The sequence below is a fragment of the Gorilla gorilla genome, chromosome 13 (assembly GCF_029281585.2).
Source record: "Gorilla gorilla gorilla isolate KB3781 chromosome 13, NHGRI_mGorGor1-v2.1_pri, whole genome shotgun sequence".
NCBI lineage: Eukaryota > Metazoa > Chordata > Mammalia > Primates > Hominidae > Gorilla > Gorilla gorilla.
The window spans coordinates 66214614-66469452 of record NC_073237.2 but is presented as its reverse complement, the minus strand read 5'-3'; the positions used below and the strand labels follow the sequence as shown (position 1 = coordinate 66469452).

Here is a 254839-nt window from a genome sequence, read left to right as displayed (position 1 = left end):
TAGGTATTCTCTTTGAAGCAATTGTGAATGGGAGTTCACTCATGATTTGGCTCTCCGTCTGTTAATGGTGTATAGGAATGCTTGCGAAATGGTGTATAGGAATTCTTGCAATTTTTGGACATTGATTTTGTATCCTGAGACTTTGCTGAAGTTGCTTATCAGCTTAAGGAGATTTTGGGCTGAGACAATGGGGTTTTCTAAATATACGATCATGTCATCTGCAGACAGGGACAATTTGACTCCCTCATTTCCTAATTGAATACCCTTTATTTCTTTCTCTTGTCTGATTACCCTGGCCAGAACTTCCAACACTATGTTGAATGGTGAGAGAGGGCATCCTTGGCTTGTGCTGGATTTCAAAGGGAATGCTTCCAGTTTTTGCCCATTCAGTATGATACTGGCTGTGGGTTTGTAATAAATAGCTCTTATTATTTTGAGGTATGTCACATGAATACCTAGTTTATTGAGAGTTTTTAGCATAAAGGGGTGTTGAATTTTATTGAAGGCCTTTTCTACATCTATTGAGATAATCATGTGGTTTTTGTTGTTGCTTCTGTTTATGTGATGGAATACATTTATTGATTTGCATATGTTGAACCGGCCTTGCATCCCAGTGATGAAGCCGACTTGATCGTGGTGGATAAGCTTTTTGATGTGCTGCTGGATTCAGTTTGCCAGTATTTTATTGAGGATTTTTGCATTGATGTTCATCAGGGATATTGGTCTAAAATTCTCTTTTTTTGTTGTGTCTCTGCCAAGCTTTGGTATCAAGATGATGTTGGTCTCATAAAATGAGTTAGGGAGGATTCCCTCTTTTTCTATTGATTGGAATAGTTTCAGAAGGAATGGTACCAGCTCCTCTTTGTACCTCTGGTAGAATTTGGCTGTGAATCCATCTGGTCCTGGGCTTTTTTTGATTGGTAGGCTATTAATTATTGCCTCAATTTCAGAGTCTGTTATTTATCTATTCAGAGATTCCCCTTCTTCCTCGTTTAGTCTTGGGAGGGTGTATGTGTCCAGGAATTTACCCATTTCTTCTTGAGTTTCTAGTTTATTTGCATAGAGGTGTTTATAGTATTCTCTGATGGTAGTTTGTATTTCTGTGGGATCGGTGGTGATATCCCCTTTATCATTTTTTATTGTGTCTATTTGATTTTTCTGTCTTTTGTTCTTCATTAGTCTTGCTAGAGGTCTATAAATCTTGTTGATCTTTTCAAAAAACCAGCTCCTGGATTCATTGATTTTTTGAAGGGTTTTTGTGTCTCTATCTCCTTCAGTTCTGCTCTGATCTTAGTTGTTTCTTGCCTTCTGCTAGATTTTGAATTTGTTTGCTCCTGCCTGTCTAGTTGTTTTAATTGTGATGTTAGGGTGTCAATTTTAGATCTTTCCTTCTTTCTCTTGTGGGCATTTAGTGCTATAAATTTCCCTCTACACACTGCTTTAAATGTGTCCCAGAGATTATGGTACATTGTGTCTTTGTTCTCATTGGTTTTAAGGAACATCTTTATTTCTGCCTTCATTTCATTATTTACACAGTAGTCATTTAGGAGAAAGTTGTTCAGTTTCCATGTAGTTATGCAGTTTTGAGTGAGTTTCTTAACCCTAAGTTCTAATTTCATTGCACTGTGGTCTGAGAGACAGTTTGTTGTGATTTCTGTTGTTTTACATTTGCTGAGGAGTGCTGTATTTGCAATTATGTGGTCAGTTTTAGAATAAGTGCGATGTGGTGCTGAGAAGAATGTACATTCTGTTGATTTGGGGTGGAGAGTTCTGTAGGTATCTATTAGGTCTGCTTGTTGCAGAGCTGAGTTCAAGTCCTGGATATCCTTTTTTAACCTTCTGTCTCATCGATCTGTCTAATACTGACAATGGGGTGTTAAATTCTCCCATTATTATTGTGTGAGAGTCTAAGTCTCTTCGTAGGTCTCTAAGGACTTGCTTTATGAATCTGGTTGTTCCTGTATTGGGTGCATATATGTTTAGGATAGTTAGCTCTTCTTGTTGAATTGATCCCTTTACCATTATGTAATGGGCTCTTTGTTTCTTTTGATCTTTGTTGGTTTAAAGTCTGTTTTATCAGAGACTAGGATTGCAACCCCTGGTTTTCTTTGCTTTCGATTCGCTTGGTAAATTTTCCTCCCTCCTTTTATTTTGAACCTATGTGCGTCTTTGCATGTGAGATGGGTCTCCTGAATACAACATACTGATGTCTTGACTGTTTATCCAATTTGGCAGTCTGTGTCTTTTAATTGGGGCATTCAGCCTATTTACATTTAAGGTTAATATTGTTATGTGTGAATTTGATCCTGTCATTATGATGTTTACTGGTTATTTTGCCCGTTAATTGATGCAGTTTCATCATAGCATCGATGGTCTTTACAATTTGGCATGGTTTTTCAGTGGCTTGCACCAGTTTCTTTCCATGTTTAGTGCTTCCTTCAGGAGCTCTTGTAGGGCAGGCCTGGTGGTGACAAAATCTCTGAGCATTTGCTTGTCTTTAAAGGATTTTATTTCTCCTTCACTTACGAAGCTTAGTTTGGCTGGAAATGAAATTCTGGGTTGAAAATTCTTTAAGAATGTTGAATACTGGCCCCCACTCTCTTCTGGCTTGTAGGGTTTCTGCCGAGAGATCCGCTGTTTGTTTGATGGGCTTCCCTTTTTGGGTAACTCGACCTTTCCCTCTGGCTGCCCTTAACACTTTTTCCTTCATTTCAACCTTGGAGAATCTGACAGTTATGTGTCTTGGAGTTGCTCTTCTCGGGAAGTATCTTTGTGGTGTTCTCTGTATTTCCTGAATTTGAATGTTGGCCTGTCTTGCTAGGTTGGGGAAGTTCTCCTGGATAATATCCTGAAGAGCGTTTTCCAGCTTGGTTCCATTCTCCCCACCACTTTCAGGTACACCAATCAAATGTAGATTTGGTCTTTTCACAGAGTTCCATATTTCTTGGTGGCTTTGTTTGTTTCTTTTACTCTTCTTTCTCTAACCTTGTCTTCTTGCTTTATTTTATTAATTTGATCTTCAATCACTGACACCCTTTCTTCCACTTGATTGAATCAGCTCTTGAAGCTTCTGCATGTGTCATGAAGTTCCCGTGCCATGGTTTTCATCTCCATCAGATCATTTAAGATCTTCTCTACACTGTTTATTCTAGTTAGCCATTCGTCTAATCTTTTTTCAAGGTTTTTAACGTCTTTGCGATGGGTTCGAACATCCTCCTTTAGCTCCAAGAAATTTGTTATTACCGACCTTCTGAAGCCTACTTCTGTCAGCTCATCAAAGTCATTCTCCGTCCAGCTTTATTCCGTTGCTGGTGAGGAGCTGTGATCCTTTGGAGGAGAAGAGGTGCTCTGATTTTTAGAATTTTCAGCTTTTCTGCTCTGGTTTCTCCCCATCTTTATGATTTTAGCTACCTTTGGTCTTTTATGTTGGTGACCTACAGATAGGATTTTGGTGTAGATGACCTTTTTGTTGATGTTGATGCTATTCCTTTCTGTTTGTTAGTTTTCTTCTAACAGTCAGGTCCCTCAGCTGCAGGTCTGTTGGAGTTTGCTGAAGGTCCATTCCTGACTCTGTTTGCCTGGGTATCACCAGTGGATGCTGCAGAACAGCAAGTATTGCAGAACAGCAAATACTGCTATCTGATCCCTCCTTTGGAAGCTTTGTCTCAGAGGGGCAACTGCCTATATGAGGTGTCTGTTGGACCCTACTGGGAGGTGTTTCCCAGTTAGGCTACACGGGGTTCAGGGACCCACTTGAGGAAGCTGTCTTTCTGTTCTCAGAGCTCAGACACTGTGCTGGGAGAACCACTGTTCTCTTCAGAGCTTTCAGACAGGGACGTTTAAGTTGCAGAAGTTGTCTGCTGCCTTTTATTCAGCTATGCCCTGCCCACAAAGGTGGAGTCTAGAGCAGTAGGCCTTGTTGAGCTGCGGTGGGCTCCTCCCAGTTGGAACTTCCCAGCCACTTTGAATACCTACTCAAGCCTCAGCAATGGTGGATGCCCCTCCCCCAGCCAGGCTGCCCCCTTCGCAGTTCGATCTCAGACTCCTGCGCTAGCAGTGAGCAAGGCTCTGTGGGCGTGGGACCTGCTAAGCCAGGCACAGGAGAGAATCTCCTTGTCTGCCGGTTGCTAAGACCTTGGGAAAAGCGCAGTATTTGGGTGGCAGTGTCCCGTTTTTCCAGGTGGTCTGTCACGGCTTCCCTTGGCTAGGAAAGGGAAATCCCCCGACCCCTTGCAATTCCTGAGTGAGGCAATGCCTCGCCCTGCTTCAGCTTGCCCTCCGTGGGCTGCACCCACTGTCCAACCAGTCCCAATGAGATGAACCAGGTACCTCAGTTGGAAATGCAGAAATCACCCGTCTTCTGCATTGATCATGCTGGGAGCTGCAGACTAGAGCTGTTGCTGTTTGGCCATCTTGGAACGCCCTCCTCTTAAGTTAATTTTTTAAGGTAATAAAATTCTCTCTATTAATTTAGCCACACCCCACAAATTTTGATACATAGTACTTTACCATGATACATATATATATATATACACATATTGTCATACATTTATATGCATATCTATAAAATACATGATTTCTTCTTTTTTTTTTTTATTATACTTCAAGTTCTTTAGCGCATGTGGAGAACGTGCAGGTTTGTTACATAGGTATACACATGCCATGGTCATTTGCTGTACTCATCAACCTGTCATCCACATTAGGTATTTCTCCTAATGCTGTCCCTCCCCTAGGCCCCCACCCCCAAACAGGCCCCGGTGTGTGATGTTCCCTTCCCTGTGTCCATGTGTTCTCATTGATCAACTCTCACTTATGAGTGAGAACATGCAGCATTTGGTTTTCTGTTCTTGTGTTAGTTTGCTGAGAATGATGGTTTCCAGCGTCATCCATGTCCCTACAAAGGACATGAACTCATTCTTTTTTATGGCTGCATAGTATTCCATGGTGTATATGTGCCACATTTCCTTTATCCAGTCTATTATTGATGGACATTTGGGTTGGTTCCAAGTATTTGCTTTTGTGAACAGTGCCACAATAAACATACGTGTGCATGGTCTTTATAGTAGAATGATTTATAATCCTTTGGGTGTATACTCAATAATAGGATTGCTGGGTCAAATAATATTTCCAGTTCTAGATCCTTGAGGAATCGCCACACTGTCTTCCACAATGGTTGAACTAATTTACACTCCCACCAACAGTGTAAAAACATTTCTATTTCTCCACATCCTCTCCAGCATCTGTTGCTTCCTGACTTTTTAATGATCGCCATTCAGACTGGTGTGAGATGGTATCTTCTCGTGGTTTTGATTTGCATTTCTCTAATGACCACTGATGATGAGCTTTTTTTTCATATGTTTGTTGGCTGCATAAATGTCTTCTTTTGGGAAGTGTCCGTTCGTATCTTTTGCCCACTTTTTGATGGAGTTTTTTTTCTTGTAAATTTGTTTAAGTTCTTTGTAGATTCTGGATATTAGCCCTTTGTCAGATGGATAGATGGCAAAAATTTTCTCCCATTATGTAGGTTGCCTGTTCACTCTGATGACAGTCTCTTTTGCTGTGCAGAAGTTCTTTAATTAGATCCCATTTGTCAATTTTGGCTTTTGCTGCATTGCTTTTGGTGTTTTAGTCATGAAATCTTTGCTGGTGCCTATGTCCTGAATGTTATTGCCTAGGTTTTCTTCTAGGGTTTTTATGGTTGTAGGTCTTACATTTAACTCTTTAATCCATCTTGAGTTAATTTTCGTATAAGGTGTAAGGAAGGGATCCAGTTTCAGCTTTCTACATAATGGCTAGCCAGTTTTCCCAACACCATTTATTAAATAGGGAATCCTTTCCCCATTGCTTGTTTTTTGTGAGGTTTGTCAAAGACCAGATGGTAGTAGATATGTGGCATTATTTCTGAGGCCTCTTTTCTGTTCCATTGGTCTATATCTCTGTTTTGGTACCACTGCCACACTGTTTTTGTTACGGTAGCCTTATAGTGTAGTTTGAAGTCAGGTAACGTGATGCCTCCAACTTTGTTCTTTTCACTTCAGATTGTCTTGGCAATGTGGGCTCTTTTTTGGTTCCATATGAACTTTAAAGTAGTTTTTTCCAATTCTGTGAAGAAAGTCATTGGTAGCTTGATGGAGATAGCATTGAATCTATAAATTACTTTGGGCAGTATGGCCATTTTCACGATATTGATTCTTCCCATCCATGAGCATGGAATGTTTTTCCATTTGTTTGTGTCCTCTCTTATTTTCTTGAGCAGTGGTTTGTAGTTCTCCTTGAAGAGATCCTTCACATCCCTTGTAAGTTGGATTCCTAGGTATTTTATTCTCTTTGAAGCAATTGTGAATAGGAGTTCACTCATGATTTGGCTCTCTGTTTGTCTGTTATTGGTGTATAGGAATGCTTGTGATTTTTGCACATTGATTTTGTATCCTTAGACTTTGCTGAAGTTGCTTATCAGCTTAAGGAGATTTTGGGCTGAGATGATGGGGTTTTCTAAATATACAATCATGCCATCTGCAAACAGGGACAATTTGACTTCCTCATTTCCTAATTAAATACTCTATTTCTTTCTCTTGCCTAATTGCCCTGGCCAGAACTTCCAAAACTATGTTGAATAGGAATGATGAGGGAGGGCATCCTTGTCTTGTGCCAGTTTTCAAAGGGAATGCTTCCAGTTTTTGCCCATTCAGTATGATGGCTGTGGGTTTGTAATAAATAGCTTTTATGATTTTGATATATGTTTCATCAATGCCTAGTTTATTGAGAGTTTTTAGCATGAAGGGGTGTTGAATGTTATCAAAGGCCTTTTCTGTGTCTATTGAGATAATCATGTGGTTTTTGTCATTGGTTCTGTTTATGTGATGCATTATGTTTATTGATTTGCGTTTGTTGAACCAGACTTGGATCCCAGGGATGAAGGCGACTTGATCATGGTGGATAAGCTTTTTGATGTGCTGCTGGATTCAGTTTGCCAGTATTTTATTGAGGATTTTCGCACCGTTGTTCATCAGGGATTTTGGCCTGAAATTTTCTTTCTTTCTTGTGTCTCTGCAAGGTTTGGGTATCAGGATGATGCTGGCCTCATCAAATGAGTTAGGGAGGATTCCCTCTTTTTCTATTGTTTGGAATAGTTTCAGAAGGAATGGTACCAGCTCCTCTTTGTACCTCTGGTAGAATTTGGCTGTGAATCTGTCTGGTCCTGGGCGTGTTTCAGTTGGTAGGCTATTAATTGCTGCCTCAATTTCAGAATTTGTTATTGGTCTATTCACGGATTCTACTTCTTCCTGATTTAGTCTTTGGAGGGTGTATGTGTTAAGGAACTCACCCATTTCTTCTAGATTTTCTAGTTTTTACATAGAGGTGTTTATAGTATTCTCTGATGGTAGTTTGTATTTCTGTGGGATTGGTGGCGATATCCCCATTATCATTTTTTATTGCATCTATTTGATTCTTCTCTCCTTTTTTGTTAGTCTGGCTAGTGGTCTATCTATTTTGTTGATCTTTTCAAAAAATCGGCTCCTGGATTCCTTGATTTTTTTTTTTTTTTTTTTTTTTTTTGAGACGGAGTCTGGCTCTGTCGCCCAGGCTGGAGTGCAGTGGCGCAATCTCAGCTCACTGCAAGCTCCGCCTCCCAGGTTCACGCCATTCTCCTGCCTCAGCCTCCCGAGTAGCTGGGACTACAGGTGCCCGCCACCACGCCCGGCTAATTTTTTGTATTTTTAGTAGAGACGGGGTTTCACCATGTTAGCCAGGATGGTCTCGATCTCCTGACCTCGTGATCCACCCGCCTCGGCCTCCCAAAGTGCTGGGATTACAGGCGTGAGCCACCGCGCCCGGCCATTCCTTGATTTTTTTAAGGGGTTTTGTGTCTCTATCTCTTTCATTTCTGCTCTGATCTTAGTTATTTCTTGTCTTCTTCTAGCTTTTGAATTTGTTTCCTCTTGCTTCTCTAGTTCTTTTAATTGTGATGTTAGGGTGTTGAGTTTAGATCTTTTCTTCTTTCTCTTGTGGGCATTTAATGCTATAAATTTCCTTCTACACACTGTTTTCACTGTGTCCCAGAGATTCTGGTATGTTGTGTCTTTGTTCTCATTGGTTTCAAAGAACATCTTTATGTCTGCCTTCATTTCATTATTTACCGAGTAGTCATTCAGGAGCAAGTTGTTCAGTTTCCATGTAGTTGTGCGGTTTTGAGTGAGTTTCTTAATCCTGGGTTCTAATTTGATTGCACTGTGGTCTGAGAGACAGTTTGTTGTGATTTCTCTTCTTTTATATTTGCTGAGGAGTGTTTTACTTTCAATCATGTGGTCGATCTTAGAATAAGTGCGATGTGGTGCTGAGAAGAATGTATATTCTGTTGATTTGGTTTGGAGAGTTTCGTAGTTGTCTATTAGGTCTGCTTGGTCCGTAGCTGAGTTCAAGTCCTGGATATTTTTGTTAATTTTCTGTCTCATTGATCTGTCTAATATTAACAGTGGTGTGTTAAAGTCTCCCACTATTATTGTGTGGGAGTGTAAGTCTCTTTGTAGGTCTTTAAGAACTTGTTTCATAGATCTGGGTGCTCCTGTATTGGGTGCATATATTTTTAGGATAGTTAGCTCTTCTTGTTGCATTGATTCCTTTACCATTATGTAATGCCCTTCTTTGTCTGTTTTCATCTTTGTTGGTTTAAAGTCTGTTTTATCAGAGACTAGGATTGCAACCCTTGTTTTTTTTTTGTTTGGTTTTGGTTTTGTTTTGTTTTGCTTTCCATTTGCTTGGTAAATCTTCCTCCATCTCTTCATTTTGAGCCTATGTGTGTCTTTGCACGTGAGATGGGTCTCCTGAATACAGCACACTGATGGGTCTTGACTCTTTATCCAATTTGCCAGTCTGTGTCTTTTAATTGGAGCATTTAGCCCGTTAATATTGTTATGTGTGAATTTGATTCTGTCATTACAATGCTAGCTGGTTATTTTGCCTGTTAGTTGGTGCAGTTTCTTCATAGCATCTATGGTCTTTACAATTTGGCATGTTTTTGCAGTGGCTGGTACTGGTTGTTTCTTTCCATGTTTAGTGCTTTCTTCAGGAGCTCTTGTGAGCCAGGCCTGGTGGTGACAAAATCTCTCAGCATTTGCTTGTCTGTAAAGGATTTTAATTCTCTTTCACTTATGAAGCTTAGTTTGGCTTGATATGAAATTCTGGGTTGAAAATTATTTTCTTTAAGAGTGTTGAATACTGGCCCCACTCTCTTCTGGCTTGTAGGGTTTCTGCTGAAAGATCCACCGTTAGTCTGATGGGCTTCCCATTGTGGGTAACCCAACTTTTCTCTCTGGCTTCCCTTAACATTTTTTCCTTCCTTTCAACCTTGGAGAATCTGACGATTATGTGTCTTGGGGTTGCTCTTCTTGAGGAGTATCTTTGTGGTGTTCTCTGTACTTCCTGAATTTGAATGTTGGCCTGTCTTGCTAGGTTGGGGAAGTTCTCCTAGATAATATCCTGAAGAGTGTTTTCTATCTTGGTTCCATTCTCCTCATCTCTTTCAGGTACACCAATCAAACGTAGATTTGGTCTTTTATATGTGTGTGTATATATATATAATTTTTTATACTTTAAGTTCTAGGGTACATGTGCACAACATGCATGTTTGTTACATATGTATACATGTGCCATGTTGGTGTGCTGCACCCATTAACTCATCATTTACATTAGGTATATCTCCTAATGCTGTCCCTCCCCGCCTTGCCCCACCCCGCAACAGGCCCCAGTATGTGATGTTCCCCTTCCTGTGTCCAAGTGTTCTCATTGTTCAATTCCCACCTATGAGTAAGAACATGCAGTGTTTGGTTTTTTGTCCTTGTGATAGTTTGCTGAGAATGGTGGTTTCCAGCTTCATCCATGTCCCTACAAAGGACATGAACTCATCCTTTTTTGTGGCTGCATAGTATTCCATGGTGTATATGTGCCACATTTTCTTAATCCAGTCTATCATTGATGGACATTTGGGTTGGTTCCAAGTCTTTGCTATTGTGAGTAGTGCCGCAATAACCATATGTGTGCATGTGTCTTTATAGCAGCATGATTTATAACCCTTTGGGTATATACCCAGTAATGGGATGGCTGGGTCAAATGATATTTCTAGTTCTAGATCTCTGAGGAATCGCCACACTGTCTTCCACAATGGTTGAACTAGTCTACAGTCCCACCAACAGTGTAAAAGTGTTCCTATTTCTCCACATCCTCTGCAGCACCTGTTGTTTCCTGACTTTTTAATGATCGCCATTCTAACTGGTGTGAGATGGTATCTCATTGTGGTTTTGATTTGCGTTTCTCTGATGGCCAGTGATGATGAGTATTTTTTCATGTGTCTGTTGGCTGCACAAATGTCTTCTTTTGAGAAGTGTCTTCATATCCTTCACCCGCTTGTTGATGGGGTTGTTTTCTTCTTGTAAATTTATTTGAGTTCTTTGTAGATTCTAGATATTAGCTCTTTGTCAGATGAGTAGATTGCAAAAATTTTCTCCCATTCTGCAGGTTCCTGTTCACTCTAATGGTGGTTTCTTTTGCTGTGCAGAAGCTCTTTAGTTTAATTAGAACCCATTTGTCAATTTTGGCTTTTGTTGCCATTGCTTTTGGTGTTTTAGACATGAAGTCCTTGCCCATGCCTATGTCCTGAATGGTATTGCCTAGGTTTTCTTCTAGGGTTTTTATGGTTTTAGGTCTAACTGTTAAGTCTTTAATCTCTGTTGAATTAATTTTTGTGTAAGGTGTAAGGAAGGAATCCAGTTTCAGCTTTCTACATATGGCTAGCCAGTTTTCCCAACACCATTTGTTAAATAGGGAATTCTTTCCCCATTTCTTTTTTTTGTCAGGTTTGTCAAAGATCAGAGAGTTGTAGATGTGTGGTGTTATTTCTGAGGGCTCTGTTCTGTTCCATTGGTCCATATCTCTGTTTTGGTACCAGTACCATGCTGTTTTGGTAAATGTAGCCTTGTAGTATAGTTTGAGGTCAGGTAGCGTGATGCCTCCAGCTTTGTTGTTTTGGCTTAGGATTGTCTTGGCAATGTGTGCTCTTTTTTGGTTCCATATGAACTTTAAAGTAGTTTTTTCCAATTCTGTGAAGAAAGTCATTGGTAGCTTGATGGGGATAGCATTGAATGTATAAATTACCTTGGGCAGTATGGCCATTTCCACAATGTTGATTCTTCCTATCCATGAGCATGGAATGTTTTTCCATTTGTTTGTGTCCTCTTTTATTTCACTGAGCAGTGGTTTGTAGTTCTCCTTGAAGAGGTCCTTCACATCCCTTGTAAGTTGGATTCCTAGGTATTGTATTCTCTCTGAAGCAATTGTGAATGGGAGTTCACTCATGATTTGGCTCTCTGTTTGTCTGTTATTGGTGTATAGGAATGCTTGTGATTTTTGGACATTGGTTTTGTATCCTGAGACTTTGCTGAAGTTGCTTATCAGCCTAAGGAGATTTTGGACTGAGACAGTGGGGTTTTATAGATACACAATCATGTCATCTGCAAACAGGGACAATTTGACTTCCTCTTTTCCTAATTGAATACCCTTTATTTCTTTCTCTTGCCTGATTGCCCTGGCCAGAACTTCCAACACTATGCTGAATAGTAGTGGTGAGAGAGGGCATCCCTGTCTTGTGCCAGTTTTCAAAGGAAATGCTTCCAGTTTTTGCCCATTCAGTATGATATTGGCTGTGGGTGTGTCATAAATAGCTCTTATTATTTTGAGATATGTCCCATCAATACCTAATTTATTGAGAGTTTTTAGCATGAAGGGCTGTTGAATTTTGTCAAAGACCTTTCCTTATCTGTTGAGATAATCATGTGGTTTTTGTCTTTGGTTCTGTTTATATACTGGATTACGTTTATTGATTTGCATATCTTGAACCAGCTTTGCATCCCAGGGATGAAGCCCACTTGATCACGGTGGATAAGCTTTTTGATGTGCTGCTGGATTCAGTTTGCCAGTATTTTATTGAGGATTTTTGCATCAATGTTCATCAAGGATGTTGGTCTAAAATTCTCTTTTTTTGTTGTGTCTCTGCCAGGCTTTGGTATCAGGATGATGCTGGCCTCCTAAAATGAGTTAGGAAGGATTCCCTCTTTTTCTATTGATTGGAATAGTTTCAGAAGGAATGGTACCAGCTCCTCCTTGTACCTCTGGTAGAATTCAGCTGTGAATCCATCTGGTCCTGTACTTTTTTTGGTTGGTAAGCTATTAATTATTGCCTGAATTTCAGATCCTGTTATTGGTCTATTCAGAGATTCAGCTTCTTCCTGGTTTAGTCTTGGGAGGATGTATGTGTGGAGGAATTTATACATTTCTTCTAGATTTTCTAGTTTATTTGCATAGAGGTGTTTATAGTATTCTCTGATGGTAGTTTATATTTCTGTGGGATCATTGGTGATATCCCCTTTTTCATTTTTTATTGCGTCTATTTGATTCTTCTGTCTTTTCTTCTTTATTAGTCTTGCTAGCAGTCTATCAATTTTGTTGATCTTTTCAAAAAACTAGCTCCTGGATTCATTGACTTTTTGAAGGGTTTTTCGTGTCTCTATCTCCTTCAGTTCTGCTCTGATCTTAGTTGTTTCTTGCCTTCTGCTAGCTTTTGAATGTGTTTGCTCTTGCTTCTCTGGTTCTTTTAATTGTGATGTTAGGGTGTCAATTTCAGATCTTTCCTGCTTTCTCTTGTGGGCATTTAGTGCTATAAATTTCCCTCTACACACTTCTTTAAATGTGTCCCAGAGATTCTGGTATGTTGTGTCTTTGTTCTCGTTGATTTCAAAGAACATCTTAATTTCTGCCTTCATTTCGTTATGTACCCAGTAGTCATTCAGGAACAGGTTGTTCAGTTTCCATGTAGTTGAGCGGTTTTGAGTTAGTTTCTTAATCCTGAGTTCTAGTTTGATTGCACTGTGGTCTGAGAGACAGTTTGTTATAATTTCTGTTCTTTTACATTTGCTGAGGAGTGCTTTACTTCCAAGTATGTGGTCAATTTTGGAATAGGTGCGATGTGGTGCTGAGAAGAATGTATATTCTGTTGATGTGGGGTGGAGAGTTCTGTAGATGTCTATTAGGTCCGTTTGGTACAGAGCTGAATTCAAATCCTTGTTAACTTTCTGTCTCGTTGATCTGTCTAATGTTGACAGTGGGTTGTTAAAGTCTCCCATTATTATTGTGTGGGAGTCTAAGTCTCTTTGTAGGTCTCTAAGGACTTGCTTTATGAATCTGGATGCTCCTGTATTGGGTGCATATATATTGAGGATAGTGAGCTCTTCTTGTTGAATTGATCCCTTTACCGTTATGTAATGGCCTTCTTTGTCTCTTTTGATCTTTGTTGGTTTAAAGTCTGCTTTATCAGAGACTAGGATTGCAACCCCTGCCTTTTTTTGTTTTCCATTTGCTTGGTAGATCTTCCTCCATCCCTTTATTTTGAGCCTATGTGTGTCTCAGTACTTGTGATGGATTTCCTGAATACAGCACACTGATGGGTCTTGACTCTTTATCCGATTTGCCAGTCTGTGTCTTTTAATTGGAGCATTTAGCCCATTTACATTTAAGGTTAATATTGTTATGTGTGAATTTGATCCTGTCATTATGATGTTAGCTGGTGATTTTGTTCGTTAGTTGATGCAGTTTCTTCCTAGCCTTGATGGTCTTTACAATTTGGCATGTTTTTGCAGTGGCTGGTACTGGTTGTTCCTTTCCATGTTTAGTGCTTCCTTCAGGAGCTCTTGTAGGACAGGCCTGGCGGTGACAAAATCTCTCGGCATTTGCTTGTCTGTAAAGGATTTTATTTCTCCTTCACTTGTGAAGCTTAGTTTGGCTGGATATGAAGTTCTGGGTTGAAAATTCTTTTCTTTAAGAATGTTGAATATTGGCCCCCACTCTCTTCTGGCTAGTAGAGTTTCTGCCGAGAGATCAGCTGTTAGTCTGATGGGCTTCCCTTTGTGGGTAACCTGACCTTTCTCTCTGGCTGCCCTTAACATTTTTTCCTTCATTTCCACTTTGGTGAATCTGACAATTATGTGTCTTGGAGTTGCTCTTCTCAAGGAGTATCTTTGTGGCATTCTCTGTATTTCCTGAATTTGAACGTTGGCCTGCCTTGCTAGGTTGGGGAAGTTCTCCTGGATAACATCCTGCAGAGTGTTTTCCAACTTGGTTCCATTATCCCTGTCACTTTCAGGTACACCAAGCAGACATAGATTCGGTCTTTTCACATAGTCCCATATTTCTTGGAGGCTTTGTTTGTTTATTTTTACTCATTTCTCTAAACCTCTTTTCTCACTTCATTTCATTCATTTGACCTTCCATCACGGAAACGCTTTCTTCCATTTGATCGAATTGGCTACTGAAGCTTGTGCATTCGTCACGTAGTTCTCGTGCCATGGTTTTCAGCTCTATCAGGTCCGTTAAGGACTTCTTTGCATTGGTTATTCTAGTTAGCCATTCATCTAATCTTTTTTCAAGGTTTTTAACTTATTTGTGATGGGTTCGAACTTCCTCCTTTAGCTTGGAGAATTTTGATCGTCTGAAGCCTTCTTCTCTCAACTCGTCAAAGTCATTCTCCATCCAGCTTTGTTCTGTTGCTGATGAGGAGCTGTGTTCCTTTGGAGGAGGAGAGGTGCTCTGATTTTTAGAATTTTCAGTTTTTCTGTTCTGTTTTTTCCCCATCTTTGTGGTTTTTCTCTACCTTTGGTCTTTGATGATAGTGATGTACAGATGGGGTTTTGGTATAGATGTCCTTTCTGTTTGTTAATTTTCCTTTTAAATAGTCAGGACCCTCAGCTGCAGGTCTGTTGGAGTTTGCTGGAGGTCCACTCCAGACTCTGTTTGCCTGGGTATCAGCAGTGGAGGCTGCAGAACTGCGAATATTGCTGAACAGCAAATGTTGCTGTCTGATCGTTCCTCTGGAGGTTTCGTCTCAGAGGGGTACCCGGCTGTGTGAGGTATCAGTTGGCCCCTACTGGGAGGTGTCTCCCAGTTAGGCTACTTGGGGGTCAGGGACCCACTTGAGGAGGCAGTCTGTCTGTTCTCAGATCTCAAACTCCATGCTGGGGGAACCACTACTCTCTTCAAAGCTGTCAGACAGGGACATTTAAGTCTGCAGAGGTTTCTGCTGCCTTTTGTTCGGCTATGCCCTGTGGAGTCTACAGGGGCAGGCAGGCCTCCTTGAGCTATGGTGGGCTCCACCCAGTTCGAGCTTCCTGGCTGCTTTGTTTACCTACTCAAGCCTCAGCAATGGCAGGTGCCCCTCCCCCTGCCTCACTGCCGCCTTGCAGTTGGATCTCAGACTGCTGTCCTAGCAGTGAGCGAGGCTCCATGGGCGTGGGACCCTCTGAGCCAGGCGTGGGATATAACCTCCTGGTGTGCCGTTTGCTAAGACCATTGGAAAAGCGCAGTATCAGGGTGGGAGTGTCCCGATTTTCTAGGTGCTGTCTGTCACAGTTTTGCTTGGCTATGAAAGGGAATTCCCTGAGCCCTTGTGCTTTCTGGGTGAGGCGATGTCTTGCCCTGCTTCGGCTCACCCTCAGTGCGCTGCACCCACTGTCCTGCACCCACTGTCCGACACTCCCCAGTGAGATGAACCCGGTACGTCAGTTGGAAATGCAGAAATCACCCGTATTTTGCATCGCTCACGCTGGGAGCTGTAGACTGGAGCTGTTCCTATTCAGCCATCTTGGACAGATTTGGTCTTTTCACAGAGTCCCATATTTCTTGGGACTTTGTTCGTTTCTTTTCACTCTTTTTTCTCTAATCTTGTCGTCTTGCTTTGTTTCATTGAGTTGAGATCTTCAATCTCTGATATCCTTTCTTCCACTTGATCGATTCGGCTATTGATACTTGTGTATGCTTCACAAAGTTCTCATCGTGTGTTTTTCAGCTCCATCAGGTCATTCATGCTTTTCTCTAAACTGGTTATTCTAGTTAGCAATTTGTCTAACCTTTTTTCAAGATTCTTAGCTTCCTTGCATTGGGTTAGAACATCCTCCTTTAGCTCGGGGGAGTTTGTTATTGCCCACCTTCTGAAGCCTACTTCTGTCAGCTTGTCAAACTCGTTCTCCATACAGGTTTGTTCCCTTGCTGACGAGGAGTTGGGATCCTTTGGAGGAGAAGAGGTGATCTGGGTTTTGGAATTTTCAGCCTTTTTGTGTTGGTTTCTCCCCATCTTCATAGATTTATCTACCTTTGGTCTTTGAAGTTGGTGACCTTTGGCTGGGGTCTCTGAGTGGATGTCCTTTTTATTGATGTTGATACTGTTCCTTTCTGTTTGTTAATTTTCCTTCTAACAGTCAGTCCCCTCTGCTGCGGGTATGCTGGAGTTTGCTGGAGTTCTGCTCCAGAACCTGTCTGCTTGGGTATCACTAGTGGAGGCTGCGGAACAGCAAATACTGCTGCCTGTTCCTTCCTCTGGAAGCTTCATCCCAGAGGGGCACCTGCCAGATGCCAGCCAGAGGTTTCCTGTTTGAGGTGTCTGTTGGCCCCTACTGGGAGGTGTCTCCCAGTCAGGATACATGGGGGTCATGGACCCACTTGAGGAGGCAGGCTGTCCTTTATCAGAGCTTAAATGCTATCCTGGGAGATCTGCTGCTCTCTTCAGAGCTTACAGGTAGGGACATTTAAGTCTGCTGAAGTTGCACCCACAACCACCCCTTCCCCAACGTGCTCTGTCCCAGGGAGATGGGGGTTTTATCTATAAGTCCCTGACTGGGGCTGTTGCCTTTTTTTCCAGAGATGCCCTGCTCAGAGAGGAGGAAATCTAGAGAGGCAGTCTGGCTGCAGTGGCCTTGCTGAGCTGCAGTGGGCTCTGCCCAGTTCAAACTTCTGGGTGGCTTTCTTTACACTGTGAAGGTATAACTGCCTACCTAAGCCTCAGCAATGGCGGTCGCCCCTCCTCCCACGAAGCTGGAGCATCCCAGGTCGAGCTTATACTGCTGTGGTGGTGCAAGAATTTCAAGCTAGTGGATCTCAGCTTGCTGGGCTCCATGGGGGTGGGACCTGCTGAGCCAGACCACTTGGCTCCCTGGCTTCAGTCCCCTTTCCAGGGGAGTGTCTCGCTGGCATTCCAGGCACCACTGGGGTATGAGGAAAAAACTCCTGTGACTAGCTTGGTGTCTGCCAAATGGCCACCCAGTTTTGTGCTGTAAACTCAGGGCCCTGTTGGTACAGGGTGTAGGTACTGGAGGGAATCTCCTGGTCTGCAGGTTGTGAAGAAGATGGGAAAAGTGCAGTATCTGGGCCTGAGTGCATGGTACAGTCCCTAATGGCTTTACTTGGCTAGGAGAGGCAGTTCCCCAACCCTTTGCACTTTCCCGGTGAGGTGATGCCCCACCCTGCTTCTGTTCCCCCAACTTTGACTGCACCCACTGTCCAAGCAGTCCCAGTGAGATGACTCAGGTACCTAAGTTGGAAATGCAGAAATCACCCACCTTCTGCATCGATCTCAGTGGGAGCTGCAGACTGGAGCTGTTCCTATTTGGCCATCTTGCCAGCAAAAATACCATGATTTCTTTCTTATCTGAAAATGACATTATTTCATCCTCATTCTGGTTGAATATTATTTCCTCTTAACATTTTAAGGTTTTTATTTCCCTGTCTTCTCACTTGCTTCATTATTGACCGGTTAGATTTTGTTTAATTTTCATTCATTTGTAGTTCATCTGTCTTTTCATTTTGGTTGCATTTTTCTCTTTGATTTTGGTGTTCCATAATTTCATAAAGTAGGTATAGATTTATTTTTATTTATATTGCTCAGAATTTACTGAACTTCATGATTTTGAACATTTTTATCTATAATCAATTCTGAAACAGTCTCAAATATTCTCCCTTTGAGCATTACCTCTCCCCCATTCTCTTTTTCTGTCACTGATTTCAATACATTTACTCTCATTCCTATTCTTTTTCATATTTTCCATTTCTTTATCTCTCTGTGCTGTACTCAGCTTTATTACCTTGTATTCCAGTTCATCATTCTCTTTCTATTAGATATGCCTAATTGCTTGTTTGTCTTTCACACTGAATTTTTAATTTTATGACTATTATTTATTATATGCAGAAGTTCTATTCGGTTTTTAAAAAATCTACCTGCTTTTTGCTGGGTGCAGTGCCGTGTGCCTATAATCCCCGCTAGTTGAAAGGCTGAGGCAGGAGGATCACTTAAGCCCAGAGTTTCAGGCTATAGTGCACCATAATTGTGCCTATGGATAGCCACTGTACTCCAGTCTGGGCAACATAGTAAGACTCTCTCTCAAAACAAAAACAGAAATGAAAACAAAAACTATCTGCATTTTCATAGAGTATTGGCTTCGTTATATCTTTTTCTCTAATCATTTTAAAAAATACTTAAAGTGTCTACAAACAATTTTCATCTTATGAAGTCTTGGGTATATAATTCTTCTGTTTCTTAGCAGCTGATTTTTGCTGTTAGTGGATTCTTTCACAAAACGTTCTGTAGTTTTGGATTGTGAGTCTTTCTTTAGTGCAGTTTTATATGTGTGAACTCTGCACAGCCTAGGTTGAGTGCACAGTCCCCTAAAGAATTTTATATTAATTTCAACCAGGTGCCCCAAGAATATCACTGGCCAGGGACATATTCTCACATTAAACTTTGAGCTTGTGGATTCCCAGATCATGAGGGCAGGGTAATTTTGCACTCTAAATTTGTGTAATATAATTAGGAATTCTCAAGGAAGAACTCCTATCCCCCATACCACAGTCTAAATGGAGAAGAGTTGGCATGCTACCAATCTCCCTGTGCTGAAGGAAGATTTCTATTTTTATTTTATTGTCTGGATTTACCCTTTTAGTAAAAATGTAGCTCTTCAAGAGTCTTGGGCTTATTTGTGAAGTCTCTGTTCTATCCTCCCCACCCTTGGCAGGCTCTTTTCTGATCCCTTTATGGCTTAAGAGCCTAAGCCCCCAGGTTACCAAGACTGACAACCTCCTTCCAGGTAGCTATAGCGTCAGCTTATGTACTTATATCTCTGCTTTTCAGTTCTCTTTTTCATAGCAGAGGAGGGGTTGCAGAGGGTGTCTGGACATTTCTCTTACTTTCTTACCAGCTTAGGTATTCATTTACAATAAAGGTCCTCAAATTTCACCAAGAATTTTTAAATGTTTTGTCTTGTGTGTGTATGTGTACACATGTATATAGGGGAATGGGGCAGCGTTTAGATAATTTATTTTGCCACATAGAATACCTTCATGTTCTTAAGCATATAAATCTTGCCATGTTTGTTAATTTTTTGAATAAGCAATATGTTTATATGATATCAATAGGTATACATTGTGATGTTTCACTCACCTGCCTTTATGTATCTGTTTTCCATTTCCCCCCACCCTTTCTTGCCATATTTTTTTAATAGTCAGTGGGGTTTTTTATTTGGGTTCGAGTTCACCGTGTATTTTTAAATATACAAGTATTCACGGTGCAGCCTGGTTCGTTTATGAAATGTTAGAGGCTGGGATTATCTGGGGAGAGTAATGTCCAGACAAATATATTAAAATGACCAGTGAAATTGTGATGGATCAAAGAGCACCATTATATTTCTTGTGATTTTTGAAACCTACATGCATGTTTGTACTAAACGAAATGCTTTTACTAAGCATTTGTTTATTTAATCCAGAAATCTTTGTTGAGTATGCTAGGCAGTGGGGTTACAAAACTGAGTAAGTGAGCATTCTTGAGGAGATAAACAAGAAGTTAGGTTTAGCAATGGTACATTTTGCTAGGGGCAAGTGGAGTGGGAAGAACACAGGGGAAAGCATTACCCAGCTACTAGTCAAAATGAGTTGTACTGTGAGTAATAAAGAAGAAGATGATAAAATGACAAGATTATATGTTTGCTTTATCCTTAAGATGGCACTGTAAACTCACAATTCCTTCGTAGAAAAAGAATACATAAAAATCACCATGATTTATCTGAAATTTCACTGAAACCTTATAAACTGGAATGGCTTCTGTGTGTCTGATACTGTTGTAGGTGCTCATATTATTCTCGTTTAATCTTTGCAGCAACCTAAGAAGCAGGAATAAGTCTTTGCCCCATTTTGCAGACTAAGAAAAGGAGTCAGAGAGGGTGTAAGTGACTTGCCTTCAGTCGCGTAGCTTGTAAGTGGCAGACCCGAGATTTAAACGGACAGCATAAATCCAGAAACAGCGTCCTTAATCACTGTGCTATATTACCTCTTTATAGTAATCCATATGTTGAAAATGCAGTGTCATTAGAATTATTAGTTACAAAAACTCAGGGTTGTTTTTTTTTTTTTCCAATTCTGGTTAAATCACACAAGTCCCTGGCATGAGACCAAGAAGTCACAGAGCCCAGGTCTTAGCCCTCAGAGTGTGAGAGAAGACATGAAGGCATCAGGGACACTGTGCGAGTGGGCGCTGCTGCTTTCCACTGCTCTCCCTAGACTGCAGCCAGGAGGCTGCCTCTGCCCTGCCAGGTCAGATTCCCCCAAGAGGCCCTCCCATAGCACCCTGGGCATATGGCCGTTTTGTACTTAGCACTCCGAACTGTGTTGACTGGTTTCTCTCTCTCTCCCTCACTAATCTGTGAGCATTTTTGTAACCTCCATGCTCCGTACAATGCCTGGAGCGTAGATTTCTCACGAAAGCTTTGTTGAACCTTTTCTTCCTCCATATTAAACCAGACCCTGCATCACAGGCACTATTTTCTCAGTATTCAGTCCTTCACTCCCTTCTATACACAAGTAATCTCCATCCTAGACAGGAAATTATAGGGGAGAAGGCAATCTGTGTGAGAAAGCAATTTCTATTTGAAGCACTTGTGTGTTTAGGTGCTGCTGAGAATTGCAATAAAAGCCAACACTGGGCTTAAATTGTTAAGCAGTATCTGTTAGCTAGCATTTCTTCTCCCTGGGCATTTCTAAACCTGAGAAACCTATAATGTGCTTACTATCCTTCCATGTATTCATCCATGTGAAATATAGTTAAAATGAAGGTGAAATATAGTTGAAATGAATGCCAAAGGCAACTTGGAAAGGGAAAAGATGCATCAAACAATCGAATTTTGTCGAAGAAGCATAAATGAGGGAAGGGGAGTTAAGCAGCTCACTTTCCACCTCCTTTTTTTCTCTTAGATTAACTTCAGGTTGTTTCTTAGCAACAACTGGTAAGAATTACCTCCTTTTCTGCCCTAAGCCAATATCCAGTACCCCAACCCCCACCCTCTTTTCCCCCAATTTCCAAAGTTGGCATCCCTAGTAGGATTCCCAGTTTAGCAACCTTAGAGGCAATTTTGGTAGCCAATAAATCCTGTTGAAAGAGGGAAACTTGGAATCTTTGCCTAGCGTGTAAATTGACATTGAGGATGGAGCTGGTAGGAGAGCTGGCACGTTCAGGAGGCGACCTTGTAAGGATAAGAACACAGCTGTGTCAGCGAAACAGACTCTTTGAACAATGTCTGAAAATAGTATTCAACAAATGTTAGCTGTGATTATTACTATGGATTTATGTCACCAGCAAGGAGGCTGGTGAATGACTTTATTCACTCACCACATATTATAACCCCCTTACTAGGTACCAGATACTGTGTTGAGTCCTGAATATGCAGTCTTTACTCCTTAATTCAGCAAATACAACTGTAGCTCTGGACAGGAATAATGCTTTGGAGGAATTATGATGCCTGGCCTAGTACGCAGCTGAATAGGTCAACATCTTGAAATCTTCCTTCCCCAATGTTTCAGCTCTGTTTAGGGATTTCTATAGGCAGTTAATCATAAATAGAAAGAATTTGATTTGCAAAATTTTGTTTTATTATAAAATTTTCTTTTCTCCATAAACTTCAGAATATTTATTTTGTGTAGCTGAGAATTTTTTGTTTTCTTTGCATTCAGAAAGATAATGCTCTTAATAGATTAATTTATGAGTTTGGACACTCTTGAGTGGGAAACCCTCCCAACTTCAAGAAAACAATGGACTTTTGGCTAAAGTAGTAAAGAGGTATGAGCCTTTGAATCAGACCAGACTCTTAAATTCCTCCATTTAACAGATACAAAATCTGAGTAATTTCTTCACTCTTTTGAGACTCTGTTTCCTTATCTGTGAAAGAGCTAAAATATTTCCATCTCACAGAAGTGGGAAAGACATTCATTCATTCAAGTATTTTTTTGTTGCACACTTACTATACCAGACACTTTCTGGGTACTGAGAATACAGAAGTAAACAAAACAGCAAGAAATGTTGTACTCTATGTTAGGATATAGAGTTTACATTCTAATGAGATAAAAAATTGAGATTGTCTATGTGAAATAAAGCATGCTATAAAAATTATTGTATCAGTGGAGAAAAAAGAGGTAAGGGAAAATTAAGAGAAAAAAGTAATAATTATTATATTAATGTATAGAGTGCTTATGTCACTAATAAGGCTTAAGCATTTTGTTGTGGCAGAGTAGAGATTCAAATTAGAATTGGCAGTGTTGTAGTGAAGATACTCTGATAAAGACAAATAATGTAGAAATGAGTTAATTGCTAGTGAAAAGATTTTCAAATTATTTTTATTAGGTAATTTTATAATTTCATAGCAGCTGTTAGGATACACAAACATATATATACAATTTTCTAAACAAGTAAATAAAAGCAGTTTAGTATATCTGCCTGAATTCATATTATTCAAAATCTTACCAAAATATTTATTATAAAAATCAGTAAAATTGTTTAACACATTTATAAAAATTGCTGGGTATGTATACATAAACATTTTAAGCTTGCTTTACAAAAAAAAGTTAAATTTCTATCCATGTGCTTGTAGTGACTTCAAAGGTAGTTCAAAGGGGGAATAAAGAAGGTAGCATTGTCTTGTAATACAGCATTAATTAATACTGACTTACCCTTGGACATTCATGAAAGATCCTTTGTTATCACATATGGTGAAAATATTAACAAATTAATACTCCATTTCTATGAATAAAACATAGAAAATAAGACTTTATTTTTCAGACTAACTCATTAGCATGAAAGACTGCATTCATTCTGCAGATATTACTGACACCCTGTATTATTTACTTTAAAAATATTTATGATACTTAAAATTCAAAAGGAAACCTGCAAGACCTATTTTTCTCCCAATACATTCACTGAATGCAGATTTAAATGAGTGCATCTCATTTTGATTGTGCCCTTTGTGTACTTTAAAATGACTACAATATAGTACATTTGTATTTTTAACTGGTACCAAAATTAAGATGAATGATCTATGCAAAACCAGTAGCCTGTATTTCTAGTAACAGTTGTCATATGCAAAAAGAAAAAAAGAGCCCTGAGTCAGTATGTTTTTGCAAAAGTAATGAAGGAGGGTGCTCTAAAGTCATTTTATAACTTATAAAATTGTTAAGACTGTCCAGTATTCATTTGCTTTGTTTTCATTTTGATTGAAGAGAGGTATGGTTTTCGTCTAGTTAATCCAATTCAGATCATTTCTTAATACTCAATTTCATTTAAGTCCTCAGAATATCCTGATGATTGTTGAGTTGTATCTTCCATTTCTGTCAGGAAAGACAAATATACAATAACAGTATTTTTATTATAGAAAAATATTTAATTTGTATTTTTGTAGTTTGAGACAGTATTGCAAAGTCCATTTTCAGTCAAGCTTATATGATTGGGAAAAAATATTACCTCCACAGGGTCCTGCCTGAAATTTAACATCATCAATGGCAATATCACTTCTTATTGATACTCCTCGAATGGCTTCAAAAATTATCTGAAAGAATAATATGTTTGAATTTAGAAATAGAATCATCCTGATTACAGTGCTGGTCAGGGCAGATCCAGGCTTTGTAGATATGAAAACTTAGATTGCTCTTGAGGATCCCTTTAAGGAAAAGGATACCAAATTACAAATTGAAATCTAGGTATTAAAGAGAATATTTATTTGGAATTTAAAGAAACACAATAAATTACTGAAGCCTTGAAGATTCAGGTCCCTGTCTTCTGAGATCTCTTTAGGCAATTTCCCAGAAATGCTTGCCTAGAAATGCTTCTTGGTGGTAACCTGGTTTCCTCTTCCCAATTGGAACACTCTTCTCCCAGCATCCCCCAGCACTCACACAGGGTCTGTGAAAGTGAGGGGCTCAGAAACTTAAATTTCCTTTAGCACTCCATAAATCTACCTTTGATACTGCTACTAGGTGGAAAAATTTAATATGACTGATGATACCCATGTGTGAACAGAAAAGCATAATAATGAAGTTTACCAAAGATAATGGTTCACTTATGTTAAATACCATAACATCAAAGACACAGCTCAGGCAGAAGAGAGAATCAGTTTTATAACTTCAGATTCTGAGAAGAAAATAACTGATCAGATATTTGGTTGTAGGAAAAATAGATTACTTAACCAGCTCTAAGGCTGTCCCAACAATGGTTAACAAATTACTGAATAGTCCAGGGAGGCCCATGGGTAATGAAAGTTGTTCAGAAGACACATTTGCTCTATTCATTTTATAAGCAAATGAGTCTTCATTGGAGTAGTTTATAATTTAAATAAAAAAGCCCTTAAACAAATTTTATTTAAACCCTCCCTAAAATTAAAGAATATAAATTAAATAATATGTTTATAAAGTTATCTTGAAATTAATGTTTCAAAGATGCTTTAGGGACAGACTGGTGGCAAAATACTGTTAATAAAAATGTTAAGGATCCAACTCGTAATGGTGGATTTCAGGTGTCAACTTGACTGGGTTAAGGGATACCCACATCGCTGGTAAAGCATTATTTCTCAGTATGTATGTGAGGGTGTTTCTGAAAGAGATTGGCGTTTGAATTGGTGGACTGAGAAAGGAAGATCTGTCCTCACCCAATGTGAGTGGGGACCATCAAATTGGTTGAGGATGCAGATAGAACAAAAAGGCAGAGGAGAAGCAAGTTTGCTCTCTCTTCTGTAACTGGGACACCCGTCTGCTTCTGCCCTTGGACATCAGAACTCTAGGTTCTTCAGTCTTCAGACTTCTGGAATTGTACCAGTGGCACCCTAGGTTCTCAGGCCTTTGGCTGCAGACTAATAGTTATACCATCGGCTTCTCTAGTTCTCAGGCCTTGGGATTTGGACTGAGCTATGGTACCAGCTTTCCTGGTTCTCCAGCTTGTATATAGCAATGGGAACCTTTGCTATATACAGTGAGATGCTTGAATATAGCATCTCAGCCTTCATAATTATATGAGCCAATTTCTATAATACATCCCCTTTCATATCTCTCTCTCACCTTCTGTGTCTGTCTCTCTCTTTCTCCTCTACTGGTTCGGTTTCTCTGGTGAACAATGATTAATACACAGTGCTAAATAAGAATCCAAATAAATGGCAAGAAGAGGGAAAAAATGTTCTAACACATCTAGATAAAAGGACACCTGAGTGCACATAATAAGCATTTTGGTTCTCTGAACAACAATAAAATCTGTTTTTTTGGCCTTCAAGTCTGTAATGAAAAGAGTCATAAAATTACCTGAAGGAATTATATTCTGAATAGTCTATGATTTGGCCAGACACTTGATTTTATACAACTTTCTCCTCTGAAATTTCTTAATACAGCAGTGATCACCATTTTATAGTACTATGATTTCCCCCTTGTATTATAAATATGTAGTAGTACCTCTTCTTTTTCTACATTGACAATAGGATTAAGCTGACTTATCTTTGCACTTTAAGACTAACCAAATCTATCCAAATCAAATAGCTACTGAGCAAATACTTGTTTATTTAGATAATAGACATAACAAATGTAGGATTAAATAAGATCATATATGTCCTTGGTTCCCAAAGTGTGTGCTGAGGTGCCCCAGGGTGCCCAAGTACATTCACGGGGTGCTGTGGATAGTTTGAAATTTTAAGGGAAACACGGCAATATTCAATACTTAGCAGACACCATGTGAACTGCTAGCTCAATGTCATTCAAAGTTTTAACATGGGATTGACCTGTATTCCTTTTGATAACATATCTTCATAGAGCTGAGTTTTTTGGTAGCTGCTACAATTAAAAGCAAGCATTGTGTAGAAATCAATGTGGAACATAAGGGTAGTGTATCCAATCTAATTCCAAGGTTTGGGAAGTTTGTGCCCAACAGGTATATACATTCTATTAGTACATAATTTTGGTTAATAATTAGATAAAATCTTAATTTTTATTTTAAGTATTTTTTCAGATGGCTACTAAGTTATTAGAACATAAATACTTAAGTTGTTTGAATCCAAATACTTAATATATGAAACTGTTAGGTGTTTCTTTTGGTATTGCAGCACCAAGAAAAAATTACTATGGGCATCATAAACAAGAAAATTTGGAGACCTGAATCTTTTTTTTTTTTTTTTTGAGACAGAGTCTTGCTCTCAAGCTGGAGTGCAGTGGTGCGATATCAGCTCACTGCAACGTCTGCCTCCTGGGCTTAAGTGATCCTCCTGCCTTAGGCGCCTTAGTAGCTGGGGCTACAGGCATGCACCACCACACCTGGCTAATTTTTGTACTTTTAGAGGAGACAGGGTTTTGCCATGCTGTCCAGGCTGGTCTCAAACTCCTGGGCTCAAGAAATCCCCCTACTTCAGCCTCCCAAAGTGCTGGGATTATAGGTGTAAGCCACCGCACCCTGCCAACCTGAGTCTTAGCTGAGTATGCAGTGCATAGAAATTCCTAGTAACTGTTAGGCAGTATAATTAATAATATGACTGATGTAAATATTTCAGTGAGCTGGGAATTTGTATAACACTTTACTTCAATGGCATAAAAATCTAAGAAACTAAGGAGGAAAAGTCATGAAAGCGGGGGAGGAGGGGTAATCAGGGAATCCAAAGGAAATAGAATGATTTTGTGCTTTTGATCAATAGTGAGTCAGTTTCTGCTTAGCACTAATAAATCCCTTAGGAAGGAGCATGATTAAAAATTTGCCGTTTGATGCATTTCTTTTTCCCACAGGGATAATCTAATGAGTGGAATGCCTTTAGGAGGCCACCCACATATTTTCCCCATAGGATCAATCTCAAATGGCAGCAGTACTATCACACTCTAAATACCATCTCTACCTGCCCACCCCCATTCATGCTGTACACATTTACTTCCCTAACTGTGTTCTCTTCCCTGAACTCATCTCATATCCTATTATTTACTTACAACCATTTGGATTCCTAATAGACATAGAAAACTTAACATGTCCCCCCCAGAAGTCTATTTTCTTCCTGCACACACTGCCCTCACTCCAGGTCTGCTCTGTCTCAAGTCTTCCTCATCTCAATAAATGATATCTCAATTCATTTTAGCAATTGCTCATGCCAAAAGCTTTGGAGTCATCTTGGTGTCTCCCTTTCCCTCAGACTCCACATTCTATCACATTCTATACATAAGAAGTCTCGTGGACTTCTGATGACATCTCCTCACCTCTGCTGCATAGCCTAAGCCATCACTCCTCTTGCCAGGGCTACTGCAGCAGCCCCCAAAGTCTCCTTGTCCCATTGCAGTATACTTTACACGCAGTAGCTGGAGTGATCATTTCAAAATCAGATAATATTACCTTAAAGCTGTATGATGGCTTCTTATTGCTTTTGGAACAAATTTCAAACTCTTTACCACACCTTCTAAGGATTTTCATGATTATCACAATACTTCTTTGACCTCACCACTTGATCAACTTGACTTCTTCTTCCTCTTATTTTCCTTCCTCTTCTTAATATTATTTTTAATTGATAAATCACAATTTTATACCTTTATGGGGTACAATGTGATATACACACACACACACACAAAATGTGGGATGATTAACTCAAGCTAATTAACATATCTGTCATCTCACTTATTTATCACTTTTTTGTGATAAGATGTGAAATTTACTCTTAGTTATTTTGAAATATACATTATTGACTGTAGTCATCCTGTGTTCAACAAATCTCAAAAACATATTCCTCTTGTCTATCTGAAACTTTGTAGCCTTTGACCAACAACTCCCCATTCCCTGCTCCTGCTTCCCCCAGCCTCTGGTAACCATCATTCTACTCTCTACTTCCATGAGCTCAGCTTGACTTCTTCATAGCACTTATTATCTGATGTTACACTCTCTCTCTCTCTCTCTCTCTCTCTCTCTCTCTATATATATATATATATATATATATTTGTTGTTTGGCTTGCTTTTTTTTTAGAGAAAGGGTCTCAATATGTTGCCAGGCTGATCTCAAACTCCTGGCCTCAAGCAATCCTCCCACCTCGGCCTCCCGAAGTGCTGGGATTACAGATGTGAGCCACTGTGCCTGGCCTTGGCTTGCATTTTCTACCTCCTCCCCACTAGAATGTAAATTCCAAACAAATAAGAACTTTATATATTACATTCATTGCAGTATCTTCAGCACCTAGAATAGTAAATGGACAATACATACTTATTGAGATGAGATATTTTGGTCTCAAACAACAGGAGCTCAGTCTGGATGCCTGATGTAGCTGTTGAGAATACCAGTTCTGCCATGGTGATATGAATTAGTGACTAGGGAGACTTAGGTGAGAATATATTGTTAGAACAGTGATAATATTTTGATACTTTAAAGTTTATAAAACCCTTTCACATACATAATCTCCTTTGACTCTCTAACTCTGCAATGTCAGCACAGCTGATTAGGAATTATTACCGCATTTTGAGAATGTATAAACTCTCAGAGTGTAAAAGATATCTCCAAAATCATGCAGTGCTTGTGACCATCAGGCCAATGAGGATTATTTTGGAACTTCTATGGTAGGAGGCAGTGTAGAACAGTGGCTTAGGGATACAAACTTTGGAACCATGCAGATCTGGTTCTCATTCAGCCACTTATCAGCCAGACATTTACTTTTCCCCACCTGTAAAATGGGGAAATAGGATCAGTTGAAAGAACTTACGTACAGCTCTTAGCACTGTAAGTGCCTGGCATGTAGCAGATGGCTGATCTATGTGCACATGAGTATATCTGTTTTATTAGACACTAGGATGTTTTGGAGCAACTAGTTCAGCCTGGTCTCCCTGCCATCATTTGGATTCCTGAGGGAATCACTAACACAGAGGAGATTCTTATCTGTTCCATTCTAAGCCAAGGGGGAGGATTCTGGAGTCTTCTTCCCAGACTGTGAGCTGGAAGTCTCCAGGGCGATTCTGCATCATTTGAAGAGCCCTAAATGCCATTTCAGATGCCACGCTACTCTGTACTCAAAAAACATTTCAAATAACTACCTCCCCAGTAAGTCTATTATATGCAAGGCCATGTGTCTGATCCCCAAGGCCTAGATGCTGATAAGTTACCTGTCCCCAGAACTCAAATCTTAGAGCACTTGTGCATCAGTATCGCTTGAGAGTTGAACAAAAAATCAGTGCTCAGGTGTCACCCCCAAAGATTTAGATTCATTTAGTCTAGCATAGAGATTCTTTGCCTTTAGCATGCATCAGATTCACCTGGAGGGCTTATTAAAACAGATTTCTGGGGCCCCCAAATCCTGTTTCTGATTCATTCGTTTTAAAGTGGGACCTGAGAATTTGCATTTTAAGTGAATTTGTGTTTCAAGTGAATTTGCATTTCAGGTATTGCTGATGCTGCTGGTACCTGGACCAAACTTTGAGAACCATTTGAATACAGAAGGAGTACCCTAATAGCCTAACAAAATTAATCCATCATCTCTGAATAATGATCAGTTATATTAGTAAGTTCCTGAGCCATCCACTTTCTTCTTTCGAACAGACATTAAATCACTATGAAATTATTCCTGAAGCTACCTGTTATTCTTTGCCAAATGTCTAGGTGTTTATCCATGTTGGGATAATGGGCCTTTCCCAGATAATGGCTCATCTTCCCTGTCATTTGCTCTTTAACAATGTAGCACCTTTGACTGCACTGCAACTTGGCCATCTGAGCTTCTGCAATTCCTTCCCATTTATATCTGTAGAAAATTATTTTTGGTCATAGGTTGGTGCAAAATAAAACCCTTAATTTGGATATCTGTTCCCAGGAAGATCTGGGTTTAGACAAGGCAGCCAGTGGTTAAAGACGCAGAGTGCTGGTCCAGGAGGTTTATCAGCCAGAAGTAAGAATGAGTAGGAAGGTGTGCCTTTAGTTGGAGGTCACACTTGAGAATTCTACAGAGCAATTTTAAGAACAGTCAGAAATCTGAATGTTATCTCCCACAGCTTTCTGGAGCTTTGGCTCATGGTAGGCAGGTAAAATCTGTGGCTATCAGAAGGCAGGTGTGGTTCTCCAGGCTAGACTGGCTGTTCAGCCCCTACCTACTAGAATTTAAAAGGATGTTTCCTATTGCTGCCCAGATTCCTTTATGATAGAGAACATCTAGGATGGACATCTTCTATAGCACATGAGAGGACCTGGGGGAGACCCAGGACTGAGGATCAAGTCTCTCAGTTTCTTTTGCATCAATGCAGTGATGGAGGCAGAGGCATTAAAAAAACAAAACTTACTCTGGACCATACTCACTGTTAAATAGAGGCTTAAGGCAAAAGCTCTTAGATGTATGTGAGTAATGATGAGTAAAAGATGCAGCTGCAACTAATTAGGTAATACCATATTTAGAAGAAAAGACTTCGTTTTGGAGATATGCATGATACATAGAAATATACTTGACACCCATAATGTATCAAGACAAAAATAGATATACTTTTATCATAGAACTGCAAGAAAATCACTTTATGCATAAATTCTCAAAGCTTTCTCTCCCTGTCACTGCTTAGATTTAATCAATGTATAGACTAATTATGTTTACTCCCTCTTAATCCTGCCTTTATCTATGACCCTGAAAAAGAACAAAATATTCTCTTTGGTAGCAAGAATAAGAAAGAACATCAGAAGCTCCTACACCTTTTCCATTGCTTAGTTCTTATCTCTGTTGGCTTACCTGGTGTTGCCTCTCACAGCTGTATTCAATCAGTGCTCGTAGCCAGGAAATGCTCTGTTCACCTCTTCTCCTCCATAAGAGGGACTCTTCACTGTCTTCTTCCTTTTTCAGATAAACACTCAGCAGGCCAGTGCCCCCTCCATACATGTGGTAGAAAAAGGTCAAGCAGTGTTTTCCAGAGACTCCTCGCAGAGGCCTGGACAAGAGGCGTGCTTTTTGTCCATACACCATATGGGAGGCCTCAATGTACATGTAGTAGCCTTGAGGTGAATGCAAAAGCAGGTATTGTTAAAAAGGACACAAATTACATTTTCTCCTTTCATAATGTTCTTTCAGAGTGTCAAGTCAAGATGATCTGACTAAAAGTACTGATAAAGGGTTTTATAATTTGGAGAATGCATATTATCTAAGGAGAATGAATAACTTCCAAAAATGAGACCAGCAAAATGATTTCTTAAATTTAATGATTTATAATTCAGTTTAATATACAAGAGGTAATTAATATACCAGTATTATGCCACTGATACAGTGATTAACACATCAGAATTTATATTACTTATTCATGGACAATATCCTAAAGCTTCCAGACGTTGGTTTGGAGAGAGAGAGAGAGAGTGGGTTTTGTAGTCAGGTAGATCTGGGTTCAAGTCTTGACTATAATATTTGTTGTTTATGTGATTCTGGTCTAATGAATAATCTCTGAACTTATATTCACCATTTTAAGATAAGGGTTAATACCTGTGCTACAGAATTGTGAGAATTAAATAACATAATGACATATGCTCACGTTATGCATATTCCATTATTTGTTTCCTGTCCTGCTTAATTCCTAAAACTTTTTATGATACTTTTTTTTAGTTTTGAAAACATATTCTGTAATTTTTTTTAAATATAATCCAATCTTTATTTAAAAATCTAATCTGCCAGTTTAGCGTTTTCCACCAACTCGGGGAGCTGAAACTTTCACAGGCTTCACAATCTTTTGCTTAGGTGCTCCCTTTGTAGGTGCCTTAGCAGTAGCCATTGCAGTCTTTTTAGATGCTTGCTTAGCCTTTTTTGCTTCCTTAGCAGCCCTGATAGCTTGTTCTCGTTGAGCCTTTCTAACTTAAGGTTTCTGATTCCTCTTGGCCATTATATCAGCAAGAGATGCACCAGTAGTGGCCCTCTGGAATTTGACTGCTGGGCGGGTTCTTTTCTTTTGAATTTCTTCCGACTCTCCCTTTTTGTGCTTCCTTCTGTGGAGGACAGTCCAGTTTATCTGCCAAGGATTCCTCTTGGAAAGGAATGCTGACTCGCATTTCGCATTAAGAAACTGGAAAACCTTCCCGTCGGTCCTGGCATAGTGCCTCCCGTGTCCGGGGTAGATCTTGTACCCGCTAAAACTGCACAGCTCGACCTTCGTGGCGACGGCTCCACGGGAAGAGAAAAGATGGCGAAGAGCCATATTCTGTAATATTTTTAAATTGCCTTTCCAATTTCCTTTTCTAATTTTATTTTATTGCTATTTTTAAATTTATTGGTTTCAGGCAGAAACAGGATTAATCGGCATGTAGATAAGGCAGTGGTGTGCTGCAGCCAACTTCTACGGGCTTCCAATAGTCCATTGTATGCATTCTCTCCCAGCTCCAGGTGATTTCACATTGGCAGCTGGAACTGGGCCATGATGGGACTATTTAAACTACAGAAATTGGACATGTATACAAGTCAGTACATCCTTCTCAAAGCCAGTTGGTGTTAAACAATCACTATCATGTCACTGAAGTAAAACTATATATGAATAGTAATGCAAGAGATCTTTTCTAGAGTAATTCACTGGTAATATAATTCTGTGCATCTGAGGCCCATTTTAAAAAAGGCCCTAAACTCTTCACTAGTAGGTATTAACCTTTGATCACTTGATGAAAAGTTTAGACCGCCTCTATTTGAAAAGTACACAAAGAAAGTTTGCATGCAACTTTGTTGCCTTGTTTGGTGTTGCATTTGTGTTTGGAATGGATGTATGTGTCTCCCCAAATTCATATGTTGAAGCCCTACCCCTTGTGTGATAGTAATTGGAGATGGGGCACTGGGGAGCTAATTAGGGCTAGATGAGGTCATGAGGCTGAAGCCCTCCTGATGACAATAGTGCCCTTATAAGAAGAGACAGCAGGGAGCTTGTTCTCTCTCTCTCCAGGCGCACACACCAAGAAAGGCCATGTGGGCACACAGCAAGATGGTGCCTGTCTGCAAACTAGGAAAAGAGCCCTCACCAGGAACTGAAACAGCTGGCACCTTGATGTTGGACTTCCAGCCTCCACAACTGTGAGAGGTAAATTTCTGTTGTTTAAACCACCTAGTCTATGATATTTTGTTATGGCAGCCCGAGCAAACACCAACATTTGCCAATTTCGATTTATTTTTTACATATATGATGTAAAAAGTAATCTTTACAAAGTATCATATGTCTCATTATTTCATGCAGAAATTGGTGACCAAATCAAGGGGAAAAATAAAGAGATCCCAAATAATACCTGCAAATGAAATGGTTTCTTTATAGTTTGAAGTTTAATCAATGAACTCTAATTAATCATTTCCAAAAATATGGCGATCGAGATATCCAAACAAGAATTGGTTGGAGTCCTCTCTGTGTGCCTGGGAGGCCTTTCTCCATTCTCTTTTTCTTATTTCTACAAACACAAATCTGAGAAGTTCTATAAGTTTATTAAAACAGTGGGAGAAAGCATCGTTGGTCTTAATAAATTGTGTGCACTGTGCAACCCCTTCCCCCAGTGTTTTACTCTATAAAGTTCTCACCCTGCAAAACTGGGCTGACTCAGGATATGGCCTGCATCAACCAGTCACATACAAGGAATGATGCTGCCCCAAAGAAGCAAAATCAGAGCAGAGTTCTGTGTCTGTCACTTCAGGTTGCCTGTTAACAAGGCATGGTGCCACCATAGGCTCCACTAGCTGGGGATTCCTGAATGCAGTGAACAAGTAGAAATCAAAACCTCCTTTAGGATACTCTAAAGACTACATATATTTCAGCGCAGTTCAAAAGTAAATTTTAATTAGAAAGCTAATTGGTTTAAATAAGAAATTGAAATTATGGGAGTGTCTTTGATCTGGTATGTTACATTTGACATCCAGTCAACTTCAACTTTTCATCTCATTGGCAGTAGTTTCATCCAGATGCATGCTTAAGGGAAATGGCATAGCTGCCAACTTTCCCATGATCTGCTCAAAAATAATAGCAAAAAAACCTGTCAGTGTTCTGCAGTGCTCACCAATGACATCCTCATTATGAACTCGAGTGGTCAGTTTTCAGTCTTTGTCATTTTTGTACCATCAGTAACATTGGACATAGTGGTTTACCACTTCAGAAAGTAGAATTACATTCTTACGTTGGTTTGCAAGACACTGTATTCTCCTGCTTTTTCTCCTTCCTCACTGGTGACTCCTTTGCTGGTCACTTTTTTCACAATTCCACTCTCTCTTTCCTGACCTTTTGACCCTGGAGTGCCCCAAGGTCCAGTTTTTACTTCGCTATTCTTACTTCCTTGATGAACTCATCTTGTTTCAGGGCTTTAAATACCAAATATGTTATATCTCAAATTCAAATTTTCAACCTTTTTGCTGAAATCTAGACTTGTTCAAACTGTCTAATGGACATCTCCACTTACTGTCAGGTAGACATCTCACACTGAACATATTCAAAACTCAACTTCCTAACAGCCTGAAGTAGACTAAATGTCCAGTCGTTGACACCCAAAACCTGTGAGTCGCACACCACTACTCTCTTTTTCTGATTCTCCACATCAAGGCTATCAGGAATTCCCACTGGCTCTACCTTTAAAATATATCCAGAATCCAGTCACTTCTCTTCTTACTGCCTCCACTGCTATCACCCTGGTCCAAGCTGCTATCATTTCTCGCTTGGATTAATGCAACAGCTTCCCAACTACTCTGTCTGCTTCTACTCTGGTCCCCTGCGATCTCATCTCAAAATTGTATTCATAGTGCTCCTTCTAAAGCAAAAGCAAAATCATACCACTCATTTAAAACCTTCCATTGGGTTAGCATTTCAGAGTGAAAGCTGAAGTCCTTACAGTTGGCTTTAGAACCCCATACAGTCTCCCACCTATTCTCTTACCTGTCTCATTCCTACTGGCTTTCTCCTCACTTACTGTGTTGCTTGGCCACACTGGCCTTTGTATTATTCCTGGAATATGGCAGGTATGCTGCTGCCTGAAGGCCTTTGCATGTGCTAAAAGTCTGGCTCTTCCTCTAGATATTCTCAGGTCTCACTCTCTTACCTCCTTTAAGTCTTTGCTTAGATGTTACCTTTTCTATTAGACCTGTTCTGACTATACTATTCCAAATTGCAGTCCCTCTTCCCTGGCACTCCTCATTCCTTATACCCTAATTTATGTTTTCCATAGTTAATTGCTTCTTAACGTACTGTATAATTTTCTTATTTTTATGTTTGCCTGTCTCTTTCCTTTAGAATTCACAAGGACAGAGATTTTTTTCTTGTTTAGTTCACTGTCACATTCCCAGGTCCTAGAACAGTGCTTGGAACATAGTAAATGCTCATTAATATCTGTTGAATGGATGAATGAATGCATTTTTTCCCACAGCTCTAAGCACAAACCAGTTTGACCATTTCTAGGGCACATGGCTCCACCGTAGTCACTCCAAATGTGTGAAGTTCTTGGCGGTGAGATATGCACTTGACTATGATGATCCAAGGCAAACTAGAGCAAATCCCAGTTTTGGTAAAATTAAAGTCTTATCAAAGCAAATCATCTTAGACAAGTTCTACACTATCTGAAGTATTTTTTAGATGAACACATAATTCTTTGAGTTCATTACCTTCATTCTTTCACTGGCAAGAAAATTGGTCCACAAGAAGCACAGGGGGTTTTGCACATTCAATGATGAAAGGAACCTTTTTCTATTGTACATATTTTCTTTAACATTTTCTAACTTAGGTCAATGTAAACAATACAGGATATACATAATCCTAATAGAAGGGTGTGTTTAATTCCATGGAAAGAGAGATCAAGGCATGAAAATGACCATAGTATATCACCTAACTATGTACAAAGGAATCCGATGCTATCCTACACATAAGTTAGTAACATGGTAGATGGAAACAATACCCTAATACATTTAACTTAAAAAAAATTCCTCCCAAAAGTAATTTTTTAAGACAAGAAAAAAATTTTCACACCTGGCTTTGGAGTTCTGAAAAGGCCCACCTGAATCCAAAGTAAAGGACCTTAGCTATAGATGAAATTCTCAATGAGGGGAAAAAGCTCCACTGAAAGATGCTGTCACTGGGAAAGTGGAAAGTAGAGACTAAGGGCCCTGAAACATGAAGTATTTTCAAAATGGAGGGGAAGCAATGAATTCATCATGAGAGAGATGACCTAAGAATTGTCTTTTGTTTAGTGATGATGGCTGTGCATTCCTACTGGTAACAGTACAAGTCTTGACCAGGATTATTCTGAGGTCCTGGAAGAGAGGAAACCTGTTAATTATCCCCAGGATCATTCGATTGACTTCTTTCTTTCATGGGCACAATGGACTAATTCATTTAGTTTGTGAGGGTGAAGCACTAGTCTGGTTGACCAGTTCTTCCCAACAGGTTTGGACTCTAACTAAATCAGGGACGGCCTGCACAGCCTCCTCTAACCATCTGTTCTTTGGACCACACACATCTCTACAGATGTGACTCCTGAAGTCTACTATGCTTTCAGTTTATGTGCCCCTGGGCCACAAGTATCAGGCTGAAACTATTCACTAAGGTTTCCAGTTCCAGAAACCTTTGTATTTAGTACCATAAAATATGAGGAGGAGGTTCCAAGATGGCCAAATAGGAACAGCTACAGTCTACAGCTCCCAGCATGAGTGATGCAGAAGACGGGTGATTTCTGCATTTCCAACTGAGGTACTGGGTTCATCTCACTGGGGCTTATTGGACAGTGGATGCAGCCCATGGAGTGTGAGCCGAAGCAGGGTGGGGCATCGCCTCACCCGGAAAGTGCAAGGGGTCGCAGAATTCCCTTTCCTAGCCAAGGGAAGCCGTGACAAGGGAAACCTGGAAAATCCGGACACTCCCACTCTAATACTGCACTTTTCCAACAGTCTTAGCAAATGGCACACCAGGAGATTATATCCCGTGCATGGCTCAGAGGGTCCCACACCCACAGAGCCTCGCTCACTGCTAACACGGCAGTCTGAGATTGAACTGCAAGGCAGCAGCGAGGCTGGGGAAGGGGCATCGGCCATTGCTGAGGCTCGAGTAGGTACACAAAGCGGCCAGGAAGGGCCAACGGGGTGGAGCCCACCACAGCTCAAGGAGGCCTGCCTGCCTCTGTAGACTCCACCTGTAGGGGCAGGGCATAGCTGAACAAAAGGCAGCAGAAACTTCTGCAGACTTAAACGTCCCTGCCTGACAGCTTTGAAGAGAGTAGTGGTTCTCCCAGCATGGAGTTTGAGATCTGAGAACAGACAGACTGCCTCCTCAAGTGGGTCCCTGACCCCCAAGTAGCCTAACTGGGAGACACCTCCAAGTAGGGGCCAACTGACACTTAATACAGCTGGGTGCCCCTCAGAGACAAAGCTTCCAGAGGAATGATCAGGCAGCAACATCTGCCATTCTGCAATATTTGCTGTTCTGCAGCCTCTGCTGCTGATACCCAGGCAAACAGAGTCTGGAGTGGACCTCCAGCAAACTCCAACAGACCTGCAGTTGAGGGTCCTGACTGTTAGAAAGAAAACTAACGAACAGAAAGGACATCCACACCAAAATGCCATCTGTACGTTACCATCATCAAAGACCAAAGGTAGATAAAACCACAAAGATAGGGAGAAACCAGAGCAGAAAAGCTGAAAATTCTAAAAATCAGAGCACCTCTTCTATTCCAGAGGAATGTAGCTCCTCATCAGCAACGGAACAAAGCTGGATGGAGAATGACTTTGACGAGTTGAGAGACGAAGGCTTCAGATGATCGGTAATAACTAATAGCTAAAGGTGGATGTTTGAACCCATCGCAAAGAAGCTAAAAACCTTGAAAAAAGATTAGATAAATGGCTAACTAGAATAAACAGTATAGAGAAGACCTTAAATGACCTGATGGAGCTGAAAACCATGGCACGAGAACTATGTGATGCATGCACAAGCTTCAGTAGCTGATTCGATCAAATGGAAGAAAGGGTATCAGTGACTGAAGATCAAATTAATGAAATGAAGTGAGAAGAGACGTTTAGAGAAAAAAAGAGTGAAAAGAAATGAACAAAGCCTCCAAGAAATATGGGACTATGTCAAAAGACCAAATCTACATTTGATTGGTGTACCTGAAAGTGACGGAGAGGATGGAACCAAGTTTACAGTCTTCAGGATGTTATCCAGGAGAACTTCCCCAACCTACCAAGGCAAGCCAACATAGAAATTCAGGAAATTCAGAGAACGCCACAAAGATACTCCTTGAGAAGAGCAATCCCAAGACACATAATTGTCAGATTCACCAAAGTGGAAATGAAGGAAAAATGTTAAGGGCAGCCAGAAAGGTCAGGTTACCCACAAAGGGAAGCCCATCAAACTAATAGCTGATCTCTCGGCAGAAACTCTACTAGCCAGAAGAGAGTGGGGGCCAATATTCAACATTCTTAAAGAAAAGAATTTTCAACCCAGAATTTCATATCCAGCCAAACTAAGCTTCATAAGTGAAGGAGAAATAAAATCCTTTATAGACAAACAAATGCTGAGAGGTTTTGTCACTACCAGGCCTGTCTTACAAGAGCTCCTGAAGGAAGCACTAAACATGAAAAGGAACAGCCGGTACCAACCACTGCAAAAACATGCCAAATTGTAAAGACCATCAATGCTAGGAAGAAACTGCATCAACTAATGAACAAAATAACCAGCTAACGTCATGACAGGATCAAATTCACACATAACAATATTAACCTTAAATGTAAATGGGCTAAATGCTCCAATTAAAAGACACAGACTGGCAACTTGGATAAAGAGTCAAGACCCATCAGTGTGCTGTATTCAGGAGACCCATCTCACATGCAAAGACACACATAGGCTCAAAATAAAGGGATGGAGGAAGACCTACCAAGCAAATGGAAAACAAGAGAAAGGCAGGGGTTTGCAATCCTAGTCTCTGATAAAACAGACTTTAAACCAACAAAGATCAAAAGAGACAAAGAAGGCCATTACATAATGGTAAAGGAATCAAGTCAACAAGAAGAGCTAACTATCCTAAATATATATGCACCCAATACAGGAGCATCCAGATTCATAAAGCAAGTCCTTAGAGACCTACAAAGAGACTTAGACTCACATACAATAATGATGGGAGACTTTAACACCCACTGTCAACATTAGACAGATCAACGAGACAGAAAGTTAACAAGGATATCCAGGAATTGAACTCATCTCTGCACCAAGCAGACCTAATAGATACCTGCAGAACTCTCCACCCCAAATGAACAGAATATACATTCTTCTCAGCACCACATTGCACTTATTCCAAAATTGACCACATAGTTGGAAGTAAACCATTCCTCAGCAAATGTAAAAGAACAGAAATTATAACAAACTGTCCCTCAGACCACAGTGCAGTCAAACTAGAACTCAGAATTAAAAAACTCACTCAAAACCGCTCAACTACATGGAAACTGAACAACCTGCTCCTGAATGACTATTGGGTACATAACGAAATGAAGGCAGAAATAAAGATGTTCTCTGAAACCAATGAGAACAAAGACACAATATACCAGAATCTCTGGCACACATTTAAAGCAGTGTGTAGAGGGAAATTTATAGCACTAAATGTCCACAAGAGAAAGCAGGAAACATCTAAAATTGACACCCTAACATCACAATTAAAAGAACTAGAGAAGCAAGAGCAAACACATTCAAAAGCTAGCAGAAGGCAAGAAATAACTAAGATCAGAGCGGAACTGAAGGAGATAGAGATACGAAAGACCCTTCAAAAAAATCAGTGAATCCAGGAGCTGGTTTTTTGAAAAGATCAACAAAATTGGTAGACCTCTAGCAAGATTAATAAAGAAGAAAAGAGAGAAGAATCAAATAGATGCAATAAAAAATGATAAAGGGGATATCACCACTGATCCCACAGAAATACAAACTACCATCAGAGAATACTATAAACACCTCTATGCAAATAAACTAGAAAATCTAGAAGAAATGGATAAATTCCTCAACACATATGCCCTCCCAAGACTAAACCAGGAAGAAGTTGAATCCCTGAATAGAGGAATAACAGACTCTGAAATTGAGGCAATAATTAATAGCCTACCAACCAAAAAAAGTCCAGGACCAGACAGATTCACAGCCGAATTCTACCAGAGGTACAAAGAGGAGCTGGTACCATTCCTTCTGAAACTATTCGAATCAACAGAAAAAGAGGGAATCCTCCCTAACTCATTTTATGAGGCCAACATCATCCTGATACGAAAGCCTGGCAGAGACACAACAAAAAAGCGAATTTTAGACCAATATCCCTGATGAACATCGATGCAAAAATCCTCAATAAAATACTGGCAAACCAAATCCAGCAGCACATCAAAAAGCTTATCCACCATGATCAAGTTGGCTTCATCCCTGGGATGCAAGGCTGGTTCAGAATACACAAATCAATAAACGTAATCCATCATATAAACAGAACCAAAGACAAAAACCACATGATTATCTCAATAGACACAGAAAAGGCCTTTGACAAAATTCAGCAGCCCTTCATGCTAAAAATTCTTAATAAACTAGGTATTGATGGGACGTATCTCAAAATAGTAGCTATTTATGACAGACCCACAGCCAATATACTGAATGGGCAAAACCTGGAAGCATTCCCTTTGAAAACTGGCACAAGACAGGGATGCCCTCTCTTACCACTCCTATTCAGCATAGTGTTGGAAGTTCTGGCCAGGGCAGTCAGGTAAGACAAAGAAATAAAGGGTATTAAGTTAGGAAAAGAGAAAGTCAAATTGTGCCTGTTTGCAGGTGACATGATTGTATATTTAGAAAACCCCATCATCTCAGCCCAAAATCTCCTTAAGCTGATAAGCAACTTCAGCAAAGTCTCAGGATACAAAATCAATGTGCCAAAATCACAAGCATTCCTATACACCAATACCAGACAAACAGAGAGCCAAATCATGAGTGAACTTCCCATTCACAATTGCTTCAAAGAGAATAAAATACCTAGGAATCCATCTTACAAGAGATGTGAAGGACCTCTTCAAGGAGAACTACAAACCACTGCTTAATGAAATAAAAGAGGACACAAACATATGGAAGGACATTCCATGCTCATGGATAGGAAGAATCAATATCATGAAAATGGCCATACTGCCCAAGGTAATTTATAGATTCAATGCCATCCCCATCAAGCTACCAATGACTTTCTTCACAGAATTGGAAAAAACTACTTTAAAGTTCATATGGAACCAAAAAAGAGCCCGCAGTGCCAACACAATCCTAAGCCAAAATAACAAAGCTGGAAGCATTACGCTACCTGACTGCAAACTATACTACAAGGCTACAGTAACCAAAACAGCATGGTACTGGTACCAAAACAGAGATATAGACCAGTGGAACAGAACAGGACCCTCAGAAATAATGCCACACATCTACAACCATCTGATCTTTGACAAACCTGACAAAAACAAGAAATGGGGAAAGGTTTCCCTGTTTAATAAATAGTGCTGGGAAAACTGGCTAGCCATATGTGGAAAGCTGAAACTGGATCCCTTCCTTACACCTTATACAAAAATTAATTCAAGATGGATTAAAAACTTAAATGTTAGACCTAAAACCATAAAAACCCTAGAAGAAAACCTAGGCAATACCATTCAGGACATAGGCATGGGCAAGGACTTCATGTCGAAAACACCAAAAGCAATGACAACAAAAGCCAAAATTGACAAATGGGATCTAATTAAACTAAAGAGCTTCTGCACAGCAAAAGAAACTACCATCAGAGTGAACAGGCAACCTACAGAATGGGAGAAAATTTTTACAATCTTCCCATCTGACAAAGAGCTAATATCCAGAATCTACAAAGAACTTAAAACAAATTAACAAGAAAAAAATCAAACAGCCCCATCAAAAAGTGGGCAAAGGATATGAACAGACACTTCTCAAAAGAAGACATTTATGCAGCCAACAGACACATGAATAAATGCTCATCATCACTGGCCATCAGAGAAATGCAAATCAAAACCACAATGAGATACCATCTCACACCAGTTAGAATGGCGATCATTAAAAAGTCAGGAAACAACAGGTGCTGGAGAGGATGTGGAGAAATAGGAAAACTTTTACACTGCTGGTGGTTCTGTAAACTAGTTCAACCATTGTGGAAGACAGTGTGGCGATTCCTTAAGGATCTAGAACTAGAAATACCATTTGATCCAGCCATCCCATTACTGAGTATATACCCAAAGGATTATAAAGCATGCTGCTATAAAGACACCTGCATATGTATGTTTATTTCGGCACTATTCACAATAGCAAATCCTTGGAACCAACCCAAATGTCCATCAATGATAGGCTGGATTAAGAAAATGTGGCACATATACACCATGGAATACTATGCAGCCATAAAAAAGGATGAGTTCATGTCCTTTGTAGGGACATGGATGAAGCTGGAAACCATCATTCTCAGCAAACTATTGCAAGGACAGAAAACCAAACACCGCATGTTCTCACTCATAGGTGGGAATTGAACAATGAGAACACTTGGACACAGGGTGGGGAACATCACACACCGGGGCCTGTCGTGGGGTGGGGAGAGGGAGGAAGGATAGCATTAGGAGTTATACCTATTGTAAATGATGAGTTAATGGGTGCAGCACACCAACATGGCACATGTATACATATGTAACAAACGTGTACGATGTGCACATGTACCCTAGAACTTAAAGTATAATAATAATAAAAAAAGATATATACCAAAAAAATATGAAACAAAGTCTCCTATGTTGCTTGTTGTATAATTGTGCTGCTTTTGGAAGAGAGGAGTAACATCGAGGGGACTATAAATGCCCACTACTTTTCTTGAATAATTTTGGTCTTTGTAAATATCCTTCAGGATATAGTTTATATTCTAAGCACACACAGTAGTCTTCCTGATCCTTAGTGTACGTGTTCCAGGACCCCTAGTGGAGCCTGAAACCACAGATAATACCAAGCCGTGTATAGACTGTTTGTTCCTGTACACATATACCTGTGATAAATTTTGTTATAAATTAGATGCTGTAAGAGATTAACAACAATAACTCACAATAAAATAGAACAATTATAACAATACTCTGGTGCACAATTTAAAACTTATAAATTGGCCAGTTCTGGAATTTCCCATTTAATATTTTCAGACTGCCATTGACTGAGAGTAACTGAAACTCTCAGTTGGAAAGTGAACCTGTGGATAAGGGAGGACTACTTTATGTCTATTCCATAAAGCAATACCTATGTAGAGTAAGGTAGACAAACATCTTACCTAAACATAATTTTAACAAACTTATCGATGAATCAGAGTATGCCCCTTTGATGCACAAACCAGTCATTCGTTTTGATGACAAATATTTTTTCTTCTTGACTTGCAAATGACACTTGCTTTCCCCAGAAAAGATCAGAACTTCACGGAGAGCCACTCTGCCTCACATGTGTTTGGAAAGCAGAGAAAAGCCCTGTTTGACAAGTTTTACCACATTACAGCTTCAAGCACTGTCTGTCTCAGCAAAGAAAAGCTCTGGATGAGAGCCAGGAAGCCCCAGTATTGAAGCTTCAGACCAGCTCACATGTTTTTGCACATGAAGGATTCCAGTCTGTGGAAGGGATTATTAACTGGAGAAAATAAATTACATTCTCTCTGTGGGTCACTGTTTAACATTCAAGATGGGGGTTCCAATGGATCTATTGGGAGATCAGGGTCCCCTCTGTTCTTTGCACAGCAACTGTGATGTGTTGAGACACACAGACACATGCCACATCCATAATTCTGGACTGTGAAGCAGCTGTTCCTCCAGTCTCAGGGCTCTTTTGCAGGGTAGGGAAGGAGCCTGAGTGGCCTGCATGGGGAGGCTGTGTGGAATGGACAGCTAGGTGCATTCCTTAGCTGGAAAAGAATTCTTAAAAATCAGGGGGAAAAGATACCAATATTTTGTGAAGAACAATTCTAGAAGGTGTCGCTCTAAAATTTCTCTTTACTATACTTTTAAGTGATTTTAAAAGGCTGTCATAAATGAGGAGTTATTGTTTAATGGGCATGGAGTTTCAGTTTTGGGAAATGAAAAAAAAAGCTCTGGAGATGGATGGTGGTGATGGTTACACAATGATGTGAATAGACTCAGTGCCACTGAATTAGACACTTAAAATGGTTAAAGTATGTTATGTGCATTTTACCACCAATTTTTTAAAAAGCTTGTCACAGAAGCCTTCTCTGTATAAGTAGAATCTGGCAATGTCAGAAACTAACATAATAAAAAATAAGCTATGGAAAGATTGAAGGATATAGGAGACTTTAATAATCTGGAGCTAATTCCTCAGATAGTTAAAGACTCACTGGATAGCATTCCTACATGTCTGAATATCAACTATGAAAATTCTTAAAAGACAGGGACTTGAAATAAACTGGAACTAACAGAGTTGTGATATTCTTTTGTCTCATAGCAAACTTTTATAGATAAATTTCATTATTTAATATTTTATTGTGTTATTAATATTTCAATCACACAAGAAGTTCTTGTGTTCTTGGAAATGAAGAAGACTTCTACCTTTACTTATTAGCATATTGGAAGAGAATTTATTTGCCCAAAATATGGAAGATTTATTGGAATATTTAACTGTACTACAAAAGAAAGTGCTGGTGTTTCTTTCTCTGGAAATTGTTAAATGTTGCAGGGTTGCTTTTCTGGAATAGTAGGATCAGGGAGGGAGAACTGAATGACTTTTAATCTATTCACTGGGGGAGTCAGTGGGAGAAAATAGTTGAAGACATTTTCTCACTAACCTGGATAGTTACTCTTGGCTTATATATTCTAGTATTATTTGGCTACAAAATCCCTGTAAACTCCAGGTCAACTAAAACTAATGTTTACAAGGAATTCTGACAGCATAGTATCATATAAATGTTAATAAAATTATAATGGCCAGTACCACCTTGGGAACTTTGTTAAGACTTGTATTATTGTCTCATAATACTGTAGTCTCAAGTTCCACAACCCCCACTGGATGCCTGAAATTGTGGATAGTACCAAACTATATATATATAGTTTGTATATATCTCTTACTGTTCCTAACTTGTAAATTAAACTTTATTATATATTATACATTATGTGTGTGTATATATATATACACACACACACTATGCTTTTTTTCTATACTATGTACTTATAATAAAGTTTAATTTACAAGTTAGGAACAGTAAGAGATAATAATAATAAAATAGAACAATCATAAAAATATATTGTAATAAGAGTTATGTGCATGTGGTCTTTTCTCTATCTCCAAATATCTTACTGTACTGTACTCACTATTCTTGTGCTGATGTGAGATAATAAAATGCATTCGTGATGAGATAAAGTGGGACGAATGACCCAGGCATTGTAAAGTAGCGTTACGCTACTATTGACTTTCTAAGGATACATCAGAAGGAGCAGCATCTGATTTGGGTGATCCTGGATGAATGAGCTATGACGATGTGGATGGCTGGATGTCAGGAGAAGATGATGTCAGTGTTTGGGGATCCTCAATAGTTGAAGGTTTTTGTTTTATTTTGTTTTGTTTTTGCCAAAAACTTTTGGAAGAGCATTGTAATAGAATGTTATTGTCTCTTTCTTTTTAACTCATTAAAGTGTTGCCACAGATGTTGTAATCCTTTGATCATACTGGTGACTTTAATGCTGCATTCCTTCCTAGGATCATATTCCATAATTTTGTCCTTTGATGTCTGTGCAATGTGAAACACTTTGGCAAATGTCAGTAATACCCACACAGCTGGTTTTGCTTCAGTTTCTTCATCTTTCTCTTCCTTTGTAGATAACATGTTCTTCCAATTCCTCATTTGGTAATACTTGAAAACCTTCAATATGTTCTTCCATTTCATCAAGTATGTTGGCAAATCCTCCACCAACTTATCTTGCCGTGTGAATGATTTTCCTAACTTCTTCATCAATCCCCAGAAAGCCTTTAAGATCATTCACAACTTTACTCCATAAGTTCTTCCAGCAGACATTTGCAGTTTCTGGTTTTAATTTGTCCATTGCAGCTTTGATGAATGTTATTGCATCTGTAATAGTGAATGATTTCCAGAACAGATTACATCCAGATGAGGGTCTACATCAATTGCTGATCAAATGTGATCAAATACAAGGCAGTGACAAACTCAGTGATGGTAAAAGGCTGAAGCAGTGAGGTTGTATTCAGAGGCAAAAACACAACCTGAACATTTTCATTTCATTTTTTATAGCAGACAGATTTAGAATGGCTAGGAGCATTGTCTCTTATTAACAGGACTTTAAATTCCAACTCTTTGTCTTCCAAGTAATTTTTTTTTTATTTCTGGGATAATACATTGGTGGAACCATTTCATAATCAAGATGACTGTCACCCATGCTTTCTGATTATGTTGCCAGAACATGGGCAGTTAATTTTTGTTTTTAAGAGTACTGGGTTCTTTGCTTTGTACACTATCCTGGCTTTATCATATGCCCTGAAGCATTGCCACATGGTACCAGAGTTCATCTGTCGTTCCATGTTTTATGCCTTGGTGCCTTCTTTGCACTTTTATGAATGCAGGTTTTATCTAGACTTGAAGATTTGCTTTAGATGGCATCCTTTCTAATTATTTCTTCAACTCTGCTGGAAAGGTAGCAGAACCTTCTTCATTAGCAGATGCAACCTCTTCAGTATTTTTTATGTTTGTCAGTCCAAACCTATTTTTGAATCTATGTAACCATCCCTTACTTGCAGTAAATGGCTTGGTGTCACTTGTTTCAGGGGATCCCTTGCTGAAGTCTTCATGTAGTCTCAATGCTTTCTGTTGCAACATTTTGTCATCAATTGGAACATGTTTTCATGTCTTCCACTCACAAATTTAATGCCTTTTTCATGTTCAGTAAATACTTATCATGTACTGTGGCCATAACTTTTGCAGTTTGACGTGCAACAGCAAAGCTAGCACAAATTTCTTTTTCCTTCTTCACAATGTCACAGATAGAAGGTGATATGGTGTGGCTGTGTCCCCACCCAAATCTCACCTTGAACTGTAATAATCCCCATGTGTCAAAGGTGGGGCCAAGTGGAGAGAATTGAATCATGAGGGTTGTTCCCCCCATACTGTTATGGTGGTAGTGAATAAGTCTCATGAGATCTGCTCGTTTAATAAATGGGAGTTCCCATGCACAAGCTCTCTTGCCTTGCCACCACGTTAAGAAATCCTTTTGTACTTCCTTCATCTTCTGCCATTATTACGAGGCTTCCCCAGCCTTGTGGAACTGTGAGTCCATTAAACCTCCTTTCCTTTATAAATTATCCAGTCTCAAGTATGTCTTTAATAGCAGAGTGAGAACAGACTAATACAGAAGGTTGCATTGTTAATGTAGTCCTTAGCAAACTTAGCATGTTTTTTCTTTCCTTATCAAGTCGAGAACTTTCACCTTTTCACTTAAAGGAAGCACTTTATGGTTTCTCTTTGGCATATCTGAATTGCCAGAAACACTATGCTTGTGCTTTGGGCCACTAGGAAGTAAAATGAAGGTGACAAACACAAGCACTGTGGTACCAGAACATCTGATAATGGAGATGGCTATTAAGTGACTCATGGTCAGAGAGCATAGACAGCATGGATGATGCTAGTGAAATGGGTGATTCGCATGCTGGGTAGGATGGAGAAGGATGGGGCCGGACAGTGTGAGATTTCATAACACTACTCAGAACTGCACTCAATTTAAAATTTTTGAATTATTTATTTCTGGAATTTTCCATTTAATATTTTCAGACCACGGCTTTTTGCCCTTAGCAAGATCACAGATAAGAGGGGACTACTGTAAGTAGCATCTATGTCAGAAAACTTTCTGTTTCTGCCAGGATAGAGCTACTGAAGTAAATGGCGGCAGGAAATAGTTGTCAAATCCTGCAGCATCCATCCCACTTTGATGCAAGTCACTATCCATCTGTTACATGTACCTTTATTATGTTATTAAATAGGAGCCAGGTGGTGCGGCTGGATTTGGTTGGTTGGTTTGCTTTTTGGTCTTTATTGTTGTTCTACTAGAATGACTTGTTCTACAAATGTTTCCCAAACTTTAGTCATACAAAAGTTTTTGTGATATTTTTTTGCCTGTCCATATTTGTACTATTATTCATTTAATGTTTTTCTTTAAATAGATTCCATTTTAGTTTATTCAAATAGGAAACTTCATATTAGCCTGAAAATAGACAGCTAGCTGTAAACCTGTGAAATAATGGTTTTGATGTACTGGTTATATATTTTTCTTGTATGTGAATATTACTAACAGATTAGAAAAATACTCATGTACTTACCACTTGAATTACCTGGTGGTAAATGTAATGTAACCTGGGTAATACTGGCCTAAGGTTCCGACAGAATTTCTGGTTTCTACTAACTCATTTTACTTCTACTCATATGTCATAATTTTCTATTTTATAAAAGCACAAATGACAAAACAGGGAGTCCAAGAAAATACTCCAGAGGTAAACATCAGAATTTGTAAAAGATTCACTAATTGTAAAAATAATAATACCATTCAATTCAGTGGAGCTTACATATTATTCTTTTCACAAATACAATCTCAGTTAATCATCAGAGCCACACTGTGAGATTAGCAGATGTGAGTCTGTTTATGCTACTATAGCAAAATACCTAAGATTAGGTAATGTATAAAGAACAGAAATTTATTTCTTACAGTTTTGGAGGCTGGTAAGTCCAAGATCAAGGTGCCAACAAGTTTGCTTGTCTAACAAGGGCTGCATCTTCCAGAGGGGAGGAACGCTATGTCTTCACATGGTGGATGGCATAAAGGCAAGAGAGTCAAATGCTGCGTGAAACCTCTTTTACAAAGACCTCAATCCCATTCACAAGGGAGGAGCCCTCATTGCCTAATCATCACCTGTTAAGGGTCCTGTCTCTTAATTCTGTTACACTGGTCATTAAGTTTCAACACCTGAAATTTGGAGGAGACACATTCAAATCATAGCAGCAGGTCACTGATTGTTATCTTTATTTTACATATGAGGAAACTGAGGCTCAGCGAAGTCATGTAATTATTCCCCAGGTTATGCAGGCAGCAAATGGCAGAGGCAGCTCATTGTTTGGTCTTTCCATACCATGCTGTACTCTAGAATTTGGAAAGGTTTATTGCATCACCAGTTAGTAAGTCAGGAACTATAGCTCCCTTGGAATTGCTACATATGATGATGTATTGATTCTGATAGACACAAAATAAACTGACATATTTATAGTGTGACTTTTCTGAGCTTCTTTTTATTTAATGGATCCATATTGACTGACCAGCTAATGTAGCTGTCTGTAAAACAGCTTTGTAGGCCTCTCCCCTTTCTTTTTCCTCCCTGTATATGTTGTTTCAAGTATAGATGACAGGCTTTAAGAATGGGAAGTGAAAAGGCAGAATTCAATCTACAAATACAGGTATATCTTCAGAAGGTCCCAGAGTGCACCGCATTCATTCAAAAAGAATCTTGTTACCACCAATACCAAACAAATACCCTGTGGTCACCAAGGAGAAAAATACTGTGCTCCTAGCCAAGTCTTTGAGTTTATTACTTTACTAATGTATAGCATAGAAAATTAAGCCATTTTGGTATCCCAGTATTACTTTATTGCCTATATATGAAAAGGAGACGCAGAAAAGGTTGTTAGGACTAAATGCAATAAATGAGCAAGACAGGCTATAGGAGGTCTCCTTTTCAAATGTAATATGATCATTGCTTAAATTGTACATCTAATTACAGGCAAGCTTCTTGTTGCTATCTCAGGATCCAAGCAGACAATAGTTAACACTCCCTTGAATGGGTTTTATTCAGTGTTTTAATATTTTAAATGCGTATGCTGCCTTAGCTGATCTAGAAGATCCGATCTACCTCCAGATCTATGAACTTGAGTCAATTAAAATTTTCTTATTATTTTAGAATATATCCTCCATGGAAAAGAAATTTCAGTGACATCAATGTAAGCAATACTACGTTTATAATATAGATTACTTTCCAAAAAACCTTTAGGTGATTATCAAAGTGGTTTCTCTGATAACTGAACAAAAAAGACAAGTAAATTACTTTATTCCTGTGATGGTTGACAGAGTCTTTGCTTGACTGAACTTCAGTCAGGCTCCTAAACCTTCTCCTAGGCCTATCTTTGTACTTACTTGTAAAATCCAGTGTTAGCAGGAACCCTAATAGGTTAGTTTAGCAAGAACCCCCCACCCTCAATATCTGATCACCCTCAATGTAAGGGTCCTCATCCTCCATCATCCTCCAGGTGATGTCCAATCACCATGCCTGTCCTCAGCAAGAATCCTGTTAGGTTGGTTTAGCCAGAACCTCCCTCACCCTTGATGTTACTTGTTAGTCATTTTTCATTCACTGACCTTCAACCAACTATTTGACTATAAATTCCCACTTGCCTGCACTTTATTCAAAGTTGAGCCCAACCTCTCTTCCCTACTGCAAAATCCCGTTGCAGTGGTCCCTATAACTATCAAAATGGTACTGAATCAAGCCTGCCTTACTGTGCTTTAACAAGTATCATTACATAATTTTTTCTTTAACATAGTTGGATGTCACCAATATTTATTACTCAAGATGAGGACTTATAAAGGGAAAGAAGTAGAAAATTCCATGGTCTCTTAGGCAGTTTAAAGCCAAAGGCAATATAAATATAAATTTTTATACTCTTCCCCTCCTACCCCTTGTCAAAGAGCAGCATACCGTGGAATAAGGTAATCTTAGATACAGCAAGGCCTTGGGCAGAACAGTCAGAACATATCAACAGAAGAATATGTTGTAAGAGGCCAGACACACAAATATATCATTCAGAGCACTATGACTGGTTGGCTTGCAGTGCAGAAGAAAGAAAGTATATTTTGAGTATAATAATCATGTTCTTAAATAAATAATGCTGAAAAATAAAATACCAAAGACATCCCCTCTGTCTCTGTTAAGTAACTTGTAGCAGAGCTGTACTCTGCTGAGAAAAATTAGAAAAAAAGACAATTTTTTTTAAAGAAAACACCTGTTTTGAAGTTATCAGAGAGATTTCCAAACAGCAAGGACATGAGGGATCAAGATCTAAGAAAAAATGGAAGGTCAGTGAAATGAGCTTAGTATTCTTCAAGATGCTTTCCACCTTGGGGGACTTGCCTGTTCAGTTTAGATGCTATTCAGAGAACAGCTGCCAAGTGGCAGAGAAACCAACAGATCTCACTGGGTTGGGAAGGCAATAACCGAATTTCAGGGCTACCAAAGCAGACAAAACATTCAGGGACAAGTTTTCTGAGAAAAGGGAGGTATAAAAAAGTGATCCCATCACTTGGCAATCTTCTAATAAAAAAGTGATCCCATCACTTGGCAATCTTCTAAGGCATTTGTGAAATTCTTAAATTACGGAGAGCAAGAGGACAAGAAGCCAAATGCAAAACAAAGTGGGATTTTCAGCAATCTCATCAGCTGAAGAGGCAAAAATTGAAGTTTAGTATGTACTAAGGAGGAGAGTCCCTAGTTAAATCCGAGAGTATATTTTTGGAGGGTATATCCTAGGTTTAGGGTAGAAGCAGAAGTAGGCTAGCAAAACAGAACTACAACACTACCTCAAGTTAGCTTAGTTCTGATTGGACTGAGGTGACTTGCTCTATTCTAGTTGTCTACTGGAGAACAGGTTGAATTCTCTCTAGTGGGAAATACCATCACCCAGGATTCTATAATTTTTCACTGACAAGTCCATTATTCAGTCAAATTCACCTGATGTTATCAAGAAACAGGACCAGAGGGGATGGGGGTGGGGGTAACAGATGACAGAAACAGAACCACAAATGGCCCACATATGGAGTTATCACACAAGTACTGTAAATAATTATGATTAATAATTCAATAATATGAGCATTTAATTATATGTTTAAGAAAATAGATAAAACAGAATTTCACCAACAAACTCAAATCTGTTCAAAAGCAAAAAAATCAGGGGGAGGAATATGGAACCTTTGAAATGGTGGAGTAAGGACTTCTGAAAATCTTCTCCATAAAAGCAATGAGAACACTTGCAAAAAAACTGTCATGATAAACTTTTTCAGAATTCTGGGAATTAATCAAAGGCTTTTCACAATCCAAGAGTGCTTTTCCCAAGCACTCTTTGCTTGACTGAACTTCAGTCAGGCTCCTAAACCTGACTAAACCTCCTAAAAATGACTGAATTTTGCTAAGAACAGTGACCTTTTTTCTTGCCCTAATTCCATCTCCATCTCTTGTACTCTACAAAAGATGTGAAAGCCAAGAGCTTTATAACTATCTGTTTTAAAAAGCAGTAGCTTAGCAGCCACTGGAAGATACAGAACAGATTTGGAGCTCCCTAAAAGCCCCATCTCTAGAGAACTAGCATTATTTAACCTGTTTAGCAGCTTCTGAAAAGCTTCATTCTCAGGGCTTGCCTTTATTTAACCTGATTGAAGTAAATCTTATTCTATATGAACAACTGTATCCACATGGCATTTATCAAAAACAATCAGTTAATTGTTTAATTGTTTAACATTGCAGCTGCCTGAGGTGGCATTGACAGTTGAAGCTAACAAAAGGCTGACCAAAAATAAAAGAAAAAAATTGGGGAATGAGATATCTGTAGGGAGCTTTACAAAGCTCTAACATATTTCTGGAAATCTGAAAGGCCATGTAAATATAAAGAGCTGTACACATCCCCAGAAAAAAAAAAACTGAGAAACTCCTAATCTATCACCTCTGGCTGACCTTTAGGCTCTTCATGAGCAAGAAATGGAGGCTAAGGCAAAGTTGTAAACTTCCCGCTAGAGCACTGAAGACATGCCCCAACACAAACGCAGAACCTGCTGTGTTCTGAGGGATCTATTGGTTTAAGGCATTTAAGGAAAATATCTGTTCAATAATTAGTTGACTGTTAAGCTAACAGAGCAGAGCCATACACAACAAAGAATATAGACTACAGAATTAGTCTAGGAAAGTCACTAAGCAAACATACAGCAACAATGACAACAAAAACAAAAACAACAAACAGCAATAACAAAAAAACTATGGGGAGAAGAAGAATCTGTAAAACTGTATTATTCAAAATGTCCAGTTTTCAGCAAAAATTATGAGACACACAAAGAAATAGGAAACTATTGCCCATACACAGGATAAAAAGCAGTCAATAGAAGTTATCCCTGAGGAAGTCAAGACATTGGACTTACTATACAAAGACTTTAAGTCAACTATTACAAATATGTTTAAAGAATTAATGAAAGCCATTTCTAAATAAAGTATGAGAATGATGACTCAATGCATAGAGAGTATCATTAATAATACTACAAATTATAAGTAAGAACCATGTACGAATTACAGATTTGAAAAGTATAATGAAATAAAATATTCATGAGAGGGCCCAGCTGCAGATTGGAACTAGCAGAAGAAAGAATCACTAAACGTGAAGGCAGGTCAATGAGATTATCCAATCTGAAGAACATAAAAAAAAGATAAAAGAAAAAATGAACAGAGACTCAGAGACCCGTGAGACACACCTTCAAGTGTACCAACATATGCATAGTGGAAGTCCCAAAAGGAAGAGAGAGAGAAAGGGGAAGAAAGAACATTTGAAAAATTAATAGCCAAAACCTTTTCAAACCTGATTTTTAAAAATATAAGTCTATACATTCAAGAAAGTCAAAGAACTTCAACTAGGAAAATTCAAGGAGTCACTACTAGAAAAATTACATTTAACTGTTACAAGCCAAAGACAATGAGCAAATCTTTTTAATTAATAAAATTTTTTCTTTGCTAATCAGTTGACTTTAGGGTGAGAATCTTGAAAGCAAGAGAAAAGTGACTCATTATATACAAGAGAACCTCAATAAGATGAACAGCTAACTCCTCATCAGAAACTGTAAAGGCCAGAAGATAGTGAGATGACATATATAAAAGTGTTGAAAGAAAACTAAGAATTCTATATGCAGGAAATCTACCCTTCAAAAACAAAAGGGAACTTGTGACACTCTCAAATAAATAAAACTAAATTCATCACTAGCTACTAAAGGAAGTCCTTCAGGCTAAAAGCAAAGTGTACTAGATAGTAACTCAAACTTGTATGAAGAAATAAAAAGTACCAATAAAGATAACTGTGTAGGTAAATATAAAGAACAGAATAAGTATATTTTTATTTCTCTTATCTTCTGATTTAAAAGACAACCAACTGCATAAAGCAATAATTATAAAACTGTGTCAATGGGCTTATAACACAAAAAGGTGCCATATTCATGATAGAATAATGGAAGGAAGAAATGAAGCATAGTTTTTGTATGCTCTGAAATTAAGTTAATATGAACTAGATTATCTTAAGTCGTTATTAATCGAGGGCCAGGAGTGGTGGCTCATGCCTGAATCCCAGCACTTTGGGAGGCCGAGGTGAGAGGATGGCTTGAGCCCAGGAGTTTGAGACTAGCCTGGACAGCATGTGAGACCCCACTTCTTTCTAAAAAAAAAAAAAAAAAATCAATTGTTTTGATCACCTCTCAGCGTTTTGGCTAAGATCAAGTGTAGTATCTGTTCTTATAAGTTTAATATCTGATATGTCCTCTATCTGAGGATACTATATTAAATGGGTTTTTGGAGCAGGGAGATGGGATAGGAGCTTACTCTGTCCACTCCAGGCATCGACCTGGTATTGCAGTACCTCCAGGAATGGTGCACCCTCTTTGGGGAATAATAACATTTTTAAAAATTACTTGTAAAAATATTTTTTAAAGATGTTAATCGAAATCCCTAGGGCAACCACTAAGAAAATAACTTAGAAATATATAGTAAAATAAAACAAGAATTAAAATGGTATATTAGAAAATATCTATCTAACATGAAAAACAGTAATAGAATAAAGGAACAAAAAGAAGATGTAATACATACAGAAAACAAATGCCAAAATGCAAACATAAATTCTACCTTATTAATAATTATGTTAATTGTAAATTGTAATTGTTAACACTCTGATCAAATGGTAGAGACTGGTAGAATGAATTGAAAAAATGATCCAACTATATGTTGTCTCCAAGAGACACACTTTAGATTCAAATATACAAATAAGTTGAAACTGAAAGATTGGAAAATGATATACCATTCATGCAGTTCCCAAAAAAGAACTGGAGTGGCTACGATAATATCAGACAAAATAGACATGAGATGCCACCTCCCGCTTGGGATGACTATAATAAAAAAGAGAAAGTGAGAAATGTTGACAAGGATATGGAGAAACTGAAACCCTAATACACTGCTAGTGGGAATGTAAAATGGTACAGCCACTTTGAAAAAGTCTGGCAATTATTAAATAGTTAAGTATAGAGTTACCATACGATCCAACAGTTCCACTCCCTGGTTTATACCTTAAACAAAATGAAAACATATGTCCACAGAAAAACTTGTTCACAAATAAAATAGCATCATTATTATAATAGCCAAAAAATGAAAGCAATCCAAATGTTCATCAATTGATAAATTTATAAACCTTGAAAACCTTGTCTTAGTGAAAGAAGCCAGATACAGAAGACCACATATTGTATGATCTGATTTGTATGAAAGGTCTAGATGGGAAAATCTATATAGACAGAAAGTAGATTAGTAGTTTTCTGGGGGTGGGGTAAAGAGGGAAGAGATAGGGAAAGGGAATGGGAGTGACTGCTAATGGGTATGGAGTTTCTTTTGAGGTGATAAAAAATGTTCTAGAATTAGACAGTGGTAAGCATTACACAGCTTCATGAGTATATTTAAAACCAATGAATTATATACTTTAAAAAATGAATTATTTGGAATGCAAATTCCATCTCAAAACTATTTAAAAATGAACAAATGGAAATTCTAGAATTGAAAAATAGAATTACAGAAATTAAAAATCAGTTAATGGGTTTAATAACATACTGAACATCGCTAAGATTCAAAAAAAATTTTTTTAATTGGCCAATAGAAAATACCCAAACTAAAGAACTGAGAACAAAAAGAAAGAAAATATTTGTAAGAGAGCATGAAGGATATATAATACGTAGTAAGAACTTTTAATGTACATATAATTGGAGTCTCAGAAAGATAGGAGAGACAGGCAGGGGCAATATTTGACAAGATAAAGATCAAGAAATTTTGAAAACTAGTGAAAGATCTCAGCTCAAAGATTAAAGAAATTTAATGAAACCCAAGCAGAATAACTACAAAGAAGACTACACACATGCATGTTGATATAGTTTGGATATTTGTCCTCTGAAATCTCATGTTGAAATGTGATCCCCAATGTTGGAGGTGTGACCTAGTGGGAGATGTTTGGGTCATGGGAGTGGATCCCTCATGAATGGCTTGGTGCCATCCCCTTCATGATTAGTGAGTTTTTGCTCTATTAGTTCACGTAAGAACTGGTTGTTTAAAGAGCCTAGCACCTCCTCCCTGCCTCACCATGTTGACATGCCTGCTCTGCGTTTGCCTTCCGCTACAAGTAAAATCTTCCTGAGACTTCACCAGAAGCTGAGCTCATGTTGGTGCTATGCTGTTAGAGCCTGCAGAACCATGAGCCAAATAAAACACTTTTCTTTATAAATTACCCTATCTCAGATATTCCTTTATAACAATGCAAAGTGGACAAATACATATCATACTAAAATGCTGAAAATCAAACATGAGGAGAAAATATTAAATGCACCCAGAGGAAAATAGTACTTTCAAAAAAAAAAAAAAACAATTTTAGGACTGACATCTGACTTCTCAATAGATATGATGGAAGCCAGAATTCAGTTGAATTACATCTTTAAATAAATGGCTGTTAAGGAAATAATTGTTCACCTAGAATTCTATTCCCAGAAAAACTATCCTTCAAATGTAAAGGAAAAAGACATTCCCAGACAAACAAAAACTGAAAGAAATCAGCAGCAGACATGCACCAAAAATAAAATGAAACAAAACAAAAATAAAAAGCTAGATACAGAAGAAAATTATTCTAGCAAAAGAAAAACACTTCCCACAAAAGAAAATAATTCAAGAGATAAACATGGAAATGTAGAAAGGAATGAAGATGAATGGGGAAATATGTGAATAAATATAGAATACTTTTTAGGATTTAAAAAATATATAAAAATATAAAGCAAATACTAGGCTAGTTATGAAAATAATACAACTATCGTAATGTTAGTTGTGAGCTAAAGAAAAAAAAACAACTTGTAAAGGAATATAAACAATAAGAACTCAACAAAAAGCGTATATTGAAATCTGGCAAGATGGCCAAATAGGAACAGCTCTGGTCTGCAGCTCCTAGCAAGACCTATGCAGAAGACGAGTGATTTTTGCATTTCCAACTGAGTGGTGCCTGGAACCCCAGCAGGACAGAACCGTTCACTTTCCTGGAAAGGGAGCTGAAGCCAGGGAGCCAAGTGGTCTCACTCAGTGGGTCCCACTCCCATGGAACCCAGCAAGCTAAGAAACACTGGCTTGAAATTCTCAATGCCAGCATAGCAGTCTGATGTTGACCTGGGATGATGGAGTTTGGTGTGAGAGGAGCATCCGTCATTACTGAGGCTTGTGTAGGCAGTTATTCGCTGACAGTGCTAAGGAGGCCAGGAAGTTCAGACTGGGCAGAACTCACCACAGAGTGGTAAAGCGGTTGTGGCCAGACTGCCTCTCTAGATCACTCCTCACTGGGCAGGATCTCTGAAAGAACGGCAGCAGCTTATAGATAAAATTCCCATCTCCCTGGGACAGAGCCCCTGGGGGAAGGGGTAGCTGTGGGTGCAGCTTCAGTGGACTTAAATGTCCCTCCCTGCCAGCTCTGAAGAGAACAGTGGATCCTGACAGGGAGGATTCTCCCAGCACAGTGCTCAAGCTCTGCTAAGGGACAGACTACCTTCTCAAGTGGGTCCCTGACTCCCATGCCTTCTGACTGGGAGAGACCTCCCAGCAGGGACCGACAGACACCTCTTATAGGAGAGCTCTGGCTGGCATCTGGCAGGTGGCCCTCTGGGACAAAGCTTCCAGAGAAAGGAGCAGGCAGCAATCTTTGCTGTTCTGCTGCCTCCAATGATGATGCCCAGGCAAACAGGGTCTGGAATGGACCTCCAGCAAACTGCAGCAGACCTGCAGAAGAGGGGCCTGACTGTTAGAAGAAAAACTAACAGACAGAAAATAATATCAACATCAACACAAAGGACCCCCACACAAAATCCCCATCCAAAAGTCATCAACCTCAAATATCAAAGGTAGAGAAATCCATGAAGATGAGTAAAAACCAGCACAAAAATGCTGAAAATTCCAAAAATCACAATGCTGCTGCTTCTCTAAATGATCACAACTCTTCTCCAGCAAGGGCACAAAACTGGATGGAGAATAAGTTTGACAAATTGACAAAAGTCGGCTTCAGAAGATAGGTAATAAATTCCTCTGAGGTAAAGGAGCATGTTCTAACCCAATGCAAGGAAGCTGAGAACCTTGATAAAAGGTTACAGGAACTGCTAACTAGAATAACCAGTTTAAAGAAGAACATAAATGACCTGATGGAGCTGAAAAACACAGCATGAGAACTCTGTGAAGCATACACAAGTATCAATAGCCAAATCAATCAAGCAGAAGAAGGAATATCAGAAATTGAAGATCAACTTACTAAGGCATAAAGACAAGATTAGAGAAAAAAATGAAAAAGAATGATCAAACCCTCCAAGAAATATGTGACTATGTGAAAAGACCAAATCTATGACTGATTGGTGTACCTGAAAGTGAGGGGAACAATGGAACCAAGTTGGAAAACATACTTCATGATATTATCCAGGAGAACTTCCCCAACCTAGCAAGACAGGCCAACATTCAAATTCAGGAAATACAGAAAACACCACTAAGATACTCCATGAGAAGAGCAACATGAAGACACATAATCATCAGATTCTCCAAGGTTGAAATGAAAGAAAAATTGTTAAAGGCAGCCACAGAGAAAGGTCAGGTTTCTTAGAAAGGGAAGCCCATCAGACTAACAGTGGATCTCTCTGCAGGAACCCTACACGCCAGAAGAGAGTAGAGACCAATATTCAACATTCTTAAAGAATTTTCAACCCAGAATTTCATATCCAGCCAAACTAAGCTTCATAAGTGAAGGAGAATTAAAATCCTTTACAGACAAGCAAATGCTGAAGGATTTTGTCACCACCAGGCCTGCCCTACAAGAGCTCCTGAAGGAAGCACTAAATATGGAAAGGAAAAACCAGTACCAGCTACTGCAAATACATACCAAATTGTAAAGAACATCAACACTATGAAGAAACTACATCAAGTAACAGCCACAATAACCAGCTACCACCATAATGACAGAATCAAATTCACACAATGACAGAATCAAATTCACATAATGACAGAATCAAATAACAATATTAATCTTAAATGTAAACGGGCTAAATGCCCCAATTAAAAGACACAGACTGGCAAATTGGATAGAGTCATGACCCATCAGTGTGCTGTATTCAGGAGACTCATCTCACATGCAAAGACACACATAGGCTCAAAATAAAAAAATGAAGGAATATTTACCAAGCAAATACAAAGAAAAAAAAAAGCAAGGGGTGCAATCCTAGTCTCTGATAAAACAGACTTTAAACCAACAAAGATCAAAACAGACAAAGAAGGCCATTACATAATGGTAAAGGGATCAGTGCAACAAGAAGAGCTAACTATCCTAAATATATATGCACCCAATACAGGAGTACCCAGATTCATAAAGCAAGTTCCTAAAGACATACAAAGAGACTTAGACTCACACACAGTAATAGTGGAAGACTTTAACACCCCATTGTCAGTATTAGATCAATGAGACAGAAAATTAACAAGGATATCCAGGACTTGAACTCAGCTCTGGACCAAGCGGACCTAATAGATATCTACAGAACTCTCCACCCCAAATCAGGAGAATATACATTCTTCTCAGCAACACATCGCACTTATTCTAAAATTGACCACATAATTGGAAGTAAAACACTCCTCAGTAAATGCAAAAGAACAGAAATCATAACAAACAGTCTTTCAGACCACAGTGCAATCAAATTAGGACTCAGGATTAGGAAACCCACTCAAAACTGCACAACTACATGGAAACTGAACAACCCGCTCCTGAATGACTACTGGGAAAACAACAAAATGAAAGCAGAAATAAAGATGTGTTTTGAAACCAATGAGAACAAAGACACAATGTACCAGAATCTCTGGGACACAGCCAAAGCAGCGTTAGAGGGAGATGTATAGCACTAAATGCCCACAGGAGAAAGCAGGAAAGATCTAAAATCGACACCCTAACATCACAATTATAAGAATTAGACAAGCAAGAGCAAACAAATTCAAAAGCTAGAAGACAAGAAATAACGAAGATCAGAGCAGAGCTGAAGGAAATAGAGACATGAAAGTCCCTTCAAAAAAATCAGTGAATCCAGGAGCTGGTTTTTTAAAAAGATCAATAAAATAGATAGACTGCTCAGACTAATAAAAAAGAACAGAGAAGAATCAAATAGATGCAATAAAAATGATAAAGGGAATATCACAACTGATCCTACAGAAATACAAACTACCATCAGAGAATACTATAAACACCTCTATGAAAATAAACTAGAAAATCTAGAAGAAATGGATAAATTCCTGGACACATACACCCTCCCAAGACTAAATCAGGAAGAAGTAGAATCCCTGAATAGACCAATAACAAGTTCTGAAATTAAGGCAGTAATTAATAGCCTACCAACCAAAAAAAGCCCAGGACCAGATGGATTCACAGCCAAATTCTACCAGAGGTACAAAGAGGAGCTGGTACCATTCCTTCTGAAATTATTCCAAGCAATGGAAAAAGAGAGGCTCCTCCCTAATTCATTTTATGAGGCCGGCATCATTCTGACACCAAAACCTGGCAGAGACACAACAAAAAAAGAAAATTTCAGGCCAATGTCCCTGATGAACATCAATGCAAAAATCCTCAATAAAATACTGTCAAACCGAATCCAGCAACACATCAAAAAGCTTATCCACCACAATCAAGTCGGCTTCATCCCTGGGATACAAGGCTGGTTCGACATACACAAATCAATAAATGTAATCCATCACATAAACAGAACCAATGACAAAAACCACATGATTATCTCAATAGATGCACAAAAGGCCTTCAATAAAATTCAACACCACTTCATGCTAAAAACTCTCAGTAAACTAGGTGTTCATGTGAGATACCTCAAAATAATAAGAGCTATTTATGACAAACCCATAGCCAATATCATACCGAATGGGGAAAAGCTGGAAGCATTCCCTTTGAAAACTGGCAAAGACAAGGATACCCTCTCTCACCATTCCTATTCAACATAGTATTGGAAGTTCTGTCCAGGGCAATCAGGCAAGAGAAAGAAATAAAAGGTACTCAAATAGGAAGAGAGGAAGTCAAATTGTCTCTGTTTGCAGATGACATGATTGTATATTTAGAAAACCCCATTGTCTCAGCCCAAAAACTCCTTAAGCTGATAATCAACTTCAGCAAAGTCTCTGGATACAAAATCAATGTGCAAAAATCACAAGCATCCCTATACACCAATAATAGACAAGCAGAGAGCCAAATAATGAGTGAACTTCCCATTCACAATTGCTACAAAGAAAATAAAATACCAAGGAATACAACTTACAAGGGATGTGAAGGACCTCTTCAAAAAGAACTACAAACCAGTGCTCAAGAAAAATAAGAGAGGACACAAACAAATGGAAAAAAAATTCCATGCTTATCAATAGGAAGAATCAATATCATGAAAATGGCCATACTGCCCAAAGTAATTTATAGATTCAATGCTATTCCCATCAAGCTACCATTGACTTTCTTCACAGAATTAGAAAAAACTACTTTAAATTTCATATGGAACCAAAAAAGAGCCTGTATAGCCAAGACTATCCTAAGCAAAAAGAACAAAGCTGGAGGCATCACATTACCTGACTTCAGACTATACTACAAGGCTACAGTAACCAAAACAGCATGGTACTGGTGCCAAAACAGACATATAGACCAATGGAACAGAACAGAGGCCTCAGAAATAACACCACACATCTGCAACCATATGATCTTTGACAAACCTGATAAAAACAAGCAATGGGGAAAGGATTCTCTATGTAATAAATGTTGCTGGGAAAACTGGCTAGCCATATGCAGAAAACTGAAACTGGACCCCTTCCTTACATCTTATACAAAATTAACTCAAGTTGGATTAAAGACTTAAATATAAAACCTAAAACCATAAAAACCATGAAGAAAACCTAGGCAATACCATTCAGGACATAGACATGGGCAAAGACTTCATGACTAAAATATCAAAAGCAATTGCAGCAAAAGCCAAAATTGACAAATGTGATCTGATTAAACTAAAGAGCTTCTGCACAGCAAAAGAAACTGCCATCAGAGTATTCCTACAGAATAGGAGAAAATTTTTGCAATCTATCAATCTGACAAAGGTCTAATATCTGGAATGTACAGTGAACTTAAACAAATTTACAAGAAGAAAACAACCCCATCAAAAAGTGGCCGAAGGATATGAACAGACACTTCTCAAAAGAAGATGTTTATGCAGCCAACAAACATGAAAAAAAGCTCATCATCACTGGTCATTAGAGAAATGCAAATCAAAAACACAATGAGATACCATCTCATGCCAGTTAGAATGGCAATCATTAAAAAGTCAGAAAACAACAGATGTAGAGAGAGGATGTGGAAAAATAGGAATGCTTTTACACTGTTGGTGGGAGTGTAAATTAGTTCAACCATTGTGGGAGACAGTGTGGCAATTCTTCAAGGATCTAGAACCAGAAATACCATTTGACCCAACAATCCCGTTACTGGGTATACACCCAAAGGATTATAAATCATTCTACTGTAAAGACACATGCACACATGTGTTTACTGCAGCACTATTTACAATAGCAAAGACTTGGAACCAACCAAAATGCCCATCAATGATAGACTGGATAAAGAAAATGTGGCACATATACCCCATGAAATACTATGCAGCCATAAAAAAGAATGAGTTCATGTCCTTTGGAGGGACATGGATGAAGCTGGAAAGCATCATTCTCAGCAGACTAACACAGGAACAGAAAACCAAACACTGCATGTTCTCACTCATAAGTGGGAGTTGAACAATGATAACACGTGGACACAGGGAGCGGAGCATCACACACCGGGGCCTGTTGGGGGGTGGGGGGACAAATATCTAATGCATGCAGGGCTTAAAACCTAGATGTTGGGATGATAGGTCAGGCAAAGCACCATCACACATGTATACCTATGTAACAAACCTGCATGTTCTGCACTTGTATCCCAGAAATTAATGTAAAAAAAAAGGAATATTTTATCCATTTATCCTTTTTTTCTTGCATTTTCAGGTGTTTTGTAGCCAGAGTGCACAGTGATCTCGTGTATTTTTTTTTTTTTGCTAGAAAAAGAGGTCTATAATTCATTTATTTTTCTTCATCTTTCTACACACTATACCCATCCTGGCTGGAATTTTATAGGAGCATGTATCTTCTGGCTAAGAGTTTGAAATGTAATATTGAGTTTATGCACTAGATTTTAAAGCTTTTGTGTTTTTTTTTTCATTTGTAGAAAGGAATGCCTTAGTTATGTTCCTAATTTTAAGGGAATCTATGCCTTATTTTATTTTATTTTTATTTATTTTTTTTTTTGAGACGGAGTCTTGCTCTGTTGCCCAGGCTGGAGTGCAGTGGTATGATCTCGGCTCACTGCAAGCTCCGCCTCCCGGGTTCACGCCATTCTCCTGCCTCAGTCTTCCAAGTAGCTGGGACTACAGGCACCCGCCACCACGCCCAGCTAATTTTGTGTGTGTGTGTGTGTGTGTGTGTGTGTGTGTGTTTTTTTTTAGTAGAGACGAGGTTTCACCGTGTTAGCCAGGATAGTGTCGATCTCCTGACCTCGTGATCCGCCGCCTCGGCCTCCCAAAGTGCTGGGATTACAAGCGTGAGCCACCATGCCTGGCCCCACCTCATTTTAGTATTGTTATGTTAGCTAGAGATAGATCTCCAATGTCTTAGTTATAGGTAATTTTGATAAAGTTGGTGGGTACATTTAATTTTAAGTAAATACGTTTTTTACAATAACGTCTTAACCAATGTTTCCTATGATAAGTGTTCTTAGTCTCAAGGTTGTAAGTTGATAATCTTTGGAAATATTAAAACAAAACTGCCAATATTGCACAAAAAAGCCTATATTTTAGACTCCACTTTGTTGGTAATCCTGGGTGACAATATTCTACATGCCAGCCTAGTCACTTACAGTTCTTCGAAAGCTGCCACACTGTTTAATGGCTCCATACTTCACATCAGCCATTCCCTCATCCTGGAATGCTTCCTTCCTCCCTACCATTCTTGATGAACTCACACTCAGATACCCACAAGGAGAGCTAGCTGTGTGGTTTCATTATCTCTAGGACTTAACCCTTATTACTTGACTTATTATAACTCTGGGGCAATTATTTGATGTATAATGCATAGTGGGTATTCAGGAAATATGGAATAGAACAAGATCCTAGGGATCCTGGACTATATACCATTTCTGATTGTTTTCAGTTATGAGAGGTTTAATTCTTATATACATGTAGCTTATGATGCTGGTTGTTTTAACAAATAAGTGAATGTTTTAGAGGAACCTTTGTTTGTTTATGCATTAATTTTTGAATGGGTAACTGCCATGGTTTGGATGTATCCCCCAAAACTCATGAGTTGGAAACTTGATTCCCCAATGCAGCGGTGTCGAAAGGTAGGGCTTAATGGGAGATGTTTGGGTCATGGGGGCACTGCCCTTGTTAATGGATTAATGCCATTATCATGGGAGTAGGTTCCTTATTAAAGGATGAGTTTGGTTCCCTCTTGCTCTTTCCCTTACCCTCTCTCTGCCCCTTCCACCATGGGATGATGTAGCAAGAAGGCTCTCACTAGATATCAGAACCTTGATCTTAGACTTTGCAGCCCCCAGAACTGTAAGGATATAAGTTTCCATTCTATATAAATTGCTCAGTCTCAGGCATTCTGTTATAGCAGCACAAAATGGATTGAGACAGTAACCCTTGTCACATTGCAATCTGAGTGCCAATACATCAGCCACATTGAGCTCACACCATTAGAGGCTAGGACAAAGGAAAACCACTCTTTTGTGGGGTGTAGGATACATAATAAGTGTGTGGGCTACAGCCCTGGGGTTACACTGACAACATTGTTATACAGACACTAGAAATAGATCAGAAAAAGTTTAGATGTTTTCTGCTGGATCAATTTCTAGGAATGTTCCAAAATACCAATCATTGTATTTTCTAAGAGAAGACACTCTGCTTTGGTGTGAAGGGTCTTTGGTTTATGAAAAACTGTGCTTTTCACATATAAGTTGTCACAGCTGTTCCAGGTCATGTGTGGTCTCTTAGTAGCATGTAGGTTTGGAAACCCTAGTGAGGCAGTGTAGGCAGAATATATAGCCATTAGAACCAGACAAATGTGAGATTAAGTCTTTGCTCCACCAGTTACTGCTCCACCAGTAAGTGCTGGCCCTGGAAAGGCACTTAACTTCCCTAAGCTTCAGCTTCCTCCTGCAAAACGTGGGAACTTTCACTTACCTTACAGGTTGTGGAAAGGATGTTGAGGTTCCTAGCACAGTGCCTACACGTGGTAAATGTCCAATATAGTAGTGCCCCCTTTATGTGTTTTTGCCTTCCATGGTTTTGGTTACCCACAGTCAGCTGTGGCCCAAAAATATTACATGGAAAGTTCCAGAAATAAACAATTCATAAGTTTTAAACTATGTTCTGTTGTGAGTAGCATGGTGAAATCTTCCACTGTTCCACTCTGTCCCAAGCAGAACACAAATCATCTCTTTGTCCAATGTCTCCATGCTGTCTACACTCTCTGCCTGTGAGTCACTTAGCCATCTTTGTTATCAGACTGACTGTCACGGTATCACAGATCTTGTGTCCAAGTAACCTTTATTTTATTTAATTATGGCCCCAAAGTGCAAGAGTAGTGATGCTGACAATTTAGATATGGCAAAGAGAAGCCATAAAGTGCTTCAAGTGAAAAGGTGAAAGGTTGTGACTTAACAAGGAAAGGAAAAATCTGAGGTTGCTGAGATCTACAGTAGGAACAAATCTTCTGTCTGTGAAATTGAGAACAATATATTGTAATTATTCTATTATTGGTCATTGTTAGTGTCTTATTGTGCCTAATTTATAGATTAAGCTTTATTATAGGTATGTATGTATGGGAAAAATATATTGTACATAGGATTTAATACTGCCTTTGGTTTCAGGCATCCACTAGGCATCAAGGAACATATGCCCTGCAGATAAGGGGGAACTACTGTAAATAATCACTGATATTATATTTCCCTAGAAAATCAGTTATTAAAGTAATTTCAAGAACAAGAACAAAACACCTTCAACCTAATGCTATATTTGTAGGTACCCTGGGCACAGTGTAGCAAAACTTGTTTTTCTTATTTACATTGTTGTACATGGGAATAAAAAGATATAAGTGGTAAAAGATTTAGTTAGAAAAGTGGAAGGTGTCTTGAGAAATTTTTGAAAATCTATATTGAAGCAAATGAAACAGAGAATAAAGAAGGCAGGCCCTAGAAAAAATTTACTTTAAAAATCAGAATTTTCTGTGTTGTGCACCAGAGAGTTTTATTTAATATGTCAAATATTCACTCAAAATAAATGTTGAACACACTAAGTTTGTGCATTCAAAATTTTCCACAATATATTCATATAATAACATGCACTCTATTTTTGCTATGAAGTATAACCCGAGGCAGCTGAAGCATCTTTCAAAGTTTTTAAGAAGGCAAAGCAAACACAACCAAATTATTTTCTTTAGACAAAGCAATACTATGTTAGCTAAAGTGTGTCCACATAACCCAGAAATAATGTAAATACAGGAGTAGAATTAGGAGTAATTTAATATCTACTATATGTGCTTTTGTTAGATTTTCATAGACTGTGTATTTATGAGGAGAAGGTAGGACATGGTCTATTAGTCAAGCAAGCTCAGACTATAACATTATTTTAGCATAATGACATGAGGAGCAGGACAGGGCTTGGTTGTCAGCCATTTAACTTAAGAGTTTACCCTGTTCCTTCAATGTTCAACCCATTGCCCTAAATCCTGGGAGTGGGTTCAATTGTGTCTTCTCCAAAGAGGTATGTATGTGAAGCCCTAACCCACGTACTAGAATGTGACTGTATTTGGAGATAGAACCTTTTAGGATGTAATTAAGTCAAAATGGGATTGTTAGGGTGGGCTGTAATTCATTATGACTGGTGAACTTACAAGAAGATACATATCGGGGGTGCACTGGCACAGAGGAAAGGCCATGTGAAGCAAGAAGGCAGCCATCTGCAAGCCAAGGAGAGAAATTTCAGAAGGAACCAACCCTACCGACATCTTGATCTTGGACTTTAAGCTGCCAGAACTGTGAGAAAACAAATTTCTAATGTTTAAGCCACCCAGTCTGGGATATTTTGTTATGGCAGCCCTGGCAAACTACAGTAGTTCCCCCTTATCCTTAAGGGATATGTTCTAAGATCCCTGGTGGATGCCTGAAACTGCTGATACTACTGAACCCTATGTATACTATATATTTTTTCCTATACATACATACTTATGATGAAGTTTAATTTATAAATTAGGCCAAGTAAGAGATTAACAACAAGGAATAATAAAATAAGACAATTATAACAATATGCTAGCATCACTACCCTTACACTTTGCCATTTTTCAGTAGAATAAGGGTTTCTTGAACACAAGCAAGGTTTTATCAGGCTACTCAGAACGTTGCTCTTTCTCTTATACTCATCTAATCCATCATGAAATTCTGTGGCTTGGCTTTCAAAATATATCCAGGATTTGACCACTTATCACCACCCTCATTGCTAATACACAGTTCAATCCATGGTTGCTGGTCACATGTGCCATCATAGTCAAATCCACTATCATAGTCAAATTTACCATCATAGTTCACCTGGGTTATGTGCAGTAGCCTCTAACAGGGCTCTTTGATTTCACCCTTGCTTCATTTCCACCCCCAGTCTTTCCTCAACACAGTAGCCAGAGCAGCCCTTATAAAATTAGATCAGATCACTTCTCTCCTAAGTTCAACACTCTCCAGTGACTTTCCATTTGAAATAAAGTAAAATCCAAAGTCCTGGCTGGGCACGGTGGCTCATGCCTATAATCCCAGCACTTTGGGAGGCCAAGGTGGATGGATCACCTGAGGTCAGGAGTTCAAGACCAGTCTGACCAACACGGCAAAACCCTGTCTCTACTAAAAATTACAAAAATGAGTGAGCATGGTGGCAGGCACCTGTAATCCCAGCTAGTCGGGAGCCTGAGGCAGGGAGAATTGCTTGAACCCGGGAGGTGGAAGTTGCAGTGAGCTGAGATCACACCACAGCACTCCAGCCTGGGCGACACAGCAAGACTGTATCTCGGAAAAAAAAAAAAAAATCCAAAGCCCTTCTAATTAATTACAAGGTCCTCCATGAGCTGGCCTACCATTATTTCTCTGGGTCATTTCCTAGCACTCTCTCCCTAGCTCACTAGGCTATAGCTAAAGCAGCCGCCTTGCTGTTCCTAGGACACACTGAGCATGCTTTCACTTATGGGGCTTTGCAATGGCTGTCCCCTCTACCTGGAACATTGCTTTCCAGATATGCCCTTGGTGAGCTACCTCAACTCTTTTCAAGGCTACCTTCCAATGGGCTTCGTTGTGACTCTTCTATTTACATTAGTTAACTCCACCCACATTCTCCTCTCGATTCCCTAACTCCCTCACCTGCTCCATTTTTATTTCTGTAGCAATTATCGCCTTTTAAAATACTGCATAATTATAATTAAGCTTAATATTTCTTGTCTGTCTCCTCTACTAGAAGTTCCGTGAGGGTAAATGCTTGTCTGTTTTGTTCATCTGTGTTTCATGAGTGCCTAAAACAGTACCTGGCACATAGTAGACACTCAATAGCTATTTGCTTAATGAAGGAATAAATGAATAATAGAGCAATAATTGTCATATGCCAGGTCTTATTCTAAGTATGTTTTATATCTTGTTTCATTTTAACCTCACCACAGTCTGTGAGGTAGGTATTAATTATTCTTAATACAAAGATAAAGAAAATAGGCTTAGAGAGGTTAAAGGTAGAACTGAGATTTGAACCTAGGCAGTCTAATCCCAAAACCTTTCAGTTTTTAAATTCAACCACCCTGTGAAGTTAGGAAAATAGGTAAGTGGTTATGATTATTCTCATTTTCTAGATGACAGAACTGAGACTTAGAGATTTTAAGTAACTTTCTCAAGGTGAATGGGAACCTTACCTAGTGAATGGGAAACCTTAGGTTGTCCTGATACCCTAAGTTCCTGGGTTTGTTATAACCTGGCCTGGTGTCTCTCCTTGCCCTTTTCAGGGACTCCTTCCCTTCAGTGCTATTTTTCTATGTCTTCTCTTCCATGTCTAAGGCATTCCACAGTCTTCATTACCCACAGAATTCCCTGTAGTAGTCTACCACAACATAGTTCTCTTTGGTTGTACCTCTTATTAGATCTCTTACTGCTATACCTGACAAAAGGAAGAAAAACTATCAACCTTCTCAAGAAAAATACACATACACATAACATCTAGACTACAATAGACTTTAGCTAAAACTGATTCATTCTTGACTTCAATCCTCTTGCAATAAATAGATACCTTTCCACCATCCCATTTTCTAGGGTCTCACTAATTAATTGGTTAGTTATTATTAAATGTGTCAGTGAAGGCTTATAGATTCATTTATTCATTTGTGCATTCATTCATTCATTCATTCCATAGGCATTTTTGAGCATCTATTGTGTATAAGGCAGAATACTAAATTCTGTGGGGAATCAAAAATGACCTTTATAGTACTATGCCCTCAAGACATTTCCAATCAGAGCCAATGAGATTCAGTTTGGGTATTTTTGTCTGAGTTTTCACTTTCCACTAGATTCAATGTTGAAAGGCCCATGAGACTGCAGTTGCTACAGCCACTGTGTTGCCATGACAGGAGATCCTGTCTAGATTGGAGTCCACCCAGAAAAACCAGCTCAAAGAGGTAGAAGGAGAAAGAGCAAGAGAAACTGGCTCCTGAGGACACAGTTTTAATCCCTGCATCAAGCTGTGCCTGAAGCTAACCCCACAGTAGTCTCTTTCTGTAACAAAGTCCAAAAAAGGATTTTCTTTTCACTTAAGTCAGTTTGAGTTGTATTTTCTGTTATAAGCTTTTAGAATAGTCCTAATACATATAGGCCTTTCTAGTTATATTTTTAACATCCTGATATCTTTCCAGAGATAGCTTCACACATAAGGAACCACCTTAGCATCCTTCACTCAATGCTGAAAGTGAGCATCTGGTCTGCCTTTGGGCCAATGCTAAATCTCTTCAACAGCATCCTCTACCGAAGCAACATTGTCCCAGAATCTGCTGAAGCAGCAAGAAAAGAGGTCAGCAGTAGGACCAAGCTGCATATCTTCTTAGGCAGGAGTGCATCACTATTGAGGCCAAATGGACACTCACTAGCAAGGTGGCTGGAAACAACTGTTCTAGAAAGAACCCAAGGAAAAATTTCCAGGAGGAACCCAAACAGAAAAATCTATGTGGGTTGTATTCTGTAGTGCAAGTACTAAGGGAAGCGGGTGGTCTCAGAGGGTTAGCCAGTGAGAACATTGCCAGAAATGGTAAGATGCAGAGGCTCCTGAAAGAGCCAGCATTTAGACATCTGTCATAACAAAGGACATTCAATAGCTAAGAGATCACTTTAAATAGCACCAAATATTTTTAAAGTTCCTTTCTTTTAATCCATCTTCCACCTTCCCTGATTAAAAAGTCATGAAGATGAGGGGCAGGAGGGGAGGTGAAACAAAGAAAATGAAAAAATAGACAGTTTCTTCCTTTATCCTTCCAAACTATGAGTCAGGCCCAAGCTGAGGGAAAGAGGGAAGATTCAGTTGAATGAGAAATGGAAGTTTTGATTTGAACTGGACTTTTGACATACCTGAATATCTAATTGTTCTAATATCTCAACAGGACTGGGAAGCTAAGGGATTTGCCAAGGCATGGGTAAAAGAGGATCTTTATGTTTGAAGAATGATAGAAAAAATAAAGCTGTTCATTATTACATTCTACCATGTTTAGCCAATTAAACAGGTTTTACTGGAGGTGGTTCTGTGGTAATTATTCCATAGGCTTATCTTGAGTTAGATCAAGCTTGTCCAAACTGCAGCCCACAGGTTGCATGTGGCCCAGAACAGCTTTGAATATGGCCTAACACAAATTTGTAAACTTTCTTAAAACATTATGAGAATTTTTTTTGCAATTTTTTTTTAGCTCATCAGCTATCATTAGCATTAGCGTATTTTATGTGTGGCCCAAGACAATTCTTCTTCCAATGTGGCCCAGAGAAGCCAAAAGATTAAATATCCCAAGTTAGACCATAAGAAACAGCACAATGCAAATTACCCTCATATTTACTATCATAATGGTTTCTCTAGGAGAATTCATGAGGAAATATCTCTATGAGCTTAGTATCAGGGGTAGTTCTGCTTCTCTGGACCAAGTGTTGTGCTTTTATTCAGTTAGTATACCAAATGGAATGGGGGTGTGAGTGAGAAAGATCCATTCTATGGAAGGTACTTTTTAATTTATTATTTATTTTTTTTGAGACAGGGCCTTGCTCTGTCACCCAAGCTGGGTGCAATGGCATGAACATGGCTCACTGTAGCCCTGACCTCCTGGGCTCAAGCAATCCTCCTGCCTCAGCCTTCCAAGTAGCTGTGACCACAGGTGCACACTACCACAGCTGGCTAAATTAAAAAAAAATTGTCAAGATAGAGTCTCACTATGTTGTCTAGGCTGGTCTTGAACTCCTAGACTCAAGTAATCCTTTCACCTTGGCCTCCCAAAGTGCTGGGATTATAGGAGTGAGCCACCACACATGGCCTACGGGACATATTTTGTCCCTGACAATGTTTACAATTGCTGATACATGTTGGTAATATGAAGTAGATGAACTCACTCTGTTTTATTGCAGTTTATACATTTTCTACAGAAAATGCACCCCATCATTGCTTATAGCCCACCCACGTGGACTGCTCATTCTGTGAATCATGTTTTACAGGTGAGTTTTGGCTACTGAAAGCTTGGAGTCAAACCTGTATGCCTCTTCCTTTGTCTGCCAATATATTTTGTATATTAGGCCTCGGCCCTGGCTCCAATTTAGATTACCATTTTTTTCCCCTACTTTGTCCCTCTCTTTGACCTTTTAACTTACTTCTATTCTTTGTGTGCAGAACTTTGTAAACCCTGTTAGATCCTTGCTGCAGCAATGTACATAAGCAATGTAATAAACAGAAAGGATGATATTCAATGCCCATATCAAATCATCCTGTGTGTAGAATCACAAGTGCATTTCATTCTAGACACAAGACATAATTTTGCACATTTCAAAATGCAGTAAACGATTCCTAGAATGCTATTTTAGAAGCTTTCCTTAGGAAACAGCACCACGTGGCATAACTCACCTACCCCAGTAGTGTGATCTCCCTTTGGTCCTGTATAGGAAGTGGGAGTTTCTCCCCTCCTCCTGTGCCAGCTGCTCCGGTTTCTTTTCTCCTGAGTAAATGTACATTCATCTTGCTCGAAAGTACACTCTCCAGGTGGAGGTGGAAGTTTCTCTGCAAGAAAATAGCAGATGTTGCAATCACTGAGACTCTTTCAATGACTCTGTGTTGCTAGCAGCCCACTCTGCATGTATGAATGTTGTCTGGCCATATGCCATGCAATGGAGAGGCAGCCCCCACTGGTGGCCCACCTACACAGAGCCACTGCTTCCAGCTAGAGGCTGCATTCCACTGCGGGTCCTGCCACAGACATAGAGAACAATCAGATATACAGATCTAAAATACTGGGCTACTTTGAGAAAAAAACTTTCTCTGACTTGTGAATTTTTGTGAATTTCTTTTTATAAAGCTCTGGAAATTATAGGTATATTGCCTTTATGAAAATATGGAAAATAATAAAATTGCATAATGCAGGCACTTTCTTCAGAAATCCTGGATGAGTGAAGGGTATCCTCATAACAACTCCACAGTTGCTTTGTAGGTGGGGGAGAATGTGAGAGTGCTAAATGGACTCTTGGAGGCATAGCTGTGTGGAACAAATGACTTCATTTCTCTATGCCTTAGAGTTCTTATCTCTAATGTGGGAATATTGATGGTAGTCACTTCATGGGTCTGTGAGGATTAAATGAGATGGTATATGTAAAGTGATCATTTTTAATGTGAAGTTCTCAATAATTAAATTTTAGAACTTATTTTGCCACGCAGAGGTTTATTTTCTTTTTCCCAAATCCAATGTTTATGTCTTTGAATGCTATCTTCAATAACATTCATAATTATTAGAATGGTACTTCTTCCCAATTTACTGGGGACTTCTCCTTTGACTAAACTTGGTTGTACCTCCCTATATCCAGATTCTTAGCCAAATTTTTCTAATAAATAGCTTGTTTCATATGTCTCTTTTGTGATCATTGTTTTACTTCATTTTATTTTACATACAGTACTGGTTAATGAAACCTCATTCTTTCTTCTATGCCTTGAGTGGAATGATTTTTATCTGGGTTGTCCTTGCAGTGCCTGGCAAATTAAGAGACTAAGAACAAATTGTCTTTTAATTAAATAAACATGGAGATTATTCTCCAGCACCAGACTGATACCACGATTTGCCTGTGTGTCAAAGAAATGGATGTCCTATGATGTAGGATGCAATGGTAATTAGCAGATACAGACCAATGATTGGGATTGAGTTATGCACCATTTTCTCATTAGGCATAATGTATGACACATAGCTAGCTACCATGACTTTATTTTGCTCCTATCATCATTGCTTGGTCTATTGTTCCACTATCATTTAATTCACTTAGAAAATGTTTATTAAAATTTTTAAATTAGATGCTTAGCAAGTATCTGTGAAATAAAAATTTCATTAATATTGCTTGAAAATCTGCATTCATGTACGATAACAAAAACAACACTAATAGTAATAATTATAGTAGAAGATATTTGTTTGTAAAGCACTGTTTTGTGCCAGGTCTTATGCTAGGAAAATGTATATGTATTATCCCCAATATTCAGGTAGATACCACTAGTTCCCTTCCAAATGAGGATAAAGGGGTTAAGTCACATGTACAAAGACACATATTACACTGGAATCATCATTTCTAAATTTCAAAGCCTGCTACACAGCTCTGCAGGAGACACTTTGTCAACAAAAGCAAAGGATGGACTAGCACAGATGAAATGTATGTGGTTCTCAGCGATAACAGGAAATGTATGTATAGGCCAGAGAAACAGAGAGCTAAAATGATTGCCGTCTTACCTGAAGATGAGCAGCTTCCCAATTGTATTGTAATGTCATCCAGGGCTACAAGCCCACAGTCCCAGAAACTTTTGCATAGGCTCATGAAAACCACCTGAAATTCGTAAAAATAAAGCTATGAATTCTGTTGACTGAAAACTGGAAACTCCTAACAACCTGGGATTCACTTAGCACAGCAGGCGAGCATAGGCAAACTACAAGCAGCTCTTCATCGTCCGTATGAACAACAGAACACAGTGGCAAGAAGAACGGTTACCATCTGCATAAAACCCTGGAATTACTTTTATTATTACTGTTAATTTTTGAGATGGAGTCTCGCTTTGTCGCCAAGGCTGGAGTGCAGTGGTACGATCTTGGCTCACTGCAACCTCTGCCTACTGGGTTCAAGTGATTCTCCTGCCTCAGCCTCCTGAGTAGCTGGGATTACGGACACCCATCACCATGCCCAGATAATTTTTGTATTTTTAGTAGAGACGGGGTTTCACCATGTTGGCCAGGCTGGTCTCAAACTCCTGACCTCAGGTGATCTGCCTGCCTTGGCCTCCCAAAGTGCTGGGATTACAGTTGTGAGCCACCACACCTGGCCTAGAATTACTTAATATATTTGAGCAGAATATAACGATATATTGTGCATACTAATGCTGAAATCCGTGGCATTTCGTAAAGAATTGACAGGAAGAGTGAGGAAAGCAAGAAGTTAACTGCATGACAGAGAAAAGCCTGTCAGGTTTTAAACATTTTCCCCAGATAATCCACAAAGTACATATAGACTTGATGGTTTTCTGAGCATTTTTCAAACATTTCCAGTACAAACACTATTGATTTTTTGGAAATGACTTTCTGGCAACATGCTTCATTCACATTGTGAACAAAGTCCTGGTGATTTGCCATCTGGAGGCTTATGTTCCATTTCCAAAGACAAAGATCTATGTTCCCAGTTGGTGTCACTAATAAAAGCCCTAAATGCAGTTATTTTATCAGTCCAAACATTTTTATTGTTGTCTGTGAAGGAAAAACAAATCCATGCCATAAATTATTAAATCTACTGTTCCAGAGAAAGACAGAAAAGTCTTGGATTTCTTTCCATCAGGCAAATTTTAAAGGCTACTTTTCATATATAGGATGAGCTAAGAGACCTTTTAAAAACGTTTGTATTCGATGTTCACTGTACTTGCACATTACAAAGCTGCTTTGAATGTATCACAATGTTTACGTAGCACAAGCTCATTTAGTCCATGTTCATTGAATCCCTCAATTACAAATCTAATTCAAACAGACAAAGGATGATATAACAGAAGTTGAAACCCAACTTACAAATAATGAGAACACTTGATTTTTTTAGGCTCTAGTTTAAAATGTTATGTCTTAAATTTATTGTTTTATCAGTAGGGTTCTTTTGCTTTTTGATGATCAGATTCATTAGAATATAGAATTTATTTAAAAAGAAATGTAAAGATCATGTGACAGCTTACCAGTATGCAAAATATAAAATGTCTTAATCCAAGACCTTCTGGATAATTACTAATTGTAAGATGTGTGAAGGTTTACTTGCACTGTATTCATATTGCTTTCAATTATAAAAAGGATAGTTTGGACTTGTCACAATGTATAACTATGTATATATACAAAGAACAAAACAAAACAGGGTGGATTTTTTTTTCTCATTTACTTCTGTTAATTTTCTCATGTTTATAGATTCTAGAGATGATCTGAACATGTAAAATATTTTACTTGCAGAGTTTACTACTGGGAACTTATTCCTTGTTTGTAAAGCAAAGGTCTGTGTCATCAGCCCTGAATGCGGTTATATTTTAGCAGTAACTTTTTGTTATATGGGAAGGAATATTAATCCATCTCATAATTTACTGAATTAATTGTGGTGCAGACAGAAGAGTCTTGGCTTTATTTTATGGGGTGTGGGGGGTAGCTTTAAAGTCTATTTTTCACAAGTATACTAAAAAAGTACCTTTTCAAAATGAATATGTGGTAGTGAAATGGTTCACCATCTAAATCATTACCTACATAAAACTCAAACATTTGGCATGGTAATAAATTCCAAAGAAGAGAAATATTAACATGCTTTCATATGTTTACTATAGCATTGTTTTATAGTGACCATAAAACCATACAAGCAAGTAAGCAAGCAAACACCCAGAATTTTAAAAATAGAGGAAATAAATGAACTACGGCACAATTATCTAAAAAACTGGCCATTGTCAAATTTGATAACTTGGGCATATTATTTCGTAGTACAGAAATATATTCCTCTCATAATGTTAAGTGAAAAAACTAAATAAAATAAGACAAAATAATATCTAGTTCATCTAAAAATAATAGAAAAAGCCTGGAAAATTTACCAAATTTACAACAATTATGTTAGGCTCATAAAATTATGGGTATTAAACAGAATTTCCCCCTTCTTTCTATATTTATATGTGTGTGTGTGTGTGTGTGTATATATGTGTGTATATATATATGTGTATGTATATATATGTGTGTGTGTGTATATATATATATATATATAGTTCTGTTTTTTGTTTTTTTTTTTTTGAGATGGGAGTTTTGCTCTTGTCGCCCAGGCTAGAGTGCAATGATGCGATCTCAGCTCACTGCATCCTCCACCTCCTGGATTCAAGCAATTCTCCTGTCTCAGCCTCCCGAGTAACTGGGATTACAGGCATGTGCCACCACACCTGGCTAATTTTTGTATTTTTAGTAGAGATGCGGTTTCGCCATGTTGGCCAGGCTGGTCTCGAACACCTGACCTCAGGTGATATCCACCCGCTCGGCCTCCCAAAGTGTTAGGATTACAGGCATGAGCCACCGCACCCAGCCTTTATATTTATATTTGACACAAGAAAAAGGAATCAGGATATTTACAATTAAGATGTGGAATAATCAGTCATTATTATTTCCTAGATGATCTTGTCTATTATGATAGCCACTAGGTACATGTGTCTATTAAAATTAAATTAAAAATTCATGTATTCAGTCACACGAGCCACATTCGAAAATGCTCAGTGGCCACATGCAGCTCATGGTTAACTGAATTGGACACAGCAGGTGTGCAGCATTTCCTCATTACAGAAAGTTCTATTGGATAGACTTCCCTGGCTCCTTTTGGATATTCCAGATACTTCATGAATTGCCACAGTGGGTTGAATGAAATGTTAAACATGTTTTGGACAATAGCAGACGTCTAGGTTGTTCTACCTTAGCGCTTTTTCCACACTTAAAACATTAGCCAGACCATGTGTTGTTCTGTCTGATAAACGATCCCTAAGGTTAGTCAGCTACTGACTAGGTTCAAATGACGGCCTTAATCCCCAAATTTGCTTGGCAGTTGTCTGTCAGTATTTTAACACACAAAAGAAGCACAACCAGATCAGCCTGTTTGATCTAACACACTGGATTTTCCGCCTGGCTATTAGTAATGCTGATCATGTCAGCACTTATTTTGGGGCTGCCATTTTACATTTTGTATGCTCCTTGAGGTGGAGAGGTTATTTTAGGGTAGTTGGTGACTGGACAAGTGGATGAGTGGGTCTGGTTGAGGCAGGACAAAGAATAAGTCAAACATCTTGTCCTGTTCTTAAGGACTTACCCTCTGGGTCCAGTTAAGAACATAACAAGAAGGGAATTAGTCATAGTCTAAATTCTTGAGGGGATTAACCTCTTATTTATAGATCTTTCTTAAAAACAGTGTTTATTTCATTGTAGGCAGTATTTCGAAGCAAGTGGAATATCTCTAAGACTAGAAAAAATCTTAGCTTAAATGTATATTAATATCTATTTAAGAGGGTACCATACCCTCTTAAATATTATATTAAATATTAAATTAAATATTAATTATATTAATTATAGGCTCACATCTATAATCCCAGCACTTTGGGAGGCTGAGACAGTAGGATCACTTGAGGCCAGGAGTTCAAGATCAACCTGGGCAGCATAGAGAGTTTCCATCTCTACAAAAGAATTTTAAAAATTAGCTGTGTGCGCTTGTAGTCCAGCTACTTGAAAGGCTGAGGCGGGAAGCGCTCTTGAACCCAGGAGTTGGAGGCTGCAGTGAGCCATGATCACACCACTGTACTCCAGCCTTGATGACAGAGTGAGACCCTGTCTCTCAAAAACAATTAATTAAAAAAAAGAGGGGGAAAGAAGATGAGGGGCCAAGTAAAGTGATATCCCTTAGAAAGATATTCCTGATTTTATGCAAATCTCTTAAAAGTTAGGGACAAATTAAATTTATGTAAATCAATGTCTCCATGTACTCAAGATCCCAGTCCTTAGGTTCTGATAATACTTTAAAATGTTTGTCCTGATGGAGAATATTCATAGCCGAGGAAATCTGCCTAGACTGGAAACACAAACAGGCAATGAAAGGAGAGCTGTAAAAACATATTTGCAAAGAAATAATTTTAAATACAGTCAAGGAGGGATCAACAATATTACTTAACTTACTCTCTACTATACTAAAAATACATAGTATACATGCTTTTTAAAATCCACAACAGAGTATTGCTACCTCAGCACTACTGACATTTTGGGCCAGATAATTCTTTGTTATGGAGGACTGCCCTGTGCATTGTAGGATGTTTAGCAGCAACTGTAACCTCTACTCATTAGATGCCAGCATCACGGCCAAGTCGTGACAATCAAAAACTTCTTCAGACATTGCCAAATGTCCATTGGGGGAAAATCTCCCTGAGAACCACTGGTAAAGAGTAGTAGAAAACTGCTGTGTGGATTATAAAACCTCACTTAACTAAATTCCTGTTATGTGCAGTCCTTGTGCTAGGCACTTTCAGAGCTGGATTTTTTTTTTTTTTTTTTGAGACAGAGTCTCACTCTGTGCCCAGGCTGGAGTACAGTGGTGTGATCTTGGCTCACTGCAACCTCAGCCTCCTGGGCTCAAGTGATCCCCCTGCTTCAGCCTCCCAAATAGTTGGAACTACAGGCGTGCACCACCACACCCGGCTAATTTTTGTATTTTTTGTAGAGACAGGGTTTCACCTTGTTGCCCAGGCTGGTCTCGAATTCCTGGACTCAAGCGATCTGCCTGCCTCAGCCTCCCAGAGTGCTGAGATTACAGGATAAGTCACTGTGACCAGATCTGTTACCTGATTTTTGGATTCACAGTCGATTTCAACCTATTTATTCTCTCCACTCAGAACAAGACTGTTCTAAAAATGGACTAGATTTAGTTTTCTCTTCCTCTACACATCACCAGGTGATTGTTCTAACAAGCGATGAAATATGGGCCAGGCACAGTGGCTCACGCCTATAATCCCAGCACTTTGGGAGGCCAAGGCAGGCGCATCACTTGAGTCAGGAGTTCAAAACCAGCCTGGCCAACATTGCGAAACCTTGTCTCTACATAAATACAAAAATTAGCTGGGCATGGTGGCTCATGCCTGTAGTCCCAGCTAATCAGGAGGCTGAGGCAGGAGAGTCACTTGAACCCAGGAGGCAAAGGTTTCAGTGAGGCAAGATGGTGCCACTTCATTCCAGCCTTCGTGACAGAGCAAGACTCTGTCTCAAAAAAAAAAAAGAAAGAAAGAAATATCGAGAAGCCCTGGAAACAAAAGGTAAAGGAGCAGAAATGCAAGGCAGATGGACTAATACCCAAACTGAATAATCATCCCCTGGATTATCAAGGATTTATTGTTCCAATTTCCTGCTTTAGAAAACTGTAATTATTAAAGGGCAATAGAATCTCCTCTTTATTTTCATCTTTCTCCCTTTCAAAAAAACAATGATCTGCTCTCTAGAAACAACATAATGACAGGCAGCAGAACCTAAAAGGTCACTGAGCAAATGCTCCTCATAGTATATAATTTTAAGTCTCTTCTAAAGTTTTTTTTTTTTTTGAGGGGGGTGGTTGATTAGGAGGAGGTCTGTGTGGAAACCCACCTACAAGGTTGTGTTAGTCCAAGGGGTCAGACTGCCCCTAGGCCTGTCAAAGTTCATAAAAGTTCCTGGTTAAAGTACCCACGAGTCCAGGTGCCATGGCTCATGCCTGTTCCCAACACTTTGGGAGGCCAAGGCAGGCAGATTGCAGCCAGTTCGAGACCAGCCTGAGCAACATGGCAAAACCCCCTCTCTACTAAAAGTATAAAAAATTAGCTGGGCACGGTGGTGTACACCTGTAGTTCCAGTTACTCAGGAGGTTGAGGTGGAAGGATCACCTCGGCCCGGGAGATTGAGGCTGCAGTGAACTGTGATCACATCACTGCACTCCAGCCTGGGTGACAGAGTGAGATCCTGTCTTAAAAAAACAAAACAAAAGTACCCAGGAAAGAAAAAGTAGAGAATCAGGTATGTCAGGAATTCATGTTCTCAAACCAAATCAAGATAGGTTTTAAAATAATCAGGGTTATTGCTTTTCACTTTATAGGATGTTATAGTTTAACAACTACCAAATATAATGAATAGAATTTTGCCAGGAAATGGAGGAAATAAATTTTGTTGGGTGCCGTGAAGTCAAATCAAATCAAATCTTTGTTATATAGTTCAAAAGGACTGTTTGTGTTAAAGAACTAAACACTGGCTGTATTAAATATTTTTTCACTGCCTTTTAGAGTAGATTCCATGACCTGCTTGATAGACATGGTAGGCTAGGTTGTTGGGTTAATCCACCATCTACTTTACCAATTGAATGGCCCCATTTAGGCCTATAATTAGCATGTAAATGATAGCTTCCAGAAATTGCCTTCTATATTTGGATAGAAACATTTCAGTCCTCTGCCAACAATATCATAACTTACCCATGTTCACAAAATGAACCTAGTTAAGTTCTTATTATAAGTGGTAGACCTCAACAATTTCCCAGACGGTTTGATTTTGAGTTAAATTTAACTTTTCTTCTGATGAGGTTAAAATCTTTTGAAATCATTTGCACAGATAAATTTGGTTACGACAACTACAGAGTTGGTGGCATAATTATTCACAAAATTACTATAATCCAGTCAGTGAAATTCCAGAGCCCTTCATTAAGATGCTATTGACACATCTGTAAGATATACTATACGACGTAATTGCGTTCATTTAACTGTTTGACAATAAGTTGTAATAGAGTTTTTAAAAAATTTCAATATTGAGATACTTGGCAAAATGGATGAAATTATTACAAATCCCTGAAGGCAGACTAAGTGAAGCTTTATCTAGAAAAGTAAGTGTGAGGCTTTAGCATTCTTAGAACCTAGCACTGTTTTGAGAAATAGCTGCAAAATTGCAAAAGCATGCCTGCTGCAGATACTATATTTGGTCTTCATCTCCCACAAAAGGCAGAATGACCATGTGTTTTTAAATAAGTTTTTAGCTGACCAATACTTTTTTTCTTAAAGGACCCATCTGGTTAGTTTTTTCTTTTTTAAAAGACCCATCTGATTTAATTCAACTTTTGGCTTTTACAAGCGACAGAGATCAAGCAGCTTCCAGCTTTTCTCAGTGTGAAAGTCTTTCTGCTCCCAGGAGCCTTCAGGTCTGGGCTAGGGACCACACTGTGATAGAATACAGGCCTGTAGCTGAACTTTTTCATTGCTATTTGGATGGTAAACATCCAAATCTCTCAACTCAAAGATTTCAGAAATCTGCTTTATTTTCTGATCTTTAGGCCACTGTAAGGGGAGGGGAGGTTCCAGAAGGGACCACAGAATCAGCTATTTTTTAGAATGAAGAACAGGTCCAGAGAGCCTGTGATAGCAGCTCACACAACAGCCAGTTGCAGACTCGGGTATGAAACATTACACCCCTTCCTGATCCCTGATAGAATGTATTTCATTATACAGCCCCCTCATTTTCCCTGTTTTGCTTTAGGTATCTTAAAATACGATTCTGAGAGACATGATGCAACTCCCCAGTTAATAGCATGGGACCAAACATTTCTTTGACTTGTGTTTACAACAAGCTTCCTGTCATTTTGCCTTACGTTTGTTGATGGAGTATTTTGGTAACTCAGCACAGGAGCCTGACTCTTACATAGATTGTGGCTGATTTTCAGAACTGGCTAATGTCGAACCAGCCATAGTATCTCCTCCTTTCCACAGCAGCTCTTCCCTCACCTCAGCCACGTCCTTCTCGCCCTTAGCCGAAGACATCACTGCCCTGCTCTGCACTGAAAATGTAGGCCCCCCAAAAAGAATGCTCACAGCTTCTCCGACATCCACATCTACACCCTCATCTTCACTTCCACCCATTTTCACTTTTCCCCCTTGTTTTGAGAGCAAAGTGTGTCTGATTACAAAGTTCATGTTCTTTTCATGGTGGGACAGAGAAGACTAATCCTACACAATTAATGTTGAAGATGCAAGTGGAAAATAAATGAGAAAAACCTCTGAAAAAATGAACATTAGACAAAGCTAAGATGACATCATTTTTAATGTTTTAGTCTCTAATTCCCCACCCTAATAATGAAGACATTATTATATTTAATTACCCCATAAAGCTTTCATTATCACTGAAGGAAAATAGGTGCAAATGCCTTCCTGATTTTTACGTGTACTCCTCAAGAGGGCAGGTGACCATCTGGTGACTTCTGTTTTTTATTCTTTTTTTTTTCTGGAGACAGGGTCTCCCTCTGTTGCCCAGGCTAGAGTGCAGTAGCGCAATCACGGCTCACTGCAACCTCTCCCTCCTGGATTCGAGGGATTCTCGTGTCTCAGCCTCCGGAGTAGCTGGGATTACAAGCATGCGCCACCACACCTTGCGAATTTTTTTACTTTTAGTAGAGACAGGGTCTTACCATGTTGGCCAGGCTGGTCTTGATCTCCTGGCCTCAAGTGATCTGTCTGCCTCACCCTCCCAAAGTGCTGGGATTACAGGTGTGAGTCACCGTGCCCAGCCAGTCTGGTGATTTCTAATAGGCCTCCGGGCTGCCTGTGATTTTGTGTAAAAAAAATCAGTGCTGGGCTAAAAATACAATGTGGTTTCTCTCTGGCCCACCTCCCATAGGGAGTTCTGGTCAAACACTGCCCTGACAAATGTAATGTAATAAAATGTAAAGACCAATTTAATTGTCATGTCCAAGGATAGGCATTATAATTGGAGTCATTGTTGTGGCTCACTTGGAGTTACAAAAAGGTCAGTCCTGCCAGAAGATAGATTTATAGAATGCAATCCACAAACAGCAAAAAGGAAGAATCTAGGTCCTCCTCTTGCCTCTCAAGGGCTCACTCTGCTCTAGATGAACCCCTCCTGGGCCTGAAGAAGACAGCAAGCACTTTTAGCAATCCTCTGCTAATAAGAATGCTGACTTTGCCCTACCCACCTCTGAGACATAGAGGCAATTAGCCTGATTTTCATTGATTCCCAAGCCAAAGTGTAGATCCATGAAGTGAAGAAGAGCTGCAGTTTAAAGCTTACATAACTCTTACCCCTTTTTAACCTATGCCACACTTATTTAACCAACCCCTAATAACAGACAATATGGTAATTTCCACTCTCTCAGTATTATAAATATTACTGGAATGAACAATTATAGCTAAATCTTTGTGCATAACCATGATTATTTCCTTATGATAAATCCCTAGATGTAGAATTGTTATGTCATAAAGTATGCATGTTTGAGCGCTTCCTTTTTTATTCATGTAATTAAATTGTTATTAAAACATTGTGCCAATTTACCCTCATATAAGAGCACATGATAATCCTTATTTTCTTGCATCCTCACCTTTCCAGGGTAATGTTATACGTGTGTGTGTGTGTGTGTGTGTGTGTGTGTATTATGCATGCACACATATATGTTTATATATATACATATACAGTCATACACTGCATAATGACATTCCAGTCAATGATGGACTGCATGTACAATGGTAGTTCCATAAGATTATACTACCATATTTTTACTGTACTTCTGTCTCTTTAGATATGTTTAGATACACAAATACTTACCATTGTGTTGTAAGTGTTGCCATTATTTAATACAATAACATGCTCTATAGGTTTAAGGCCCAGGATCTATAGGCTATACCATACCGTCTAGGTGTGTAGTAGGCTATACCATCTAGGTTTGTATAAATATTCTATGATGTCCTCACAAGGACAAAATTGCCTAACAAACACATTTCTTGGAATGTATCCTTATCATTAAGTGATACATGACTGTATATACATATATAAGTACATTTGAATGTATTCAATTATCAATTAAAAATTTTTTCACTTTAGAAAACATTAATATGTATACATATGTATAGTACATATATTGAAAAATAAATCTTTCACTTAGACCAGAAAACATTTATATGTATATATGTACATATTATACATATTTAAAAATAAATCTTTCACTTTAGACCCAAATATGTATATATGTATATATATAAATGGGTATATATATACATGCATCTAAAGTGAAAGATTTATGTTTTAATTCATAAATTGAACAATACAAACAGTGTACAGTATAAATACAGCAATTAATATAAACATCATACTCCAGGGTATTATGTTTTTAAAATATTTTGATAGACAAATGTATTATTTCATTACTTTTAAGATTTCTTTGGCTGGGTGTGTTGGCTAACACTTGTAAAGCACTTTGGGAGGTCATACATGGGTGGATCGCTTGAGCCCAGGGGTTTGAGACAAGCTGGGTAATAGTGAGACCCCATTTCTACAAAAAATGCAAAAATTAGCTGTACATGATGGTGCACACCTGTAGTTCCAGCTACTTGGGAGGCTGAGGTGGGAGGATCACCTGACCTTACAGAGGTCAAGGTTACAGTGAGCTATGATCACACCACTGGACTCCAGCCTGGGTGACAGAGTAAGACCCTGTCTAAAAACATAATGTCTTTGATTATAATGAGGTTGGGTATATTTGTGCATTTATTTTCTGGTTATATTTCTTTTTTTCTGATTTGCCTGTATATATCCTATCCACTTTCCTATTGCTTAGTTTACCTTTGGCTTATTGATCTATTAGATTTATATATTTATTTTAAATGTATTAAGACTTTGTTGCATATGTTGCAACCTTTTTTTTCCCCTCTGACTTGACATTTGCCTTTCAGATTTGTTTATGTGGCATTCCTCGTTTGAATAAAGCAGAACCAAATGTCTTGGTTTGAAGATTGAGATGAAATGGGAGGGCCACAAATAGTAATTTATCTTTGAGCATCGTATAGATACACATGTAACCTGATACTAAACAAAAGTAAATGCTCATGGACTGTCAGTGATGTGGTGGGATATGCCAGAGGGAAGTGATTTGTGGACTCACTGGAGAGAGACTTCTACTAGAAGTAAGTACTAAACAGATAGTGCAGAAAATATCCAGAGAAAGACATACAAGAGGAGGAGGGAAAGGTAGGCATATCTATGCAAAAGGAAATAAGGTATGTTTCCTCTGGTGAAATTAGAGAGTCTTTATTAATGTGTGAATTGTCAATTTCTAATTGCATGAGTTGAGCTTATAGCTCTAGAGGCCAGCAAATACTTATTTGGTCTATGAGCTCAGAAAACCAGAGGATCCCCAGAGAATCTCAACGCGAGCATCAAAAAATAATGTGGCATCACCTAGAATTTGGGAAAATATTTCTTTAAAATGCAATGATTGTAAGGCTGTGAAATATTCACAAGATAGAAGTTTGGAAGTGGGGAAGGGAAGTGGTATTTTCAGGTTCATAAATAAACTTTGGAATAAATGTTTGCCTAATTAAGCTTATTAGTAAAACTATAGGGAAAGAATGCCTGGTCTGTCTTTTCGGTTGTCTCCATATTGCTGGGAGAACAAATTGCTGATCCAACAATTTTCCATGAAATTACTCAGAAAAGTCATGAAAGAATGGACTGACATAAACACTATGTTCGTGTAAAGTATGTGTCAGCAACTACCAGTTGTGCTAATCTATCTTCCCAGTAATTTTCTCATAAGTTGGCATGAAACACAGAAGGTCTCAACAAATAAGTGAAAGGAAATGAAACAGAAGGAAAACAAGAGTATCTCAGCCTGCCTTACTCATATTTAAAGCAATGTAGAATTCATGAACTCACAAATGATGCTGAGTTTAGCTTGAAAAACTCAAGAGTAGGTTCCTTTTCCATACTTAGCTCCTTATTCTTTGACATGAAAACTTATTCCACTTGACAGTATAATTTTCCTTGTTCTGTGTACAAAGCCATCTTAATCTGCTCTATAATGTGTTGATTATCTTGTCAGTAATTAATGACCTTTCTATTTCTACTTTGCTCTCAGCTGCTCTGCTTTAATAATTCTGGGACATTAATATCCTGAAGCAGTTCTCTTCCAGTGTTCCCAGACATCATGAAATGTGATAGGAAATTCACCTCCTCTCATGTATCTTGTCTACACATTGGTTTTCTGCTTCCTTAATCTCTTTATAGCAGGGTGTCTGGCTGTTAAATAGCCAACTATTTATAAATCTCTACAGAAACTTTCTAGACTTGCTCTTCTATTCGAGTGAACTTCTAGAGCTGCCTTTAAAATTTCAGAACCCTAGGTATTTTACATGTAATCATATTGTCATTCTGTAAGGGCATAGTTAAAAAGATTTTAAAAGTGGAAATTTGAATCAAAGACTTAAATTTCAACTTTTTTTTCCTAAAAGGGAAAGATTTTTGTAAGAGAAAATGAAGGAGTAGAGAAAATTACCAACAAGAACCATGTTGCACAATGTTAAAACACAGTTTCTGCTATTAAGATGCCAAAAATATAACAGGAGGTAGAAGAGACCTAGAAGTCATTTTAAAACATGTCCTTGTTTCATAGAAAGGTGACATGACATTCTGATTTACATAGTAAATGCTAGAGTCAGGGCAACTCTTTATATTCCTGAACTAGAGCTCCTTCATTACACAAATACCATTCCAACAAGTAAAACCCAAGTCAATGACTTATAAAAGATTCAAAGAGGAAGAGGCATTTGAGGTAGACATTGAGAGAAGCACAGGACTTTCCTGGGTATGTATAATGATTTCTGCAACAAGATGAATGAGATATACTTTGCTGTTGATAAACACTGAGGGAGCATTGGAGGAGGAAGGCAGAGGGCAGAAGACAAGGATTTGAGGAATGAGAAGCCACACTGGAGTGAGGACAATAATTGAAGATACATCTTTCCAGAAGTTTGGAGGCTGAAGGAATGGGAGGGATTGGCAACTTAAATGGGTACTGAGATGAAAGGAAGGTTTATTGTTCATTGGTGTCGAATGCAGGAGACTAACATATATTGGCAGTATGCAAAGGACTAATGGAGATTGAAGATTTACGAGAGAGGGAATAATTTATGAAATAAGTTCCCAGAGGAGGCAGGAAGGTGAGATCAAATGCCTAGATGGGCAGGTTGGTTTTGACGAAGAGCAAGGATAATACTTTCTTTGTCAGATTGATCAGGAGATGAAGAGAGGCAGGTGAAGATTCAGAGAGGAACAGAACTGAAGGAGCTTGTGTTGGATGCCTTTATCCTTTGGGAGATGAACCCATGAGATCACATCCTAAGAATGAGGCAGGGAGGGTCAAGTTGGAAATTTGCGAGTGAAAATAGACCTGAATATCTGGGATGGGGGATGAGGAAAAGTCAACAAGAGATGAGATGCATAAAAGGCTTTCCCAGCAGAATGGAGGGGACAGTGGAGATTAGTCTTATTTTCTCCAGCTGTGCTGAGAAGACTGTGGTAAAGATGAAAGCTACCCTGGGTTTCCAGGCATTAGGAGGACCAAGGTGGAGAAGCCAGGAAGACCTGCAGGTGGGGAGGGTATGACGTGGAAGCAACCGCATCACTGACCATGATCGCAGAATGGAGGCTGGATAAGCTGTGTTGTGGGGCAGGGAAAGGATTGGGATTTGCATGGGGGCTGGTAAAACTTGATTTAGGTTCTTGGGAATAGGAAAAGGCACAGTTTAAGAATGGGAAGCTGTTTCAAAGGGAAGAATCACAGTTCTTGGTTTTAGTAAATACCATCATAAAAAGTTCCAAAACAGGCCAAGCACGGTGGCTCATGCCTGTAATCCCAGCACTTTGGGAGGCTGAGGTGGGAGGAGAGCTTGAGGCCAGGAGTTCAGACCAGCCTGAGCTACTTAGTGAGACCCTGTCTCTGCAAAAAATGAAAAATAAATTAGCTGGCTCTGCACCCCAGCTACTTGGGAAGCTGAGGTGGGAGGACTGCTTGAGCCCAGGAGGTGGAGACTGCAGTGAACCATGATCGTGCCACTGCATTCCAACCTGGGCAACAGAGACCCTGTCTCAAAAAAAAAAAAAAAATTGTTCCAAATCGGACTCAGCATACCATAAATGTCTTAATATTCACTCTAGCCAGGTATTCCTGGTTTTAAGTATTCACACTAAAATTCCTTGTAGGACAAATTGCTCAGGTGCTATGCTATAAGGGATTATAGTTTATCTTAGCTAAAGGCAGAAACATTTAATCTTCCTTTTTCCTTTGATGGAATTATGTTCTTCCTTACCATCAACACCTATTCATTGATAGTATAGTTTTCTGTCTTAACTATTTAGTGGGTTACTAACAGGAGAACCCACTCTGTTCCAGAAATTGCCTTGATGTTAGGAATTAAAAAAACAAAACAAAACAAAAAACATGGAGCCGTATTCTCCAGAAGCTTACATCTGATTTAACGAGACAGGTAAGTACAATTTCAACATAATGCATTAAGTGCTATGAGAGTAGTATGATGGTGATAGGTGCTATACAAGACAAGGGTTCTAGGTTAATTGCTTTGAGAAAATTGCCACCCTTTAACAAGGTTAAACTGGATTCTTTAATGTCGACCTTACTGAGAGTTTCTAATATGTCACTGTGCTTTGTGAATCTTCATGTGTGTGGAGTAGAGATCCAGTCTGCCAAGTTCTGCAAACTCATCTGACAACAGAACTCTTTTTCAATGGAATATCTCAAGGCATTTGTGCTCCATGAGACATAAGATGAGAAGGGCTGACACAAGATTCTCACCTAGTGAAAAAAAAAAGTATTTATATTTTTAAAAACTGGTTGGATGGGGGCTTTCTCCCAAATACATAAATGACTTTGAAGTTTTTTTTTTTCAGTCCTATGACAGAGTAAAGATACAGACTTAAAAGGATTTACCATGAAGATTTTAATGACTGCTGGGCTGATTATTAAGCCTGATCCCAGTGAAATGGAATGCCTTTAGTCATTTTCATTTATGGACTGTTTAACGATTTTTCTCCAAAATAAATATTTAATGAACACAATATCGAGTTCCTCCCAGTGCTTCTAATTAACAGACCACTGAACGATCTTTGTTAAAGGAAAGGCTAGCTTCAGGCCAGAAGGCGTTGCAGGATCTAATATGTATGCTACCATCGGTGACCAAGCATAAAGATAAACTAAGGATTTGAATATATAAGGGCTAATATTTGTGTCCATTGTTATGGAATTTCTGACACTCACTCTCTAGTCTTTCCTAATATTTGGCCTTTAGGAAAAGTGTTTTGGACTGAATTGTTCTCTCTCCTCATTATCCTCCTTAATGTGTGAAAGTCTCAATGTAACTGTTAATTACCTGCTCTCTATTTCATAAAGAGGAAAAACAGATCCAGAGGACCATTTCATGATTCATCCTTTTTCAAAACGTTTCTTAAAACATTAAATAAAGTTTTATTATTGTAAACTGTTTATAATTGTATAAAAGCAGCCATTTCTTTAAGAAAGTATCATCTTATTAAAATAAAGGTTTAATTCTGACCTGATTTTTAGTTTAAAGAACTTCAGAGCAAAAATCAGGTGTAGAATTATCCACGTATTAAAGAGATGTTGTCTATAAAACCTTATGGGGATCAGGACTAAGAAAAAAACATTCATTAGTCTTTTTCTCTCTGCTCAGCTAAATTTAATAAATGATATGTGTGAGTACTATGCTAAGAACTTTATATGCTAAGAACTTTATATGATGCATTGCCTTTGAGCTTTACCAGATACTATGGATATATGGCTATACTCCTGGTACACCCATTTTACACATGAAAGAAAAGGAAGGCTCAGGAAGGTTACATAACTAGCTCAAACTATAATGCCATTAGTGCCAGCAAACCCACAGCCAAGTGTCTTATGCGTTATGCTACATTTTCCTCTAACCCACAGCTTTCCTTTGTCTATGTTAAAGCACCTTGAATTTTGACCCCTCCTAGGAGCCAAAGTTATTTCTAAACTAGAACACCAGAAGGTTAAAAATAAAGTCCAAATTTTTTGCAGGAATCCTGAGAGTTAGGGCTGGACCTGATCCTACACTTTTGATGTTAGCCAGGTGAGGGCTGGGAGGCTTTTTACACTAGGCTTAGTGTAAAAAGCATCAATTCTGGAGTCAAAAAGACCTGGATCTGCTTCTCAGTTCAGCCACTTAGTAGCTGTGTAATGTTGAACAATGTCCTTAATTTTCTGCCTGAGCATTCCTCATCTGTTAAATGGCGCTGGACTGCTTTCCTTCCTAGGGAGCTGTGGCATCAAATGAAGTGCTGGAGAGTGTTCAACAACAGCCTAGCCTCTGTTGTTGGAGGCTGTGATAATATCACACAGAATCTGTCCATAAGGCTACTTTGCTAGAATGGTCTAAGGGAAACTCTTAGCATTGCTTCATCCCTATAGTTTCTGCCAAAGATTAAACTACCCAGGGAAGACAGCAAGGGGTTATTAATAAGCAGCCCATTGTCCTTAAAACAGGTTGGATAACTGCAAATAGGAGAAAGCAAGGTAAAGCAACATCCAGAGTGGGAGGCCATCAGAAAGGCACAGGGGAGGCAGAAGGCAGGCATCAGGAGTGAGGGAAATAACTGGAGAGAAGCTGAAAGGCTGGACTTCTTTACAGTTCTGTGTGGGCTGCTGCTCACTCACCTCAGCTCTGGTCACATGTGACAACTCACTGAGAGGTGGAAATAATGTTCATGAAGGCAGGTACTGTCTTTGAGTTGGGCCCTCAAGAATCACACCTGACATGCTTTAGAAATGGGTTCAGAGGTCACAAAGCATAGGCAGGTGACACATGTGTGCCAGGCTCTCAGTTTAGGCATTCATTTCTACTAGATCATCTGAGGGACCTTAAGCTAGACTGCATTCTAAAATGTCAAGGACACTGAAAAGAAATACTTTACTTCCCTCACAGGAGTACTGTGAGAATTAAATAACAAAAGGTGCCTACACCCCAAGGCAGGCTTGAAGAGCCTCATTTTCTCCAGGTGCACAAGAACAGGCCTTCCCCAAGATTGGAGGGAGACCTTGACCACCCAAAGATACCCTGCACTAAAGGGCAGGCTTCAAAGTTGACTAGACCATGATTCAGACCCCAGCTCTGCCACTTCCCAACCCTAGAAAGTCCACCCATTCATTCTTTCATTCATTCATTGACCACATAGGTACCAAACAAAATTGATTGAACAGAATTTTACTGATGACCTACTTTGCACCAGGGCACAGTGCTGGATGCTGTGGATACAGAGATGAACAAGACCGACAAGGTCCCTGTCCTCATGAAGGCTATATTTTCACAGGAAAAGAGATGGACAATAAACAAGTAACAAATAAACAAATGAGATCATTTCAGATTTGGATGTTATACACAAAATAAACTGGGCAAACTAATGGGGAGTAATCTGGGTATGAGGAAAGTGGTTATAAACTGGGCGGCAGTCAGGAATGTTCCTTTCTGAGAGGAAGCACTTGACCTGGGACAAAAGCATGGGAGCCAGCTTGATATGGGAATGGCTAGGGCAGGAGGCACCCCCTGTGCAGAGCACTGGCCCTGGGCTAGGAAAGGCCTTGGGACTCAAGGAACAGAGAGAAGGCCCACGTAACTATGTGGACTGTGGGACTCTATGAATGTGGCAGAATGAAGGCAGATGAAGCCAGCAAAGTGGGCAGTGATCCAACTGTGCAGGACCTCAAAAACCACAGGATGGGATGAAGCTTTATTCTGAAGGCCACAGAACAGTTTCACGCAGGGGAGGTCCAAGATTTGATTCCCGTTTCAAAGAAATGATTCTGGCTGCTGCGTCTCTCTCTCTCTCTGGAGTATAGAGAGAGTAAGGTGGAAGAGAAGATCCAGCTATGAAGATATTGAAGTCATTTAAGTAAGAAATTATGGTGGCTTAGACTAGGGTGGTGGCTGGAGAGAGAGAAGTAGACATGTTTGAGATGAATTTTAGGGGTGTCACTGAAGGGTTTCGTCTGGAATTTAGGGAAAAGTGGCAAGGAAACAAGAAGAATCAAACTATTTAAATTTCCTGAAACTTCAGTTTCTTCACCTAAATTTGGTGTTACTGTAGCGTATTAAGGACTGAACAAGAGAGCATGTGCTGCCCAGCACAAAGTAGGTACTTGATAAACAGCCAGCTTGTGCCTTGTTCTGACCCAGGTTGAACTCTGAACCTTCTAGAATTTCCAGCAAGTTCATTTCAGGACTCAGTCATTAGAAATTCCAACTAATACAAAATGTATGCTAAGCTCGATAGGCTCAGAAAAATCTGTTAAGCTGTCATCAGTTTGGAAGTAAAGTCAATACTGAGTTATTAAACCACCCACAACAGCCAATATGAAGCTTCCAGACAGACTGTGACACCTGACAAGCGTTGGCCGTATGCTTATTTGGGTGCTCTGTGACTTAAAACTCCTTTCTCAATGGCAAGAATTTTTGGAGAAACATGCACTGTCTGTGGACAGAAACCACATGTGGAAAACAGTAGCGTAGGTTTGGGTGTCATAGCTCTGGAAAACTCTTGATCTCTGAAGCCTTGACAGGGGTTCCTGGCTTACAGGGTACACATGAGGACTACTGATCTGACTCCAGCTTTCTGAGTCACTCGCAATGAAAAAGCTACCTAGGGGCAGGAAGACCATTCATCTAACTCTGTTGCTGCCCAGCTGTATGGTCACAGGAACATCTCCCAGCACTTCAGGGTGGGGGACCTGGGCAGGGACACTACACAGACATATCCTTGCACAGGCCTTTGGCTACCACAAAATCTGCTGGGCTACCATGCCTGGTTTCAGTGCAGCTCAGCTGCATATGAGCCTGAAACACACTGTCTTTCTTATTGCTCTCTTCTTTTTTGCTTTTATTATGGTTATTCAGAGCCATAGTTCTCTATGTTGGATGCTACAATACCCTGGTGCACTTTATAAAATACTGATTCCCAGGCCCCACACCAAAAGATTCTGACCTAATCAGTATAGTAGATGCACCGCCCAACTGATCCTTCAGGAATGAAGGGCTTATTCTCCCAGTTGCTGAAAGTGTAGCCAGTGGACAGCACTCGGCTTGTTAATAATCTGTGGAAAGTTGCTCGGCATTTCAAGGCAATACCCTCTTCCTGAGGTAGCCAGCATCCAATGACCAATCAATATGGGACTATAAAGACAACATTGCTCTGAAACAGGACAACTCTGAAAGGCCACACCAGTTTCAGAGCTCCCTGTAGGTCAGCTGAGGCCTTCGTTGAGAATGCACTGCAGCCCGACAGCTTCCCCTGCCTGATCCTGCTTCCTTTCCTTCCTTTCCTTCAGTGGTGATCCCAAGAGCAACCCTCATAAACTTCCTGCAAGTAAGTCTCCATCTCAGGGTCTGCTTTCCTTGGTTTGAGGTAACACTTGGACATCAGCATTATAAAGCTCCACAGGTGATTTCTTTTTTTTTTTTGAGATGGGGTCTTGCTCTGTCACCCAGGCTGGAGTGCAAATCTTGGCTCACTGAAACCTCCATCCACCTCCTGGGTTCAAGCAATTCTCCTGCCTCAGTCTCCCAAGTACCTGGGACTATAGGCTTACACCACCATGCCCGGCTAATTTAAAAAAAAAAAAATTTTTTTTTTTTTTGAGACGGAGTCTTGCTCTGTTGCCCAGGCTGGAGTGCAGTGACACGATCTCGGCTCACTGCAAGCTCCACCTCCCGGGTTCACGCCATTCTCCTGACTCAGCCTCCTGAGTAGCTGGGACTACAGGTGCCTGCCACCACGCCCGGCTAATTTTTTGTATTTTTAGTAGAGACGGGGTTTCACCATGTTAGCCAGGATGGTCTCGATCTCCTGACCTCATGATCCGCCCACCTCGGCCTCCCAAAGTGCTGGGATTACAGGCGTGAGCCACCGCGGCTGGCCTTTAAAATATTTTTAAGTAGAGACGGGCTTTTACCATGTTGGCTAGGCTGGTCTCCAACTCCTGACCTCAGATGATATGCCTGTCTCGGCCTCCCAAAGTGCTGGGATTACAGTTGTGAGCCACCATGCCTGGCCCTCCCTAGGTGATTTTAATGAGGGTGAATAACCCCTGCTCAAAAGTCAGAATGTGGCAATCAGTCAACAGACAATTATTGAGCATCAACTGAGTGCCAAGTATATTGCTAGGTTTTTGGTCCCAGATGGAAAATTAAGAGAGAAATTAAGAAAACTGACTCTGATTGCAGAGCTAGTAAGTGGCAGACTTGGGGTTTAAAACTAGAGAGATTGCTGTGTCTGTTCTCCTAATCACTATGTTATGCTGTCTCCAAGATGATGGAGGGGAAGCATAGGATGCCAGGGAACCCTAACCTGGCCATGCTGGATAGAAGTGGAGAGTGGGGTCAGAGAAGGATTCTCTGAGGAAGTGATGTTTAAGCTGAGATCTAAATAAGAAGAGTGTAGGCAGAGGCAACAGGGAATGCAATAATCTAAGGTAGGAGAGAGCAGAGTGTGTCCCAGGAACTGATTGCTCAGTGTGATTAGAATGGAAAATGCAAGACGTAAACCTGGGGAGGTGGCTGATGCTAGAGCATGCCTTTTCTCTAAAAGCAATAGGAAGCCAAAGGGTCCCTGCAGAGGAGGGTTGCAGCATGATAACTCTACTGCTGGACAGAGACAGATTGCAGGGGAGCAAGAATGAATGGCAGGTGAGGATGGTTTTTAATTTCAATTGTCAAATTCAATTTAAAGACCAATGGTTCTCATCCAAGGATAGGATGACACCTCTAGGGCCATTTGGAAATGTGTGGAAATAATTTTGGTTGTTGCAGTAATCACAGATGCTAAACATCCAGTAAGGTGAGAAATGTTCTCACTGCAAAGGCACAACTGTCCTCTTCAAAATGCCAAGGGGGCCCTCATAGGGAAATCATGCAATAAGCAAACACAGAAGGCTTAACTGTAGGAATATAAATGTTCTACGCCATAACAATGTGAAAGTTCAGTAATTGTATATCTGGGAGAATTTGGGAAGTCAAGGGGGTAAGAGAGGTGAAGGGAAATGCGGGGTCAGGGGAGATTTATTCATTTTAACATGGTGGGGTGTCAAGAGACACTGTCTAAAGTTTATGGATCCAAAAATAAATGGTTTAGTGTACTAAAGTTGTAAAGGGAACCAAGAAAAATGTTCAGAATAAAAACAGAACTAAAAATTACGAGGAAAAGAGAGAAAAGCAGAAGGAATAGTGTAAGTTCCTTCTCTTTCATAGTAGGGAGTCAGACAACACAGCTAAGGTTAATGAATCAAGAAACAGAGGTGGAAATATATTTAGAGTTATAGAGGAAGCCATCAGTGAATCAGGAAGAAAAACCATCAGAAAAACAAGAAGTGAAGTCGAATTTTAAATATTTATGTATTTATTTATTTTTTGAGATGGAATCTTGCTTTGTTACCCAGGCTGGAGCACAGTGGCATGATCTTGGCTCACTGCAACCTCCACCTCCTGGTGGCACAAGCGATTCTTGTGCCTCAGCCTCCTGAGTAGCTGGGACTACAGGTGTGTACCACCCAGCCTGACTAATTTTTGTATTTTTAGTGGAGATGGGGTTTCACCATGTTGGCCAGGCTGGTCTCGAACTCCTGACCACAGGTGATATGCCTGCCTTGGCCTTCCGAAGTGCTAGGATTACAGGCGTGAGCCACTACACCCAGCCAAATGAGGCAGTTAGTCTTGATGTTTATTTATTTATTTTTAGATGGAGTCTTGCTCTGTTGCCCAGGCTGGAGTGCAGTGGCGTGATCTTGACTCACTGCAACCTCCGCCTCCTGGGTTCAAGTGACTCTCCTGTCTCAGCCTCATGGGTAGCTGGGATTAAAGGCACGTGCCACCATGCCTGGCTAATTTTTGTATTTTTTTAGTAGAGATGGGGTTTCGCCATGTTGGCCAGGCTGGTCTCGAACTCCTGACCTCAGGTGATCGACTCGCCTCGGTCTCCCAGAGTGTTGTGACTTCAGGTGTGAGCCACTACTCCTGACTGGAAGTGGAATTTTGAGTTCAGCAGTAGGGACTAGTGAGGGAAACTCTGAATTCTCATTTTATCCCTTGTCTTAAATATATTTTTGTATGTTTATTTCTACCTGTATATGTTATATAAGTAAGTGAACTTTAGTTTCCTGCTTACCCAATGCATGCTTCTATGATGGATGTCAAATGGTTCTTTTGCTCTCTGAGAAGCTATTTCTGTCTAACAGGGACCTGCCAAGAACTAAGGGCCACTTTGAGACATGTAGCCAGAGTTTTCTAGTGTTGAACTATACTGTCTCCTCATCTGCACTGGGGCTGAATCCATGACTAGTTCTTTCTGAGTGTTGTAAGAACTTCTCTGCCCCAACTGGGTCTAGATCCATTTTTCCCTAAGTGGTTGTGGGGAACTGTGCAGTTGCTGGGCGGCTTGGTGGTTGGCCTCCAAAGAAGAAAAGGGCAAATTCCTAGGGGCACCCTTATCTGCTAGGAGGCGTGCACCAATTCAGGTATAAGCAGAGACTCACTATAAAGGAATGGGCAGATTCCTAAACAACCCATGTTGTTAATAGAGGGTAAAGTAGGGTCAGGGGAGATGAGAGGAGTGATGAGCAGGAGTTAGAATCCAGCATGGCCTGAATTTTAACCGTCTAAACACTGGCTCAGCTGGGTCTCTATTTGTCATTATTTTTTACAGCAACTGGTAAAACTACTCCTCTGTCTTTTTATGTAGCCCTTCTGTGGGCTTTACATGACATTGCATGGTAGTTAGTTGCTTACATATCTTAATCTTCTATCTGTGATCTCTTCTTCTTCAAGGGTAGGATCTGAGCCTCATTCATTTTTATATTCCTTGTACTGAGCATATACCTAATAAACACTGGTTGAATAAAGAAAACGAATGAATAAATGAATAAATAAATAAATAAATCAAAGCCAAATGAATAAATAAAATGCTTATTTTATCCTCCTTTAAAAACATCAGCAAAATAGGACATAGAGTGTAACGAAGATTCCATTACTTTCTGGTGCACCCCTGATTGTGGGACTCTGGTATTTGCTTGTGTGTATGTGTGTGCATGTGTGTGTGTACATGTGTGCGTGTGTGTGTATTACTATAACTACTTGTAAGAGTTAAATAATTGGTAATGGGAACTCAAGTTAGGCCTTTGGGATCCCTAAGAGGTGCAGAGAAACTTGGATTTCTCCAGTACTAGTAAATCGAAGAGGAAAGTTCAATAATGCTGCTGCAAGAGTCCATCTATAAGATGACATTTATAGGAAGAAAGGGTTGTTCAAAAATTATTTGATATTGTCTAGGCAATGAGCTTAAAGAGCAAGAGTCTAAGCTAAGGGTAGAAACATGGTACCAGAAACACCTGTTTGCTTCCTCTCTCCTCCAGGGAGCTGAGCAATATAGCTCAATGTAGTTAGGTGACCAAAAACTGATAAAATCATGCAAGGAATACTTACAACACTATCTACTTAATTCGCATACAAATAATAAGAAGCCATTTCTGTAAGATTGTGGTAAAACTTAGATGCTTCTACTCTGCTAGAGGTATTAGAAATCAGTTTAACTCTTTTAGAAATCAGTAAGTCAAGGAGGTTGCCATGCTATTCCTGCCTAGCAATGGAAAATAGTTTTTCTTCTTACCTAGCAATGGAAACAAAAGATTTTCAGAGATCTTTGATTAACCATGGTAAAGTTTAATGATGTCCTGGAGGGTTTTGTAATGGACTAAAAGTAACCAGGCAATATTGTGATAAGAGTGGTGTACTGGATTTTTTTTGGCAGGAAGTTATAGATGGACACAGCTATGATTCTATCCAGATGGTTGTAACCAAGAGAAGTTCGGGCTATGAATGTCTGTGCAGGTTCTACTGTTCCCCCAAGTTTGCAGCTTCCCCAGGGGAGCCTGCACTTTGGGTGACTCCTGGATTTGAATGTGATAGACTGATTCATTCATTCATTCCTTCCTTCCTTCATTCAACAATGTTTATTGAACTACCACTGTGTGAGTTATCTGTTTGAAGGATAGCACTTTCCTATTTTTCTTTGGGAAATAAGTATTGAGTATCCTTTCTTACATGACAGGATACTCAAGAGATATTTGCTGATTGACTGACACAGGCTGAAACAAAATGGATTTTTCCCACACTGGTTTCATTGTGAGTTGCAGTTGACAGAATTTATTTCATCTGTAAAACTTCTTTAAGTTTATGAGTTGCTAAGCTTGAGAGATTTCAGCTTTCTTTTCCATTCCCCTTGCAATAAAGATCTCTTTTTATATTCTCATTTCTATCAAAATCAGATGCTGACGGTTCCCTTATGTAAATTCTCTCTGGCTAGGGTGGTGTTGGTTCTATATTTTTTAATGAGCTTCCTTATCCTGTGTTCAGCTAGAGCCTTAGGTTGTTAACCTTAAAGCCTCAATGCAGAACCAGGCTCACTGATTTCACCTTTTTAAAATACTAGCATTCCCACTAGTTGTGTGTATGTGTGTTTGAGAAAGAGGGAGGGAAAGAGAAAGAGAGAGAGAGAATTATGACTAAAGTTTCAAACTAAAGTTCAGCTGTTGAACTTGGACTATTCATGTACTCTCAGTCTTTGAATTAGTCTTAGGGAATTTAAGAGATAAACAAAAAGCACCTAGAGAGGTGGCTGTGATTCAGAGACCCAGAAAACAGAAAATAACTGGAGGATTAACCTGTATGTGGCTGGGAGTAGGGTGTAAGGGTGAGGCCGTAGGCCTGAAGAGAAGGAAAATAATACATCACCAGTTGACAGTAGCTAGACGGACATTCACAAAACTAGTCCAGCAACTGAACATGGACACAGGAGAAACTGGCTCTACTGTACCTTGGTAGGCATGGGCTTCTTAAAGGTGATTTCAGCTTGCATCCAAACACCCCTTGGGGACTCCAACACAGACCAGATCTTCTCTTGAACCACATGGTTCTCTTCAAAGATGTAAACTGCTAGGGTGTCACTCATTTTTAAAAATCCATAGATGGCATAATGAAAACGCAGACAATACTGCAAGTTTCCTGGTAGGGAGGGCCCATAGAGCCTTCCAATGTAGCCAGGCTGAGATGTGAACTTTGTATTGGCTAGCAGGTAATACCCTGCAAACAAGATAAAGCATATCAGCAATGCAAAATAATCTAATCTAGATTAGCAAGTGGTAAAATATGATTAAAGTAGAACTAGACAGCAAAGACTATCAGCTATGCTTTAAATGATAGAAAGCATTTTCTAATGTCTGTGGCTTAAGTGACAGAAAATATCCATGTGCCTCTATTGAAATGATACCTCATTCAATTCTAAGTAAACTTTATAAATCAGTACAGATTTTCTATAGAATATGCCCAGATTCCAGTCATTAATTAGGATTTACACTTTTCATGAAACAAAAAGGATGAAGTCATCTTGGAGATACCAGCTGCCTGGGTCAACCGTCTGACTTAGATTGTACATTCCGAGGACTGAACCATAGTGAATGGAAGGCCCAGAGCAGATTTTTCCTTATTATCTCCTTAGTGACCAATAGAGATGGTGGGATTTCAGGCTGGCCTGGCAGTCTTTGTGGAAGTTTGTGTGTCTGGGCAGAGCCTACTCCTTTCTCGGTCAAATGTTAAACCTGCCCTTGAAGAGCAGGTTTTTCATCAGATGGATCCTCCCAGGTGCTAAAGATCTATGTTCTTCCTTTATTCCTTCTAAACAACATAAAGAAAAATAAGATCAGGAACCTCCCCCTCCCACCATCCCCATGGACAATTTAAAATGAGTTCGTGTATCCTGGAAAGCCTGGGCAGAAAAGAAAAAAATAATAACACCTTATTTTTTCTCTTTCTTTTTTCTGCTCCTCCTCCTGTCAGTTTTCTTTTGGGTACCTCAGTCTTTGTATACAGTTTAGTTTTACCCAGTTATTTAACTCAAAAGAAGAGAAAGACATGCCAGAGCTCTCTATCCCTCCATACACCAAGAGGCCATATGAGGACACAGGATAAGGTGGCCATCTGCAAGCCAGGAAGAGACCTCTCACCAGAAACCATCCTGATGGCACCTTGATTTTGAACTCACAGCCTCCAGAACTGTGAGGAAATAATGTCTGTTGTTTAAGCCACCCAGTCTGTGGTATTTTGTTATGGCTGCCTGAGCAGACTATTATGAGTGGCCATACAACAGCCAGAAACACCTTTTTGAAACCTCAGTTTCATCTGTGTTTTTTCTGCTTAAAACCTCTCAGTGGCTTCTCATGTCCTCTATAATAAAATTCCAAATGCTTCCTGTGGCCTGCCACACCCAGAATCTATCTCTCTCTCTGACATAATTTTCCTCCATTCTCCTCGTCACCATTCCTCCCCACGGTGCAGCCATACAGACTTTCCTATTCTGCAGTGTGACCAGCTCTTTCCAAATTCGAGGCCTTCACAGATGTTGTTCCCTCTGCCTGGGTCACTCCTACTCTCCCAGCTAATGGCAGCTTCCCTCAGAGAAAATTTCCCTGAATCCTGAACCCAAATTAGAGTCTTCCCTCTATTCTGTCTCAGAGCTCACTCTTCATTTCTTTCTACTGTGAAAGAAGGGGATCAGAACATGCCACCCCAAACTATGTCACTTTGGCATTTTGATTATTTTGAGGTAAAGTCACTTGAGAAATGGCAGAGGCAGGAAGGATCCTTTGACCTCCCCTTTTCTATTATACTTAAAAGCAGGTCATAAAATTTCCTGTGAACAAGGTGTTCTCCCTGTCCCAGAAAGGGAAGAACATTCTGTCACTAAAGACTGGGAGTTGACACCAAAATGGATCTGTACAAACAAACCTACTAACATAACCCTCATCTTCCATTGTTTCCTCCATATATTTCCTAGTCACTTTCCCACAATTTACTGCCCCTGGAAACTTAAGCCCCATGACCCTTTTTTGTCTTGCTACTTCTCCGCAATTTTATCATCCTTTGTTTAAAATGGTGTTGAAGCTCTCAGGCCTATCTGCTTCTTTGGGTCTTCATTGTTTTTATGAAGGCTCCCAAGTGCAAGTCAAAATATTAAATAAAATTTGTATTTTTTTCTTGTTAATCTGTCTTACATCACTTTAATTCTCAGGTCCAAACATGGAACCCAAGAGGGTAGAGGAAAAGTTTTTCCTCCCTGACAGCACTTACCACAACCTGTGCTTATAAGTTTGTTTGTGTATATATTTGTCTAATGTTTCTCTTGCCCTTTGAAAAGACTGTCTGCCAGTGAAGGTGGGATTCATTTCAGATTCGTTCACTGTTGTATTCCCCAGGAGTTAATCCACTTGAATGTTTGAAAATTGACAAACTGAGAGTATGGTGAGTCTTTTTGTCCCTAAACAGCTCCCCGTTTCATCAGTTCACTGCTCCCAGAATTCAAATGGTTCTCTAGAGATGATTTTCCAGTTAATCAGCCCAAGGTCAGAATAGATTTAGTAGGGCCTTTATTTCTACAGGTTAGGCAACCTCTAAGAAAAGAATACAAAATTACAAGCACGAAATTGTGAGGGCTCTTTCAAGGCCTTTCTCAGGCTGGTAGAAGGCAGGGGCCCTGGAACCTAAGCTTCACCAGCTCCACGGTAAACTCACCTCAGTCTCCAGTATATAAATATGTGTTGAGTAAGTGAATGAGACACTGAACTCCTAGAGATCAAGCTCTTCACACTTGTCTCCACTGGGTTGGGCTCCACAAAGGCTGTCATTGAATTAATAGGTAATCCCTACACAAGGAGCACTCAGACTCCTGTTTCAAAAAGCTCCTTGTAAATATATCCATCAAGTGTCCACTCAACATTTTTTAATAGCTTTTCCCCTCACAATAGATTTTTTAAATTATAGTAAAATATACATGGTATAAAATTTACCATTTATCCATTTGAAAGTGCACAATTCAGCGGCATTTTGAGCATTCACAATGCTGTGCAGCCATCACCACTATGTAGTTCCAGATCATTTTCATCACCCACAGGCAACCCCATACTTAAACACTCTTATTCCCTCTGCCACAGCCCCTGGCAACCACTGAAATCTGCTTTTTATCTGTAGGAATATGTCTCTTCTGGAGATTTCGTATAAATACAATTCAACAGATTTTTTTCCTTAAACGTATTGCATCTAAAGTGAGTTCCAAAATATTTTACAAGGATTTGCCTGTTTAATTAACTAGCAAATATGTTTGTTAACACGGCAACTTGAATTCCAATTTTAAAAAATGGTCAAACACAAGATTACTGATTGTCTTTGCTTCTTCACAGCTGCCTTTTTTCTTTAAGTCGATGTCTTTGCAGGTATGAAGTAGGAATGGCCAATAAAGCTCACGACTACCCAAGATGTCCCCGCATAGACAGATCCCTGATTTACCTAAGCCTGTAGTGTGGTCTCCAGCCCGATACATGTTTGGTTTTACTTTCACTCGGGTCCAACCTGGACCTTCTTTATCTTGGTAAAAGTTGCAGAGATCTTGCTCAAAATTGCAGCTGGCTTCCACGGCACTGAACAGAAGTTCTGAGCAAAGGACAAGCAAAGTTAATGACAGTCCCAAAGATCTCAAAGGACTACATCAACTGGTTGACAGATATTTATATATATACATTTGTACCAGGGGAGACCGAAGAAGTAAAACACAACTAAATATCTTTACCCGAAGGGCATGCTGACAGGTTAGCATCAAACCAACATTTCAACATGACAGGAAAATTGTTCTTTTCCTTTCTAAAGGGAGGGGAGAAAGGAGCACTGTTCACATTATAAAAATGAAGTATCCGACTTCAAAAGAAATTTCCTCCCATGGAAATGCAAATCAAAACCACAATGAGATAGCATCTCACACCAGTTAGAATGGCAATCATTAAAAAGTCAGGAAACAACAGGTGCTGGAGAGGATGTGGAGAAACAGGAACACTTTTACACTGTTGGTGGGACTGTAAACTAGTTCAACCATTGTGGAAGTCAGTGTGGCGATTCCTCAGAGATCTAGAACTAGAATTACCAATTGACTCAGCCATCCCATTACTGGGTATATACCCAAAGGACTATAAATCATGCTGCTATAAAGACACATCACACGTATGTTTATTGAGGCACTATTCACAATAGCAAAGACTTGGAACCAACCCAAATGTCCAACAATGATAGACTGGATTAAGAAAATGTGGCACATATACACCATGGAATACTATGCAGCCATAAAAAATGATGAGTTCATGTCCTTTGTAGGGACATGGATGAAATTGGAAATCATCATTCTCAGTAAACTACCACAAGGACAAAAAACCAAACACCGCATGTTCTCACTTATAGGTGGGAATTGAACAATGAGAACACATGGACACAGGAAGGGGAACATCACACTCTGGGGACTGTTGTGGGGTGGGGGGAGTGGGGAGGGATAGCATTAGGAGATATACCTAATGCTAAACGACGAGTTAATGGGTGCAGCACACCAGCATGGCACATGTATACATATGTAACTAACCTGCACATTGTGCACATGTACCCTAAAACTTAAAGTATAATAATAATAATAAATAAATAAAAAGAAATTTCCTGTCATGACTGTGAACGTTTATTCATATACTTCTTCACAATTCACAATTCATTCATAAAAATTTTAAAAGAAAAAAGAGAAAAGGAAGAGATTTTATGGGACTCCAAATTTGTCTCTAAGATGAAGATTTTAGATATAATATTTTATAGAAACAATTTTCCTTTGTTGCTCAATCTCTGTGTCAGAAGCACAGCTGATGTCTACTTTGACATCAGTAGTAGGAGCTGATCTGCTTGAAGAAAGTCATCACTCAGTTTAAATTGTGCAGGTCAAAGAGTCACAGTTCTGTCATGGGTACTGCTATTGCTTTGACTTTGCCGAGTTCTGGTATTATTTACCCTGTTCTATAAATACCTCACCCCAGATGGCCTGGAGGGAACATAAAAGATTTCTGCTCTTTGAGAAGACATACAAATGGCCAACAGGTATATAAAAAAAATGTTCAACATCACTAATCAGCAGAGAAATGCAAATTAAAACTACACGATATCATCTTAGTCAGAATGGCTATTATTAAAAAGACAAAAATTAACAGATGTTGGTGAGGATGTGGAGAAAAGGGAACTCTTATACAATGTTAGTGAGAATGTAAACTAGTACAGCCACTATGGAAAACAGTGTGGAGATTTCTCAAAAAAATGAAAATAGAACTACCATTCGATCCAGCAATCCCATTACTGGGTATCTACTCAAAGGAAAAGAAATCAATATATCAAAAAGATGATGCACTTGTATGTTTATCTTAGCACTATTAACAGTAGCAAAGATAAGGAAACAACCTCAGTGCCCATCAGCGGATGACTGAATAAAGAAAGTATCATATGTACATACAAACTGGAATACTATTCATCCATAAAAACAATGAAATTATGTCTTTTGCAGCAACATGGTTGGAATTGGAGGTCATTATCTTAGGTGAAACAAGTCAGACACAGAAACACAAATACTACATGCTCTCACTCATAAGTGGGAGCTAAATAATGTGTACACACTGATACAGAAAGTGGAATGATAGACGGTGGAGACTTAGAAGGGTGAGGGAGTAGGAGGGGGTATGGAAAGTAAGAAATTACTTAATGGGTACAATGTATGTTACTCCAGGATGGATACCCTAAAATCCTCACTTAACACTATGCAATCTATGCCTGTAACAAAACTGTATTTGTACCACATACATTTATACAAATAAAATGCTTCTGCTCTTTTGAGAGTAACTTTTAATCCTATCAACAATTGGCTTGTAAATCACGCTGTTCAGATTTCCCTCTTAGAACAGAGGGGATGTGACTGTAGCAGTTGGGATACATTCGGTGCAGCCAAGTGTGATTCTTGTCTGAATGCTGACATACACGTCTAACAATCTAGGGAGAGAGGACATGTGTTGAATAACTGGAAAATTATCTCTAGGGAAACATTTGGGCTCTAGGAGCAGTGAGCCGATGAAACAGCTCACTATAAAAACTTACTATATTCTCAATTTGTCAATTTCCAAAGCAAGAAAACATTCAGGTGGGTTGAAGAACTGACCCAGATTAAAGTGGATGAAAGAGGCATGACAATCAAATGCTACCAGGGATGCAAGATTCAAACTTGGTCCAGAAGAACAGATATCTATAAAGGTTGTTATTGGGGCAATTGGAAACATTGGTGTATGGACCGAAAGTAAGTTGATAATGTTGTATCAGTATTAAATTTCCTGAACTCCGTAATTATCCTATAGTTATGCTGAAGAATGTGTTTGATTATAAAATACACACTAAAATATTTAATGGTAAAGGGGAATGATGTTTGCAACCTATTCTTAAATGGTAGATAAAGCAAACATGGCAAAATCTTAATTTGTAGAGCTGGGTGAAAAGTATATAGGAGTTCTTTGTAGTTTTCCTGCAGATTTTGTCTGAGTTTGAAATGATAGAAAATTGAAGAGCTCCAAGAAAATTAAATTTTAAAAAGTAACTGATTAACAACACATTACAAAAAAAAAGATTAGGTAAAAAGTGTTCCTATATAACTAGAACCTGATTGTATCTCAGGGGATATGCCCTAGGAAGTGCACCAGGAGCAAACCCAGATGAGCCAGACTGGAGAAGAGGAAATGAAGAGAATTCTCAATGCTCTAAGATGGGTAGATTAGCCCACACCCTGGTCTGCCTGATTCTGTCAGCACCAGGGTATATCTTTAAGCCCTGAAGATAAAGTCTGTGAAAAATGAACAAGATGTTACATGAACAAGGATCCTTTGACATTCTCCCATGGATATTTGAGACCACAGGAAACCCCATTAAAGTATTCAGTATTAGTCACCCCTCTGCTACTGGGTAATAAAAAAACAAATAAAAATCCCAAATCTACAGATGGCCATCTAACTCAGGAAATGGGGTGGCACTGCCAAGTGCCATGCACGAAAACAGTAGGTCAGTGAATTCCTCATCAGGAATGAATCTTCCCCCTTCCTCCTTTTTTTTCATTCTTTGTCCCAGCTAGAGAGGGGAGAAGAAGAAATGAATCTTAAAGCAGGGCTCTTGGGCGACTGCAAGAGAATCTTAACTCAGTTATTAGATGTGTGGGAGGCGGTGGAAGGTGGCATAAAAGCGTGAAAGTTTACAGAAGTTTTATTCATAAGCACCAAAACTTGAAAGCAACCAAGCTATGTCCTTCAGTAGGTGAGTGGATACATAAACTGTGGTACATCCAGACAACTAAATATCACTCAGCGCTAAGAAGAAATGAGCTATCAAGCCGTGAAATGATACGGAGTAAACTTAAATACATATTACAAAGTGCGGGAAGCCAGTTTGAAAAGGCTACATACTCTATGATTCCAACTATATGACATTCTTGAAAAGGCAAAACTATGGGGACAGTAAAAAGAACAGTAATTGCCACGGGTTTGGGGGAAGGAGAGGTGAATAGGCAAAACATAGAGAGTTTGTTGTTTACTTTTTGTTTTTGAGACAGGGTCCCACTTTGTGGCCCAGGCTGGAGTGCACTGGTGCAATCTTGGCTCACTGTAGCCTCTGCCTCCTGGGTTCAACCTATCCTCCTTCTTTAGCCTCCTAAGAAGCTGGGACCATAGGCATGCACCACCATGCCTGGCTAATTTTTGTATTTTTTGTAGAGACAGGGTTTCACCATGTTGCCCAGGCTGGTCTACAACTCCTGGGCTCAAGCAATCCACCCTCCTTTGCCTCCCAAAGTGCTGGGATTACAGGTGTGCACTACCATGCCTGGCCTGAATGTAGAGGGGGTTTTTAGGGCAATGAAAATGTATGATACTACAATGGTGGATACATGTCATTATACATTTGTCCAAATCCATACAGTATACAATACCACGAGTGAACCTTAATGTAAACTATGGACTCTGGGGACAGTGATGTATATGAAGGCACAGGGACTATGAGAGACCTCTGTATCTTCCTCTCAATTTTGCTGTGAACCTAAAACTACACTGAAAAAATAACGCCTATCAAAAAAAGCTTTAAAGTAAGCCAGGATCACTTCTCTCCATGGTGATAGACTGAGTCATACAGAAAATATTTTTCTGATGATGTGATTATAATATTTTGCTAATGAATAGATTTGAAATGGATTTTCCTGGGGTCTTGAGGAGGTCTGATAAAAAAAAAATCTCAAAAGCATAACTCAGGGGCTAAATCTTTTTCACCTAGAGTGCTGCTTCTACCCTGAGATAGTGTCTGATTCCTGAAGATGGGGCCAGAGGCCTGTCTGTGACCTGAGTGGGTGCAGAGGCTTTGCTTCAAGCTTGTTTCAGAGGTGTTAGTAAAGGGCAGATCACAAATTTAGCTGCTGGGAAGTGTAATGATGTATTTGAAGCATAGGGAGGAATCAGAGGCAGTTGGAAGCCTCTGAGCATCTGTTGATGATCAAGAAAAAAAGAAAAAAGAACTAAAGCCCCTTTAAGCAACTTACCAAAAAGCATCATAATGTAAGGTTTAGTTAATTACTTGCTTTCTGACATTTGAACTTTTTAGAAATGAGAAGCTTTGAAGATAATCTAATTAGCGGGAGTGTATTGCAATTTGAGAGTAGTTGGAAACATTTCTCATCCTTTCCTCTGCTCCATGGAGTTCACGGAGAGAAACTCAACATCGGTCCCACAGACTAAAAGGCTCATCAGCCCCTAGAGTACTGAAAGATAGATACTGGGGGCAGTGTGTTCTCTACACTGCTAACCTTGCAGGGTAGTTTTACTCTAGCATGTGCCAGCCCAAAAGCAGGCTGAGACAGCTCAAAGCTGGCTTGGGTAGGAGAGGCAGTGGGACCTGGCACCACACTGAAGACCAATGGGGAAACAAGGGCCAGAGTCACCGACTAGGCTGTAGAGACCCTTGGGGGCATTTAAGATAAGAAAGGCTGGGGCAACCTTAGCTGTAGCCTAGGCAGTAATTGGGCCTGGCTTTCCAAATAGGAGATTGAGGCAATGTGTTGTCAGTGAATGGCCAATATTGGGATTTAGGTAGTGATTCTCTGAGAGGCGTTCCCATGAGTGTTAGAATATACCCAGTCACTGGGTGTGGGGTGGACCCAAGCCCAGAAAGGAGATTGGGTCTGCATATGGCAGAGCAGTAGAGCTCTCAGTTTGAGGCTGGGCTTTATGGCAGGATTCTAGAAGTGAATGGGATCACCTCTTAGGCATTCAAAGATTTACAGACCAAAAGGAAGGCTTGCTCCCATCTTCTAAACTTTGGGACAGATGTGGTTGTGGAGTGGGAGAGTGAGGGGGCAAAGGGATGGAGAAGAAAGTGGGGGATGGTCTCACGGTCCTCTGGAAGCACCGGGTGTGGGGGGCAGTTCATTGGAGGGCCACATGACATTGCTGTTGAGTACCTGTGACTGTGAGATGGGCCTCAGGTCCGGGAGACTGGATTAACTCTAAACGCAACCAGATGGTGGGAACAAGATGCTTTGTATGTTGATATGATTCCTGTCTTAGCCTATTAGGGAGATGAGGGAAGAAAATGCTAGATCCAGCTGGGAAAAGCAGAGACAAGAAGTCTGGAGTTAACCAAGTTAAGGAAAAAATGTTGGCACCTGTTATGAAACAGAAGGGCATAAACTATTTGTGAAATGTAAGATGAAGTATGAAAATTAAAAGGCTCAGCTTCTAAAGACTCAGTCTGGCCCACGGCTGCTCAATGAAAGACATAAAGCAGGCTCCAGCTGACACAATCATCAAGCTAGTGCCCTTTGCTGGTTCTCTTTAGTTGCAATCTGACCCACTGTTCTCCAGGGATGGGTGGGCATATTTTGAAAATAAAGTAAATAATACTGTCTCATGATGAAGCATTTTCTGTGTACCATACTCTGTGCTAAGGCCTTCACAGACATTAACTCATTAACTTTCCCAACAAGTCTATGAAACAGATTCTTCCGTCTTTGCTATAGATGTGGAAAGAGTCTCAAAGAAGTTAAATAACATGACCCATGCCAGATAGCTTGGAAGTGGCAGAATAGGGATGTGAATCCACATTCCTGGTGGATTGAGCATAACACTACGATGATGCAATTAAACCATTTAAAGCCAAGCTGGCATAGTGGGAAGTTCTGAAGATCAGTATGGAGCCTTGGTTAACTGAACTGTATAAGAACTCATATCTGCGGAAGTTCCTGCACAGAAGGAGTCTGTGCTTTGCAGACTGAGGGATCAACAGCCCTATTAACACATGGTCCTTGTTTTGCTGGAACCTTTCTTTTCCTTTCACCAGACAGACCACCTGTGTAGTAGGAAAGAGCTCACACAAATTCTGTTTTTTTCAAAAGGAGGAGCATTTCTGAACATTACTTGTGGGTGATTCAGTTGGTTCTGTTACCTCCAGCTGCCTCTTCACCCACCCTCTGCCCAGCGCAGATATTAGATAAACACCTCTTCTACCATAGACAAAACAAGGGAATATAAATTTCAGTGTCACTGCCTAGTGACAGAAAAAAGATTTTGTCTAAAAATAATGATAAAGAGGTTATAAAATTACTATGAATGTAATTGAAATATCAACTGATAGGATTAGGGAGGAATCAAATGTAGAGAAGTAAAACAGTGTTGGTTTCTGTGTTCTGTCAAATTTAGAGACTCTTTTAATCTTTGATTATTGTTTGGATTAAATCATTAAAAAGTATGTAAATCTAATCTGGTTCTATCTGTTTTACAACCTTTTAAAAAATTAGAATTAGGAAAAATAGTATTCCATTTCAGCAAATTAGTAGGTTTCTGTCTAGTTTTGTGGTAACAGTTTAGCTCAAGTTGAAAATATTTTTCCATGTTAACTGTGGCTCACACCTGTAATGCCAGCACTTTGGGAGGACAAAGTGGGAGGATCCCTTGAGCTCAAGAGTTCAAGACCAGCCTGGACAACATAATGAGACCTCATCTCTACTAAAATAAAAACCAAAAAACTAGCCAGTCTCAGCTGCCCAGAAGGCTGAGACAGGAATATCACTTGAGGCCACGAGTTTGAGGCTGTGGTGAGCTGTGACTGCACCACTGCACTCTAGCCTGGGTGACAGAGCGAGACCCCCCAGTTCCCCTTCCCAAAAAAAAAAATTTCTTAGTCCCCTGATTTGCAGAATGTATCTGAAATCATATTAAATTACAAACCAACTCTATCTTGAGTGAAAGACCTCAAACGCCAAGTTCATAAATTACTTTCCATGCTACATAACCAAGAATAAGGGCTCACTAATAAGGCGGGGTGACCATAATGTCTCCCTTGGTCTCTCAAGGAAACAAATTCACTAAACAGTAAGGTCAATTTTATTTATCTGGGTTATCATTACTATATTATTATCCTTCTTATTATAAAACATTTGCTTTCTAATTCACTTTGAATCAATTTGCTTACCTATTTTTCCAGAGAGTAAAAATAATCCTCTCATTTTAAACATCAAATTTATGAGATCTCAAAACTGATCATGATAAAATAATTTGAGGGTTCATCCTGGAAGTGGAAAGTAATTTAATTAAGAGCACATGCTATTTAGCTAAAACTATCTAGAGATGTCTACCAAATACTAACGTCTTTAAACATGAGGCCATTTATAAATTTTGGATACATACAGTTGGAAAGGGCTTTTAAAATATATTATTCTATTCAGTAGATTGTGAGAGCTTTGTCCATCTACCCAGCCACCCATTTATGGGCCCAAGATATCCTCTAAAGAGAAAGATGGAGTGAGGGTGTGAGAATAAGTTAGTATTATTTAATTTTCTTTTCCTGGAAAGGAAAGATGAAACCTTCCTAAGATAGGACAACTGGCTGATGGTGTCAGAAACATTAGATTCCCTCTGTGAGGGAGGAAAAGAGAGTAATATTCCAGAAAAATGACCTTTGATTAAATAATTTTTTAAGGATGAGAGAAGGGGAAAGATATGAAAATTAAAAGCAATTAAAACAAGTTCTGACCACAAACATCTATTGAAACAGGAACATCCCAAAATGCAATGACAAATGGAGAATGCTCACCTGTCTGATTCTGGCAGTGAACAGGAGAGAACGAAATATCATCCAGGGCAACATAACCTCCCTTGGGACCATTGAAAGCAACTTCAAAAATAACCTGCAGAGGAAAATGGCATGCTGTCACATGTTCACATATTTTCGGTTTGGCTTAAGTGCTCTTAATGATTTAAAATGACATGTCAATCAAACCAGATGAAGCCAAGTTACAAGGACTCATGGAATCAGATTTCCAAATATGAGTTTGGGCAGCACCCTCCTCAACCTACAGTCTCTTTTTGGGAGAATGAAACTGCTATGATCTGAGTGTCTGTGGGACACTCACAAATTCTCAAAAGTCATACGTTGACATACGAACCCTTAAGGGAATGGTAATAGAAGGTGGGGCTTTTTGGGAGGTGATTAGGTTTTGGAATGGGATTGGTACCCTTATAAGTGAGGCCCAAGGGAGCTCATTTGCCCCTTCTGGAATTTGAGAACACAATGAGTAGGTGCCATATGGACCAGGAAACAGGCCCTCAGCAGACACCAGATCTGCCAACACTTTGATCTAGGACTTCCCAGACTTCAGGACTGTAAGAAATACATTTCTGTTGTTTATAAATTACCTAGTTTATGGTATTTTGTTATAGCAGCCTGAATGGACCAAGACAGAGTCTCTAAAGTTGCCTTTTATTGATGGATCTGCCCCTCTTCCTTGAATGTCAGCTGAAGTACCTATGTCATTTCTGCTAGAACTACAGAACTAATTAGCATTATGAACTTCAATTAAAGGAAAAATCAGCTAAGAAAGTAGGCCAGGTTTTTTTTTTTTTTTTACCTCCCTGCCATCCCTCAGGAGCAAACACCCTCTAAGTTCCTTTACTTCTTCCTATATGAACTCTACATCAAGGCCTGGACAGAGATGCAACAGTCAGAGGTGAGAACCCCGATCTCAGCATGTCCAGGTATGTTCCAATGGTTAGAAAGAACATGGGCCAATGACTTCAACCCCTTTAGTTTTGCTTTCTTCTCTACCAGCAACTTTAACTGTGAGCTCAGTCAACCACCTTCTGCCTGTGACCATGGGGGAATCAGATGTCAGCACAGCCTTCACCTGTGCTGGAGAAACCACCCAGGTGTGCAGTCCTCTTGTGTGAGTTAATAACCTGAGAAGACGCAGCATGGAACAGGGCTTGAAACTTCAGTGCCTACAAAGGCCAGGCAGGTAGTGGAAATGCAGAAGTGGGCTTGGTATGGTGCAGCCTCTTGTGAAATAGAGACAGAAACCCTGTCTAAAAGGGCAGCTGTCACTCAGCTTCATCAATTGCTGATATGTGGGAAGTCAGGCCTGTTATGGGTTGACCTGTGTCCCCCTGCATCCCTCACACACAATTCCTGTGTTGAAGTGCCAACCTCTAGTATCTCAGTATGTGACCTTATTTGGGAATAGGGTCACCGCAAATGTAATTAGTTAAGATGAGGTCATGCTGAAGTAGAGTGAGCCTCTAATTTAAACAACTGATGTCCTTATAAAAAGGAGAAATTTGGATGCAGACACTCTCACACACACACACACACACACACACACACACACACAGAATGCCATGTGAAAATGAAGGCAGAGAGCTACAAGCCAAGGAATGCCAAAGATTGCCAGCACACCACCAGAAATGGGAGAGAGGCATAGGACAGATTTTCTCTCATGGCCCTCAGAAGGAACAAGCCCTGCCAGCACCTTGATCATGAACTTCTGGCCTCCAGAACAATGACATACAAAATTTCTGTTTCTTAAGCGACCTGTTTTGTGCTACTTTGTTATGGGCAGTCCTAGCAAACAAATACGAGGCCTAATGTCTCTGTATCTAGCAAATTATCAAGAGGATCTGACTCTAGATTTTATCTGAAATCTTTGAGTTTGTCAATGCTGGCAATTAATTCAAAAATTAAAACAAAAATAAAATGAAAAACCCCACTCCACAGCCAGACAGATCACCACTGTGGACTAGATTTGACCTCTAGGCTTCTAGTTTGCAGCTTCTTCTGAATAGAATAGTTTCTTGGAAGCAGACAGACCAGAGTTCAAATCCCATTTTCATCACTTATTAGCTAGGTGGGCCTGGGTATATCACTGTATTAGTCTGTTTCAATGCTGCTGATAAAGACATACCAAGACTGGGTAATTTATATGGGAAAAAGAGTTTAATGGACTTACAGTTCCATGTGGCTGGGGAGGCCTCACAATCATGGCAGAAGGCAAAGAGGAGCAAGTCACATCTTATGTGGATGGAAGCAGACAAAGAGAAGAGAAGAGAGCTTGTGCAGGGAAACTCATCCTTATAAAACTGTCAGATCTTGTGAGACTTATTCACTATCACGAGAAAGGCATGAGAAAGAACTGCCCCCATGATTCAATTACCTCCCACTGGGTCCCTCCTACAACACGTGGGAATTCAAGATGAGATTTTGGTGGGGACACAGCCAAACCATATCAATCAGTTAACCTCCCAGGGTCTCAGTTTTCTTATCTATAAAACACCTGTCTTGTAGGACTGTTGAGATTAAATGAGATAATGTATACAAATATCCGAGCACAGAGTCAGGCACATAACAAGCTCTGAAATAATTTTCTATCTTTTTCTGAAGGTTGGTTGGCCGCAGTGGTTCATGCCTGTAATTCCAGCACTTTGAGAGGCTGAGGTGGGCGGATCATTTGAGCTCAGGAGTTTGAGACCAGCCTGGGCAACATGGCGAAACCTCATCTTTACAAAAAATACAAAAATTAGCTGGGTGTGGTGGCACATGCCTGTAGTCCCAACTACTTGGGAGGCTGAGGTGAGAGGACTGCTTGAACCTGGGAGGCAGAGGTTGCAGTGAGCCAAGATCACTCCACTGCACTCCAGCCTGGGTGACAGAGTGAGACCCTGTTTCAAAAACAATTTTTTTTTCTGCAGGTTGACTCCCTCTTGAACTTCTATTCAGGTTCCAGCCTAGCTAGCCACTAATTAGCTTGAGCAGGCCCATTCTTCTCCAGCCCTTGGTTTCTTCATTTTTTGAAAAGAAAAAGAGTTTGGACAAAATAGTTCTTAAAGTACCTTTCACCTTAACAGTAATGGTCCCATAAGGACCTGGTACCTAAACTCTCCAAAATCCACGGGGAAGCCTAGAAGTTTGTCTTTGCCAAGGGGGAAGGGCTATGAATGAAGGAAAAGATGTGGACTTATGAGAAGGGGCAAATTAACATTACAAACTTAACACAGGTCCATGACATTTAGCTCTCAAGGCACTAGCTGGTAAAGAAAGTGAATGGCAAAATTTACACTGAGCCGGTGGGGAAAGAATGCTATTCCTGATCAGCATTTGCTAATCACAGCCTCTGTGCCAATGTGTTCTCTTGTTCAGACAGTCTCCAATGTTTGTTTTCCTTCTCAAAATTCACTTGAGAATGTGATGACATTAAACTCACTGATTTCTTCAGGACAACTTTCTTTTCCTGATGAGTGAGAGCAAATAACACCAGTGAATAGTTCAGACTAGTAGAGCAAAATCACATGTGTTGACCCGAAGGATGTGTATTGAGGTTTAGTAGTGTCCAGAGTTGTAACTTTTCAAGTACTGATTTTTAAAAATTCAGCAACATTTGATTCAGACAAATGTTGCCCAAGGAGTTTATGGTTGGATGGAAGGAGTTGGTAAAGAGAACGCTGTCAGTGTGTGTGTGGGACTCATCTGACTTTGATGGGAAATTTTTGAAGCAGTACATGCATTTCTTTTCCTCCTCGTAACCCAAACTCACAGAAAATTTTCCACTGGGCTGCAAGAACAAATCGAGACCTGGTTGGACTTTGGGATAGGAAATAGCACACATTCTGCAAAAGACACTGTGCTCTCTCTAGAGTGTTTTTTTGGGGGGGGGGAAGGTGGGGAGGTAAATAGGAAGGGGGTGTGGGGAGAGGCAGGCACGCCATCAGTAGATGAAACACATCAGAAACTAAGACCTAACCCTGTTCTCTGCAGCTCTACATCAGGCTAGCAGATGGCACCACCGAAACCCATCCAGAGGAATAATCTGTTTCTCTGGCACTTTAAAGGGAACTGGAGAAGATATTGCAAAAAGCACAAAGTGAAAAGTGGAGGATATTAATAACTTGGGGTAACCAAGACTCTACTTATAGCTCCAAATCTTTATAGCAACCTTATAGCAACCATATTGCTGCACCCACTGATTCTAGAGGTCCTAAGGGGACCTCAGACAGAGCTGGGCCTCCTTCCTCAGCTTTCGGTCAGATTTTAGTCCACGAACTTAGTTACTGAGTTCTCTGGCATTCACCAGCTGTGTGACCTAGAAAAAAATGTCCAATTTCTTGGACACTCTGTTTTCTTCCTTCTTGTCTGTAAATACGGAGATAATTTTATCTACTTGGCTGGAGAGTCAGTACTGAAAGTACTTGTAGCTTCTGAAATACATACATAGATACAGACATGTATTCATGTATGGGCTTAGAAAAAGGTCGAAAAGATAGTAGAACTTTAATGTTAGTAGCCCTCCCCTTTGTGAAGTTGGCTGACGGCATTTTAATTCATTTCATTTCTCTGAATTTTCTAATTCTTCTGCATTGAACATGTCACTTATATAACTGGAAAAAGTTTTAAAATGAAGGCATCAAGCCTTGTTTCAAACTAGGGCCATAATAGCAAGTTTATTTCTGATTTTACGACATTATTTATGTTGCAAAAAAAGAAATGAGTCACTTTTTCTAAAAAAAAAAACAAAAACAAAAAACAAAAAACAAAACAGTTCACTCAAGTAAGGAAAACCTTCAAAACTGCTCTCAGGAAGGGTAGCTCAAGACTGAGTTTTACTTAGAGGGTTCTGATCTCCTCTTTTGAACCCTCTGTGACCACAGTGCAAGGTTCAGAAGGAGAGGGTCACCAAGAAGTCTAGTTGGTTAACTGGCTTTAGCCATATTTGTTCTCATAAAAATGACTCTTGCTAGGAAATGAAGGTGATAAAGGAGGCAGGCAAAGGGGACACAGAGGAAGGGAGAGCAGGAGAGGGGCTGAGGATGAGAAAGAGTACGGTTGAGGCACAGCAGAAAAGACAGACTGAGCGTGAGGCTGCACAGCCTCTCCATCTCCAGCCCTGTGTGTGAGTGGCATGTCTGCAGAGTGCCAGTGCACAGCTGGTGCGCACCAGTACACCTACCTCCATGGGGTAAGGAGCATTGAACTCGACCTCCGCAAGGTTCCAGGCAGCATTCCCTGGCCTGTCTGCTTTCCAGATTTCCTCGTAAAGGCCAGCCACATCCCGAGTGTAAAGGGAAAAGACATTGTCATTCCCCTGCTGGATCTGGTAATAAAATGACAGGCAGCCAGCCATGGGGGCTGTGGTCAACGGGGAGATGAGCTGTGCCACCTCCTGGAAGTGCTTCACATAAACCGAGTCCACGTACATGTAGTGGCCTGAAAATCACACAGACAGAGCACAGTGTTAAGAGTTGGGGGTGGGGGAGGGGAAGAGGTTCAGGCGAAATGGTGATTCTGCATTCAAAATAATCCAGCGGGAATGGTGAGGAGGAAGTGGATGAGTTACAGCTGACAGAGGTTTGGCCATGAGTGGATGGAGAAATGTTGCAGCTGAGAGATGGGTCCATGGGGTTCATTGCACTCTGCTAAATACAGGATGAGACCATTCCTTTTACTTTCCTTACTTTTGATTCAAGTAAAATCTACATAGAGAAAGGTAGATGTGTCATCTGTCAAGTGCTTAAGTTTTCACAAGCTGAACGCACCCATGGAGAGAAATAGAACATTACCCGAGAAGCCACTCCCTCCCAATCCTTATTTGAGTCATAAGACTCTGAAGAGCACACAAAGCTTACCATCTATTCTTAAAAGGGCATGGAGAGACCCTCCTGCACATGTTTACAATTAATGCAAGATGTCACCATGTGTTTTTTGAGTGAAACTAAGATTTTGAATTCCAACTATTTGGCAATTTGTGTGTTGTTAATAGCATGCAAGTCAATCGACACTGAAATTTGGAGGAGTGAATGTGTAGTACCACTCTTGGCAGGTCTTTGTGGGCTCTGGACCCAGAGGCTGGCCTCCATTAGGGGCATCTTGGTGAAACACAGAAACCATGTGGCAGAATGGAGACAGCCTTGACTTAGCATTGAAGAGAACTGAGGTTGAATCCTGCTCCACTTCTTAGTAGCCCTGTGACCTTGAACAAGTTTCTGAGTATGTCTGGATCTCAATTTCCTGATCTCTAGAATGACAATCAAATACTTTCCTCATAGAGGCAATGAATATTACATGGAGTCATGTATGTAAAGTGCTTAGCGTGTGCCTGGTACATTGTAGCTGTCTAACAATTACAATGCCATTCACAATTCTAGAACCATGCTTGCCCTATAGCCTGTTTTGTATAAAGGGTAAGCTATCATTGTTAGCAATTTTTTATGAATTCATTTGAGTGATGACAAAGAAGTGCTATTCAATGCAGCTACAACAGAATGCCCCTTCTGTTTACAAGCTCAGAATAATTATGGCTTAATATCTTCATTTCCATGACATAATTTCTGGTTAATAAGAATTCCTGGCCAGGTGCAGTGACTCATGCCTGTAATCCCAACACTTTGGGAGGCTGAGGCAGGAGCATTGCTTGAGGCCAGGAACTTGAGACCAGCCTGGGCAACATAGTGAGACCCCTGTCTCTACAGAAAAGCTTTCTTAAAATTAGCTGGGCATGGTAGCATGCACCTCTGGTCTTAGCTATTAGGGAGGCTGAGGCAGGAGAATCACTTGAGCCTATGAGTTCAAGGTTGCAGTAAGCTACGATCACACCACTGTACTCCAGCCTGGGTGATAAGCAAGACCCTATCTCCAAAAAATAAAATAAGGAAATAAAGAATACCTTTTCTCCATTATGAAGAGCAGAGCAGAAACAAATATTAGGAGGAGCATATGCATTTATACACTGGACATTTGCTGTGTATCTAGTACATAGCCCGGTATGTGGTGGGCTCTCAACACATGGTTATTTAATGTACACACATGGTCTCAGAAAGGTCCTCATCTCAACATGGCAGAAGGGAAAAATGGACAGGTCAAAGCTCACTTTCTCCTGGTGGCAAGTTGTTCAACATCCTGAATCCCCTGAATAATCTTCTTTGAATATAGTTTACCTTATCGTTTTGCCAAACCACACAACAGTGAATAAACAGAGATTACAAACTCAAATTCTCAGAGGAGGCAGCCAGATTAAGTGTATGAGTGAAGTTGATTGAGTCAGGGAGAAAATAGAGAGTGGTAAATTAGTAGCCAGCATTTGAAATCATATTTCCCCCACATCGAGAAACAGAAATCAAGCTTATCTGGAAAAATAAAAACATCTGATAGTCCTGGGCCCATATTCTTATGTGGCAATAACCAGCTTGGGGTGAGAAGCCTGGCCCCTCACCCCCATGTTCTCCAGCCTCCCTGAGAGAGCAGGGTCTACTGCAGCGGATGCCCAGCACCCAGCCCCATGCTGCAGGCTTTCCCCATCCTAGCCTGGAATTCAGGTTTTCACAGCAAATCTATCCATTTTTAAGGGATGCTTCCTGTGTGGTTTGCTAGGGCTGCTGTCACAAAATACTGCAAAGTGGGAGGCTTCAGCAACACACATGTATTGCCTCACAGTTCTGGAGTCCAGAAGTCAAGGATCAAGGTGTCAGCAGGGATTGTTCCTTCTCAGGGCCGTGAGGGAAGGATTTGTTCTGGGCCTCTCTCCCAGCTTCTGGTGGTGTGCTGGCAATCTTTGGCATTCCTTGGCTTGAAGGCCTCTGCCTTTATCTTTACATGGCATTCTCCCTGTTTACATTTCTCTCTGTGCCCAAAGTTCCCCTTTTAATAAGGACTGTGGTCATATTGGATTGGAGGCCCACCCTACTCCAACATGACCTCATCTTAGCTAATGACCTCTGCACCCATCTATGTCCAAGCAAGGTCACATTCTAAGTCCTGGGGGTTAGGACTTCAACATTTGAATTTTGACTGTGCACAATTCAACGCCTAACACTCCCCACCATATTTTTTTAAACTTTGTATGCACCAAATAAACATATCTGCAGGCTGGAAACCACTGTAGGCTCCACTTTGCCACCTCTGGGCAGGAATTTCAAAGGAAGAATCGGAATGACAGACTGGATAGAATCAAAGAAACTCTGATATGGAGGGAAGGTCACTCCTCCATATCCCAAGCTTGGAAACCCTCTAAAGCACTCCTGGTGGCCAGCCAGCCTTGACAAGAACATTCTAGTAGTGGAGAATGCCTATGGCCAGTTAGCTTCTGTAATCTGCTCCTGTTCTCTAAGAACTCATGTGAATATCAAAGACAGAGATGAAGTCTTCATTGCCCTTTGTAACATGACTTACCAATGAAATAGAATCTTTTTGTGAGATATGAGCAGGGAGAACTGAGTGGAGGAGAGCTACAATTCTTTGTATTATAATGTATGTGTAATACTTTGTTTCCTGGATACCTAATTGCAGGGGCCACAGAGATCCCATTTAAGAGAACTTGCTGAAGGAACCATCATTGACTGGGTCTCCAGCCACCTCACCTTTGGACCTGCAGGAGAGTTTGTACCAAGACCACACCACTCTGGGCTGCTCCCAGGCAGTGACCAAGCATAGCAGAGGGGCAGGCCATTCTGTCTGCCATGGGGCCCTTCAGCAGCTCCCATCGGCCCAGGTTCTCCTCTTCCTCAGGGGTCAGGTTTGCATCCTGAGCTGAAAGTTTTCCCTACCCAGGGCATCTTTATGACTTTTGTGGGCCCATTCCTCCATAAAAAATAAATAAATAAAATAAACAACATTTTAGTTTATTACTACATTGGCATAAAGAGGTATATGATGTAGGCTAGAAATTATTATATTCATTTTACCCTTCCAATTTTCAAATAAGTAAAATTAAAATATTGTCATGGACCCCTAAAAATGCCATGGCTCCTAGGCACTATGGCTGCTGTGCCCAATAAGGACACTGGGCCTGTCCCCAGCTACTCTGGCTCCTTTCTCCTCAGAGCCTTCATAGCCATCTCTCCCAGGAAATCTCTTTCCCACCTAGTCCCAGCTTAGTGTCAGCTTCCACAGCCAGCCTTGTTGTAAATTCATCTTCCTTGCAGATGACAGACATCTGAGAGTTGTTTTTAAAGGGTCGTAACTCACCTGCTGTGTGGACAATATTTTGTGCATTTGCAGCCAAAGTGCCTCACTAGCAACTTGTGCTGAGGATGCTAGGTCAAGTGAACCACAATCACATTTCTGATCCAAAAAGCATCCAGAAAACACAGCACGATCTGCCCAAAGTGAGTCAGAGAGGCTGCTGGGAATAAGACCTAGACTGCTGACACTAAGTCTCATACAGAACCACCAGACTAGACCACATGCGTTTGTACCCTTTTTTTTTCCATCATTCATTTGTTGCCAAAGCTGGGTTCTATTTACTGACAATTTGAGCAACATTAAGCTTCTCATTGGGGAACAAAAGGTAGCTCATCATGAGTTTACTATCTCAGTTGAACTGTTAGGGGTGATTCAGAAATTGTCATTCGGGTGTCTGCCCCAGGAGAAGAGGCTGGAGGAATGACAGCCAAACCAGGCTGAGTGTGTCATCAGATACAATCTGTTCTGAGGAAGAGGAGTCAATGGGTAGGTGGCTGCAGGTGCCATTGTATTCTCCTTTCTAAAAACAATGATGGTAGCCTGGAGTTCTTGGAAAATTTGTCCAGTGTCTGATATTAGGAGAATCTTCCTGCCTAGTTCAATGAACCCAACACTCCTATCTGGCATAGGGCTCTAGAGCTTCCAGAACCTCTGGAAAAGGCTTTTTTTTTTTCTTTGTCAGATCTTTAAGATTCGAGTAGGATGAAACTAGGTATAGATGGACTTTAAGTAGACAGAATCCTTTAATCTGCCAAATCACTGGAGACCCTGCAGGCCACAGAGATTCTAAAGTATTACAACTTGAACTGAAAATGAAAGAGGTTATATGGGGGAAATGGGTTCCCCCATAAGATTAAGAATTGAGAAGCTTATTGCCACTCCTCTACAGTCTGTTCTGCTTTGCCATACACAGAGTGAAAATCAATCTATTATTACCTAATTCTGGATTATACACAAAGAGCCCGAGGTTTCTAGGCAAAAAAAAAAAAATTCAAATTCAGTTGAAAGAAAGATCACAGTTCTCAGTCATGCTGCCAGTGCTCAGGCCCCTTCTGGGATGGAGCCTGCAGTGCTGGTGTATGCACACTTGCTCCTGAAGAGGCCGTCTGTTCCTTTCTTGCAGCAGCCCTCTGTATTAGCTGAACTTTTCATGTGGAACCAGTGGCCCCTGGTAGTCAGCCATTTCCCCTTGCATTAGGGAAAGAACTTTAAAGGCGGTTCCTGAATGTTTATTTTCAAGCAGTCTGGCTCACCAGCATTCCCCCAAGACTGCCCTTGGCTTGGCCGCGGTGCCAGAGGCATCCTCTGACTCAGCTGTGATGTGCCCTGCTGGCCACATTTGCACTCCAGTTGTGTTGTCTGCTCCAGTGTTGCTGGTTGTCTGGACAAGCTGTCTCCCCAGTAGGGCAGACAACCTGGTCTGAAGAGATGTATGCCAGAGGGAAATAAATACCCACTGGTCTGCTGCCATGGTGAGCAGACGGCACCCAAAGATAATGAGTTATGATGCGTGTTTTTCCACCCTATGAGTCTGACAGTTATCTTCACAAGCCTTTAGTTGTACGGGTTTTGGTGGCCCTTACTATGATAAAGTCAGACTCTAGTCTTTTTATACAGCTTTCAAGGATGACGTAAGCATGAATGAATATTACGTGAGACTTCTCCTATCTGTGCTAAGACCTCAAAGCCCCAAACAATAAGTGACAACAACCTCTATTTTCTAAAGAGTGGTGCTAGACTGTCAATATGCTAAGTGGCAGCCCCTGGCACCTACCCCAGCTCTACAAGTGTTAGCCCATCTCTCCCTTCTAGCCTGTGCATATGAGAAGGCTCGAGATGAATCAGAGAGATTGGAGATGGGGTTTCTATAAAGAGTTGGGTTAGAGCTGCCCTGCTATGTGTTTCCTTTTGACCTCTCCAGGGAAGGCAAGGGGATTGCTTCCCTTTTCTTACCTTGATCTAAAGGAGGGGGCTTAAGGGAACCACTCATGGAAGAGGTAGAGGAAGGAAACTGCCATGTAACCTCATCCCCTCCCTTTTGAGCAGAAATTTCTGAGCTCTGCAGTTGCTCTGGACCTTGAGATGAAGGTGATCAGAGTTCTTGAAAAAGCTTGATCAGTGGTACTGGAGTGTGTGTGTGATGCAGAGATGGAGCCTGGCACTGGTGCATACATCTAAAGGCAAAAAACTGACTATAGGGACCCGTAGGGGAAGAGTAGAGAAAAAGGAGTTTGTTGCCAGTGAAATGCACTTCCAGAGTTTGAGGGGGCAATTTAGAAAGCAGCTGGGCTACAGTACCTTAAAAGGACTCTTCTCAAGAGAACTGCCTACCAGTGCGGTAATTCCGTTAGAAGGGAGCTGGTAGGGCATACCATGACTTATATGAGCTAAGCAGGATTCACAGATGGTCAGCCAGAGAGTTGCTCATCCCTGTCTGTCAACACTAAAGTGGGATCCCCCATTGGCCATGACAGGAATGCCAGAATTTGGCCATGTGCTGTATGAAGGTCATCAACTCTAGATTAAATAGCAAGAGGCAAGTGAAACCTTTTGTCCCTGGCCTTTGCCTTTCTGTTCCATCCACACCCTGCCCATTGCCTCCCAACTCTGAAGCAGCCAGAAGCAGTACAGTAAGAGGGAGAAGAAGTAGGGAAGAAAAAGGTGAAGTATGAAGAGACAAAGCACAAACCTTTCTCTCTACTGCTGTTGTGTGGCCCAGTCTCTGGGAAGATCTGAACTAGATGAGACATTGCAGTTGTGACTTGACTGCATCTAATCCTTGAAAATGAAGGTGTTTATTAATACCTGAAAGTAACTGGAAAGCCACAGTAAGTCATCCAAGGGCAGAGAAAGGAAATCCAGCAGACCTTGCACAAAGAAAATGGTAAGAAAATTAAGAAAGCTGCTTCCCTACCGAGTACTTACACCATGCACCAAATGGATCAATGCAGAGAGTAAATAAATAAGTCCTGTTAAAATGACTCTTGCTCATTCCAAACTGAAAAGAGAAAAGAGTGTCACGAGTCATGGAGCGATGATCCAACCATCTCATGATGTTTGATGGAATTAAATAACTCTAACCTTATTTTAGATTTTGAAACCTTGTCCAGCTTCTTCCAGAGTAGCACCACAAGCAGGCTTGGTTTTTTAAATCTTAGCAAAGAGATGCATCCCTCATTATTTTTCCAGCAATCATCTTTTTTTTTTTTTTTTTTTTGCTAAGGTATGTAGAAAACAGTAATGATCTGAGCTGTCAGTAGGTTACCTCCTGAAAGATTTTGTTTCACTTCATAAAATATGAATAAAGAAAGAAACCCATATGTGACGAATCAGAATTAAGAAAATACAGGATAAAAATTACATCCCCTCCAGTATTCCAAAGATGTCCCATCACAATTCTTACTGCATTATTTTAGTCATTTCCATCATCAGACAATAATTTGGGGGAACAATGCTCATTAAAAACCTTGACTCAATGTTTGGGGCAGATTGTTAGGAACATACAAGGAAATGAAGGAAAACTCATATCACATTGTAGTTTTCAGAAATTACATTCACTGTTTGCTTTTCTACAACACAAAGACTAGCACTCTCCTGGGAAGACTTCCCTCAACCCTCTCTGCAGTTCTGAAATTCCTAAGTAGACAATGAGCTTCCCTTCTGCATGCTGTTTCTCCAGTTTTTACCTGAAAGCAAAGGCAAAAGCTGCATCCAGTATGTGAATGAACACAAGATGAACTCACACAGAGCAAAATCTGCTGTTGCGGGCAGACATCTGAACCATTTAATCTTTACTTTGCCACCCAAATTGATAGAGCTCCGGGGAAATCAATACATGCGGTAGAAAGCAAATATGATAAGAGAGGGAACCTCTTTCCTTTTTAGAGCATTGGAGGGTTTATTTTGTTTTGTTTTAAAGAATGATACGGATCAAATCTTTGAGTCCTATGGGCAGAGCTTTTCAAATAAAATATTTTAGAGTCTTTTGAACTCATCATTTTTGGCCCTATCCTCTATAGGGGAAAGACTTACAGAGGACTCCAGGCATGAGGAGTGTGTGTGTGTGTGTGTGTGTGTATGTTGAGTGGGGATGTTGGCTAATGAATGGACAAAATATTAGTCCAAAGGTTGAAGAGAACTTGGAGTGAAATAGCAGGAAAGAGTGGAATGCAGGCAATCAGGCTTCCTGCTAATCATATGTAGGAATGTAGCCTGGAACTCAGGGGTTCCTCTGCCATGATCACATACCTTGGGATTCTCAAATGCTCTCCAAATATAAAATAAACCATCCACTCTCATGCCTCTACACTTTTGCACATGCTACATTTGTCTCCCCCTTATGCATCTGGCCAAATTCCAGTTCTACTATTACTTCCTTAAGAGGGCCTTCTCTGTACCCCAAAACCAAGGTGATCTTTTGTCTGTGGTTTCATATCATTTATTTCATACCTCTATTAGTCATACATTACTGTGCATGCTTGCAAGTTTATGTAGCATTTTGGTATTCAGATAATCTGAGAAATGCCTTAATGTACATGAGCACAGAACTATATTACAGGTGGTGAGAAATCCTGAAATAAAGAAATCTGTTTAACTTTCTTTAATGCAGGGTTTCCCCAGTTTATTTGACCACATATCACCTTTGTGCCCCATATAAGGATTAGTTTACTAAAAACTGGTATTATAGGGAAGGACATTTTGGGAAAAGTTGGTTCCTGTAAACTCTTTGAGGTTAATGACTGTTTTTTTTTTTTAAAGCATCATTTTTTAAAAATTATACTTTACATTCTGGGATACATGTGCAGAATGTGCAGGTTTGTTACATAGATATACATGTGCCATGGTGGTTTGCTGCACCCATCAACCCATCATCTACATTAGGTATTTCTTCTAATGCTGTCCCCACCCCCTGACAGACCCCGGTGTGTGATGTTTCCCTCCCTGTGTCCATGTGTTCTCATTGTTCAGCTCCCACTTATGAGTGAGAACGTGCGGTGTTTTTCTGTTCCTGTGTCAGTTTGCTGAGAATGATGGTTTCCAGTTTCATCCATGTCCCTGCAAAGGACATGAACTCATCCTTCTTTATAGCTACATAGTATTCCATGGTGTATATGTGCCATATTTTCTTTATCCAGAATGACTTTTTTTATGTCACCAGGGTATGCAAGAATGTAAATATAAATACATGTAAAAAGTGCTTATTATGTGTTTGTTGAATGAGTGAAGGAATGAATAATGATCAGTGAAGAAGTGTCATTCTGGTGTTGAGGCTCTGACTGGACTTACTGTATAATCCCCTGGATGTCTGGAAGGTGCGTAGTCTTCTTAGACTTCCTCCCTTCAGCCCTCAGGTCAGCTTGTTTTTCAGCCCACAGTATTGACATATGGGGACTAAGCAATGCTAGTAGGAAAAGCTGCCTGCCTTGGGGAAGTATTCTAGAATAGCCAAGGAAGAAGAGGAAGAATGGGAAAATAGAGAGAGGGAGATGGGAGGGGAAGAGGGAAGAGAGGCAAGTGCTTATGTCAGGGGTGACAGCACCCTACCAGCAAGTCTTAGTGCTTCTCAAGGATGACCACACCACTATGCTTACGTCTTGACCCTTCTGGTCAAGACATTAGAAAATCCAGGGCCTCTTTTCCTCACCCCTTGGTCCCTTTAGTCCTCTTTTTTTTTTTTTTTTTTCTAATGCCAAATGCTATGTGCTTATAAGTATCCAGGAGGGACTCAAGCCATTTTGAAATAGATCTCACTGAATGGTGAACTTGGAGATTTTGGTAAATAGCATTAGGCAAGGAGAGAAAAGTAAAATATTGGAACTCCAATGCATCTTAGAGATCATTGAATTCAAATTGCTCATTTGCAGATGCATCAATGGAGACACTAAGAAGTTAAGGGTTTAGTCAAGGTAATAAAGTACTCTGATAACTGGGCCTGGAGCACAAGTATTTGGACTCCTAGCCTGGGGCTCTTTCTCTATCCCTAGGGACACAAATATAGTCAGAATATTCTAAGATTCAGAGGAAGGACTAGGAGAATTACACTCTTCAAAGGACGAATTGCACTCAGGTAACACAAGCAAATGGATGATTTGACACTAGCCCACTGGTCTGTTGCCTCTTCCAAGAAATATATGTTCTCCCCAGCCAGCTGCCTCTTGCCATCGAGGATGAAAAATGAAACACTGAATAATCACTGAATCATAACATTGGTTACCCACAGGGTTTGACTTTGGAACTAATTTTTAAATGATTTGGGAAAAGTTCTTTAACACTTCCCCATTGCTAAATTTGCCTCTCTGTGCAACTGTGATAATGACACAAGAAATAATCGTCATTTTGATGCATCAGCCTTTCAAGATCCTTTCTGTTCCTTGTATTAGATTCTTAAGATATGACAGAAAAACAATCTCAAAACTAGCCTATTGTCACACATGAAGAAAAAGTCATCTGGCTTTTCTTTCCTGAAACCCCAAGAGATTGTTAGCTGCTTTACTCATTTACATAAAGCTCTCCAGAGTTGGTGACATTTTACTATTTTGAGTTAACCCAACTGTCTTTTAAAATACTCATGCAGATTCATGGATTACTTTGCCATGACTGGTTATCATTCACTCTACACAGAGCACTTATTTATAGTGTGGTTCCTACAAAGGGCCCCAAATGAGGATGGGCCACTTATTTATAAGGTAAAAATATGGGCTATCCGTAGAAAAACTCCAGTCCTTTGTCACTGTCAAAAGTGCTAAACAGCACTTTGGGAGGCCGAGGCGGGCGGATCACCTAAGGTCAGGAGTTCGAGACCAGCCTGGCCAACATGGGGAAACCCTGTCTTTACTAAAAATACAAAAATTAGCTGGACAAAGTGGTGGGTGTCTGTAATCCCAGCTACTTGGGAGGCTGAGGCAGGGAGAATTGCTTGAACCCGGGAGGTGGAGGTTGCATTGAGCTGAGATTGCACCACTGCACTCCAGCCTGTGCAACAGAGCAAGACTCCGTCTCAAAAAAGAAAAAAAAGAGGGCTGAACCTTGCTTTGCTTTTAAAGGTAGGAAGTACATAAACATGCTTTTTTTTTTTGTCTTATCTCAGTTTCTTATGTAAGTGACCCCAGATGCATCTGAAGAAACAGTTTCTAGGGGATTCTTCTGTACTCTTGCTCCACCTTTTTACTCTCCATCTATTGAAATAATCTCTGTCATGTTAATCCATCTAAATACACTGCTGTGATGGTGTCTCTCCCCTGCCCAAACACCTGTGTGGCCTCCCATTGTCAATGAAATAAAGTTAAAATCTCTTTCCTGGCATTCCAGGCATTTTAGAATTTGCCCCTGCACTGCTTTCTCAGCCACATCTCTCCCCCCATCCACCCCTTGTAGCACAACCACTGTATCATTGCTCTTAGCTTTTTCTCATCTTTGTCAAAATCATACCCATCCCCGAAATACAGTTTACTTCTTTTATCATGTCTTCTAGGACATCCAAGCAGTGAGGGACCTCTTTTGTCTCTGAATTCCCAACACCTTTCTTTTTTGATGGAGGAAGGAGACCACTCTTATTGCACTTGACACATACCACCCTTTGTTAACATCCATTTGTGGTAGAAATCCCTTTTCCTTTCTTGAGAGCATCTTCCTTGAAGCTGGGAAGGGGCCATAGAGGATCTGTCATTTTAATTGTCATTTACCCCATTATATCTAATGCTGGGTCAAATTAATGAAAATGCTAGATTTAAAGTTGTGTTTGTTTTAAACAGGCAAGCTCCATGAGACTCCAGTCTTTTTATTTGTGGTTACTTATAAAGAGCTTATTCTAAGAAGCCTGAACGTGTTGTAAAAGAAACTTGTCAAATGAAGGTTGCAAAATAGAAGTTGGCCAACAGGGCCTGACCTGCAAGTGTGTTTTATTGGCCCACACTGTGATTTTAGAAAATATTCACTAACTTTTAAAAATTTGGGAAATCTCACACACACAAAAAAATCCCCTGCCTTCCTAATGATCTTGAAACATCAAAAGATCTGGCAACCCGGGCTTACATTCTCACACAGCAGCAACTCACTGGAGTCAAGTAGCCTTTGCACAGGGTCTCTGCCATCTAGTTTGCCGCAGTCCTCACCCAGCCCACATGTCATTTGCTTATACTGTCTGCCTGGCTGTTACAGGGAATTGAACCTGAGACTCTGGATATAAAGGAGAAGATAGAATAGGAGCAAAGAGAACAGTAAGGTTAGGATGAAGACTGTCCAGAGTCAAGATAAGCTGAAGGATGAGCACTTTTGAAAAAAAGAGTTGGAGACATGGTTAAATATATTCAGATGAAGAGAAGCAATAGTGAATGAAGAAAAATGGTAAGAACCATAAAAGGTCATTATGTCTTCAGGCATGGGGACACACTGTCACCATCAACAAATTATTAGGATGAGTATATTACCTCAATATCTATGCGCAAAGGATGAAAAGAGAAAAAGTTAACTGTTTGCAATAGAATAAAAATTCCTGTTCTTGTTCTTGTTGAAAGGCCAGCTGCCAGAAGCTTCTCGCTCCGCGGAGACCTTGGAGTCGAGGATGAAATGTCTTACAACTGTGGGGAGACCTAGGCTTTTCCAAAGCCTACCAGGGTCCAGGTGAGAGCAGTGGTAACCCACAAGTAAGTAAGCCCTTGCCCTTGTCTCTCTTCTGTGGAGGACTTCTCCTCAAAGCTGACTTCTCGCTGGTAACACAACCTCACCTCCCATTTTCCTTGCAGAGAAGCAGCCTTCTTGGCCACTAGGGGGGCCTGTTGCACACCACATTCAGAGCTAATCATCAGTATTGGCTCACCTCACTGTCACTCGGGAAGTTCTTAGGACCCATTCCCATCCTTTGATCTATCTTCAGTGAAAAATAACCTAGGATTTTTCCAGCCTTGTCTTTAGAAATGAGAAATATCAAACAACAAATACACAAGAAAGTAAAGCATAATATGGAAATATGAAAATGCAAGACTAGGCCACAGGTGAAGGAGAACCTTTAATGGGATGGCCTTCCCCTTAGCTACAGAGCTCACAGCTGCAGTTTGTCTCTACCTCACTGTAGATCCTTCCCTACTCTTCTGTCACACCTCCTGGTTCCTACTTAGTTCCTACTCACCCTCCTCCCTCCTCTCTTCCCTGTTGACAGAAGCCACAGCTAGGTCAGTGCAGGAAGTGGGAGGAGACAGCAGAAAAATTTATCCTGGGAAAAGGACTCTATTTGACCCCAGCTCACCCAGTTCACTCTTGAAGGTGTGATCCTGTGGGAGAATGGAGTGGACATTCCGAATACTTCCTCCTCCAACAAACCAGTTCACATTGGGATTCCAGCGGTTCACAAAGCCACAGAGATGATTTTCTTCAAAGTCACATTCTGGGGAAGGGAAACAAAAACACTTCATGGAGACACAGTCACACCTGGGTACATGCATCCTACTACAGAGTTTGCTCTTAGATATTCAGAAGTTTCTCTCTTCCTTTGCCCACTGCAACCTTTCTACCAGGACCCCCGCACAATTTTGGCCAAGAAGAGAGACAGATCCTGTAATGAATCAAGATTCTAATTCATCATTGGCCCTTTGGATTATGGCCCTTCCACTTATTAGCCATGTCACTTGGAGCATGACTTACCACTTTTTGTAGCCTCTGTGTCTCCATATGTGAAATGGGGACAATGTTCCCACTTCACAGAGCTATTGTAAGTGTGGAGAGCCCCCAGAACAGTGCCAGGCATGTGGTCAGTGCTTGGTACAAGTCAGCTATTTTTATCAGTCACCTCTGTCTCAAAGCACTGTTCAGGGTTATGCTCGTAGCTCTAGAAAATTTTTTCCACAACCCTTTCTTGAATCTAGTGGCCCAGTCCTCCATTCCTTTCTCTTCTCATGATGAACAAGTTGCCCAGAGCTGAGGGACATGTGTCTGAGATGCTAAAATTCCCTGTTTTTCTTATAAATCAGAACCCAGGTAACATAGGTGGGGCAGATATATCCTAGGTTCTGGTCCCTTTTGCAGCTACTGAGTAGAGAAGAGAGAGAAGATAATCAGATCCCCCTCTTCTAACCTTAGTGTCATTGGCATGTTTGCATGGATATATTGGTCTCCATCAACAATTGTTCCTTAAAAGGGAGCAAGAAACCCACAAGCTAATGCCTCCATTGACCCTTATAATCACACAGTTAAACTAGGAAGTATAATTGTGCTGGCCACTGGCCCCCTGCGGATCCACGTTGCTCTTCTCCACCTGATAGGTCCTGCAGCGGTTGACCTATCTGGACTGTATCAATGGGCTACCCTGCCTTCCATCTCCCTGTTGGATTCGACCAATGGAGGGTGGAAGGAGAATGAAATCAAGGGTTTACTTGCCCAGCAGTCTCCCAGCCAGGTCGCCATGAGTTGGCAAGTCTTGTCAAGCAGCCCTTGTTTGACAAATAGCTATTGTTTACAGGTACTGGAAACTACTCCTCCCTTGTCCTTTCAGACCAAAAGAAGATAACAGTTCATGAATCATCACTGTTACTAGTCCTGGGTCACAGAGCTGTCCCTTGCTGGCTTCCTTTACCACTCACACCTTTGTGGTCTCTTCAGTGAGCTTCCCTCAACTTACTCAGGTTGAGTGTACCCTCTGTTTCCTCCCTCCTGCCAGGATCTTGACTGGTGTAGTCAGCAATGTGTTTTTACATTAGCAAGCACCGAACATTTCTAAGATTTTCATTTTCAATGTTTCCACCGCAGTGTCTGCTAGCCAATGCCCTAACATTCAGCGCCAAATGCTGCTGAAGAGTAAAATAAAAAGCAAAATATTCCTCAATATGCCAGGCTCCATTCTGAGCACTTTACATAAATTAACTTATTCAATCCTCAAAGCAGCCCCATGACATAGGCACTGTTACTAACCTCATTTTACAGATGAGCAATGGAGAGAGGCAGAGAAAGTACCCAGAAAGAAAGAAGTCAGAGTGTGATCATAGAGTTTAACAAGATAAAAGTGTTGGCATCGTTTTGTTTTAAACAAATCAGAAGTCACCACATCATTTGAAGAAAGGCAATTAACATGTTTTGGATGTCCAGCACTGTATATACCAATTATTTTCATAACCAGGATATCATTCCTTCTCCTAAGAATCCTAGGAGGGAAGCTTTTTATTCCTATTTTACGGATGCCAAGAGGCTGAGGCTCAGTAAGCTGATTGAGCCAGCAGGTGGCGCTCCACCAGGGGTGTCTGACTTCCCTGTCGTTCACAAGCTGTGCAGATGCCAGGTAGAAGCCCAGCGAGAGGGAAAAGAGCCTGGGCCTCACTGTATCTTCAGAAAATGGTCTGTTTTCTTTCACTTGCCCTAGAGATATCATTGAGGTCAAAACAGACAAGTGAAACGTACGGGAATTAGCAAAGGCTTTTTTGTTGCTGTTGTCGTTCAGAATATTCTTTGACTCTCCTTTCTCTTCCTCGTCACATTCATTTAGCCTTCAAGAGTTGTCAGTGCTGAAAAATCTCTCAATTCTACTGCCTTTTTCCGATTCCACTGCTAATTCAATATTACCCTCATTATGCCCCCTCTGTAAGGTCACAGCTGCTTCCTAGGGGTTTTCCCACCTGCTATGCATTTTCCTTGTACCCAACTCATTTTCCACGTGGCAGCTGGAGTCATCTGAAAGTGCAGCTGCACACTTCTCCCCTGCTGGCTGACCCACATGATTCAGCAGGTCCAAGCTCCACATCCTGCATCCACACTCTTCCATCACAAACTCCCTTAGCAGTCCTGGTCTTCACTTCAAACACCCTACTCAGCCTCTTGCCTTTGCCTGAACCTGCCCTGTTTCTTTCTCCCCACAGGGGTCTGGCCATGGAGAACCCTTGCCTTCCTACCCTGCACCTCCACTTAACTAAATTCTTCTCCTTCTTGAAACTCCTGCTCCAGTGCACTGTCCCTATTCAGTCCTCTCCAATTTCCTCTCCTCCTCCCTGCGCCTCTCCACTGCACAGCTTGTCCTTCCTCAGCAGTATTTGTCATATGCAGAACTAGCTTCAATGTAGACAAATAGGAACTGAACCACCATAGGACAGAATTTATCCTTTCTTTATGCCCTCTTGGAAGCTGGCAGATAAGAGACAGACAACCAACTCTGCTCAAGTGAAATCTGAGTGACAACTGTGATTATTAAGAGGAGAGCCGTGGTGTGCCAAGAGAGAAATAAGGGAAAGGAGGTAATACAATGTCTGCTTTTCTGGCACATGCTACAAAAAGCTGAGTTTCCAGCAATTTGTAAATTATTTTAATCAGAATGTGTTGAGGTTAAGGTGGCAGCTCTGAAGTTACAGTTCCTGCATCTATGTTTCTTTCATTAATCCAGACTGTACAGGCAGATTCTAATGAGCCTTCCCACACTAAAGACAAAAAACATACAGTATTCAAATGAATCTAGCAAAGAATTTAAACCAGTATGCATTATGCAGTGCATTCTATAAAATAGTTGGTCTTTAGGATTGATTCAGTTCCCTCTGGCAACAGTAACTTTTAGAAAAATACTCACAATTTGATTCAATGAAAATGAAGCCCACTTACCAATACAGTAGCCGGTTGTCATCTTGATTTCAAACAGTGCAATGCTGGCTGTGTTTCCCTGTCCTAGTACACCTTCTATTAAAATCTGCACAACATATGGGGAAGAAGGGGAGTTAGACTTCAAAACATCATGTTTCCTTGGTTCAGTATTTCAGCTATTAGTCTGGAGCTGTTCAGCCACTTAAGGCAAAACAGGATAGTTAGTCTCAGCTAATTGCTATTGGATACCAATTTCACTACGGTCTTTACTAAAAGAATGTGTGTGTATATATGTGTGTGCATGCGCATGTGCACATAAACTCATACATCAAAACTTCAAGGTAAATAAGGCATCTGATAGAAGCTCAGAGTCAGCTGTCTTTTCTTCTCTTGCTATCCCAACCACCACCACCTTCAGTGCTTGTGGTAGCACTTGTGGTCCTGTTTCTGAAAGTAATCACTTTTTCTCCTGTGGTTTTAGCCCTATATTCTGCAACTATGCTGGCAGATTTAGGAGGTGATAACTGCTGGGAAGAAGTTGTTGAAGAGAGAACTCAGAGCCCCCATGCTCCATCCTCAACCACTGGCTGACAGGGAAGGACTCCAAGCAGACAGCGGGTATTGCAGAGTAAAGTATTTCAAGCTTTTCAAAGAAGTGGGATGGGACAGGAAATTGAAAGACGGATTAGGAATGGGGAATATTTTCATGATGGCTCCATTGTGTCCTCGACGAAATATTTTCAATAAACATCACACTTCATGGCCAGGTGTGTTTGGATCCCATCCTCCTTCCTTATCCAGTCCACACCCAGCTTCACCTTACATTCGCTACCTTCCTTTTCCAGGACTCCCAAAGGAACAACTTCCCTCTTTGAAAAGGAAATGGAACATGTCCTTTAAGTATCTTTTCTCTTTTAAAGTATTTTCACTTTCCTTTTATTATAACCTTTTGTTCAAAATTTGTAGCAAAGAAATGATTAAGAAGATAAACACATAGCACACACAATTTAGAAGGATGAAATAAAATTATAGAAATGAGAATACTCCCTAAAGCCATAGAAAATCTATTTTCATTGAAGAGGTTGATTTAAGCCCCATTTAGATTTTTACAGAAGGCTCATTTAAATAGATGGGAAAGAAATCTGGGAAGAAGCTCTTTTAAGGAATAAACAAAATGTTAATTTCCATTGCTAATATTCTTCTGTGGTATGTATCTTATGAAACATCACGTCATAATCCAGGAGATAACTAACCTCCATGTCAGAAGTTTTCATAAGATTTTAGAATAGTATAAAGCAAAGATAATAGGCCTTATATCTTTCTCCTAAACTCCACCTACCTTGAATTTCTTGGAACTGTTTTGCAAATCCAAGCTGGCTATGAGCCAGCTGTCTGAAGGTTCCTTAGCTGACCAAAGCATGCGATCAAAGCTTTCATCTTCAAATCTCATGTAGAGGTTCAGCTGGCTGGGATCTGACAGAGACTCTGAAGATGTGGTTATCTGGTAGACCAAGCGGAGGCAGCTCCATTCCTCAGCCTGTAAGTCAGGACTTAGTAGCACAGCTTTCTCCCCCTGCTTGCCAAAGGAGGTATCCACATAAATGTAATGGCCTGGAAAGAGAAAGGAACACAGGAAAAGGATCAATTTTTGGTTTGCAACCTGGAAAAATACGTAACTGCAGTTCAGTAAATCTCTGGGCAGATAAACCTGCAGATATATTTTGTCAACCCACTGAAAGTTGCCTGAACACTGGATCACTGGCCTCTTTTGAAAAAATTACAAAGCACTGAGACCATGTTGCCAGATGATGACAACAGGCTGGAGCTGAGTGGTGCTGCCTCTTCAGAGGGTGGCATGTGGTCTCCACTTTGCCATAATTGCCATCACTCCCTCTTCACTCCTCACACTGAGTGTCTCTGCTTTTTATTCTTTTACACCAGGCCCATTTAGCACATTGCATTCATCTCCCTGGTCCCCATAGGCATATGTGTCTGCAGGCTGAGGGACATCAGAATCAGAAGAGCGGCATGACTGAAGTCAGAATAACTGGGTGGACTCAACCTTCTCCTTACATAGCTCTCCCCATTACCTAATGTTTCAATCTGCATTTAACTTGCATCATTATGTAGACTGAATTGATTTGGTTACCTAAGCCTGGATCTTGGGACCTAGGCAGAAAAAGTACATTGTAAGCTATTTTTTTTTTAAATTAGGAGCAAGACTTCCTTCCCTTGACTCTTCCATGATCAAATTTCATAGTTCTGAGAAATAAATGAGGAAACACTTGCAGAACATGTAGCACAGGGCTGGGAAAGCACTGGACACTCTGGGACTAGCAATCGTCCTTCCTTCTCCTCTATCCTCACTTCTCCTTACGGATTCCCTGTTTCCTCCTTTCTCCTTCTCCTCCTCTCTTCTGTCTTATTCCCCTTTCCCCGTCCTTCTCCTCCTCCTTTCCTTTTCCTCTGTTCATTCTCCTTCCCTTCTCCCTCTACCCTCCTAATATTGACAAGTGCTTTCTGCTGGCTGTACAAGATATGAAAAGCATTTCTATAAAAATTGGTGGGGCATTGAAGCCAAGAACCTTAACTCGAGCCTTCCAAACCCACCTCTGGCCATCTGGTTTCCTGTATCAATGATCCAATTGCCTGTGGGTCTTTGGGGACCTCCTGGGCCTTTCTGGCCTGCAGATTCTCATGCTTTCTCGGAGGGCCCCACATTCATGGCTGTCATTTAACCTGCTGTCTTTCATCCTGTGGCTTCCACCACGCTGTGTCTGCACTTCAGTCTCCCTAACCCTAAACTCTTACTAGAAAGGATCTGAAAAGCCTCTTTGTTTTGCTTGATGTTCTTCAGCCTGTCCTCCCACGCTTGTTGTCTCAAATGCCCATCCCAGCCTGGATCCTTATCTCCGTGGCGAGTACCGACAGGCTAACTGGAGCTCAGATGACGGCCATCCTCACATGAGGGACACAGTTATGGCATTGTCTTCAGGGATCCTTTCTTGCCGACTGAAGGATTTCAAGATCAAGATCTAACTCTTGCTGGCAATCTTCTTAACATAGCAACCGCCCACTGGGTGCAGATAGCAATTGCTTCTAGATGCCAACCCAGGCACCCTTGTGGAGAAATCTGGCCCTTGCAGCAATTGCTGACACCACCATACCTCCCACGTACAGGCGACACTCACTGCAACTCAGGCCCAAGTGCTGTTCTAAGTGCTTCACGTGCATTTCCAAGGTGAAGGGCTTGTTGGGTTTGACTATTCTAAGCTGGGGCTCTTGAGGCCAACCCTTTTTGGATAAAAGTGCTGCTTCTTGTGGCATGAGGAATGTATTAGCACCATCCTGTTTCCCCACTCTTTGCTACTGCCCCAAAAGAAGGGACTTCAAGCAGGCTGGATTGGGGGAGATCACATGAGTACCTCAAACCTTTTCCGAAGAAGTAGAGAGTTGGGACATGGAGTATAAAAGAGGAAAGAAACAAATAAAGACCTTGCTATGTCCTATCAACATTCATATCAAATACCAACTTTGCTGCCATGGGAGGCTCAATTTTCCCTGGGCACTTCCCCAGCCTCCCCTTTTCTCTCCCTCTCCTTTTCCTTTCCCCACTCTAGAAAGGGACAACTCAAAGCAATGCTCTTAAAGTTGAGCCCAGAGTCACCTGGATATCTTGTTCAAATACACATCCCCAGGCCCACCCCTTGAGTTTCCAATCCAGTAGGGCTGGGGTGATGCTGCATTTCTAACAGATTGCATTTCTTGGACGTTCCAGGTGATACTGATGCTACTGGTCTTTGAGAACTGCTGACTTACAATGTATGGACAGGTAAATAGGGTTCATTCTCCATCCACCTCTCAACTACCAAAGAAAGTGCAGGCTCCTGTAGCATGTAAAGGAGGCAGGCAACGGTTCTGCTGGAAGGTACAACTCGAATTTAAGTGAATGTGTGTTAAAGCAGGTGCACAGAGTCCATCTGCTGGTGATTATCTTGGCTTTTCAGTGAGTGCCATAAAAAACTTCTCTTGACATTCTCTCTCACCTGATCAGATTTTACTATAAGCTTATGCTAATGTTCTCTTATCAAGAACCTTTGAGAGCACACACTATATAAAATATACTATTTAAAATACCTAGATTTTATTCTGTGTGATGAAAGTCGGTGCTATTCATTGAGTGATTTTGACATCTTAGCCATAAATGTGGGTTATTTTAAAATATTGGAATTTTGCATTTAAATTAAAGATCTCATATTTGTTTTTAGGTCACGCCATGTGAACGTGCCTCTTAGCAGCATTACAGTCCATGCAAAGATGTATCTACCCAGCTGATTGGATGCAATCCACTCAGCAGAATGATGCATTTTCCTAGACCTAATCATTAGCCCAAGCACCGCCCACCTCCACTATCACTGCCAACTTCAAGACTAATTTTCTAAATTAATCACTACATTTTCCAGGCCTGCTCTGGATACAGCCTTAGAATCCTTCTAAATATAGTGCTCCATGTAACCACTACCAATCAATCTGAGTTGGCACTTGAGTTGAAACTACTTGTTATCTCTGCTTGTGGCTTCAGTGTAGGGGTATATTTTGTGGTCACGTTATAGCTAAATTGAACTAGAAGCAACACGGTATATTTTGAAGAAGTTTTAGAAAATATAGGATGAGGAAGATATTAATGTCAAGGATGTTGTCTTGACATTAAGAAATTTGCTAAGAAATTTAGCACTGCCTTGTCACTAAGAAAATTGCTATTCTAGAATAAATGTGTGAGTTCTTTTTACTTAAAAAGAATCATTTTACCACCAAGTGAATTAACGAAGTTTTCTTTGGGTGTAAAATGTTTTATTTATTCCATCTTAATCAAATTGATATTTGGAAGTTAACTTTAGACATAATTCACATTCCATAGAATTCACCCTTTTAATACAATTCAGAGGTTTTTAGCATGTTCATAAATTTGTGCACCATCACCACTATCTAATTCCAGAACATTTTCACCATAACCCCAAAAGGAAACCCTGTATCCATTAGCAGTCATCCCTCATTCTCCCCACCCCTAGCCTCTGGAAACCACAAATCTACTTTCTGTCTGCCTGAACTTGCCTATTCTGGAAACTTTATATAAATACAATTATATAATATGTGTCCCTTTGTGACTAGCTTCTTTCACCTGGCATATTTTCAAGGTTCATCCATGTTGTAGCATATATTAGAATTTCATTCTTTTTGGGGGCTAATATTCTATTTTATGGATTACCACATTTTATTTATTCATTCATTAGTTGATGGACATTTGGATTGCCTCTACTTTTTGACTATTATGAATAATCCTGCCATGAGCATTTTTATGCAAGTGTTTTTGTATACAAAAAGTTCAGTTCTCCTAGGTGTATGCCTAGGAGTGGAATTGTTAGGCCACATGGAAATTCTATGTTTAACTTTTTGAAGAACTGCCAAACTGCTTTCTCAAGTGGTTGCATCATTTACATTTCCACCAGCAATGTATGAGAGTTCCAATTTCTCCACATCCTCACCAACACTTGTTATTGCCCATCTTTTTTTTTTAATTTTAGTGAATTGATGTGAATTGATCTCTGATTATGCTTTTGATTTGCATTTCTCAAGTGACTAATTATGTAGAGCATCTTTCATATGCTTATTGGCCATTAATGTACATCTACTTTGGGAAAATGTCTGTTCAAATCGTTTGTCCATTTTAAAAATTGGGTTGTCTTTTTATTGTTGAGTTATAAGAGGTTTTATACATTCTGGATAATAGATCTTATCAAATAGAAAATTTGCAAATATTTTTTCCCATTCTGTGCTTTGTCTTTTCACCTTTTTTTTTTTTTTTTTTTTTTTAAATGGAGATGGAGTCTTGCTGTGCCGCCCAGGCTGGAATGCAGTGGCGTGATCTCGGCTCACTGCAACCTCCACCTCCTGGGCTCAAGCAATTCTCCTACCTCAGTCTCCTGATTAGCTGGGACTACAGGTGTATGCTGCCACGCCCTGCTAATTTTTTGTATTTTAGTACAGACGGGGTTTCACCGTGTTGCCCAGACTGGTCTCGAACTCCTGAGCTCAGGCAGTCCGCCCGCCTCGGCCTCCCAAAGTGCTAGGATTACAGGAGTGAGCCACCACTCCTGGCCGTCTTTTCACCTTTTTTATGGTATCCTTTGAAATATAAAATTTTTAAATTTTGATGAAGTTTAATTTTCTATTTTTAGTTTTTTTTTTTTCTGCCTTTGGCATCATAGCTAAGAAGCCATTCTCAAATTTAAGGTCACGAAGATTTACAGCTATGTTTTTTTCTCAGAGTTTTATTGTTTCAGCTTTTACGTTTAGATCTTTGATCTAATTTTTGCCCGTTGAATTTTCTTGCCACCATTGTTGAAATCAGTTGAGGATAGATGTGGGGTTTATTTCTGGACTTCTCAATTCGATTCTATTGATCTATGTTTATTCTTATGCCAGTACAAGAGTCCTCCTTACTGTAGCTGTGTAGTAAGTTTTGAAATTGGGAAGTATGAGACCTCCGACCTCATACTCATTTTCAAGATCATTTTGACTATTCTGGGTCCCTTGTATTTCCATATATATTTAAATATCAAAATGGGAATAATGTAGAACACCATAAAGTTCACTGTTTTAACAGTATTCCTTCATTTTTCTTGAATACATGCTTCTGAATGTTATAAGCCTTTGGTTAATTTCCAGAGTTCTTAAAAAGTTGATTTTGACCATTTCTTCTGCTGTTCTCATTGCTTTTATGGGGAGAGGATTCTCTGAGGTCCTTACTCCACCACTCTTGCTGACACGCTCCCTTTTCTCATCTTTTAAAACCAATAAGAATACAAAGCAGTGCTTCAGAGATGTTAGAGTAAACAAAACAAATGAGAAAAAGGCAGAGAAGGGCAGAAATCACAGGGGGATTGGGAGGTTGACTGTGATGCATCAGGCCAGGGATCTGGGGGAGATTTACCAACCGCAGTGTTGGAGAAATGGCATCAGGAGGAGAGGGAAGGATCCACTTCAAATATGGCTGCTTAGGCAATTGGAACTGATTTACTAGACATTTATTAGAGATGATAAAATCTTTATAAAGGGTCAGAAAAGGGCCATAAACTTCCAAATAGATTTTTTTAAAAAGTAAGTCAGCAATCAAAAACAATCATTAAGCCATCTTGCCAAAAAGTACAGACTCCACGTGCCCTAGGGTCTGAACATGTCTCCTTGTCACATGCAGGCATCAGAAAACAACAGAAAAAGCTTTTCTGTTTAAGTGAAGTCAAGCCATAAATAACTGAGTCTTGAAGTCATGTTCAATCGCTGGACACATCTGCATGGCCAGAACTCAATGGATCGATAACTTCCAATAGCCATGGCACAGCATGGTAGGTCTAAGTCCCACACCATCACTGTGGCAGCATGGTCAGGGCACAAGTCACAAGGGGCTTCTTGGCACCCATGGAATTCTGTTAGCTAATGAATGCCGAATGCCCTGTCCTTCAGGTGTGATAATCATGCTGGGGTGACTGTGTGGTACAGTGGACCCTACTCAGGATTTGTAAATTATAACCTAGGTTTAAAACCGTATGACACACACATAAACTGAATCACTGGCTTCTTTATTTTCAAAATGAGACTAATAAAAGAAGAGAGCCACTTTACATATACATTCAATATGTGGAAAATCAATGTACTTAGAAAAAAACAAACCAACTAAAAACAACCCAACCACTAGTACTACAACACACACACATACGAAATATGTTTTTCATATGAATAGCCACTAAATGGAGTCTATTTCATCTAATGTTTAAATAAGTATATACTTCCATGCAGAAAGAAAAATTGGCCGTGTTGTACATAAAAATGGCATAATACGTATAAAACCATGTACACTGTACTCTGTAATTTAAGGAACTCTTAAGAGCAATTTTGACAATGTATAATTCTCACATTTTGTGCTGACTTTATACTGTAAAACTGAAGTGAGATATGACTTCATATCTGTAGGGCTGTTGTGAGAACCTGATAAAATGATGTACAGTCATGCATCACTAAACGATGAAGATAGGTTCTGAGAAATCATCATTGGGTGATTTTGTCATTATGCAGGTATTATAGAGTGTACTTCATGAACCTAGATGGAGAGCCTACTATACATGTAAGCTATATGGGACAGCCTATTACTCCTAGGCTACAAACCTGTAACAGTATGTTACTGTACTGAATACTGTAGGCAATTGAAACACAATGATAAGTACTTGTGTATCTAAACACACCTAAACATAGACAAGATATAGTAAAAATACAGCATAAAAGATAAGAAATAGTACATCTGTATAGGGCACTAACTTGCAAGTGGTGTGGGTGAGTCAGCAGGGAGGGAATGTGAAGGCCTAGGCTATTACTGTACACTACTGTAGACTTATAAACACTGTATACTTAGGCTATTCTGAATTTATATAAAATATTTTTCTTTCTTCAATAATGAATTAACCTTCGTTTACTATAACTTTTTTACTTTATAAATTAAAAAAAATTTTAACATTTGACTCTTTTGTAACAACTGTTAGCTTAAAACACAAACACACTGTACGGTACTGTATAAAATATTTTCTTTCCTTATATCCTTATTATATGAGGTTTTTTCTGATTTAAATATTGTAACATTTTTTACTTTTCAAACTTTTTGTTAAAAACAAAGACACAAACATTCACATTAGCCTAGGGCCTATACAGGATCAGAATCATCACAACATCACTAGGCTACAGGGAATTTTCAGTTTCATTACGTTATGGGACTACCATCATATATGCCCATCGTTGACCAAAACCTTATGCAGTGCATGACTACATATAAAGATGCTTTGTAAATGGTCATGTTAATTGCTAATTTCTGTTCTCATCATCAAAGGCAGGAGTTTTTTAGTTATTGCAGAGACAGAGAGAAATGTATATTGCCTTCCTACTTTTTTCCAATATGGATCAGAGAAGATATTTGTTCAGGTAACAGACCAGCAGCATATTTTCAGTGCTGATATGAGAAAAGGCCTCATTCGTTTCACTTTAATTGGCCCTTTGATGTTAAAGTGTACAACTTTGTGCTTTTAGTGCTGGGCCCATCCTGGCTAGCCATGCTAAGCAGTCTCCCTCCTCACAGCTAAGCTCCTCTGGTTCTTACCCAAGGCTAATCATCATTTCAAGTGGAATCTGGCATATTTACTCCTGATGTGATTCTGGCTGAAATCTGATGAGGCAGGTCTGACAGCAATGCCTACGTCTGTCTTTTGTTTAGAGCTTAGTGCCTTGCATATCTAAGACAAGGACACTGCTTCTTTTTGGCAGCTTCCTTCCCAGGGCTGAAGTCTAGTCCCTGAACTCAAGCAAGGATCTTCCCACTCAATTTTCTGAATGCCTTAACTGTCTGCCTCCCTGGATCAGGTCCTGCTGTGGACACAGTATGGTAGAGTGGTTGAATGTGGCTATCACATCAACTTGATGTTGGTTCAAATCTTGGCCACACCACTTAGAAACAATGTCACTTTGGGCAAGTTAATTATATTATCTGAAACTCACTTTCTTCTTTGGTAAAGTGAGGATGTTAAAATACCGATTTTGTAGTCTTTTAAACAAGATTAAATAAGATAATGTAAGCACTTAGCACAGGGCCAAGTTCTTAAATGTTAGTGCTCCTATGTCCAGTTAGATGATCAGCATCCTCTTCTGATGGTTACCCCACCTCGTCATCTCACTTTGGACCTCCTTGATACCAATTGCTATTGTTCTACCTACTGCCCATTGTGCTTGTGCTCTCTCTCTCTCTCTCTTTCTTTTTGGCAGAGTCTTGCTCTGTCACCCAGACAGGAGTGCAGTGGCGTAACCTCAGCTCACTGCAACCTCCACCTCCCAGGTTCAAGTGATTCTCCTGCCTCAGCCTCCCAAGTAGCTGGAATTACAGGCACCCGGCACCACGCCCGGCTAATTTTTGTGTTTTCAGTAGAGATGAGGTTTCACCATGTTGGCCAGGCTGGTCTCGAACTACTGACCTCAAGTGATCCACCCGCCTCGGCCTCCCAAAGTGCGGGGATTACAGGCGTGAACCACCGTGCCTGGCCTGCCCTACCTTTCTGACACCAACTTCTGCCCCCTATGTAGAAGATCTTCCAAGTATCTGTGACTGGATCTATTCTCCCTAGTGCCTGCTCTACTGCTATGGGCATGTCTTTTTATGCTATGACAGTCATCTCTGGGATCTACTAGATAATCAAAGCAGCCTGGACAATAATACATGCAAAGCATCCAGCAAATGTTCATGAAGTTTCTGCAAAGAACAGATTTCTATCATGGAGAGAAGATGCCTCTGTGGAACTGCATCCTTAATTATGTATAAGCCATCAGCTTACATTTTGAAGAAGTGTTATTTTCTTTGCATATCAAAGACTTTCAAAAAAATGAAAAAGTCAAATTTCTTAAAGTGTATAGAAAATACAATGGGTATGGGGTTCTCAAAGTTGATCGTGTTATTAGAAAATAAATAATATAGCACTCCTTAAATGTAAAATGATTTTTTAATTTTTGGGACTATTAATATCTGAGTTTTTTTCTCAATTAATCAGATTCACAATGATTTATAAATCTACTGATTACTTCTGGCAGAGAATGGTCTGATCTGAAACTATGTAAGAAAAAAATCACAAATATTTATGACTCACATAAAGTATTCTCATCTTCTGTTTGAAGTTTCCAATTTTACTATTTTGTGTTGTTTAATAAATCGCTAATTATATAAATCATAATTTTAATAAAATGATGAACATAACTTTTAAGACTTCAGCTCAAGTCATCTGGTAAGAAACAAAGATTCAAAAACGACTAACATTTGTTGTACTCTGGGTACTAGATTCTTCACACATGTTCTTTTCCCTTAAGCCTGTCAAATGATCCTATGATGTAGAAATTGCCACTTTACAAATAAGGAAACAGAGATTGACAAAAATTAATTCACCAGTTCAAGGAAACAGCTAGTAAACCAAGCTGAGGCACAAAGTCCATGCCTTTTCCCCTGCACCAGGCTGTCTCCAAATATTTCCTTTTCTGCCTCCTTTATTAATTTATCTTTTCATAATATCATTTTCTTACAGCAGGAAAAAACCTTTTCTTCCTTTTCCTTATACTGGGATCCTGAAGGTATGGATAAATCTATATGGACTTTCATTTGGGCTTCTCCACAAATATTATTTCTACTGATAACACAATAATCTGATTAATTTTTCTACTGCAGTGCCTCAAATCTAAAAGACTTTTAAACATGTCAAGATTTCTAAAATTAGGGCATGTCTTACAATTGATCTATAGTGCACCTCCCCACTCCCTAAAAGGGTGTTAGCAAATCTATGGTGCAACTTAGAATCAAGGAATACAAAATAAGATTATTTCACCTGCACTTTGGTTACTGACTGCTGTCAGAGACCCCACAGGCTTGGGCTCAGAGGATCCTATCAAATATTACTGGTAAATCCTGCCAAATGGTGGTAAGTGGGGCAACATGAAGATAAAGGGTTACAGAGCCACCTGCAGAAGGGTAGCACTGGTGGTCCAGAGACCTCTAGTTATCAGCTTGTACAAGGCACAGTCCACAGTTTCAGTCCAATGTCTTAATAAGTATTTACTAACTTGCAATGTGTACATGTCATGAACAATCCATTTCCATAAAGTATATGGGCCCCCAGTTGCCAGACAACAAGGTACTTCATATCATGTAACATAAACAAGTCCATCGGGCTTCCAAATCTTCCTGCTGAATTAGAAAGTGTTTCCCCATGGAGTTTCGCAAGGCATATGTCTTTTCAGTGCATGTTTTTTATGGGAATGGCTTCTCTTCACCCCTCCCCTTGCCATGTGAAGCCCCTAATGTGACACAGATTCAAGAAATTTTTCATTTTCATTCAATGAAAGTACATGAAACTCCTGGCTTTTGGTTAGTTTCCATGGATAAGAGGATGAATGAGACCCAAGAGGTATAAGCTTACATCTAAATCTCCCCAGAAGCCAGCATACTGAGGATGGTTGATTTGCAATGCAACTTTATAGGCAGGTCCCACTTCTAAAGCGTGGTGGGCAAAATTATCTGTAATTGAAAAGGAACAACTAGATACTGTCATCCTATTTTGGTCCCAAGCGGTAAGAAACCCCTCCCAGAATGAAACCTTCCCTAGACCAGCAAAGAGGCTCTTGCACTGGGGAAATATAGCTTTGCTTAAAGAAATAGGAAAGCCTGCATTTATAGAGCAGCACAAAATTACCACGTACAAACTTCCAGGCTATCCCAACACACAGGGTCATGGGTGGGGTAAGTCCTTTCTTCCTGATGTGGAAATTGAATTTTCGGTGTTCTCAGTATTCCTTGTCAATATCATTTGCCTCAGGAAATTCATTACGCAATCTGTCATTATTATACAATACTTATCTCCAAAAAGAAAAATTTCTTCCTTTTCAAATTCATTTATAAGAAAAAATTTGCTCCTCTCACAAATAAAGGCAAAGCTTGGCCGACAACTACAGAACCTCCAGAGAACCTTAATAGGGTGAAGCTGGATGAGACCTTGATGTCTAATAAAGGGATCTTGATGAAGATTTTTTTTTCTCTAGTGCCACTTAGGATGGAAATGGAAGAAAACAGTGAGGCCTGGGGAGACGCCCTGAATAGAGTGTCACTATTGATTAGCAATATCTGCCTGGTCCTGGGAGAAGACCACATGGGACAGATCATGTCAGACTTCTTCCTTCCTAGTTGACTCAGAAACTTCTCCCACATCTAGGGTGTTTGGTTTTGGGGAGTAAGGGGAATTTCTACAGGAAGGTTGTGACATTTTTCACCTTAGAGGTGGCCCTTATTTATAAAATCGCATGGCAGCAGCATCAACATCGTGATCTTGAAATGTTCTTTTCCTCTGGATTCCTTGATCCCCCCCTTTAATAGTTTTGCCCCTACCTTCTATGTGCTACTCCTCTATCTTCTCCATGGTATTCTCTACCTTTGTTAGTCTCTTACTTGTTAGTATTTCATTGGGTCTGGGTCTAGCTTCTCTACTTTGATGACTCTTCCTTACCATAGCAGTAACTAATTGCCTCCCTAATATCCATTCTCTCCTGCTTCCTCGTTACAGAACTCCAATTTGATTGGGGCTAGCAATATGCCCAGCCAAGAGAATGACATTGCTGTGCCACCTTTGCCTTTGGGGTAGCCAGTGACTAAGTTCTAGATGGAGAAAGTTGTTGAATGGGGCTTTCAGGAAAGCTCCTCAAAGGTGGGGCTGACTCAGCTAGTAGGTTTCTTTTGTCCTCTCCTTTCCTCCCTCTTTCTGTCTGAAGTGTGCATGCGATGGACTGGAGTTGCAATGGCCACTTTAAGAACAGGAGGTGACTAGGGTGAAGAATTCATCTTAGTTAGCCTGGGCCTTTCTTAGTTTTAAAATTTAAAGTCCCAGTCTGGTGCAGTGGCTCACACCTGTAATCCCAGCACTTTGGGAGGCTGAGGTGGGAGAATCGTTTGGGCCCAAGAGTTCAAGACCAGCCTGAGGAACATGGCAAAACCCCATCTCTACAGAACATGGAAAAATTAGCCAGGCATGGCACCTGTGGTCCCAGCTACTCAGCAGGCTGAGGTGGGAGAATCACCTGAGTCTGGGGAGGTCGAGGCTGCAGAAAGCTGTGATTGTACCAGTGCAGTCCAGCCCAGGCAAGAGAGCAAGACTGTGTCTCAAAAAAAAAGAAAAGAAAAACTTAAATTAAATTAAATTTAAAGTCCTATGTCCTGGGAACAGGATATGTTTTCTGGGGAAACTGACAGTGTTGTTCATCCTAGCAGGCAACCCTGAAAATGGACATTATCACTGTGAGTGGGATGTAAAAATAGCAGGAGCTGGGTTCCTGATCATATTGTTGAGTCTTCTAACCAGTCTGGACTTCCTATGTCTGCACTTTTCACTAGGAAAGAAAAACAACAAATCCCAATTTAAACCATTATTAATTAGTTTTTTTCTGCTATAGGCATCCAAATTACTTAACTGACTTCTCCCATGCCTTCCAGCTTCGTTTATACAGAGGTAATTCCCAAGTCTCTCACTCTGGCCTGATCCCCTATCACTTCCAGACTCATGTATCTTTCCGTTGGGCATCTCCACATGGACATGCCATAGGCACTTAAACTCATTCTCCTTCTCCCAAATCCTACTCTTCCAAATCTGAGAGAATGGAACGCCCAGCTATCTAGTGATCAATCAAGAAATCTTAGTGTCTTCACTGATTCCTCCATCTCCCTCCAAAATTCTATCAATCTCAATAACTGAATTTTGAAAATTTCTCTCAAAGTCAACCATTCCTTCAAGCTCCCTCCACTGATCCAGCTTACAAAAACTATCTTTTGCCTGGATTATTCCAATGCCCTTCTGATACGTCTATCTGCTTCAGTCTTGCCCCAGTCTAATCTAATCTCCACACTACAGCCAGAGTGTTATTTCTGTTATGCCAATCTGCTCACATCATTTCCCAGCCTAAAACACCTGAAGGGGGTCCCCACTGTCCTCAATTTACATGGCCTTGGTGTTCTGGTTCGCATATTTAACCACACCCTTTTCTGCAGCCTACATGGCAGCTACAGAATTTCTTTTAGTTCCTTTAAGCTAAGGTGCCAGGCTCTTTATTGCTTCAGGCCTTCCCACATGCTGTTTCCTTTATCTGGGATACTCTCTTTCATATCCCTTCCCTCCTACATTCCATGCCACTACTGCTCACTTCCTTCTTAGCTCACTCTATACTTCATTATGGTCTTAGCCTAACATATCTACCATGTAAAATTGTGCAGTGTGCAACCTATACAACTGTACACGGTGGACCTGTTTAGATACTGCTTTTTTCAGGCAGCCTTTGCTAATCTCTACCTCCAAACATGGTTAGATGTCTTTTTTAAGTCTTCTTTTAATATCAGCATTATAACTTTAATTTTTATTTGTCTGAGTACTTGTCCACATTCCTCATTAGGATTTTAAGCATATAGGGGTACCCACTATATCTGCCTGTCTCCTAGTATGTGCTTTCTATATTTTTAAATAAATGGGTAAACTTCTTCCTGATGGTAGGCTTGTTTTATCATGTTTATATATAAAGCTACACTAAAACTCTTTTTTATTATGGAGATCTATTAGGTTTGAATTTCTTGCAAATTACTCAATTTGCTGTTATTCAAGGAAATATAATATTTAATGAGAACTGTAACTTTGCTGGCAACTCACATCACAGTTATTATTTTCACATATACCTCTACTGTTATATTTTCTGAAATACAAATTCTCACTATGTCAGGATACACAAAAGATTGTTGAAATGCACAATTCTCTGCCTTTCTGGAATGCAGAGTTTGTGGGAAGCATTTAGAAAATGTTTCAGTGTGTGACATTTCTAGATTAAAGAGAGCTATAGTTTTATCAGCCTCAAATTTCAAGGAGTCCCAAAGTGCAGAGATCAGCAATACGTGGAGAAATGGTGAGGTCAGCATTGCTTAGCCGTCTTGAATGCCATTTTGGTTCTCCCTGACAAAAGGGAAATTATCCTCATATCATAGCTAACACTGCAAAAGTAGTCTTAAAAGATTACAAAGCATTAAGCCTGGCAAAAACAAAACAAATGCCAGGAGGCAATCTCCAGTGTAAACAATCTGCCAACATTTGAAACCACAACCACAGATGTTTGTTCCACCCTTTGTCATAGGGTCTGTCATAGGGTGTAGCTTTAAGCCCTGCTGGCCCAAGTGGCAGTTTTAGAAGAGAAGTTTACGTTAGCAACCAGCTACAGAAAACCAAGTGATGAACCCACAATGAAAGGTCACATAATATTTGGAAAGGGAGCTTCACTTTATATGGTATTTAACAAAGGATGAAAATATAAGAAAAGTCTGCATTACCTGATAGAGAGTGTTTGTTCTACCAAAGATCAGTTCTCAGAACACATTTTCCACTACATCATTTGTCAGGTAGAGAAGATATTCCTTCTAAACATAGAAACGTCCCTGTATTTAGGCCGAGTGCGGTGGCTTATGCCTGTAATCCCAGCACTTTGGGAAGTCGAGGCGGGTGGATCACTTGAGGTCAGGAGTTCGAAACCAGCCTAACCAACATGGTGAAACCCCATTTCTACTAAAAATAAAAAATAAAAAAATAATTAGCCGGGCATGGTGGTTGGTGCCTGTAATCCCAGCTACTTGGGAGGCTGAGGAAGGAGAACTGCTTGAACCCGGGAGGTGGAGGTTTCAGTAACCCGAGATCTTACCATTGCCACTCCAGCCTGGGCAACAGAGCAAGGCTCCATCTGAAGAAAAAAAAAAAAAAACTGTCCCTGTATTTAAAATACATGTGGATGATGATGACATCAGAAGATAATGAGTAACTGAATTCACCCTGCAAGTTCCCCAGGTGTACCTGGTATGAAAAAGGTATTGTCCTTCCATAAAATATGTGTCCATTCACAAGACAAGAGATGCTATCTTACCAGTTTTGCTAAGAACACTGCCGTCAGCATGGCTGAATATTTTTTCTCATGTATTGTGCAAGGCAATTCTGTCAAACAAAAGAGTTATATACCTTTCAGCTTCATTTAAGCAAGAAGAAAATAGGAGTTCCTATGAAAATTTCACTATAGTACAGATACATAAATATATATACACACACACATATATACATATGTGTGTATGTATGTATTGGTACACATATATATTTGCTTTGATTTGGACTTTCACATTTCAAGTTCTGCATTTTACATCTATTGTAAAGGATAAAAGCAAGTAGGAACAAGAATATTCCATTGAAAAAGAAAACGTAGCAGTGGAGGTAAACACATTTCATTTCATTGCATTATAGAGAAGATATGACTTACGATGGTGGGAGCGTAAGATTAGAAATAAGGGTTTAAATTAAGGTAAACCTCATGATATCTGTAAAATGAGCAATCTAATCTAGATTCATGGATATAGAACTTTTTTTTTCTCCAAACATAATTGAATACAGAAATCCATCTATTAGCAGAGCAAAGAGGAATGGCTGTGATCACCAGGTAGGCCGAATAGTCTTATATAGCCATTTGTTGTCCAGGGCAATTTTGCCTATTAAGTCTGTTTCCTCCCAGTTAACCTTCCTTCCATGAGCCCCTGAAGCTTGATGTCTGAACTCAGGGATGGTTTGGAAACCCCTACTTAGGCAGTCTTGGGTCTTCTCAAATACTGCAGTCTAATACCACGTCCTGCCTGCTCTGAAACTGACTCCTGCTCCTTCCATCTGTTTTTCCCAGTTTACAGATCTGGCTCGTGTATTCACTCTCTACATGTCTATGTAAGTAACCACATTCGCATTGGCTGAGAAGTCGTCACTTGCAAAATAGTCTTTATTGAGTTCAAGAGCCAACATGCTCTATGGTCCTTCTAATCCGGCTGTTCTCAACCTTGGCTGCACATGGAATCACTGAGGGAGGCCTTGGTCTGCAGTAAAGCCTACAGACCTCCCCAGGTGATTCTAATAGTCAAGCCAGATTTGATAAGCACTCTTCTTATCTGCTTACTCTCCTCCTTCTATTCTAACACAGCTGGACTTCAGCCAGACCATACATTCATTGATGGCAGGTTTTTGTCTATTTTACTCAGCGCTTTACCTTTAATGCCAAGTAACATAATAGGTGTTAAATAAATACATGCCAAATGAATTAAGCAGTCTACCCTGCCAGTCATTTACCTAAGGTAAAGATATTTTAAAATAAAGGCAATAAATTTAAGTCCAAGAACAATAAACACTGAAAATGAAGTCCCCGTTATTTGGAAATCTTCCTTAAGTAAGAAAGATAAATGTATGACTATGTGCCTAAGGCTTATGAGAAATAAATCACAGTAAAGTTGGGAGACAACAAGGCAGTAGGTTTCAATAAGTTGGTTGCCATGGAGACTAGGGTTTTGATGACAATAACACTGATAGCAACTGTGTTCATTCGTGACCAATTTAGAGCACTTAACTATTCACAAAGCACTGGGGCATAATTAAGCCTCATAGCAACCCCATGATACAATTGGGCAGTTATCATCCTTCATTTCCTAAATCAGGAAGGTCTGGCTCAGAGAGTATCTGCTGCCTAACAAGCAGCCAGATTCCGAATCCCACTCGGATTGCCAAATTAAGCAATTAAAAATACGTAAATATGTTCCAAATATCACTGGGGACATACTTATACTAATAAAATTATTTGATTTTTATTTGAAATTCAAATGTAATAGGGCATCCTGCAACCTCAGGTTCCAGGCCAGTTCTTTCTCTGTGAAAAGAGTATTTTAGATTCGAAAGTCATGGTGGACCCTCTTGGATTAAATGGGCTGCACTGTGGCTCCTGCCTTCTCTCCCTGACTCTGAGATTAGGCCTTCCTGAAGGCTTTGCACATGTCCAGCTCTTGGCCTGTGACTTACTCCAGCATAGCAGTGGGCTGAGCCGAGCAAGAAAAGAGGGTGGCAAAAACCACACAAATGATGTCTCTCAGTGTTCCAGGGCCAACTCTCCATGTGGACTCTGTGGGGTTTATTTTTAGTAAGTAATACAGAATGATACTTAATTCAAAGATACAAGAAACTGAAGTCAAGCCTTCCTCTTACCCTCAGTTTCTGGGACACCCTTCCAGAGATACTTTATTCATATATAAACACACACAAACATATCTTTAGATATAGCCTTTTAATTTTTCTACAAAGAGTTAACATACTATATGCCATTCTGTGCCATGCTGTTCTTCACTGAATATATCTTGGAGATGGTTATATTATCTATCCGTTTCTCTATCTAAAGCTTCCTCATATCTTTAACTGCCGCATAGCATAGCTTTCCATTGTATAGATGTACCATAATTTAATTAATTGGTGCCTTTGTGATGAATAATTTTCCAATCTTTAGCTATTAAAAGCAATGTGGTGATAAATCTTCTTGTATTTAGGACTAAGTACGGATTTCTGAGTATAACCATGGAAGAAGACCCTCGAAAGGGAACTGCTGAGTTAAAGGAAATGTGCCATTTATACTTTGGCTAAATGTTGCCACATTTTCATTCCTGAAGTTGTGCCAATTTATGTTGGTAGCAACAATGTATTAGAGCATTTTCCCCATCATCATAAATACAGTGTATGTTACTAAACTTTTTGATATTTAAACAATTTGATAGATAAAAAATGGTATCCCAGTGCCATTGTAATTTGGGTTTCTCTCACTATGAGTTAAGTTGAACTTTTTTTTTTTTTTTTTTTTTTTTTTGAGACAAGAGTCTTGCTCTGTCACCCAGGCTGGATTGCAGTGGTGTGATCATGACCCACTGCAGCCCTGAACTCCTGGGTTCAAGCGATCCTCCCACCTTAGCCTTCCAAGTAGCTGTAGCTGCAGGCATGAGCCACCACACCAGGCCAATTTTTAAACTTTTTGTAGAGAAATTTTAAACTTTTTGTCTCACTGTGTTGCCAAGGCTGGTCTTGAACTCCTGGCCTCAGGTGATCCTTCTGCCTCAGCCTCTCAAAGTGTTGGGATTACAGGTGTGAGCCCCCATGCCCAGATGACATCTTTTTGTATGTTTAAAAGCCCCTGATATTTTTGTGTGTGTGTGCGTGTGTGACATCCTTGGCCTATTTTTTTAATTGGGTTGTTGGGCTTTTAGTACTGATTTACAAAAATTCTTTATGTATTAAGAAAATTAACTGGATATCTGTCATCCATGTTGTCATGTTCCCCTAGTTAATTTGTCTTTTGATTCATAATCGTTTCAATGCAGAACTTAATGAGTTTTGAAAACACCTTCTATTTACATGAGTATAAGACATATTTAGGTTAAAAAGGATCATTTTCAACAGCATACATGATTATCTCCACAACTATAACAGCTACCATTTGCAGGAGGACTTATTATGGGTCAAGTCATGTGCTAATCACTAAATACTAATCTATTTAAGTAATCACTGGTCATTGTACCAATAGTTCCTAAGATTTATTTGGACCTAAAGCTAGCCTGAAATAAAATTACTAAACCATATGGAGTTTGTATTTGGTGTATTCCCAACTTTTCCATCCAGCTTCTCTCCTCACCACAACATTTCTTCACTCTTTTCTCTTCCCCTCTCCACCCAGAGTCCCCACTCCCCTCCCCTCATATCTTGTATACATTCTGAGGAAGAGCCTATTTATAATTCCCTAGATTTTCCTGCCAGCTCTCAGCCAGTCCCTACTAGATTGCACACTGAACAGCTCCCCAAAACTTGTAGAGCACAAAAGCAATTTTTAAGATGCAAAAAATTCAAATATGCATAAAATTAGAGCTACAACTCATTGATATGATAAAGGGCAAGGGATTATTTGCAGAAATGGATGACGTATGAAGCTTCATATTCTGAATGCACATGTTCAGCCCTGTCTAGACTGTGAAGAGCATCAGAAAGCCCCTCTGGAATTTGAAGCATTGTGAATTCTAGAGAACAAGTGCCCAGGATTTGGAGTCAGAAGATGCTGTCCTGGTTTACTCTCTCTGTTAACCACGAGTCCTGGGGTAATAGTGTAGCAGACAGAAAGAGCCTGGATTTTAGAATCAGGTAGCTCTTACTTAGAATAACAACTCAGCCAATCAGTGCATGATTTCAGGAAATGTAATCAACCTCCTCCAAGCCTTAGTTTCTCAGGCGTAAAATGGAGATAATAATATGAACCTCACAGAGATGTTTGTGTAAATTTAATAATATCATGCATGGAAAGTGCCCAGCACAATTCCTGGTGTAGTGTACATTCTCAGTAAAGCATGGTCTCAGATTTTACATCTGTCAAATCATTGTAATACTATGCTATCAAAATATTTTATATTTAAGTCGTAAATAGCAGTTTCCTCAAATTCTATCATTCATGTATCACTTTTGGGGTTTTGCCATATCTGTGCACCAATGGTACTAATATTACTTAATATTTTTCTTTAAGTGTACAAATCTTTGAAAAATGTAGCATTTATTTTAGTTGGTTTCAGGAAAATTAGCATATTATCCATGAACTTGGGAGTAGTTGTACTGGTGAATCTAGTATGTTTAAAAATCAATATGTAATTATTAAAATAGAAAACTATGGCCACGTGCCCCCTGAAATAATCTCATGAACCACCATTGTATGCCTACTACACTTTAGAGAACACTCATTTACGTGAAAGTTTGTTATTATTATATTTTCAACCTTTCCTTTTCAGGACTTGGAAGCTAAGGCCCAGAGAGGAGGAGAAACTTGATCAAAGTCAATCAGACAATGCAGAATTGAGAAAAGTACCTGGACCTCTATGCCCATGCTTCTAGCAGCCAGCCTCCTAAAATGCCTCTAGTTGAAGCCAAAGTTAGAATCCTTCTACGAAACTACAGGATTAAAATGGTGATTTTCTGAAGCAACCTTGTTTTCCTCCCATTGTTCTTACCTTTCTTCACCTAGGAGACCTAAAAGGCAGGGTTTTCTTCCCAGAACATGTCTAATCGTCCATACCTGAGATGACCCAGCTATAAGCCTTTCTTATAACTGTAAGAAAGGTTTAACTGTAGGAGCCCAGGGGTAAATGGAATGGAACCAAGGAAGGCAGAGAGATTGGGGTTGTCAACATCATATCCTGTTTAGAGACTTCTGTAAAAGTTGTCTGATCTTGTTTTACTTTCCCAACTAAACACTCTAAAGTGTATCAAGACTTCTAGATGTTTCTACCCGTTGCCTCCAAAAATTTAGATATGTTTAAATTCTATGCCTTTTAAAAAAAATCAAGAAATTCCTAAATACTCCCTAACTGAGAAATAATAAAATTTAAAAGTTCGTAATAGAGAGCAGTTTGGGGACCTACAGAAGTAGCAAGAGCGCAGGCAGCTCTGCAATGGGTTTTCTTGCCTTTGTTTCTAAGTATCAAACTCAGAAACCAACTAAGGGTTGAGGATGTTGCAGTAGATGCATGTTGTCTGTGCCTTCTTAGTATCCATCCCCCGACATTTCTGGTTAACAGTATCCTGGTTTTTCTTTGGAAAATCTGCCCTTCCTTATTTTCAGTCCAAATGATTTGAATGGGGCTGACTCTGACCCTTAACTCCCTTTCCAGGAATGGTTACATTCCTGGACCCAGGCTTGACCGATCAGATCATCCAAACCCTTTGCCACAGTGATTGGTCCAGGGATACATGCATGAGCCAGCTCAGGTAAATGAGACTCAATTATAAGAATTTTGTTAGCGCAATTCTTTTCACTAACAAAAAAAGAAGTGTTCTTTCCATGAGAACTATCAGCTATAAGAATGTTGGATGCTTCCATCTGCTGGAGTCCATGAAGAAGGTCCCATGAAAATGAAGCCAGCACAACAACACAGAGCTAAGACATACAAAGAGATGGAGATTAAATTGAATGGAACTTTTAAGCCCCTACATGCCCTTGAAGCCAGATATCCCTGAACTTTTAATTTATATTAGTTGATAAAGTCCTTCTTTAGCTTAAGCCAATTTGAATTAGAGTATTTTTCACTTGGGGGCCAAAAGAGCTCTCAATACAAAAGTCTGACTGAGTGCATGATGTGCTGGTTTCAACCTCAAGGGAACAGGGAAAGGGAAAGAAAGAGGCAGAGGTTGTGAACAGGACAGTAGAAGGTGGTCAGGAGACAAATTTCTGGACTCAACTTTGTCCCTACTGTGTGGCCTTGAATAGTGAGTTAACCGCTCCAAGCCTCAGTTTCCCCATCTGGAAAAAAAAGTTAGTGGACAGTCAGTAGTTCTCAGACAGAACTCTGTAGCAGCGAGAGGGTAATGGGGATTGAGAGTCCGAGACTTGCATTCTGAGGGACTAGCTCTCCTCTTATCTATATCATATACCAGGTTTTCTTGTAAGGTTTTGTTAGAAGAATGGGTCTCACTGTTAAAATGGATTAGCTGACCATTTCAGTTCTATTTATATTAAAGTCTAAATTGAATCAAGGCTCAGCTGGGGCCCAGTAAGAATGTAGTGCCTGGTTAATAATATTTTCTACTCTATGATACGAGCTGGCCAGAAGCCAAGGTCAAAAACTCAATCCCTGGAGGGTTTATTTGCTTTCTGCAGACATAAAAAATTGTTAATAACTATGATCTGCATCCCCAGTCTTGAGAGCTGTCTTAGAGATGTGGGTCATTGATCACAGAAGGGGCTGGGAAAAGGAATGTGGATGATTCCAAATAGTCATTAGCTCTGCCTTAAATGCCAACACAAACACCACTGCCAATGCTCAAGGCAAGCAACCTCTTCATAGCTAGAACACAGAGGGTGGTGTGCTTGAAGGCTTTTGTTTCTTCTCAAGACGGTGTAGAAAAAGCTGAGAAAAAAAAGAGCACTTGTTTCACAATTAACTGCACAACGCCTGATGTATACCCACAGTCCTCTAAATTAATATGGATTTGCTTTTCTTTATAAAGACAACATACACATTGTAGTGGAAATCAGATGGGAGGATAATTTTTATGAAAGCATATAACAGTATTTTTATAAAAATATAAATTATCATTACATTAAAATATATTAACTTCAAGACAAGTTTTGACACTGTATGCAAGTTTAAAGTATTTCAAATTTTTAAAAAGTGTATCTTAACAAATAAATTTTAGCACCAATTGCCAGAATTGTTGTCCACCACTATAGTCAAAACAATTTTCTTTTCTTTATTTCAACTAAAAATTGTGAATGGGACTAAAGTCTTTATGCAAATATATACTCCAATAATAATATTAATCTTGCCAACAGTAGCTGAATATTTAATTAACTTTAACAAACATGTTGAAAGATAATAAACTAAAAAAACTATTTTTCCTTACAGTCTCTGTATAACTAGGTGCTTTCTCATTAGAAAGCTATTTTTTCAAAAGTATATATAACATAGGTAATTTATATTAATAAAAAATAAAAAGTTGTAAATTTCTTGAGGTGTAATTTCTCATGTTGATTAACTTCTGATCTCTATCATTTTGCTTACATGTACCATAGATACACAAAAACTAGATGGGGGGCAGGGTAATCAATCTTAGGAGAGGGCAATAGTTAAGTCAGACTAGGCAGAGTCAAGACAAGAGGCAGGCAGAGGGTTAGTTGAGGGCAAGTTATGAATGCCTCAGAACACATCTCAGGATTTGGAAACAAGCAGTAGTCTGGTCAAATCCAAACTGGGAAACACAGATGGCATCAGGATTAGACAAAGTCAGGAGGGCGAGACTAAGCTAGGCAGGAGTATATGTTGACCCTGGGAAAAAAGATTCAGTTTTACCAGATGACAAGGAGTTTCAGACAGCACCTTGGATAGCTCCCTGGGTAAGAGGTACTTTGACAAAACTAAGACCCTAAGAAGTAAAGAATCTAATCTTCTAAGCTCCAGACTTCCCAGTTGGCACCACCCCTTGATGGAATGAACTTGGTCCCAGGAGCCTAGGGGAACAAGTTACAAGCATTCACTGGAGGACTTAAAACTCTAGGGACGGTGTCTATGCCCCCACGGTAAAAGGCTGTTGATGGTAATACTGAGGAGAAGAGTTATTGTCTTCCCAAACTTCAGACAATTTGTTTTCCAAATGCCTTATCGCACCTAATTTGGGAACAGAAGATCATCCTAGGACTAGCATTGCTGTGAATGACAAGGGGCCCTGTAGTGCAGCTTTAATGTCTTAATGTTTACCCTTGATTTCTTATTGTCTATTTTGGGTACTTATATTTACAGATTAAAGGAAGTGTGATACAGTAAATTATGTATCTGTTAGATGTAATAAAATTCTATATTAAAACAAGTTTAATTTTCCCCATCACTGCAATTTCAGATATAGTAAAGTTCATGATTTTTAAAAAATCCCTGGGTTTGACATTCATTCAGGCCTCTGTTGCCAGACTTTTCCCCTTTCTGGCCACGTACTGTTACCAGCAGAGAAAAGTTGCCTTCAGCTGACTCCTCACTAGTAGAGCCTAACAATTCAAGTTCAAAGATATATCATTTATCTCAACATCCTTTGGTTGTACTTGCCTTATAGTTTCAGTGGATCATAATAACTGGGAAGCCAAGCTCATTCCAAATGGCTTATTCACTGAATTGAAAGCACATTTAGATTATTAATCAAGTTAATAAAAGATTTGTATAAAATTAACCTAGGAAAGGAATCAGGCAGAGGGAGGAAAATAAAGACATTGTAAGTGGAGTAAAGGTTAGGCAGGGGGTGAGGTGAGAAAAAAGAACCACTGGGGATACCTATCTAGCGTGTGATTGTGACTATATGGAGCCCATGGCATGATGACGTGGAACCAGCTCTGAGTTCATTCATTCTGCAATATTTGTTGAGCATCTACTCTATATCAGGTACTGTTCTAGTCCCTGGAGATATAGCTATAAACAAAACAGATTTTCATGGCATTAGTTATTCTTTTCTGGCAATCTTAAGTCAGGTCACCTTGAGTGAGAGCTGTCTGGGTGACAATTCTTCAGAGACTATGGCCAAGATATAACATAAGGAGGTAGCTAAATAGGAAGTCAGACCTGCAAACAGATACATGAAAGACCTGAGTGAGAGATTTAAGGGTTATGAGTCTCCCGTCTCACAGAAACCTCACAGTATATACTTTGAGAAGTGCCAGGTGAGCAGAAGAAGATTCCAACATATTTTGATGCCAAGGAGGAGTTGATACATTAGAAAACACATAGGTGATACTTAGTTGGGTTTCTTTGTATGGCTCAAGATCACAAAATATTAACATTGGAAAAGACTTGAGAAGTCATCGAGGCCAACTAACTCCCTCTCTCAATTATTCTTAAATCTCTTAGCTAATTAGTGGTAAAGCCAGGACATGCTCATCTTTACTGAAATGGAGGCAAGATGTTTCTTTGTGTCCCTCTCATATTTAATTGTGTCTGGCTAAAGAATCTCCTTGATAATAGCAAATTGAACCCACATTAATATGTATAAACTTAAAGTACTACAGGGCATTCATTTTTTATTTTTCCTTGGGCCCCTGATAGGCTGGACTTTGGCTTGGGATAAAAGGTATTAAAAAAAAAAAAGAAAGAAAGAAAGAAAGGAAGAAATCATGCGTAAGCATGCAAAGAGGAACACAGCCAAGGGAATGGAATGCAATGCCTGACCTGGAGCTCTCTGGCTTCTTTCAGTGAGAAGTGCCATCCTTGTCTTCAGTTACAACTCCCTTCTGGCATGTGACTTATTGCTTTTATACAGAATAGATTGTCATAAGTGGTGGATTGGACAGGACTTGCTTTGGCTTAGGAGACATATTATATCCATGCAAAAAAAATTTTCACTGAACTATGGATCCCTTAATTGCTTTAGCTATAGAATGAGCAACACTTTTTTTAATAAAAGCAATGATATATGAACTATTTTCCAAAACTCTAGTACAAAACAAATATAACTTTAAAAAATGAAAATGAGAGAATCCCATAGATATACACTATAAAATGAAAATATTGATTTATTATAGTACTGCTAAACATCAGTGGTACAATATAAAGAGAGAAGGGAGGGCAACAGTGGACAAACCACCCATTCATATCTGAAAATGAGACAATAGCAGCCACTGCTGCCTTCCACAGTTTTCAAAAGTTGGCCAGGTTGGCTATTGTGGATTCTGATTTTACTTATAAAATAAAATGTCCTATGATTCCTTTTTGTTTTTTCCATCTTTAGCAGGAGATGCTAGGTGCTAAACACGCTTTGAAATTTTACAGATGATAGGTAGTGTCTTCTAGAATATTTCCATTGTATCTTAATTTTTTTTACATTTTCAACATTCCTTTTGGACAATGTAGTGGGAGAGAGGCATTTATTAGAAAGTTCTGACTTGCAGGTGGCATTGTATTATGTGCCAAGAGTGAACCAGATAGAGGAAGTTGCTCCTTAAGCTTGCAGGTCTGAAAGAACAGGGAATTGCCTCTCTTCAAGGGCAAGTAACTTCCATGATTGACACTTTTCTCTCATCAGCCCTCCAACAGTAATTATGCCAGAAACAGACCCAAACCTGGCTAGTCACTTGTAGCAGGCTCTCTGGACATAAGGCTGTAATCACACCTGACTTTCCTTTCAGGTAAAAAGAAGTCCAGCCACTTCTTTAATTTATCGGATTATAAGGTAGAGGATATATATATTAAAAAATACCCCAATAGTCTTGCAGAGGTTAGAAGACGATAGCACTCCAAACTAGAAACAATTGAGTAAAAGCATAAAAAACTAGTGATATTAAATGAAAGACCATCCTTTCATTCACTTTTTAAATATGTGAATTACAGACTCACTTCCATGGGCAAATTATATTAGACTGAAGCTTGGCTTTTGAAGATGCCTTTTTTAAAAGAGTTTTTTACCTAATGAATTTGACATTTCCAGAACAACTATAATTCATAGAGATTTCTGTAGCTTACATAAGGGCTGCTACCCACACCATCTTATCTGAGCTCCCCAGCAATCATTTAAGAGGATATTATTATTCCATGTTCTCTATATCATTTATTTATTTATTTATAGAGACAGGGTCTTGCTATGTTGCCCAGGCTGGTTGTAAACTCATGGACTCAGCCACATTCTGTATATCCTAACACTTCACAGTCTGTATCAAGAAGCAAGATGGAAATTCCTATAAGCATTTGTTTCTTCTCTTTTATTTTCCCTGCCCCACAGGCCTAAGCCACACTCATCTTGTGGATGACACTGGAGCTGTGACAGTCTGTTCTGTCCTGGCTGGGTGTCTTTTATTTTTATTGGAAATAAGATTATCACAGGTAAGAACATCTGGCATAGGCATAGAAGGTGACGGGTAAGAATTAGGTGATTTGATTGTAATTGGTTAGCTTCCTTAGATATTCCCAGGAGGAAGTAATGGCCTCAGGGGGCCTCCAGAAAAAAAAAAAGATCTCATGAGATTTCTTTCTCTTGGTGGATTGAGCCTGGGGCTCGCTCATATGATGACTATGGGACCTTCAATTTGCTGAATCTATCCACAAGCTTCTACACTCTTTGGGAGACTGGTTAAAAGTCTCTTGAAGACACCAAGAGGCTCAGAAGACTGAGAACTTATAAGGAAGTTTCGTTGTTTTTGAAGGGTTTTTAAATTATCCCCTAATTTTACTTGTGTTGGTCTATCTGTGGAAATGTGTGGTATGTACACACACACAAACCACACTACAGACAAACTCATAATATGAAACATTAAAGTTTTGTTTCTGTTGTTCTGAATATGCTTTGGTGCATAGAGACCTGGCAGGACTATAAAAATAAGGTATAACAAACTCATCCCAAGCAAGGGGCAGGAGAGGACAGTGCCTCCCTGGTCATCAATTACAATGACACATTCGAAGCCTAAGTCAGCTCTCCACTCACAGATTTGGACATTCCCTCCCCCTCCAGGACGGTTCTTGTGGCTTTCCATTGCTCTTGAGCCCAAGATAAACATCCTCAAGATCTGACTTAGCATCTATCACTAGACCAAACCACATTACCTCATTTTCCTCTTCCCTGCCTACTCCCAAATTAAATCTTACTCCTGGCCTGCCCTTCTTCCCCTTCCCTGTCCCATCAAGCTCTCTTCTTTGCGTCAAACAAACAGCTGACAGTCTCTCTTCAGCCAGACTCTCAAAAATCAAACAAAAAAAGGTAATTTTCAGCCCTATGTAAACCATTTGGCTCAACAAACATTTATTATTACGTGCCTACTTTATGCCAGGCAGAAAACAAAAACACATCAAAGGGCCTACCTCAGTGAGCTGACAGTCTACTGTGGAAGTATTATGTTCCAGGGATGCCTGAGTCAGGGCACCTAACCGGACCAGTAACCCCAAATCTCTCTTCATTTGACAGTGGAGGATTTTTAAAAATTAGGAGTTTCCACACTGTTTTTCACAAAATAGGAACTAGACCTGTTTGGGGATTAAAACCTTCCTGACCGTTTAGAAACTCTGCAATATTTTCCATTCCTCGATGTTCAGTTTGCATTTGGCCACAAGACGTGGTTTAGGAAGAGCTGTTGGCCACTAACTCAACACAGATTGGCAATGACACATGGAAACCTAGGAAACTGACTGTGTAAACAAACAATACTCCCAAATACACATGCAACCCAACCAACTGCCCCTGCAAACACCACCACTGCAGAGCAAGGCACTTTTTTCTTCCTTTTTTCTTAACAGAGGACCTTAAGGTAAAAAATAAAAATAAAAATTTCCAGCAACAGGAAAATGATTAAATAGATTATGATCCATATTACAGACTGTTAGGCAACTATTTAAAATAATGAGTTAGATCTCTGTTGACTTGGAAATGTCACATGCATGAATGTGTGTGGATATATGGACACATACATGTATAGTGCTACAGCATATAAAAACATAAGTACACTTTCATAAGCTTTAAAAATAATGTTTCTACATACATAGAGTGATTGTGGAAAGATGCATGCAGCACGCTGCTTTGATAATATTAGCTACCTCAAGGAGATGGGAAGAGGAAGACTATTAATCTATTAATTAGTCATTTATCCCCCATATTCTGTATTATTTGAATGGTCATAAAGGCATGAATGGTTTGGTCATTTAAAATAACCAATAGTGTATTAAAGCAAAAACAGGAGATGGAGAAAATACTATCTGCCCTACAAAATGAATGATACATTTAAAGTGTTTCAACATACACAAAGTAAATAAGAATAGTATTTTGCAATAACACTTGTAATTACACAACATCTAACCACCAAGAAGCTCTGTTTGCAGACAAACTTTCATTCAGTTTTAATCGACTGCAGCTGCACATGCTCCCACTCAGCCAGATAAAGGGCAGGTGTGTTTTGTTTATGTTGGGGACAGGCCGAAGGCACACCTGTCAAACAACTTCTGCAAGGTTGCACGGTGAGCTGTGGATCCCAGGGAAGTCCTCTGAAACTCACCCATTCATGTGTTCATGCTGGGTCTCTGGTTTGCAAAGGACAGATTTATTATGACATCTGAGAATAAACAAGTAGCCATTTTCCTATCAAAAACTCAGAAGTGGCCATTACATGTGCAGTTTAGAAGCAATTAGTCCAGTGCTCACAAATAACTCATGGAGGCTGACCAGAAAGCAAACCCCCTTGGCTTTGATTCATAACCCCTTAGCAGACCACCCACACTGTATGCTTAAGGACCATGCGTGCTCATCAACAAAACAATAAGATCTGACAGTCTAGGGCTGTTTATACTCATGGTGCTCTGCTGGGTGGCTCACTCAGTAGGAGAGAATAGTTAAGGTCATTCTTATAGCAGTTTATAATGTCATGAATTTGTTCCTTGAATAAGCCCTTTGAGAGCTTCTGTGTCTCAACATCAGAAAATCATCCTAGATCCATACTTGTACACAACAGTCTATGCCAGTGAGATTCATTCTTTTGGAAGCTCTGCTAATAATGCAGGGTAAGTGAGCCAATAGTCATCTATAGCATCTCAGGGCTTCCCCTTGGGGTGGAGGGTAAAGTAAAGCATGGTTTATTACCAATGGGTGTGCATCAGAGGCCAGGAGTTGGTGACCCAGTTGGGTTTCTTGACAACAAAACACACCAGCTAGGGGGAGGCTGGAGTGAAGACAAATTCCAGAAGATGGCTCCCTCTGTGCTAACCCTGAGGCCTTGGGATTCTCAGATGGACAGTTTGTGAAGTAAAGATCAGTTGGAGCTGGTCACCTGAAGCAGGCTGGGTTTGCTGTGGGCCATCCAACATCCCCACTTCCTAAGGAGGTAGAATTCCTAAGGGAAAGAGGGCAATAATTCTGAGTGTGCTAGGCCTGGGGATGAGGATTTTTGTTGGCAGGACATGGCAGCTTGCATGATAGGCTTGACTACCCATTGTTTCTTAATTGCTGAGAAAAGAAAAGAATTTTCATCGGAGGAATGCAAATCCTTTAAAATTTTCAGGCCCAGAGAGACATTAAAAGGAGGTAGCAATTACATCCTACTCCCGGCTTTGAGCTATGTTTTCATGTCTTGAAACTGCTTGCTATTGCCCAGGTAGCTATAAATTAACCTAATCATGCTGCACAGGGTACTACAACCCACACCCTATACCTTAACAATGTATATAGCCAATCACTAATCAACATTATTTCTGTAAACCAATAAGAATTCCTAACTTTGTGTTAGCTCACTCTGTGTCCCCTTTCTTCACCTTTAAAAACTTGCTTATAACAAAGGTCAATGGAGCTCATATCCTAGGTTGCTTGAGACTGAGTCTTCTGGGCAGCTGTCCTCACTTGGCTTGTGAAACGTTTAAATTATATTTTGTGCCTCAGCCTCTTCACTTTAGGTTGACGTAGCATAAAACATTATGTGGCCACTTTGAAAAATACCACTGAAGGGGCGTAAGGTAAAACATGAACATTCTGAAGGAGAGAAACGGGGTAAGAGGGAGTTATCAGATTGATTTAAGGTTAGTAAGATACACAAATTAAATGGTGTGTGCTCTTACAGAGTCACCTTGGATATCCATCCTGCATTCAAGATGATTTTGCAAAAGCAAATGAACCCCTAATTGTCATGATCTCACACACTGTGCACTATAGCAGTTTTTTTTCTATTTCCTAATAAAAATTATAAGCAGAATGAGTGGAGTTGACTTTTGAGTGGTTAGAGTGAAGTCTCTGAAATTAATTAATTGATTCTGAGTTTCAAGGGACACATACATACAAATGAAGTTTTCTCACCTGTGAATATCACATGCAGTGTTGTAACTTCACACCTTTTGTTGTTTGGGCTGGGCTTTCATACTAGCTTGCCTCTCCTGGACTGAATCCCTGCTTTGTTTCTTGCAAATGGACCAACACAGTCAAGAAAGGCTTGGCATTGACATCTCTGATTCATGAAAACCAATAAGAAAGTCCAAATGGCCTGCACCTCTCAGAACATCCAAAGAGGAAGCAAGGGTCAATGATAACTATTCTCTAAGATGGGCATGTGATGCATACAGCACTAACATGACACTACCATCATCTCAATTTCTCATGAAGATAGAGTTCAGAAATTATAATTCCTGATGCCCATTCCATGCATCACGGAGCCATGCTGTCTAAATGTCAGCCACTAGCCATTTAAATGTGGCTATTTACATTTAAACTAACTGAAAGGAAATAAAATTAAACATTTCATTTCTCAGTCACACCAGCCACATCTCTACTGCTCAATATCCCCATTGGGCCAGCAGCTATAGTACAGAACAGCCCAGGTACCCAACATTTCTATTATCACAGAAAGTTCTATTGGACATCACTGGTCCAGATTAACCTTGGATATAACCTTGGGCCTTTATGATGAGAATCATCCACCAAGTTAGAACAATTAAAGTGTCAAGAGGAAGGGAGGAAGAAGAAGGGTTTCACCTCTGTTGCATATCAGCTACTCCTTCATTCTTTGACTTGATCAATTTATACTTTTTCAGTCTTACAAAAAGTCTGTGAAAACATAGCCTCAAGCCCTTGCCACATTCTGGAGCCACTACTAACCATAAGAGAACCTAGGATAAATTAATCCAGGCCCCAAACACAGGAAGATGACAGGGTTTTCATTGTGCTAACAGATCGTCTATTATTTAAACTACTTCCTGATGCTGGCATATTATTTAAGTAAAGAAAAAAAGTGACCTGGCATTTGGGTTTCTCTCCTCTAACTTGTGAAGAATTCTAAGGTCTGCCTTCCTGGAGTTTTCACAGCCATATATGACAATCTCCAAGGGAACGCTCTGTGCTGCTTTTGCTCTAACAAACTGCTTTGCTAACCCTGAGCCTTGACACCTAGTTTAATAGGAAAGGCTGAAGGGACTATTTTTAGAGAACAATCTGTTATTGAAACTCCCTCATGTTTCCACTCAAGAGTATAAGCATTCTCTAGAGTACAAAATAAAACATTCTACCACAAGCAAGTGATCCAAATTCAAGAGGAGAGAGGCATCATACAGAGCCGGAAGAAGAGCACCAATCCTCCAAAAGCACTTAAAAAAAAGTTTGTTCCCCGAAACAATCCAGTCTAGGACTGAGGCAGCATGTTTTCCAATTGAAAAGGATGAAGAAGTCAGTGCCATCTCAGAATCATTCTACACTCCGAATCTAGGTTTACCATCTCTAAAGGGATGGAATAAGATGTTTTTCTTTGCCACAAAATTGGTGAACAGGATCCATTGCCTAGGGAAGAGAGGCCCTAAGTACCGCCATTAATTTTTTTTTTTTTTTTTTGAGGCAGAGTCTCATGCTATTGCCCAGGTTGAAGTGCACTAGTGTGACCTTGGCTCACTGCAACCTCTGCCACCCCTGTTCAAGCAATTCTCCTGCCTCAGTCTCCTGAGTAGCTGAGACTACAGGTGTCCGCCACCACACTCAGCTAAATTTTGTATTTTTAGTAAAGACGGGGTTTTGCTATGTTGGCTAGTCTGGTCTTGAACTCCTGACCTCGTGATCTGCCCACCTCAGCCTCCCAAAGTGCTGGGATTACAGGCGTGAGCCACAACACCCAGCCCCTCCATTAATTTTAAAGACAGCTGTCAGGGAGCCTTCAACAATTCAGGGCTTAGGAAAAGGGGCCAGAGCTGACTCAGCTGCCCCCACCTGCCATCGCAGCCCTGAGACTCAGCCTTTGTAACGTCACTGGGCATTTTGGTGAGCACACTCTTCCTGGTGAGAGGGGCTTCTCTTGCCTGCACATCCAGGGACACTGTTACATATCTTATATTTTCCCTTTGCAACATGTGCTGAAGATTTCCCTCCATCAGTACTTAGTGATTGCCTGCACTCTTCCAGACAGCAGCACAGTGTGCCACTACATGGATGGACTCATCCTGGTCTCCTTTGCTGGACACTTGAGGTGCTTACAATATTTTGCTGGTGTCAATAATGCCACTATGAGTAACTTTGTACATTTCATACACATGTAATTGTAGTTGTAGGCTAGATTTCTGGAAGTGGGACTGCTGCATCCCAGGGCCAATGTATCTGTAATCTTGGTAGACAGTGACACGTTCCCCCTCATTGGGTTGTAAACTGTTGCTTTCTTGCCATCAATGTGCTAATATGAATGTCTATTTCCTCACGGCTTCCCACACAATCCTCAACCCAGGAAGTTTATTGTACCTTAAAACTTTTAAGTAATATTTCCTAAAGTGTCTAAAAATCACCAGAGGGAGTCTGTTTAAAATGAAGAGCCTTATAAACCACCTGCAGATATTCTGACCTGGTAGCCTGGCTTAAAGCCTAGGAAACTGCATTTTAAACAAATATTGTAGTGATTCTGGTGCAGGTGATTTCATGACCAATGTTTTTATAAGGGATTCAGAGGCTGGAACATCCCTGCCGAATCACAGATGTGGGTTTTGCAGGCTGAGCTGCAAAGGCGGTGCTGTTGCGGGGGTTAGGGTCCTGGATTTGAAATCCACACTGCCCAGGTTTGAACCATGGCTTCATTGCTTGCTAGATGTGTGCTCTGGGGCAAGTTACTTCATCTCTGTGTGCTGTTGTTTTGTCTGTAAACTAAGGCTAATAATAGTATTATTGCTTTTAGGATTCAGTGAGCTAAATGTTGTAAACACTTTCAATAATGGATGGTTTCTTCTTATATGGTAGAAACTGCTAGCTATCAACCTCAATATCAATTTTCCCCATCTTCCATGGTAACAGAACTCCTGATTTTGGCTGGGCACATCCAATAGAATAAACACTGTATTTTTCAGCATTCTTTGCAGCTTTTTGTGGCTGGCCAGTGAGAGAGAGCAAGACAGGCTACATAATTCAAGGGGTCCATGCAAAAAGAAAATGCAGGGCTCTTTGCTGAAAAAGTAGGAAAAGGGTGCTGTTAACAGTATTAAATATAAAGCTTTTTCATTTCTTCCAGGATCTCTCTCTTGACCTGTCATGATGATTTTTATTTGCCATTTTATGTTGCTCCCTCAAGCGCACACACATTTGTCAGGCAAGAGGAGTCCCTCACTTTGGCGACTCAGTGAAACACAGCCTCTGGGGTTTTCTTCTGGGTTCCCCAACCTGCCACATGCCAGCCCTGTATTCAGTGCCTTGGTGGCGGCTGGGAAATCAAGCCAGGCATCTCCTCTGCCTACTGTCTTGCTGCCCCAGCCCCCTGCAGACAGTGACGTTTAAGGGTACTGCAGCCTCTGCACACTGGGACAGGTGAGGCATCCAGGTGAGAGAGCCACTTACCCTCAGGGTGTTGCCCACTTTGTTTGCACATGCCCCATTGTCCCCTTGGATTTCAGTTACAGAACAGACTCAAACATACATCTCTTAAGAATTTCAAAATGGTTTAACTATCTGCTTTTCACTGCAGCAGTCACATGCCCATGGAACCTTAAAAGTTGCATAAGTTTTATGTGCATCTTGTAGGAAATGCCCTTAAAAATTATCTTTACCTTCCATCTTCCTGCCTGAAATACATTCATAATAGATGGAGAATTTGCCACTGCCTGAGACCATGAGGATAAGGGCCACACTTAGGAATGGCTAAGCATGAGTTAGAAGGAGCCTGGATGTCAAACAGCATCCTTTCATTTAAAGCTATTAAGGCCAGGGTTCTTACCCTGGGGTCGAGGATTTGATTCCAGAGGTTCATGACATCATACACAAACTATTACATGTCTGTTTTTCTGGGGAGAGAATCCATGGCTTTCATCAGATTCTCAAAAGGGCTCATGACCCCAAGAGTTTAAGAAACATGGCTGGAGGACAGAGCTTTGAACAGCTGCAGACAGAGTTCTCTTTGGCTGTTTACATATTGAAGTAATCACAGGCACTGTTAAGACCAATGTAAGATGTAGAAGAGACCAACATGGATAAGACACCGTCAGGACTGGAATGATGAGAGAAGGGGCTTGTGGCCAGGCCAGGAGAGAAACTCTAACCCCTTCCTTCCCAGAACTCGTCTTGGTGAGATGAGATTCATGGTTTATACCAGAACCATCAACAACTTTCACTTGATCACTATTTGAAAATTGCTAGGATCCTGTATATAATTCACATTATTTGAAAGCTGCTAGCATACTGCCTATAAATCACTGCAGAATAGTAGTTTTTTCCAACTAGTCTTTTCAATGTCCTTGGCCAAAACCCAGAGTTCATGAGACCCTTTAGTAGCTTAAGGAGAGGTATCCAAGCTGCAGAGATCACATTGACATTTGAAGTGACCATTCAGGAATCTGGACAAGATAAAGTGAGAGTCCACTCCACAAGAATTTCCTCTTGGGATGAATCAGCCCCTACACCAGCTCTTATTTTTGTTTTGGTTTTAAAACAACTAGGAACCTTTATTATAAATATTCAGTGCTCTTCAGGTACAAGATGTACAAGTACCACAAATTAAAACAAACTTGGCTTATCAGAAGTGAAGGCCTTCTTCCTTTTAAACCACATATTTTCAGATACTTAAGCTTGGCAAGACATTTGCAGATATGTAAGCTTTACTTGCACTGCCTATTTGTCATTTCCTTACACAAATCTCTGTTGCATCTTAAATAGAAATAATAGGCTGGATTCAGTGGCTCACACCTGTAATCCCAGCACTTTGGGAGGCCAAGGTGGGGGATCACTTGAGGTCAGGAATTTGCGACTAGCCTGGCCAACATGGTGAAACTCCATCTCTACTAAAAATACAAAAATTAGCTGGTGTGGTGGCACATGCCTGTAATTCCAGCTACTCGGGAGGCTGAGGCAGGAGAATCGCTTGAACCTGGCAGGCGGAGGTTGCAGTGAGCCGAGATTGCACCACTGCACTCCAGTGGATAGAGCGAGACTCTGTCTCCAAATAAGAAAAAAAAATAGAATGAAAATGTGTTTTCATCTTTTTTAAAAAAAATTTGCTTTCTTTGCCTTTAATTTTTAGTGTACTTTTTTTTGTCTTAACCTTTTCTTTTCTTAAATGGCAGAGATAGACACAATTATTTAGCTCAAAGAGACAATACAGTCTTATGGTGAAGAATCCACACTCCCTAGATTCAAATTCAACTCAATATAGCCTGGGCAAGTTACTTAAATTTTTTCACCGTGCCACCATTTCCTCATCTATCAGTGGGGATAATAATAATACCAATGTCCAGCTCATAGATTTGTTGTGAGGATTCAATGAATTATGGCTGGTATATAGAAAACATTGATAAGTATAAAGCTACTACTATTATTCTATTAGATACAGTATCACCATTCTAAAATTAAGAGCATTTGTAATCTATGTTGGAAAGGACTAGAATTCAGGGTGAATTCTTGAGTTCTTACCTTGAGGAAAGAAGCCTCACCCAGACTCAGGAATGTACTCATTGGAAACTTGGGCTTTAGGCAGATCAGTCACCCCACAGTGGGACTGGGGATCATGGTGAACCACATTTATTTGAGCACCTCCCGGGTTATGCTGAGGTGACACTGATGGTCAGGAAAACATGATACATTGTTCTTTACATCAGAATTTAAAACAAAATAAACTAGGTGAGGGTCAGTATCTTCTACCTTCCCCAAATTACCAAAACACTAAAGACTTTCTAATAGTAAATAAATCTGAAATTATTATTGTCAGTCATATTGATAGCATCTACTTAATTGACAGCTGATCTTTAATAAACTCGATAAGGTTTTAATACTGAGCAGTACCTCAAATAGTCTAAACGAGGGCTCTTTTAAACATTTTACATTTGAATTTTAAAATTCAGCCTCTCAAGTTACCTCCTTCATATTGTATTTTGTAATGTACTTGTAATATGCTTCCAGAAACTTTTAGGTAAATTAAAGAGAAACGCCAATTTCATTTTTGGTCCCTTCCTTCAGCCTTTGTTCATCTATTCATAAGTAATATTCTCCAAGCTCACGTGCTCTCCCTCTGCCCCCCAACTTATTATTTTTTTAAAAAATATTGTCTGTGTGCATTCTCTCCAGAATTGCTGGCTGTTGATACTCTTTCCCATCAGCTCCCCAAATGGAAATGCTTTCAACCACTGCAGAAGTAAAAAATTACCCAAAGGCTGTATGATGCAAACTCTTTCTTTGGCTTTATCTTACTGATAAGAATAAAAATAACACCTCACGTATGTATAGAATATTAAGGTTCACAAAACACTTTGTGTCTCCACTGCCTTCATTAACCTCACCACAATCCAGGGAAATAAGTAAGGCATATGACAATTCAGCTCAGAGAAGTTAAATAAGCAGTCATTTCAATCCTATGAAATTAGAAGATCATAAAAATATTTTCACCAAAACCCTAGACTTATGATTCATGCTTGGTTCCTTAGCTAATTATTTCTACTTGCATGGAAAAAAAATAGAGTAACTTCTGAATTCTGGAACCCCTGGACTGTAGCACAGACTCTTCAATCAGGGAATTTTCTGATTTGTGAAAGGAAACTATGACATCTTACATAAATCAAGTACTACTCTCGAGTTTTCCTTCATCTCACGGTTGGTCTTCGTTACAAGGAATAGATACTTAAAACGTATGGTAAAGCACACACTATTAACCCAACACAATCCAAGTTAACTCTATCAAAACCAGTACCAAAAAGGCCTCTCATTCTGACCTTCTGAAAACTGTCTGTGGAGGAATTCCACTAGGTCCTTTTTCATTTCCTGTTTATAGAGTTCTGGACGGTGGATATTTGGCATTAAAAGGTTAGTATAAATAAATGACCATTGATATGCAAATATTTAATTGATCATGATTTTTTGAAGGCCTTGCAAATGGCAACACTATTTATCGAAATACTTTTTAGTGACGTTATATATTTAAATCTCAGAATATTTACCTTAAAAAGGAGGGAGGAAAAAATTGACTGTAGAAATGGTAGAAAAATATATTCTGCTATAGAATATATATAGGAAAATAGGCAAATAAGAAATGGGATAAGACAGTAAGTACAGTAGGCAAGGATCTATGACAAATCAATACCTATAAAGATGGACCCAAAATGGACTGAAGTTTGAATATAATTCAGTACTCAACTTGCAGGCCACAAGACTATATCATAGATGAAATATATTGTTATAAGATCTTCTTGTCTCTCTAATCAATCAAACATTCAATTAGTAGGAAGTTACTGAACACCTACTATGTGCTCAGCCATGCATATTCAATGATGCAAATCTCTGGATGTTGCTCAACACCTACAGATATTTATACTACACTGCAGTGAGTGGGGTTTTGTAGAGCTGATGGCTCAAACTCCCTACCTTTTACCTTACTTCTTTAAAACAATAAGCTCAGATTAAGATAAGGAAACTCCGCTCTCCAAAAAAGAGGGTGATTCCTCAAACTGTTGATAAGGACTGAGCCAAATTTTCTTTTCTTAGCAGTGGAGCTAAAAAGTCTATAAGGCCATATGGAGTTAGCCTTTTTCTCTTTCTCTTTCCACATGCCTGGAGTGAAAAGGTCCAGGACCAGTCTTCCATAGGATAAAGATAGACCTTGCTTTTTCTCCTCCCAAGGAGCAGTCAGGCCCATGCCCATTTTGTGCCTGGATATTTCTTAGGAAGCTCAAGAAATCACGGAGTTACTGGCCAAGGAAGGATTTAGGTATTAGTGAATCTCCCACATAGTATGTTGGTTTCTAACAATGCACAGTGAAAATACAACCTCACTCACCCTACACTATTTCCAAAGTTCAGCTCATCCCTTTTGCAAACACCTCCCCCTGAGTGGGATCTTGGAGCAGTCTCAGGCAGGGTTGCAAAAAGACACATTGAGACTGTTATTCTTAGTTGAGGAATATGTCAAGAGGAATAAATTCTTCTTCAGCCAAGATCGTGCTGACATGAAAACGATGTCCTAGGAAACAAGGCGAGAACAACCAAAAGAACAAATGTTTCTGGCTGAAATTCTTCTCCAACTTTTCCTGTAACTCTTCATGAGCAAGAAATTCCAGAAAGCAAAGCCATTCCCTCCCAGGTGCTAAAGTGTGGATAGGGACCAATGCTAAATATTGACAATCATCTTCAAAAAGTTCTCCATCTCAGGAGTTGGAATCTTTTCCCTTTTCTATTTTGAAACAAACTTTGGACTATTTTTAGCCTCTACTAGCCATTAAGGAACAAAGTAGCTTTCAATGTTAAAACTTATCAGGTATCCTATTCTAAATAAATTATCCAAAGACTATGCATATTCAAAAATTTGCTTTTGACTCTATCATCTATAAAGTGTTTACAATGACAAGCCTTGGCTATTTGATACACAAAAACTTTGAGGCTCCTGAGGCTTATGTTAACATTACATTAGCCAACAAAGCAGGTGGAGATAACAGCTGCATAAGAAAGTTGTGCTATAATTCGAGAAACCCTTAAAATACCTGTGGCTATAATAAATATAATTACTATTAATAATCATGTGGCTCTTTACACTTGACCAGGAGAATAATAACTATGTTAACAGAAAAACAAAACAGGAACAACAAGAATAATAACTCTTTTGGTGTGCATGCAACTAAAATGGCACACATGAGATGAAAAATCTGTGACAGAAAGAGAAGGTACTGTCCAGGGGATTCATAAGCCAAGGCTGAATCTTGGGTTTCCTCAGCTTATTCCTCTCTTGTGCACACACAATCCTTCTACTGGGTTCTGCCCCTTCCAAGCAATAGCAAATTCTTCCACACTGTTGTTTGCTGCAATCACACTGAACCATTCTTTTATTGGAATAAATTTTGTTACCTATTTTTGAGGCTTTGCCTTATATCTGTCTTGCTTTACCTAACTTTTAAATCATACCCATTCATTACAGCATTGTAATGTCTACCTCTTTAAGAAAACTTTTCTGCGTCCTCTGTCCCCTAATAAAACTCTTCCGTTCTTTGGACCTTGAGACATGCTTGTATCTGTCCTGTTGCACATATCACATTTGTCCTGGAATTTAGATGTTTGTTTCCTGTTCCCTATTGCCTTTTTTTTTTTTTTTTTGTGATGGAGGGAGTCTCACTCTGTCACCCAGGCTGGAATGCAGTGGCGCGATCTCACTGCAACCTCTGCCTCCCGGGTTCAAGCAATTCTCCTGCCTCAGCCTCCCAAGTAGCTAGGATTACAGGTGCCTGCCACCACGCCCGGCTAATTTGTTGTTGCTGTTGTATTTTTAGTAGAGACGGGGTTTCACTGTGTTGGCCAGGCTGGTCTCAAACTCCTACCTCAAGTGATCTACCCACCATGGCCTCCCAAAGTCCTGGGATTACAGGCATGAGCCACTGTACCTGGCCCCCTATTGGCTTTTAGTCTTTTGAAGAAAAGGTCCCTGCCTCCACTGTCATTGAATCCTATCCAGCCCAGTGCTCCCTACCCCCACAGAGGAGGTGCTCAATAAATGCTGTTGCACTTGATCCCCAACCCCAGGCTGTGCCTCAAATACAGGCTACTCTAGATGTGGAGTCATTATCGTGCCTTTTAAGAAGTAGCATCTGTGCCCAGAATACTCATAAAATAGCCCTTTGCCTATTTCACAAGTTAACCAAAATAAATATTTTTCCCATTTTTATAGTCTCTCATACTTTTGAGATGTCAAAACTGTCAAGCTTAACTCTTCTCTGGATTCTCTTTATAAGTCCTATACCAGCTCACAATGGTAGCATGCTTTAAAGTTTGTAATTTGTATCAGCTCAAACGAGTTCATCTGAGCCACACAGGACTCTTTATGGGATACACAGATTAGGGATTCTCTTCATTTTAAAGATGTTGAAAATAAAATGTAGACAAGTCCTTGTATAAGATCACATGGCTCAGCACATTCAGACCTGCATGGGGCTGCCCAAGGTGGCACACTGAGGTCTGCTTCTCTGATCTAGTGACTCAATGAGGAGTTTTTGTCATGGCAACACCACACTGGTGGGCCATAATGGCAGGCAGGCCTATTGCACCTAGAAAGAGTGTCTAAGAGATGTTTTCCTCATAAACAATGTGATTTTCTTAAATTATCCAAATGAGCTGCATCTCCCACTTACATCACCAAACTGAAAGATCCTATCCTTAGATAATAAACACATGTAAGATCATACCAGCCAATGACTGGCCCCTAGGATCACCTGAGCTCCTTTTCAGATGAAAGAGCTTGGAATCTATTACTTTTTGCTCACTGTACACTTTTTGTCCTGTACTTGATAACTTTGCTGAAGGTAGGGATACGGGCAACCTTTTTCCTAAAATGTGTAAGGTAAATGAGTTCCACTGCAGAGCCATTTGATGGGATTGTTGGTAGCTGCCCGGAAATCTACTGGAAGCTGTATCTGAGCAAGCAGAAAAGAGTATCCTGACAATAGCTATGCCACAGATGAGGGACAGGAAGTGTCTGTCCATGGGATGTGGAGATGCTGTGCTGCAGATCCCTCTTCAGGACTGAAGGGCTTATTACTCCAGATGGTGGGACAGCCACTGGAAAGCAGCCCTCCCCTGGTCAGCCCTCTCTGGGGAATGCCTTCAGTGAAAATAGCTGGCACATCCAAGATCACATGCCTTTTTCTGGATACTAGACACAGGGTTTAACCCTCTTTCCCCGACTTGGAAAAACACAAAAGGGTCATCCCGGAGCTAGAACATCCATGAAGTAGGCTGAGGCCTTCACTGAGGTTGCATTGCCACACAATTTCTCCCTCTGTCCAGTCCTGATTCTTCCCTTTCTCTTCCTCAGGTGTTGATCCCAGGAGCACCCTCTCAGAAACTTCCTACTTGCTAATCTCCTTGGGGTTTGCTTCTAGGGAACCCACCTGCAACAAGGAGGAGTGACAGAGATCCCAGATATTGATGAACTTAATTCATTAATTTATTAATTGAGTTGTTTATGTGTTACTTTATCGGCAAATCTCATTGGCTTTATTCTTCAAATATATCTTTAATAAGGCCACTTCCCACTTATCTCTACTGTGACCCACCAGCACCATTGCTAGTACATACTTTTAGCACCAGCATGCAATTTAGCAAAAGACAGAATTGTAGAAAAACCCCCACTCTGGGATGCCAATTAGAAAAAGATAGCTTTTCCTTTTGGCTGGCACAACCCCTGGCTTGATGAGAAAAGCCAGATGCCTTTGGGTAGTGAACAACCTGTACCATCATACACCATGGCCCTGCAGTAACCCTTCCTAAGCCACTATGATCTCTTGTCTGAACTGTAACCTCTAGCTGCCCCCCTACCTCCCGTTCGCCCTTGCACAGTATACTACCTACACCAGCCTGCGAGATTCTTCTAAAAGGGAAAGAGACGTGACCTACCTCTTCTCAAAGTCACCCAGTTCCCACTTATTCACGTAAATCCTGTTAGTTCCTAAGTGCTCTGGCCTGGCTACCTCTTGCTTCATTTTCTACTACTCTGTCTTGCTCCTATTCACTCTGTTCCAGGCACACTGGCTTCTTGACAGTTCTTCATATTCACCAAGCACCCCCTTTCCTCAGGGATTTTGCCCTTGCTTTCCCCTCTGCCTGGAGCACTTGGATCCTGGATAGTCGCATGTCTGGCTGCCCCATTTCCCTTGGGTCTCTGCTGAGCTGTGACAGAGGTCTTTCTGAACTGCCCTAATCTTCCTTCATACCTATCCTCTTACCCTAATTTTTCATAGGACATGATACCATATATGATTATTTGTTTGTGAATGTCATGTTTCCCCTTACCAGAATATAAGTTTCAGGAGAGTCGGAACTTTGTTTCATTCACTACTATATCCCAGGCCCTACATTATGATTTGAAATACTGTGGGTATCAATAGATTCTCTTGAAAGGAAAAATGACTAAATAAACAAACTTGCTGAAGAACAACATTTGGCATCCACTAAAACTTCTGCAAACATGCAAGGAATAGGAGGGTGAAAAAACAATGGGAAAATGTTCATTAGGGCTATGCAATGTAAGAATCATGAGCTTTGGTAATTGTTACAAAAATAACAAGTGAAATTGTGAAATAATTTTGGTAGAAACACAGTGTACTCCACTCAATGTCTCAACCCAATGACCAGGCCAGGGATTGGAGTGAAGTACACGTTTTCTACCAAAATGCAACATCATAATTTTACATGGTTTTTCTGCCTTATTCTAACTTTCAGGGGCCTCCATGTATAAAAAAAAAAAAAAAAAGGAGGTGGGGCTTTGACTCCTGCTTGGATGAGACACAGTTTATTCTCTTAGACGAAAATTACATCATTTTTCCAATTAGGATTTTTCAAAGCCACCAGAATAGAAATGTGCTTTAGGCATCTCCTAAAGCAAAGCCATTTAAAATAGACTAAAATACTGTTTTAAACTACCCAAATATTTACATATGGATAGATTAGTAGTCATCAAAACTCTTGATTTTCTGGACAGAAAGAGGGATTCTTAAGCTGGAATATATTTTATTTTAATCCGTGACATTTTGTGCAACATAAATAGCAAATCCTATCAATATGGAGAAGTTGAATGTACTAGAATGTTCACCACAAAACACGTTTTCAAAGGCAAAAATGAGTTTTCAATAATAAGGTTCTATTTTACACTTGCCTTCAAGATTTAGAAAACCGATACACATGGTTTTTGGATAAGTAGCTCGTAATCCCTGTTAGTCGTTTCTCTAGTATGTTTCCTGTGTGATTTTGACAGAGGGAGGTTTTACTGATTGATTCTTTCATTATATTTCATATAGACAGATGGAGCTAAGATTAAGTATTTTCCCTAAATATTAATTCACATGAAGCTCTTGAATGTTGTTTCCACTCAAGTTACAATGGCTTGGCATATTCTTGATTTTATTTTGCTTTGTTTTGTTTTGCACAATGAGGTTATATAGACAAACTACTAACCCAGGTTTCTTACTGACTGGCTGCTGGCTGCTCTCTGGACTGATTGTGTTACCTTACACAAGTCATTTGACTCTCTGGGACCTCAGTTTCCTCATTAGACAACTAGAGAGTTCTGCCCAGAGGCCTTTGGAGTACCTTCCAGCATACACATTCTTTAGTTCCTCATTTTGATGTGTTATGCAGTAAAATTTTTGCCATTTAGGAAGTTGGAGGCACATGGCATGGATGGAAACAGAAAATTATCTGTAAAAGCTGTTTCCTAAAGATGGATTACAAACACTCACACACACTCACGCACACACCCCTTCTCTTTGTCTCCAAGTGCAAATGCAGTTTCAGAAATTACACAAGAAATTGGTTGTAGTGGTTCCTTATAGACAGTGGGATTGGGATTTGGAGGAAAAGAAGGGAGTTTTAAAATTTTAATTCATATGTCCAGTGAAGGAATGGAAAACTAAACATTGTATATCCTCACTTATATGGGGGAGCTAAGCTATAAGGACGCGCAGGCATAAGAGTGATACAATGGACTTTGGGGACTCAGGTGGAAAGGGGGTGAGGGATAAAAGACCACAAATTGGGTTCAGTGTACACTGCTCGGGTGGTGGGGCACAAAAATCTCATAAATCACCACTAAAGAACCTACTCATGTAACCAAACACCACCTGTTCCCCAATAACCTATGGAAAAAAAAATTTTTTAAAATTCATATGTCCTTATATTGTTTTAAAATTATTATATATATACATCATTTTTATAAAGAAAAGGTTTTCTTATTGTCAATGGAGATGTGAGAATCACATTTGATTTATTCTTCATACACTTCTTTTTTTAAAAAAATAAAGAATGCTTATCCCTTTGTAATTCAGCAAAAATCAATAAAGATCTTTTTCAGTAAAATTTTATTTTTCCAGGTGGCTTCCATTTAATCAGTGGTGTGGCACATCGAAAAGAGAACAGGCTTTGGAATGAAGCCCACTTGGGTACAAATGCCAGATGCAATATTTAAAAACATACACTTCAGGCAGCTTATTTGAGCCCCAATTTTCTTATCTGTAAAATGGGAATGATAATAATGATACCTAATTACAGGCTTGTAATCTGTTCAACAGATTATAAGTAATTAAAATAAAGTGCCTAGCAAGTGTATGGCACAAAGTAGGTTCCAGTGATAACTCTTAATAATACTATTATCACTTTCTTGTTTTATCTTTTAACATCTAATGGTAAGAGACATTAAGTTATAAATTAATTTTCAAAAGATGTCTATCTAAATACTTAGTTCTGAAATACAGTAGTAAATAACGTTCTTATATTTTTCTTTTATTTACTTATTAAATACATATTTCCCCAAGCATCTACTATGCGCCCAGTATTGGATGAGGCACTACAAAGATGAACAAGGACACGCACATCACGAACTATGCTCGCTGCGTCTCTCATTCAGGCCTCTGCTCAGCACTTTCCTCTTTAGAGAGTCTTTTCCTGCCCACCTGAGCCAAAACAGCTACCTTTATGCTGTCATATTTCTCTCCATCTCCACTAACCTTATACCACTTGGCTCATCTTACTGTTGTTTGCCTATTTATTTTTCTTTTGAGACAGAGTCTCACTCTGTTGCCCAGGCTGAAGTGCAGTGGTGTGATCTCAGCTCTGCAGCCTCCACCTCCCAGGTTCAAGTGATTCTCCTGTCTCAGTCTCCCAAGTAGCCGGGACTACAGGTGCCTGCCATCACGCCTGGCTGCTTTTTGTATGTATAGTACAGACGGGGTTTCACCATGTTGGCCAGGCTGGTCTCAAACTCCTGACCTCAGGTGATCCGCCCACCTCAGCCTCCCAAAATGCTAGAATTATGCCTAGTCATTTATTTTAAGTTCCCCTCACCATAACGCATGCTCCATGTGAGACAGATGTTATTATTTTGCTCTCTGTTGAGTTCCCATCACCTGGCATCTGAAGATGCTTAGTAGGTGCTTGTTGAATGAATAAAAAAATCCGTTTTTGCTGAAAACTGCTAAGTTTTTGTAGATTGTGCCTGTTTACATAGAGTACACCTAGGCAGTAGAAGAATTTATTCCGATGGAAATAGCTCCTTCTCTTCAACAGCCAGACCCAGAGCTCCAACCCTGGTGCTCCAGTTAAGAAGGCCACATTTACAGGAAAGAAGAAAAACTGTTCTGCCCAGTTCCTGGCTGTTACACCACTGAGGGCTTTTCTTGTCTCTAGCTTTCAGCTTCTAGTCAGTCTGACAGCTTGCGGACTTGAAGCTTGTTTTCTATATTTTAATTCTGTTGACTGGGGAGAAATGTCTTCAGGGAGAGACTAAAGTTCCCATAAAAGTGTTGATTTGTTCTGCAATTGAGCCTGTTGGCTGAGAGGAGAAGCTGCCCAATGTACACTTGGACCCAGGATTTCTGTTTTACTAAATGTTATTGGGAACAACAGTGCAAGTCCACTTCACTTACAGATTCCCTCATCTGGCTAAGTATTGTCCCAAATACAAACAATGAAAACAGCATGGAAAAATGGGTTTAAATGGAAGCAAATTAGACCTGCTGATCTGATCTTTTTGTTTGGTATAAAGCTTTTTGTTAGCTCTAAATTATGGTGGTGACTTAGATATAGATTTTAGTATGCTCAAACCTAAAAAACTTTCTTTTTCCTATAGCTCATCTCTTACGATCCTTCAATTAATAACTCAAAAATATTTACTGAGCTCCTATTGCCTCCCTAGCCCTGGTAGAGGGCTGAGAATGGTAGAGGAGACATAGATAAATATATAAAGAGATAGTGTGTGTGTGTGTGTGTGTGTGTGTGTACATATCATATGTATATATCAGTGTATCCAAGTGTATCCTTCCAAAACAACTACTCTGATTTTTTGAAATTAAAAAAAATCAGAAAAGAGGAAAAATGACAAAATGAAACAGCAAGCATAGAAATTTCAAAATCTTAGACAACCAATGGCAGTTTTTAATTTAAACTTCTGTTAAGAAAACTCTCCCTACTGGGTAGACTGCTGCTAAGGCTGGTAGGGAAGCTGGACTCTGGCCATTCTTCAAGGCTTGGGTGTGACCATTACAGCTGAATCCCCTTACAGCTGAATCAACATCTTCATGGTCAGATGGACAACAGGAAAGGCCAAGGGTTTTAGTCCACCTGATTCATCCATGAGTTCTGAATGGCAGCATTTCACTGGATACTTAATCACATGTTTAGCTCACGAGAGCCAAACACCAATTCTACAACCTATACATTCGACAAGTTTTCAGTGCTTTTTACAGGACTGGGACTAGGGTGAGCCAACTGCAGGATCAGAAGCCACCTCTGTCTTCATTTAAAATTTTGTCATTTTGCTCTTCATGGAATTTTTGCATTAATTTTGAGTTTTTAAATAGTGTATTAAAATATTATTTATCTTGATCATTTGATTTTTGGCACCATCTTAAATTTTGCACCCAAGGAGAATGCCTCGTTTTCCTCACCTTAGTCCAGTTCCTGGTTTGTTATGTGCAGAGCATTTCACTAAGACCCTACAGGGGATGAAGAGAAGGAAGAGATATGGATGCCAACCTCTAGAGCCTAATAGGAGGGGAAAGATATGTTCTGAAAGAATACCAATACAGTGAAAGAGTGATAAGTACTTTAAGAGGGATCTGAAAATAATGACAGTGCTTTGGGAGGCAGGATAGACACCATGACAAGACTTCCTGCCCCCGCCCTGCCACTTCTAGCTGTGTGATGTCAGGCAGACACCATTTAACCACCAGAGACTTCTGCTTCCTCATTTGTGAACTAGAAGGAATGTCACTCACCTCAGAGGGTTGTTGTGTGAACCAAGGTAAACTGTGCAAAAATTGTAGGGGCCCATGATAAATCGCAGTAATTTGTAGCTGTGGTTCTATTTAAGTGGGCCTGGGGAACACAGATCTAAACTCTTGGTTGTAATACTGGCTATCCCACACCTCCATAGAGAGGCAGGTATAGAAATGCAACACACTGTGTATTTGCATAAGGATGCATGAAAATTAGGGCCAGCCACTCACATCCATTCATTGCTTTCTTTTTCCAAACTGCTTTGGGAGCTCCACACTGAGTTTTGTGTTATTTGGGATCCTAAAAGAAAAATCCATGATGATGAGAGAGAGTGTTTTCCATATCACCTGGAGTTTGAGTACCATGATGGGTTCCAGGTATCAGTGGCTTATCTTAGGGGAAGGGAAGAGAATTAAGACAATTGTTTAAACAATTCATTCAACCAATTCAACATCTGGGACTGGGAAGACCTAGCCACAGATTAGTTAAGGATTTCTCTCTGTCTCTCTCTCTTTCTCTCTCTCTCTGACACAGACAGACAGACACACACACACACACACACACCTTCTTACTCATGACTGGGCAGTGTCTTGGAATTTAGTATCTGCATGTTATATATCTTTTCTTTGCTGCAGGAATTGCTTTCTAGATTTGTCAAAAGAAGAAAATGCTATCCTGTTTCTGGGAAATAAATCTGTTTTCCCAGTGGAACACTCATTCGAACCAGCAGACAAGGACAGTTGGGGGTGCCATAACAGCAGGATGAAAGCATAACTGAAAAATTCATCTTTTCTATTCACTGCTTCTGCCTAGATACATCCCTGAGGGAAGCACATCACTTATGCAGGAAGTCTCCATGATCCTCGAGCTCATCTGTTATTTCTTTTTATTTGAAAAAGCCTGACAAGATGTCAGCCTTCATAGATTGCTAAGGCTGAATTGCCACAGGGACTAAGATTCATTCATCCATTTGTCAAACATATTCTGAGTGTCTCTCCGGTGCCAAACACTGTGTTGGGCACAGGAGAATCTGGTGACACAAGTGAGAGGGATTCTTTGCTTAGAGTTTAACAGGGTTGATAGACAATAAACACAAAGCTTAGAGTTCAGCAGGGTTGATAGACAATGAACAAATAATTAAATCCACAAGAAAAATATCAGAGAGTCAATGTCCTAGTGAAAGAATTACAATCAGGTGACTGTGAGGAAGGTTGAACTTAAGGTCGATCTTAGCTCAGGAGAGAAGCTAACATTTCAACCAAGGCTTGAATGAAGAGACACAGAATGTTGTGTGAAGGTCTGAAGGAAGAGGGTTCCAGACATGAATAGGAAATGGCACTAGTGCACACCCTTACCTATTTAATTCATCAGTGAATCAAGTGTACTGAGCCTCCAGTCAAGGGAGCTCATGAATTGGGTATTTGGGTGTGGCAGTGTAGGCTTCACAAGAACACAGCCTTTGATCTCAGCCCCTTAGCCTCTAATAGATCCTAACATAGCCATCAGCCATTACACTGTCTCTGGAAAAAACAATGAAGAAATCTATTTTCAAGGATTGAGGCCAAAAAGAACTGAATGTTGTAGCAGAAGCTTTCTCTCTACCTGTACTTTATTGAAACTGTCTTTGAACTGTGGAACATGGCGTTGGTTTTGTGATAATGGCATTAGATTACCTGAATGAATGAGGAAAGAACTTGTTCTAGGCTTGGGAAAGCAAGTCATAAAGAACCAAGAGCCAGCGGGAGGAGGAAAGAGGGGAGGGGGTCATGAAAGAAGAGCTTAACAAGAAGGATAATAGAACACAGGTCATTATTCTCCTATGGCTTCCTAATGCACATGTTCATGTCCCATAGCATGAACTTTGGAAATGTTAAAACAAACTATCTAAACCCTAGTTTCTTCATTTGTAAGGGGTACCTTCCTCACTGGGTTGTAAGAATTAAATGAGAGACGCATGCTCGTATGCCATGGGTCAAGAGACATTGCCCACTACAGGATGGAAAGACAGAAGACTGATCTCACCCCTCTGCCTTTATCCCACGGTTGAAGGATTTTCCCTCTTCTCAGGCTTCTGTGGTGTTTCCTGCTTCACCTCGCTACCCGTTTGAGTTCATATGCCTTTTTGCATAACCCAAGCAGGCAAATATTACATTTTCATTTTTCTTTGTATAAGGATACTTCACTCATTTTCAAAACAAGTCCATCAAGATGATCAAGAAACATAGTTCTACTGGAATTTGTCCAGAGAATGTAGGTCAGTCGTGGGGATCTTCTGAGTGTGAGACTCTCACAGGAGTTCTCAAGTTAATCTCATTTGGAACTTGGAACCAAGCAGAAAATTCTTGTTTTTCCAGGGCCCTGTGCCATTTCTAAAGAAAATGATGGATTTCAAATTTTCCCAAGTTAGAACTCATTTCCTCAAATATGAATTCAATTCTCCCTGTGTATGGGAGAACCTAGAAGAACTAATGTTTCTACATGCTTCTCTTAGTCACTCACATCAGAACTCAAGTAGAAAAGTTTCTTGCCTCAAAGTGCAGCAGAAAATAAATGAACGTTGCAATTGCTGTATCCCTCACAGAAGGCAGGCAGGAGCCAGGAAATCTGTTACAAAATATAGCCCTGCTGCCTAGGATCTTGAAGACCTTCAGGCTTCTGTCTGCCTCACCTGTCTCAACCGTAAAATGGGGATAAAAAACGACCCACCCTCACCAGGCCCTTGGGAGGGTTAAACTAATTAATAATATAAAACACAGAGAACAATATATACCCAAAAGAAATCACTCCATATGGGTTATCTATTTTTATAACTATTATTATTTCTATCACAAGGACCCTTTGAGACCCCATGTCAAGAGAGGATGTAAACAGAGAGGTGACAAAGCAGAACGGTTATGTTCTTAGTCTTCGGAGATAAACCTAGGTTAAAATCCAGGCTCCACCAATAACTTGCTCTATGACTTTGGGAATGTTAAAAAAATTCTAAATCCCAATTTCTTCATCTGTAAAGAACATCTTCTTCATGGGGGGATTATAAGAATTAAATGAGATGATGCATGTCCTGCACTCAGCACAGTGTTTGGTGATAATTGCTCAATAATTGTTCAATAAAATAATTGTCATTATTCATATTCCTATTGAATCTTCAAGTTCAATGCCAACATGCCCACTCAGTGCTCTACAAATGCTTGCAAATGTCACTTTGGTCTTTGAGCTTATTTTTAGCAACTCAAATGAAATCTAAGGATAAAAATTTTTAAATGATTATCAAGGTGTCTACTTTCAAATACTGAAATAAAACATGCCAGGCATCACCCTTAGCTCCCAGCTGAGGGTACCTGGATGGCAAGTCCTTCTGCAGCACACCTGGTGGTTTGTGATGGAAACTTAAAGGAGAATGAAATGAAATCTCAGATGGTCTCTCTCCAGGCTTTTTCCTTTGTCAACGTCTCCAAGGAAAAGTCTTTAAATCACTTGAGTCTAAAATCCGGTGCCTTTTGTGCATGACTGTGATTCACTGCACATTAGGATGGAAATAATAGCAAATATTATCTATTTCTCCAAGACCAATTAATTTTCTAAGAATTCTTAGACTACTAGGCTAATATTGTGCTCAGCAAGAGATCGCTCATAAATGTGTCCAAACTTATTTTATGACAGGTATATGCTCCCCAAAGTACAAATGACTTCCTAATAACCATCTTGACAAATTAAAGGGGTTAATTAAAAATATAAACCATTTTGCACCCTTTTCATCTTCTAGCAGTTTTTATTGTGAGTAGCTGAGTTTGTGGAGAGACAAGAAGCTTGAGGAATATTCTGAGGCAACTGAGCTGTCTGCTTTAAGCTGTTACACACATAGGTCACCCTCATCCTCTCTCAAAAGCTGCATAATAGTGTACTTGATAGGCAAGAGGGCCACTTGGATCAAACTTGATCATGACAGAAATTAAGACATCATTGGTAATTATTGATATGTTCTTTAATAGGGGATGGTGTAAAAACCTGGGATTGATTTCTAACAGTTAGCAGAATTTTCTTTTGAATTCAATACTCTTTAAAGCAACAGTCCCCAAACTTTTTGGCACCAGGGACTGGTTTGTGGGAGACAATTTTCCCACAAACCAGGGGGTGGGAGGATGCTTTCAGGATGATTCAACCACATTACATTTATTGTGCACTTTATTTCTATTATTATTCATTGCAATATATAATGTAATGATTATACAATTCACCATAATGTAGAATCAGTGGGTGCCCTGAGCTTGTTTTTCTGCAACTAGAAAGTTGCATCTAGGGGCGATGGGAGGCAGTGACAGATCATCAGGCATTAGATTCTCATAAGGAGCACGCAACCTAGATCCTTTACATGTGCAAATTACGTAGGGTTCCCATTCCTATGAGAATCTAATGCCGCTGCTGATCTGGTAGGAGGTGGAGCTCAGGAGGTAATGCAAGTGATGGGGAGTGGCTGTAAATACAGATGAAGCCTCGCTTGCCTGCCTGCTGCTCACTCCTGCTGTGTGGCTGGGCTTCTAGTAGACTGGTACCGATCTGTGGCCTGGGGGTTGGGACCCCTGCTTTAAAGCAAGTACTATAAGTCCTAGTCCACAAGCCCAAGAGAAAATGAATCACACCTCGTGCCAATACAATGCATCTTCAGATGTGTTATCCCCAACATCACTTATCTTGTATTATACAATATTCAGCACAGAACCATGTATAAGTAGTTTAAATATTTTATATTGACAACATAAGTTGACAACAAAGATACTAAAGTTTAACTCACATTTTCCTCACCAGAATTTATGAAAAAGAAAAAAGATTTTTAGAAACAACAGTGGGATTTCAGATGGCTGTTGCCAATTTTCAGGATTTGTAATGGAAAACCAGAGTTTCTTTCCATAAAGCTTATACTTTAAAGTTGGCTAATATAGGATCAAAACATACTTCAAAAGAAAATTCTCCAACAGTCTACCCTATTATTCACTTTTAATAAAGTCAAAGAAATAGAAGAAATCTGTAGACACTTAGAAAACTTCCTGAGTTGTAGTTTTGGATTAGATTGTTTTGGTCATAAAATATTGGTAAACGAAGGAGTCAGCTCCTCACTGAAGCAAAAGCATATTAAAGTCATCCTCTTTATAAGCACAGCCCCAAATAACACTTCAGCTCTCCTTGGCAGTGAGGCAAAAGTTTTTCAAATAAGGAATGGAAATTTCTCTAAGCATCTAGCAAAGTTATATATCACAGGACTGTATAGAAACATTGCCATTCTATTAAGAGTAATAGAATGAAGAAGTACCAAAATTCTTATCTAGAAGGGCAACCAGCTTGCAAAAGCACATTTATTTGTGTACTCTTTTAATTCTTTCACAGTAGGAATAGATGAACTTGAAGTTTAGGAATACTCCTTAAGACTGCCAAAGTATTTTAGGTCAAGCTATAAAATTTCCCTTAAGTTCTCTTCCAAGATTATGCTGAGGATTGAGAAGAGAATCCTTCAAATGGTTCCAAGAGCAAACTCTAATCTGTTATGGAAAAGAAATTAGTAAAAACTACATTTCTCTGTCTCTACTTGATGCCTTCCAAAGGCTCACCACTGGCCGGGAGACACACTAGTTGTAGGTGGGGCCTAGAACTCAGGGAAGGAGTTGTAATGTTGGGACATCATCAACACTGATGATGGAGGCAGAGGTTCCCCACCTTCTGCAGAGAAGCATACAACTTGCAAGTCTGACTTCCTTGGTGTTGACCTCTGGAATAACAAAAGCATCATCCAACTCCAAGTGAATTAGGACCATGTGAAGTTCAAGCCAGGTGAACTTGGCTTGATATCCCCACTCTCCCACTCTCCAACTGAGGTGCTTTGGGCACGTTATCCTAATCTCTCTGTGTCTCACACTTTCTCATCTGTAAAATACTGATAATAACCACCTTCAAGATTGTTGTGAAAGTTAAAGATGATGAAAGTAAATGTGCTTGTCAGGCACTATTAAATGCTACCTATAGATCACAGACCTGGGCTGCATAGGAAGCTATTGCATGACTATCTCATTAAGTTTCACTGTGCACTTCTCACTGGGAACTACTTCTATAACAGAAATAGAATATATTATACAGTAACATTCCCATAGACCTAAAACATTCTCCTGCAGCTTATAAAAGACTTGTTTTTGTGTTGTTTTGTTTTTTTAAAGAGACAGGGTCTCGCTAAGTCTCCAGGAGTGGTCTTGAACTCCTGGCCTTAAAGTGATAGTCGCCCACCTCAGCCTCCCAAAATGCTGGGATTACAGGGATGAGCTACTATGCCTGGCCTTGTTTTTGTTTTTCAATGAGTAAGTTCCAGGGCACATCATAACTACCACAGATTCAGCCCAAGCTCCTACCTACCCTGTATTTACAGTAGAAATAAAATTTCACACGTTTGAAGTCGACACTCCAGTGCCCACAAGCCACTCAGTGGAGGGTACTTGGAATTATATGGGACAAAGGAATTCCCAGGCTCTTAGGGTTTCTGAATCATTAAAGTGGAACTTGGATCTAATCCAGAGCTAGCAAGGAAGCCCCCCTCTTTTCAATTTTCTTTCTTTGCTGGTCCCTTCCCCTTACTATAGAAACAAGCTCAAGTCCCCCCTTCCTAAAACAAAACAAAACGAAAACAAAAATAAAAACTTTCATCTCAAAGTTTCTTTGTAGGTATGGTTGAACCCCTTTCTTCTCACATCTAAACTTTTTTTGCTGAGAAGTCTTTACCAACTATTGACATTTCCCATTTGTTCCACCCTACTGCATGGGGCCCCACTGATCACGTCCTCCTTTTGAAACTCCTAACTCCTTTGCTTCTACAATCTTCCACTTTCCTAATTCTCCTCATACATGCCTGGTTCTTTCTGTTTCTTTCATGTCCCCATCTCCTTCCTATACCTAATCCTTAAATGTGAGCTCAAGGCATCTTTTCTTAGCCTCCTGCTGTTATTACTTTATCCATTCTCCTTGGGTGATATCATCTCTGCTTGTAATTTTAACTACTACCTTTCTGCTAAAGGTTCCCATACTCCTGCCCAGACTATACCTGATCTTTAGATTCTTACATCAATGCCCTGCTCGAAGTCTCCACTTGGATGTGTCCCAGGCAGCTCAGAACTGATCATATCTTTTTCTACCCTAAGCACGAAGTTCCTCTTGGAACTCTCCCAACTGTTGGCACCATCAACCAAACAGCTGCCCAAACTAGAAATTTCAGAGTCACTCTTCCTCTGACTCATTACTCCTATCAATCAGTACCCAAGCCCTGCCAACTTAATCCCCTTTAAGTTGCTTTATTTACTGCTTGCCTTTCACACCTAACACCCCTGCCCTAATTCAGGCCCTCATAATCTCTTCCTTACATACATGGGTAGCCTCCTAATTAGCCTCCCCATTGGCAATTCTATCTCCCTCAAATTGAGCCTCCTCACAGCTACTGAATGAACAGGCAGGTCCAGCAGTGAAGTAACAAATGTCCAGTGATAAAGTCACACAAATGCCTCTTCCAGAAGTATCTTGCCTACACCTTGCATCTCTGTATTACTCTTGCCCAAATATTGCTCTCTATACTTCCTGTTGATTCTGAGAGCTAACTGATAACCTTCCAGTACCTCCTTCACTGCTTGATCAAATGAAAAGCCTTGACTAGCACACAATTCCTTTTACCTTCTACCACAATTGTGGGTTTTTGTGTCCTCTATTGGCCTAGGGCCACCACCAAGGGCAGGGACCATGACTGTGAACCCTATGGACTGTGTACTCATGTACTATGTCCTCCAACTACTAACATAGAACATGATGAATAGTAGACACTTAGATGCTTGTTCACAGTATGAATAGTCTGCAGTAGGTTTTTCTGTAAAACATATTATTTATTCATGATGCAATGAAATTATGGTAATGATACCACTTGTTTTATTATCTTATTCTTAGCCTCAGAATCCCATAAAACACATGCAAATTTCTCACAAAGTAGAGAAAGCAAATATCCTGGAAGATCTGACTTGCAAACCTGATCCTCTGCTTTCTCCATTTGTCATAACCATATATAAGAACTTCTTCCCAGAGCAGACAAACATCCTTATGTGCTTTTAACCATCAAGGTGGGTGCTACGGACATCTCACACCTGAGTACCTCAGAAACACCCGCTCTCCATAGCTAGCTCAAAGTCTGGTCATCCGTTGCCAAAAAATACTTTCCAGCCCCAGCAGTGCCACTCTCAAGGTTGCATTGTGGTTGCTTGTGATGGCAGAGAGTCAAGGGACTTAGGCATCCCTGATGGGTAAATAATCCAAGAGCTTTTTGTCCATTGGCAAATTAGGGATGAAACAGGCCATGTACTGGTGAGACAAGCTGTAATACTGCTTCGCTGTTATATTTGGAAATTACAGCATAAGCCTTCAAACTCTTTGAAGTCCCATGGTAGGAAGGATTACTAAACACAACCTCTTTTACTACAGGAAAAAAATGTTAAGGATTTTTTATTTTTTTTTCCATCAATCTCAACAATGGCTTTACAGATTGGTTAAATTCAAAGTGTTTGTTGATGCCACATATTACCAGGCATTGTAAGGAGGATGTGATTCCTGTTCTCAGAGACATAACAGTCTGATGAGGTGACCGGGCTGGGGGACTCTTATCAGGAGATGCCAATAAGAAGACTTACACAGTGGAAAGTGCAGAGAGCCATGGGAAGGTAGGGTTTTCATCTGGAAAACTTATGGAATGTTTTAAGAAAAAGCTGGACCTTAAAGCATAGGTGGGACCTAAATAGATGAGCATGGGACAGGAGAATAGAAAAGCAGCATTATACAGGTAAAGAGAACTTTGCAAATAGAACAAGAAGCAAGTAAGTAAAGGGCATGTTGAATGAACAGCACATTAGAGATTAATGGGAAGGAAGAGGAGAAATGTAATTTGGAGCAAACTGTGAAGGGCCTTGAATGCCAAACAAGGCATTTTGCACATTAGCCTGTGGGTAATTGCTAATCATCAAAAGATACTTAAGACGAGGGCGTTTCTTCTTTCTTACATCTGGAGAAGCTGGGGAGTTGAAAGCCATTCCAATACACATTCCTCAACCATGGACACATATCACAATCACCTAGGGAGTCTGTTAGTGTGTGTTGTTTTTTAATGATGCCAAGTCTGGTCCCATTTCTGGACAAATAAATCAGAACCTCTTGGAGTAAGACCTGGATATAGCTTTAAAAAAATTTGTTTTTACCTGTTTTAATTTCCAGCCAGGGCTGAGAACCATTGTGTAGGTGAAACTATATCTATCTATCTGTCTATCTATCTATATCTATCTATCTAGATAGGTAAATAGATATAAATAGATGGATATGTAATCAAACACTCCAAGAACCTAGACCTGAATGCATAACTACATTTATATGATTTAGTTGGTTAAGAAAAGCATAAGAAAAATTGAAGGAGACTGCTGGGATAGTTGTTAGACATGAAAATCAGGGTTGACCAACAAGTATACCCAAGACAAGTTTAACTACCTGCTAGCTCCACTTATTGGGATACCCATCACCTCTACTAACATAAATGGATTTCACTCAACTTCTTCAAAACCTAATATTGTTTGATAAGAGATAGAAGTAAGACTGATGCTGGGGTGATCTACCAAAGAGGTTCTGTTATTTTAAGAACCAAAATCTTTAAATGAATATTACACCCCAAGATACAAGTTACCAAAACATGGTAACTATAGGCTAAAAGATTTGAAGATGGCAACAAAAGCATAAAGTCCTCTGACAAAAATTATTTTTTTCCTCCCCACATATTAGCTGACTTCTGCAATTACAGGATGGGAAACATCCTAAAAATCCCCAGGTGTCTTATTAGGGATCAGGCCAGGATTTGGGTAGCCACTTCCCATTCAGCAACTCTAATTTGAGTAGGGAGGAAACCAGATGGGGTGTTGGCCATCATAAGGAGGAGGCTGCCCAGACACAGCTTACATCCACAGAAGCCAGTAGAGGCTTAGCAGGCAGATATTACCACCCCAGGTGGGTTAAATCTCAAGTGGAGGGGTCAGGCAAGAGAATTCAAGCACCCAGACTGATTGACAGGAAGGCCAGGGGTTAGGATCTTGTCCAAGAACTTAGGAGATGAGAGATCATAGAAGGCACGAGCACCATCACTAATGGAGCCAATTGATGCTGGGGCACTAGGAGGCTGGGGTGGGAGAATAATGAAGCAGCAAGCAAGGCATTCTTGACAACAACCAATAATTTATAGAGAAAAATGTATCATCTGCTGGGATAGACTACACACTAAGTATGAAACTCAGTGTTATTACTTTATATCCACACTTTGTTCAGCCACACAAAAGTGAGATGAGGCTTACCAGTGCTTAAACTAGAGCCAAATAAGAAAAGTAAGGTTCTTTCTCTGGTTGGAATGAAGAGTAGATGGCATAACTATAAGCAAAAGAAAACCACACTCTCCTTAGCTCCCCAAAAGCTGTTTTGGAAAGCTGTCTGAGTTAGAAAAACTGATGTGTATTTATAAAGTTTATGATGTTGATAAAAGACACATCAAGTAATAGTAAGAATAACATCAGGTTACATGTATAAAGTGCTCACTCTGTGTTAAACGTATTAATGTATATAGTCTTCACAACAATCTCATGTGATAGGTACTTCTACTATCTCAATTTTATAGCCAAGGAAACTGAGACATAGAGAGGATAAATAACTTTCCCAAGCCCACACAGCTTGAAAGAGCAGAGCCTGGATTCTAATCCAAGTCACCCAGCTCCAGAGCTTATACTAACCACGAGGCTTAAGCCGTTCTTCATGATAAGGAACTACCTTTGAAGGGGCAGAATGAACCAGGAGCACGTAGGAAAACACTTAAGGATATGTTCGTGATCTAATACAGTCATTCAACAGGTTCTTTCATTCAACAAATATATATCGAGCACCTGCTATGTGCCAGGCTCTCTTCTTCACGCTGAAGATCGCAGACGGGTGGGATCCCTATACATCTGAAAGAGTGAATACATGTTACATGGTATGGCATAAAATGTAGTGTTTTGTGGCTTTGTTTGGCCCCAAACACTGCATCTTTGGAATCTGAGTTCTTCCACATGTCTGAAATATAATTAGCTCTCTGATGAAGAGTTTCCAACACAACAAAGTTTCAGAGTTTAGAACCCAGAGTGGAGACAGGGATGTTTCCTCCAATGCTGGAGGAAAAAGAACTGGTGGAGAGCCAAGGAGCTGAGGCCCTGTCCAAGGGCTGCCTGACTTGGTCTGTGTATGAGAAGGCAGCACTGGATGACCTCCAAGGCTCAGCTCTAGGATCTGGGTTCCCAGGAAGCAAGGCAGAAGCAAGGCTGCCCTCAGGCACAGCACAGCACAGCACAGCACAGCACAGCCATGCTCAACCTGAGAGCAGTCACAGCCAGGGCAGCAGTGGGAAATGGCATGTGATATTGCAAGTGTAACTAGGTCACATTTCTGGGGTCGACCATCTCTCCCAGAGGGTGTCAAGGAACATTCCTGACTTGTGCCGATTTCCAGCCCCCATACAATGTGGGGATTGTACTTCTGCTTAGAGAGCTCTAAGAACAACCTGCAGACATAATGTAGGACCAAGTAGCCCCATGCAGATGAGCATAACTCGTCCCTGGCCTTATGAAGTTTGTGATGCCAGGGTGGGATGCTGAATCAGCCCTCCAAAATCAGGAAAGGAGCTGTAGTCTGCAGGAAGAGGACTGGTTCTCCTCTCCCAGGAACCTGGGATCCTTGCCAGATTTGTGGCTCTAGCTGAGCCTCAAGAAATAGCAGGCAGGATTCATCACTGTTAATAATAACTGGCACATGACTGAGTGCAGAACTGAAACGCAGATGGCCAAGGAGCTGAGAGTGTCCTTAAAAGAGAAGGGACAAGTTTGGGTGAAGGAAAGGGTATCAGAGAGACAAACACACATGTATTTACACGTGATTTCGGGACATTCTACCATGCCCCCACCCCACCCCTTCATGATGCCCAACCCTGTAGCCCACCTGCCTGCCTCAGATGCTATCACTCACTCCTGGGTACAAAAGCCATCCAACCTTTTTCTGTATTAGGCGATTTCTCAAACCCTGACTCCTACCGTGGAAAAACAATGTAGGTCTTCTCTGCAACAAGTGCTTTCAATTTCTCTTTTTACCTCCTCTTCACCTGAGACATTTCTGCAGCTGCCTTCCTCTTCCAGGTAGCTGAGTGTTCCAAACTCCTAATTAAGGGGCAACACCTAGATTTGGCTTTACCTTGCCTCAGCTCCTCGAGTGGCTTCCTCACAGAATTCAGTTAAAGGTGCTAAGCCACAATGTCCAAAAATGAGAATGAAGCCAATATCCACTCAATGATTCTTTTGAATTGTGCCTGTTTGGATGCAAGGCCAACTGCATGGTCTCCAAGAATCCTCAGGGCAAAGGACCTCTGCCCCCACAGCTGGCATCAGGAAAATGGAATAAGCAGCCCCGATTTCAGCTGAGGACCACTGCTCAAAGGGGTTTCCAGATCCTCTGAGCTGTGAATAAGGATGATTTTTTTTATAGGATAAATGAATGGAGAAAGATTTTCACAGGATAAAACAGATCCCTGGCTGGGCGCGGTGGCTCATGCCTGTAATCCCAGTACTTTGGGAGGTCGAAGCGGGTGGATCACTCAAGGTCAGGAGTTCAAGACCAGCCTGGCCAACATGATGAAATCCCATCTCTACTAAAAATACGAAAATTAGCCTGGGGTAGTAGCACATGCCTCCTGAGTAGGTGGGACTACAGGTACATGCCCCAGTTACTCCAGAGGCTGAGGCAGGAGAATCGCTTGAACCCGAGAGGCGAAGTTTGCAGTGACCCGAGGTCACGCCATTGGACTCCAGCCTGGGCAACAGAGTGAGACTCCTTCTCAAAGAGACAAAACAAAAAACAAACAAAAACAGATCCCTTCTTTGCCGGATTCAATTCAAACTTAAGATTTAGAAGTGAGTTCAAATTTGAGTCTGACATAGTATCACTTCCCTTGACAAGTTAGGGAAAATTAAAATATTCTACAAAAAGAATAGAGGGAGATCAAGAAAGCAGGACAACCATGGGCAAAATGAGAAAGTAGACAAAACTGGGTTTCAGTGCCCGATCCCCTGTACTGGTGCACCTGGCATTCCCTGGGGGAAACTGCCATTGGGATAAATAACCCAAGCCAACACAATGCCTGGTCAAAACTTACCTATTCTGTGTCCAGTGGAGATAAAGCATATTTTAAAGTGGCCATGAAATAGAGACACTCGAACTGTAATCAGGAACATCTAGGGACTTAACACTCTAAATCAAAGGCATGAACCTCAGAAACTATTTCAGGCAGCAAAGGGGATATTTAGAGACAAGGAGACTTTTCCAACTACCTCCAGATTTGATTCTCCTGTGATGAAACCCCAATTTGCAGATTTGTGTCCCAACTTACCTTCCTTTTCTGGCCTTTTGCATTGTTCTCTCCACAATAAATTAACCTACTGACCATGGACATATAAGAAGTGCGTCTGGCACATATGTTTATTGCAGCACTATTTACAATAACAAAGACATGGAACCAACCCAAATGCCCATCAGTGATAGACTGGATAAAGAAAATGTAGCACATATACACCATGGAATACTATGCAGCAATACCAAAGAGTGAGTTTATGTCCTTTGCAGGGACATGGATGAAGCTGGAAGCCATCATTCTCAGCAAACTAACACAGGAACAGAAAACCAAACACCTCATGTTCTCACTCATAAGTGGGAGTTGAACAATGAGAACACACGGACACAGGGAGGGGAACTTCACACACCGGGGCCTGTTGGGGGTGGGGCGCAAGGGGAGGGAGAGTATTAGGACAAATACCTAAAGCATGCGGGGCTTAAAACCTAGATGACGGGATGATAGGTGCAGCAAACCACCATACACACTTATACCTGTGTAACAAACCTGCACATTCTGCACATGTATCCCAGAACTTAAAGAAAAAAAAAAAAGAAGTGCATGTGGGCAAAAGTCTCTGAAACCCACTACTTTCCATGGTGGATCCAGTACATGAAGGTGAATGGAACCATGGAACCAGTTTCAAAGGGTTTCTGCAGGAAGAAGTGCATTTGCAGAGAAGCTTGTGAACAGCTTGCCAAATTTCAGCCTGGAAGAATTTTATTATCTTTAATTTACCAACCTAGAAATGGGCTTATAAGGGAAATTCTTAGTGATGTCTTCTTAGGCAACCACAGCAACTGCCACACACCTACCTCACTGCCCTGGAGCCTGGAGTACACTGTTACGTCCAAGTTCTGGCCTTTGACAAACTGAAGCTGGAACAACTGGAGCCTAACCTGCCTGCTCCACCCTGGAGTGCTCAGAGGAGAATGAATTAACTTCCCCCAGCCAACCCAGTAGTCCCAGTCCTGAGCCAGAAAGCAGTGGCTGTTAGAAAGAATGCAGAAAGCAAAGCCACAGTGCCTTCGTTATACTATTAAACTGTAATCACCTTTTTCTATAAGCATCTTCCTGTTTTCCCTGAAGGGGGACGGTTTAACTGCTGTCCTGGGGCAGAGGTGCCAACTCAGCAGAGAGACTTCCTGTGGGTCTGGGAGGCAGTTGTGTTCAGCATGCTGTGGCATGCCCACTGACCAGAGGCAGGCTGTGAGGGGGCCCCCATCCTGACAGAGAGCCGAAGGCAGGAACTCAGAGACTAACTAAGGCTCCTGGCTTAAGGAATGATGTTGATTTCGTTTTCTCAGGGCCAGCACTAGGATGAGGCAAGCCAAGTGCTTAGGGAACAAGACTTAAGTAGCTGTTCACTCTCGGGTCCTGCAAGTAGCTCCTTCACCCTAGTGCCAGACCTACTCAGAGCCAACAACAGAACAGGTTGTGTGTGTGTGTACATGGACTGTGGAAGTCGGCAGTTCTCAAAGTGTAGTCGCAAGACCAGCATCATCAGCATCACCTGGGAACTTGTTAGAAATTCTCAGGCCCCCTGAATCAGACACTCAGGGAGTGGGGCCCAGCAATCTGTGTCTTACAAGCCCACCAGGTGATTCTGATGCAGCTGAGGTTTGAGAAGCCCCGTGCTGGAGGAGAGTGCTCTCCAAAGCCAGTCTCGTGGCATTTCTAAGGCCATCTCCCACAATGCTTCCATACAGGCAGTATAGGGAAAGGGTGAGTGGCAAGATTACAGAGACTTTCCTAAAGCCATCAGCAAGATAGGAATCCCTCGAATAATAAATCAGGAATTGCTTTTTCCCAGCCACCCCTAAGTAAACTGTAGTAGTCAAGACTTGGCAATTGTTGGATAAAGATGGAGATTACTGCTGAACCAGTTCCTTCCTGTTTCTTCCTAACTAGACACTCAGAGTTAGCCACTCAGTGACACTGTGATATGGACTAGCCATTTGAATATTCTATGGCTGAGATTCCTTCCTCTGTAAAATGGGTCCAACATCACCTACCTGTGAGGGTCAGAGAAGCTAATGTATGCAGAACCCTGAGTAGAAGCCTGGGGCAGAGTGAGCTGTGGTGACAGTTCATACATCTAACCAGGGGTTCTGGGCTCCATCCTCCCCCAGGGAGCCAGGTGGGAGGATCTGCGGCCTGAGGACAATTGAGTGGGGAAGGAGGTGAGCTGGTTTCATCTAGGGTACCATGTTTTTTAAAGAAGGCTATTTTCCAATCCAAATAGTCTGTGGGCATCAGGCTTCACTGGTGGTGACAAAAGAGAGAGAAAGGAAAGAAGCAACACCCAGTGCCGCTTGCCATTGGGTACTGAGAACCACACTTAAAAAAAAAACAAACTATGTAAAGGCAAGATGACACTTCAGAAGACCCCACATTTAAACTTTGTCCTTGGGACCCAAACAGTATTGAGTAGTAAGACAATGACCACCAGTGAGACAGGGACCCCAGGCATTTGGCAGTGTACATGGTTTCTTTTGTCCAGGGCAGGATTATAAACAGGAGTGTGAGGATGAAATCATGCAGCAAAAAACACTGTCAGGGTCAAGGCAGACGTGATGTCTTAGCACTAACGTCCCATCACAGAATTGTGGAACCATTTCTGCAAAGCTGAAGGAGAACTAGTCCCATCCAACTTTTCCCAACTCACAGACATGTCTCCTGAGGACCAGAAAGGTTGCTGGCCTGAAGAGGCACACAGCTGGTGTGCCTGCAGAGGCCCACAGCGCAGAACAATCATTAGCTGTGCTCCGTTTCTCCCTTCCATTAAGGAGTGCTGGGGTGAGACGCAAATTTTAAGCTTCTACCCATAGGCCAGGTAAACAAAGGGCGGCCTCCCGCCCACCCCGTGCCTGCCTCGGCCATCCCTTGCAGCACAGCTGAGGGCTTGAAGGAGGATCCATGACTCACACTTTTCTTGCCGCGGAGAATTAACTCCAAGATAACATTACCCATGTGGGAAAAAAAGCAAGCCATCAAGGAAGAAAGTTCACCTCGCGCCCCTCTCCACCGAGCCTCCTTACCTTCCTCATTTAAAATCCACGGCAGAGAGGCCAAAACGGAGTCAAAGCCGCAAGTGCTCTCTTCAAAGGCACAGGACCCAGCGGGCAGGTCGAGGGCACCGGCGAGCTGCAGGGCTGCGGGCACAAAGCGAGTTTCAGTTCGAGCTCCACCCAGGAGCGTTTGCACCAACTCGGGGAGCCCCAGGGGTACTACCTGGTGAAAGTGGGGGAAAGACGAGCGGGAGGGGGCGGGAGAGGGATGCAGTACCTGTCCCCCAGCATCCCCGGGCGCCTCCACTGAGCGACCCCACGCCCACCCCCACCCCAGGCTTGGCCAGGGGAGGGAGTTAGCGGCTGCGGAGGATCAGGAGGCGCCCTCGGATGGCCCAGCCCAGCACGGTGAGGCGGACCCCCGGGGGCAGCAGGAGCGGGGGCGAGTCGTCAGAGCGCCCCCGGGGTTGTCCCGGGGTCCAGGCCTTACCTTGCAACGCCAGGAGGACGCCCCTTAACAGCATGGTCGCGTTTCAGGGAGGATGACTAGGAAGGGGTGCAAGTTGCCAGCCCGCTGGGACAGGCTGCTCCTAGTGAAAGGGATCGTGGGAGGCGGGGGCGCCGGGGACCCAAGGAGGGAGAAGTCGAGAGGCAAAGCTTGCGCTCTGAGCTGCCCAACTTTGCAGAGCGGCTCCCAGAGCCGAGCGGTATGCTGGAAGGTGCCCGAATGGAGAGCGCCAGCGCCCCGGCGCTGAGCAGCAGCCTCAGGTCAGACCGCGGCCCAGCTGGTCCTGGGCGACGATGGGGCTGGACAGGGAGGAGACAACTGCACACTTTGAAAGGCCAGCCACGACTGGCTGGGAGAGGAGAGGTCGGACCGCAGTGCCTTCGCTCAGGATTTTAAAGCTTGGGACCAGAGCCCTTGCAGACACTTGGAAGGGGCAGGCCTTCCAGGAGTCCCTCCGCTGGGTTGGGACCGGAGGCGCCCGCCCCGCCCAGCCGCGGTGGGAACTCGCTTATTTCTGGGGACAGCTTCCCTGCATCTGGCACGTCAGTCCCGCAGGGCTGGCCCTAATTTTAACTTCTTCTCCCCAGAATGAAAGAGGGTGGAATTCTCCAAGGAAAGCCTGGAGGAAAATTTGGAAACGGTTGGGTGGAATAAGCTTTATATCTAAGGAGTTTCAGCGTTTACGGTCCAGCAATGCTAACCCTGGAATACCACCCCCACCTTTTTTTAGCCGGTGGAATGTCTGGCATGCCTGGTGCTCAGCATTCCCTCCGTCCGGTGAAATGGGGGCATTCCTTCTCTCCAAAGAGCCATGATAGATTGATTAATGGGAGGCTTTAAACTGGGAGGGGGTTGTTGGGGAGGGAGTTACCTCTGAGGAACCTGTTTGCTTTGGGCACTAAGTGGGTCTCCAACAATATTCTTTTCTTGTAAAGAGTTCTTCTTCCTCCCCTCCCTCCTCTTCCTCCTCCTCCTTTCTCCCATTTATAATTTTGTGCAGGCAATTTTGTGAGGAGGGCAGTGGTTTTAAAACCTGAGGGTGCATCAGAATCTGCTGAAGGGCCTCACCCTCCGTTTCCGATCCAGTAGCTCTGGAGTGGGCCTGAGAGGCTGCACGTCCCTAATAAGTTTCCAGAGGCTGCTGCTGCCGCAGCGGGTTTGGGACAATACTTTGAGGACCACTGGCCTAACAAACTCCCGTTGAGCCATCAGTTCAACCTGCTCCCATGCCTTCACCTGGCTTCCAGACCGCTGGGTTTCCTGGTCTTTCATTGGCCGCCGCTTCTCGGCCTCTTTGCTGTTACCTCTGTAACCCCTTAACATGAGAGTGCCTCCAAGTTCTTCCCTGTCACTCCTGTTTCTTTCTCTATCCAGCCCCTCAATGCTGTCCTCAAGTCTCATAGTTTTAGATACCAATGATAGCCTGATAACTCCCACATTTATATTTCTAACCCAGACTACTCACTAACGCCAGACTCTTTGATCTCATTGCCACCTCAACATTTCCAATTGGATGCGTCAGAGCTATTTCATACTTAACAGGTCCCAACATGAAGGCTGCATATTTCTTCCCAAACCTGCCCCTCCCCTGTGTCTTCCTCATCTCAGTAAAAGAACTATTTTCCTCCAATTGTTCAGGAGAGAAAACTTGGAGGCATCTTCAGCTCATCCGTTCCTGTCAGACATTGCCAATTTCTATCAGCTCAGGATTCAAAACACAGCAGATGCTGACCATGCTCTGTGCCCATGGTGGTGATGCCTTGGTTGGTCCAAGCTGCCCTTGCCATCAGCCTGGGATACCGCAGTGGCCTCCTGAGCACGGTCTCCCTTCATTTTCTGCCCTGCCCACCCTACTCCATTCTGAACACACTAGTCAGGGTTATCCTTTTAATACAGAAATTGGGCCATGTCACTCCTTAGCTCAAGACCCAACAAGTTCCCGAGTCATTTAGTAAAGTCCAAAGTCTTCACGATGACCAACCAGGCCCTATAGGACCTGCTCCACCCTTTTCTTTCTTTTCTTGCTTTCCTTCTTTTTCTTTTTTTGAGACAGAATCCCACTCTGTCACCAGGCTGGAGTGCGGTCTCTGTTCACTGCAAAGTCCACCTCCCAGGTTCAAGCAATTCTCCTGCCTCAGCCTCCCAAGTAGCTGGGATTACAGGCGTGTGCCACCACGCCCAGCTAATTTTTGTATTTTTAGTAGAGACAGGGCTTCACCATGTTGGCCAGGGTGGTTTCAATCTCTTGACCTCATGATCCACCTGCCTCGGACTCCCGAAGTGCTGCGATTACAGGCGTGAGCCACTGCACCCAGCCCCACCCTCTTATTTCTCTGACTTCAATCACCCTGCTTACTCTTCTCTAGCCACACAGACCTCTTGGCTGGTCCTCAAACACAGTCCAGCTATCCTTTCAGAATTTCGCACTGGCTGTTCTTTCTGCTCAAAATGCTCTTCCACAAAGAGCCACACAACTCACTGCCTAATGAGGTCTTCACTCAGATGTCACTTTCAGTATTAGAAAATTAGTAACCTTCTCCCTAATAAGGAAAATATGTCTGGAATCCTTTTTTAAAGGTAGGAACAAATTTTCATGTGTTTTCTGTAAACAATGATTCAAATGGTCAAAAGTTTGTTCATTAGTGTGTGCTATTTGGTGTATATGTATTTTTTTATTTATATGCTTTGCCTCAGGTAGTAGCTAATAATAACATTTATTGTGTTTACCATTATAAATGTTTTATGTAGATAATCTCATTTAAGCTTCACAAAATCTCTACAGGATAAATATGTTCATTATCCTCATTTAATAGATGGGGAAACTGAGGCACAGAGTTCAGTGACTGTGGACAGTAGAGACAAAACTCAAACCCAGATCTGCTTTATTCCAAAAGCCTATTTTCTCAACCAGTACAGGACTTCTCTCGCTTGGGTCTTATTTTCTTTTTTTTTTTGACTTCTTGATCACAGATGGTGCTAAATATCTGATGAATTTCATCACATTACTTAACGAAAAATTCAAAGACAGTTATACATCCAGTCGAAACCTCAAAACATTATTTTCAATTAAAGAAGTTTTCAGCAACAATCAAACTGGTGCTCCTTTTTCCAGATACTTATGGAGTATTTCAAAGTTTTAGAATTGCCTTAGATTCATGTCGTATGTTCTAAGTCATAGGAAAATGAAAAACTTCAAAGCCCTAAAGAGATCCTTCCAAAATTTAAAATATGATTTACAACCTTAACGTGACATTGTGTATTGCCACCTATGGGAACAGAATCATACATAAGTACAAACTCAGACCAAATTTTCTATTTTGCATATAATTGTTTGATCCCAAGAATATATGATCCTTAGACATTGGCACAAGTTAGAATGTCTGGGAAGCAGACTCTGATTTGGAGTTTAATGTGCAGGGTGTTTAATCAGGAGTACCTTGGGATCAGTGCCATGGAAGTGGGGGAGAGGAAGCAGGAAAGGGTGGAGGGAGAATTGGAGTTGCAATGCAAATCCCACAAAGCTTCTTTCAATCCCCCAAGGAACTATGGAGTTAAAATGGCCTATCTAACTTGTCTCTTGTTAGGCTGAAATGAAAGGGCATTTGTACTGCTGTCTCCATCTGTCACTGGTTGTGGCCTGCATTGGGACAGAAGTGATCTCCAGTGAGGCAGCTCTCTGCACTGGGGAGGATCAGAAGTTGAAGGCCGATGACAATACTCCCAAGCCACTGGGACTAAAAGTCATTTCTTGAAGGGGGATCTGGACAGCACAACAATGCCTACCACAGACGTTTTGCAGAGAAAGGAAAAGATATTGTATGTGGCCTAAGTCAGGATGCAGGGAAAAAGACTGAGGAGGGAATCCAGAGAATCTAGAAATTACGTCAACCTACTTCCTTTGGTCACTAATTATAGCACCCACATGGTACCCTCTTATTACTTGGGAAAACAGGATCAGGTCCCAAGGAACCCAGAACGCTATTCTCCAAGATTTAGCTTAAGCAACTGATCAAATAACACATATCAAGTTCTGGCTTACAAAAAGCACTCAGTACTTAGGTATTCTAATAGGTTGAATGGTGGCTCAAAAGATACATCTGTATCCCAGAATCTGCAAATGTGACCTCATTTGGAAAAAGGGACTTTGCTAATTAAGTTAGGGATGAGATCATCCTGTATTACCAGGTGGGCCCTAAATCAATGGCAACTATCCTTATAAGAGACAGAAGAAAAGGCACAGACACATGTAGGAAATGGTCACATAAAGGTGGAGATCGTCATGTAAAGAGATTGGAGTGATGCAGCCCCAAGCCAGGGAATAACAAATTCTCCCCTAGAGCCCCAGAAGACTGTACTCTGCAGACACCTTGATTTGGGGCTTCTGGCCTCTGAAACTGAGAGAATAGCTTTCTGTTCTTTTAAGCCACCCAGTTTGTAGTAATTTGTTCTGGCAACCATAGAAAACTAATATAGAGTGCATTAAGTAAACACATGCCAGGCACTTAACATGCATTATCTCATTTAATCCATGCAATATCCCTATGAGGTAAATATCATTATTGTCCCCATTTTATAGACTAGGAGACAGGACCAGAGGGGGTCAATTAACCTGCTGAAAGGCACACATCCAGCCAGCATGCAGCAAGGATTTGATCCCAGATGCCCACCTCTCCTGGCTATCCACTATGCTGCCCCTAAATACTTCCTCCTTACACACGCCTGTCTCTCCTAATGAGGGCTGCCTACAGCACACACAGACACTATGCCCTGCTCTCTCTCTGGGTTCCTGCATGATGCTCACCTCTCACAGAGCCTGCCCATCCTCTCTGCTCTTTGCCAGTCTGTTCCTGGCTCCCTCCAGGTACCTTTCACCAGGGGCTCTGCTCCTTGTTGTACCACTTCTAGCCTGGAGATCACCAAGTTCTTGCTTCTAACTTTCTGGGTCAAGGTGAGGAAGATGAAGCATTGCTGCTCCTCTCTATCCGGTGTCTTCCCACATAGCCAGGTGAGGCATTGGAGGGTGTGAGCAAATCTGTAGGAAGAAAGCAAGAAAGCCAGCATTTATGATTGCACCTTTGCCTACACTACAGAGGTTAGGCCAATCTCAGAGGCTGTCTTTACTGCCCACTTTCCCTTCTGTTTGCTCTCTCTCCTTACTTGTTACTCTCACACAGTGTCATGCCATGATAAGCTCAGCAAACATTTCCTGAGCACCTACTGTGAGCCAGGCACTATGCTAGGGGCTGGAAATCCCGGGGTCAAGAAGACACATCCTCTGCTGCTGAGACAGGGGACTGACCCATGAGACAATAATTTCAATAAAATATGTGGATGAGATAGAATAAAGCCTGCAAATATAAAAAGTCTAGAGGCTGAGGAAGTCATGTAAATGAATGGAGTGATCTGGTAACACCAAAGAAATAGGGAGGGATGGAGCCTGTTGTTAACCAGAGTAAGTAAGCCCAACTAAAGGGCATTACAGAAACCATCTCTACCCCATCTGCTCATGTTTCAAAAGAAGCCCAATATTCAGATATGTATATAACAGCTCCTGATTTTCAGATGCCAGCAAGAAATTACAACAATATACTCAAATCCCCATTGGGTAGAACAAAATCTGTTGGGAGGTTAAATTCAATTCTTGAGCTGAAGTTTGCAGCATTATGATAGAACCATGGAGACAGAGAGTAGGGTACCTCACTGCTCACTCCACCAGAGGAGGTAGCCAGGCACACAGGAGCAGTGTCATTCTACAGTAGAGAAGATGGAGGCAGAAAAAGTCTAGGTGACTTTTAACTAAGGCTGTATGTCTCTAAGTGGCAGGGGTGGGATGAGAAGCCATTAATTATCTCACCTCCTAGTTGGCCAGTATTTGGAAACACGGAAAGGACTTCATATATTCTAGGTCTTGCACAGATGTAAGGTAATTAATAATAAAATTAGTAACATCTTTTGTAGTTATTATACCTTGTTGCATTCTTATTTCTCTCATACATATAATCTGTTTTTCTTAACACCTGGGTCTCCTTTAATCTGTGCCAAGCCATTGTCTCTGGATTTTTGTCTTTGTTTCTGCCTTTCTCTGTCACTGTCTGATGTACTTTGTATGGGCTCACCTCTACCTCTGTCACTCTACACTGAGTGGGTTTTTTTTTGTTTGTTTTTGTTTTTGAGACGGAGTCTCGCTCTGTCGCCCATACTGGAGTGCGGTGGCACAATCTCCGCTCACTGTAAGCTCCGCCTCCCGGGTTGACGCCGCCGTTCTCCTGCCTCAGCCTCCCGCGTAGCTGGGACTACAGGCGCCCGCCACTGCACCCGGCTAATTTTTTTTTTTTTTTTGTAGTTTTAGTAGAGACGGGGTTTCACTGTGGTCTTGATCTCCTGACATCGTGATGCGCCCGCCTCGGCCTCCCAAAGTGCTGGGATTACAGGCGTGAGCCACCGCGCCTGGCCTTCACTCAGTGTTTTTAAAAAAATCTTTGACATGTTTATTGGAATTACATTAAATGTGTACATTGATTTATAAAGATTGATATATTTACCTTGGTCCATTGATATAAATTTTTGTGTTTTCCAGTAAACTTTTAAACATATCTTCATGTGAATTTTACCAACTATATTCTAATTTTATTCAGAAGAAAAGACCAAATATGCACTCCTGCAGTCAGTGGTCTGTGTTGTTTCCATGTCGTCTCTCTCTCTCTGCATACACCCAACAGGCCCCCACTCATTACACACAATCAGGCTAAAACGAGCTGGCAAAATCATTCCAGGCTCTGGGCTTGTCCTGCCAGCGACCTCCGTAGTTGCATTCCAGCAGAAGGTAACTGAAGGCTCTGCCCCGAGGCCAGCGATGGTCCTTGGTTACTGTCCAGCACTGTTGGCCTCTTACTCCCAAAGAGCAGTCATGTGCCTGCTACGGATTTGAATCATCTCCCATGATGCACCAAGACCCAAGGGACAATCAGTCCTTACAAATCTCCTTTTATTACAAAATACATAGCCCACTGTTCAAACTGCTACAGTCAAATGACTGAACCCATAAAGTAGGTACATCTTCTAGAGTGAGCATTTTAAAGGAAATAGATACTTCAATAGATGCTTTCTATCATTAATCTTTTCTTCATCAGCTTGCTCCGGATCCTAGCTGGGAGTCAGACATCCTGCACTACAGCTTGAATGCAACCTTCTAATTTTTTTTAAATTGAGGTTTTCTGGGCTGACCAGTCACAGTGATAATACTACCACGTTTTGTTGAGTGTCTGTGATGTGCCAGGTGGTTTCATGGTCAATTCATGGAGGAAGAAACTAGGCTCAGAGATTTGATGTGACTTGCTCAAAAGTACAGGGCTGGGGTGGGAGCCAGCTCAAGCTCCTACCAAAGCCCTTATAACCTCAATGCCATCCACCCAACACAGGGAAGGTGTGAGCAGAACTTTGAAATGTCCGGTTCCCAGGTCCCCGGCCTCCTACCTCTACCCACAGGCAGTGCTGAGGCCAGGAAGACCAGGGGCTTGGAGAGGGGCGTCAAACAGATTCACCCACAGCCCTCAAAAGGAACAATCCCCCTGACACCAGTGCCACTGATCTTGGTCTTCTGGCCTCCAAAACAGTGAGATAATAAAAATTTCTGTTGTTTAAGCCATCTGGTTTGTGGTACTTAGTTACTACAAACTACTATATTTCTATTCACTTCTCAAGACCCAGTTCAAATGGCCCCTCTCCTATGTTGTTGGTGTGCCTGTGCTGCAGCATGTATGATGCTGTGTCCTAGGCTGTGCAGGCTGCTATAACAACGTATCATACACTGGGTGGCTTATCAACAGCCAAAATGTATTTCTCAATTCTGGTGGCTGGGTGTTGGGTAAGGGCCTGCTTCTTCACAGATAACGATTTCCTCACTGTATCCTCACATGGCAGAAGAGGCAAGGGTCTCTCTTGGGCCTCTTTTATAAGGATGCTAAATCCTATTTATGATCGCTCTGCCCGCATGACCTAATCACCTCCCAAAGGTCCCCACTTCTAATGCCATCGTTTCATGGGTGAGGATTCCAGCATATGAATTTGGGGCAGACATAAACATTCATGCCACAGAACGCTGTATGACAATGACTTTGTCTATGTCTCTGTGTTCTGCGATACAGGCTGAGTTTCAAGGGTAGAAAGCAGAGCAAGTGTGTTTTATCTTTGTATCTGCTCCTGTGCTATCTCTATACATGGCTAATTGTAGTCGCTCAAAAGATGTTTGTTGAAGGAAAGTCTAAGGAATAGCATATCCTCATTGGTCCACATGGCCCAAGAACCAGCCTAAGCTGCAGTCCTATGAGTAGAAGAAAAAGAACTACATTTAAATTACCCAGGGGGATATGTATAAAAATGAAATCACAGGTGTGTTCTGGGAGCACAGAGCCAATCTGAAGAAGAGCAACAGACTGAACAGGGAGTAAAAGCAGGCTTGCGGGGGTCAGGGCAGCACATTTGGCAAACCGGAGAAAGGCAGACTCTCAAAAATCCACTTTCATGAGAGGCAGATGAGGCCACAGAGAGAGAACTTAACCTCTGGAAGGAAGTGCCAGGCCTTGGATGTTGGAGGGAAATAGAGACTATGAAACAGCTTGAATCCTGCCACCTGAGTCTGTCCCAGCCCAGCTCCATGGTCTCCTATCTGAGTCCAAGAGTAAGGCCAGGCTGTTGGGAAAGCCAGAAAAATCTGTTTCCCTAAATCTCTAAAAAAACACTGGGCCACAAATGGCTCTACAACCTGCATTAATAAGGATTGTGACAGTATTAAAATGAGAGCAGGTGAGCAGCAGTGCCATGCCCTGCTTTGCTACCAACAACCATGACTTTGGCATTTCAGAGTTCATTGCAGTGAGAATGGGCAGCATCGTGGCTGTGTCAGAGGTACAGGCTGGTTTGTGTGCACACATGTTCACCCCTAGGACACCCCCCAGATCCCAGGCGCTAACACTCTGTGTTGCCTATTAGGGTTAAGAGTGAGGAAGAGCACACCAGAATTTGACATATTCTAGCTAATGGTGGCTCCAGAGACTAGGGAGGCCCATGAGCAATTTAGGCTAAACCCAGGTGGTATGCTTTCTCCTTTACAAGTTTTGTTTGAGTGCTTTGGCATGGAAACAGGAAAAATAAAGCATTCTATAGCCAAAAACATTTCCAAGAACAGCAATGAAACCCCAGCTTAGCTTCTGATTCATAATCTCTGACATTATTCATCTGTTAGAGTGGGGATCCACACACAGTGATTTGATTGACATGAACACGGATGGGGTGATATTCATAATAAAGGCCTTGGCACTGAGAGACAGAATGGACACCAACTGGGAGGATGACAGATAGTGAATGTCAGCTCTGAACAGGTGTGTGGGGTGTGTGCATGGTGTGCAAAGACACAATAGCATTGAGAAGCTGAGTCACAGGGTTACTGCTAAATCTGGAGGCCTGAAATGCAAACAGGTAGAACACTGGAGACTTAAAAGATGTCAAATGACACTAATTCTTTCCAATTTTCCCAGTACCCAAGGCCCAAACAATTGGTGATAATGAAGAAACTCTACTACCAGACGTTGCGGGATGCCTCAATGACCTAATCCAGCAAATCACAGCTCCAGCTGTCCATGAGCACTGTCTACCATCTGAGGAATTGTTTCTTTTTAATACAAAGACTGGCACTCATCAGATAATAATTTCTGGGATAGAAGCAAAGTATTGGTATTTCTTTAAGTCTCTTGAAGGTGATTCTACTGAGCTGGGATTAAGAACACACTGCCTTAATCCTTTCATCATCAACAAAATTAAATACTGTTACTATTAACAGAAGGAAAAAAAAGCTGTTTAAAGAGAGTGAGAAAGTGTTATACCAGGAATGGGAGCATGATTTTGTCATTGAGACCATGGCCACTGGAGCAAGACCACCTGGTTTCAACTTGTAGCTCTGCCACTTACTATCTATGAACCTAGGGCACGTTATTTGGTCTCTCTGTGCCTCAGTTTCCTCATCTTTAAGATGGAAATCCTAATAGTCACTACCTCACATGGAGATCATGAGTCCTAATTGAGTTTATATTGTTAGAGTGCTCAAAAGAGTGTCTGGCATGCCAAGTACTATATAAATGTTTATTATTAATTTTCTAACAACTCAAGTTTTTCACAGGTCCAGGCTTGTAGTTGAAATTGACACAGTCTGTCCACCAAAATAGCCTTTTCTATAGTGTCCTGCCTCTTAGGGTGGGAGGCACAGAAACTAGAAATGAAAATTGGACAATTAGTAGCATTGGTGTTCTATCAGAATAGAAGAAACATTCATTCATTCATTCATTTATTTACTTGGAGACAGTCTCGCTCTGTGATCCAGGCTGGAGTGCAGTGGTGCAACCTCAGCTCACTGCAACCTCCACTTCCCTGGTTCAAGCGATTCTCGTGCCTCAGCCCCCCGAGTAGCTGGAATTACAGGCACACACCACCTTGCCTGGCTAATTTTTGTATTTTTAGTACAGACAGGGTTTCACCAGGTTGGCAAGCTGGTCTCAAACTCCTGACCTCAAGTGGTCTGCCTACCTCGGCCTCCCAATGTGCTGGGATTACAGGCATGAGCCACCACACCCATCCAGAAGAAACATTTAACCTATTGAATGCATACTATTATAAATACCAACAACTAGGACATTAAAATGGTAATGGGAAAATAATTTTAGGATTAAAATAGAATTCTTCATTTGATAATACTCGAGGTGGAGCAAACAAAATGGAACGGTGTCTATGAAGAGGCATCTTACAAGATTATTTTTCTAGAGGCTAAAGGAAATTATCTTGGGCACCGGTTATAGCCTGAGGGGCAAGTCTGTCTGTATCTAATAAAAGTGTCTTCTGAAAAAAGAAACAGAGAGGGAACTTTAAAGTGGAGCATCTTATTTTATGAACAGCTGGAAGTGCCTACAACTCCTCCCCAAACTGAAAAGATTACTTTTACACTATCCATTTTACAATTTTATGTACACATTTTTAAACTCTTTTGGGATGTGGAAGGTTTATTTATTCAGCCACCCATAGCAAATTCAAATAGACTCCTGGCTATCTAAAAAGCCACAGCACTCGGAATTTCTCCCACGGTGGTGGGGGATGGGGATGCTCCATGGGGAAATTTGTTCCCTCACCTGTAGGCTTCACTCCAAAACAAGGCAATAGGACTGCAATGACTTCTGTGACTCTAGCCATGGTAATGCCTTGCAGTGGGGGGTTACATTTTGCATCTCTCTAAGCTTCCATACTGGGCCAGCAATATCACTGAATTCTTCCAAGAGAAAATAGCTCCCCCAAAGGTGGCACCCACAGGAATCTCTGCCAGGTTCCCGAGTCTACTGATTCTTGCATTCCACCCCTTTCCTCAAGGTTCAATTCCTTTATTTTAAAATTATATCCTTTAGAAACTTTTTTTTTAGCAAAGACTTGTGAGAAGTCAATTCTCCTTGTTTTTAAAAACATCAGTCATAAAGGATACTTCTGTTTGATGCAGACTTTTAGATTAAAGTTCTGAGTAAAGATGGTGGATTGAACCACAAATCCAAATTTTGCTTTTCCAGAAATCATATAAAACTACAATGAATATATATTATTTAGAAATGCATGAACCTTTAAGAATATGGGAAATGGGAGAAGAGACAACAACTGACTTCTGGAAGCCGGAAAGAAGATGGGTAAATAAACTAACCCAACATGTCAAAGAAACATTCTAGGCTGGCTCAGTTTTATTTTTTTTCCTAACATAATCTAAACTCCAGGAAATGGTGACACCAGGTAACACTGGAAATGGAATAAAGAGGGCGGCCTAAAATAAGGAGGATTAGAAAAGTTGTTTGAGAGTCACCAGCTTTCTAGATTCCCTCAACACCCCACACTCTTGCACGAGTTCTCTTCCCCATCCTAGCAAAAGGATGTTTACTATCTGGAGAGGGTAAAACAGAGGTACCCTGTACTTTGAGGGCAAAGACTGAGTTAAGAGCAGGAATCCCACACTGAAGCCAGAAGGAATAGAAGGAGTAAATGAATATGTAGACGCTGAAGGCCAAGACCCCTGCTCTAAGTCCTGTTCATCTACTGAGCTTCCACGGTGATTTGGAAAAATGGAAGAGTCATCTCTGGGGGATTTGACCAGCCCAAAAGGAAAAACTTACACATACCAATATTAAGGTTAACCCCAACAAATGACCCAGCCAGATCACCCTCCAATAAAACTCACTCAGATCTTCCAATCAGCTTTTTACTCACCCACAAGTAAACAAGAGCAGACACCTATTATGAGACGGATGAAGAATGCCTCTAACTTATAAGATAAAGATCAAGCAAACAAACCACAAACAGATAAAAATGACTCAGAGGGAAATTATGAAGGGAAGAGAAAACTTCAAAATAAAACTATTATTAATATCTTCAAAGAGAGAAGCTATGACACTGAATCCCAGGGATGAGGTCAGAATGCTATTTAAAAAAGAACATTCAGAGAACATAAAAGAGCTCTTAGAAATTAAAAACCTGAGGCCCGGCACAGTGGCTCACACCTGTAATCCCAGCATTTGGGAGGCCAAGGCAGGCGGATTGCTTAAGGCTAGGAGTTTGAGACCAGCCTGGCCAACACAGTGAAACTCATCTCTACTAAAAATACAAAAATTAGCTGGGCATAGTGGTGTGTGCCTGTAGTCTCAGCTACTCAGGAGGCTGAGGCAGGAGGATCGCTTGAGCCTGGGAGGTGGAGGTTGCAGTGAGCCGAGATCATGCCTCTGAACTCTAGCCTGGGTGACAGAGTAAGACCTGTCTAAAAAAAAAGAAAGAAGGAAATAAAGAAAAGGAAGGGAGGAACGGAGGGAGAGAGGGAGGAAGGGAGGGAGAGAGGGAGGAAGGGAGGGAAGGGAGGAAGGAGAGACAGAGAGAGAGAAAGGAAGGAAGGAAAAGAAAAGAAGAAAGGAAAGGAAAGGAAGGAAGGAAAAGAAAAGAAAAACCTGATAGTAGAACACAAACATTCAATAGAAAAGTTGGAAGTTGAGGTTGAACCAGCCTCTCAGAAAGTAGAGCAAAAAGCAAAGAGAAGAAAAATAAAAGGAAAAGTTATATAAATGTATGTTTATTTGTGTTTTTATATAGAAAATATAAAACATTATATTATTTTATAAAACATTATATAAATAGTCTAGGAAGATCAATATCTGGATTATGAATTTTTAAGAAGAGAATAAGGTGAATAAGAAAAAAATAGAAATAATTTAAGGAAATTTTCTGAATTCAAATACATGAATTTCCAGACTGAAAGGCTCACTAAGTTCTCAGAACAATGAATGAAAATAGATTCATAGCAAGGCATATCATTATGAAATATCAGAACAATGGGAATGAGATCTTAAAAGCTTTATAAGAGCAAAAGTGAGTCACACTCAAAAGCCAGTTACACTTAGAATAATATAAACACTGATCATTGATCTAAGCAAAATTACACTATTACTATATTAAAAGCATGAGGGCCCAAAGCAATCTACAGATTCAATGAAATCTCTATCAAAATACCAATAAGATTCTTTACAGAAATATTAAAAAGTCCAAAAATTCATATGGAACCACAAAAGACCCAGAATACCCAAAGCTATCCTAAGCAAAAAGAACAAAACTAGAGGAATCATATTACCTGACTTCAAATTATGCTACAGACTTGTAGTAACCAAAACAGTATGGTACTGACATAAAAACAGACACATAGACCAATACAGAACCCAGAAACAAATCCACACACTTACAGTGAACTTATTTTCAACATATGTGCCAAACACCTACAGTGAATTCGTTTTTGACAAATGTGCCAAGAACATACACTGGGGAAAAGACAGTCTCTTCAACAAATGGTGCTGGGGAAACTGTATATCCATATGCAGAAGAATGAAACCAGACCCCTATCTCTCGCCATATACAAAAATCAAATCAAAATGGATTAAAGACTTAAATCTATGACCTCAAACTATGAGACTACTACAAGAAAACATTGAGGAAAATCTCCAGGACATTGTTCTGGGCAAAAATTTATTGAGCCATACCCCACAAGCACAGACAACCAAAGCAAAAATGGGTAAATGGGATCACACTGAGTTAAAAAGCTTCTGCACAGCAAGGAAACAATCAACAAAGTGAAGAGACAACCCACAGAATGGGAGAAAATATTTATGAACTACCCATCTGACAAGGGATTAATAACCAGAATATATAAGGAGCTTGAACAACTCTATAGGAAAAAGCCTAATAATCCCAGTTCTAGTGACAGTGAGGGAGTTCTCATGAAAGCCGATGGTTTTAAGTGTGCCACTTCCTTGTTCTTTTGCTCTCTCTCCTGGTGCCTTGTGAAGAAGGTGCTTGCTTCTCCTTCATCTTCTGCCATGATTGTAAGTTTCCTGAGGCCTCCACAGCCATGCAGAACTGTGAGTCAATTAAACTTCTTTTCTTTATAAATTACCCAGTCTCAAGTAGTGCCTTGATAGCAGTGTGAAAACAGACTAATACCCCCCTGGACACAAAAATTATAGCCACAAAGATAAAACACTGGAGACACAAGAATAGTCTTGTTCAAAGATATGGAATTTTGGAAGGAGACTATAAATAAATGGTCTTTTACTCAGAAAAAAAGATCTAGGGAGTAGATGTAATAGAATGCTGAGTGTAATATGACTTATTGCCCGTGGATAAGAGAGGTGTGCAATGCCCCAGATTTTAAAGATAAGTGAAACTAATTAAGGCCAGCCAATTCTTCCAGGGATTTTAAAGAAGTGGCCAAATGGGCTCCCCCAATTATTCCTACGGCTCCTGCCCCACTCTTTCTTCCACCATCTCCAGTCTGTATAGGAGAGATTAGAGAGAGAAGAAAGAATCCTGCAAGTTGGGTGTTGCTGGTGAAGGATGAGAGTAGTGGCTTTTCCCACCTCTTCCCTTGGGAGAGAAAAAGAAAACTGCCTTTTTCCAAATTCCCCCAATGTAAAAAGGGCTCCATCTATCACTCTTAGAGATCTAGCATCTTATTGACATCTTATTCTTTAGTTTGGGTTCTGTTTAGACAGTGCCCTTGCTGATCTGTGCCCTGTATCTTTATGTACAGAAGAAAAAGAAAGGGGAAAAAAGTGACAGAACAGAGAGAATGCAAATGTGCAGCAGTCAATACTTACCCTATTTGGTGGAACAAAGATGCATAAGTTTCATGTGGATCCACAAATAGCTAGGCTTAAACTGCTTGCTAGTGCCCCACCTAAAAGTATGACCCATCAAGTAAGAGACTCCAGTAGTTGAAGGCTATGGGATATTCCACTACTGGACAAAACTGGGGGAGGGAAGTGGCAAAGGTCATGTCTGAGTGTATGTCCCAAGCCAGGAGATGGGTCCAGTGACTGTGAACAGCTGGACCCAAGACCGACACCCCCGCCCCCCGCGCATGTAAGAACAGGGCCCTCAGATGGCTGCACCTTCAGTAATTAGCATGTTAAGTAGTCTGAACGCAGCCAGGCGCAGTGGCTCAAGCCTGTAATCCCAGCACTTTGGGAGGCTGAGGCGGGTGGATTACCTGAGGTCAGGAGTTCGAGACCAGCCTGACCAACATGGTGAAACTCCATCTCTACTAAAAATACAAAAATTAGCCAGGTGTGGTGGCACACTCCTGTAATGTCAGCTACTCGGGAGGCTGAGGCAAAAGAATTACTTGAGCCTGGGAGATGGAGGTTGCAGTGAGCCGAGATTGTGCCACTGCACTCCAGCCTGACCGACAGAACGAGAATCTGTCTCAAAAAAAAAAAAGACTGAACTCAGAGAGGTGTGAATGCAAGCTGGTTTGATTTTTGTTCACCTACAGCTTTCAATCATGCTTTCATGAATCTCCCTTGGCTATTCTTTAATGATACCTTGTGCAGATTCTACAGTTTTCTGGCCACTTCCATACATTAAAAAAAAGTCCACCACCAGCGAGCTGGTATTTACACATGTGCCTAAATACAGAAGGGGAATGATATCTGAGAGAGGACTACAATAACACTCAGTTAGGTGAACATTCTTTATTTTTTTCATCCATCCTCCCTGCCCCTACACTGCAGAAACTAAGATGACAGGAAAAAGAGAGAAGAGTGAATGTGAAGACAATGCCCTTTCCCCACTCGAAGGCTCTAGAGTAGAAGCCTAGCTGCTGGCATGGGGCAGGGTGAAGACAAATATTCAATTAGTTATTCAATTGAAGTTTTAAACTAGACTGGATTGACTTTATTGGTTGGAAAAGTAGGCTTGATGCTAAGCTTCCAGGAACAGTCCAAAATCATGCCACAGAAATGGCTTGATAAACAAATGCTACTGTCACCCTAGAGACCTGGAACCTGACTGCACTGGACCTATTGCAACTGTTAATGTCCCCAAAACTCAGACTCCATTGCCATCACACAATCCTACAAAATGAAAACAGTGAAAAGAGCTTATATCTTTTGCTCGTTACTTGGGAATTTAAATCTCACAGGGGTGCATCTGATTAGTAGAGTCCAGGCCACGTGATTTTATTCTAGCTGAAAGGGAAGCTGGTGATTTGAACTTTGGGTTCTGTATTGCAAGGGCAGAAATTATAACATGGAAGTTTCCCATAGTTAGAAAAGCTCTTCAGAAGACGATGGACCACTGCAAATGTGACACAAGCCTATTATGGATATCACTTAAAATAGAACTGATTAACCATTTCATACCCATTAGGATCACTATTATCAAAAAAACAAAAAGAAGTGTTGATGAGAATGTGGAGAAACTGGAGCCTTTGTGTATTGCTAGTGAGAATGTAAAACAGTGCAGATGCTGTGGAAAACAGTATGGCTGTTCCTCAAAATTTAAACATAGAATTACCATATGATCCAGCAGTTTCACTTCTAGATATATTGAAAACAAGGACTGATATGGTGTGGCTGTGTCCTCACCAAAATCTCATCTTGAATTGTAGGTCCCATAATCCCCACATGTCATGGGAGAGACCTGGTGGGAGGTAATTTAATCATGAGGATGGTTACCTTCATGCTATTCTCATGATTGTGAGTTCTCATGAGATCTGATGGTTTTATATGGGGCATTTCCCCCTTTTGCTTGACACTTCTCTGTGCTGCCACCATGTGAAAAAGACATGTTTGTTTCCCCTTCTGCCATGATTGTAAGTTTCCTGAGGCTTCCCTAGCCATGCTGAACTGTGAGTAAATTAAACCTCTTTCCTTTATAAATTACCCAGTCTCAGGTATGTCTTTATTAGCAGCATGAGAATGGACTAATACAGTAAACTGGTACTGCAGATAGTGGGGCGCTGCTGTAAAGATACCCAAAAATGTAGAAGCGACTTTGGAATGGGGTAACAGGCAGAGGTTGGAACCATTTGGAGGGCTCAGAAGAAGACAGGAAAATGTGGGAAAGTTTGGAACTTCCTAGAGACTTGGAGGGCCCAGAAGACAGGAAGATGTGGGAAAGTTTGGAACTTCCCAGAGCAGAGACTTGTTGAATGGCTTTGACCAAAATGCTGATAGTGACATGAACAATGAAGTCCAGGCTGAGGTGGTCTCAGATGGAGATGAGGAACCTGTTGGAAACTAGAGTAAAAGTCGCTCTTGCTATTCAAAGAGATTGGCATCATTTTGTCCCTGCCCTAGAGATCTGTGGAACTTTGAACTTGAGAGGGATGATTTAGGGTATCTGGGGAGAGAAATTTCTAAGCGGCAAAGCATTCAAGAGGAAGCAGAGCATAAAAGTTTGGGAAATTTGCAGCCTGACGATGCAATAGGAAAAAAAAAAAGAAACCATTTTCTGGGGAGAAATTCAAGCTGGCTGCAGAAATTTGCATAAGTAATAAGGAGCCAAATATTAATCACCAAGTCAATGGGGAAAAATCTCCAGGGCATTTCAGAGAACTTCACAGCAGCACCTCTCATCACAGGCTGGGAGGCCTAGGAGGGAAACATGGTTTCATGGGCTGGGCCGAGGGCTCCCCTGCTGCTCTGTGCAGCCTTGGGACTTGGTGCTCTGCATCTCAGGTGTAGCTAAAAGGGGCCAACAGACAGCTCAGGCTGTTGCTTCAGAGGATGCAAGCCCCAAGCCTTGGCAGCTTCCATGTAGTGTTGGTCCTGCAGGTGTGCAGAAGACAAGAATTGAGGTTTGGGAACCTCCACCTAGATTTCAGAGGATGTATGAAAATTCCGGGATGTCCAGGCAGAAGTTTGCTGTAGGGTCAGAGCCCTCATGGAGAATCTCTGCTAGGACAGTGTGGAAGGGAAATGTGAGGTTAGAGCCCCCACACAGAATCCTGCCTAGTGGAGTTGTGAGAAGAGAGCCACTGTTTTCCAGACCCCAGAATGGTAGATCTACCGACAGCTTGCACCATGTACCTGGAAAAGCCACAGACACTTAATGCCAGCCGTGAAAGCAGCAGGGAAGCAGGCATTACCCTGCAAAGCCACAGGGGCGGAGCTGCCCAAGGCCATGGGAGCCCACCTCTTGCATGAGTGTGTCTTGCACGTAAGACTTGGAGTTAAAGAGATCATTTTGGAACTTTAAAATTTAATGACTGCTCTATTGGATTTCAGACGTTCATGGGGCCTGTAACCCTGTTGTTTTGGCCAATTTCTCCAATTTGGAATGGGTGTATTTACCCGATGCCTGTACCCCCATTGTATCAAGGAAGTAACTAACTTGCTTTTGATTTTACAGGCTCGTAGGTGGAAGGGACTTACCTTGTCTCAGATGAGACTTTGGACTTGGACTTTTGAGTTAATGCTGGAATGAGTTAAGACTTTGGGGGGACTGTTGGAAGGGTATGATTATGTTTTGGTAAGTGAGGACATGAGATTTGGGAAGGGCCGGGGCAGAATGATATGGTTTGGCTGTCTCCCCACCAAAATCTCATCTTAAATTGTACTTCCCATCATCCCCACATGTCATAGGAGTGACCTAGTGGGAGGCAGTTACCCTCATGCTATTCTCATGGTCGTGAGTGAGTTCTCATGAGATCTGATGGTTTTATATGGGGCTTTTCTCCCTTTTGCCAGGCATTTCTCCTTGCTGCCAACATGTGAAGAAGGACACGTTTGCTGCCCTTTCTGCAACGATTGTGAGTTTCCTGAGGCTTCCCCAGCCATGCCGAACTGTGAGTCAATTAAACCTCTTTCATTTTTAAATTACCCAGTCTCGGGTATGTCTTTATTAGCCGTGTGAGAGCAGACTAACACAAGGACTCAAACAGGTATTTGTCCATCAATTTTCATAGCAGCCTTATTCACAATAGTCAAAAGGTGGAATCAATAGATGTTTATCAATAGATGAATAAATAATTAAAATGTGTTGTGATGGTTAATTTTATGTGTCAACTTGACTGATCACAGGATGCCCAGATATTTAACTAAACGCTATTCCCTGGTGTGTCTGTGTAGGTGTTTGCAGATGAAACTAGCATTGAATCAGGGAATTTAGGACAGCAGTTTGCCCTCCCCAATGTGGGTGGGCATCATCCAATTTATTGAGGGCCTGAATAGAAAAGAAATGTACAGAAAGGAAGAATTTGGCCCTTCTTACCTGATTGCTAGAGCACAGACATCCATCTTTTCCTGCCCTCAGTGTTTCTGATTCTCAGGCCTTCAGACCCAGACTGAAATTTATGCCATCGGCTGCTCTGGTTCCCAGGCCTTCAGACTTGGACTGAAGCTCACCATTAGCTTTCCTGGGCTCCAGCTTGCAAACAGCAGATTGTGAGATTTCTCAGCCTCCATAATTGTGTGAACCAATTCCTTATAATAAATCTCCTCCTACATATATCCTATTGGTTCTGTTTTTCTGGAGAACCCTGACTAATACATATGGTATATACATAAAATGAAATATTTTTCAGCCTCAAAAAGCAGTGAAATTCTGATACATGCTACAAACGGATGAACCTGGAAAACATCATGCTAAGTGAAATAAGTTAGATGCAAAAGGGCAAATATTGCATGATTCCACATATATAAAGTACCCACCAACACATTTATAAAGACAAAAGTAGAATAGTTGTTACCGGGGGTGAGGGGTAAAGGGGATGGAGAATTATTGTTTAATGGGTACAAAAATTTCATCTGGAAAGATAAAAAATTTGCAGAGATATATAGTGGTGATGATTGTACAACAATATGAATGAACTTAATGTCACTGAATTGTACACTTAAAAATAGCTAAAGTGATAAATTTTACATTATGTACATTTTACCACAATAAAAAATATAATTAATTAATAATTTTGGAAATCAAAATGAAATGGAAATTGACCAGATAATTTATTTCATTACCCCTGTACTTTGGTGTTTTTCTAGATGGTGAGATAGAAGAAAAAAGAAAATAAAAAATGATTTTTATTAGATCTTTTGTGTAAGATCTACTGCACAGCAAGGGGTAGGTTATACCAGAGTTATGAGAATTGAATGTTGGGAGGAGAACCCCAAAGAATTTAGATAACATAGAGACAGTCTTGCAGCCAAAGGTCAGCACAGCATGTTGAAAGTCTGGGCATTAGAATAACAGTCATCTATGTTCAAGCCTCCCCATTTCAGTGCAATAAAAAAAGATTTAGGAAACCTGGAATCGGCCAGCCATGGTGTCTCACACCTGCAATCCCAGCACTTTGGGAGGCCGAGGAGGGCGGATCACCTGAGGTCAGGAGTTCCAGACCAGCCTGGCCAACATGGTGAAACCCCATCTGTACTAAAAATCAATATTAGCCAGGTGTGGTGGCATGTGCCTGTAATCCCAGCTACCCAGGAGGCTGAGGCAGGAGACTCACTTGAACCCAGGAGGCAGAGGTTGCAGTGAGCTGAAATCATGCCATTGCACTCCAGCCTGGGCAATAGAGCAAGACCCTGTCAAAAAAAAAAAAAAAAAGGAAAAGAAAAAAAAAGAAACCTGGAATCAAGAATAGCCGAATGGGCTTATTGACTACAAAAATATCAAAAGTTAGTTTTCTTTTAGAAAGGTTTTTAGATTTATTTTCTTCAATTCTAAAAAAAGAAAAACCAGTTATTAATAAGGGCAAAAATCAGAGAGAGAGCAACTGAATAATAATTAGCACAGGAAGTTTGGAGCCAAATATTCCCTGATCTCCAACTGACCTTGAGCAAATCGCTTAAGCTCTCTGCTCTTTAGCTTCCCTGGTTCTACAATGAAAATGATAGCTTCCTCACCAAGGTATTGGGAAATTCATCAAATTCACCACTGTCAAGCAAATTATGGTATGCAGAAAGCCAGGGCAGACATTTTGTTCCTTTCAAATACATAGACTATCTATAAAACAATATGTTGAGCAAGAATCACCAAATGTCCAATTGATGCACATAAAATATCCAAATAATAAAATTAGAACTTTATATACAACTGTTAGAGTTTTCTATGTTACGGCTTTCAAAAGTCCAAACACATTGATTCCCAGCTGCACTGCAACTCCACCCTACGTATCTTGCCTCTTGTCCTGGTGACATATTGGTATCTGATGTTCAGGAGAGGAAGTAACTCAGCAAATGGGCAAGAGGGCCAGTCTTCCAGACCTCTAGACTCCCGTTTTTGTTTCCCAATCTTCTTCATCTTAGCGCAACTAAATTGCAACCCTGAATTCAAAGGTATCTTCCAAAGAACCTCTCAAATGAATGATCTACAGATTGCTTTGCAGGTAAAGCAAGCTAACTTGATCCTTTAAATAAAAGTGACCTTGTTACTTTAACAGGAAAATAATAAATCTATCTGAAAGACTTTTAGGCTTCAATTATTTTTCAAGCATCCTTAGTTAATTAAAAGAGGGCAATATACAAAAGAAGATAACCTTTTCGAGATAAACTATAAATACACCATCATTAATGAATTTCATTACAGGAAAGACAAGCCAACAAGCAATTCTAGTTTAGTTCAGCATTTAACTTAAGATGATAGAATGGCAGCTTTGCAGCTAATGTTTTAAGTAGTTAAAATATTTTTACAGGGTCATCCTTTAAAATCTGACATGTGCTTCAAAAACAAATGAATATACTCCAAGGCAATAAGCTTTTGTTTAGACTTTGGGGTCATATTAGTGATTTATCTTTCTTGTTTCAGCTACAGATACTTCAGAAATATTAATTAGAAAGAAAGAATTATAGTGCTGACTAGGTCTAACTTACTATATCTTCTTTTGTAGTTATGTGGCTTTTTATTATATTACCCTGTTGAAGGGAAATTTGTTTTACACTGATGACAAACCCAAACAAATCCAGCCTTTGTGGTGGGGGAAAACTGCTGTATTTCTTGAGCATAACTGCATTGTAATGTGCTGACAAATTCAAAGTAACTGCTCTGAGTAATGAATGCATAGGGAAACTCCAGACCAAAGGGACTGGAATGGTAGTGATGGAAAGGAAATACCCTGATTTTATTTTTTCCTAAAAAGTAAGCTTAAGTTCCAAGTGTTTTTCATTCAAGAGTTCCAAATATCTTTCAACGGTGTCACTCCAAAAATGAAAAGAGAGAAAACAAAGAGACATCTGAATGCCCAGTCTGTTCCTCTGAGAAATACATGATTAATTCTCATGATTAACAAGTCTTTGTCCATTCAGCTTGACTGGCTCTGGGCCAGCCTGCTGGGAGGGGTGCTGACTGGGTGTAAAGTTATTATAGCTTCAAGAGTGCAAGGTTTGGCGTCAGACTGCCTGGGTTCGAATCTCAGCTGCGCCACTTAGCAGTTCTTTAACCTCACTGAACCTCAGTTTCTTCTGTCAATGAGAGATGGTGACAATCACAGTCTCCTAGGATGAAGTGAGATAATGTATATAAAGCACTTAGTGAAGGCCTAACACATAATAAACATTTAATACATGTTAGCCAACTTCTTATTTTTGCTATAAGCTTGGATGATTTAACAACTCCCAAGAGCATAGCCCAATTAGCATTAAAAAATTATTTGGGCAAGGGATGCCCTTATAAGCAAATGAAAAATTTAGTAGAATTCAGTGATTTCTTCCAGGTGCCCAAGGCACTTCCTGGTATAAATTAGAAGCACAAAAACCATATAATCCCAGAAAAATAATGAGAAACTATGATGTGGTCCTTAACAGTGGAAAAGCCCTCGGAGGAGGGTGCGAATCAAGTGTGCAGACTTCACAGGCCGGGGAAGAACCAAGTCCTTTTCTTTTGCAGCTGGGAGGTGGATAGCCTCGGGCAAATTTTCAAGCTCATTGCCCTCTACCTGGACTCTGGGCTGTTGCAGGGGGCATGGTGAAAGTGAAACTGACCTTTCGGTTTGTGTGGGAGCTGGATGAGGCCTGTGACTGCCAGCTTTTCCCCATTTCTCTGATAACCTGCATGACTCAGCAGAGGCAGCCATAATCCTCCTAGGTACATAAGTCCAGGGACCTGGAAATCTCACCCCCATCTGCCACAGCAGGCTCAGCAAGAACTGCCCAGGGAGAATCTGAGCTCAGATATGCCCACCGCGGGTCACTATCCACACTACTACAGCTGATGATTTTGGAAAGCACCACCTCCTGGCAGGAGGCCAACTGGCACAAAAATAGAGCATTAAACCAGCAAAGCTAAGGACCCTCATGGAGTCCATTGCACCCTCCGCCACCTCCACCAGAACAGAGGCTGGTATTCATGGCTGAGAGACCCATAGACGGTTCACATCATAGGACTCTGTGCAGACAACCCCCAGTACCAGCCTGGAGCCAGGTAGACTCACTGGGTGGCTAGACCCAGAAGAGAGACAGCAATCACTGCAGTTCAGCTCACAGGAAGTCACATCCATAGGAAAAGGGGAAGAGTACTACATCAAGGGAACATCCTGTAGACAAAAGAATCTGAACAATAGCCTTCAGCCTTAGACCTTCCCTCTGACAGAGCCTACCCAAATGAGAAGGAACCAGAAAACCAACCCAGGTAATGTGACAAAACAAGGCTCTTCAACACCCCCCAATATCACACTAGTTCACCAGCAATGGATCCAAGCCAAGAATAATCCCTGATTTACCTGAAAACGAATTCAGGAAGTTAGTAAGCTAATCAGGGAGGGACCAGAGAAAGGTGAAGCCCAGTGCAAGGAAATCCAAAAAATGATACAAGAAGTGAAGGGAGAAATATTCATGGAAATAGATAGCTTAAAGAAAAAACAATAAAAAATTCAGGAAACTTTGGACACACTTTTAGAAATGCGAAATGCTTTGGGAAGTCTCAGCAATAGAATTGAACAAGCAGATGAAAGAAATTCAGAGCTCAAAGACAAAGTCTTCAAATTAACCCAATCCAACAAAAACAAGGAAAAAAGAATAAGAAAATATGAACAAAGCCTCCAAGAAATCTGGGATTACGTTAAATAACCAAACCTAAGAATAATCAGTGTACCTGAGGAAGAAGAGAATTCTTAACACTTCAAAAAACCCCTCTTTCTACCTCAGTGCCAATACACATTTACAAATAAAACTTTGAGTTCATCAGGATTTACACCTAAATGAACAACCATCCAAGAACTGACAAAGTACAATCTATCATTTAGGACAGAACATGAAGGATTTGATTCAATTAGATTTATTGTGAATATGCTGCGTGACAGCACTTTAGGTGACAGGTGTTAGAGCTGAGATGATAACTAAATTACGGTGAATATTAGTGAAGTAAAGGAAGAATTTAATTGATACCTTCATGTCTCTCTCAAACTGGAGAGTTTTTTTTTTTTAAGGTAGTAATCCTTTGGGCTCATGAAGAATCCCTGTAACAGTTCTAAATTGTTTTATGTACTTAAAGTAGCTTGAGACTGAGTTAGAACTGCAATGTTAAGATAGCTAGTAGGTATGTTAGAACAAATTAATTATATCCAAAAAGCTCTTCATCTATTTACCATGCACAGTTATTCTGAGATTTACTATGCCATCCAAGTGGGACTCAAGAAACCTAATGAAACTCACTATTTATGCCTATAACACAGCAGTAATATTTTAAGGCCATCTCATTAGTAGAAATATTTGCAGTCAACCCATTTGGGATGCCCTTGGAAAAAAATACGTGAAGCGTATCAAAAGAACATAGTTCCCTTTCAGCACAGGGGTTATTTGTCAAAATGTTAGAGCAAATGGCGACGTTAGATTAGTTCAACTGGTACATTCTTTCCCCCAGAAAACTATTTAAAGATGTCAGACCACTTAAGAATCTGCTAAGTTTAGAGTGAATTAACACAAAATTCTAAATGGTACTTTGCTTTCACAGAGAGTAAGCATTTAGAAGAAATTAGATGCAAAGATTATTGCCTCTATTTTTCTATCTGGTAGCTTCCAGTAAGTTAATGCAGTGCCATCCACACACCTATTTAGCTTTATAACTAAATTTTAAAATGATATCGTGCTTTAAGAAATAAAGAATCTTTAAGAAATAAAGATCTATAAAGCTGCTCAGTTTGCTCAGCCATGCTTGCCCCTACAGATACCCCATGGCTTCTGAAGATAATATTTATTGGCCATAAGAGAGGGACCTCATTCCTGGGACTGTGAGAATAAGAGAGAATTCAAACAGAAGCATCTCAATACACACAAGATTTTACTATTTTCCTGTGACACAACCCACTGGCACGTTTAGAGCCTCCCAAGCCCGAGACTGGCTTGCCTCCTTAAAAATTCAGACTTGGTCTTCATACTAGTGTATTGGTTGAGAGAATGGCCTTAAATTCTCTCTTCTAACATTTACTTCCAGTAAAGAGGGAAATTACTCTTTGGGCCATGGCTTCTTCATCTGTAAAATAGGGATAATAAGAGTAACTACCTCATACAGCTATTAGAAGGACTAAATAAGAAAAACCATGTAAAGCACTTAGAACTGACTAGCACATCATCTTCATTCTTCTGCTTCATGTTCATTGTAGAAGGCACCAAGCTGGGTGCCAGCATTCAATGATGGAAGAGAAGAGGCAGCCTCCCCTCAGGACTCTCACAGGCTAGCTGAGGAGCAGACATGAAAGTGAATCACTGCACTGCTTTCATTGAGACATATCAATGCGGAGGCCATAGGAGATCTCTGCTACTCTGTTAGGGGTTATGCCAGGGATTTCTGAAATGCCCCAGAACTTCACAGGACAGAGATATTTTGGCATGCCCTTGAAGGATAAATATTATGTGGGTGCCAAAGTAATTGCAGTTTTTGCAATTAAAAGCAATGGCAAAACCCACAATTACTTTTGCACCAACCTATTACAACTTTCCTTTCAGTTAAATGATCTAAAATCTGCCAGGCGTGGTGGCTCACACCTGTAATCCCAACACTTTGGGAGGCCAAAATTGGGGGATCACCTGAGGTCAGGAGTTTGAGACCAGCCTGGCCAACATGGTGAAACCCCATCTCCGCTAAAAATACGAAAATTAGCTGGGCTTGGTGGCAAGGTGCCTGTAATCCCAGCTACTCAGGAGGCTGAGGCACGAGAATCTCTTGAACCCGGGAGGTGGAGGTTGCAGTGAGCCGAGATCACACCATTGCACTCCAGCCTGGGCGAGACGAGCGAAACTACATCTCAAAAAAAATGAAATGACCTAAAATCATATTTGTACTGTTTGCAATTATACCACATTACATAATGCTGCCACATGGAAAAGCCAGGGCAGGCTCACATCACTCAGATGCCCAAGCATAGGGGATTAGAGATTATAGTCTTATTCTGTCTGTGTGTACATAAACACTGCTACACTTTTTCCCTAGGCCCAAGCTAACTGACAAAATGTCTCTAGGGTTTTGAGTTGTCCAGAAATTTGGGTCAAACTAGGACTTTAAGAGTTATTATAATGGCTTTCCTTAGGAGAAAGGTCACATAGAATTCCCTCTTGGCTTGAGAAAAAGTTAGTTTGCATTTATGACACTATAACTCTTAAAACAGAGAGTTTCTCTCTCTATTTTGACCACTGAGAAGCTTGGGAAGAAACTGGCCACATGACAATAGCAACGATATAAGGCTGCTTTTTCCTCTTGTTCTGAATTCTTACCCACATCTGATACCTTTGTCATTTAATTTTGATGGCATGCATTTTTGAAACAAGTTCAAATCCTCTCAGAATGTGAAGAAAAAAATGCTTTTAGGACTCTCAAATTTATGAGAAAGTAATTCAGTGGTGCCCTCGAAGAGTGAATATCCCTTCTCCCCCTAAGGCTTCATTCACTTACAAATAATTTACTCATTGATAGATCTAGGATAACATTTTTAACCATCAGACACCAGGGGGCTGTTTTCCTGTGGGAACAAAAAGTACCTTAATATAATTTTCTTGCAAAAGAAATCATTCAGATGTATTTGATAGAGCAAGCAGTCCATCTAGTACTAAACTAGCTAAGGACATATTTGAAGGAGCATGGTGGAGAGGCCAGTGGAAACTCTGAAATCAGGGAGTTGGAGCAGCTCCATCAACTGCCCAACTGGACAGCCATCAGGACCACTTCTCGTAGAGGCTTGCAGGAGACAAACTGTGGCAATGGAAAGAACTAAAAGATTAGGAGATACACACACACACACACACACACACACACACACGATCAAAACAAAACCAATAAACTGAACAAAAGGCCACTTTTAGGAATTATTTTTTTAACTGGACAACTCCATTTGTACCATGAGGATCAGTATAAAAGTACAAGTAGTCCCTGCAATTAGAAAAAGATATTTATATCAAATATCCTCATCAAAATGAGAAGAACTGAAGTGACAGCATTATGTAAAGCCATATAGACACAAGGTTACTTTTGGGGAGGAAAGATGTCTTTCCTCACTAATTGCTGGGTTTATGGCTGAGGCCCCTATAACAAAAGGTAGAAACGAGAGAAAACCATACAAGTGCATTTAAGTTTTACATGATATAGGAGCCTTAAGACCCAAAGAAACAGGGAAACCTATGTATTTTTATGCTAAGGTTAATGAAGAAGTGGATAGCTGTGGCAAAGTATGTTTGGACAAAGAGGGTATGATCTAATGGTAATAAACTGGGAGGATCTTAGCAAGGCCTGTTTGTTCAGATTCTCTCTGTGCCTCTGTGTCTCTAGAGGCAAGGACATTCCTTTCCTGTGGGTATAGGGGAGCACCCCTGGAATGAAGGTTTTATGACCTGCTTTAGGGGAGTAGAATAAGGGAAAGTGAGAGTGATCTTCCTGCTTCTGCTGTTTTTCCAAATGCCAAGCTGCCATATTTTTGAGTAACATGTCCTGAACCCCATCAATGCATTTCATTCATGTAGCTACACAAACACACACACACCAGCTACATATGGTTCTACTTGGTGTTAACACATTACATATATTAACTCTTTACCTTTCCCAAGAGGTAGGTTTTAGGTTTTATCACCTCCATTGTCAGGAGATATAGAACTTAACTAACTTGCTTGGCACACACATGTGTCAGTTGTTGAGCTGAGTTTCCAACCCAGGTTTGGGTAACTCTTTTGTAAAGTATGCAATTTCCACTTGGCCATATGAGTCAGAGAGGTGTATGTAGAAGAAAGACTTGCAGATACCTTGGAAGCCATGAAGAAACAGGGATTTGAAAAAAGCATGCTTTGCTGGCATGGAAGAGTAATCCCACATCTTCTTTTCCCTATTACTAAAACCTCCTTACAATATTGAAGAAAATCTTGCATGGTTCAGTTTTGACACTGGCCTGAAAAGACTCTATTGGCTGCTTATTTAAGAAATTTATGTTAGGCTGGGTGCAGTGGCTCACGTTTGTAATCCCAGCAGTTTGGGAGGCCAAGGTGGGTGGATCACCTGAGGTCAGGAGTTCAAGACCAGCCTGGCCAACATATAGTGAAACCCATCTCAACTAAAAAATATATAAAAATTAGCTGGGCATGGTGGCTCATGCCTGTAGTGCCAGCTACTTGGGAAGCTGAGGCAGGAGAATCACTTGAACCTGGAAGGCAGAGGTTGCAGTGAGCCGAGATTGCGCCACTGCACTCCAGCGTAGGCGACAGAGTGAGACTCTGTCTCAAAAGCATAGACCAGAAGCTAAAGAAAGAGCAGCTATAATTGAGAAGCAGTGCAGGGGTAAGAATCTATTTATAGACAAGGAGGCTAAAGCTGGGGAGGTTGAGGGACTTACTCAAGACCACCCGTGGGCTGTGCACGGTGGCTCATGCCTGTAATCCCAGCACTTTGGGAGGCCAATGTGGGCGGATCACAAGGTCAGGAGATCGAGACCATCCTGGCTACATGGTGAAACCCCGTCTCTACTAAAAATACAATAATAATAATAATAATAATTAGCCAGGTGTGGTGGTGGGCGCCTGTAGTCCCAGCTACTCAGGAGGCTGAGGCAGGAAAATGGTGTGAACCTGGGAGGTGGAGCTTGCAGTGAGCCAAGATTGCACCACTGCACTCCAGCTTGGGCAACAGAGCAAGACTTTGTCTCAAAAAAAACACAAAAAAACCCAAAAAAAACCCCAACAACAACAACAACAAAAACACCTGTGAAGAAAGGGCAGGCCTAGAAACTAAACCCAGGTCATCTGGTGTGAAGTCCAGCATCCTTTTCTCTGAATCTTCTTGGCTTCCTATTGACCATGACACCACTGCATGATGCTAAGTGTGGCTTGCTTCCCCTACACATCCTGGCAGCTGCTATAACAAGCAGCCTCTGGTGCAGGTGCACTTTAGCTCAGTGAAAACAGCTGGAGGCTCTTCCTGGCAGCTTTGGAAGGAAAATTTCCCCATCTGTTGGCACGAGTGCATAACAGGTTTTGAAAAGTGCAGTTCAGAGCACTTCTGCTCCTAATTCCCTCTAACCAAACACATGTGTCAGGCAGGTTGCCTGAAGCCCCGATGGAGTGTGATGAACTCCAGGCTGTGTTGTGGTTGAAATGATGGTGATGTAACTGAAGATACCTGGCCTCAATGATAAATGGGGAAATATGTTTATCTGGTATAGTGGTTTGGACAGAGAGAAAGAGAAAGAGATTGATTGAGCTTGCAAGCAGAAAAAGATTCAGATAAAGAAAGAATACTGGGCCCACTTTTTTTTCCAAAGGATTTATAATGAGCTTGCTTATGAGTCATCTGCATCTGAAAGTGAACCCATTTCCTTCATATTGGAATCCCGCAATGCCAGCCTTAAACCAAATTGTGAAATAGGCACTATTTACTACCCTCGTCTTTCTTTCTGCTTTTCATTCTGCCTTCCAAAGCCCTTTCTTCCTGTCGTCCATTTTTGCAGTGAGGCCAGCCTCCCCAGTCCCCATGCCAGGCATAAGATTCTTCTTTTCCTCTACCTCATCCTCCATCCAAATGCAATTGAGGAAGAAAGCAAAGCAAATGCGATTGATTCACATTAAGTTGTTAATGACTGGCTGGGCACAGTGGCTCATGCCTGTAATCCCAGCACTTTGGGAGGCCGAGGTGGGCAGATAACTTGGGCTCAGGAGTTCAAGACTGGCCTGGGCAACATGGTGAAACCCTGTCTCTACCAAAAATACAAAAATTAGCTGGGCATGGTGGCTTGTGCCTGTGGTCCCAGCTATTCAGGAGGCTGAGATGGGAGGATCACTTGAGCCTGGGAGGAGGAGGTTGCCGTGAGCCAACATAGCACCACTGCACTCCAGCCTGGGTGACAGAACAAGACCCCATCTCAAAAAGAAAAAAAAATGTGAATGACTGATGGCCTTCCCAAGGTACTCACAGTTTAAGAATTGGCACACTCTACATAGTAAATTTTAGAAAAATTTTCCTCAAGATCTGAACTAGTTTATCTTCACAAAAGCAGATGATTACATTGAATTTAAACTTCCAGTCTCAATACATATTTAAACACTAACCCACTGAAAAAATATTTATTGGCTACCTATGAAATTGAAGGTACTGTGCTGGGGATGAGCTGGTGAAGAAGGAATCCTTCCTTGTATATATTACAGTAAAAGAACCTGCAGTCACCATTAGGAGGAGTCCATTGGTCACCCAGGGGCAGCACTGTTCTATTGGTCCAGTGCTTTGTCTGTGTCAGAGAAGGAGAAAGGGGGAGGGCAGGGAGACTGGAAGGCTTTGCCAGAAGTGCCCATTCCTGTTGGCTTTGTTCCCCACTCCCTGCCTGACCCCTGATGCATTTGAGTTTACTATCCTGGTCTGAGAAGATATTCTTGCAATACATATTAGATATATTTTATAATGTTGGAGATGATTTTATAACATTGGAGATTTTTGTTAAAATATAAAACAATAACAAAATGTTAAAATGCAAAATGTTAAAATATAAAGCGATAACAAAACATTAAAATGCAACATTGAAAAATGAGCTTCCTTAGAGCATGAGGTCACCAAAAGGATTTGTTCCATTCGCTCTACCTTCCCACCCTCCTAAACATGTGTGTGCTAAAAATTAGGAGACCAAAGTTTTATTTCTCCTTTTGTGTTCCTTGCAACTTCTGTGACCCCAGACAAGTTACTTTGCCTTTCTGGGTCTGTTTCCTTATCTGTATAGAGAGAATTTGGATTCTAGAACAGTCAAACCCTTTTAGGTCAAATAATGTTCTAACGCTGCTGTAATTCTTTGCTGTCTCACAGACTCCAGCGAGATTTTAATAAAAGACCTTGGCGTTTTTTCACTGGTTACATGACTCAGGAATCTATCCCAAAGAAATACAAAATAAAGGTTGTCAGAGAAAACAGCAGACTTTCATTTCCTGGGTAAAATGCTTCCTCTAGGACCAAAGAATCCCATTATAAAGAAAGCCCAAGGAACTACAGAAGGGTAAAGATCAGCAGAAAGCATAGCTGATCATATGTAGCGTATTTCTAAAAGTGTAAGTTCCTATGTACTAGCTGCTTTTTTGGAACCAAAAATGAAATTTAAAGTGTCAAAAGTATTTTTAAAGTTATCTTTTATGTTTCGGATCTCAAAATCACCAAATAAAAATATGGCTTGTCTCATGAGGCTATATTAACAGGTTTCCAAGTAGACAATTTCCCCTACGTAGTTTGAGACTGAGGTCTAGAATTAGGTACTTAGCACAGAAAGGGGAAACTTTTGTACTAGCCTCTCCCTTACTAGAGGGTGGAGAGGTTATGATTCAGGAAAAAAAATTTGAAGTCTCTTAGAAGTGAGTGGCTTTTTCAAGAGAAAAAGGAATGATGAGCACGCTCAGTGAGGTTTATAGGTGACAAGTCCAAGACACGAAGTAGCCTGGTGACAGAGGCCACAGCTGGTGGACTAGTCATAAATAGACCAGTGCTTAATTCCCAAGCATGGGCCAGCTTGCAAGTCCCCCTCTCCACATACTGGTATCAGGGATCTATGTATGGGAAAGAGGATAGAAGAAATAATTAGAATCACAAGATACTAGTTAGAGTGTTAGAACCAAAAGAAAATCCAGAGACTTGCTAGCTAGTGTCACTATCTGATTACACAGATGGAGAAATGAGGCCCAAAAAGAGAAAATACAACCTCAAGCAACTCCCTCCTAGCATAACTGGCTTCCAAACCCAGGTCTTCAGACTCCTAGTCAAACTCACTTTTCACTCAAAAAGAAAAAACAACAAACAAAAAAAAACCTTCTTTGAGCAGCAAATCCCTAGGTTTAAAATACTTACAAATACATGACCTAACCTCCCTGAGCTTGCCTGCATGTGGACAATCCAGTAGAACCCCATTCAAGTCAATCTTAGTAACATATCAATTGGTATGAAATAATTCACTCTTTCCTTCCTCTGCACACTCTATAAAATATAATTGCTGAGGAATGATGTTATCATTCATCACTGTGATATCAATGTTTAATTTGTCATGTTACCTTTATGAGGAGACTTCAAAAACTTAGTGGAAAAATTGAATTAAAAGATAAAAATAAAAACCATACACTTTCTCAACATAAGCCCCGTGAAGGTCAAGAAGACACTTTTGTAAGTGATGATATCAGCCATTCATTTCATCTGTAAAGAACTGAGGGTCCTGGGAATTTAACCATGTCAGTGCAGTCCTTTTTACATTTTTTTTTAGATGGACGCTTGCTATGTTGCCCAGGCTGGAGTGCAGTGGTGCAATCTCGGCTCACTGCAACCTCCACCTCCCAGGTTCAAGCGATTCTCCTGCCTCAGCCTCCCAAGTAGTTGGGATTACAGGTGCACACCACAATGCCCAGCTAATTTTTGTATTTTTTGTAGAGACGGGGTTTCACTATGTTGATCAGGCTGGTCTCAAACTCCTGACTTCGTGATCCAACTGCCTCGGCCTCCCAAAGTGCTGGGATTACAGGTGTGAGCCACCATGCCTGGCCCCTTTTTACATTATTAACTGACCAAAAAATGGGTCCTCCTTAAAGATTTTTTTAAGATTAGGAAATAAACAAACAAAAAAATCAGAAGGAGCCAAATCAGGACCTTAAGGTGGGTGCCTAATGATCTCCCATTGAAACTCTTGCAAAATCGCCCTTGTTTGGTGACAGAAATGAACGGGAGCATTGTTGTGGTGGAAAATGACTCTCTAGTGAAGCTTTCCCAGACGTTTTTCTGTTAAAGTTTTGGCTAACCTTCTCAAAACACTCTCATAATAAGCAGATGTTATTATTCTTTGGCACTCCAGAAAGTCAACAAGCAAAATGCTTTGAGAGTCCAAAAAACTGTTGCCACGACCTTTGCTCTTGACCACTTTTGCTTTGACTGGGCCACTTCCACCTCCTGGTAGCCACTGCTTTGATTGTGCTTTGTCTTCAGGATCATAGTGGTAAGGCCATGTTTCATCTCCTGTTACAATTCTTCAAAGAAATGCATCAGGATCTTGATCCTACTTGTTTAAATTTCCCATTGAAAGCTCTGCTCTTTTCTGCCCCTGATCTAGGTGCAACAATTTTGGCACCCATCAAGTGGAAAGTTTGCTTGATTTTAATTTTCCAGCCAGAATAGGGTAAGCTGAACCAGTTGAGATGTCTATGGTGTTGTGTATTGTTTCTGCTGTTAGTTGTTGGTCCTCTTCAATTAGGGCATAAACAAGATGAATTTTTTCCTCGCAATTTCCACGCAAATTGATGTGCATGGTCTGTTGCGGAGGGCTTCATCTTCAACATCATCTCAACGCTTCTTAAAACAAGTTATCCATTTGTAAATTGCTGATTTCTTTGAGGCGTACAATTTTGTAAATCATTAATGCTTTCACCATTCTTTCACCAAGCTTCACCATCAATTTGATGTTTGTTTTTGCTTCAATTTCAGCAGAATTCATTTTGCTGTTACATGGGCTCTTTTCAAACTGATGTCTTATCCTTTTTAGTGCCTCAAGCAAGATCCTGTTCACACATGTTATAACAAATTAGCATGAGTTTATTTTGGTGCCAAAAAAGACATTGAAAGCCATGCATAATTTTTCCATAGTACACATTTTCCATGAACTTTTTGAACATCCCTTGTATTGTATCCCTAAAATGTCTGGGCTGGAAGTTGAGTCCCAGAGACAGTTGCAAAACTAGATTGACTCAAATGGTACACTGTAGTGGGGACCACTTGCAACTTAGAATCATAGGATTACTATCAGTGCAAGAAGGGTCCTGTTGTCATGCTGAGGGGTCAATTGGTGAAGAGGACAGAATTGAGGCACCTTAAGTCAATTCTACAAATGATAAGATGGGGCTACCATGTAAGTTCAGAATGCTATCAATTCCCAAGTGGCCAATTCCCAACGAAATCCTGACAGTGCCCACAGCCAGTGGAAAGACATTATCTACAGCTATGCTCACTCCTAGTGAAGATAAACATTTACCCTTCCTTTCCCCAACTTCTCATTCCTCCCCATCCCCACCTCCCCAATCTCTTTGCCTTGATAAATAGATTTTCTCTATTCATAGTAGAAAAAAGTAGGACTCTGTCAATTCTGTATGTCACGAGGGGCCCCCATTAGGCTTTGCTTCCTGACCAAGCTTTCCTGGTTATATTCCACCTGGACCCCAGCTGTGTGTGTGCTATTACATGGTCTAAGACAAATCAGTCTCTCTGGGTTTCAGTTCCCTCATCTATAAAGTGGACTAGATAATTCCAGGTCTCTAACTCTAAAATTCTCAATATTTAGTAACATTTTTCTGATCTTACAAGTGGCAGCAAAATTCTAAAACAAAACCTTGTCATTATTTATTAAATGTATAAGGCAGTAAAGACAGTGAAAGATAAAGTTGTATGTTTTTGAAAAATAATTTCTATTCTTGTGATATACTCTAAACAGTTCATTTTATTCTATCCTCACTGTCCATTACAGACACAAAGACACAAGAAACATCTGAAATTATGGACTAATGTCCACAACAGAACATAATCTTACATTAAGTGAAGTCAATATTAGGTTCCCTATCAACAGGTAGATAACAGCTCCTTCTACACAGACAAAACCTGAATGAAATGATAACTAAGATGGGCCAGTTTTGCATCCCAGAAGATAACATGGGGCAGCCACAGGTGTCTAAGGTGTCCGCAGTTGGGTCATGCATCTATCTATCTATTATCTATCTATCTATCTATCTATCTATCTATCTATCTATCATCTATCATCTATCTGCCTATCATCTATCATCTGTCTATCATCTATTCATTTTTGCATTTATTCTTTTATAATTTTTATAACTTAAGGTAGCTTGTGTAAGCTATTTAGCAACCCAAAAATGTTTAAGCATGTCTTTTTTTATTAAGACAAGTTACTAGAGGGTACAAAGTAACAATGAAAAACATTGCAACACTAGGTGTACTGTTCTTCCTTTTGATAGTCATAACTCATGCACTCTTGGAACTCAGCCATACACAGCCAATAATCCAAATTAGGAAAATTCCCATAAAGAACCAGTTGTAATTTAAAATACTACCAAACGTAGCCATCTGTGCATAGGTAGACACTCATCATTCCCCTACCCGTGGAATAAGAGAAAGGAAAAGTAACAGCCATTAACATTTGCTGTCAATACATTCATTAACATTAGAAATGTTAGTTCAATGTGTTAATGTTTATCTTGTACACAAACTCTTACATATTTCTTTGGTCTTGAACAATTATGAAGTATATAAAGTAGAGACCCCCTTAAACCCAGACCCACATTTTGGCACAAATGCAACGCTCCCAGAACTGAGCGGTCTGGAGTTACGCATTTTTTTACACACAGAAAATGATCGTTCTTGTCCCTTTGCGAGGGACCCTAGCCCACACTTTCCTCTAGGTACCAGAGGAAGCTGCATCTATCTTAGATAAATGCACAGATGGGCAAATCTGAACAGATATTTTTTATTCTACAAAACGTGGCAATGCGGTACAACTTGAAAATTCTAATGCTTTCAGCACAGCCTTGGGCTATCACCTTATTGCTACCTAAAAGAGCCTGAAATCGCCTCACATTGGAAATCACCCCACACATATTTTTAATAGCCATGAGACTATACCTCTAGATAAAATGTTCTAGTTCTGTCTGCAGCAGTTTGGCCATAAAGGTTGCAGCCCTCTCCTCACCCGTTTTTTTTTTTTTCGGTAGAGATGGGATCTCACTATGTTGCCCAGGCTGGTCTCAAACTCCTGGGCTCAAGTGATCCACCCACCTCTGCCTCCTAAAGTGCTGGAATTACACACATGAGCCACATGCCCAGACATCCTTTGCTTTTTCTAAGTTAAAGTGGAATCTGCAAAAGCTACTTATGCCGGGTTCAATTTATTGAATGTTTATTGAGCAATTACCATGTAATTGATAGCTCGATAGCTGGCCTAGCAGATGCCAACCATGACTGCACTTTACAATCACCTGGGAAACTTAAAAAAAAAAAGGGATGTGCCAGCACCCAGTGTCTAAGAGATTCTGATTTAATTGGTCTGAAGTGGGATTTAGGCATTAGAGCTCCCCTGATGTTTGTAATGGGCTGCCAGGGTTGAGAACAACTGAACTAGGTCCTGGAGGCACAGAAATGAACATGGCAAGCCCCTCCCTTCATGGTCTTTGGCTAAGTTGTGACTGGCACTAACGTTTCACCTTGGGAAAGGCAATCATCAATTTGGGCTTAGGTGACACTGTTTGCAAACGATGGCGATCAGTTTGGTAAAAAACATGCACTCTATGCTAACCAAATGAATAGCCCCACAAGGTTATTTTTAAATTTTTCTGATTTGTTTCAGTGGCTGTTTCTCAAAGGCACAATTTTCTCTCTCAGCTGAAGCAGCCCATTCAACTCTGATAGCCATTCTCTCCTGCTCAAAGTTCTTTCAGTCCCTAGTTCAGCAACTGGCACAAAGACAACACACCATCAATCTTGGCTCAGCCGCAGTAACCCAGCAGAACTGATCACAGACAGAACATCAATTTTGTCATAGGAGACATGCCTGGCGAGGTGTTTATGACTAAACTGTTTATAAGACTTTACTGCAAATGCTATTGTTAATCACATGGGATAGATTAAAAATATCCCTCATTATTTTTTTTCCTCCTATCCCATTGAGCAGGAATCAGTGATGTGTTTCACCAGCTCGGAGCCTGGGACAACCCTGACCGATGTCAGAAGCTTCCCTGGAGTCCAGTACAATTGGCCTCTGGGAGCCTGTATCCACGGGTGCCGTTGTGCCACTGGAACCTCCAGAGAGGAGGTAGAGCAGGCATTTCCTGTCTGCTCTCCCCACTACCCCAAACACCACCACCACTGCCTCTGACTTTTTTGTACAAACAAATGTTTGCCTCAATGATCCTGTTTGTAGTTAAGTCCTTTGCCGGCTTCAATCCTGCCCTCAAGCTAAGCCTACTTCCTCTCAGCCCCTACCACAGAACCACTGCTGGTGATAGAAATTACACTAGGGCCATAACCAGCAATTCTGGAGATGGACATTCTCCAATCAGTCTTCCTGTACTCCCCAGTTCACCCACCCACGTCTGAGCCCAGCATGCACACAATGGGACCGTCTCTCAACTAATGAGATTTCATTTCCATCCCTGTCTTTCAGGCTTACCCATAATATTCATGGGTTCCAGGGCAAAAGGCCAAATGATGCCTCTCACATTGTTGATGTAAACATTTAAAAGTTACAACTCAAATCAACTAACTGTTAAATAACATACATTTTATCCCCCACCTTGATAAATACACACCCTTATAATGACATTTGCTTTTCCTTTTCAGCTACTTAACTGAATTACATTTTTGTATTTTGTACATTTATCATGATTTCAACCTGTACTCATTCCCAATCATATAAAATATTAAAATATAATTTATCGTAAGTACACAAATCTTGAATATATCTTATCAAACATTTAAATTAAATGTTAAAAATTAAAATTATTTTTATGCCTTTGAAATTGCATTTCTACTGAAATATTCAAAATTTTCTATTAAAATTAAAAAGCAAGACACAAATTATACTTCACGTCAAAGTGTTGTTAAGTGTTTAAATAATGCAGAAATGATAAAATTTGCTTTTTGCCAAATTTATTTGTCAATAAATATTTTAATAAAATGTAATGTATGCAAAATTCTAGGATTCATCTGGGAGGCCAAGGCAGGTGGGTCATCTGAGGTCAGGAGTTCCAGACCAGCCTGGCCAACATGGTGAAACCCTGTCTCTACTAAAAATACAGAAATTAGCTGGGCATGGTGACAGGCACCTGTAATACCAGCTAGTGGGGAGGCTGAGGCAGAGGAATCGCTTGAACCCAGGAGGCAGAGGTTGCAGTGAGCTGAGACTGTGCCATTGCACTCCAGCCTGGGCAACAAGAGTGAAACTCCATCTCAAAAAAAAAAAAAAATTCTAGGATTCAATTTCTATCTGGATGGTGAGGTAAACCATCAGCATCATACTTTATACATGCTATGTCTATTTCTACATATATGCACATTTGTGAGAAATATTAATTTTTAAAATATTTCCAAGCATTCCTTAGGTGCCACATGCAACTGCTGCAACTACTATGATAGTTTGTGGTGAGTACCTCTGGTACCACAAATTGTAGCATAAGTAGAAGCAAGAAAATAAACATTGGGTACTATTGGCAAATAATAAATAATCAATAAGAATTTACTATATTCAGGTTGTCTGAGTGGAAGAATTTGACAAGTTAAGTTAATTTGTCTTTTCTTTCACTATGTGCTTCCACCATTCAAATGCTCCCAGCACCCTAAAGCAGTGTCTGTCTCTGAAATCACCAGTAGCACAATCCAGAAACCATGGCATTCAAATGAAGTCACATTTTGTAACAATTTTGATTCAGAAACATAAGGCAAGAGATGTAAAGATGCATTCCCTGGGGCTTGATCAGTTAAATCAAAGTATGTGTTTTGGGTTATGGGTCCTGCTGAGTCAGAGCTGAGTATCAGATCTCAACTAACAGAGATACCACTGTCTGTGTGCTCTTAATAAATTCATGTGTGTGTTGGGGCGGTCCTTTAAAGTATGGGACCAGAGAAGAGACCCCTCTTGCCTACGTCTCTCGCCACTTATCAAAGGGCCTGGCTCAGAGCTAGAATAAGTTCTCAACCACAGCTGGGGAAAGATTGCATAATTTAAAATATTTAACATTGGAGATTCTGCTTCCAACCACAGCAAAATAATTGGAATGACACCCCCACCATAACCCATAAACTTAACAGAATATACTAAATAACTGTTTTTAGACATTGAACATCAGGCAGCACAGGACTATGCTCTTGCAGGAAAAGGAAATAAATGAGGTGAGTTGCATGATTGCCCTGGCTTTCTGTCTGGAGTTGCTTTCTGTCTGGAGTGTCACTTTCTGGAAAGTACCATGGGGAGGAGATCCCAAGCAGAGCACAGTAGAATCTCTGAGTAGAAGAAACAGACATTGAAGTTCAAGTAGGCAAAGGCAGCTGTCATCTAGGAGGCAAAAAAAACATTCCAGAAATTTGCTCAGAGTTCCTTTCAAGTCCTTTGCCAATACTAAGCCATGAGTTTATGGGATGGAATTCCTATAGGTCAGGCAAAGAATGACTGGGGAACTGTAAACAGAACAATTTCCAGAGCTCACACAGGCCTGGGTGATGTTGAAGTTCTGATCACCCAAAGTGATCAGCCTACCCAGGGCATCTGGTAGAACCTCAGAAGAGTCACATCTTAATAATAAAATGAACTAGCTCTGGACTAAAGTTTACTCCACACCTGCCCTAATAGAGCTTTTAAATAGGCTTTGGAAGGATAAAGATGATTAGCAAGTATTGCTATCTACCAAAGCACAGTCTAACACCCTTTATAGAAAGGAAACAAAATCTATTATTCAATATCCCAAAACTCAAAATGTCCAGGATTCAATAAAAAATTATTACTAGCCATGAAAAGCACCAGCAAAATGTGATCCATAACTTAGGAAGAAATCAGTCAATAGAAACAGATCCAGAAATGGCAGAAATAATGGAATTAGCAGACAAAGATATTAAAGTAGCTATTGTAAATATGTTCAAATATATAAAGGAACATAAAACTGAGAAGAGAAATTAAAAATATAAAAAAACCAACAGAAATAAAGAAACTCTAGAAATAAAAGTATTCAATGTTTGGGGAAAAAAATTCACCAAATGAAATTAACAGCAAATTGGATAGTGCAGAAGGAAAGATCTGTGAACTCGAAGATGAACCAATCAAAACTATTTAAACTGAAGCACAGAGAGAAAAAAGACTGAAAAAATGAACAGAGCTTCAATAGTCTTTGGAAAATATCAAGTAGTCTAATATAGATGTAATTGGATTCTCAGAAAGATGGTGGGATATAAAAATATTTCAAGGCCAAGAGAATAAAAAGACAAGCCACAGGCTGCTCTTGCAAAAACACGTATCTGTTTTTTTTTTCAGTCTGTTTTGTTTTTTTTTTTTGCAAAACTCATATCTGATGTTTTTGCAAACACATATTTGATAAAGGACTTGTACTGAAAATGTAAAAAGAACTCATAAAAATCAACAAGAAAGCAAACAACACAATTAAAAATTAGGGAAGTAGCTGAACAGACACCTCGTCAAAGAAGATGTACAGATGGTAAGTAATCACGTGAAAATATGCTCAACATCATATGTCATTAAGGAATTACAAATTCAAACAATAAAGTAATACCACTATATACCTAGTAGAGTGGCAAAAATCCAGAAAACGGACAATACCAAATGCTGACAAGAATTTGGAGTTCCTGGAGCCCCAGAAATTTTTATTCACTGTTGGTGGGAATACAAAATGGGACAGTCAGTTTGGAAGACAGTCTGGCAGTTTCTTAAAAATCTAAACATACTCTCACTGTATGATCCAGCAACCATGCTCCTTGATGTTTTCCCAAATGAAATGAGAATTGATGTCTACATGAAAACCTGCACACAAATGTTTATAGCAGCTTTATTCATAACTGCCCCAAATTGGAAGTAACCAAGATGTCTTTCCAAAGGTGAATGGATTAAAAACACAACTATTACAGTCTTACAATGGAATATTATTCAGCAATAAAAAGAAATCCACTTTTAGCCATAAAAAATTATGGAGGAAACTTACATGTATATTTCTCTGTGAAAGAAGCAGTCAGAAAAAGCTGTATACTGTATGATTTAACTCTATGACATTTTGGAAAAGGCGAAACCACAGAAACAGCAAAGAGATCAGCAGTCGCCAGGGGCTGGAGAAGGGAGGTAAATAGGTGGAGCTCAAGGGATTGTTAGGGCAGTGAAACTATTCTGTCTGACGCTATAATGGTGGACACATGTCAAAACTCAAACAATGTACAACACAAGAGTGAACCCTAATGTAAGCCATAGACATTAGTTAATAATACTGGATCCATATTGGTCTACAAATTATAAAAGTGTACCATATCATTGCAAGATGTTAATAATAGGGGAAACTGAATAAGGAATGAGAGAGATATGTGGGAACCATCTGTACTATCTGCTCAATTTTCTGTAAACTTCGAACTGCTCTAAAAACCAAGGTCTGGTAATTAAAATTTTTTTAAAAACTGAGACTGAGTGAGGTTGTTCAGTACCACTGTTTGGTGTCATGGTCCAAGCTACAATCCTGGTGCCTTCATTCCAATTTAAGGGCATATTCATTCCTCATTGGGGCATGGGGAGCAGGAATCTTCTACTACACCAGAGCTGTGTCCCAAGTTACAGATGAAAGCTACACCAGTCAGCTGTTATTGTCATATATGACCATATATGCCAGTTTGCCTGCAATAGTCTTGGTCTATCCCTGTGGCAGCATGAATATTAATAGTGCCCCTATTCAGTCTCAAACATGATCAATTTGGGACAATTAATTATATGACATCCTACTGAAGCAGACATTTTTGGGGAGCATATTCTACACAGCAAATACTGTGCTAAGACAATTATATGCATTATCTTAAACAATACTTTATCAAGCAGACAGTCACTATCTCTACCTCATAGATGAAGACACTGAGGTACTAAAAAAATTTGAAGATGTAATGGCAAAAAATTTTGAAACTTGATGAAAATCATAAATCCACAGATCCAAGAAGCTCAATGAATCCCAAGCTGTATAAATACACACACACACACACATACGCACACACACACTCACATACGCTGCTGAAAACCATTGAGGGAGATCGTAAAAGAAGCCAGAGAAGAAAGACACATTACATACAGAGAAACAAATATGAGAATTATCACAGAAATCATCAGAAATTGTGCAAGTGAGATGACAATGGAACATCTTTAAAGTCCTGAAAGAAAAAACTGTAATCAAGAATTTTGTATCTAGTGAATGTTTCCTTCAACTAAACAGCACAACCTGCTTCCATTTTTACAAAATTCTAGAAAAGGCCCTGTTAATCTATCATGACAGAAAGTAGTTCAATGGTTGCCTCACACCAGGAATGGTGGGTGGAGAATAGAACACTGAAGAATTTGGGGGGTGATGAAAGCTGTCTTTATCTTGATTAGTAATGAAGGTTTGGAGGTTGTCAGAACAAAAAGGGCAAAGTTGTTCTAAATGCACAGCTGTGTATTTAGTGAAAAAGTCATCGAATTGTACGTTCAAAAGAGTTATGTTTAATTAAATTTAATTAATTAAGACCTCAATGAAGTTGATTTTTTAACAAGTTATTTTCAACAACTGAAGAAGTTTCTAAGTTTTAGTGCAAATCCTTGGTTGTTCCACCCTAGTTAAAACTCTCTTGCACACGTACGTATTCCCTTCCCAGTTCCAGCTGAATAGGAACCTGAAGTTAAGCCTTTGGAAACTGCCCAACAGTCATCTATCCTTTTTTATTAGCAAGCTGCCATGTTTTGTCTGAAAAATGATTCCCCAACCCCACCTCTAGATCCAAACAAATCCAGAACCTCCCCAGATGTGGTCAGAGTTGTCTGATTCCTGAAGCCTGGTTAGATTTACACAGCTTGTATTCCACCCACTGAGAGCAAGCTGAAGTCTGATTAGCATCACAATGAGAATAAATGCATGCATTCACTATTTTCATTACTAAATTATAAAGCTCTCTAAGTTACATATAACTATTGACTCAGCATGCAATTCAGAAATACCACTGCTTCTCTTTATTACATTCTCCAGAAAATCTAAGGAAAAGATTCTCAAACTCCAAAACTTTTGAGGGCATAAGGATGTTCTGAGTAGCCTCTTTATAATGTAGACACCAACCACCTCTCACCCCCTGCCCACATCCCTCCAGCCTCCCACCCTGGCTTCTCCTCCTGAATCAGTAGGACTAGAGTGGAGTCTGTTATTTACATCTTAAACAGGCACCTGATTTGGGCTTTCTGAGGACCACACTTTGAGAAATACAGATCAGAGCATTCTAAGTGAGCTAAAGGAATTATCTGAGCACCCCCAGGAATAGAACAAGTCCAGAGGCTCACAGAAAAGTCACTTGGGAGCTGAAGCCCAAGAAACTCTTAGAAGCCCCTAAAGGTAAAAATGAGTTTGGAGGTTATTAGAAAGAAGAACAAAAAGGGCAAAGTTATTTTAAATGGACAGTGCTAGAAGGAAAGGTTCAGACGGGGTTATCAGAAAGTAATGATGAATCCTGGCCTCTCATTCCATCCCACCACCCTTTGGGGAACTATAAGACTGATGTGCTCTTGCTTGTTGAAATGCAATACTCTATGTCTTCATCTAACTTGTAATATTTAGTTATCCTATCCCTCTGTGTCTAGGAAGATGGAGGTTAGCATGCAGGAAGTTTATTAAAGAGTACTCTTGGGGTCAACAGTCATGGGATAAAAAGGATGGAAGTAAGATTGGGTAGAAGGAGAATTAATTGGGTTGCAATGCAGACAGCCTCAGCTGATCCCTCAAGGAGCTCTGAAATAGGAATGAGCCCTTCAGCAGCATTGTCTTGAGACAGTTCTTCCTTGACCAGTCATTGGATGTGCCCCAGAAAAGGGTGAAACCTTTAGCAGGGGGTCTCTTGTCAGATGAGGCAATTCCTGAAGAAGGCTGATAGCCAAGGACTGTGTCAACATAACCCTTAGCAGCAGGAGGAATAAGTCCTTAAGGCCCAACATGGGATCTGAGTGCTGTATAATTTATCATTACAACCACTACTATTCCCCTTGCCTCTTTTTTTTTGATGATGCTTTTTAAGAATCATATCGATGTTTCTGCAGAACATTTTCAACAGAAAAGTTTCCCAATCTGCTAGGCTATTGTTGCATATGCTGATGTTCCAAGATGACCTCTTGCTTCCCCTTTCCTTCCTATTCCATCCTGAAAACACTTATTTGTCCTTCAATTGGCAGCTTAAATGTCACCTTCTTGGTGAGGCCTTTTGGTTTCCATCAGCCAACACAACTTTTCCATCTTCTATGTCCCCAGGGAGCTCCGGCTATCTCAGGAAACAGCTAGTCTGTGCTATTGTTAATGTCCTTTTCACAATTAGAATGTAAAATCCTGGGGGAAAGGACTGGGTCACTATTTTATTTGTGTAGCCCCAGCATTCTAGCACAGGCACACCATCAATATTTGTTGAATTAGATCCATCAATATGAACACAGCAATGGCTCCATGATCTCGGTAATGTCAGCCCCTCCTTGTGGTCTTAGGGCCTGGCTAAGATGTGTGGGTATCTGAGGTAAGCCAATGCTTTGACATTCTGTCAATCATTATTTTTTCACTTTGGTCATTTAGTAGGAATAGAGAGAATGAATTTTAAAATGTTTGCTTTCAGAAAGAAATTTAACAGTGCATTTTCCATTGGCCAAAGTAAGACAAGTGTTTTTTTAAAAACCTAAGAAAATGTCACCTATTCTGTATTTCTTGTCCTCTTTTCTTTTGTAAATTTAAAAATTAGTGTGCTTGGATATACACTAAGATAATTAAAATTTGTATAATAAAATAAATCACATACTCTTGGTTAAGAAACCACATCATTCATTCTTTAGTTCCAAGTATTTTAGCAGACTGTCAATGTTCAGGTGACTGTTCACAAAGTAGTAAAGAGCTATGTATGGGAGCCTGAGACATCTGGCTTTGATTTGCCATTTATCCTAGTGCTGTTTTTGTGCTGTTTATAGACTGGCAGTTGAGGTAGTGCCTGGATAGCCATCCTCATAATCCGACCATAATAAGCTTCAGTTTTCTTACCTACAAAATAAGAAAACTTTCAGAAATTCTAAGATCTCTTCCAGCTCTAGCATTATTTGATTCTATGGCTTTATCTATACTGAAGCACATGATGGATATTTTAATGTTTATTTGATATTTTACATGTAATTTAAAATTTAGACAATGTTGTCATGGAGCATGATTTTTATTTAACAGTAGTTTCGTTTAGGATCTCTCCTTTAAAACAGTCATTCCTATTCTTCTTTGGGCAACCCAACTAAGATTTTGCTACATTAAAGACTTCACATGAATTTATATGATCTAAAGTATTTTTAGCAAGAAATCTCTATGCTAGATAAAGAAAAAAAAAGGGATCAAAAGAGGAAATAGGTAACGCAAGACTGCTACTTAGAAATAAAATAATTTTTAAACCCTGAGATTCAAATCGAGTCCTTACCTGTGGGTCCTGCGTTACGGTACTTTGCAGAGAACAAAAAAGTGGTGCTTGAGAATTGAATTTAATCTCTTCTCTCTCTCACCGAATTCTCACATAATGCATTTTCTGCAGTTACAAATAAAGGTTTTTTTTTTTTCTGGGGAACTAGAGATACATGTGGTATCTCTAAGAGGAAATGACAAGAAGCTAAGTTAAATGGCGTGCAAAGAAGAGTGAGCTGGAACAAAATGATGTGTTTTGGGAGATGTATGGCATCTTCAAAAACATCACACTTATGGTTTTCTGGTGTCTGTGAAACTTGGACCAATTCAAAGTGCCATATTTGATAGATTCTGAAAGAACTGAAGAGAAACTGGGTTACTGTTTTTTTTTTTTTCTTTTTCTACATTCAGTTTTAAAGCTTTGTTGCTTTCTGGGAGATAAATTTCTTCTTTTAGCATTATCTATCTCCTTTCACAAGATAGATTACTATACTCCTTGGCCATTTTGGAGCCAATAACTGTTATTTATTTATTTATTTGGCTGCCTCCTGATCTTACAATGAATCCTTTTAGGCAACATTCTTGAAAAAGAGGAGATTCAGCGATGGTGTAGAATCACAGAATTCTGAAACTGGAAAGGGCCCTAGAGAACAAAAGTGGGCAGCTGCATTGCAGCTTTGTTTCACTCTGTATACACAGTAAACCATCCAGGCTAAGTGACATGCAGAGAATGAGCCTTGAGTGGGCAGGAGGACTATTTGGGTCTAGCTCTAATTTTTCAGCCAGGCAGCTGAGGACTATGAACAAATCTCTTAACCTTTGGTTAACTCTCAGTGACCCACTGCTTAGCCTTGAGCAAAGCATTTAATCTTCAGTTTTCTCATCTGGAAAATGAAGGGTTGCATTAGATAATCTCAAGGGCCTCTTTCAACTGGGAACATTCTGTCCTTTCTTGATGCCACGCCCAAAACTAAAACAGTGTGTATTTCTCTCAACTGCCTGCTTCAATTGCCCATTAACTTAAGAAAACTCAACATAGACAAAAATCTGGAATTTTAAAAGAAATCATTTAGGGGATTGGTATTTGTGGTATAAAAGTACCCTTTCCCTTACAGACATAAATTTCCTTTAAATAATTAACTATTAAATATGTTTTTACTTTATGACAATTAGATTTTCACACAACTTTTCAGGAATGCATGTTTGATAGCAAGTCAAGTGTACCCTCTAATAATTACCACCCTTGATTTTACTATGTTTCTCCCACTCCAAACTCATGTTTCTAGTCTTAGCAATTGTATTAATCCATTTTGCATTGCCATGACAGAATATCTGAGGCTGGGTAATTTACAAAGAAAAGAGAATTATTGGTCTCACGGTTCTGGAAACCATGCAAGAAGTATGGTGTCAGCATCCGATTCTGGTGAGGCCTCAGGAAGTTTACAATCATGGTAGAACATGAAGCAGTAGTAGGCATGTCATGTGGCAAGAGAGGGAGAAAAATTGAGAGGAGGAGGTGCCAGACTCATTTTTTAAAAATCAGATCTCATGGTAATTAATGGAGTGAGAACTCACTCATTACCGCAGGAAGGCAAGGAGCCATTCATGAGGGATACTCCCATGACCCAAATACCTCCCACCAAGCCCCACCCCCAGCACTGAGGATCACATTTCAACATGAGATTTGGAGGGTACAGATATCCAAATGATATCAACAAGCTCTCACCATAACTTTTTATCATTTACAGTTTCTTATATTCTTTCCATCTCACTTTCCCCTGAGTCACGTAGCTCAGCATCATTTTCTTCTGCATTGACTGCATCCTTTTTTTTCTTGCTTATTATCTTTTTCTCCTACCTTATTATGTTTCCACTGGCTCTTGTAGCTCATCCTGGAATTCCATGGAGTTCACTATGGGACATCTGTTCACTCTGAATGTCTAATTTAAGCTTGTCTTGTCCGTTCAGGCAGCTACAACAAAATACTGCATACTGGGTGGCTTACAAACAGTAGAAATTTATTTCTGACAGTTCTGGAGGGGCTGGGAAGTCCAAAATCAAGATGCTGGCAGATTCAGGGTCTGGTGAGGGCCTACTTCCTGGTTCATAGATGCTTCCTTCTCACTGTGTCCTCTCCTGGTGAAAGGGACAAGGCTGCTCTCTGGAACCTCTTTCAGAAGGGCACTAATCCCATTCATGAAGATTCCACCCCCATGACTAATTACCTCCCAAAGGTCCCATCTCCTCCTACCATCACTTTGGGGGTTAGGACTTTAACGTATGAGTTTTGGGGTAGCATAGACATTCAGACCACAGCAAAACTCAACATCAAAATGAGCTCTGCTCCTTTAATCTATATCATTGCTGCTGTTGTGAAACTCAGGTGAAGCTCCTCCCCACAATTTAACACTGAAGTTCAACCCATTCCTTGTTTTCTTCTGAGTTTCAATAGATGAAATAAACACTTTCTATATCCATAGGTAATACACGTCTTTACATCGTCACTGAGACAAATTAGCAATTTTATGAACAAGAAAAATAGGATTTCTCACTTGGATATATTGAATATATTAAGTTCTTTGGAGAAAAGTGCTATAAAACTCTAGAATGTTATCATTGATTTGTTGTCAAGGAGAAAACAATGCTGTTCTTAATTAACTTCTCAAAAAATGTGCAGCATTCCTAAAAGAGAAAAGAGATCCATTTTCCATGAGAGGTCTCAATACTTCAAAAGCCCTACTAGAAATGTATCTCTTGATTCTGAATCTATTAAAGGGGTATATTCTACATTTTGTCACACAGGTTAAGGTCCTCAGAAATTTTTACATCTAAGTTCTGTGGGGTTTGGTTTTTATGTGCCCACACCACAGTCTCACTCGTCAGGACATTTTCATAGCAGAAATCCCATTTTAAGGTAGGAAGTTGATTCAGTATGGAAATAAAATGCATCTTTTTTTTCCGTTAAAAGTGGGCATCTACTTCTAGGATTTACTTAACTTGAAATAAGGCTGCAGTCTGTGGTGTCATTCCTAATACGACATTTCCAGCATTTTCTCAAAGTGTTAAGGTTTAACTCTCATACCAGCTTGCAAGGATCATTAAATTTAAAGTGGGAAGGCCCCTACAAAATTATCCAATCATTCCCACTCATTGTATAGATGAGAAAGCTAAGGCCCACAGAGACTAAACAACTTTCCCAGAGTCACACAGGAAAGACAAAAACTCAAATGTCTGGATTCTTAGACCAGCGCTTCCTTCCCCAATTCCTTTCCAAGATTCCATCTTGATTTTGGTCTCAGTTGTAACTTTTATGTCAGCAATTCAAGAGTTCTTATGTTCTAATAAGATAGCCTAGTGGATGGTTGTGGCAACAGAGAATAACAGGCACGTACATGTTTAAAGAGGCAGCACCCTGATATAGGGCCAAGAGCAATGAGTTAGGTCTCTGAAACTCAAGGTTATTTCTATTCATGGGTTGCCATGATCAAGTTGTTTAGCCTCGCTGGGTCTGACTGTCCTCAGCTGGAAAATAGAAAGCTAAGGAAGAGATCAAATGAAATAGGGTAGGTGGAAGCAGCTGGCACATATCTGTGTTCAATAATATTTGTTCAATCTGAATTGACCTGATAATTCAGGCACCCAAGGGCAGCATGGGACCTAGAAAATCACTTTAATCCTGATTCCTTTTCTCAACAAATTATTCCAATGTACCCATTCAGTTAAGAAATATTTATTAAGCACCTACTATGTGCCAGCCAGGCACTGTGCTTGGTTCAAGGATAAAATGGTAACAGAAAGACATGGCTATTTTACAGATTGGTAGAGGAGACAGAGAACTAAGCCACAATGACCTGCTGTGATGACACAGCACACAGGAGGGGACCTTAACCCAAACCAAGCAGATGTGGGGATGCTCCTCAGAGGAAACCACCTGTGAGCTGAGACTCACAAATAAGGAAGAGTTACCCAGAGGGAGGACTAGGAAGAGCATTCCAGGAAGATAAAATACAACATGAAGATCCAGAGGCAAGAGAGTTTAATACTCTAGAGGAAATGAAAGAAATTGATTATGTTGTGATTAGAATGTGAGGGTGGGAGCTGGAGAAGAGACCGGGGCCAGGTCTTACAAGCCACTTTAATGCACTTGAAGCTTATCCTAAGAGCAATAGAAAATTTCAAAGACTTGTAAGTAACAAAGTGAAACAATTATATAAATGGTTTTCTTGATGAGGAATCAGATTTTTTTTAATTTTGAGGGTTTCTTATTGACATAATTATATCTATGCATATTCATTTCCATATTTAAATAACTCCTTCTCATTTGCCCCAAATTCATGTAAAGCATTTCTCAAATTATATCCACCACCATTGGACCTTCACCTTTTAAACAAAAATTACTAGACAAATTGCTTACTTTGTATTCAAAATGACAGCAGGGTCCATAATTACAAGTGATCAGTCAATCAGGATGAAAAAATCCTTAGGAAATAAATGCATGCACTGCAAAACTACAGTTAAAACTTTCAGCATTCAAATGAAGAAGAAAAGGCAGGAATGATTGGGATAGGAAACCAAAGAATAAACAGATGAAAGAAAATGTGAAAATATATTCTAAACAGTGAGCTTATTAAAATCACCACACCCAGCCAATTTGCAAGAGGCAGGCAGTTCTGAAAAGCTGGAGCACCATGAATTAGCTTTGCCAGATAAACTAGGTCTTGCCAAGCAAACTGGGACCTCAGCGGAAAAAAGATAAATTTGTGTTTGCCAGGAGTGATGCCATGACCAACAAACTTTTCCGAAACCTCAGCCTAGAATTTGGCTCTGCCAGTGCACCCAGTGGTGAATCAAGACCTATCCCCTCTGCATTTGGGGGCCAGGAGGGAGCATTACACTTATGTATCAGAAACCTCTGTGAATGGGAGAGCCTGGCCTAATTTCAGTTGGGGTTTGTTTTCCATTATAAAAATCCATGAGCTATTATACTTTCTAGCCAGCTTTATTTGAACATCTTCTACACACTTAACAACCTATAAAGCAAATAGAAATAGTAATCATTTGCAGCAATAGAGTATTTTTCCCTCTAAAAGCCCAAAGCTTCCGATTTTGAGCACAGCATTCTTTGGGGAAAGCACTTCTCTCAAGCCGAAGATTTCATTTTGTCGAATAAAAGGATTTATGGTACACAAACAATGGGGTTGGTAGCAGATGTAGGAGAAAGAGTTGAACATCAAGAGGCCTTCGGGGTTAGAAATATGGCTGTTTTAGGAGATGGGAATAAGGAAAGTAGAAAAGCTCTTTGCAATTTCTGTTAAATTCTAACTTTCAGCACTTAGTTGCTTAATTGCATACATTATACACAACTTTTTAACATTATGCATAAAGCACAAGTTTATTGCCCCCAAATTTGGAACATATAGATAAAAAAGAGAAAATATAATTCCACCACTAAAATAGAATCTCTGCTAATACTTTTGTATCTATCTCTCCAAATTTATTGCTTTAGCTCTCACTTTCTCTTTACACATAACTATGCATTCATAGCCTCATTTTTATGATATGTACATTTATATATCCATACATATGTTAAAATAGGATCATACTTCACATACTATTTCTGAATCTTTTTATTCTTAACAATTGTGAACATTGCCCCTTGGGCTAGAAGCTTGATGAAGGTTGGGATTTTGCTTGTGCTTATGTATTGCTGTTTTCTTTTTCTTTTTTTTTCTGGTCTTTTTTTATTTTTTAATTTCAGTAGTTTTTGGGGTACAAGTGGGTTTTGATTACGTCGATGAATTGTATAGTGGTGAAGTCTGAGATTTTAGTGCACCCATCACCCGAGTAGTGTACATTGTACCAAATATGTAGGTTTTTATCCTTCATCCCCCTCACTCTCCCCTTTTCTGAGTCTCCATAGTCCATTATACCACTTTGTATGCCTTTGTGTACCCATAGCTTAGCTTCTACTTATCAGTGAGTTTTGGTTTTCCATTCCTGATTTACTTCACTTAGAATAATGGCTTCCAGCTCCATCCAATTTGCTGTAAAATACATTAATTCATTCCTTTTTTAAGGCTGAGTATTATTCTGTGATATACATAGACCACATTTTTAAAATCCAATCATTGGTGGATGAACACTTAGGCTGGTTCCGTATCTTTGCCACTGTGAACAGTGCTTCAATAAACATATGCTTGCAGGTGTCTGTGCTGTTTTCTTAGCATTTAGGCTAGTAACCTTCCTATGGTGGATACTCAATATCTACTGACTGAATGGATAACTATTCAGTCATATAACCTTCCTATGGTAGATACTCAGTAAATGTCTATTGATTGGATGAATATAGTTTCATATGAGTCAAGTATAAATATTTATGCATGTGATATATCAATATATAATACAGTATAAATAAACACACAAATACAATTAGTGTCCTAGTTCTGGCATCTGTATGCGCTAATCCTAACCACCCCAGGTCAAACGCTGCCCTTCTATCAAACCCTCCTCAGGTTTCCCTCTGGCTCTCTCCTTCCTCCTCTCAGTGCTTCCTCAGACTTCCATAGAATATTCTTTACTTCTTTTTGGCACTTAGCACTTTCCATCTTGCTTTATACGTATTTAGTCCGTGTTCCTCTATCTTGATACAGTGCAGCTTCAGGGTGGCATCTTTGTTCAGTTTATATTTGTAATAATAACAAAACATAATTCTATGTATGTATTATTTATTTAATGTGTGTCAGGGACTATACTAAGTGTTATATGTCCATTATAACCTTTAATATTCTAAATAATCCCATAAAATTGGTATGATTATCTTCATCTTATAGATGAGTTATCTGAGCCTTAGAAAGGCAAAGTGACTTGCCCAAGGCAGAGATGAGCCTCATGCTCAAGGCTGTCTGATTCCAGAATCTGTGCTTTGGATCCACTATCTCCACAGCCTCCTTGCCTATCATCTCCCACTCCCAAGTCATTTGCAACAGTGCCTTGTGTAGATGGTAGTAGATGTCCAATGAATTCTTGTTGAATGAATAAATGAAACATAGATAACAATTGAGCATGGGTTGGTTACTGATGGAAGTGTAAATCCTGAGACTGAGATGTTTATGTAACTTGGTGTGGGGTCTCAGAGGGAAGTAAAACCACAGATTTGGGGAAATAGTCCAAAGTGGTTCATGGAATTTTCTCCTATTTGATAGCCAGGAGACATGAGCACAACGAGTCTTTGTCTAAACAAAATTCAAGACAATTTGGAAGGAGATGCCAGTCCAAACACAAGTAAGAACTTGATGGGAAAAATGGTGCTTCTTCAGAAGGGCTGATGTGGTTGGGAGTAATAATTGAATAAATAAAAAATTGGGGACTTAGAATAGGAAAAGTGAAAGTGAGAGTTAAATTAACAAATAATTAGAAATGAGAACATTGGGATAGTGTCAAAAGGAAGGGAAATACAGGGAAAATTCTAGAATCTTGAAGTAGTCAACAGAAACTTGCCACACTATCAGAACGAGTCTTCATTCACTATAAAAAAATGGAGGGATTGGCATAGTAACAATTTTCTTTCCAGCCCCGCTAGCTTTGAAACTATAGCAGACACTTCCAGAGCTCCACCTGTATCCCCTTGGCCCTTACTAGTCAGTCTGACTTCAGGAGACCAGCACCTGCCTGCCTCTGCCTGGAGCCCGCGTGGGTCACAAACCCAAAGGGTGAGAGCATTAAGCCAAGCAGCCCTCAACCACTCACTGGCAGGAGCTGGTGGGTAAATACCCCAGACCCCTTGCCACCGTGATAGAATAACTTGGAGGTACACATTGCACACTACCTCCCAGAGCTCCCAGAGAGAATAGACTTCATTGCCCCGTGGGAAATTGCTTGATACATATATTTTCTATTGGCTCCTTTATCTTCCCTGTTTCACTTTCTCAATACTCCATCAGCATTTCCTGGGATCACTTCCCAAATAAATTACTTGCCCTGAAATCCTTGTCCGAGAGCCCTGATTCTGTAGGAGGAAGCAGGACACTCTTTGGGAGAGGAACGTATACATAGATGCCCCTTACATCTCTGCCTTCTCCCATATGGCAGCTCCCCATTTAGGAATGTTAGCGGACAAAGGCAGTTAAGAGACCAAAGTCTTGACAATACAGAATGTGAAATCATTTCAGAGTTTGATTCCCTCCTTTTAAAAAGACAAGCCAAAATTAAGTAAGCCCTATGTTTCAGAGCCCCAGCCCCAACACATTTTCCCAAAGCTTTTTTAAAAATGTGGGTCTGCAACTAAACGATATACAGAAAAACCCTATGGTCATATAAGTTTAGGAACTGTTGGGTTAAACAAAGTCAAGATTTTTACAGCAGGAATTTTTCTGACCTTTTGTATGCTAATGAGGTACTCAACATAGCCAAAAGGGGGTTACAGTATGGACCATCAACCAGATTATTTGTTCATGAACCTCTGAAGGGGCCAGCGGGCCACAGAACACACAGAAGGAAACCCTGCCTACCTCCAAAATAATCCATAGATAGCCCATTTACAGTTCAGTCTTGTCTCTCAATTCAGCCCCACCTGCAACCACCCTTTCCTCTTTCTGCCTCCATCTGTGGCCCAGACTTCAAAACAAAAATGTTCTCAGAATTCTTGAAACTTCTTTGCATGCTGCCTGGAATACCATCTTCCACTTTCACACCTGGTGAAATCCTCTTGGTTGATCTTTCCAAATCCACACAGAGATTACTTGCTTTGAGCAAGTTTCCTCAACAACCCTCTTATTCACCTTTGTGTTCCCATGATTTTGCACAGGACCTAGAACCTACATAGCAGGTACTTGTGTGAATGAATTAAAGGAGCATGTGAGTGAAATGAGGTATAAAGAAGTGACCTTGGACAAATCATTTATTTGAGTTCAAAGCAAGGAATAGAATGTGGTCCTCTCATTCATAGCCCACGTTCATCCTCTGTCCACATCCCAGAAATCAAAGATGTTATTTGGAGAATTTGATGATTCTTTTTAAAAGTTGTGGTAAAATGTACATAACATAAATTTTACCTTCTTAATCATTTTAAGGGGACAGTTCAGTAATATTAAGTACACTCACATTGCTATGCAAACAATCTCCAGAACTCTTCATGTTTCAAAGCTGAAACTTGTATACATTGAACGACAACTTTCCATTTTCTTCTCTCCCAACCCCTGACAACCACCATTGTACTTTCTGTCTCTAATCTGACTACTCTCGGTACCTCACATCAGTGGAATTATACAGTGCTTGTCTTTTTATGACTGACTTATTTCATTTAGCATAATGCCCTCAAGATTCATCCATGGTGTTGCACATACCAGAACTTCCTTTCTTTTTTAAGACTGAATAACATTCCATTATATGTGTATCCCACATTCTGTTTATCCATTCATCCATTGATGGGCACTTGGGTTGCTTCCACCTTTTGGCTATTGTCAATAGTGCTGCTAGGAAGATGGCTGTACAAATATCTCTTCAAGACCCTGATTTCAACTTTCTGGGTGTGTTTGGTGACTCTTTTTGGAGCACACTGAAGTTTTAACATTTTCCTTTACAATCAGAAGGGTGCTAAATAATAACCTAAACTCATGCTTGGTTAGCTATCG

The 254839-nt window shown here is 40.3% G+C and overlaps 1 protein-coding gene, 1 non-coding gene and 1 pseudogene across 4 annotated transcripts; 1 reads left to right on the top strand and 2 right to left on the bottom strand.

Annotated features, from left to right (window-relative positions):
- Nucleotides 1-22495: 22495 nt before the first annotated feature.
- MAMDC2 (MAM domain containing 2) lies at nucleotides 22496-199947 on the bottom strand. Of its 3 annotated transcripts, XM_004048109.5 has the most exons (14): nucleotides 199222-199941; nucleotides 198762-198875; nucleotides 134885-135156; nucleotides 133567-133651; nucleotides 130241-130378; nucleotides 116993-117249; nucleotides 111814-111907; nucleotides 103147-103290; nucleotides 99626-99891; nucleotides 74594-74687; nucleotides 72739-72891; nucleotides 30865-31124; nucleotides 23645-23729; nucleotides 22496-23511 (listed from the first exon to the last, which is right to left on the bottom strand). In XM_004048109.5, exons 1-14 carry the CDS (start codon nucleotides 199253-199255, stop codon nucleotides 23447-23449), a joined length of 2061 nt encoding a protein of 686 aa, XP_004048157.1. In that variant the 5' UTR covers nucleotides 199256-199941; the 3' UTR covers nucleotides 22496-23446. The 3 variants fall into 3 exon arrangements, with proteins under 3 accessions (XP_004048157.1, XP_030870758.1, XP_030870757.1); XM_031014898.3 differs by lacking the exons at nucleotides 22496-23511; nucleotides 23645-23729 and having other exon boundaries at nucleotides 30889-31124; nucleotides 72743-72891; nucleotides 199222-199947; XM_031014897.3 differs by lacking the exons at nucleotides 22496-23511; nucleotides 23645-23729; nucleotides 30865-31124 and adding an exon at nucleotides 66762-67619 and having other exon boundaries at nucleotides 72743-72891; nucleotides 199222-199947.
- Nucleotides 31468-32325, bottom strand: LOC109028147 (large ribosomal subunit protein eL24-like; annotated as a pseudogene).
- On the top strand, nucleotides 54641-54831 carry LOC115935929 (U2 spliceosomal RNA). The gene has a single exon (XR_004071517.1). It is a non-coding gene; the product is annotated as a U2 spliceosomal RNA (small nuclear RNA).
- Nucleotides 199948-254839: the final 54892 nt, after the last annotated feature.

What these genes read in the sequence shown, in the direction of transcription:
- MAMDC2 (XM_004048109.5), bottom strand. Translation starts at nt 199,255, where the DNA reads ATGCTGTTAAGGGGCGTCCTCCTGGCGTTGCAAG. An exon ending in CGTCCTCCTGGCGTTGCAAG is followed by an intron (nt 198,876 to 199,221) that starts GTAAGGCCTGGA and finishes TTGTGCCCGCAG; the next exon opens with CCCTGCAGCTCGCCGGTGCC. An exon ending in ATGCTCCTTACCCCATGGAG is followed by an intron (nt 111,908 to 116,992) that starts GTAGGTGTACTG and finishes TTTCCTCTGCAG; the next exon opens with GTTATTTTTGAAGTTGCTTT.